Source organism: Orcinus orca, chromosome 17, assembly GCF_937001465.1.
Source record: "Orcinus orca chromosome 17, mOrcOrc1.1, whole genome shotgun sequence".
In the NCBI taxonomy this organism is placed as follows: Eukaryota; Metazoa; Chordata; class Mammalia; order Artiodactyla; family Delphinidae; genus Orcinus; species Orcinus orca.
This window is the reverse complement of record NC_064575.1, coordinates 71,765,691-71,997,266: the sequence shown is the minus strand read 5'-3', so window position 1 is coordinate 71,997,266 and position 231,576 is coordinate 71,765,691. Positions and strand designations below refer to the sequence as shown.

General features: G+C 44.0%; 3 protein-coding genes and 1 long non-coding RNA gene across 9 annotated transcripts; 3 read left to right on the top strand and 1 right to left on the bottom strand.

Moving 5' to 3' along the window:
- The first annotated feature begins 24,317 nt into the window (after window positions 1-24,317).
- On the top strand, window positions 24,318-33,541 carry KLHL38 (kelch like family member 38). Its single transcript, XM_004265338.3, has 4 exons — window positions 24,318-24,455; window positions 24,666-26,516; window positions 31,384-31,489; window positions 32,821-33,541. The coding sequence occupies exons 2-4, from the start codon at window positions 25,164-25,166 to the stop codon at window positions 33,108-33,110; spliced, it is 1,749 nt and encodes a 582-aa protein (XP_004265386.1). The 5' UTR covers window positions 24,318-24,455; window positions 24,666-25,163; the 3' UTR covers window positions 33,111-33,541.
- Window positions 31,276-220,969, bottom strand: NTAQ1 (N-terminal glutamine amidase 1). Of its 6 annotated transcripts, XM_033419849.2 has the most exons (7): window positions 220,611-220,969; window positions 218,916-219,015; window positions 218,075-218,125; window positions 213,537-213,685; window positions 212,791-212,915; window positions 145,898-145,954; window positions 143,890-145,591 (listed from the first exon to the last, which is right to left on the bottom strand). In XM_033419849.2, the coding sequence occupies exons 1-7, from the start codon at window positions 220,697-220,699 to the stop codon at window positions 145,491-145,493; spliced, it is 672 nt and encodes a 223-aa protein (XP_033275740.1). In that variant the 5' UTR covers window positions 220,700-220,969; the 3' UTR covers window positions 143,890-145,490. The 6 variants fall into 6 exon arrangements, with proteins under 6 accessions (XP_049556509.1, XP_033275740.1, XP_049556510.1 ...); XM_049700552.1 differs by lacking the exons at window positions 143,890-145,591; window positions 145,898-145,954 and adding an exon at window positions 31,276-32,098 and having other exon boundaries at window positions 220,611-220,967; XM_049700553.1 differs by lacking the exons at window positions 143,890-145,591; window positions 145,898-145,954 and adding an exon at window positions 176,140-177,004 and having other exon boundaries at window positions 220,611-220,967.
- Window positions 126,821-161,086, top strand: FBXO32 (F-box protein 32). Its single transcript, XM_004265339.4, has 9 exons — window positions 126,821-127,542; window positions 133,623-133,735; window positions 134,586-134,635; window positions 135,809-135,901; window positions 147,295-147,388; window positions 148,233-148,417; window positions 154,047-154,229; window positions 155,168-155,311; window positions 155,710-161,086. The coding sequence occupies exons 1-9, from the start codon at window positions 127,427-127,429 to the stop codon at window positions 155,797-155,799; spliced, it is 1,068 nt and encodes a 355-aa protein (XP_004265387.1). The 5' UTR covers window positions 126,821-127,426; the 3' UTR covers window positions 155,800-161,086.
- A 325-nt stretch (window positions 220,970-221,294) lies between the features above and the next one.
- Window positions 221,295-223,603, top strand: LOC117199662 (uncharacterized). The gene is made up of 2 exons (XR_004480964.2): window positions 221,295-221,532; window positions 221,736-223,603. It is a non-coding gene; the product is annotated as an uncharacterized LOC117199662 (long non-coding RNA).
- Window positions 223,604-231,576: the final 7,973 nt, after the last annotated feature.

Below are 231,576 nucleotides of genomic sequence, written 5' to 3'. Positions count from 1 at the left end.
CCCTGATGTCTGAACTCTTAGCCAATTAGCTCACGTCTATGCGTGCTTTCTCCAGACCTTGCTGCTCCAGGCACCAGTCACCCCTCTGCCTGTTGCTCACCACTCACAGGCAGAAGCCAGTTTCCACGCTTGACCTGGGGACTGCCTCACAAGAGAACTCCCCCGTCTGGTCTGTCCCCAGAGTGTCCCACCCTCCCTGTCGTGGTCAGGAATTTCCTCCTTTTCCCTTCCATACACCCCTGCCCGGCCCAGGCTCCCCTCCCCTCTCCCCAGGCCCCTACTCTCAGAGGGCAGGGCGTGCCTGGGGATGGGGAAGGAGGAGAGGACAAAGGTAGAAGGAAGGGGGGAGAGCAACCCTGCCTTGTCACCCTCCCGCTGCACAGCCCTGTCCCCCAGTCCACCCACCTACTTCCCCCAGGGCCACTGGAGAAATCCTAGCTCCTGCCACCCAGGTGTTCGGGTAGGTGGGGAGGGAGTCTGAATCCCTCCTCCAGGGCTGCATGGGGAGAGCAGGTCCCGTGGGTGCACGTGGTAACTCACCATCGACTTCCCCATGAAATTCTGCCCCTCTTGGCATATAACCAATATAGCCATATAATCAATCCCTGTAAATCTAAGGAGAGTGTTTAAAGGCGAAGATTAAAAAGAAAAAGGAGACTAGAATAACGGTCCAGAAGAGGAGACAGAGGTTATATCACATATACAGAGATAGATGGTGGAGCAGAAAGGGATATCCAGGCTGCCTTCAGGAAGACGTCAGCCCAATCAGAGTTAGATGTGTCAGTCCTCAGAACACCCCACTGTCCTCACCCAGAGGGCACTGGGTCCCTGCCCCAGCAGTGCAGCGTCTGGCTCCTGCAGCAGCAAAAGACCGACGCACAGGACTCCTCCAGGCTGCAAACTAGCTATTTCTCAGACCACACTACAGCCCATAAAAATGCCTCAGATAAGCCCCCAGAGACTAGATAAGTCAAGAAATAAGGGTGCCGGGAAACCAGAAGTGGTATTCGGCTCTCCATACCAACAAGCGAGAGCTGCCACATTGTATTCAGAGAGATGCCAAGGCTGCCTGCTTGTGCCACTACAATTTCTTGCATGACCAGGGCATAGAGCGGTGACCACTATGTTAAGAGAGGGTCAAGAGAAAGAAAAGTGGGTGGGGTGGGGGCAGGGAGAGAGGGTTTCAAAAGAAACTTTTTTTTTTATTTCTGTAAATTTTAGGTTTACAGAAAAGTTGTAATTATACTACAGAGAGTTCCCATATATCCCACGCCCAGTTTCCCAAATGTAGCATGAATATTGTACATTTGTCACAACTTATGAAATAATATGGATACATTATAATTGAGTAAAGTCAATACTTGATTCACATTTCCTTAGTTTTTACCCAATGTCATTTCTCTGTGCCAGGGTCCCATGGGAATACCACATTACATTTAGTTGCTTTGTGTCTTTGGGCTCCTCTAGACTGTGACAGTTCCTCAAACCTTCCTTGTTTCTGTTGACCTTGACAATGTTGAGGAGAGTACTGGGCAGGTATTTTGTAGAATGTCCTTCCATTTGGGCTTGTCTGATATTTTTCTCACGGCTAGACTGGGGTTATGGGTTTGTCTGGAAGATCACAAAGGTAAGGTGCTATTCCCATCACAGCATTATCAAGGATACAAGGGTACAAGGGTACATGCCATCAAGGTGACTTAACACTGCTGACGTTGATCTTCTGGCTCAGGCAGTGACTGTCAGGTTTCTCCACTGTACTCATTAAAAGGAAGTCACTGTGCATGTCCCATACTTCAGGGGCAGAGAGTTACGTTCTACCTCCTGGAGGGAGCAGTAGCTACATTATTTGGGATTCTTCTGTTCAGGTTTGTCTGTTCTCCCCCATTTATTTATTTATTCAATAATTCATTTATATCACTATAGACTTATGAATACTTATTTTGTACTTTGGGTTATAACCCAAGACTATCCTATTCATTTTGTTGCTCAAATTGTTCCGGCTTTGTCTATTGGGAGCTTTTCCAGTTGGCTCCTGTGTCCCCCTGACATACCCCCTCACTTTGCTTCTTGAGTACTTCTTTTGTTTCTGGCACTGTAAGATGCTCCAGGCTCATTTTGCATATTCCCTTCCCCAGCCCTAGAATCTGCCATTTCTCCAAGAAGCCCTGGTCCTTTTATGGGAGAATGATATTAGAAAACAAAATCTGGGCACTGGGTGTGCTAATTGCTTCTAGGCCCACTCAGTGGACAGAGCTAGGAAATATAAGTGTATATACTAACCCATGTATACACACGTATCTATATTTATACATATATGTAGGTAGATGATACAGATATAGCTGTATAGGTATAGATGTAGATGTAGACATAGACATAAATCCACCTGTGTCTATATTAAGTTAGACATGAGTTCATACAATGTCTTCAGCTTTCATTCAGTACCACACGGTTCATGCTAGTAGGATATTTGACATCTTGAAAACATCACAATGAGACAAGAGAGTGGGAGGGAAGCTCCTAGAAAAAGGAGCCATGGGGGAAGAAGCAAAGAAAACCACACAGTGCCCTGCATGTGCCACTGATTGACTGTATTTCCATTTTGAATGGCAGAGTTTGTGCCCAGATCTGGGGAGAAAGGGTAGTCCATGTCTGAATGGTCCTCCACTACCAGGTACCCAAGGAAATATCCTTAGGTTCTGAAGAGGATGCTCCATGGCTCCTTTGTGACCAAACCAGAAATACTGAAGTCTTCTGTTCCTAAGGTAACCAACTTCCAATGAGTTCAAAGTGTGTTCAGCCAACACTGATACCATGCAAAGGAAAGGGAAATAAAGACCATCTTCAGCACTAGAATGAAGAGACAGTGGGTTCTTACGTCAGTCTCTTCCTGAAAATGATTTTTTTCCCCCTATAAGTGTAACTTTAGGATGCCTTAGAACAAGGATGTCTCAGAACAAAAGAGGCCTGAAGCATTTTTAGACTCTGGGCTAGAAGAAAAGCAGCACTGGTTTTGAATCATTCCTCACTGTGAGTAATGTGGGCCAGGATGACATGACTCACAAACCAAAATGGACACACTAATTGGCTGAACTCTGAACCCAACCCAAGTATTAATTTTTTTTTAACTACACTGAAAACAAAATCAAAGTTGTTGTTTTTAAAATCCTACCAAACCAGTTCAAATTAGAACCAGTCTTTGGAAATGGTAGAGCCAGAAGAAAAAAAGAATTAGAAAAGCAAAATCATTTCCATACAAGTATTTCATTCAAGTGTCTGGCACATACAAATATGCACTGTCTATGTATTTCTATCAGTAGGAGCTCTTTTAAATGAATCTCACTTAACCTATTAGCCAGATTAAGGAACATGCCCCCTACTCTCTATAAAGTCTACTGGTGGAGGTCCTGGATGCTCTGGAGGCTGGCGGCTTGTGGGGCACTGGGTAGGAAGCCCTCCCTTCTGGTGGATCGCGCATTTTGCAAGAGTGCGTTGCATTTCTTCCCTAACCTGTCTCTACCTGTTGTACTCAGTATTGTAATTACATAATTTAATTCAATATTAAATAAGTCGATCAACTATAAGTACAAAAGGAAAGACTTCTTGTTTCTATGAAAGCTAAATCAAATGTCTGGAAAGACAAGATAAAGGTGTGTCGCATTTAAAATAAAAAGACTGAACGGGGGCTTCCCTGGTGGCGCAGTGGTTGAGAATCTGCCTGCTAATGCAGGGGACACGGGTTCAAGCCCTGGTCTGGGAAGATCCCACATGCCACGGAACAACTAGGCCCGTGAGCCACAACTACTGAGCCTGCGCGTCTGGAGCCTGTGCTCCACAACAAGAGAAGTTGCGATAGTGAGAGGCCCGCGCACCGCAATAAGGAGGGGCCCCCACTTGCCACAACTAGAGAAAGCCCTCGCACAGAAACAAAGACCCAACACAGCCCAAAATAAATAAATAAATTAATTAATTAATTAAAAAAAGACTGAACGACAACATTGATGCCCATCAATGGCTCATCTGCAAAGAAAAAGTACCCAAGGAAAAGTACCCAGGACCAGGTAGCAGGGTCCTATTAGTTCTGTTACTCAAAATAGCTTCGACTTTCCATGTTTTACCACCTCCAAAGCTCTCACTCCAGGTCAAGCCTCCATCCTCTCTATCCTGAATCCCTACAATGGCTTCATAGGTGGGTCTCCTGCTTCCCTGGTTGCTTCATCTCTGACTCCTTCTGGAACCTCCACTCTCCCCCCTCATTCACCAGGCACCGGCCACACTGACCTTTTATCTACTCCTCAAACTTGTCATGCTTCTTCCTGCCTCAGGACTTCTGTACCTGTAGTTCTCTCCACCTAGGACTCCCCTTCTCCCAGACTGCCCCGTGATCCGATCGCAGTGTATGTCTCCCCCTCCAGAGGCTTACGCAGGCCATCCTAACTAGTCCCATTCCCATCACTGCCCTCAAAACACACCCAAACTTTCCCTTAAACATTATCTTGTATTGTCTTCATAACCGTTGTCACCATCCATAGTTATCTTACATATTCACTGTCTACACCCCCCATTAGAATATAAGTTCAAGGAGGGCAGGGACTTTTTCTCTATTATTCACCACTGTAACCCCAGCACCTAGAACAATGTCTGGCGCATTGTAGGTGCTCAATAAAATGTGGTTGAACAAATGAACACCTAACACAATTTTATTCTTCCCCTTTTCCAGCCAACTTTATCCTTTGACTTCCAAGTTTCCTTTCTGTTGCAGCATCACAATCTTGCCTTGCCTGCCCCACCTTCATGTAGCTAGTCTCCCCCTCTAAGCACTCCCTTTTACACGGTTCCATCGGAGCACTTAGTGTATTATTCTTCATCATTCTTTGTCCATATCCCCTACTAGACCAGGAGCTCTGTGAGATGTAGGGCCACATCTTCCTCAGCCTCCCAGCCCCAACACACACAGCAATTCTCTATATCTCTCACCACCCTGCCAGCCCTGACCGCTAGATTATTTCATACCTAATCTTTTCCTCCATCCTCTTCTCTATCACAGTGCTGCCTTTATAGCACTTATCATCGCCCCAAATCATCTCATCTCTAGTTATTCATTTATTTGTTCTGCTTATCTATTGCCTGCCTTCCAAACTGTATCCCTAGTGACTAGAACAGTGACTGACACATAGTAGGTGCTCAATAAAGATCCGTTTATAAAGGGCTCATTCAATGTGTTTATTAAATGAAGGACTAATTAATCAATTAGCCACCATGACCACTATAAATCTCAGGACACCCAAAGAACAGGGAGATTCGATGCTATGTTTACAGCAGTTACTCATGGTTTCCAAAACAAGACACAGGGACACGATTCATGAAAATCACATTCTGAAGCAAATGTTTGTGAAGAGAGGGGAACGGGGCAAGTAGACATTTGGCTAATGAGCAAAATGGGTCTCAAACTGCTCCAGGGCATCTACTGCCTGAATGACTGACTGGTTGCTTCTTTTGTTTGGCATTGAGACAGGAGCAGCAGGTCTCTCTGCAGCTCTATTAATTCTATGCCAATTAGTCCAGTTAGAAGCAGGTCTATAGATTAATTGCCCAGATGTTTGATTCCATCAGAGGTCACATGGCATACACAGCCCAAGAAGATTCACACAGATCTTGGCACACAGAGGATGCAGGAAAGGGATGACACTCAGCAAAACAGGTCTCAAAGGCAAGTTCTAAGAAGACTTAAGGCAGTTTCAACAGCCCGTTTCCAAGAGGGAGACCTCAGGCCGCCTGCCTTCTCCAGGCCCCTGAACCTGGGCCAGCTGGGGAGTAGGGACATGAGATTTGCTGGTGACGTCGGCTTGGCGTCCTCCATGTGACATGTAACGAATATCAACCATATTAAGTCACTCTAGGTCCCCAGCATTGCTGACGATGCGATAAACAGAAGTTGGGCCATGCGGCCACCATAAGGGCAGCGAAAGTGGAGGCTGGAGCTGAGCCAGCTGATGGGGCCAGCAGAACAGAGGCCAGCTCAGGACTGCCAGCCACCAGCACCCAAAATAATGTTTCGTCAGGATGACATGTGAGACCTGGCTAGAACTGGTCTACCCCAGTGGATGGAAATGTATGGCTAATTCCAAACACGTTATCAAACATACAAATGTACCCAAGAACCTAGCTGGCTGCACTTTACCTCTGGGCACGGTGTCTGTAAGGAAGATCAGAAGAAGAGTTATTGGTTTCTACTTTATGCCTTATTATGAATAAGATAGGCCAGCTAATCATGCCTGAAGTTTGTGAGAGACGTGGGTGGTACCTAGCACAGTGCTTTCCACCCTCGGCTGCACAGTGGAATCGCCAGGGAAGCTTACAGAATGCTGAGCTGGGGCCTCACCTCAAAGATTTGGATTTTATTGGACTTAGGGGTGCAGCCTGGGAATTGGGAATTTTTTAATTTCCCCAGGGCTTGAATGGGAAGCCAGGATGAGAGCCACTGCCCTAACATAGCCGCAGATTGAGAGGCTCTGAAACCCAGCCCCTGCCTTCACCCATGGACACTCCCCCAAACTCCCATCACCCTCTGGACTCATTTTAAGCAAAGAGGAAAGGGAAGGACCACTCACTGACCCCTGTCACAAAAGGGCCCTTCTGGGGACATACAGCGTACCTCTATACAGCTTATATTGAAGTCCTCATAATTTCCTATAAAACCTAATTCCTTAAACTAGAATTCTGAGCCATCTATCTACCTGCTCATGCATTCCTCCAACAAATACGCTTTGAGTATCTGCTATGGACTCAATGTTCTTGCTTGCATGAAGATTTCATTCCATTAGGGGAGCCAGAACAAACAGTAAGATGTTACAAATAGAATAATTTCATTAAACAAAAAACAAAAAAATGTAATAAAAAATAAAACAGGGTGATATGACATAGAGAGACAGGTGGGGGGACACCTGATGGAGTAACGTAAGCCAAGTCCTGAACATTGAGAGGCCAGCCGTACAACTACCTGAGGGCAAAGCAAGTTCCAAGGCCCAGCTTCAGTCTCCTTGCAGGCCCACTTCAACTCCTCTGTTGTCCCATGCGGTGTCACCAACTCCCCCACCTTTGCATTTCGGCCTTGTCCTACCAGAAATGCCATCTTCCAATCCAAATCTATGACTGCTCAAAGAATCCCCTCCCCTCTAGAAGCTTCCTGGATCCAGTCCCTTCCTCATTCTGACCGCTCATTACCTCACCTGAAATGTCTGGAAATGCCTTTGATAAATCGCAATGGGTATAAAAGCATAAGACACACTATTAAGTCTTACTATTCATACCTCCTCAGCCTCCTGCCTGATTTGCCTTGAATCATCACACCCTAGATTTTGTGGTCTTGTTGTTTCACCTGGGTGCAACTGGTCTCCTTCCATGGGATCGTTGGTCCTTCTGGGCATAAGTCAGGTTTTCTGCTCCTTTGGTATTCCTAGTTGCTCCTCAAACAGAGCTAGGCATTCGTTCATAGCCCCTGACCAGAGCTCTTTATAGGAGGATTTGACTAGGTTGGCAATTCAGTGCTTGTTTGAATACAAGAATTAATTAGTAAGCCTTGCCTCCAAACCACAGCCTTCATTCTCTTTTGTACTAGCATTACCTCCATTTTATAGGTGAGAAAGCCAAGGCACAGAGAGATTAAGTAACTTGCCACAGGTCACACAGTTGGTAAGTGGCAGAGCTGGGATTCAAACCCAGGTCTACCTGGTACCAGATGCTGGACCACACTGCACGACCTCATCCTGAGAAGAATGCAGGTCAGTAGTCCCAGTCTCAACTTTTCAACAAAGAAACTAAAACTCATAAAAGAATTAACAGAGGTAGCCTGGTTCATAGATTGAGTTGGTGCCAAAGCCAGGGCAGTTATTCATGGCTGTGGATGCCAAGGCCTCTGGGCTTCTGCTTTGCCACATCCCTTCAGAAAAGTCAAAATTCTAGTTGGGATTCAGCCGAAGTATCAGATCATCACTGTGCCCTCTACCGCATTTCAGTGCTGTCAGGTTGCTGCTGACAATAGATGAAATAATGAAATGGTCCGTGGGCAGAGGGCCAGAGAATATTCATTCACTTTAAATAATATTTTCTTTCGTTTTTTCCTCTGTTTGGACTGCTGGAATGGTGGAGTTGGGGAAGGACAGGAGTAAGAAGCTAACATTATCCAGCACCCCGAGCCAAGTCACATGACCTCATCTGCAGTTTGGGCTCAATGAACGGTTGCCAGAGTTAGCAAATGAAGACAGGATACACACTTCAATTTGCATTCCAGGCAGTGAGAACATATTTTAGCATAAGTATGTCTTGCTCAATATCTGGGACCCTACTTAACGAAACCTGCCTCCCAGGATTATGGTGAGGATTAAAGAACACACAGGACATAAAGTGCTCATAGGTACCTGACTACGGCCAAGGGGCGGCACTAGGTCTGTTCAAAGACTGCTTTTTGTCCTTTATATAACAGCTGGCAACACACCCTGCCCTGGACCCTCATGCAAAAGAGAAAAATGGCCACCATGCATTATCGACTCACAGTTTAATAAGCAAATTCACCTAGAGAAGACACTGCTCCTTTCAGTAGGTGAGGCTGTCTTGCTCTGCTTTGCCCCCAGGGAAAACAGGGTGAAAGGGTAGAATCCAGTGGCCAAACCTGGTAAGTTCAGAAAAGTTCCTCATGAGAAACAATAATAGAAGAGATAAAGGGTTAGCAGTTTTGCAAACAGAAATAACTTGGCTAAGCAAAGGAGAAAATGAGGTGGGCAGATGGTAAGGGGAGGGGTGTAGATGGGGAACAGGGCCTGGGGAGAACATGTGAAGAAAATTTGTGGGAGAATGTCAAGTGGGAAAGGCCTGTTGCGCCTAAATCAGAACATCTGGGCGCCTTGTATGAGGCATGGGGAGGATGGGAATGTTTCTCAAAGGTCCTCAGACAACCTCAGGCACAGCCGTGAGGCAAACGAGTTTGTCTTCAACACCCTTTGCTCCGCCCTTTGAGCAGGAACTCCAGGTCCGGCCAGCCCTCTGCCCAGCGATCCCCTCACATCTCAGAAACATTGTTCTACGAAAAGCACCACCTTCATCCCTCACTCCCTCCCAGGTTTGGCACTCTTCTGTTTACTTGTCCAAAGTGCTCCTTCTAAGACCCCAACCCTTATGTGACAAACTAACCACAGGGCTGGAACATTCTTTCCAGGGATAATTCACATTTGGTAACATCTTCTAGAATGATCTTTTTCCCTTCTCCCCTGCACTTTCCTCCTCATTGTTGTCTAATTCATTACCTTCTCTAATTGGCAGAAGGAGTGCTTTTTAGGGAGAAGAGAGAGTTACCGTGCGGCCTGGTAGAAATGAGATCTTTGTGTGTCGCTCCAAATACATTCCATGAGCAGTGAAGACAGTAGGTATGCAGTAGGTGTTCAATAATTTTGTGTTGGGATGATTTAATCAATTAGTGTGCGCTGGTGACTCTCCTAATTTCAGAAAAGATCATCCTCATTACTGTTCTTATGCAATCATTTCTGGAGGAAGATCCACTAACAATTGGGAATCTCAGTCGTGTCATCAGTTGCCCATCCCCCATCTCTATAACGTTCTACTTTGGAACAGAGAAAGTTTCCCTTCAGGCATGTGTGTTGAAGAAAGTTCTGGAGATGACAGTGGGAATGATGTGCACATCTTCCAGGTAGAATGGCAGGTTTCTGATTGCTATTATTACCGCCAATATTCTGCAATGCCTTTGGGCGACCGACAATGCACTAGGTGTTATGAAAAGTTTAAATAGCAGACTCCCTGACCCCCAGGTCATGTCTGAAACTCCATGGTCTGTTCTGGCCTGCCCATTGGAATGGAAAACACAAGAAGATTCTTCCTACTTCCTTACCCAAAGCCCTGGGGAGTTGGGCAAGCTTTCCTAGCAATGGGGGTTACCAGATCAACTGTGCTGTCTTTGCTCACTCTTTTTTTCTATCTTTTGATTATTCAGGTGTAGGAGAAAGTAAAGTGCTGACGACGGAAGCCTTTATCCAAAGGGCTCCTGGAATCCCTGGTAGGTTCTGAGGACTGAACCTCAAGAACAATGTGTGAAGCTAATACAAAACAGTGTCTCTGGTAGCATCTATTGCCCACCAAAAATGATTTACAAGGAATGGTGAACACTCACCACAACCTCAGAAAGATAGGACTGATTACAGCCCAATATCGGAATCAACTCAATATCAGAAGCAGACACGATTGGCTTGTGAGAACCAGTGAGTGACCTATTCATGCTTTATCTCACGAAAGAGAGGAGATTCAATTCTTTGAAAGTCAATAAAGAGAGAGTTCTTTATTTCTACACTCCTGCTCCTTGACTCAGAGACTAGATTAACCTTAAAACTGACCAGCTATCCTCTACTACACAAGTGACATCTTTTGAGGCAGCCAGAGTACAGCTTTATGCACACACACATGCACCCCAAAAATCTTTCTGTATCCTTTTAGAGACTACAACTTTCAAGCAACCAATAGTACAAGATGTGGAAGACGGTGGGGAGAGTCCCTGCCAGGGACCCTCTGCTTCCTGAAGGTGGAAGAGAGTTGGTAAAAATCAAATTTTGAAAGATGTGGGGAAGACAAGAAGAGCCTGTTGGGGCATTTTTTGGACAGTTGGGGGTTATAGGGTTTTTTGCATTGCGGATAGAAGAAAATCACACCTCAACCCAACAGGGCCAAACTTGTGTGTGTCACTAACCCTGGGAATGGAGCTAGGAAGTGGGAAGAATAATCAGCCATCCCTCCAACTACAGATGTAAGAAGGATATTCAAGTAGCACCCAAGGGGATAGTTAACCGTTCCAAAGGCAAGCTATATAGTCTGTTATTTGCCCATACCTGGGTCTGGATTAATCTTCTCATTCAAAGATGAATACATAAAGAAAAGAGACAGACTGAAAGTATACTGCAGGACATGAAAAGAGAACACCATTCTGAAGACTCAAGAGTATGTCCAGAAGAAACTTTTTCAAAAACTTCAGCGTCAACAGAAAGAAAAATGACATTCCTTCTGTAAAATTGGCAGAAATCCATTATGATCATACTGAGACAGAAAGAGAGTTAGAAGAGCTATGGGATTATTTTGGAGGGATAAAGATGCAATAACATATTTCAATACTGCATTAGAAGCAGCAAAGAGGAAAATTAACCATATGGAAAAGTACACCAGTGGTATAAAGGGTAAATTTGGGTGAGTATTATAGAATGCAAGGACAAGGAAGTAAATATTTTAAAAGAGATAATAATTTAAATAAGGAGGCCAAGTTAAAAGAATATATCTGTGTTGTTCATGTAGGAACAAAACTGCAACAGAAGTAATAAAGATATAATTGAAGAAAAATTTCCTGGGCTGAATAAAGTCTGGAATATACAAATCAACAGCCATGTTTTATAGGCAAAATTTATAAAAAGAACATATGCCTGGACATATCGTGGCAATGCTTTTAATTAAAAGAATAGAGAAAAAATTTTAACAAACAAAAAAGGATATAAATCAGTCAATTCTCAAACTTCTACTCTGCAGCACTGAACGTTTTCCAGGATAAAATGGGTGGTTTTCAGAAATTTTTGATGAAAATAATTTTTTATTTATTTATTTTTAGTTAATATATAATTGACATATAACTTTATATTAGTTTCAGGTGTACAACATAATGATCTGATATTTGTATGTATTGTGAAATGATCACCACAATAAGTCTAGTTAACATCCGTCACCACACAGTCACAATTTTATTTTCTTGTGATGAGAACTTTCAAGATCTATTCTTTTAGCAACTTTCAAATATGCAGTACAGTATTACTAACTATAGTCATCATGCTGTATATTACATCCCCATGACATTTATTTTATAACTGGAACTTCGTTATGAAGAAAAAAATTCTTGACCTAAACTATTACACCTAGCCAGAATGTTGTCCATAGATGGCAGGAAACAAAAAGAGAATCTTAGATAAGGAAGGATTCAGAAAAATGCACCTCCCCTATATTCTACCTAAAAAAATTCAAATCAATGAACCCGAGTTAATAGAAGAATGAGTCAGAATTAAGCATTTGAGAATGGGGAAGTTGTGCCATAAAAGAACTGGCAGTGAAAATGTAAATCAGCTAAGTATGGAGCTAAGTCTAAATAATTTTTGTAAATATGATTTAAAAGCAAATAATAAAGCCATTCTTAAAAGACAAGCTATACTATATGAAATAATTTGATGACAATAATCTGGGCCTTAAATTCCAGGTTACCTTTACAAAAACCAGGGAGATATAAGTAAAATGTTTCCAATTCCTTTTCTTACCTAGCAGGGAGTCAAAAATATTCTTTTATTTTTGATCATTAGAAAAACACAGATTAAAAAATGTTTTGGAAAACTTAAAAGAAAGCCACCAGTAAAAATATAAACAGTCTGGGCTTTGCTGAACCAAGACGGCAGAGTAGAAGGACGTGCTTTCACTCCCTCTTGGGAGAACACCAGAATCACAACTAGCTGCTGGACAATCACCAACAGGAAGACACTGGAACTCACCAAATAAGATACCCCACATCCAAAGACAAAGGAGAAGCCACAATGAGACAGTAGGAGGGGTGCAATCACAGCAAAATCAAATCCCATAACTGCTGGGTGGGTGACTCACAGACTGGAGAACACTTTATACCACAGAAGTCCACCCACTGGAATGAAGGTTCTGAGCCCCACGTCAGGCTTCCCAACCTGGGGGTCCAGCAATGGGAGGAGGAATTCCTAGAGAATCAGACTTTGAAGGCTAGTGGGATTTGATGGCAGGACTTTGACAGAGACTCCACTCTTGGACGGCACACACAAAGTAGTGTGCGCATCGGGACCCAGGGGAAGGAGCAGTGAACCCAGGGGAGACTGAACCAGACCTACCTGCTAGTGTTGGAGGGTCTCCTGTGGAGGCGGGGGGTGGCTGTGGCTCACCATGGGGATGGGGACACTGGCAGCAGAAGCTCTTGGAAGTACTCCTTGGAGTCAGCCTTCCCAGAGTCTGCCATTAGCCCCAGCAAAGAGCCCAGGTAGGCTCCAGTGTTGGGTTGCCTCAGGCCAAACAACTAACAGGGAGGGAACCCAGCCCCACCCATCAGCAGTCAAGCGGATTCAAGTTTTACTGAGCTCTGACCAGGAGAGCAACAGTCAGCTCTACCCACCACCAGTCCCTCCCATCAGGAAACCTGCACAAGCCTCTTAGATAGCCTCATCCACCAGAGGACAGACAGCAGAAGCTAGAAAAACTACAATCCTGCAGCCTGTGTAACAAAAACCACATTCACAGAAAGACTGACAAGATGAAAAGACAGAGGGCTATGTACCAGATGAAGGAACAAGATAAAATCCCTGAAAAACAACTAAATGAAGTGGAGATAGGCAACCTTCCAGAGAAAGAATTCAGAATGATGATACTGAAGATGATCCAGGACCTCGGAAAAACAATGGAGGCAAAGATCAAGAATATACAAGAAATATTTAACAAAGACCTAGAAGAATTAAAGAACAAACAAACAGAGATGAACAATACAATAACTGAAATGAAAACTACACTAGAAGGAATCAATAGCAGAATAACTGAGGCAGAAGAACAGATAAGTGACTCGGAAGACAGAATGGTGGAATTCACTGCTGCAGAACAGAATAAAGAAAAAAGAATGAAAAGAAATGAAGACAGCCTAAGAGACCTCTGGGACAACATTAAACGCAACAACATTCGCGTTATAGGGGTCCCAGAAGGAGAAGAGAGAGAGAAAGGACCTGAGAAAATATTTGAAGAGATTATAGTCAAAAACTTCCCTAACATGGGAAAGGAAATAGCCACCGAAGTCCAGGAAGCGCAGCAAGTCCCATACAGGATAAACGCAAGGAGAAACACACCGAGACACATAGTAATCAAATTGGCAAAAATTAAAGACAAAGAAAAATTATTGAAAGCAGCAAGGGAAAAATGACAAATAACATACAAGGGAACTCCCATAAGGTTAACAGCTGATTTCTCAGCAGAAACTTATAAGCCAGAAGGGAGTGGCATGATATACTTTAAGTGATGAAAGGGAAGAACCTACAACCAAGATTACTCTACCCGGCAAGGATCTCATTCAGATTCGATGAAGAAATCAAAAGCTTTACAGACAAGCAAAAGCTAAGAGAATTCAGCACCACCAAACCAGCTCTACAACAAATGCTAAAGGTACTTCTCAAAGTGGGAAACACAAGAGAAGAAAAGGACCTACAAAAACAAACCCAAAACAATGAAGAAAATGGTCATAGGAACATACATATCGATAATTACCTTAAACATGAATGGATTAAATGCTCCAACCAAAAGACACAGGCTCCATGAATGGATACAAAAACAAGACCCATATATATGCTGTCTACAAGAGACCCACTTCAGACCTAGGGACACATACAGCCTGAAAGTGAGGGGATGGAAAAAGATATTCTATGCAAATGGAAATCAAAAGAAAGCTGGAGGGCTTCCCCGGTGGCGCAGTGGTTGAGAGTCCACCTGCCAATGCAGGGGACACGGGTTCGTGCCCTGGTCCGGGAAGATCCCACATGCCATGGAGCGGCTGGGCCCATAAGCCACGGCTGCTGAGCCTGCGCGTCCGGAGCCTGTGCTCTGCAACGGGAGAGGCCACAACAGTGAGAGGCCCGCATACAGCAAAAAAAAAGAAAGCTGGAGTAGCAATACTCAAATCAGATAAAATAGACTTTAAAATAAAGAATGTTACAAGAGACAAGGAAGGACACTACATAATGATCAAGGGATCAATCCAAGAAGAAGATATAACAATTATAAATACATATGCACCCAACATAGGAGCACCTCAAGACATAAGGCAATTGTTAACAGCTGTAAAAGAGGAAATTGACAGTAACACAATAAGAGTGGGGGACATTAACACCTCACTTACACCAATGGACAGATCATCCAAAATGAAAATAAATAAGGAAACACAAGCTTTAAATGACACAATAGACCAGATAGATTTAATTGATATTTATAGGACATTCCATCCAAAAACAGCAGATTGCACTTTCTTCTCAAGTGCGTACAGAACATTCTCCAGGACAGATCACATCTTGGGTCACAAACCAAGCCTCAGCAAATTTAAGAAAATTGAAATCATATCAAGCATCTTTTCTGACCACAACACTATGAGATTAGAAATGAATTATAGGGGAAAAAAAGGAAAAACACAAACACATGGAGGCTAAACACTATGTTACTAACCAAGATATCTCTGAAGAAATAAAAGAGGAAATCAAGAAATACCTAGAGACAAATGACAATGAAAACACGACAATCCAAAACATATGGGATGCAGCAAAAGCAGTTCTAAGAGGGAATTTTATAGCTATACAAGCCTACCTCAAGAAACAAGAAAAATGTCAAATAAATAATCTAACTTTACACCTAAAAAAACTAGAGAAAGAAGAACAAACAAAACCCAAAGTTAACAGAAGGAAAGAAATCATAAAGATCAGAGCAGAAATAAATGACACAGAAACAAAGAAAACAATAGCAAAGATCAATAAAACTAAAAGCTGGTTCTTTGAGAAGATAAACAAAATTGATAAACCATTAGCCAGACTCATAAAGAAAAAGAGGGAGAGGACTCAAATCAATAAAATTAGAAATGAAAAAGGAGAAGTTACAACAGACACCGCAGAAATACAAAGCATCCTAACAGACTACTACAAGCAACTCTATGCCAATAAAATGGACAAGCTGGAAGAAATGGACAAATTCTTAGAAAGATATAACCTTCCAAGACTGAACCAGGAAGAAATAGAAAATATGAACAGACCAATCACAAGTAATGAAATTGAAGCTGTGATTAAAAATCTTCCAACAAACAAAAGTCCAGGACCAGATGGCTTCACAGGTAAATTCTATCAAACATTTAGAGAAGAGCTAACACGCATCCTTCTCAAACTCTTCCAAAAAATTGCAGAGGAAGGAACACTCCCAAACTCATCCTATGAGGCCACCATCACCCTGATACCTAAACCAGACAAAGATACTACAAAAAAAGAAAATTACAGACCAATATCACTGATGAATATAGATGCAAAAATCCTCAACAAAATACTAGCAAACAGAATCCAACAACACATTAAAAGGATCATACACTGTGATCAAGTGGGATTTATCCCAGGGATGCAAGGATTCTTCAATATATGCAAGTCAATCAATGTGATACACCATATTAACAAATTGAAGAATAAAAACCGTATGATGATCTCAATGGATGCAGAAAAAGCTTCTGACAAAATTCAACACCCATTTATGATAAAAACTCTCCAGAAAGTGGGCATAGAGGGAACCTACCTCAACATAATAAAGGCCATATACAACAAACCCACAGCAAACATCATTCTCAATGGTGAAAAACTGAAAGCATTTCCTCTAAGATCAGGAACGAGACAAGGATGTCCACTCTCACTGCTATTATTCAACACAGTTTTGGAAGTCCTAGCCTCGGCAATCAGAGAAGAAAAAGAAATAAAAGGAATACAAATCGGAAAAGAAGAAGTAAAACTGTCACTGTTTGCAGATGGCATGATACTATACATAGAAAATCCTAAAGATGCCACCAGAAAACAACTAGAGCTGATCAATGAATCTGGTAAAGTTGCAGGATACAAAATTAATGCACAGAAATCTCTTGCATTCCTATACACTAATGATGAAATATCTGAATGAGAAATTAGGGAAACACTCCCATTTACTGTTGCAACAAAAAGAATAAAATACCTAGGAATAAACCTACGTAGGGAGACAAAAGACCTATATGCAGAAAACTATAAGACACTGGTGAAAGAAATTAAAGATGATACCAACAGATGTAGAGATATACCACGTTCTTGGATTGGAAGAATCAATATTGTGAAAATGACTATACTACCCAAAGCAATCTACAGATTTAATGCAATCCCTATCAAATTACCAATGGCATTTTTTACGGAACTAGAACAAAAATATCTTAAAATGTGTATGGAGACACAAAAGACCCCAAATAGCCAAAGCAGTCTTGAGGGAAAAAAACGGAGCTGGAGGATTCAGACTCCCTGACTTCAGACTATACTACAAAGCTACAGTAATCAAGACAATATGGTACTGGCACAAAAACAGAAACATAGATCAATGGAACAAGATAGAAAGCCCAGAGATAAACCCACGCACCTATAGTCAACTAATCTATGACAAAGGAGGCAAGGATATACAATGGAGAAAAGACAGTCTCTCCAATAAGTGGTGTTGGGAAAACTGGACAGCTACATGTAAAAGAATGAAATTATAACACTCCCTAACAACATACACAAAAATAAGCTCAAAATGGATTAGAGACCTAAATGTAAGACTGGACACTATAAAACTCTTAGAGGAAAACACAGGAAGAACACACTTTGACATAAATCACAGCAAGATCTTTTTTGATCCACCTCGTAATGGAAATAAAAACAAAAATAAACAAGTGGGACCTAATGAAACTTCAAAGCTTTTGCACAGCAAAGGAAACCATAAACAAGACGAAAAGACAACCCTCAGAATGGGAGAAAATATTTGCAAACAAATCAATGGACAAAGGATTAATCTCCAAAATATATAAACAGCTCATGCAGCTCGATATTAAAAAAACAAACAATCCAATCCAAAAATGGGCAGAAGACCTAAGTAGACATTTCTCCAAAGAAGACATACAGATGGCCAAGAAGTACATGAAATGCTCCTCAACATCACTCATTATTACAGAAATGCAAATCAAAACTACAATGAGGTATCACCTCACACCAGTTAGAATGGGCTTCATCAGAAAATCTACAGACAACAAATGCTGGAGAGGGTGTGGAGAAAAGGGAACCCTCTTGCACTGTTGCTGGGAATGTAAACTGATACAGCCACTATGGAGAACAGTATGGAGCTTCCTTAAAAAATTAAAAATAGAATTACCATATGATCCAGCAATCCCACTACTGGGCATATACCCAGAGAAAACCACAATTCAAAAAGACACATGCACCCCAATGTTCATTGCAGCACTACTTACAATAGCCAGGTCATAGAAGCAACCTAAATGCCCATCAACAGACGAATGGATAAAGAAGATGTGGTACATATATACAATGGAATATTACTCAGCCATAAAAAGGAAGGAAATTGGGTCATTTTTTGAGACGTGGATGGATCTAGAGACTGTCATACAGAGTGAAGTAAGTCAGAAAGAGAAAAACAAATATCGTATATTAACGCATATATGTGGAACCTAGAAAAATGGTACACATGAACAGGTTTTCAGCACAGAAATCGGGACACAGATGTAGAGAACAAACGTATGGACACCAAGGGGGGAAAGTGGCGGGGGTGGTGATGGTGGTGGGATGAATTGGGCGATTGGGATTGACATGTATACACTAATGTGTATTAAATTGATGACTAATAAGAACCTGCTGTATTAAAAAAAAAAGATAACATTCTTTTCTCAGTTAAAAAAAATAAAATGAAATAAACAGTCTGGAAAAGGCAAACAGTCTCCAGTGTCAGTCTCTGTCAGGAAATTCCATTCTTCTTCTTCTCTGCCTTTCCTGATAAGGGCAGGGGAATAAGACTTATCCCTGCCCTCAAGGAGCTATAATACAGAAGAGAGGTGAAAACACGTTACTAAAATTCAGCCTGATGTGAGAGCTTTTCAAAGATGTGTGTATAAAATTCCCCTTTGGGGGTGACCCAGAATTCACGGTGGGAGGGGAGTGAGGTGGGAAGGAGAAAGGTTGAGGAAGGCTTCCCTTCAAAACACTTAAATTATTAACTTGTCTGTCTACCAGACTGTGAGCACCGGAAGAGCAGGGACCTTGTCTTACTCAATGGATGAATGGATAGATGGATGGATGATGAATGGATGAATGGATAAATGGATAATGGATGGTTGGACAGACAGATGGATGGACCCTTAGTTAATCAGACCAATTCAATTGGTCTTGCTCAATTCACATTTCCCCTAGGGATTCTAATTAATCCTACTTCTAAAGGATTAAAGTTCATCCTCCCAACAGACCTTCCTCTGTAGGTCATCCACTTTCTATACCACAGCAGCAAATTGCCAAACTATGCCTCAGTGGCCTAGGGAGAGTCATGTTCCTGTCTAAATTCCTATCTCCCCATCAGGGAGTGCCTGCCCGGGGGAGCAGAGACGCCAAGGCAGTGTATTATTCTTTGTGACTCACAGTGCTAAAACAGGAGAATAAGAATGTATCCTTGATCATATTATTTCTTTATTCCTGATTTGATTTAGAGCTCAGAAAGCTGATTTGTGGCATAAATGATGTATGAAGTCAGACTTTAGTTTGTGGGGAGAAGTGGGACCAGACAGCCGGGTTATGTACCAACCATCCCCTAGCAGTCCTGACATCATCTCTGTCGGCCTTTTTTCCCCCTTGCCCTCCCTGGGGGAAAGAAAATATGAAGATATTTTCTGGCAGTGGGACAGCATGGAGGAAGAGTTGGGAATGCAGTCATTTGCACGACTGGCCTAGTAAAATTAGCTAGGCTTTTAGCTCTCAGAGGACAGTCGTCATGGCAACCCCAGAATCAAGGAGCAGGACGCATTTTGGCCATTGTCTGGAGCACAAAGTCCTTATTCAGCTTTCCACAAGCTGGTTAAACAAACATACCCAGACAGATAGGTACAGATGCCGATAGACAGGCACTCACAGACACAGAAAAGTTTTAAAATCACATAGCAAGGGGCAAGTTCCTTCCTACAGCTTTTGATGACCCAGATCACTGAAACCGTATTTGTCTGCTCCTCAGTTTTGTCCTGCACCTGCAGACTGTGGCAAGTGGAGATACTCTGATGCCATCAGAGGACAGTCTTCCAGGTCTCAAGGAGCTGTCCCAAAGCCTTTAAGTGTACATATGTCCCTTCTTGAAACACAGGTCCTAGGAACTGTCCCAGCCATGGTTCACTGGTTAGTGTGAAATAACACCTTGCCTTGAAGGGTCATAGGAGGACTGGACATGTGTAATATAGCACATTTTGTGGCTTCCTTGTCTGTAGTTGTCAGACGTGAGGCTGACCTGAGCCAGCAGCACTGCCCTTCCATGGGAATCCAGGCCCAGCTCACCCAGACAGGAAAGAAACCGAGGCCTCCCGAGTCCAGGCAGCCTGTAATATCAATGCAAAACTCTATGGGGAAACCGAAGGCTTTCTGAATTTACTTAAAAGGGCAAAATAATAAGAATACCAGCTGGCAGCTTGACTGGTGTTCAGACCAGAGCCTCTGGCTTCAGGCCAGAGATGTGCAGAATCTCTGAGGAGGCCCCTTTGCTGAGGCTCAGCCACTAGCATTCCCTTCTCTGGCCTTTTCAGGGCACAAACCACAGGGTGAGCTGAGAGAGGCACAGCTCAGAAGTCACCTGCCCATATCTTCATGGCAGGTGAGAAAGTACAGAAAGGTTAGGTGACTGGTCTAGAGACACACAGCCTGTCCATGACAGAGCCTGGACTGGAATCCAGGACTCCCAAAAGCTGAATAGGTAATGAGGAACATAGCAATTGCTCAGGGCAAAGGAAACAGGTAGAGTGAGTAGGAGACTAAATTAGATGCTGAAAACTGGGCACCAGGACCTACTGGAATCTCATGAGATTATTTTCAGAGTAATGGTATAATACTAACCAAAATTTACTGTGAACCTACATTGTGCCAGCACTTTACTAGATGTTTCTCATACATTATTTCTCTGTGACAAGGTTATCCCCATTTAATAGATGGAGAAACTGAGGCTGCAAAAGTGGTTACCAAAGGGGAAGGGGAGTGGGACAGATTTGGGGTATGGGATTAAGAGATACAAACTGCTATTATAAAATAGATAAGCAACAAGGATATATTGTATGGAACAAGGAATTATAGCCATTATCTTGTAATAACTTTAAACGGAGTATAATCTGTAAAAATACTGAATCACCATGCGGTAAACTAATATGACATTGTAAACCAATTATACTTCAATAAAAAAAATAAGCTACCTGCCCAAGACCACATAGATGCTGAGGGGAAGTGTCAAGATTCTCCCAAGTCTTCATGCCCTCGAAGCCTGACTCTTGACTCCTTATGACAACAACTTTCATCACAAGGAGAGGTAAGGAGCTGAATGTCCTCATTTATCTTAAGTTCCCATATGTTCAGACCCTAAACTAAGACATCTCCCAGAGAAGGTCAGGACATAAAATTAAGACAAAGAACATAAAACTTTGGGAGACAAATAGATTCATGAATTGAAAGTAGCTGGCTGGGGTTACACGTGGTGGGTGATAGATATGTTTTTTGGATTGGTCTTAGTGTTATATGTGTGTGTTTGCTAGGAGGTAAACACCAAGATTATTTGTGTCTTTTCCTTACGTTTAATGTAGAGCCAGAATTCTCCTAGTAGGCCAGGCCAATGGAATGGGACCTGTTTTTTTTAAACTTTAGAATCCAAAGGATTTATTAAAGTTGGTCAGACATTGAGGCTGCACACCAGGGCTCGTCTGAAGACTTGACAGGGCTGGATTCCAGAAGGTCTAATTAGTTAGAAAACGTAGGGGAAACTTCAAGATTCCTGCCAATGGGTGGAGCCATGTTAGTTGCCCTCACAACAAACTCTTGGCTTGCCCACTGGCTGGAAGAGAAATAATATAGTCATTTCAGAACAATAAGGAAGTTATTTTTTCCTTGTGCTGACTCTGAGACCAAGGGCTAAAGCACTAGCTTTGGAGTTGAGAAGACCTCAGCTCAGTTCCCAACCTTGAACTCAACTCTTGCTCTATGGTATAAAGCAATTATTTTACTTTTCACTTCATCATGTTATTGGATTTGATCAAAATGAGGGACATCCAGGGCTGCTCCAGAGCACGGTTTGCATTGCAGTCTAATGGACATGCACCAAGCTGTACACGGCAGCCCTGCTAAACTTACACAGCAGGTGGGGCATGAAGGCCACCCCGCAGAGCTCCCTCTCTTTCCCTAGTCTCCATTCTGTTACGCTCAATTCAGGAACTATATATAATTCACCCACTATGTGTCAGGCACTGTGCTAGGTGCTGGGGACAGAGAGACAATTAACACAAAGTTTTTGCTGTCCAGACACTTCCATTCTAACAAGAGGGACGCAAACAGGCAACATAATTGCAATGAGGGTATGAGGCATGTACTATTGGAAGTGTGCAGAGGGTATGGAAACAGTACAGAGGAGTACTGAGTACTGAGAGGGTCGAGGAAGACTTTCAGAGATGCTGATATACAAACAACGTTTTGAAGGATGAATAGTAGTTCAGAAGTGAAAATGGAAAGGACAGCAAAGGGAAGAGTACATACAAAGGCCCAGAAACGCAAACAGAGGGACCTCAGGCCCTTTCAGGAATTTGGCTACTTGCTCGTATGTCCTGAGCACGGCTCAGAAGTGCAAGAACAGTCACCAGTTCTGATAGCTGTACAAACCAGCTGCTCTCTCCAGCTCCTTGCTTGTACCTCCAAGGGTCTCTGACCCACTTGGCTCAGATCTTTTGCTCCTAATTCCGGCCTCCAGGCGCCTGGCCCCAATGACATGGGATGGATGTTTTCCTGACCTTGATTTTCTTCTGGGCATGATCTACTCTGTGATCTGCCACTAGAGAGACACTCCCCCTCCTCCCACCATGCTCTGTGGTGCCCTAAAGGCCAGCCCAGCCCAGCCTTCCCAACAGGGACCAGACACATACAAGGATCTGCAAGTTGTCTGAAGGAGCTAGAGTGAAAAATATAAGTGGGACAGGGAAGTGGCAGGAGACCAATATGGTCCCTGCGAAAGAGTATGGACTTTATCCTACAGACAGGGGAGCCACTGAAGGGCATGATGCAGTGGTGGGGGGAACGTGGAGACTGGCAGATTCTGATTTGTCTTCTTCAGGGTGACTCTGGTGGTGACGGGGTAGATGTACCAGAGGGAGAGACAGGAGCAAGGGGAAAATCAGCGCAGGAGGCTGTTGCAATAGTCCAAGCAAGACTTGAGCAGGAGAGAAAGCTGGGTTTCGCTGCCATTCACTGCTGGTACCCTCAATCGGGACCTCCCCGGAGGCAGGGGCAGAACAGACCTGGGGTCCCTTTAACTCATCCTTGTTGTTCTATAACCCTCCATCATGGTTCTAACTCTTACATTTGAAGGCTGCATCCTACTCCATCACCATCATTGCTCTCCTCTCCTCTCCCCCTCCCCCTCCTCCCCCTCTTCCTCCTCCGCCCCTCCCCCTCCTCCCCCTCCTCTCCCTCCTCCCCCTCCCCTCCCCATCCCCTCCTCCCCCTCCTCTTCTTCCTCCTCTCCTCCTCTCCCTCCCCCTCCCCTCTTCCCCCTCCTCTTCTTCCTCCCCTTCTCCCCCTCCTCCTCCTCCTTCTCCTTCTTCTTCCTTTCATTATCTCTCTCTCTCTCCCACCCACCCCCCTCTCCTGGAGCAACATATTTTGCCTCCTTCCTCTAGCACAAGCCTCCCTGAAGGGAGAAAATGGAAAAATAAAACAGAAAAGCAAATCTGAACTATAACAAACTAACTGAAGAATAGTCAGCAGGGGTCTTGTGAGAAGCAGGTGTGACCCACAAGACTACTGCCCTTGCCACTTTAAAACAGAAGCCCCCATCATAAGGAGGATCAATAACGGTTTGGTCTTTCCCACGTCTAGAAACTCTGGGATGCTCCACAAATATTTAAAACAAGTTTCATCACAGACAACATCACCTTGGAGCCTGGAGGAGGAACTCTCAGCCCTCTGCAACGATCCTGCCAGCAGACAGTAGGAAATAGAGACCCACTAAACAACACCCTTGGGCCCATGTTCTGGCTTCCCTGTGACCATCTGCCACCTTCAACTTGCCCAGGACTATCTTCAGCGACTTTCCCCAGGTCACGGCAACCTGTTTACAGACATCTAGAATTCCCAGGCACTTTTAGGACAAGGGACTCGGGATGTGTCCAAGTGGGCAGCAAAGTCTTCTCTAAGAGAAGCCGTTCCTCCAGATCTATTTCTGCCGATGTAAACACTTGCCAAAGAAACAAGGCATGTGGGCATGCACCGGCGCTGCAGGCCCTCGGGTTGCTGCAAAAGGCAACTGGAAAGTCACATGTCATAACAGTGGAAAGTACATATGCAACTATTCTTAGCCCTGGAATGTATACACTGTCTCCCTGCCCAGCAGTTCTTTCACAAAGGTCTAGAAAACTGTGAAAATGCCTTCGGCATAAACAAATCCAGAATTCTCCCAGGACAAATTATTTGCAAACTGAAGGAAAGGCCTGGGTTTATGGTTTCATTTGGAGCGAGAGGTGGAAACTCTCCGGAGGGACCAGCCGGACCAGGTATCGGTGGATGTCACTGCAGCAAAACAAGGTAAATAGCTCGAATGTTTAATTCTTCTGCAGGTAGATGGGCAGCCAGATGTCATCCAATAAACCCTGTCCAGGGTATTGTTTGGTCTCTGCTTTCTATTTACCTCATTTTAAAAACAAAACCCACAGGACTCTGTGAAGTCATGCTTTAAAAAAGAAAAAAAAAAATCTCAAAGGTCCACTTTCATCCCTCATTTCTGTCTTGTTACAGAGGCCACACCCCCAGAATGACATCTGTGGGGAATGACTAACACCCAGAAAGATGTTTAGATGAGTTTACTAAATAACGGATATGCTGAGAAGCTGGAGAAAGGTTCACAGACTTCTGCTGGTCAAATGCACAGACTGTCGTCTTGCTTCAGGTTAACATTTCAGACCACATGACCATTTGCCACCTTCAACTTGCCCAACTTATCCAACCACGTTTTCTTTTTTTTTTGGTTTTTCTTGTTTTGTTTTGTTTTTCTCAGACTGTCCGCAGATGCTATTTGCCTGTTACCTTTGAGAGTAATCGTAACCTAAAAGAGAGGTGTCAGCTGTGAGGCCCACGCCACAGGTGGTCTCCCTTTCTGGTCTTCACTGAGCCATATTCTTGGCAATACCCACAGGCGTCTTGGTGAACGGACATAGGTGCTCTAAGTCTTGGAACCGCCGCAGCTAAACCCTCCAGCACGTGCTCCCTCTCGGGACTTCTCCCCATCTCTGTAGGATGGACGAGGAATCGCCAGATGGGCTGCTCTTCAAAGACCATGACTTCTCCTCTGACTTGTTGAGGCAGCTCAATGGCTTGAGGCAAAGCAGGATCCTGACTGACGTGAGCATCTGCACGGGGGCCTGGGAGATCCCCTGCCACCGCAGCGTGCTGGCCTCCAGCAGCCCCTACTTCCGGGCCATGTTCTGCAGCAACTTCCGGGAGAGCAGCGAGCCCAAAGTCCAGCTGAAAGGCCTCGACTCCGCAACTCTGGAGCGGATCATCCTGTATGTGTACACGGGCGAGGCACACATCACAGTGGAAGGCGTCCTGCCCCTGATGGAGGCCGCCTCCATGCTGCAGTACCCCAGGCTGCTTGAGGCCTGCTCCTCCTTCCTCCAGAGCCAGCTGGCCCCCAGCAACTGCCTGGGCATGATCAGACTCTCTGAAATCTTCAGCTGTGAGACCCTCAGGAAGAAAGCCAGGGAGGTGGCCCTGACGTACTTCCCAGAGGTGGCCGCATCGGCTGATTTGAAGGAGCTCTGGGCCTTGGAACTGATAGACTACCTGGGAGATGACGGGCTCTGTGCGGAGGAGGAGAAGGTGTTCGAGGCCCTCATGGTTTGGATCAAGCATGACCTCCAGACCCGGAAGCAATACATGCAGGAACTGTTCAAGCAGGTCAGGCTGCAGTACGTCCACCCAGCCTTCTTTTACCACTTCATCGCCAACGACGCCCTCCTGCAGTCCTCGCCCCCCTGCCAGACCATCTTGGAGACAGCCAAGAGGCAGATATTTTCTCCGTACAGCACCACCAGTGCCCCGGGCCTCCAACCTCTGTGGCATGTCCCCCCAAGAAACTCTTACCAAGACTTCCTCATCCTCTTGGGTGGAAGGAAGGACAACCAGCAGACCACCAGGGACGTCCTGCTGTACGACGGACAGACCGGCCAATGGCAGAGCCTTGCCAAACTCCCGGCCCGGCTGTATAAGGCCTCGGCCGTCACCTTGCACCACAGCATCTACCTGCTGGGAGGCATGGCGGTGGACGCGGGGAACAGTGTGCCCAGTCCCAAGGTCTACATCTTCTCCCTGAAATTCAATCAGTGGAGGTTGGGGCAGCCCATGCTGGCAGCCCGCTACTCCCACAGAAGCACTGCCCACAAGAACTTCATCTTCTCCATCGGGGGGATTGGAGACGGACAGGGGGTCATGGGCTCCATGGAGAGATATGACAGCATCTGCAACGTCTGGGAGAGGATGGCCAGCATGCCACTGGGGGTCCTCCACCCTGCAGTCGCCGTGAAAGACCAAAGACTCTACCTTTTTGGGGGAGAGGACATCATGCAGAACCCTGTGCGCCTTATCCAGGTAAATGGTCCCTCCCACCATGGCTACACATACACACATGCACACACACACATATATACATACACAAATACATGCATATACACACATATACATATACACATATGTACATGTACACTGCATACACAAACACATACATATATACACATACATACATGCTTGTCAGTTGCAGGGGAAGGAGAAAGGAGAGAGGGAGAGAAGGAAGGAAGGAAGGAAGTTAGGTTAATTTCAGTCAGATTTTATCCATTTATGAATTCTTTTTGTATAAGATTAATACATACAAAGGTACATCAGATACAGCTAAAGGTTCTACCTAGAACACATCGAATGCCAGATAGTGAAGTCCTATAGGAATATTGCAGATGCTTCTAACCAAAATCAGTAAGGCCTTAAAAGAAGACTCCCAAGCACTGGTCCACAGTCTGTTACCAAATCCCCAGGAACCTGACCTCAGATCTGCTGAATCAAAATCTCTATGTATGGGGTGTTGACATTTACTGTTTACAAACGTTCACAGGAGAGTCTAAGGCACAGCCAGGTTGTGGAACCCCTGCCTTAAATGATAGGTAGATGCTAATTTCACTAACAAGCTCTCTGAGAAGTGTGATTAATAAAGATCAAAATGTCAGAATACTGGGTGTTTTCCACCTTGACACAAGTTCTAATCTCTGCAGTTCACCTAGATATGAAAAACTTCAAGCCTCTACGTGATATATAAAGATAATCAAGGAGGCCCCTGAGAGCTGCTGTGTTCATTTAGAGGAGTTATATTGGGTGCCAACCACGGAGAAGGCCCTGGGGACATGGACATGAGCAGTAAATCCCACTTACCCTCCAGGAGCTTATGAGACAACTGCAATTCAGATGCTGAATAGAGGGGTGCTCTAAGAGCATAAGGGGTGCCCTAAACCAGTCTCGAGGGAATCAGGGAGGGTGTGAGGGTTCAGGGAACTTTGGAGGGAACTCTGTGAGGTTGGTTTAAGCTGACTTGAGCAGAGAGGCAGAGGAAGAGAGAAGGTAGGTGAGGATGAAGAGTAAAAGAGGAGGAGAGGGCTTCCCTGGTGGCGCAGTGGTTGAGAGTCCGCCTGCCGATGCAGGGGACATGCGTTCGTGCCCTGGTCCGGGAAGATCCCACGTGCCGCGGAGCGGCTGGGCCCGTGAGCCATGGCCGCTGAGCCTGCGCGTCTGGAGCCTGTGCTCCACAGCGGGAGAGGCCACAGCAGTGAGAGGCCCACGTACCGCCAAAAAAAAAAAAAAAAAAAAAAAGGAGGAGGACGCACAGGGTGGACAGAGGGCTCTGACGTGGACAGAGATGGGCGGGCAGCTTCTCTGAGCAGATGAGCCTGCGTCTGGAACAGGAGTCACACTCATCTGCTGAGGGAGGGGTGGCGTTCCCAGGTAAGGGAACAGCTGGCATGAAGGCCCTGAAGCAGAAAGGGGCACGGCCCTTCGCCTGGAGGTGCCGAAAGCATGACCAGGTGGCAGCAAGTCTGTGCACCAAGGCGGAGCTGGGGATGGTCAGTCCCCCCATAATCTCTCTCAGCCCCCTTCCCAAGCCACGCAAGCAACCCCCTCCACCAGACTGCTGCCCCTGAGACCCCCCTGCAGAAATTCCAGAACATTCCTGGGGGGATGAGTGTGGAGATGAGGCTGACCTGGCAGGGCTTTCCAGGCCTTGTCAAGGAACTGGGGTTCATGCCTAAGAGCAGCAGGGTCGGCGAAGTTGTCAAATTTGCATTTTTAGAATCTCCTTCTGGACGCTTTGTGGAGAAGGCACTGCAAGAGGCCTGAGTGGACAAAGGAAGGAGAGTTGGGAGATTCTTCTAGAGGTCCAGGCAAGGGATGATGGCGGCTCAGACTAAGTTGGTGCCAGTGGAAACAGAGAAAAGTGATCATTTCAATGCAATCCTTTTCTTGTTTTTCTCTCTCCTTCACTTCTCCAGCCCATATTGTTGACTCTTCCCTGACCATCTAGGCAGATTCTAAGTCTGTTCCAAATCCCACTCATTTACTTGAGCCAAGAGAGACATGTTCTGATCCCCTCCAAGCTCTGGCCACACAACACAGGTGTAATAAAGAGCTTCTGTGTAAAGCTAGAGCCCCTCCTACATTTTTTTAAAACTATTTTTCAAAATAAAGTCAACAACTATGTTGATGATTTCACATTACAAAATTGTTACCGATTCCTAAGAATAAATACAAAGCTCAAAAAAGCTTTTAAGCTACCTCATCAAGAAATGCTTAGGACGATTAAACAAGAAGCTTAAATAGCCAAAAAGCAAAACCCAAAACACTAACAGGTGAGTGATCCTTTTACACTGCAGTCATGAGAAGGGGAAAATGGGGAAAGTATTAATTTGGAAGCTCTTATCTACTTAGCATTAGCTTTGTAATGGAAATTGTACTCATTCAGATATCATTCAAGATGAATGCTTGGGGTTACTTGATGGGGTAGGTTAGATTTTCAAGTATAGGTTCAAAGATTTCTTCATCGGATGGTTTATCTGCACGCAAGCATTCTTTTTAAGGACGAGGCTGCCATGGCGTTACTGTGCAAATTGTGTGTGTACGCGTACCTTTCTACCCGGCCTTCTTTCTACCCCTATTGCTGGATGGCGTTAAGCAAATCCTTTACCATAACAAAGTATCACTTCCTCCATGGGTCAAAGACCATCCTTTGTTGTCCTTGCCTCATCCTCTCTGGTGGTATGGTGAGGATTGTGAACAAATGTTTAATCTATTTTTGAAACCATCCCCAAAGCTAATAGAGAACAGAAAGCCAGGAGCCATTTACTCAAGTAAAATGCAACCAGTGTTTGCTTTTCCTGCAAGGATCTCATGTTTCCAAAGAGTGTTTCCTACATATTTGCAGACGAAACCATGAGGCTTGACAGCCATTGTGGTTGCCCCTGTCTCTAGCTGTGGCCTCCTCTATGCTTCACCAACTTTAAGGACTGACAGAGACTTCAAGAGGGCTTCAGTCTTGAAAGCCTCCATCAAGAAAGCCACACCGAAGAAAAAGGAACTGTCCTACACTGTTGGTGGGAATGTAAACTGGTACAGCCGCTAGGGAGAACAGTATGGAGGTTCCTTAAAAAATTTAAAATAGAGTTACCAAATGATCCAGCAATCCCACTCCTGGGCATACATCTGGAGAAAACCATAATTCAAAAAGATACATGACCCCAGTGCTCATTGCAGCACTACTTAACACTAGCCAAGACATGGAAGCAACCTAAATGTCCATCAGTAGATGAATGAATAAAGAAGATGTGGTATATATATACAATGGAATATTATTCAGCCATAAAAAAGAATAAACTAATGTCATTCACACAACATGGATGGACATAGAGATTAGCATACTAAGTGAAGTAAGCCAGACAGAGGAAGACAAATATCATATGACATTGCTTATCTGTGGAATCTAAAAAAACAAAAAACAAAAAAAAAGATACAAATGAACTGACTTACAAAACAAAAACAGACCCACAGATATAGAAAACAAACTTATAGTTATCAAAGGGGAAAGCTGGGGTGGCAGGGGGATAAATTAGGAGATTGGGATTAACATATACACACACATATATAAAATAGGTAACCAACCAGGACCTACTGCATAACACAGGGAACTATACTCAATATTTTGTAATAATCTATAAGGGAAAAGAATCTGAATTCAGTTATATATATATATAACTGAATCACTGTGCTGTTCACCTGAAACTAACACAACATTGTAAATCAACTATACTTCAATTTAAAAAATCTATAAAAGGGACTTCCCTGGCGGTCCAGTGGTTAAGACTCTGCACTTCCACTGCAGGGGACACGGGTTTGATCCCTGGTCAGGGAATTAAGATCCCACATGCTGCGGGGCACGGCCAAAAATACAAACCATCACCAAATATCTTTAAACACTACTAATACTGAAATAAAAGCAAATTAAAATAGTAAATGCTTTTTTTAAATTTAAAAAAAAAAAGAAAGAAAAGCCGCATCTCCATGGCCCCAAGCAGAGCCATGAGTGTGGTGGATAAAGGCATGGATTCTGGGTTCAATCAGACCAGCTCTTCTACTACTCTAGCTGTGTGACCTTGAGCATGTCATTTCACCTCTCTCAGCCTCAATGGTCTAATCTGGAAAATAGAGGGAAGTAATGGTATCTACATCATAGGATGGTTGTGAAGATCAAATTTGGTAAAATGATAAAGTATAAGGCCTTTAATATGGTGGCAAAAATATTTTGTACAGAAAGAATTTCCAGTCAAGAATATTGGAATATTTTGTTCCTTCGTTTCAGCCTATATCTCTTGTGCTAAATTCTGCCAGTAATGAACTAATTGGCATTTGACATTTAAACTTTAAACTGCGGGATCTAACAGGAGCACGTGTTCTGGGAATCATGATTTGCTACTCCATTTCAGACGAAGGCCAAGGACTCCTGCCTCCACCTCTTTGCTCTTTCTTCCTTTTCTCATGCTTACTTTTTTCTAGGATTCTAATGACTTTCAGGCATGACCTGTTGTTCAAAAGCCTTCCTCTTTTAGCCCTAAATTTATTCTTGGCCTTAAGAGGCTCTCGGATACGCTGGAACATTTAGAAATTTAAACATGAGCCAGAAATAAAAATGATTGAAAAATCACTGGTTTTACGCATGTCCAAGTTGCTCCATTTCTCATTGAAAGGAAAGAAATGAGCCAAGCAAGGTAAGCAAACACATACTACAAACACTTAACTCTTTCTGTTATTTAATTGTATTTTGTTTACTGATAGTAAGGTACCGCTCCTTCACCCTCTTAATTACTATTTCTATCTTTTAAAAACGTTATCACTTTAAAATGCAGTGCCGTGATTATATTTCTGTCAGGTTTATCACATTTCCAGAAACACGTGGTTCAAAATGGAGACGAGAATGATCAAGAATGTATGTGCCCCTGCCGTGGTACTTGGGGAGCGGATTGTCATCGTGGGAGGTGAGTTTTAACAGAAGATCGAGAGGCTGGACACGAACTTGGCATCTCCCATGGGAAAACGGTCACTGATGTTTTTCTACGAGACAGTCTTTCTTTTTCTTATAAATTTATTTATTTATTTATTTTTGGCTGCGTTGGGTCTTCGTTGCTGCACGTGGGTTTTCTCTAGTTGTGGCGAGCGGGGGCTGCTCTTCGTTGACGTGCACGGGCTTCTCATTGCGGTGGCTTCTCTTGTTGCGGAGCATGGGCTCTAGGCACACGGGCTTCGGTAGCTGTGGCTCACGGGCTCTGGAGCGCAGGCTCAGTAGTTGTGGCGCTCGGGCTTAGTTGCTCTGTAGCATGTGAGATCTTCTTGGACCAGGGATCGAACCCATGTCCATTGCATTGGCAGGTGGATTCTTAACCACTGCGCCACCAGGGATGTCCCAAGACAGTCTTTTTTAAAGCACATAACTGAACCACTTTGCTCTACACCTGAAACTAACACAACATTGTAAATCAACAATTCCCCCATATAAAATTAAAAAAAATAAAATAAAAGTACACCCATCCAACTAGGGGAGTGTGGATGGACTTGACAAAGCTCTTTTATCTTCCAGAAGTCTCTCCCTGTCAAACAAGGAATGAAATAATGAACCTATTTCACAGAGTTGTGATCATAAAATGTGCTCATCTATCTAAACCACTTAGCACTATCCCAGACCCGGGGCCAATACTCAGAAAAACATTTGCTGTTGTAAATAAGATTAGCTGCTACGGGATCATTTCTCTGTAATTGTAGTATAATACTATGGTTAAGAGGGCTGGTTTGGGGGTCAGATAGACCTGGGTTCAAATCCTGACTCTGCCACTAACTGGCTGTACACTCTTAGGCAAGTTATTCATCTCTTTGTGCCTCTGTGTGCTGATCTGTAAAATGGGGATCAGAAGAGTACCCACCAGATAGGGCTGTCGTGGGGACCCACTTCTGAGTTCCCAAAGGCTCCGTCTTGGGATTGTTAAAGCTCTTGGATGAGCATATGAGAAAGATGAAAAAGCTAACGAGGCTGAGAAGGCCACTGGAATCTCTGCTCTCAATCTAAGAACAAACGACTGAAGTGTTGCCCTCACTTCGAGTTAAGATGCAGAGACTGAAGTCAGACGGATCTGGGTCCAAATCCCAGCTCTGCCACACACAAGCCCTTGGGCAGGTTATGGAAACATTCCACGCTTTAGCTCAGAGTCCAGCCTCAGGGTTAGGCGATGACAGAGATCAGACAGGTCCCTGGACCGCTGACCTCCAGTCCCAAATAAGCATTGCTGACCCTGTCGATATGCCATTTGTTTTTCAGGTTACACAAGGAGGATCCTTGCTTATGACCCTCAGTCCAACAAATTTGTCAAATGCGCAGACATGAAAGACCGGAGGATGCACCACGGGGCCACGGTGATGGGGAACAAGCTCTACGTGACGGGTGGGCGGCATCTGACCACGGACTGTAGCATCGAGGACTCGGCCTCCTTCGACTGCTACGACCCTGAGACCGACACCTGGACGTCCCAGGGGCAGCTGCCTCATAAGCTCTTTGACCATGGCTGCCTCACTCTCCGGTGCATCCCTCACCCCTCCACCACCCCCTGAGGCCCACGAGAAACTGAGAAGTCATCTGTCCTAGTCAAGATGCTCTTGTTGCAAGAGATAGAACGCAGCTCCAAAAAGCTTAACCCTGGAAGGGTGTAGGGAGAGCTCACAGAACTGAAAGTTCCAGAGCCTGGAGGCCTGGGACCAAGTATACTGTTGACAGAACACTGTCTCTCTGTCTCCGTCTCTATCTCTGTCTCTGCCCCTCTATCTTTCCTCTCTCCCTTTCCCTCTCTCCCTCCCTCCTTCTCTACCTCATCTCTGTTAGGCTCTACTCTACAAATAAGCTTCTTCATCCACACAGTGTGAGAACAATGGCAACTGATAAATCCAGACCCACACTCTCTAGCTTGGCATCTTCGGGAAGAACTTCACCATTATCCATATAGTAACTGCCTCCCAAAACGATGCTGATTGGCCCTTTTTGAACTCCATGCCTCCCTCTTGAGCCAATCACTGCTTCCAGGTTGTGCTACTAGAGTTGGCTTCTCCTGGATCATGTCTCTACGGGCAGAGGTGGGGTTAACGGTTGTCATTGACAACCTATTTGAACTGCACATAATGGGATAGAAATGGTTCCCCAAAGCAAGAAATAAATGCTGAGCTGATTAAAAAACACATCTTCCCAGAACATCACAGAAGTTCACAATGAGAGGGCAAAGACACCCAAGAGGGTCTCTGGAAGCACCTGGTCCAGGTGGCAGCAAGAGCAATTGCCGTGACTGTGTTTCTCTGCATTCTAGGACGTAGTGCATTGGAATTCCAGGAGAGTATGTGAAACTCGGTATCCAGCGTTTGCAAAATTATCTGCACCAGCAGAATAAAGTGTGTTTCTGGTGCCAAATGATGTTTTTCTTCGAGCCTCTGTGGAGCTGTAAACCTACAGAATTAAGCAGGATTTTCAATTTGGTAAATGTTATGAGAATTGCTGTTCTGAGGAAAGCCAACAAATTCCTTGAGAGATTACCGCAATTACAGCCCTTCCAATGCCAGGGCTGACTTTCCCTATGGCCCTCTTTGTCTCAAAGAGCCTCCCACACTGACTCAGTCCCAAACTCAGGAATTAGCTGAAGCTGCTAGCACATTACAATCACCTGGGAAGATGTTTGAAAATGGGGCCACATCCCATTCGGGATGGACAGACAGGGATTCTCACAGGTGGGACCAGAGCTCTGTATTTTTGAAAAGCAGCCCAGATCATTGTAATGTACATGCAGTGAGGTCGAGAACCACCGCCCGCTTAGCTGCAGGCACAGAAGACCTTCACCTGCTGGTCCCATCCCCATCCTGGCCTGCCCCCCCCCACCAGCCCAGCAAGGGAAGCGAAGTCCTCTCCCCACCTGGGATGAGTCTTGCCGCCCTGAGCCTGGCACCACGGTGCCCCCGAGCTGACACCTTCCTCCCCGTCCAGCTCTCCACGTCCATGTTCTGGACTTTTCCTTTCTTCCTAGTCTGTATTTCTTGTGCTCTTTCTCCTGCTGGGGTCTGAAGCTCTGCCCTGCTCCCCAGACCACTTGGTTGTGGTTCAGACACCCTCCCCAGATGGTCATCCTGGACGCTGTCACCTGAGCTGTTGGCTGGCCTTATTTCAGCCTCTTCTCTTTTTTTTTCTTTTCTTTTTTTTTTTTTTTTTGCGGTACGCGGGCCTCTCACTGTTGTGGCCCCTCCCGTTGCGGAGCACAGGCTCCGGATGCGTAGGCTCAGCGGCCATGGCTCACGGGCCCAGCCACTCCGCAGCATGTGGGATCTTCCCGGACCGGGGCACAAACCCGTGTCCCCTGCATCGGCAGGCGCACTCCCAACCACTGCGCCACCAGGGAAGCCCAGCCTCTTCTCTTTGAACCTGTTTGTTCAGGCTCTCGATCCCACCTCTCCCTCAAACTGTACTTGTGAAAGTGACCAGTGACTCCGACAGTGCCTACACGGCAGCCCATTTTCACTTCTTGTCGGACTTGACCAGTCAGCAGCATACGACCCACAGACGCTCCCTCCAACTTGAAATACCCTCCTCTCGGCCTCTGGGACACCCACTTGCTCTTGCTTCTCTTCCTCCTCCCTGCAGTTCATTCTCTCTCCTTGTTTCCTTGGCAAATACGTGGTGGCTGACTCACCCCAGTGCTCAGCCCTGAGACCGTTTTCGTACCTACTCTCACTCCCGGGGTGCGTGAGCTCTCCCAGTGCGCGGCTCTCCATACTGTCCCAACGCTGCTGACCTTCCAGCTTTCTCTAAGCCTGGACTCCACTGCTCGCCCTACGTCTCCACGTCAGTGTTAAGCAGACACCTCGAACTAAACATGTTCAAGTTCACTCTTTCCTCTCCAAGACAACTCCTCCCACAGGCTTCTCCACTCTGGGACAGAACAAGACCTTCTCCCAGCTTCTCAGGCCCAAAGCCTCGGACACTACTCTTGGCTCTTTCTCTCACACTTCAGTCCATTTGTTCCAAGAACATGCAGAGGCCGACCGCGTCTCACCACCCGTAGCTCTGTCTCTGGTCCCAGCTGCCATCTTGACTCAGCTGGACTTATCACCATCATTTCTTCACTGGTCTATCCACTTCCACCTTTGCCCCTGAACCTCTTCTCAACGTGGCAGCCTGTGTGATCTTTCACACATATAAAAAGTAAGTCAGCATAGGTCATTCCCCTGTTCCCTCCAAAGGCTTCCCAGCTGTCTCAGACCACCTGCAGGGAACTCGCTCACCCACCGGCCCTGCCACCTCTCCGCTCTCGGCTGCTGGCCTCATCTCCCACCGTGTACCCGCCTCCCTCAGCACTAGCCTGCAGCTCACAATTCCCAGCAAGTCTCCACTTTCTGTTTCCACCCTTGCTGTGCCCTCCACCTGAAAACGCTGGCCCCAGTTCACAACCACGTGGCTCACTCCCTCAAGTCCTGCTGATGGCCCTCATCTGATCCATCAACAGGTCCTGTCCGCGACACCCCTGAAATAGACCACGAACACCTCCAGTGCCTCTGTCTTCATTGCTGCTTCTCTGAGTGCAGCCATCCTCGCCTCCTACCAGCCTCCTAATAGACTCGCCGCTTCCACTCCTGTCCCTCTGATCCTTCCTTAAATAACAGGTATTCTTTTTAAAACACGGACCTGATCGTGTTACTTTCCTGCTTAAAATAATGTTGAGTCTTCCAGAGACTTTTGCCCGAAGCCCCCAATCCTCTGTCTAGCCTCTAGGGCCTTCCATGACCCAGCACCTGCCTATCTCTCTGCCCTTACCTGTTGCTACTCCTCTTCCCCACTCTCCCACACCCGCAGTCATCTCTGCTTCAGTCATCCTTTATTAGTTCCCCTCCTCTCTCTTGCCACAGGGCCTTTGCACTTGCTCTTGCCCCTGCCTGATACACACCTCTCTCACCTCTTCACCTAACGTAATTTCAATTTATACCTGACACTCCAGATTTTAAAAGTCACTGCATCGAGGAGGCCCTCCATGCCCCCTGCCACACCAGCCTGGGTCAGCTCTCCTATATGTCCCCTTTGAGACCCTCACCCTATTTGTGATGACTTGATCATCGTTTTCCCCTCTAGAGTCTTACATCTGTCCTGTTTTCCTCTGCATTCCCAGAGTCGGAGCTGGGCTCAGCGTCAGACACATGGATCGCAGATCCTCAATAAACATATGATGAGTGGATGAAAGAATTAGTAAATGAACGTGGAAGCTGAATCAACGCTGTCTCTGGGACCTCCATCTCAAACTCAGGGGTAGGTCTGTGTAGGCACTAGTTTACGCCCCCTCAGGCCCTCTGCTAAGGAGGGCAGTCCGTCCTTCCCTCTTTCCCTCCCTTTTCCCCTCTTGAACTGAGTCTGGCGAGTCTGGTTGGCACGGCCTACCTCGGTCAAGCCTGCAGGGTAAAGGGCTTTGTCCAGAGGGCACTATTTGCCTGGGAGCCTTGCCATCTATAAACCCCTCCTGTGGCCTCCAATAGTCCTTCTGTCACAGAGACTTGCTAATGCCTTGACTTTCTTTTCCCTTCGTCTCAGTAAGCTGCCAGAGTTTGTGGCTACTCAGAACCTGTCCAAGTCTCCCTGGGGCGCAGAAGAACTATGTAAATTGTCTGCTGGGATTTAGAAAGAAAGATGGCACCAGAGCCAAACACGTTCGGACACACACGGCAGGCCAGCTCGTGCATCGAATCAGATGCATCTGTGACAGGTGCATTCACACACCTGGGCATCCTGAGGGCCAAAGCCCATATCTGAACTGGGCTGCACGACGACCCTCAGGACACGAGGGATACTTTCCAATCTGCTGAGGATAATCTCAGTCCAACGAAAGAGAGAGAAGCGTTTGGCACAAAGTTTCCTCGGTCTCGCTGGCTGAGGGGAGAGTCACAGTCCAGAGCTGAGGCCAAAATATATTTAGCCAGCAGCAGTTAAATTGAAACATTTTAAGTAGAAAAATGTCAACTAGCCTGACTGATCATCTCAACAGGCAACAAGGGAAGGGGGGAAAATGAAGCAGAGCTGAGCGCTAAGCAAGAAAACATTAACAAAAATATCAAACACCCTGTCCCAACACAACCCAGTGAGCAGGAGGGGGGCCAGCAGAGAAAACAGCATCAGAGGAAAGGAACTGCAGCAGGGGAGTGGTAAGTGGAGCGCTGGAGGGGCTGCTAGCTTCAGCACTGAAACATGCCCCTCCCAGCCCCAACTCCCAGCAGGTATCTTGGAAGAAGGTCTGCTGTGCTGAGGCCACAGTGCACCCAGCCATGCACTGACCAGGACATGGTCAGCAGACGCTGCACTGGCTGTCCCCTGGCAGAGCTACATGGCCCCAGCGGGAGAGAGTTGCTGGCATCCTGGCCCCATGCAAACCCTCCCTGACTCTCGCCCCAGGAGCAGTGGTGGCTTTGAAGGTGAACGCCGACCTGGAGCCTCCAGGCTCCCCTCCAGGAGGTCTCCTTAAGATCCTGCTTCATCCTCTTCTGCATCCATTGTGTCTGGTAAACAAGAGCAAGTCCCAAGTATCCACATCTTAAAACCAAAGTCCCGATGTAGACTGAATTTACCTTTGCCACCTACAACAAAAATCTGTAATGTCCCAGAGGCAAGGGCTGTACCTAGCTTTATTCAAACCCCTTCTCAGGATGTCTGACACCACCCTCCCCACCCAGCTCCAACATGCCCCATGCCTTTGCACATGCTACTTCTCCTGCTATGATGCCTCCCCCAGCGCCACCTACTGAACTCGTACTTGGCCTCCATCTCCTCCATGGAGCCCTTTCCAACCTTTCTACCCTCCTCCCTTCCCCCGCTTTATTCCAGCTCCTTTCACGTTGCAGCACCATAGAGACCTGGCAAATGGAACTGAAAGGGGAGCTCTTCATGGAGGCAAAGACAGACTCTCAGTGCCCTAGAAACCCCGGGCCAAATTCAATCAGCACTTGGCACACAGACAATGCTGACATAGTTGTGGAATGAATGAGCGGCTGCACAAACGAACGGGTCCTAAACACCACTGGGGTGTCCATGCTGCTCTGGGTGAGAACAAGGGCTTAATTATCAAACGCATTGAGCTTTAAGTCAGGGAGGACCCCCGATGGTGTCTAAGCTTTAAACATTATTATTGCAGAATGAAAAACATAGACTAGAGTAGTATGTAATATGGTGGGGAAGAAAATGACACTGATTTTTACACCAAGAACACTATTCAAAAGGACACAGCTCGGGCTTCCCTGGTGGCGCAGTGGTTGAGCGTCTGCCTGCCGATGCAGGGGACACGGGTTCGTGCCCCGGTCCGGGAGGATCCCACGTGCCGCGGAGCGGCTGAGCCCGTGAGCCATGGCCGCTGAGCCTGCGCGTCCGGAGCCTGTGCTCCGCAACGGGAGAGGCCACAAGTGAGAGGCCCACTTACCGCAAAAAAAAAAAAAAAAAAAAGGACACAGCTGATGGCCTTCAGATGATCCAGGTCCCCAGAACTCTCTGCATGCCTTCTGTCCTCTTGGATCATTTTTCAGAGAATCCCCCCTCTCCAGTCATCTGGACTTGGAAAGCATTAAATCCTTTCCCAGCTTCAGGGACCCCCGATGACCTTCCCTTGCCAACAATTGTTTATTAGTGGAAGCAGCATGTTGTGCTGCAGAGAACACAAACGTGGGAGCAAATGAGACCTGGGCTTGGGTTCGGGTTCTGCCCCTCACTGGCAGTGCAACTTTTGACAGGTTACTTCGACTCTCTGAGCTTCAGTTTCCACATCTGGAAAATGGGTGCATTTTTACCTACCTGAGGGATTACTTGGAGAATGACAAGAAAGATGAAGACCGTTAACAGTACAGTGTCTGACATTGAGTGGGCAGTGAACACGGCCAAGTTCCTTTCTCTTCTTCCCTATTTGGTCCTGCTCCTGTCCTCATTACTGGCTAGGCTGCATGACCCCAATGAAAAACTTCCCTAAGAGCCCACTTTGACCAAGGAAGAGCAAATGACTCAGACAACCCTGAACAGCCTCTCCCCTCTGGCCGCCATGGCTTCTCACACCTGAGGATCTGATTCCTGCATCTTGCTAACTGGTCCTCCTCTGAGAGCACTCTTGTCTTCTTCATTCATTCACTCATAGACTGTTATGCATGCAACAAATACTGACCAGAGACCCCTACATGCCAAGCACAGTGGTAAATATGGGGGTCATGGAGTGAACAAGGGGGTGAATGAGGCTCCTGCTGTCACCAACCTCACAGACCGATGGAATTTTCCCAACCAGATGTGTTCAAACAGGGAAAGGATGGGAGAATGAGGGCAAGACTCCGACACTTCCTTTAGGACTCAGCTCAGACACTGTGTTGGTTCCCAAGCCTGCCATAACGAACTACCACAAACCTGGTGGCTTCAAACAACAGAAATTTGTTCTCCCACAGTTCTGGAGGCTAGAAATTCAAAATCAAGGTATCGGCAGGGCTGGGCTCCCTCTGAAGGCTCTAAGGAAGTATCTTTCCTCATCTCTTACAGATTCGGCTGGCTCCTGGAAAACGCTGCCATTCCTTGGCTGGTGGCTGCATCACTCCAATCTCTGCCTCTGTCATCATAGGACCTTCTTCTCTGTGTGTCCTTCTCTGTCTCTTGTTGGACTTTGGGCCCACCCTAATCTAGTGTGATCTCATCTGGATCCTTACCTTATCACATCTGCAAAGACCCTGTTTCCAAATAAGGTCCCATTCTGAGGTTCTGAGTTGACGTGAACTTGGGGAGGAGGCACTACCCATCCCACTATAGACATCTCCCCCAAGAAGGCATCCTGATGAGCCCTCATCGCCCTCTGTCCCAGGCTGGGCCACCATGACACCGACACCTCCTCGTCTCCCCATTTCATCAGGGGCATCTCGTGGCAGGGACCATGTCTGAGAAGATACTCAGTAAATGTGTACTGAGCTGAACTAAACCATATCACAGGGACTAGCAACTCTTTAATGGATTGCAAGGTCAACGTATATGAGAAACAGCTTCCGAGTAGCTTCCCCAAAGTCCAAGGTGAGCGACGTCTGCCAAATGCCAATCAAGAAGGAGTTAAGGGTCCATAAGGAGAAGTCCAGGGGCAGGCATGAGAAATGATCTAAGAGAACTAATCTGTTAGCATAATGTTACCACAATGTCTCATTCTCAGTCTTGCCAACATAAGCCTTTGGGGTGACGTCGTGAGAGGCTGCACCTTAAAGCAGAAGCCAATGCTGTGGGTGCTGGAGGGAGGGGGTCTGGTTTCTGAAATGTCAGCTCTCATGCAGTCTTATAGGAATTCTAGGCTCCCATTCAAACACCACGTCATTCTCTTCATGTGGGGAACTGGGGTTTTGTTTTCCTTAAAGATAGGCACAAGTCTCTTTTCCTCTTCATTTCACTTGTTTAATTAAGATTCCAGGCCCTGCGGTCCAGAAATCTCCAGTAACACTCCCAGAAGAAGCTGATGGTCCAGAAAATGGTGCTTTGAGGACAGAGATGCAAGGATTCCAGGGGTCTGAGAGACACAAGCACAGAGGTAGGTCCTATTCGAAATCAAGAGGCTATCTCTGCAGTTTCCCCAAAGGACCCACTGGCTCTACTCACATTCAGAGACAAGAGGCCACGTCAGGGCAACTGCAAAATCAAAACCCCCTGAAAGGGGCTGGAAGGGAGGCAATGTGGAGACATCTATACTCAAGATAAGACCGAGGAGAAAATGGTAGAATTCATCAGCAGAGCCTCTGAGACACTTCTCTTTTGTGGAGTATTGGAGAAGAAAACAGAATTAATCCCCACTTTGGCTATAGGTTTATTGGACTTATCTGAAGGGCAAAACTGAGAATGCTAATGGATTTGAAAGAGCCCAGGTAATTCTCCACTTGAGACTGAGACTACCGGGGTCTGTGCCCATGGGTGCAATGATTAGCCCTCAGAAAATGTTTGCTGAGTGAAGGAAGCCATGAGTGATGATGACTAATGTTTATTGCCCAATTGCTAAGCACCGTACCCACAATACCTGGCTCAGGTATCACAAGAATCTTCCGGCATCTCCTCAGCACCCTTCCTGAAACCCTGTATCCAAAACAGCTTCCAGCCCACCCACTGCATTATTCTTGCTCACCCCTTGTATCTTCCCTTCATACCTTTTATCATAATTATTGTTTTATTTGCTTTCCTGAGCTTACTTAGTTGACGCCCTCACCCAGATGGAGGTTCCATGAGGACGGAGAACAGGGCTGCCTTGGTCACATCTGTTTCCCTGGTTCCGACACAGAGCAATCAAAACAGGTTTGCTGAATGAATGAATGAATGGACGAATGGCAGCTGGGCATTAGGATGCAGCGCAAAGGAGAGAGAAGGTAAATTTTTAGAATAGCATGGTGGGGGCGCCCAGTATGAGGAAGGAGTTAACTGGCCCTGGGGAAGGCATGTTCCCTGACCAGGTGAGGGCTACAGGAAGGTCACTCTGCAGGCAGCCAGGGGAAGGATGGAGAAATCCAGAGAGTTTATTGCTTTATTTTATATATTTATTTTTGGCTGTGTTGGGTCTTTGTTGCTGCACGTGGGCTTTCTCTAGTTGTGGCGAGTGGGGGCTACTCTTCCTTGCGGTGCGCGGGCTTCTCACTGCGGTGGCTTCTCTTGTTGCGGAGCAGGGGCTCTAGGCATGTGGGCTTCAGTAGCTGTGGCACGCGGGCTCAGTAGCTGTGGCTTGTGGGCTCTAGAGTGCAGGCTCGGTAGTTGTGGCGCACGGGCTTAGTTGCTCCGTGGCATGTGGCATCTTCCCAGACCAGGGCTCAAACCCATGTCCCCTGAACTGGCAGGCAGATTCTCAACCACTGCACCACCAGGGAAGTTCCCAGAGAGTTTAGATGGGCTGCTATTGCCAGTCCCTGGGAAGGATGATGCGTTCTGGCCACTAACATGACAGTGAGGAATAAAGGGAGGGGAGGACATGTGAAACAAGATGGCAGAATCCACGGGGAACTGGACACTAACTGGATGCAGAAAGGGGAAGAGGTGGGAAGCAAGGAAGAGAGAGTGCACAGTTGCCAGCCTGGCTGACCCACAGGACGCCTGTGCCATCAGCAGAGAGTGCAGGACAAAAGCAAGGGGAAGTATGCCATGGGGCTGCCAGCCAGGAGGTGAAAGCCCCGAGACAGGTACAGAGGCATCCCATGTCCAGAGCAGTGTCCCGTGCCCAGGGGTTTGCACAAGCTCCATGGATCTGTAATCTTGCCTATAGTATGTCTCCCCCACTAGATCTTAGGGGCCTATCTTTCAGAACCCCTTTTGAAACTACCCAGTCACCACTGAAAACACCTCTGACAATGGCTTGTGTGGTGACCTTTCGCATCTGCAGAGGAGCCTATAAGGCAGTTTCTGAGCGGACGAGAGCACAGATGGGGCCAAAGTGCCTGGCTGTGTGGCCCTGAGAAAATTAACCAACCTCTCTGTTTCTCAGTTTCCTCATCTCTAAATTGGGTATTATGATAATACACCTGCCTCCTCGTAGAGTTTTTGGGAGAATTAACTGAATTAATATACATAAGTGCTGTCTGTAGGTTAGCCATTATTACCGTTTCTGTCCTTAAATATAATGCACTGCAAAGAGCTATCTGTAACTATGTGGCCTTGGGGAGGTCTCAACCTCTCTGAGCATCAGTATCCCCTTTGGCAAAATGGAGATGATGATGCTATCACTCTGTAGTGGGTTGAATCATGGCCCCAAAAGATAAAACCTTATCTGGAAAAAGGGTCTTTGCAAATGTAGTTACATAAAGCATCTCAGGATGAGATAATCCTGGATTAACTGGGTGAATCATAAATCCAGTGGCCAAGTGTCCTTATACGAGAAAGGCTGAGGGAGATCTGAGACACAGAGGAGAAGGCTGCGTGAAGACGAAGGCAAGAGACTGCAGCTACGCAGCCCACAAGCCAAGGATGCCTGAAGCCATCAGAAACTGGAGGAGACAAGGAAGCGTCCTCGCCAGAGCCTCCGGAGGGAGGGCAGCCCTGGCAACAACCTGATTTTGCACTTCTGGCCTCCAGAACTTGAGAGAATACACTTCTGTTGTTTTAGGCCATCAAGTTGTTTCAGCAGCCAGAGGAAACTAATACACTCCCTCACAGGATTGCTGCAAGAATTAAAAGAGGTAACATCCATAACGTAGCTGGCAATCAACAATTCACAACAATTATTGTTATAATTTACCTCCTTTCTCTGGACCTTCATCTCCCCACCTGTAAAATCAGAATTTAGATGGGATAAAAATGTCCAAGTTTTTGCTACCTCGTGCCGGCTCCTTCACCCCTCAACTCCCTCACAAGGGAGGTTGGGACCATGTTAATTTCTCGTCTCCCTTCTTCTCCCTTCTGTCTCTCATTCCAGGGGTCCATGACAGACAATGTCCCCAAATGACGGGTCTTTACATCTCTGTGTCCATCACGGAGGATGGTGGGCACTTATCCTCATCTTCAAACTGGACGTGATGATGAGACCACAGAATCCTGAGCAGTCACCCTCCAAATCTTCCAACATGAAAGAAGATCCTGGGCACGTCACTCAACCCCACTAGGACATGACTGCCCAGAGTATATTTTAGGAATTATAATATTCTCCCCCTTCTCAGGGCTTGATGAGAAGGAAGCACTTCAAACGACCACATCAATGGCTAAAGCAAAAACAGCAACCACGAATGGTGGAAGTGCTAACAGACATAAAAGTAAAATGTGCAATGACAGTAAGAATGTCAGTGACGTTTAAAATTTACAATGACCTTCTAAATGACAACGATAGCAGAAAGGATGGGAGGAAGGAGATGGCGATGCTTCATGGGTGTACTGGACGGGGACTTCTCACCAGACTATGCAAAGAGGCCCTTTAACTACTCTCCCCGGCTCCATTCTCTCCTCTTCTCACTCTTGCCCTGCCACTCAAAGTCAGGACTGGAGGGACACTCCTAGCAGAAGGGTGGGAGCAATAGATCCATTTATCTTTCTAAAAAATAAATCTGGCCAGATCCCTCCCTTTCTTAAGTCCCTTTGAGGAATTCAAACTCCACTTCCATACCCATGAAGTCCTTTGTATGTGTAAGAATAAACAGCCTCGGGGCTTCCCTGGTGGCGCAGTAGTTAGGAATCCGCCTGCCAATGCAGGGCACACGGGTTCGAGCCCTGGTCCAGGAAGATCCCACATGCCGTGGAGCAACTAAGCCCGTGCGCCACAACTACTGAGCCTGCGCTCTAGAGCCGTGAGCCACAACTACTGAAGCCCACACGCCTAGAGCCCGTGCTCCACAACAAGAGAAGCCACCGCAATGAGAAGCACGCGCGCCACAACGAAGAGTGGCCCCAGCTCATCGCAACTAGAGAAAGCCCACATGCAGCAACAAAGACCCAACACAGCCAAAAATAAATAAAATAAAATAAATTAATTAAAGAAAAGAAAAAGAATAAACAGCCTCCGCTTGATTAGGTAACATGTAACATGGTAGCGGAGGTCCCACCCAAAAGGTACTCAGTGAATGCTAATTTCCTTGCTGCCTCCACACTCCCTGCTCTCTTCAACTGGCCAGAAAGAGAACTCTCTTATTTCCTATTAACAAACAATGCTTAACTATTAGCTGTAGCTGCAGATACATAGAAACAGAGACTAAATAGATCTCAGATTCTTGGCCACTGGCTCCCCATCCTATAGGGACACAGTGACCTGCTCTTTCATGCCAAAGGCACAGGACATGCTTCCTACAAGGGCTCAGTCCCAGTGAATGTGGTCAAAGCCTTAGATTCTCAAGAAGTTTTCAAGGAAATATTTTTGCCCTCAAAATTGCCTCCTTCTTTTTATCTAGAATGATGATTTATTTTGTTATTCAGTGAGTGAAAATTCATGAAACTTTGTGGTTAGAGCAAAAACGTCACACATGATTCCATATGTCCATGCAGTGGGGCTGAGAAAATCTGACAGTGAAAACCACCGTTTCTTCCCCTAGAGTTTAAAGGCCTCCAGCCTCTTTTTTTTTTCTTATAATACTTTATTCCCTTAAAAACATTGCTTAAAAAAATCATAACTAGATACAAGGTTCTATAAATAAAGACAATGGTCAAAGCACTGTATTTTCTTAGATTAGTTTCAAGATTCAAATTCTCAAATGCAAATGTAACATTTCCAAGTCATGGACCCAGAAGTAGACCTGACAGACCAGCTGGTCCAATCCAGAGAGGCAACATGGAGAAATGGAAACAACGGTGGGTCCCATGAGAAGCATCCAAGGACCTGGATTTGAGGTTCAGTCCTCCCTGCACTAGGCACAGGACCTTGGGCAGGTCAGTAAACAAGCAAGTCCTGGCCTGTAAAACAGATGCATCTCATCTGCCCAGCATGCTTGAGAAAATTGTGATAGTAAATGGAAAAGCTGAAAGTGCTCTATAGTGACCAGGGATAAATATTCTCCTATACTCTTCACTCTACCTCTCTGGACTCAAGGCCCATTTGGCCTGAGGAAACAAGAGTAAAGGGATAATTAGAGAAAGCCATGGAACACACATGCGTAACCAGCATCTGGATCAAGAAACAGGATATTATAGCACCCTAGAAGGCCCCTTCACACCTTGTACCAGTCATTAGACTTTCCAGGGGGAACCACTATCCTGACTTCCAAACCTCATATTAGTTGTACCTATTTATGAATTTCATGTAAATGGAACTAGATAGGTTGAACTCGTCTACATGACTTCTGCTCAACATTAAGTTTGTGAAATTCATTCACATTGTTATGTGTAATTATAACTTGTTCATACTTGTTGCCTATAGTATGTAACTACATGACAATATCACAATTCACGTATCTGTTTTACTCTTGATGAGCATTTGTGTAGCTTCCCATTTGGGGCTGTTATGAACATTCATGTGCATATCTTTTGGTGAACATTTGTGTGCTTATCTGTTGAGTGTATATCTACTAGTGAAATCGCTGGGTCACGGGGTGTGCATAAGTTCAGCTTTATAAAAAACTGATACAGCCAATCAGTTTCCCAAACTTGTTGTACCAACCTCTACTCCCACCAGCAGTGTATGAGAGTTCCAGTTGCTCCACATCTCAACAACACTTGATACTGTCTGTCTTTTTCATTTTAGCCATTCTGGTGGGTTGGAAGTGGCGTCACACTGCAGAATGATATTTTTAAAGTGTAAACCAGATTATGTTTCTCTGCCAATGGTTTCTTTCTGCAAGCAGAATAAAACCCAACTCTTCAACCTGACCTATAAGGCCTTGGTTACCTCTGACCTTCTCTCTGACCACTCACTCTACTCACTATTCCTCCACTCCACCACCTTTCCAATCTTCAGATATGCCAAGGTCATTCCCAACTCAGGTTCCTTATATTTGCTGTTTCATCTGTCTAGGAAGTTTTCCTCCAGATCATCCCATGAATAACTACTGCTGGCTCACTCATACATTCAAAAAATATTACTGAGTGATTATCAGGTTCCTTCTCAAATGTCACCTCCCTCCAAGGATCCTTCCCTGATTACCATCAAATGTAGTCAAGATTACTCCATTACCACTACCACCACCGCACGTTCACTCTCTAGCCCCTTATCTTGCTTTATTTTCCTGTTTAGTAATTATCACTACCTCCCATTTCCTCTTTTAAGATTTCTGCCTTATCACACTAGGATATAAACTAAGAGCAGAGACAGTCAGTGTATCTTCAACTAGAACAGTGCACACAGTAAGTATACAATAAATATTTATGGGATGAACAGAGAATGAAAGGGAAGGAATTCACATAGCCTTCTCAAAGTTAACCATAGAATATTAAAGCTAATGGAGTTCCTTCTATGTTTTTCTATCTTACTCCCCGCCCCCATCCCACTTGACTGATAAAAATGAAGCTCAGAAAGATAAAGTGAATTGGTCAAGCCAGCAGCAGAAATGGAGTTTGAATCCAAGCTCATGATTTCTAGTTCTAGTATACTATTCTGCCTACAAGAACAGGGGACAAAGTCTAATCCCATTTGAATGAGTCTCTAATTACTGAATATTGGACTTTAGGAACTGATTCAACCTGGAGAAGTCCCCTCTCATACCATGAAGGTAGACAACACATCAAGAGAATATGACACAGGAATCACTTCTGGTTTCCCCCCAAATCATCTCTGACCTTGGTTCAGAGGAAGAGGATGACACTGAGAGGGTAAATATGGACGAGGGTGGCTCTGAGTCTACCTCCCATTCTCTCAAGAAAGGAAAGTGAACCATCTTGGCAGGAATAATTTCCCTGGGCTCCAAGGGCCTGAGATCTACCAGGAGATCATGGCCTACCGGGAGAGGGCCCTGTCTCACATGCTTAGTTTGGGTGAGAATCAGGTTGTACCACAACACGAGCCTCACAGCCAGTTGCATAATTGGATATGTAATCAGTACCTTCAAGAACTTCAGCCAAAAACACTCCTGACACCACTTCGATCTTGCTGAATCAACTCCAAACCCCATGACTGGATGATTCACTGGTCTCCTCTGGGGTCATGACTATCAGGTGCTGACCCAGGAATTAGAACTAAATTCATAAGGGGAAAGATCCACTAGTTGGAACTCTGGTTTTTCCAGTGCTTCAACCTACTGCTCCTTGGGTTTCCAAGCAGTGATGGAGGCCATGTTGGTCTCTTCCTTATCAATCCAAATAAACGGAAGATAACCAGAGACCAACTAGATAAGATAGGGAGCTACCATTTGGGAAGAAATCAACCAGGAATGATTAAAAAACAAAAACTTACAAAACCACAACCTCTTATCATAATTCTAAAATCCAAAAACCACTGAAAACTGTTTTTTTTTCTTTTTTTTACAAATTTATTTATTTTTGGCTGCATTGGGTCTTTGTTGCTGCACGCGGGCTTTCTCTAGTTGTGGCTACTCTTTGTTGCGGTGCGCTGGCTTCTCATTGCGGTGGCTTCTGTTGTTGCAGAGCACAGGCTCTAGGCATGTGGGCTTCAGTAGTTGTGGCTCACGGGCTCCAGAGCGCAGGCTCAGTAGTTGTGGTGCACAGGCTTAGTTGCTCCGCAGCATGTGGGATCTTCCCGGACCAGGGCTCAAACCTGTGTCCCCTGCATTGACAGGCGGATTCTTAACCACTGCGCCACCAGGGAAGTCCCTGAAAATTGGGTTTTTTGCTTGATTGTTTTGTATATTTGTGGCAAATTCACCTGGCAGCAACTCCTGAGAGCAAAAACTGACATGAGACTATTTTTAGCCTCTATTTATCCTACTTCGGGTGCATACTCATACATTTTGATGTAGAAATATTACCGTTTGATTTTGAGGTGCTGAGTCAGACCCCAATGGAGTGATCAGAATATACAGTATATTGTACATCTTACTACTTTAATGAAAACTGAAAAATTCTTAATACCAAAACACATCTTGCTCCTAAGATTTTAGGTAAGCATGGCAGACCTGTAATTTTTCACTTACCTTATTTGTTCTGCACAAAAAACTAGGGCAGACAGTATTGTCCTCATTTAACAAATGAATAAACTGAGGCTCAGAGAAGTTATATGACCTGCTATCTATCACTGCATAACAAATTACTCCAACACTTAATGGTTTAAGACAAAAATAAACATTTATCGCTTCACACAGTTTCTGTGGATCAGGGATTTGAGAGTGGCTTAGTTGAGTGGTTCTGGTTACAGGCCTCTCATGAAATTGTAGTCAAGATGTTGACCAGTTATCCAGCGTGTTTTATCTGAAGGTTTGACGGAGGCTGAAGGATCCACTTCCAAGATGGCTCACTCACATGGCTGTTGGCAGGAGGCTTTGGTTTCTTGTCACGTGAATCTTTCCCTAGGTCTGCTTCAGTACCCTCCCAATATGGCAACCAGATTCCGCCAGAGCAAGTAACCCAAAACAGAGCAGGATGGAAGCCACAATGTCTCTTATGACCTAGACTCACAAGTCACATTCCATCATTTTCATAATATTCGACTGGTTACAAAGGTCAGCCTTTCAAATATGAGGAAGAACTATATAAGGACATAAATGCCACCGCAATTATATAATATTTTGTTTATGTTTTACAGATGAAGTCTAAGCAACTGGTCCAAGGTTGCATAGCTCGTCAGATGCAGAATAGGACTTGAAGCCAGGCTGACCAGTTCCAGAGTCCATACTTTTAACTGCGACATGATAATACCTCCTTCAATTTACTCGACTGTCCTCTAATATATTGGACATTTAAGTAAATTCTAGTTTCTTGTTACTATAAATCATACTGAACACTTTCCACATAAATCTATATCTCCAGCTCCTGTTCTTTTGTTAGGACAAATGCCTAGAGGCAAAATTGCCAAGTCAAAAGGTACGAACTTTTTTAATCCTCTTGACATATATTACAAAAAATAATCTCCAGAAAGGAAACACCAATTAACAAACTCAGTGAATGTTCCTGTGAATGCCTGTCTCGCTACATCCTTGATACAACTGAATATCATTATTGTTTAAATATGTTAATTTTATAGGCTATAAATACTTATATTGATTTGCATTTCTTCATATAGTTATTATTATTTATCTGCACATTTAGGAGTTTTGGTTGTAAGTAACAGAATTTGACTAATTTAAAGTTTTTTGTATCCAAAGAATACAGGTGGCTCAGGGAATTAAAGGGAAGGTTGGAAAATATGGCTTGTAAAGAAAAGGAGACCAGAGCATGCCGAGGGCTCTAGGCAACAGGAAGGCATGGATGGCCTTAAAGGCCACAATCACTGGAATGAGTCGGTTTCAACATTCTATCCATCCTTGGGTCAAAGAGCCCAAGCCTGAATCATGTATCTCACCTTAGGTAGGGCAGGGCAAGTTGCCTTGATTCAACCAAGACAGCACTTAGTGGGGGAGAGGTAATTACCCAGAAGTAGGTAAATTGCTGTTGCCAAAAGAAGAGATGGATCCTTTACAGCTGAAGAGCAATAAATGTCTACTACAGGGTTCAATTTGATGGCTCCCAAACCCATGCTGTTAAGTTAAAAATTCTCTGCTCCTTATGCTGGCTCATCGTCTATTTTTATTCATTGGTCAAGTAAAATAACTTTACTTTGTTTTTAACCTAAGAAGTTCAGCATCATTGGAGTCCCCACCATGGACAAGCCAGGGAAGAGTTCTCTTTGGTTGGGAGAAAAGTCTAAAAATGTAGAAATGTGGAGATACGATGCCTTCAACTTTGCCAAGTAAAATAACCAAGAACAAAGGGATTAGACCGGCTCTGGTCTGAATGTTTGTGACCCCCCCCACCCCCACCCCGATCCCGCCCAAATTCATATGTTGAAATCTTAATGCCCTATGTGATCGTATTAGAAGGTGGGGCCTTTGGGAGGTGATTAAATACTGAGGGTGGAGCCCTCATGAATGGGATTAATGGTTTTATAGAAGAGACCCCAGATTGCTTCCCAGCCCAATTTCCATCACATGAAAACTGATGCGACGAGAAGTTTGCAATGTAGAAGAGGGCCGTCACCTGACCATGCTGGCACCCTAATCTTGGACTTCCAGCCTCCAGAGCTGTGAGAAGTAAATTTCAATTGTTTATTAGTCACCCAGTTTATGGTATTTTGTTAGACTGAGATAAGCCCTTTACCAGCGGTTGGCAAATGTTTTCTGTGAAGAACCAGACAGTAAATATTTTAAGGTTTGAGGGGATAACATTCTCTACAACTACCCAATTCTGCTCTTGTAGCACAAACGTACTCAGAGACAATAAGGAAACAAATGGACCTGGTTGTATTCCAACAAAACTTTACTGACAAAAACAGGTGGCAAGCAGGATTTAGTCTTGGGGAGGGGGGGATACTTTCCTGACCTTGTCTTTAAACCAAACAACAACAAAATGTATAAATGCTTCTGTTTGTGGTTATTTTAATCCTGGCTCCAAAACTGTAACATTTCTCCTGTGGTTTTAAGGAATTTACCTTCAGATGCCAATATTTAGGACAGTGTTCACTTGGTTTATCACCTGCATTTTAACTATAAATTACTTCAGGTGATTTTGGCTTGGAGAAAACATGAGAGCAATAATGAACTATTTGGTAGGGACTCAATATCCACCTCAAAATCAACTTCGCTATCCATGTAGATGGGGACAAGCAGATGTGTTTATTCATTCAAGGACATTCAACATGCATTTACTCAGCACATACTATGTGCCAGGGACTAAGGCTAGATACACAAAATACACAGGCCCAGGCCTTAAAGAGTTTAAGCCTGGTGGAGAAAATTACAGTCTAGAAAAATAATCCATAGTTGCTGAGTGCTACTCTAGTGGGTAATGGATGGGTGTTACAGAGAACTGGAATCAGGTTTGAAGAGCTGTAACTGTCTGAAAATGGAACAGGGTGCCTCATGGACAGGTCGGAAGAACTCCAGCTTTTCGGGATAACCAATGCCCAAGGCCAATTCCTAATCTGGGCAAATCTCAGACTGTATAGCTCTGTAAGATTCTACAATCACCAGATATCCCTTGGAGTGCCCGCAAGATTTATAAGAATTCCCCCTTCAGTGGGTGTCCTCCTCGATATGTCATGTTGAACTCCCAGCAGCTGAATCTATACTATGTTCTGATGCCTGTGTTCATGATTGATTGATCCAGGGGTTGACAACTGACCCAAGTAGGGTACAGTAGAAAGTCTCCAAAGATGGCCACCATTGACTCCTTTCCTCGCTCTGTGCACATGCTACTCCTCACGCCCAGAAGGGAAGTCTATTTCGCCTATGCTTGAATCTGGGTTGATCTGAGTGAAGTTTTTGACCAAAGGTAATGGCAGAAGTGATGTTGTCTGACATCAAAGGCTAGGTCAGAAGACCTAGTCCTTAGTCCTTTGTAACATCTGTCCTTGGAACTCAGCTTTTGTGCTGTGAGGAAGTCAAGCAGCCCGATGAAGAGGCTCACATGGCGAGAAACTGAGGTCTCCCCATTGATGGTCTGGCTGAGATCCCCGCTGACAACCAGGACCCACCTACTAATCATGTGAATATGCCATCTTCGAAGTGGATCTTTCAGCAGCACCAGCTGATGCTGCATGAGCTACGTCGCTGAGCCCTGCCCAAATTCCTGACTCGTAAATCATAAGATGAAATAAAATCATTGTTTGGGGGCTTCCCTGGTGGCGCAGTGGTTGAGAGTCCGCCTGCTGATGCGGGGGACACGGATTCGTGCCCCGGTCCGGGAAGATCCCACGTGCCGCCGAGCGGCTGGGCCCGTGAGCCATGGCCGCTGAGCCTGCGCGTCCGGAGCCTGTACTCCGCAACAGGAGAGGCCGCGGCAGTGAGAGGCCCGCGTACCGCAAGAAAAAAAAAAATCATTGTTTGAAGTCACTAAGTTTTGAGGTACTTTGTTATTCAGCAACAGATCATTGGAACATGAGCCAACCACAGTCTTTCTCTCCCAACAATTTGAAATTTCGGTTGGAGATAAACAAAATATTGGAAATTTTAGGAGCTGAGTCTCATTAAAAGCAACCCTTGGGGGCTTCCCTGGTGGCGCAGTGGTTGAGAGTCCGCCTGCCGATGCAGGGGACGCGGGTTCGTGCCCCGGTCCGGAAGGTCCCACATGCCGCGGCGCGGCTGGGCCCGTGAGCCGTGGCCGCTGAGCCTGCGCGTCTGGAGCCTGTGCTCCGCGGCGGGAGAGGCCACAACAGTGAGAGGCCCGCATTATCGCAAAGAAAAAAAAAAAAAAAAAAAAGCAACCCTTGGTGTGCATTAGAGTCACATGGAGAAACTGTGTGAAATGTAAAGTTCTGGGCTACAACCCTTCCCCTAAAGTTCTGATCCAGTCAGACTGGGTAGAGCTTAGGGATATTTTAAGCAAACATTGTAAGCAAGCATCCCAGGTGCTTCTGATATCATGGACTAAAACCATGATTTGGATACACAACCTAGAGAAACAACACACACACATCCACTTAGATTTTCCCTCCCCTTGTGTTGCCAAACTGGCCTTGACTTGAGCCCCTGACAATCCAGTGTTAGCTATTTGTAGCCTAAAAACTGGTTGGATCTCAAGGTGAAGAAAAGCCCACATCAATTAAAAAACTCAGTAGAGGAATGGTGGTGCTTGAATCCTCATGAACCCACAGTTCTCTCTAAATTGAAGACTTAATCATCTCCCTAATTTTAGAATCCTGAAATATCTAGGATTGCGAGATTAAAGACCTCTTTAAACTGCAATGTGAAACGTGTTCTGGTCCTTGCTATATTTTTTTCTCCAAAAAGCAAATCTCATCAGCCACCTTGGGGATTCTTCTGGATTATATCACAGACAACAGGATTCTCTCAGTAAGACAAGCTGGCTGTGACTGCCAATGTCTGCAGACGGAATTTCAAAGGGCTGGTCAGTATGTGTGAACTCTAGTGAGGCGACTGCTTCGGGGGGAAGATTTCCTTTGAGGAGTTCAGATAGGAAAGCTGATTTACATGCACTGGACTCCCACAGACCTGCTCTAGTTAGACATGAATCGGGTCAAGGTCTGTGCGTTCTTTCCTGCTTGAAGGTTTATTGGGAACAAGAAAAAGAGAGGAAAAAAAATCTCTGTAAGTTAAGTTGGTGGACTCTTCACTTTTTCCCACAGCCAGTCCAAAGAGGCAAACACTATATAAATGAGTATTTGATAGGACTCAGAGTGACAAGCCTGGAGTTTTCAAATATGGGGTCAATGCTAGCAAACTTGGAAAGCAGGTGACATTTACTTCAGCAAACTTCTCCCAACTCTGTGCTTCATAAGACCTCTCCTTGCTTTACCCTCTGTCTTCATACGGCCCTTCTGTTCCTCAGTCTTCCCCACACTAAGGTTCCCCACCGAGAAGTAGCTTCTTTAGGAAGTACCTTAAGCTCCAGAAGTGTTTTCCTCCTCTTTCTTCCATCTGCCCAGCCCTCCATCAAAACACACCCTTCCCAGTATCCATGTCCTCTGGACCCTCCTCACACCTCATCATGATTCATCCTTCTGGCAGCACTAAGTAGGGGAGAATTTTTATTATTATCCTTCACGTTTCAGCTTTGTAATTTATAGGAAACTGGAAGAGGCAATCCCTTGGGGTAACTAGTAGTTAAAGCTTCAGGCTCATAGCAGTGAGATGACAGGGTTTAAAGCAATGCATGGCTAAAGAACATATGATATGCGCGTGCGTGCGCGTGCGCACACACACACACTGGAATACTACTCAGTCATTAAAAAGAACGAAATTTTGCCATTTGCAGCAACATGGATAGACTTGGAGGGTGTTATGCTAAGTGAAATAAATCAAACAGAGAAAGACAAATACTGTATGATATCACTTATCTGTGGAATCTAAAAAAGACAACTAGTGAATATGACAAAAAAGAAGCAGACCCACAGATACAGAGAACAGACCAGTAGTTACAAGTGGGGAAAGGGGAGGGGGAAGGGGCAAGATAGGGGTAGGGGAATAAAAGGTACAAACTACTACGTATAAAATAAGCTACAAGGATACATTGTACAACACTGGGAAGAGGACCAATATTTTATAATAACTATAAATGGGGTATAACTTTTAAAACTGTAAATCATTATATTATATCTAGTATATAAATACTTACATAATATTTTACAGCAACTATATTATCATTTTTTAAAATGTTTATAGCAGCTTTATTCATAGTTGCCTAAAACTACAAATAACCCAAATGTTCATCAACAGAATGGATAAAGCACAATATACATATATCATGAAGTTCTAGCCACATTAAGGAAGAAACAAACAACTGCTCCAGGCTACAATGTCAGTGAATCTCAGACATAATGAGCAGTGTATATGTCAATTCTTTTAAAAAAGCACTGAAGGAGAAAAAAAAGCAATGCATGGCTCCTTCTTTGTACCAGGCAAACTTAGAGGCTCAGGGGAGTTGTAGGGTCCTGGGCAATGAGGAAAGAAGAGTTCATTCTTAAATGAGGGTTTAACTGAATACATTTGGATTTTTGGAATGAAAATGACCTCTCCTGTAACTTAGAATCTATTTATTCTTCCCTGTGCAAATTAACAAAGCTTATTTTTAAAATCTGGAAAATAAAACCAACTCAAAAATTAAATTAAAGAAAAAATGGAAAGCTGAAACTCACCCTCCCAAGGTTCTACTGGCTGACTCTGTGGCACATTTTTGTGGGCAGTTTACATTCAAGGCACGTCACTGCCCTTGGCCCTGGCTCAGCATGGAGAAGGGGGCACTGATCAGTCTGTCTGACCAAAGCTAATTTCCCAGCTTGTCTACCTTGGATCCCAAGATTTCCAACATAACTCTATTTTCACATGAAAAAAAATCCAAACTAGAAATCAGAAGACCTGTCTTGTAACCCAGGTTCTGCTGCTAAATATGGGGTCTTGAACTTAAGAGAAAAATGAAGAGTACAAACCTGGGAAATTCTCTTCACCCTAAAAAATCTAGGATTCCAAGATTGAAGGTCTTTGTTTAAAATACACATTAATTCCCTGAAAAGAGTGACACATTAATCATCTACTACCCACTGCCCCTAAGCTCGAACGAACTTCCCAGCTTAGCTTATTCATCTTCTTCTCACAGGTCCTAAAGGAAGCCACAGAAGATGAGCAATTTAAATAGGATGATGAGAAGGGAAAGTTCTAGAATATGGAGGCTTCTCAAGGGAGGAAAGGAATGTGGTGGGAGACCCTGCTGGAGCAGGGGAAAGCATAAGGCTCTGGACCCCCACTGTGGAGGCACCGAAAGGAAAGGAGGCCACGGACAAGGCACAGAAAAACGAATTTTTTCCATTTCACATTTTTTCCCTTGGCTGGGGCTAAAGAAAAACTGCAAAAAGTCCATCATAGTGAGAGTTTTTTAGACCCTTGTGGATGCTTATTAAATGGTAAATAACTCTAGAAATAATGATCCCCAGGAATGCTAGTCCCATCACTGCCCTGACCCAAGTCAAAATAAGTGCTTTCTCTCCTTTTCGAGAAATGAGACTCAGCTGATGTGAGGTCAGCAGGCGTTAGGAGGGGGAGAAAAGAAGAAAATAATCAGCAGTTGCCTTTATCAAGCATCCACTCTGCACTAGGCGCCGTGCTAGGGTCTCTCGCTGGACGTGACAAATCTGCCAAGACGAGATTTATCATTCCCATTCTACACACGGGGGCCACGGAGGCTCAGAAGAGGTCCCCGTGCCCAACATCACCCAGCTGTGATGGGCACAGCCAGGATTTAAACCCACACCTGGGTGACACCAAAACCTCTACTCTTTCTACAATGACCACGGACAATGAGTTTTAGCAAGTGAGTTTTAACTTTCCACTTAAGTGATAAGCAAAGTAGTACTAATGATTAACATCCAGTGAGGGCCCATTATTTGCCAACCACTGTGCTAAATGCCATCATTTATCATGACATTTAATCCTCACTCTGACCCGATAAAACAGCGAATATTTGCCCATTTCACTGCTGTGGAAGCCGAGGTTAAGCAATTTGCCCAAGGACACATGATTAGATAGCAAAGATTGAAGCCAGACAATTGGACACCAAAGACCATAATCTTAACCACTGCACAGAGCAAACTTATCTTAGTCCAATCCCCCCATAAATAAAAACGTGTTACTGCTCAGTGTATTAAGAGGGATAAAGATAGAGGGGATTTTAACTACGATCCAGGCTGTTGACAGATCCAGAAATCGCTCTTTGACAGCAGCTTGGAGTGACTGAGGGGTGGATGTTTTCAGAGTGACAGCCCTGCCCCCAAAGCTATTCAGGCCCCAAACAAAACCTTCTCTGTGTCCCTGATGTTCTTAAAGAACACAGGCCAATTTCAACAATCCCGGACAAATGGCTGCCGCCGTACCACAGCCTGCAGAACAGCACCCTGACCCTCTCCTGGAAAATGGTTCTGGCATCTCTGCAAAGATGGGAAACCGGAGTGAGGAGGAGAAAGGGAGGAGAGGTAAAGTGTGGAGAAAGCAAAACAAAAACCAGTGTCCACGTACGTAAAAGGCAGAGGGAAGCTGAGCTAATGAAAGAACATATTTCCACAAATGGAACCAAAACATGTCTCACAAACCCTCTCGGCCTTACAAAGGATTAGCTGCTAAAGGACATGACCGTGGGTACCACTCTCTGTTTACAAGCTTCTCCTCCATGCTGCATGGAGACGTGACTTTCTGTGTCCTCGCTGAAGGGCTAATTATCTCCTTACCTGAGCTGCCTAAACCCAACAATTCCCGGAGTCTCTAGGACAGGAGTCAAGGAGCAAGGCCTGGAGGGGCACTGGCTGTTGACACATGTTCACTGTCAGCTGAGATACGTGTGTCTTCAAGAGTTTTCCCACCACAAACAACTAGCCTGTATGCTTCAGAAAAGTCGGTGTCATGAAAGACAAAAAAAAAAAAAAAAAAAAAAAAAGCTGAGGAACTGTTCCAGATCAGAGGAGATTAAAGAGGCTTGATGACTAAATGCAATGAATGATCCTCCACTGCATTTTGGACTGGGGGTGGATATTGCCATAAAGGATATAATTGGGACAACTGGCAAAATCTGAATATGGAGTTAGCTAACAGTGTTTTACCCTAAAGTTAAATCTGAACTTGACGGTTATACTGCAAAATGCAAATAGACAATGGCCAGACCATATCTTAAAAAAACTTTGACCCACGACCTGCAGCCACCTGCCCAGGAAACCAACCCCTTACCTACAATAAACAGCCCAGGTACCCGGCCTGCTATAAGTCAGATTTGCAGGAAGTCAGATTGCTCTCTCTAGTGACAATGCGAGAAGCTAAACAACTGGCCCCAAATGGCCAGGACTTGATTAATAACTGACAACTTCCCTAAATTTTGTTCCTGTTTCCAACTTAGGACCAACCAGAGAAAGTCAATCACGCACCCCTTACCAATCATGTGGATCCCGCGCTTCTAGTTAGCCTGCCTCCAGCATCCCCACGCCAACAGCCTCCAATCAGTGCATACCTTAAGCTTTCCCTTTTCTCCGCTATAAAGCTTTCTCAACTCCTCTGCCTTTCTTTGCATCTCTTTCAGAATTCAAGGGATGGTGGCCGACTCCCTTGCTATAGCAAGCTCAGAATAAATAAACTTTGCTTTTTTCACTTGGTGGGTCTTTGTTTATTTCCACAGTTTTGTGGTTATGTGAGAGACTGTCCTTATTCACGGGAAATATACGCTGAAGTGTTTAGAAGTAAAGGGTTTTCTGAACCTCAGTGGTTCAGAAATATATATATACATCGGGAGACAGAGAGGGAGAGATAAAGCAAATGTGGTTACAAGTTAACAATTAATGAATCTGGGCGAATGGTGAGGAAGTTCTTTGTACTCGTTTTGCAACTCTTTTGTAAGTTTGAAATTATCTCCAAATGAAACGTTTTTTTAAAGTGTCCCCCCAAAAAATAAAATAAAAAAATAAAGTGTCCCCAGCTGACTGCTTACATCCTGACCAGACAGACCACACCTATTCAGCTAAGATCTCAGATGATGGACTCGTGTCTTGTCTGTGTCACTTTATCCACCTGCTCCCCTTGCAGAACCACAAAGGCAGAAGTCAGGGCTCTCTTGACCCCGACCCCTGAAGAGCGATCACACATTCCCCACACTCACACTTTCCTAACCCTCTTTGGCAGTGATCTTTTCGGATCCCTGGCTGCGTAGACAATCAGAGTGATCTTGAAGTCCCTTCTCCCTTCTTTCCTGGGCCAAGGGGCACAGAAGGGGCACAGGATGCTCCTCTCATTATCAGCCCTCACATGTACCCTGGGCCTCGTGATGCAAATGGCTTGTGAACTGAAGATTGCAAGGATGTTTGGAGATTGGCCATCAGTTTCTTAAGGCTAAGCTGAGTTCTTGGAACTGGCAGGACTTAACTATTACATTCCAAAGCTGCTGTATATGACTGTTCCCTAATCTTGCCTCCTTCCTTTTCTTTCTTGCAAATTATTGGGGCTCCCTCTTCTTTATTAAGACTCTCTTATCCCTTCACCCAGTGGTTCCTAACCTTGGCTACACAATGGATTCATCTAAGGAGCTTTAAAAAGTACTGATGCCGGGTCCCGTGTCCAGGAGACTCTTATTCAATTGTTCCAAGGTGCAGCCTGGGATTGGGGAGTTTTGTTGTGTTTGTTTTGATTTTTAAGTTCCCTGGAAGATTCTAACGTTGCAGCCAAAATTGAGAACCACTGTCTAAGGCATTGTCAAGTACATCTACAAAGCTCTTCTCTCCCAGGTTTCCCATGTTTCTAATTACTCTGGGGAGATTTCCGATCATTTGCTCAAACCTCAACGAAGCTCCCACATAGGGGGAATTTCCCTGAAGTGCTTAGAATTCACTTCAAAAGAGTGATTTATTTGAAAATCTTTCCCCAGCAATGAATTAAAGGAAGATGAGACACGCGAAAACCTGCTCCAGTTAATAACAATCGAAGGTAACCATCCTCATTTCCTATAAATAAACTCACCCAGCCTGTATTTACAGGGCAAAAACCCCAGCGGCATCACAGCACACAGCACACATCCCCTTGTGACTGCACAAGGTCTACAAGGCAGAAAACAACAGACCATCCATCCAGATGTAGATATAAGATACCGAGAATACATCGGGCAGAGCGATGATGAAACTGCACCAGATTTACAGCAACAGGTGGTGGCCTGTCCTAGCAGGCGTGTACATGGTCATCCAACCTCTCAGTCACAGGAAAGAGAGAACAAGAAGGTCCTGCACCAAGAAGTCTGTTGAAAGGTCTGTGGCTTGGCTTCCAAACATGGGGGCCTGGAAGAGGCTGGGAAGGCATGCCCTTGTGCAGTTTTCAGTCCAGATATTCAGACTTATGAAGGGGGCTTCTAAAAATGGCTTGTCTCTCTCTCCTGTCTCCTGCTCGGCCCAATGAAATGAATTTTTGCGGGTAGGGCCCAGGCACTGGTGTTTTTAAAGGCTCCCCAGATAGTCTAAGGTGCTGTCACTACTTTGAGTGTCACCTCCACGTAGAATCCTCTCGTCTCACCAGTCAGGGAGGACCCCGAGTCCCCAGGCCCCCTGAACCGGGTTCTGGAGCCACATCCCTTCTCCTACCCCCGCCCCCTTAAGCACTGCCTTCTCTTCCCACACCCCTGCTCCTGTTACACACACACACACGCCCATGAACACTCACACTAACACATATTCTCACACACGAACCCACAGAGTGAAATGCCCAGCAATTCTGTGTGTTATTATAGTTTCTTGCATGTGAGTTGCTTCCCTAATTATGCTGTGAGTTTCTGGAAGCAACTATCTCGTCTCACCCTGGGATTCCGCTAGATGGGTCTCAATAACGTGTAAGTGCTGAATGGCTGAAGGGTCCATTGATCCATTCAGCCAGAACTATCAGAAGACAATTCACCTCACTGAGCCCAAGACTTGGCATCGTGAAGCTCAGTCAGACAGCTACTGAATATTCCATACCATGGCCTGGATTTGAGTTTTGGCTCCAACACTTAGGAACTCTGTGACCTTGAGCAACGGCCTCAGCTTCTGTAGCAACCAAATGAAGATAATATTACTACCCACCTCATAGCGTTGTTAGATGATACTACACGCAAAGCACTTTGCAACTACATAGTGTCTGGCAGATAGAAAACACTCAGTGAATGTTTCAGTGAATGATTTCAATAGCCACATCTACGGACCAAAGTTTGCTCTAAAATGATCCTCAAAGCCCAACCTGAACTGTGTAATATCTTCCCTAAGCAGTGACAATGGTTAGCAAAAGTGGTCTCCAGATGGTACAGTGCCCATCACCCTACTGACGTGCCAATGTCCTGTCTGGGTGACCGTGCAGCTCCTGTTCAGACTGTTCTCAGTTTAAAAGAGCCACCCAGAAAGTGTCAATCCATGCCTCGTCTGTTTCATTCTTCCCCTATAATGGAGTACAGAGCACATGGCAGAATTGTTGAGATCAATCCTGGATATCGGACCAGTCTCAGAGATGCCCACCAGCCGTGGGGAGCGGGGCTTTGGGAGAGGATCTGAAGCACGAATGACGTCAGAATCACTTGCTGCATAGACAAGGGGTGGGCTCCACTGCCAGAAACTCTGATTCCACGGGTCTGGACTCTGTGATTCTTGCAAACAACAGTCCAGGTGATTCTGGGGCAGGTCGTTCAGACCATTCCTGAAGAAAGGTTGATCTTGTACGGTTATCAAGACAGAAATCACTAAGGGGGTCGGGAAGGAATGTGGCTTCTGATGTCAGACATATTCATTATAAGTTTGAATCAGTTACCTAATCTGTGAGTCTTAGTTTCCTCATTTGTAAAATAAGAGTAATAATACCCATCTCACAGGATTATTATGAGGGTCAAATGCCTGGCATTCCAACATGGGAATTTATAGGATGGGAAGAGGAAGCCAGTCCAGCAAACAGACAAAAATATCAGCCAGAATCCAGGTGAAGGATGTGTCTTGAACAGAGAGGGAACAGCTGTGTCAAAAGCTGCTCAGAGGTCAAGATGAAGACCAAGGATTTTGGCAACATGGAGGCAGCTGGTGACCTTGAAGAGAGTGTTTTAAGATCAAATATACTCTTAAAATATTGGAGCAGTTTCAAGTCAGAAAAAGTGGAAAACATCTGCATTACTAGCAAATTGTAGACTCACGTAACCCAGCAATTCTACTTCTTGTACCTACCGTGCAGGGACTCTAGCACACACGCACCATAAAACACACACGAAAGCTCCTAGGTACGAGGAGGACGCGGAACTCGCGTCTCCTCACAACTAGGGCACCTACCACGCCCCTGAGGGGCGGCTGAGGGAGGGCACGGGATCCCACGCCGGAAAGGGGAAATTGGGGAACCGCTGGGAGGGCAGAGGATCAAAAGGGAGCGTGGCCAGGTCTCCCCTGCCCACATGGGCCCCCGGGAGCCTGCTGAGATCCCCGGCCTGATCCTCTGCCCACCGAGGTGCCCTCCAGCCGTGCGGGTCCTGAGGGAGTGGGAGGGAGGGAAGGGGGAGCAAAGGTAAAGGCCGGACCTCCGCGACGGCACCCCTGAGGGGCGGCTGGGGGAGGGGAGGAGTTTCTACACCCAGCGGGATCCACCCACGGTTAGGGGTCCAGCGGAGACGGGGGAGACCCTGGGGGAGACGGTGGGGGAGGGGCGCGAAGGAACGGAAGGGAACCCAGCACTTTCCCTGTCCACTTAGGCACCGGGGAGCCTGTTGGGCTGGCGGGCCTAATCCTCTGCCCTCGGAGCCTCCCTCCTGCCGCACAGAGCCCAAGCCCCGCCCCTACATCCCCACCCAGGGCCCCACCTCTACACTCGGAGACCCCCTCCGAGGCACCCCCCAACGTGCTGGGCCTAAACCCCGCCCACACACCCTCACTCAGGGCCCTACCTCCAAACTCCGGAACTCCACACTCCAGGACTTCCTTTCCACGTGGGCCACTCCCCTTCAGCGCAGGTCCTAGGCAGAGGCCTTGCCCCACGTTTGAACGTCACACCCCCAGACATCTAGGTCCCGCCCCTGCCTAAGTTCCACCCCCGCCTAAACCCCGCCCCCATAGCTGACTTTTTTTTTTTCCTTTTTTTTCCTCTTTTAGATTGGGATTCTGTTTACCTTGTTGGTTCATTGTTGTTGATGCTTTTATGTTTTTATTTTTCCTAATAAATCATTTCTTTTTCTAATTTTATTTTATTCTTTATACTTTGTTATTGTTCTCTCCTTTTGGCTTGTTCCCCACCCCCCCTTTTTTTTTTCTTTTATTCTGTTGTGGTTTTATTTTACCTTGTTGCAGTTGTTTCAATCATAACTTTATTCTTCCTAATATATTTTTTAGCTTTTATTTTTTATTCTTTGATATTTTACTGCTCCTTTTTTCCTTTCTTTTTTTTTTTTTTTTCACATGCCACGAACCTTGCAAGATCTTGGTCCCCAGGCTGGAGATTGGGCCCGAGCTCCTGTGGTGGGACCTCTGAGTCCAAAACCCTGGACTAACAGAGAATCTCAGACCCCAGGGAATATTAATTGGAGTGAGGCCTCCCAGAGGTCCTCATCTAAGCACCAAGACCCTGCTCTATCCAACTGCCTGCACACTCCAGTGCTGGACGTCTCAGGCCAAACAACCAGTAAGACAGAAATACAGCACCACCCATCAAAAAGAGAGAGAGAAAAAAAGAAAAGACAAAAAGTTATGCTACAGACGAAGGAGCAAGGTAAAAACCTAAAACCAAATAAATGAAGATGAAATAGGCAAGCTACCTGAAAAAGAATTCAGAGTAATGATAGTAAACGTGATCCAAAATCTCAGAAACAGAATGGAGAAAATACAAGAAACATTTAACAAGGATCTAGAAGAACTAAAGAGCAAACAAACAGTGATGAACAACACAATTACTGAAATTAAAAATACAAGGAATCAATAGCAGAATAACTAAGGCAGAAGGACGGATAAGTGAACTGGAAGATAAAATGGTGAAAATAGCTGCCAGAGAGCAGTATAAAGAAAAAAGAATGAAGAGAATTGAGGACAGTCTCAGAGACTCTGGGACAACATTAAACACACCAGCATTCGAATTATAGGGGTCCCAGAAGAAGAAGAGAAAAAGAAAGGGACTGAGAAAATATTTGAAGAGATTATAGTTGAAAACTTCCCTAACATGGGAAAGGAAATAATCAAGTCCAGGAAGCACAGAGAGTCCCATACAGGATAAACCCAAAGAGAAACATGCCAAGACACATATTAATGGAACAATCAAAAACCAACGAAAAAATATTAAAAGCACCAAGGGAAAAGCAACAAATAACATACAAGGGAATCCCCATAAGGTTAACAGCCTGATCTTTCAGCAGAAACTCTGCAAGCCGGAAGGGAGTAGCAGGACATATTTAAAGTGATGAAAGGGAAAAACCTACAACCAAGGTTACTCTACCCAGCAAGGATCTCACTCAGATTCGATGGAGAAATTAAAACCTTTACAGATAAGCAAAAGTTAAGAGAATTCAGCACCACCAAACCAGCTTTACAACAAATGCTAAAGGAACTTCTCTAGGCAGGAAATGCAAGAGAAGGAAAAGACCTACAAGAACAAACCCAAAACAATTAAGAAAATGGGAATAGGAACATACATATCGATAATTACCTTAAATGTAAATGGATTAAATGCTCCAACCAAAAGACATAGACTGGCTGAATGGATATGAAAACAGGACCCATACCTATGCTGTCTACAAGAGACCCATTTTAGACCTAGCGGCACATACAGACTGAAAGTGAGGGAACGGAAAAAGATATTCCATGCAAATGGAAATCAAAAGAAAGCTGGAGTAGCAATCCTCATATCAGAAAAAAGAGACTTTAAAACAAAGACTGTTACAAGAGACAAAGAAGGACACTACATAATGATCAAGGGATCAATCCAAGAAAAAGATATAACAATTGTAAATATTTATGCACCGAACAAAGGAGCACCACAATACATAAGGCAAATGCTACCAACCATGAAAGGGGAAATCGACAGTAACACAATCATAGTAGGGGACTTTAACACCCCACTTTCACCAATGGACAGATCATCCAAAATGAAAATAAATAAGGAAACACAAGCTTTAAATGACATATTAAACAAAATAGACTTAATTGATATTTATGGGACATCCCATCCTAAAACAACAGAATACACTTTCTTCTCAAGTGCTCATGGAACATTCTCCAGGATAGACCATATTTTGGGTCACAAATCAAGCCTTGGTAAATTCAAGAAAATTGAAATCGTATCAAGTATCTTTTCTGACCACAACGATATGAGACTAGATATCAATTACAGGAAAAAAAACTGTAAAAAATACAAACACATGGAGGCTAAACAATACACTACTAAATAACCAAGAGATCACTGAAGAAATCAAGGAGGAAATAAAAAAATACCTAGAAACAAATGAAAATGAGAACACAACAACCCAAAACCTATGGGATGCAGCAAAAGCAGTTCTAAGAGGGAACTTTATAGCAATACAATCCTACCTCAAGAAACAAGAAAAATCTCAAATAAACAACTTAACCTTATACCTAAAGCAATTAGAAAAAGAAGAACAAAAAAACCCCCAAAGTTAGCAGAAGGAAGGAAATCATAAAGATCAGATCAGAAATAAATGAAAAGGGACTTTCCTGGTGCTTCAGTGGTTAAGAATCTGCTTGCCAATGCAGGGGACATGGGTTCAATCCCTGGTCCAGGAAGATCCCAAATGCCACGGAGCAAATAAACCCATGTGCCACAACTTCTAAGCCTGCGCTCTAGAGCCTCTGAGCCACAACTACTGAGCCCAAGTGCCACAACTGCCGAAGCCTGAGCACCTAGAACCTGTGCTCCACAACAAGAGAAGCCACCGCAATGAGAAGCCCGCGCACCACAATGAAGAGTACCCCCTGCTCACCACAACTAGAGAAAGCCCGCATGCAGCAACAAAGACCCCACACAACCAAAAATAATTTTTAAAAAAAGTAAATAAATTTATTATTATTATTATTATTATTTTTTTTTTTTTTTTTTTGTGGTACGCGGGCCTCTCACTGCCGTGGCCTCTCCCGTTGCGGAGCACAGGCTCCGGACGCGCAGGCCCAGCGGCCACGGTCCACGGGCCCGGCCGCTCCGCGGCACGCGGGATCCTCCCGGACCGGGGCACGACCCCGCGTCCCCTGCATCGGCAGGCGGACTCCCAACCACTGCGCCACCAGGGAAGCCCTATTATTTTTTTAAAAAAAGGAATAAATGCAAAGGAAATGAAGGAAATAATACCAAAGATCAATAAAACTAAAAGCTGGTTCTTTGAGAAGATAAACAAAACTGAAAAACCATTAGCCAGACTCATCAAGAAAAAAAAGGGAGAAGACTCAGATCAATAGAATTAGAAATGAAAAAGGAGAAGTTACAACAGACACTGAATAAATACAAAGGATCATGAGAGATTACTACAAGCAACTATATGCCAATAAAATGGAAAACTTGGAAGAAATGGACAAATTCTTAGAAAAGCACAACCTTCCGAGACTTAACCCAGAAGAAATAGAAAATATAAACAGACCAATCACAAGCACTGTAATTGAAACTGTGATTAAAAGTCTTCCAACAAACAAAAGTCCAGGACCAGATGGCTTCACAGGCAAATTTTATCAAACATTTAGAGAAGAGCTAAAACCTATCCTTCTCAAACTCTTCCAAAATATAGCAGAGTGAGGAACAATCCCAAACTCATTCTATAAGGCCACCATCATCCTGATACCAAAACCAGACAAAGATATCACAAAAAAAGAAAACTATAGGCCAATATCACTGATGAACATAGATGCAAAATCTTCAACAAAATACTAGCAAACAGAATCCAACAGCACATTAAAAGGATCACACACCATGATCAAGTGGGGTTTATCCCAGGAATGCAAGGATTCTTCAATATATGCAAATCAATCAATGTGATACACCATATTAACAAAATGAAAGATGAAAACCATATGATGATCTCAATGGATGCAGAAAAAGCTTTTGACAAAATTCAACACCCATTTATGGTAAAAACTCTCCAGAAAGTAGGCATAGAGGGAACCTACCTCAACATAATAAAGGCCATATATGACAAACCCACAGCCAACATCATTCTCAATTGTGAGAAACTGAAACTACTTCCTCTAAGATCAGGAATAAGACAAGGTTGCCCATTCTCACCACTTTATTCAACATAGTTTTGGAAGTTTTAGCCACAGCAATCAGAGAAGAAAAAGAAAAAAAGGAATCCAGGGCTTCCCTGGTGGCGCAATGATTGAGAGTCCACCTGGTGATGCAGGGGACACGGGCTCATGCTCTGGTCTGGGAAGATCCCACATGCCGCGGAGCGGCTGGGCCTGTGAGCCATGGCCACTGAGCCTGAGCGTCCAGAGCCTGTGCTCCGCAACAGGAGAGGCCACAACAGTGACAGGCCCATGTAGCACACACAAAAAAAAGGAATCCAAATTGGAAAAGAGATAGTAAAACTGTCACTGTTTGCAGATGACATGATATTACACATAGGTAATCCGAAAGATGCTACCAGAAAACTACTAGAGCTAATCAATGAATTTGGTAGAGTAGCAGGATACAAAATTAATGCACAGAAATCTCTTGCATTCCTATACACTAATGATGAAAAATCTGAAAGAGAAATTAAGGAAACACTCCCATTTACCACTGCAACAAAAAGAATAAAATACCTAGGAATAAACCTACCTAAGGAGACAAAAGACCTGTATGCAGAAAACTATAAGACACTGATGAAAGAAATTAAAGATGATATAAACAGATGGAGAGATATACCATGTTCTTGGATAGGAAGAATCAACATTGTGAAAATGACTATACTCCCCAAAGCAATCTACAGATTCAATGCAATCCCTATCAAACTACCAATGGCATTTTTTACAGAACTAGAACAAAAAAATTGCACAATTTGTATGGAAACACAAAAGACCCTGAATAGCCAAAACAATCTTGAGAAAGAAAAACAGAGCTGGTGAAATCAGACTCCCAGACTTCAGACTGTACTACAAAGCTACAGTAATCAAGTCAGTATGGTACTGGCACAAAAACAGAAATACAGTCCAATGTAACAGGATAGAAAGCCCAGAGATAAACGCATGCATATATGGTCACCTTAGTTTTGATAAAGGAGGCAAGAGTATATAATGGAGGAAAGACTTCCTCTTCAATAAATGGTGCTGGAAAAACTGGACAGCTACATGTAAAAGAATGAAATTAGAACACTTCCTAACACCATACACAAAAATAAACTCAAAATGGATTAAAGATCCAAATGTAAGGCCAGACACTATAAAACTCTTAGAGGAAAACTTCGTCTCCTTAGAGGAAAACAAAGACCCACCTCCTAGAGACACGGAAATGAAAACAAAAATAAACAAATGGGACCTAATGAAACTTAAAAGCTTTTGCACAGCAAAGGAAACCATAAACAAGATGAAAGGCAACCCTCAGAATGGGAGAAAATATTTGCAAACAAAGCAACTGACAAAGGATTAATTCCAAAATATACAAGCAGCTCATGCAGCTCAATATCAAAGAAAGAAACAACCCAATCCAAAAATGGGTAGATGACCTAAATAGACATTTCCCCAAAGAAGATATACAGGTTGCCAACAAACACATGAAAAGATGCTCAACATCACTAATTATTAGAGAAATGCAAATCAAAACTACAATGAGGTATCACCTCACTCCAGTCAGAATGACCATCATCAAAAAATCTACAAACAATAAATGCTGGAGAGGGTGTAGAGAAAAGGGAACCCTCTTGCACTGTTGGTGGGAATGCAAATTGAAAGAGCCACTATGGAGAACAGTATGGAGGTTCCTTAAAAAACTAAAAATAGAACTACCATATGACCCAGCAATCCCACTACTGGGCATATACCCTGAGAAAACCATAATTCAAAAAGAGTCATGTAGGGCTTCCCTGGTGGCGCAGTGGTTGAGAGTCCACCTGCCAATGCAGGGGACTCGGGTTCATGCCCTGGTCTGGGAGGATCCCACATGCCGCGGAGCAGCCGGGCCTGTGAGCCATGGCCTTTGAGCCTGCGCGTCCGGAGCTTGTGCTCCACAACGGAAGGGGCCACAACAGTGAGAGGCCCGCGTACCGCAAAAAAAAAAAAAAAAAAAAAAGTCATGTACCACAATGTTCACTGCAGCACTATTTACAATAGCCAGAACATGGAAGCAACCTAAGTGTCCATCGACAGATGAATGGATAAAGAAGATGTGGCACATATATACAATGGAATATTACTCAGCCATAAAAAGAAACAAAATTGAGTTATCTGTAGTGAGGTGGATGGATCTAGAGTCTGTCATACAGAATGAAGTAAGTCAGAAAGAGAAAAACAAATACCGTATGCTAACACATATATATGGAATCTAAAAAAAAAGGTTCTGATGAACCTAGGGGCAGGACAGAAATAAAGACACAGATGTAGAGAATGGACTTGAGGACACAGGGAGGGGGAAGGGTAAGCTGGGACAAAGTGAGAGAGTAACATTGACATATATACACTACCAAATGTAAAACAGATAGCTAGTGGGAAGCAGCTGCATAGCACAGGGAGATCAGCTCGGTGCTTTGCGACCACCTAGAGGAGTTGGGTAAGGGGTGTGGGAGGGAGATGCAAGAGGGAGGGGATATGGGGATATATGTATGCATATAGCTGGTTCACTTTGTTACACAGCAGAAACTAACACAATATTGTAAAGCAATTATACTCCAATAAAGATGTTAACGGAAAAAAGAAAAAAAAATAATGGGAACTATATTCAATATCTTATAATAACCTATAATGGAAAATAATCTGAAAAAGAATATATATATATATATGTATATAACACTGAATAACTTTGCTGTACACCAGAAACTAACACATCATTGTAAATCAACTATACTTCAAATAAAATTATCTTTGTACTTAAAAAAAAAAAAACGCTCCTAGTGACATTGAAACAACCCAATGTCCATCAATAATAGATCATGAATTGGGTATATTGATGTAATGGAATAATATGGCATCAGTGGAAGTAAACTCTCAGAGAATACAACACAGATAAATACCACAAACATAATGCTGAGCTTTTAAAAGAAATAAGACGTAAAAGAATGCATACACTATTATTCAACTCATATAAAATTTAGAAACAGGAAAAGCTAAGCTATACTGTTCAAAGGATGTATTTGTTTTTAAGGACTTGTATGTGCTATATCTTACCATTTAAAACAAAAGAATGAGAAAGAGCTATTCAACAAAAACTTTTCTTAAGCATGATTATGGCTGGCCATGTCCTGTGCCATCCCTGGATGGACCCCGCTCAGAAGTCACTTTCTTACAAGGCCTTCGGGACCGCTCAGACTACACTAGCCCAACCTCATCACTTTCATTTCTTCATAGCACTTCTCACCACACAAGAACATCGTGATCATTCACGTTTTACTTGGTAATAGTCCATCTCCTCCGTGGAGGAAAAAAGGAGAATGGGAACTGAAGAAATGGATACAGAGAAGATAAACAACTACTTCCATAATTTTTTTTTTCCGAGGGAGAATAGAAATGTGGCAGGAGACGGACAAGAAGCCAAGGGAGATCCCTTCTCCTCTTCTTTCTTTAAGATGGTACGTATCAATACATATGACGATGGATCTGTGCAATGAAGGGGATCATCCAGAAGGAAACGGGAAACGTGATGATGCAGAAGGAAGAGAGGATAACTAGACAGGCTAAGAGCTAGAGAAGGGGATGGGAGTTGGATTCAGAGTGTGAGTACAAGGCTGGGCCTTGCCAAGGAGCAAGGACCACAGGGGGAGGGGCACTAGGGGACGATTGCTGGGAGGTCTGTAGACCTGGTAGTGGAAGGAAGAGGAAGTTCTCTTCCAGTAGTTTCTATTTTCTCCATGAGAGTGAGGATGAGGGAGGAGATGTGAGAGACTGGAGGAGAAAGGTAGTGAAATAGCCCTCTGGGAGAATGGGACCCGAGAAACTGACGAGAGAAATGCAGTAGAAAGCCTGTGTGTGCCTGGGAGCCTTCTTAAAAACGACGGTCCTCAACTTAAAGTGAGGTTAGTCAACATCATGGAGTGATTTTCTCCAGCCTTATTCAGCTACTTGGTACAGATAAAGAGTAGGAGGAGAGGTGGAATTTTGTCAGTTGAATCTAACAGAGGGAGAGAGGGCAAGGGCCTGGTTGACTCGGCAACCAGGGGCTCTAGGCTGGGCAAGGAAGGACATGCAGGCGGTAGCACGCTTCACGTTCACTATCACCACCATCTTCGACTGCCAGAGCAGTTGTTACTTTCATTTGTGTTTTAAAGCTATAGCAATAGAATTTACTACAAGACAGAGTTATCTGCTTTTAAAACTTATTTTTTAATATCTATAAAGATATGAAAGTCCTTGGGAAAACTGGGCTTTTTGAATCTGTCATGACAGGCTCCGGTTTTTTGACAGAATCCTGATAAGACATAGGAAAGCCTGGGAACCACTATCTCCTGCAATCTTCACCCAAGTAAGGGTCCATTTCACAGGAACCACGTGCCCTGCTGATTAACAGCTCGGGCCACAGCAAGAGGTGGATCTGGCCTCCAACCCCCTCTCCATCACCAGCTGACTCTGGCCAGGTTTCTTTTCCTTTTTTCACTCTAGTCTTCTCAGTCATATAATAGGGATAACAGTAGCGTCTACCTCCTAGAATTGCTATAAGGATTAAGTGAGAAAATCCATGTAAAGTGCTCAGCAAGGTGCTGGCACATACTAAACATTCAGTAAAAGATAATTATAGTCTCTTAGAGTAACTTCTCAATAAACGTTGACTGTTTGGGGCTGTTGGTGGTGGTGCTTTTGCTGTTAACTTATTTAACCCCAAATAATGGGTTAAATGCTTGAATACCTGGGTGACAAGGAGGCCTCAATCTCACTGGCATTCTATTCTATAACTGGACAACCTTAATTTGATTCAAGACAGGAAGCATTTACGTTCTCTCAGCTTATATATATTATTTCACTTAACTGACACAACAACAGGATTCAAAACCAGATCTTTCTGCTGCCAAAAGCTATACTTTTGGCCCAATGAAACACTTCTTTCTGATAGTCTGTTCTAACTCTAATATGTTCTGATTCTGATTTGTTCTAATTCTGCTCACAGGAAGGACGCCGAGGAAGTCAACTTCTCTTCTATGTGACAGTTACTTCCAAATTGAGCTCCAAATTCTGCAGAGCTGTTGATCACACCGAGAGGCTATTGGGGAACTCAGCCTCCTGATCCACTGAGTCCCTCTCAGAGCCTCTACTTACTGCTGGAAACCTCTTCCCAAGGGAGGTCTCTCATCTAAAGTCGTTTCCATGAAGTCCAGAGAATCTTCCTCAGGGGAAGCAACTTCTCCATCCAGTGAAACAAGAGGCTGCTGATCCCATATTCCCAGTATAAGATCCCCATACATGACCCTCTGCCCTACGTGCATGTGCCATCATTCCGTCATTCAACCAGCCAGCTTTAGGGGCAGGCTTGCCAAGCTACACAGGCACTAAGGGGAGTGCAAAGGAAATATGAGGTCTGGACCTTAAGGACCTAAGGACACACGGTAAAGACACTCAATAGCTTACGTGACCTCAGACAAATCACTTCACCATTCTAACCTTCAGTTTCCTCAGTGCAAAACAGGGATAGTAATAACTCCCAATGCAAGAGTTATTGTGAGAATTTAGTGACATGATGCTAGCTGTTATTATAGAAGATACTCACACACAGACACCCTTCTTCCTTGTTTTCAGAACCCCAATTTTGTTCAAGAAAGCACTGTGCCTGCCCCAGACTCTGAATTAAAATTGATATGATATGGTCACAATAATCCTATTCCTCTGTTAGATACTGACTTTCCCAGCTTCCGTTGTGCCTGGGAATGTCTATTTGACCTTGTTCTGGCCTATGAAAGTTAAGAGAAGTCATCTGAGAGGCTTCTGGAAATTTTTTTGCTTTCCTATAAAGGAGGCAGGCATGAGATAATACACATAAGTGTCCCCAACCTGCATGCACATGCACGCACATGTGCGTGTACACACACACACACACACACACACACACACACACATTTTCTTTCATCTTTCTTCCTTGAATTCAGATGCAATGCTTGGAGCTGTGGTAGCTATTTTGTGACCATGAAGTGGTAAACATGAAGGCAATAGTCAAAAGCTAAGGACAGAGAAGCTGAAATGAAGAATGACCCTAGATCCTTGATGAGACCCTAGAGCTGATGAACCAACCTCTGAATGCCTTCCTCCAGAGTTCTTAAGTGAGATAATAAATGCTTGAGTATTTAAGCCCCTATTAATCAGTTGTCACTCACAGCCTAAAGCATCCCTAATTGATTCAATGATATTGTCTATTATCATTTACTCCAAGCTCCCATCACTGTTCCTTCTTTGACTTGGAGCAGGGAGCCAAGTACTTTGGCTATGAGAGGCAGTACTTTGGACCAGGTCATCCGCAGTAAAGTTGAGCCCCTCTATTATTTTGCATAAAGTCCTCCTCTACAAAGGATCCCAGCACAATCAGCAAATGAGCAGCCCTTAGCCCCATATGGCTCAAAAATGCTTCTCAGAGATTCCTCCCATATGACACCATATATATATATATATATATATTTTTTTTTTTTTGCAGTACGCGGGCCTTTCACTGCTGTGGCCTCTCCCGTTGCGGAGCACAGGCTCCGGACGCGCAGGCTCAGCGGCCATGGCTCACGGGCCCAGCCGCTCTGCGGCATGTGGGATCTTCCCGGACCGGGGCACGAACCCATGTCCCCTCCATCGGCAGGTGGACTCTCAACCACTGCGCCACCAGGGAAGCCCGACACCATATTTGCACCCCCCCCCCCCGCCTTGACCAATCCCATGCTTCATGTGTCTCACATGTTATATTAACACTATTCTGGGTCATGTCCTGGGCATTCCACTTTGCTCCAACGGAAAAACTTCTGAGAACCAGGTTTCACAATTGCCATAAGGGCAGAGAGATCTGAACATGAGATCAAATGCATAGAAACTTAACACAGTACTTACTTAGCACAGTGGCTGGTACCTAGTCATCTCTCAATGAAAGGCCACTGTTATTACCATCATCATGACCATTATCACTATATAACACGGTCGCTGTCATTTCTAAATTCAGCTCTTCCACAAAGGGATAGACAAGCCCTATACTTCTGAGTCCACCCACCCTCTGTGACTTAGAGATCAGGATTCCTTCTGACATGGTATGTTCCTAGTGCTGGGGGGAATACCAGGTGCTGGTAAGTGAGCAAGTGATTGATAGGTTACATGAAGAAAGAGGCAGGACTTAGACTGACCATTCAGGAAATGAGTCAGGGCCATGGTAAAGAATCACACCCTATCTTCCCAACCTGGACTGAAAGTCAGGATGAATTTTATATTATTCATAAATACCCAACAAGTATTTATTGAGGTACATGGCAAGTGCTCAAAATTGTACTATAAAATTCCCCTGGAAAACAAGGGAGACAGTAAGATATATACTGCAGAGGGGATTTATGGCTTGATTAAAGGCATTCATTCCAGGAAAACATCCTCAGGTTTCAGCCATTCACTTTCCTGGAATTCTTTTTTTTTGTTTATTGGGGTTTTTAAAATTTATTTTTGGCTGTGTTGGCTCTTTGTTGCTGGGCGCGGGCTCTCTCTACTTGCAAAGAGCAGGGGCTACCCTTCGTTGCAGTGTGCAGGCTTCTCATTACGGTGGCTTCTCTTGTTGCAGAGCACAGGCTCTAGGCGTGTGGGCTTCAGTAGTTGTGGCACGCAGGCTCAGTAGTTGTGGCTCGCAGGCTCTAGAGCACAAGCTCAGTAGTTGTGGCACATGGGCTTTGTTGCTCCGCGGCACGTGGGATCTTCCCGGACCAGGGCTCGAACCCGTGTGCCCTGCATTGGCAGGCAGATTCTTAACCACTGCACCACCAGGGAAGTCCCACTTTTCCAGAATTCTAACTGAGGTACCAAGCTGGAAGATCCCCAAAGTTACACACCAACCTTCCCAAAGAGCTCTCCTCTGAAATGTACACTGCAGCTCTATAAACAAGCCAATCCAAGGCAACTAAATGATGACGTGGTGGGACTCCCCTTTATTTGGTGCCAAAACAATAAGCAATCTCCTCATGCCCTGGGTCGCCACCCAGCCCCAGTGGGGAAATACTCGAGTGAGTGGTGTTAGTGCAAAGGGGGCAGGACTGTAGCCAGGACACCTGTAATCTCCATCTGCAAACCACCCTCCCCACCACCACTAAATCACTGCACAACTACAGGCAGATCACCAGGCCTCCCTGGATCCCCATCTCCCAACTTGTCAAGTGATGGGGCTGAACTCAATGACTCCTGTGATGGCTAATTTCATGTGTCAACATGGCTGGGCCATGGTGCCCAACATTATTCTGGGTGTTTCTGTGAGGGTGTTTTGGGATGAGATTGACATTGACTCTGTGGACTTTGAGTAAAGCAGATTGCCCTCTGTAATGTAGTTGGGAGGGTGGGGCTCATCCAATCATCTGAAGGCCTGAATGAAACAAAGATTGACTTCCCCTGAACAAGAGGGAATTCTGACAGCAAATGGCCTTAGGACTCGAACTCATCTCTTCCCTGGGTCTCCAGCCTCCCAGCTTACCCTGCAGATTTATTTTAGATTCTTTCCAAACCTCCATAATTGTAAGAGCCAATTCCTTTTTTTAAAAAAAAAGTATACATGTATATACGTGTATATATCATATATATGTATATGTGTGTATGTGTATACATCCTGTTGGTTCTGTTTCTCTACAGAACCCTGACTAATACACCCCCCAAAACTCTTTTCCAGTTTTAAGATGCTGGGAGTCTGACTAGTAGCAGAGGAGAAAGTTGGGGCCCATTTCTCAGGCCGCAGCTCCCCAGGGCAGGGATGTCAAAATGATCAGGACGATGTCCTCTTTCAGAAGGACTTATGCAATGAGCCTCCTTGGCACAGCAGTAAATACCAGTAGTTCCAGAACTGGGACACCACGTACTGTGGGGCTATGGAGAGAGATAAACTGATATGAATGCAGCCAAAAGGAATCCGACATAGGAGGTTATGAAGGCAGCTTCACAGCCCACCAGTTTTGCCATCTTCTGTCAGGACCTCCCCAGATACTTGCCGCATTATGACGCTGTTATCCCAGAGGCAGGAAGCAGGTTTTTTTTACTGTGATTGATGAGGTGTTGCTATAGAACAGAGCGTCTGCTGCAGAGGAGACAAGGAGATTGTCTCTGCAAGACAGAATTTGAGAGAAGGAGGAGAAGGGAGAGTGGGAGCGGGCTGATACTGAAATCCATCTGAGGACCACTGCATCAGAAGCGCCTGCCCCACACCAGCTGTCGTCTGGATGCTCCGGGACCGTTTCAGGGCTCTCCTTTAACAACTCCCGGCAGATACCAGCCACGGCTTTCGGAACTAGAGAGGCCACAGATGGGAGCTGGCAGCTCATTCTCAAGCCCCACTGCTGTCTCTTCTTCCTCCTTAAGTCCTGTGTGTCACGTGCTCCATCCACGGCCCTCTTCTCTTCCTTTCTACACCCTTCCAGGTTGCCCCATCCATGCCCAAAGCTTCACCCCCGTGTGGGTGAACCCCAAATCTAGACATCCAGCTCTCCTGTTCTCTTCTGCTCCTGACCAGAGCTGGCCGAGAATGGAAGCTTCATGAGAGCAAAGACGGTCACCTCCTGTTCTCTGCTGCAGCTCCAGCACGTGGAACAGCTCCTGGAACGTAACTGGTGATTAACTGATGAACGAACCCAAACTTGGCAGCCTGTAGACATCTCCACTGGTGCTGTCCTGGACTCAGCATATATAAAACCGAACTTGATTTTCCCTTCAAAACCTGTGTTCTTCATTTTGTTGACTCTCTCCACCACCCATTTTCTTGCTAAGTCCTGAAATCTGCGCATCACCTGAATCTCCTTTGCTCTTCTTTGTCTCCCACTTTCAATGAGTCTCCAAGTTCTATCTTCTTAACATTTCCTACCTCTTCAGTTTTCTCTTTCTCCACCTTTATCCTTGATGTTCTCAATTAATGGGACTTTAAAAAAATTTTTTTTTTAAATTTTATTGGAGTAGAGTTGATTTACAATGCAGAGTTAGTTTCAGGTGTACAGCAAAGTGAATCAGTTATACATATACATATATCCACTCTTTTTTTAGATTCTTTTCCCATATAGGCCATTACAGAGTATTGATGAACACCCCTTTCCTATTTCCACTCAGTGGAAAGTCCTCCACTGAGTGAGAGATGGTGAGAGGCTGGGCCTCGACTCCCCCAACAGAAGCCAAGGGCGCCAGTGTACCCTCCCTGTACTCACGATCACATGACCTGGCCTCACCCAATCAGAGGTCTCCACCCAGGAATAAAAAGCTGGAGGGAGAAAAGCAAAGAGGTAGATTCATTCAGAGCTTTTTCATGCTCTAGCCATCATGGTGGCTGCCCCAGCGGGGTGGCGCCGGCAGTGAGCCCTAACCAGCAGACGGCCCCTGGGGTGGGCCCTGGGCTGTGCTCTCTGCAGCCTGGCTCCCTTGGCCCTGCTTGTTGTGCAAGTCCTGCTCTCCAGCTCCCATCACTCTAAGTGACCAGGATCCTTCTGACACATCCCTTTTACTAATAAGTTTACTGGACTCAGTTTCTGGGCTGTAACTAAGAACTCTGACTGCCAAATCTGGTGTTACCTGTCCCTTAACCCCAGCATCTAGCAGAGTGCGTGGTATCTAACAGGTAATGTGTGCAAAGGGGTGAATGAAAGGAGAAGGAGAGGAAGGAAAGAAGGAAGGAAGGGAGGAAGGAAGGAAGGAAGGGAGGGAGGGAAGGAGGAAAGACAACCATTCCCATTCTTCCTCAACCTTTGACTACTTCTCAGGTGAGCCTGGAAGTAGGGAGAGCAAGGTTGGGAAATTAGGGGTGACTATATGTATAAGAGCCTCAGGGGGGATGTGTGTTTGTTTGTTTTGTTTGGCTGACTGATTGATTGATTTTTAGCACTAGAATTCTCCTCCCTCTTCACTGGCTGTATCTGGGAATCCTTAGGAAGTGTGAGAAAAATATACCATCCCAAACTCCGAGAAATCACTAGGATCCAACATCCTCCAGGCAGTAAGTTGACAGCCAAGTAAAATGGTGACTCCAACATGACTCCCAGTCAGAGCAGGGAGAGCAAGGGAAGGAAGTAGAACCTGCATGATTATGGAGGGAGAAATAAAATAACGGGCTGAGAATCTGGGAAGGCACATAAATAGAGCTTGTAAAATTCCCACGCTTTATAAAAACCAGCTGAGAGTACAAATTGGTGTAAGTTTTCCGGAAGTCACACCGGCATTCGCTTTGACCCAGTAATTCCACGTCTAAGCATCTATCTTAATGAAGCAATCAGAAATATGAACAACAGGGACTTCCCTGGCGCTTCAGTGGTTAAGACTCCATGCTTGCAGTGCAGGGGGCACAGTTTTGATCCCTGGTCGGGGAACTAAGATCCGACATGCCTCGCGGCCAAAAAGAAATATGGACAAATGATTTACATATAAGAACCATCATGTTAATGTTACTTATAACTAGAAAAAAGATTGGAAGCAACTTAATGTCCAACATTAAGGAAATAGCTGAGTAATACATGTCTTTTCGATACAATGGAATATTAAGCAGGCATTAAAAATAATGTTCACAAAGGGGTCCTAAAAGTTACGAGGAAATGTGGTGACATGTTATGCAGAGAAGACATGGGAAAGGAACATCTCTTCAATGAACAATGTAAGGAAAACTGGACATCTACGTGCAAAAGGATGAAACTAGACCACTATTTTATACCACACACAAATCAACTCAAAATAAATTAAAGACTTGAATGTAAGACCTGAAGCCATAAAATTCACAGAAGAAAACATAAGTGGTAAGCTTGATGTCAATTTTGGTGATGATTTTTTGGATTTGATACCGAAAGCCCAGGCAACAAAAGCAAAAATAAACAAGTAGGACTACATTAAACTAACAAGCTTCTGCACAGCAAAGGAAGCCATTACCAAAATGAAAAGGTAGCCTATCAAATGGGAGAAAATATTTGCAAATCATATATCTGATAAGGGGTTAATATCCAAAATATATAAAGAACTCACACAACTCAATAGCAAAACCAAACAATCCCATTAAAAATGGGCAGAGAATAGACATTTTCCAAAGACACACAGATGGCCAACAGACACGTGAAAAGGTGCTCAATGTCACTAATCATCAGGGAAATGCAAATCAAAACAAGGAGATCACCCCACATCTATTGGAATGGCTATTATCAAAAAGGCAAGAAGTAACAAGTGTTGGTGAGGATTTGGAGAAAAGGGAACCCTTGTGCACTGCTGGTGGGAACGTAAATTGGTGCAGCCACTGTGGAAAACACTATGCAGATTCCTCAAAAAACTAAAAATAGAACTACTATAATGTTATATGTCAGCAATTCCACTTCTGAGTATTTAACCAAGAGAAACAAAGACACTAACTCGAAAAGATATAAGCACCCCCATGTTCACTGCAGCATCATTTACAAAACCAAGACATGGAAGCCACCAAATTGTTCATCACTGGATGAACAGATAAAGAAAATGTGCCATATGTTTACAATGGAATATTATTCAGCCATAAAAAGAAGGAAATCTTGCCATTTGTGACAGCACGGATAAAACTTGAGGGCATTGTGCTAAGTGAAATAAGTCAGACAGAGAAAGACAAAGACCATATGATCTTACTTCCATGTGAAATTAAAAAAAAGAAACGACTGAACTCATAGATACAGAGAACAGATTGGTGGTTGCCAGAGGTTAGGAGCAAAATGGAGGAAGGGGGTCGAAAAGTACAAACTTCCAGTTATAACATAAACGTCACGGGGATGTAATGTGCAGCGCCGCGACTATAGTTAGTAATACTGTGTTGCAAATTTGAAAGCTGCTGAGGGAGTAGACCTTAAAAGTTCTCACCACAAGAAAAAAAATTTGTTAACTATGTATGGTGATGGATGTTAACTAGACTTATTGTGTTCATTTCGCAATACATACAAATGTCAAATCATCCTACTGTACACCTGAAACTACATACTGTTATATGTCAATTATAGCTCAATTTTTAAAATAATAAAATGCAATTTAAAAAAGAAAAGATACATGTAAAATAATGAATATAGAGCATGGTCGCAAACAAATAAAGAAAAATGTCTATATCAGAACAAAGGCTGAAGAGAAATTATCAAAGTGTTAACAGGGGTTGTCTCTACATAATGGAATTATGTAACTTTTCAGTAACTTTTCTATAGTTTTCTACAATGGGTCAATATTAATTTGTTGATCAAGAAAAAGGAAATGCAGGGACTTCCCTGGCGGTCCAGTGGTTAAGACTATGAGTTTCCACTGCAGGGGCCATGGGTTTGATCCCTGGTCAGGGAACTAAGATCCCATATGCCGCATGGCACGGTCAGAACAAAAAAGAAGAAGAAGGAAATACAGCAAAATGCTGGAGTAAAAATGAAAATTAGATAGCTGGTGCCATATTTTGGGTTTAATTCTGAGCCCTTTTGGTTGATTCTGAGGCTAAAGAAGCCCTACCTTCTGCCCAATCGCTTTACCTTCCACCTTCCTCCTTCCTCTCAGGTGAAGTTTGAAAGGAAGATTCTGCTATCTCCTGGCCCCAGGCCTGTAGTCCCTTCCCTTCCCCTCATGGTTCCAGTCCCTTTCTCTCACTCCAACCTCACGCCCACCTTCTCAGAGACTCCTTAGCACGGATTCATTACACCTGACCCATGGGTGATACTTCTTCTAAGGAGATACTCTCTCAGGTAGGTGTGTCTCTGAATGGATGTGACAAAATGATTCACATCCAGTGAATAGGATGTGTGGCGTGTGTTGTGATCATACACCACCTGAAAGCTTTGGGACGACAACCAAGGACTTACCAAGACTCATCAATTACACCTAGACTCTCTGTCTGAACTCTGAGCAGTTGCTACACACTTATTTGCTAATAAGTCCAGCACCTTAGCACATCTAACATGGAGAAACAGGTATGCGCATCCTGTCACAGAATTAATACATTTTCTCACCAAATATAGAGTTGCTCTTTACTCAGTAAACAGTGTAACCTTTTTATTAATCTCAGTTTCTTCTTGCAACAACATAATAAGTGTTAGAACAAAGCTCATATAATTAATTGAAATACCCTTGTAACTAAACTGTTATACGGCCAAGTTCAACTACTCCTCAGGTCTGCTCCAGCTTGTTCGGAATTGTACATAAAATAGATTGTTGGTGTTCATCGCCTCGGTAAAAATAACATTTATAATAGTAATGGCTCATTACATGCCAAGCACTGTACCAAACTCATTATTTCCTTTAATATTCACAAGGACCCACACAGAAACTGAGGCACAGAGAGGCTGAATAACTTGCCCCAAATTACACAGCTAATAATAGTAGAGCTGGGCTTGAACCAAGGCAGTCTTTCTCAGAGCGCCCTGTGTACTCCCTTCCCCTTCCATACAGTTCTATCCCATCGCTCCAGCTGTGTCTCCAAAGGAGAAATGGTTCTTAACACCCTCCGACAAATCGCACTCTTGAACTTCTGCTCTTGGCATCCTGAGATTCTCCCTGTTTTGTGACGCAAAAGAAATTGCTCTAAAACCTTACACCTCCATGTCTCCAACCCCGGTATTTTTATTTTTTCAACTTAAGTATCTGTCTCATTTTCTAATGTGATTCTTCTGCATTATTTTTTGCTTTTTCAGAAAATTTTTAAAGTGCAAAATCCCCTCTCTTAAAATGTTTTTAAATTTTAAAAAGCCTACCTAGAGGAAGCAGAGTGGACTCGTTCCAGGAGCTGGGTAGATGGTAAGTAAATATTATTTTAATAAAGGGAAAAGTTTTAATGAAACCGAGAATATGCATGCCTGATGGTGGAATTTGGTTTGTTGGCGACAGTCTGCTAAAGAAGATACTTTTGAGTTACCTTCCAGGGGAAAACAAAACAAATCAAAACAGAAACTAGTTTTCTTGTTGCTTTTCCAGGCTTGGGAAATGGCAACCCACTAAAATTTCTACCTAATGATTTGACCTGCCAGGAATTTGCTCTGTCTGCTTCAAAGGGTTGCCCTCCTGAGTCTGGCTGTGGTAAAGGTGGCAACCATCAAGAAGTGACTCTGAAAAAAGAAGAATGAGACAGGAAAAGGAGAGGAAAAGAGCAGCAGTAGGTAATGTAATTGCTAAATTTCAGCCACAATAGTAAGATGCCAAGAGCTATTGTCCAATTGATAAAATATCGACCAATCAAAAAATAAAGGTATAACATTTAGGTTTATAGTTGTAACTATACCATTAATTTGTAAAAATTAACATTTGAAGATAGGGTAATGTGCCCCTCTAGGAAGTGGGGTGGTAAGGTCGGGGAGAGCAAAAAGCTTTTTAATTTTACATATACCCTTCTATACTATTTGAAATCTTAAATAGGGAATAGGTATTATTGCTATAATAGAAAAATAAAAGGACCAAAAATTATAAAAATGTGTGTATACATATGTCTGTCTACATACGTGTATACATGTGCATGTACATACACATGTGTACATGGAAACATGCATATCATGAATACATACACATCCATCCTTTCAAATATTCTTTTTCCCTTAAGGGTGTTTGTAAAGCTCATATGGGTACCTATTTTCAGACAGCCAATGCTGTCTTTTCCTCAAGATCTGTATGCTTTCACACACAAAAAAAGAGTGACTCAGAGCTTCTAGTCAAAGATCCTTCTACTTAGATGAAGAAAGGAAAACACCCTTTCCACTAACATTTATAGAGCAGCTACAATTACCAGAAGACGAGGTGCTAGGCCTCTAGAGGCAGGGATGAATAACTCCAATGGTTTCTGATTAAGAAGAAGGTCAAAAAGGCAAATGGCTAACTATGACGACAACACGAATGCAGTAAGTGGCAAAACTGAAGCAAAGGGCAATTACTCAAGACGATGCCGAAAGAAGCACGAATCACAGGTGTGAGCTCTTCCTTGGAGGTGTCCAGAAGTTACTTCCTCTTGTCCAGAGGTTTGGGACCCGAAAGACACCCACCTCACTTCTCCCCATTCAACACCCTGCTCCAGCCAGATCAAGGTAAAGCCGAGTCCAGGGATCCAGACACAAAGAGAAATCCTTTCCCTGCCTTTGCTTCACTAGAGCCAGGTTATTTTAGGAGCCAGGGAACTAGAGGACATTCTTAGTCTTCCTAGAGCCTAGATCCCTGGAAATCTGGGCCAACGAGTGAGTTCTATTCTTTCTCAGGAACTGAGGGTTTCTAAAAACAAGATGCATACAGACGGCCCCATGCATACGAAAAGTTGTGGAAACCTCCCTAGTAACCAGTGACACGGCAACCTGGTGCTTCCATTTTCTACTCATCAGACTGACAAAATTTCTAAAGACTAAGCAAATTTATGTTGTTGAGGATGCAAAATAAAGGACACACCCATTCACTGCTGGTTGTAGTAGAAACTGGCTTAACCTCTGGGAGGACGAGTGGAAGCATCTACACAAAGTTCACATGTAAACCCACAAGGACATCCTTGCACAAGGATATATGGACAAAATGCTCACGTAGATGCTTATAATAGCAGAAAACTGTAAACAACTGAAATGCCAAACAATAAAGAAATGGTCAAATCAATTGCAACCTATCCATCTTAGGGAATACCATGTGCAACAATTTAAAAGAATCAGGCAGATCTCTTTGTCTTGTCATGGGTAGAATGGTAAGTGAAGAATGCAAGTATGATAAAAGTACAGAGTGTGATCTTGTGTTTTTAAAAATCTATATGTGTTTGTGTAAATGCAAATGTCCAAGAAAGAGAGTGGTTGCCTGTCCCTTGTTATCTAAAATTTTACAACATGTATTCATATTTCACTTACTGCATTTTTTAAAGTGAAAGAAAAATAAGAGTATTTTAAAATATGACAAGAGAAAGTGGAAAGCATTTTTAAGTCACAGGAGATAAGCAGGCTGCCCAGAGCTCCAACTGGTGAATTCGTCTCAGTCCAGGTGCTGGTCTTCAGCCTGACAGGCTAAGAGACTTTATTATATCAGACCTGAGAGTGGTTTAGTCTCCCAGCAGCAAATTCAAGCTAGCTTAGCTTACAAGAGACTGATAGAGAAATATCGACTTGTCATTTACAGCTGAGGTGTCTCAACCTCAGCACTGTCGACTTTTGGGGGCTGGATAACTGTTGTGTGTGGCGGGGGCATTGTGTGACGTTTAGCAGCATCCCTGGTCTCTACTCTCCAGATGCCAGGATCACACTCCTTCCCCAGTTGTGACGACTAAAAATGTCTCTAGATGGTGCCAAATGTCCCCTGTGGGGATGTTGCCAGAACTGTCCCTAGCTGAGAACCACTGATTTACAGTGAGAAATATAACTGCCAAGAAAGCCAGATGCTGCACTGCAGGAAAATGACATGGGCCACCAATTACAAAGAAAGGTTGCTAGGAGAGCAGGAAGTCAGAACAAAGGCAGTTTTTAAAAAAAATATATGATTTAAATAGTTGATGACTCTAGCCTGGGATAGCCTGAGGCACCCCTCCCCACTCCCAACACACACACACACACACACACACACTCCAGGGAAACCTCTGTCCCTGTACAGTACCTTGGTTGGGCACTTTTGATCAGCACTTTTCCACCCCAGAGAAACCAATGTGATCAATTTTGCTAATGCTCCTTAAACATGCTGATGACCTTGAACAGCAGAGAAGTATAAACCCACAGAAGCAGGTGACATCTGAGGGCAGCAGAGCCCCAAATGCCCCACCACAAACACATCATTTCTCTGAAATTGTGTTTCACCTTAAAACTCGATGTGATTTTGCCTTCTGCTCTGTATTACATGTATATATTTATTTTAACAAAAAGCAAATACGTTTCCCAAACCCTAAATAGTAAACTTTGGGAAGGTACACAAGTTTACCCTGTGGCTTTGTGCACTCCCAGGCACCTGCCAAGGTATAAAGAATACACAACTTCCTGCTCCTCCCTCATCTCATCCATGGAGCTTGAAGTTACTTGGGGAGTCTTCTTTCTCTAGGGCGCCTTGTGCATCTATCTGACCTCCGTGAGTGTACTGCTAACATTCCCAAGTCCAAGGAAAGCCCTTTCATGGCTGCCTGTAATGAGTAGCTCAGAGCTCCTGCCTCAGACGAGCTCCAGTAGCAACACAGACAAGAAAATGACATGCTAGGCCTTCAATGTCTCCAGTAGAATTCTAGTTAAGACAAATACTGTACAATTTCATTCATATGTGAAATTTAAAATTTTTTAAATAAAAAAAGTGTTTTAACAAGCTAAATGAACAAACCAAACCATGCAAAACTGAACACGAAGATACAAAGAACAGAGTAGTGGTTACCAGAGGGGAAGGGAGATGGGGGGAGAGCAAAATGGTTAAAGCGGGTCAACTGTATGGTGACAGATAGAAATTAAACCTTTGATGGTGAGCACGCTGTAGTGTATACAGAAGTTGAAATATTAATATTGTACACATTAAACCTATATAATGTTGTAAACCAGTTTTTAAAAAGACAACAAATGGCTCATTTCAAGCAATATTGCCTCTTGAGATTTTTTTTTCTTAAGAAATTTCTCTTAGCAAGAAAGAAAAGAAATTGGGGGTGGGGGACATGGGAGGCACTATTTCTTTCTTTTTTTAAAATATTTATTTATTTAGCTGCACCAGGTTTGTGGTGGGGTTTTTTTGGTTTTTTGGTTTTTTTGGCTGTGTTGGGTCTTTGTTGCTGCACGCAGGCTTTCTCTAGTTGTGGCGAGCGAGGGATACTCTTCATTGTGGTGCGCAGGGCTTCTCATTGCAGTGGCTTCTCTTGTTGTGGAGCACGGGCTCCAGGTGTGTGGGCTTCAGTAGTTGTGGCACAGGGGCTCAGTAGTTGTGGTGCACGGGCTTAGTTGCTCCACGGCATGTGGGATCTTCCTGGACCAGGGCTCGAACCCGTGTCCCCTGCATTGGCAGGCGGATTCTTAACCACTGCACCACCATGGAAGTCCCTGCACCGGGTATGTGGGATCTTTTAGTTGCGGTGTGCGGGATCTAGTTCCCTGACCAGGGATCAAACCTGGGCCCCCTGCATTGGGAGCACAGGGTCTTAACCACTGGATCACCAGGGAAGTCCCGGGATGCTCTATTTCTAAATCAGACTCCTTTGGAATTTTATTTTCTCTTATTTAAGGGATTTCATGTTTTAATGTGGTGGGGGGCGGGCCGGTTAAATATAGTATATTTCAATCAAGGCTCATTTAAAGCATGTGTCAAGACTGACTTTTGCAGGGACAGAGGACTTATGGATGAAGAAAAACCACGGCTCAAGAAATGTTGAGCTTCCCTTGTCTGTTCTGAAGTCACAGTGCTGGGATAGGCCTAGGATGTTCTGAGACAAACACTTCTGAGGTTGCGTCATGATTTCATTAACCTCATTTCAGTATCGTTTGGAAGCCTACATTTTTTTCTTGTTCCCATCTCGCCTCGTCCAATCCCTTCTTTATTTATGTGCCATAAATACAAAATCCGAGAAAGGTCAGAACTAGACACATCACTTTCCTCTGATTCTTCCCAGAACTGGGATGGAATTTCATATTCTGCTCTTGCCTTCCTTACTCAATTCTATATGTGATTTTCATGTACTTTCATCCTTAAATAGTTTCCTAGTAGAACAAGATTTTCTATTTTTACAATTTCCTTGAAAAATGACTAAGGGAAATGGGCCCTGCCGTGCCACACAGCATGCAGGATCTTAGTTGCCTAACCACGGATCGAACCCACACCCCCTGCAGTGGAAGCCTGGAGTATTAACCACTGGACCACCAGGGAAGTCCCTGTTCTTCTTCCATTAACAATAATCTTTTGGTGTTCCTACTACCTGGTTTCTTGCAAAAACCAGGCTATATATCCTGGCTTCCCCTTACCTCTTTAGAGCAGTCCGTCAGAGTCATCTGAGAGGCTGTCTTCCAGACTTAAGTCCTCAGCAAGACCGTCAAATAAAATGTAATTCTCAAATAAAAAAAAAAGAGAGAGAGAGAGAAATGGGCCCTGGATTTTTCATCTTTTCTTCCCTCCAGAGTATTTTTCAGGGACTCAAATCTCAATCTTCTTATTCATCCTTGGAGTCACGGTATCTAGGGAGGAGAGACCCAAAGCGATGGCAATTTGAAGCCCTCTTGAAAGTTAGCTTTGTGGAGAGATAAACATGATGTTGGTTCCTGCAGTTTCCAGGCCCGTGGAGAAAACACTCAGCCTCACCACGGACTATTTACACAGAGAGGAGACAGGGAGAGATGAGAGGCACAGTTCTGGGAAATCAGCTTGCATGTTAAGAAAAGTGAGGCCCAGCACCAATTGGGTGCCGTGTCAGAGCAGAAAAGTAACCCAGTCCACTTCAGCCCAGAAGGAGAAATCAGGCAAAAAAAGGTCACACCACCATGGGGTCAGAAACACATGAGGATTAAGGGTGTCTGTTTTGGAGACAGGCAACTTTGGGTTCGAACCCCAGCTCTGCCATTGTATTAACTACAAGTTACTTAGTCTCTCTCTGCTTCAATTTCTCATATGTGAAATGGTGATAATTGTACCGATTCATTCAATAAATGTTTATGAATGTCTGGTATATACCAGGCACTCTTCTAGATGCTGGCGGTGGGGGGTGGGCAATGGAGGGCAAAACATTCATGGTTTACTGCTCTTGGAGAGTTTACATCCTAGGGAGGAGTGATGAGCAATACAGAAAAACTGAGGATGATTTCCGTAACAAATGCTATAAAGCAAACAAAGCAGGATGGTGTGATAGAAAGTGGTGGGAGAGAGAGGGCAGTGAAACATTAGAAGAAACAGCTGAGCTGATGGATGAAGCATGGAAACAAAGCAGCCACGTGAAAACGAGGAAAGGCACATTCGGGCAGAACCTACTTCAGAGGGTATTTCATAAGGACTCCATGAGATAAAGTATGGAAAATCTTAGTGCAGCACCAGACACAACAGATGGAAATTACTCAACAAACGGAGGCAACCATTATGATTCAGAGGGCTTGGGAAAATTCCCAGAGTCAGGTTGTGAGGAAACTGGGCAAGGTAATGACAAGGACGTCAGGGAGGAAACTGAAGCTGAAGAGTTGACTGTATATCCTCAAGCATGGAGGCCAGATGGAACGAAGGAGTCGTGGGAGGGCTGTGAAGGAGACCAGGAAGAACTGGAGAGCTCATGCCCCATCTAGAAGGAGGAACTGGGGCGCACTCCACTTCCCTCAATTACCCTGATCCCTATGACTTGTCATCCTGGTCTGCACATAGCTTTACTTTCAGCTCACCCTACCCATATACCTTCCCTCCCTATACCTGGGCTGCCTCTGATCTGTCTGGCCTGGACTCTTGGGAAGTGGGTGGGCAAACAGGTCAAAGAGCATCTGCCTGATTTTCCTGTTTTATAGATAAGGAAACAGGGGCCCGGGGAGGTGACGAGCTTCTAGCAGGGAACACAGCTCCTCTCTCAACCTTGACTGAAGATTGTGCCTCCCGCAGTCAAGAGGTAGCATGCACAGAGCAGCAGGGGAGAGAGGGGACACCTGCCCAGCCAACCAACCCTGGCAATCCAGGGGGTCACTGATGCCACAGTGGAATATCCCCTACATCCAGAGCATGAAGCTCCAGTGGACCTAGTTTAAAGAACTATCAGAAGTATTTTCTGGCAGGTCATGGGGATGGAGAGGAGGCCATGGTCTCATCACCATCAGTGGTACTGACTGAGCAGGCCACGTACACAGCAGGGCAGGACGTCGGAGAGCAGCCCTAGAAAACAGAGCTGGTCAAGTGAACAATTCAATCATCCAAAGAGTATCAATGGTACAGCCTCAAACACAGAAGTGCAGAGGGTAAGAGAAGTAGTGATATCCCCTTCCATTTGAAAATTGCTTTCACATTCTTTGTCCCAGACGGCTTGCAGAGGAGACAACCATAGCCCAAAGAGGTTAACTGAGATGTTGTGACTCCCCCATGCTGTGCTCTCATGGAAGTCAAAGCCCATGATATTTGAGTATGCCTTCCATGTGTGGGGAACACGAGGTTCCCATCCATGAAACAACGAGAGAATAGCACCACATGCACAGGACCACCCCAGGAGGACCTGCTGGTCAGTGCTCTGGACTTCTGAACCACTTACAATTTCTGGGTGACACCATGCTCTTTTCATCTGTAGGCTTTGTAAATACTATTTCCTTTGCCTGAAATCCTGTTTCTCATGTCTCTCTACAATATGAACTTCATTCGCCTGGTTAATCCTATTTATTTTGTCCCAACATAAATATCACCTCCTCCAGGAAGCCTTCTCTGACACCCAGGGGTTGGTGCCCCATTCATGTGCCTCCCTGGCACCTGATTCCTCTTAGAGCATTCAGCAACCACACTGTCCTATAATGACTTGATTGTCTTTCTGTTGTACTACGTTAGACTACATTCCGTGATGGCAGAGGCTATGTCGTATTTGCTGTTATATACCCCGGCCTCACCAAGCACTTGATAGGTTGTCATTTACAGAATCACAAACAAGAACAGAGCCCTGCCCTCTCAGGGCTCACAGTGTGGAAGCTCACAGCCCAGGATGTTTATTCCACAGCAAACTCGCCCTGACAGCCCCAGGCCTCTTATGGCTCTCTCGCTCTCCCTCCTTTAGGAATTTCTACCCTCCTTCATTGTCAACAACTCCATGTTAGTCAGATGAGATCTGGATAATGCCAACCCGCTCCAGAGGCAGCCAGCTCCTCTCTGCAGACTGGGCACCAGTCCATCTGATTTTCTCCCCTCTACTGGCATGAGAGATCCAAAGGCAGCCAGGAAATCAGTCTTGGGAATGTTTGGCCTTTCCAGGCCCTTGGGCCCTTGGGATTAGAGTAGAAAAATCTGATGCAGGGAGACAAGCTAACAGCCCTTTCCCCTATCGATTGGTGGGAACTCCTTGCGTTCACTTAGCTACCTGGGCCCACCTGTCTCTCTCTCATTCTCCCAGTTCTTTAGCACCATTTGTAGGTCAATTTTTAATTTTTGTTGGAGACTCTACGTAGAGGCTATGGTGAACAGCTTTTGGGGTGTCTGCCCAGTTTACATGACTCCTGAAGCATACTGCTTACCAGCACACCTCATACCCTGTGCTCTCACCAGGGCTGACTGGACCAGGATTGGACACCTGAACCAGCTGGAGCCAATCACTTCTCTCACACAGGATGTGGGACTAAGAGAGTCTAGTTCAGTCTGAGTTGGTCTCTCAGATGGAGGTGATGCAAACTAAAGACCTGTATGGTGACCCACTAACCAGACTGGGAAGCATAGAAGGCTGGTCTGCAGAGAAAGAAGAAGGAACCAGAGACACCAGATTCAGACATCTGGATTGGTTTTTCTATTCCTGGTTGCACCTCCTTTCTGAGGCCCCGTCTCATTCCTTCCCATAGATACCTCTTCAACATTCAACAATTATCCATTGAGCACCTACTATGTGCTGAGCAAGAAGACCTAAGCATTTGGTCTAAGTGATGAGAAAAAAATAGACAAAATCCCTGTCCTCATAGTATATACAATCTAATTAATCAAATAATTTTAAAAAAACTAAATATGTAATCACAAACTGGTTTAACTGCTACAAAAGAAAAGTACAGGGTTGTTTTATCGATAGACAGATAGATAGACGGATAGATAGGGAAAAAAAATACAGGAAGACCTGACCTAGTCTGCAGAATCAAGGAAGGCTTCCTTGAGGGAATGATGTTGGAATGAATTCATGAAACAGAAACACCTGTAGGATGGTAAAATAATTCCTAGACCAAACCAAAGCAGTAGAAGCAGTGTTTCAGGAACGAGGTGAGCATGAGAATATAAAATTACCAGTGAACAGGGAGGATCCTGGGTGTTCCACAGACCAAGGAAGGGGAATTCAAGTCAATCTTATCTTACTCTTAAGATACCTAGGCCCATCTGATTTACTTAGTCGGACTGTACCTGCGCAGTGAGAGCTTTGAAACTCCTCAGGTGATTCTAATGTGCAGCTACAGTGGCCAACTACCAACTTCTGGACCATGATAAGAGTCAGGCTGACAGCAAAACCATGACTTTGCAGCAATCTCAATCCTCAAGTTCGGGCAACTTCTCCGGCATCATCTACCAACCCATTCCATTGATCAAATCATGCACAGTCTGTGTCACAACTAATGAGGCCTCTGCTATAGAGCATGCTGGGAACTTAGACCTCCCCCCGCAAAAAAAATGGAGCGTGAGCTGAACAGGCTGAAGCATGACCTAGGCTCATTAACAAGGAAAGAAGAAGAGCTCATATACCAGGGAAAGAAAGAAGGAGGGAAGACAGCTGGACCAGGGTGGAACCTATAGAAGTAAGAACAATTCTCCTAAGCCACCTCGATGCAGAATATCAGGAACTTGGGAGGCAGAAAGACAAGCAAGGGCACCCCCAAAGTCTTGCATGAATGCCAGGCAGAAAGACAAGCAAGGGCACCCCCAAAGTCTTGCATGAATGCCAGAGAAAGATGTGTGTCAATGGCTGCAGCAGTGGTGTCCTGGTCAATGCCTCCAGGCACCTCAGGGGAAAGCCCTGGTTTGTAGCATTTGTCCATTTCTCTGGTGTAAATACTCCCACCATGGCTGATTTCAAGTTATCAGAAGCAGAGCTGGGAAGAAACACAGCTGGCACTCTTGAACCAGCCCCAGCTCACCCCCTGGCCCAGCAGATAACCTGAATGAGTTTTGTAGGCTGGGTCATTCAGGAATTCCAGGTACCTGGCATCCACACTTAATCTTTTTTTTTTTAAATAAGTTCATTTATTTACTTATATATTTATTTCTGGCTGCGTTGGGTCTTCTTTGCTGCACGCGGGCTTTCTCTAGTTGCAGCAAGCAGGGGCTACTCTTTGTTGCGGTGCACGGGCTTCTCATTGTGGTGGCTTCTCTTGTTGTGGAGCATGGCCTTTAGATGCGCTGGCTTCAGTAGTTGTGGCATTTGGGCTCAGTAGTTGTGGCTCACAGGCTCTAGAGCACAGGCTCAGTAGTTGTGGTGCACGGGCTTAGTTCCTCCGTGGCATGTGGGATCTTCCCGGACCAGGGCTCAAACCTGTGTCCCCTGCATTGGCAGGCAGATTTTTAACCACTGCGCCACCAGGGAAGTCCCCACACTTAATCTTTGACATATATAATAAATAGCACTTTCTGTTAGTTAACATTCTATATGTGAGAGGGGAAAAGGTCACTTGTACTCTACTCTCCCTGCCTTCCCAAGGAGCGTGAATCCCGACGAGGATGTGTCTGGATGGCTGGAGAAGCTGCCAAAAGTCATGAGAGGATATTTGGGTGGGGGGAGAGATAAGAGTGCTAGTAGTGGGAGAGGAATGCTGGAAAAAGAACAAAGATGCTTAAAACGGGAATTCTTTTTAAGTTTTGCTTTGTAGTATGCAACATTATCTTCCAGATTTCTCCGAGAAATCTTGAGTAAAGGCTGCATTTTTTTTCACTAAAATTTCTGGAGTTCAATTTGATTTGAGGAGAGATCCTGCAAGGTGCTGAGTGTGGTCTCAAGGTGGGTATGGAGTGAGAGAAGGGGCTGCCCGAAGGGACACAGTCACATTCAGATCACATGGAAAATAACAATAATAACACAACAATAACAGTAACAACCCCGCTCGCGGAGCACCAACCACATGCCTGTGTCTGCTCCACTCACTTTATGAATATTAACCCATTTAATCTCGCAATATCCCTATGCGGTAGGAACTATACAGATTAGCAACTGATTTGAAGCCGGACAGGCTGGTTGCAGAGCCCGAGCTTGATCATTATACTATACGACCTCTCCGTGAAGTGCATGGAATACAGTGTCTCTTTTAGTTTTTTTTTTATTCGTTCTATTAGTTTTTTTATTGAAGTATAGTTTATTTACAAAATTATATTAGTTTCAGGTGTACAACACAGTGATTCAATATTTTTGTAGGTTATACTCCATTTAAAGTTATTATAAAATATTGGCTATATTCCATGCACTGTACCTTTTTAGAGAAACGGTGTATATTTCAATATAGAACACCTCAGAACTTTGTAGTCAAGATGCTTGATCAGATATTCCCAGGAGAGCTGGAAACCTAATGTACCTTTTGGTAAGCATTGCTTTGAAGTGAAACGAAAGCCTTACGTGGACTGTAAGGGGGAAAAGGGGTTCCAGTCATCAATCAGGGAGGTGGATATTTTCTCTCTGAGGCTCCTGAAATCACTACAGAAATGCACTGTGCACCAGCTGCATACAATTCAATTCAACAGACATTATTAAGCACCCTTTGAGGGCTACACCGATGAGGATGACAGTCTCTATGCATCTCACTCAGCCAGAGGGATGGTGCAGGGAGTGGGGTGGAAAAGCAGGTACACCCTTAACTCTGTGATGGGGAGAGTGACATGGGTGCATGAGAGGCAAATAAGCGCAGCTCAGGACGTGGCACAGGCATCATGAGAAACTTCACGGGCTGATGAAGTCGGGGCTCGGCTTTGAGGGACTCCAGCAGACACAGACGTAGGGAGAGTGAGGGTGCTCCAGGGAGAGGGGAAAACCCGAGCAAAGGCGCAGAGGTGGCACAGACCAGGGTAAAGAGTGGCACCATGAGGAAGCTTTAGGCACAGAAATCAGATGCTATTCTCGGGAGTTCACAGTCTGCTCCACGTTGTTTTATAATAATTTAACGATGAGATGAAGAGATTAAAATTATCATGAAAATCGGAAAGGTCAACAGGACTATTTTCATTCTGACAAAATAAAGAGCACCTTAAAATGGAAGGAAACACAATCATTCTCCCACTAACCTTAATTCATAATAATTAATCAATAATGAACCAGTTAGTTGAGGCTTCAAAGTTTAAAGGCAGAGCAGAGTTACTCTGTGCAGGTCCATGACACCATCAGTTTCTTTTATAAGTACCTCCAGCCCCTTCCCCTGCTCCCCCATCTCAATTTTTCCATCCTTCCACCAGTTCAGATCTTAAAGCTCCATATGCCCTACCCTACACTCTGGACTCCCTTCCATCTGGTCCTTTCAAGGTTGTACTTTCCTGATTGTGTCTTTTCTATCAAAAGATCATGTCTTTTCTGTCTTCTGTGTTTCAGGCGCTTGGAGTCTGAGATAGCCCTAACTGGAGCTTATGTGACAACAGCGATAATAATAATAATAATGATCTTCATTTGGGAATATATTGGCTTCAGAACCCAAAGTGCAGGAAATGGGAGAATGTCAGGCCAATAAGAGAGATCAGGGTGGGGTCTTCCAATACCCCTCAAATTACACCCAACAGGAGACTCTCTATTCCACCTACAGGGCTGGCATTGGTTGGGGAAACTGCTTTAGGAAACCAAAGGCCAGATTTCATACAAGAAAAGGTTACATGGCTACAGATTGTCCTCTATGCCCTCTTGTGCCCTGGTCCCTGTTTTCCTTCCTCCCCGCAAGGAAACACAGAGATGTTTTTGGAATGTAATTCTAGATAACTCAGGCTATCTATCAAGTTACATTTCATCTGGCAATCCAAACCGGCTAGATGAGCCAGCATAAAGAGAGACTGGAGGTGGGGGAGGGAGGAAAAAGCCACGGGGGAGAGCAGGGTAAAAAAAGGTGATGACAAGAGGAGCTTATAGAGGCAAAGACCTGGAAATCTGGACCCAGCAGGTTCACCTTCTGAGCCTGGTGTCCATCTGAAGGCCAAGGGCACTGCCAATAGCCCTATGGGAATCTCCAGCATTTCCTAATTGCCTTGGCCAGAGTCCACCACAACTCATATCTCTAGACATTTCACTGTTTACAGAGCCCTTCCCAGACAGAAAGCCTCACAACAGCCCTGGGACAAGAACTACTGCTATTAATATACCCATCGTACAGGCAAATAAACTGAGGCTGAGCAATCCAGTGGTTCACCCCAAGGTTGCTCAGTGAGCAAGAAGGGACCCTGGGACTTCAGGTCCACTTGCTCAAAAGCCGGTCCTCTCCCCCCTGCTCCTCCTTCTTCTCCATTACCGTGGTGGAATGACTACCCAGAATTCTTGTTATTCCATTTAGAAGACATCCTCGGATCTACCATACAAGTAGATCTGAGTAGAATCCAAGTGGAACAAGTACCTGGTAGTAGCCAATGTCATAGGAAATAAAGAAATGGGGGAAAAATTGTCCCCTTCCCTCAAGTTACAAGATTGAGAGATTTTGAAATAATGGTCAAGGGCCTTCTGGCCAATGTGCTTTCAAACACAACCACGAACTCCACTCTCCTCCAGAACTTCGCCCTACAGTCATTCATTCAATAAATGTTTATTGAGTACCTGCTCTGTATCAAGCCCTGTCCTAGGTGCTGAGGTTACAACGGGCACAGGACCGTTAAGGTCCTTGCTCTCATGAAGCTTAGATTCTAATGGCAGGGGACAAGTAAGAAACAAGGAAAATAAATAAATAAGCATGTGTTGAAACAAAAACAGATGCACACAGAGCTGCTCTTGGGCAAAACAAGCTCAGATCATACGAATGTCAGGCTGAGCTTCACAAATCAGCCTAAATTAATACAAATCTTCTAAATTAATACCAAATTGGTTCTCTATTTACCAGATCATATAAAAACAAGTCCCCTTATTACAAAACTACAGAAAACACCACGTGAGCGCCCAGTCAAAAGTCAAACTGGGAAGGATGGCTACAAGACCTAAGGAAAGATGTTATTGCTGCTACACCACAGCCTCATTTTCAAGGCAGGAACGGATGCAGAGCCTGAGAAAAGGGCAGATTCATTCACGTTGGAATGATCTGGGAAGATGACATTATCTTTATGACTTCAGGGTCGAATTGGAGACTCTTGTACATTGAAATTAAATTATGCTTTCAGTAACACACACAAGGATTTCAGCTTCCAGGATGTCAAGATGTGTTTGTTCCCGTGTGGCTTTTATATTTCAGAAGATAATACCATCTGAAATTAGCCCAGCCCACCCCACAGACAGTGTTCTTTCTTTGAACTTGAGGCATTTGACATCCACTGTGCTTGTCTGGCAATTAACCACATACTGTCCGTGAACTTGCATTGTTGTCTTGCATTGTTCCTTATCTCTTCCAGGGCTGAACTTCTCATGCAGTCATGATTCATCTACCAACTGAGATTTACAGGGTAGACTTCTTGCAGATTTCAGTTGACAGAGAGAGACAGACGTTAGCCATCACTCAAATGAGTCTATAGTTAGATATTACAGACTGAGACAGCAAAATGAAGGAAAATAATTCAGTTCAATGAGAATGGGTCACATTTAGGAGATCCAGCCTGGACTGGAGGGAAGGAAAGGACTCCTTAAGAAAGTGGTCCTGGAGCTGGGATGGGGAGCAGATGAAGAAGAATGTAGAAAGGCCCTGGGCAGGAGGAACGGTGGGTCTGTACAAAAGTTGACATGTGCACTGTACAAAAGTTGACACTGTCGACTGACACTGAGGCCAGAGCAGAGACAGCAAAGGGGGCTGGAAGGGACTGAGGCAAGAGACTCAGGTGGATCCTTGTAGAACTTTCCCTAAAAGCAATGAGAAGCCCTTGAGGGGTCTGATCAGGTTTGCACATCAAAAAGGTCTCCTGCCTGCAGCATGGAGCAGCCTTCTCTAAACATTGGATTACACATCCTTAAGAGTAAAAAGGTTTTATGTAAACTTACGTATTGTATATTTGTATATTCATATATACTGTATAGTTCATGTACATTATAAAATGTACAAATATAGAAATGTTTTTAAAGGGAGCTAAGAAATAATTTTTAAAGTCTTGTCTTGGCAAAATGCTGATAATTGTTGAAGCTGAGCAATAGGTACATGGGGTTTCATTATTATATTTTCTATCTTGTGTATGTTTGGAAATGACCACAAACAAAAGATTTTCTTTAAATCTTGCAAATTATGATGATGACTAGATACTATCATTAGTTAATATCTCAAAGCACAATGTACACTTAGGGTGAGGTTTGTTACCAACACTAGTAGATGTTTGTCCGTATTTCATGTGATATTTTTGATCACTGAATTCGGGGGCCAACTTAGAGTCTGACTTGATTAGGTCATCATTGTCTTTACTCATTCGAGGAGGTGTAATGGCTCAATTCCCTCTTACTTGTCTTTAGTATTATCTTCAATCTACAAATGTGATGCAGGAATCTTTTTAAGTCACTTGTCCATTTTTTGAAAGTTCATTTAATTAAAGCTACTTAAAGTAATCCTTAAATGGCTTCTCCAGGAGAAGATACAAAATGCAGCACATTGTAAGGCACTGAGAACAAATGCGCAGAGGACCTGAATAGGCTTTTCCAAGATGGCCAACAGGAATGTGAAAAGATGCTCAACTTCACTCATCATCAGGAAAATGCAAATCAAAACCATCATGACAGATCACCTCACACCCGTTAGGATGGCTATTATCAGAAAGATGAAAGAGAACAAGTGTTGGTGAAGATGTGGAGAAAAGGAAACTCTTGTGCACCGTTTGTGGGAGTGTAAACTGGTGCAGCTACTATGAAAAACAGTATGGAGATTCCTCAAAAAATTAAAAATAGAACTGCCATATGACCTAGCAATCCTGCTTCTGCGTATATATCCAAATGAAATGAATTCAGGATCTCAAAGAGATACCTGCAGTCCCATGCTCACTGCAGCATTATTCCCAATAACCAAGACATGGAAACAACTTAAATGTCCATTGATGGATGAATGGATAAAGAAGATGTGGTACCTATATATGCAATGGAATATTATTCAGCCTTTAAAAAGAAGGAAATCCTGCCATTTGCAACAACACGAATGGACCTGGAGAACATTATGCTGAGTGAAATAAGCCAGATGCAGAAAGACAAATATTGCATGATCTCAATTATATGTGGAATCTAAAACAGTCAAACTCATAGAGACAGAGAGTAGAATGGTGGTTACCAGGGGCTAAGGAATGAGGGAAATGGGGAGATGTTGATCAAGGGGTACGAAGTTTCAGTTATGCAGGATGAATAAGTTCTAGAGATCTACTGTACAACAATGTGAGTATAGTTAATACTGTATACCTGAAATTGCTAAGAGAGTAAATTTTAAGTGTTCTCAACACACAAAGGTAACCAAATGAGGTGACGGATATGTTAATTAGCTTGATTGTTGTGACTATTTCACAATGTATATATGGATGTAAAATCATATACATATGTATATAAAATCATCAAATTGTATACCTTAAATATGTACAACTTGTAATCATCAATAAAGCTGGGAAAAAAAAAAAAAACAAGCAGAAAACCATGAGGGCATCCCCTGAACCCTGCCATGTTCTAGAGGCTTCCTCTTGATACCTCTTGAACCAAATATGACGTGCATCTGTCTGGCACAAAGATTAGGGTGAGAGCCCAGGTCAATCCATTTGTTGAGTATCAGTAAATCTTTGTTTTTTAATTGAAGTATAGTTGATTTACAATGTTGTGTTAGTTTCTGGTATACAGCAAAGTGATTCAGTTATACATATATGTTTTTCATATTCTTTTCCATTATGGTTTATTACAGGATATTGACTATAGTTCCCTGTGCTATATAGTAGGACCTTGTTTATCCATTCTATATATAGTAGTTTGTATGAATATCAGTAAAGCTTTATTCTTAATTTTATTAAAAATAAATTTTTAATGACTTTTATTTATTAAAAATAAATAAAAATCAAAATTCTGCCTGCACCCCAGTGGACTATACTGTATTCAGTTTTGGAGACACAGCAAAGTTTTGGAGACAGGAGCGACCCAGTGAGGACATCCAGGAGGCCACTCCAGTACGGAACGGAGTGATGATGGGGTGACAGTAGCGATGATGGAGGGATGTAGATGGATTCAAGAGATATTTGGAAGTATTGATACATCAATGCCAGATTGAAATGGGAATGGAGAAGAAGAAGGACACAGAAGCACTCCTGGGTTTCTGTCTTGCACAGAGTTATGCTTTCTACAAAGAAAGTACATTTATTCAAATGTTGAATTAAACTAGCACAGTGTCATAAAACTGCAACCTATTTGTGCTATTTAAATGGATTGTTTATACTAATAGTGCTTACGGTGATACCTTCTCTGTTTTTGTTTCTTAGTAGTTCTAGAAAGTGCACCAGGTTCTCGCTCAGCTAATTTCACTTGTGGGAAGCTTCTGATTTTGAACCCTGAGCCCAGGCAGAGTCTAGGAGACAATGGTAGATGAGCTGCACATTCAAGCCTGTGCAGTGCAGCGCGCATCCCAGGCACTTTGACTTGGGTCAGTCCTTCCCCTCCCAGCACCAAGAACCAGCTTCCCTGACAGGAAGCTCAGTGTGAGGGCGTATCAGAGTCAGGATGATGCGGAGAGGATGGTGAGGTGAGCCCCGGATATGGGCCGAGCAGATGACCGCCTCCTCTAGTTTGACGGAGGGGCCTCCAGGAAGACCAAGACCCAAAGGCCAACTTTCCTCTCCTATTCACCTGGCCCCATTTACCTGAGATTCTCCCCTTGGAAATGAATTACTCTGCATTAAGTATCATCTCCCAGGCATTCTGAAAGGAGTAAAACATCATTGTCGCCTGAATATGAGTGGGTTTATCAGATCACTTTTCTCATGGGCAGGAAAAGCCCTAAGTTTCATGACAACATTGTATGTCTGGCAAAGCACGGAAATGAGCATGCAGGAAACCCCCCCAATACAAACATCCTTGATGTGTCCTTGCCACACTACCAGGCTGCAAGGGGCAGGCAGACAGAGGTACCTCTTCCTTCTCACAAGCCAATTCCCCCAACTAGGGAGATTATGCCATTCTAGAATATAGAACAATAATGATAATATTGTTAAATTTTAAAAATTCTAATTTACTAAGAAATTATGTGTGCCAGGCACTTGGGAAAGCACTTTACAGGTAAAATCCCATTTATTCTTTACCGTAAATCCATGGTAGGTGATTATGATTGCCTGTACTTTACAGACGAGCAAAGATCAGAGAGGCTAAATACTTGGGTAATGATGAAGCATGAATGATGAAGCCAAGATGGTATTCAAGTTAGCAGGATGTTGTAGATTAAAGAAAACTGCACCAAGGATCAAGAGACTTGAGTTTGAAATGCAGCTTTCCCAGGCAAGAGCTATGTGACCTTGGGCGACCTCAGAGCCTCAGTTTCCTCCTCTGTAAGATGAGAACCCGATGATGTCCCGGGCTCTCCCAGCTCTGACATCCCATGAATCTACTGAGACATAATCTTCCATCCGCCAGGCCTCCCATCCAACCACACACTTTCTCTTGAGGCCAGTTTAATTAGCCACTCTGTGCTCTAGCTCAGAGGAACTTTTCAGAGAGCAATCAGATGTTACAGTGGTTGTCTTTCTTTAATTTTTAAATTAAACTGAAAAAAAGCTACTCTAGTGCTAATAAGATTAATGCCTGGGCATTCAAAGGGTCAGATGGAAAATATCAACCTGCTGAGTGGACAGGCTGATTCGAGGCAGGCTGGCATGTTGCTGCCACTGTGTTCCTGTAACCAGGGCTGGGGAGGCTTAGCTTAGGGCTTCAGCTGTTCTATCAGCTGCGAACTATTCGTGTTTCTCAATTCTCAGAGTTACTCTGCCTTAGGCAGAATTACTTTCCACAAAGACACATGACAGCTGGCCTGGGGTCCCCACGTAGCACCCAGGAAAGCCGTAGCGACCAGGCCTTGCTGCAAACAACTTTTCAGAAGAGGAAGTGCCTTCCTTTATAACCCGGAGGAGCCTTCATCCTGAGCCTAACTCTTGTTGATTCATCTCAAGTCAGCCTGGATCATCACATGTGAGCGCCATGAATAAGCTACACCTGGCTCTGGCCATGGGGTCATAAATCTCAGCTTTGCCGTTTATTAAGAACACCTGGGCTAAAATCCCAGCTTTGCCACTTATTAAAAACATCACCTCAGCTAAGTCACCTAACACCCACAAGCCTCAGCCTTCCCACCTAAAAAATCGAGATTATAGTACTTTACAGGGTCGTTGAAAATATTAAGTAAGTGCTGACTTATATGGGAACACGTCTAGCCCAGGGTTAACATACATTAAGCACTCAATAAGTATTTGTTAAATCTGCATCATAAGTTGTAAGTCTCCAAGCCTGTATGGGGAAAGTTAAAGATTTTATGTCACTCAGAGGAAATTGTGGAATTCTGCAGCCCTCAAGAGCCATTGGAAATTTAATTCCATTTTTTCTGCAAGTCTTTACTGAATGTCTACTATGTACCAGGCACTGTTCTAGGTACCAAGGATACAGAAAAGAACAAGACACACAAGAACTTGCTCCCATGGAACTTCTTTAGTGTAAGCTATTTGAAATTTTCAAAAGTTTAAATACATTTGGGGGACTTCCCTGGTGGCGCAGTGGTTAAGAATCTGCCTGCCAATGCAGGGGACACAGGTTCGAGCCCTGGTCCGGGAAGATCCTACATGCCTCGGAGCAACTAACCCCGTGTGCCACAACTACTGAGCCCGTGTGCCACAACTACTGAAGCCCACGTGCCTAGAACCCATGCTCTGCAACAAGAGAAGCCACTGCAATGAGGAGCCCACTCACCGCAATGAAGAGTAGCCCCCGCTAACTGCAACTAGAGAAAGCCTGCACGCAGCAACGAAGACCCAACGCAGCCAAAAATAAAAACAAATAAATTAACTTATTTTTAATAAATAAATAAACCCATTTGGGGACAACAGTGTCGTATTAAGCTGTTAGGCCATTAAGAAAACCCAGCGTCCAGCCTCTAAGCCTGGCCTCAGCAGAGGGCAGCCACACACTCTTGCAACACTCTTCTTGGTGGCCCTATCACAGAGCACATTCCTGGGCTGGAAGACTGTGGCTCTGACCCAGTGTGACATTTCTTATGTCCTCGGGTATCCCTTCTGGCCTAAGCGGACAGGCCGTATAGTGTAACACAGCCTCGCTCCCCCCCCCCAGTATATTCCTCAAGACATGACTAGATGATCAATGAGAAAAGAGTTCCTTGTCTACACAAGTTCAGGAAACAATGCCTTGAACCAAGTTCAATAGGTTTCTTTGCTTCAGGCCTTCTCAGAGGCTTTAGTAAGCTAAGGTGCTTGTGAGTCTCAGAGAGGATTACAGTGTGCAGCCTTTGACCAAAGCGCTGCTTCGACCATGGAACACTTCTTTATTCTGGAGTGTATGGTAAGTCTGGCTTTTCCCAGCACATATTTTCAGGCACTGGATTCTTGGAAAGAAGTCAGGAGTCCCGAGTTCTGGTCGCTGGATGCTGCCGACTCACTCTATGGTCTCAAGCAGGTCAAGTCACTTCCCTAGGTCTTAGTTCCCTCATCCAGAAAAACGTGTTTGTGTGGTCAAGATGGGGCAAGAAGGTGATGAAGAGGAGGGAGGAGGCTGGACCACATCAACTTGAAGATCCCTTTCAGAAGGACCAGTTTATCATCTGGAAGGTCACCAAGCTCCCTAGCGTACAAGCTGGCTCATGACTCTGTGTGCTGGCCCACGGGTTCCAATGGCCCCTCAACACTCAACGCCCCTGGGTTTGACTGTGACGCATTCTCCGTCATCCCAAAGACCACTCCTGCTTCCCTTCAGTTTTATTAACAGACTTTCCATTTTATGGTCCACTAGCTCTTGAAAGAATTGCTCAGTAGCTTGGGTTAGCAGTCAGGTGGGGCCTTAAAGATGCTCCAGGATGAGCAAGAGTCAGCCCAATCCCATCTGAACCCTTTCTAGGGGACCTGGTGAAAATTATGCAAATATCATGAGCTAATACTTTTAACATGATCAACCATGTACAAATCAATATCTGTCTATCTAACTACCTATCTATCTATCTAAATAGAGAGGGAGAGAGAGAGAGACATCTATATCTATTTATTTATCTATCACCCATCAAGAAACAAAGAGATGAGAGACTGGAAAAAATTCCAATAACATATTAGCAGTGGTATTCTCTGGATCGTGGATAATGCGTGACTATTTTCTTATTGAAACTTTTCTATATTTTCTAAATGTTCATCAATAAGCATGTATTATTTTTATGATACAACAAAACTAATTCCTCCCCCCTTTTTAAAGAGTCATCTAGGGCAGGTCTGGCTGTGAAAGAAACCATCCAGCAGATTTTGTCAGGTTGCCCCAGCAAGAGTCCTCCGCGTTCCTGTCTCCCATTACCTTGGCTTGTTTCCCTGATTCCTAATCTTCAACACCAACTCGCAAGCACAGTTTTTAATAGCTCCCCAACTGAGTTCCTGGTATTTCCATGTGACCCCTGGCTATCAGCTTATGCAGGCCCCAAAGCCTTGGAGTAGCCACATATATTCCTGCAGGTTGTCCACTGCACAACTCCAGGGGTTACAATTATATAGATGACAACGTGAATGGTACCTCCTGAGTTGTTCAGTGCACAGTCCACACAACCTTACATGGCAGCCCTGGCTGCCACGAGTCATTTACTCATGCCCTGAGTCATTACTCATGATTGCCTGAACATTTTGCAGAGACAAGTGCTAATGCAGAATACGGCAGTAGCTGGGCTTGGGAGGCATCTACCTAATGTATCACAGCATGGGCTCTGAAATCCAACTGCCTGGTTTATATACTAGCTCTGCCACTTAGCAGTTGAGTGACCTCTGACAAATTATTTAACTTCTCTGGCAATACAGCTTCAGTTTCTTTGCCTGTAAAGTGAGATAACACTAGTACCTACCCCCTAGTGTTGTTCTGAGGATTAAACGCAGTTAAAATATAAAGCACTTAATTTCCTGTCCCATGGTAAGTGCTCAATAAATGTTAATTACTGTAAGTATGATTTGCTCTGAAGTCACACCTAGAGACAAGCTCTTCAATGCTAATTAAAACTTGCATTCTTATTTCGCTCTATCTGGGCGGGATAAAGGGAAAGCCAGCCAGGGAAGGGATGAGTTCCTTGGGGCCAGAACTGGATCATGGGTTCTCACCAAGGCAGCATAGGATTCAGAGAGCCAGGGAGTCAAGCTGAATCAGGGTTGGTTAGTTAAGAACAGACATCAGTAGCAGGGGCAAGAGACAGGATGGAAATGAAGGCTGCGACGCCAAGACTGCAGCCGTCTGATGGAAAAGATGCTGGATTTGGAGAGTCAGGGATCAGGAAAGAAGCTCCTGAATCCTCACTGAAATATCCTTGGGATGCTCCCACCTTGTAGAGCCTGGATCTGCTGGACCTCCTTAAAGGTCAGTGCTAATCCTCTTCTTCCTACAATAATTGGGATTGACTCCAGCTGTGAGTTTTGAAAGCACCCCTAATAAGAGTGGCTTGAACAAGATTGAAATGTCTCACTCAACTCAAAGTGTGGAGGTAGAAATTCCAAGCCTGGTCCATGGCTCTGCTCCCTCCAGCCCACACCTCCACCTTCTATGGGGCCTGGCCTCAGCATCGTGGTCCAGTTGGCATCCACGTCTAGGCAGTAGGATGAAAGAGAGACAAAGAAGAAGAAGGGAAGGGGCGCTGCCTGCCGCCTGAGATTCCCAGGAGCTGCCACACACCTGCTCTGTCTACAACCAGAACTCAGTCGTACCCACTTGGATGCAAAGAAGCCCGAGCAGTGTCCCTTTTATTCCCGGCAACGTATTAGTTTCCTACTTCTGCTGTAACAAATTACAAACTTAATGTTTAAAACAACACAAATTTTTATCTTGTGGAGGTAAAAAGTCTGAAATGGTTCTCACTGAGCTAAAATCAAGATGTCATCAGGACTGGGTTCTCTTCTGGAGGCTCTAGGGGAGCATTCATGTCCTGCCTTTTCCAGCTTAGAGGTCACCCCATTCCCTAGGTCATGACGTCCTTCCATCTTCAAAGCTGGCGCTGGCCAAGCAAGACTTCTCCCAATGCCATCTCTCCGGTTCTGACCCTTCTGCCAACTTCTTCCCCATGTACGGACTCTTGTGATTACATTGGGCCCACCTGGATAATCCATGATAATCTCTTTATTTTAAAGGCTACTGATTTGCAGTCTTAATTTAATCTGTAACCTTCATTCCTCCTTCCCATATACCATAACATATTCATAGGTTCTGGGGGTTAAGAGGTAGACATCTTTGAGAGGCTTAACATAGGCAACCATGGCAAAACTCCTATCGCTATCCAAGTAGGGCAAAGGACATGCCACACTGCCAAGAAGTCTGTGATCTCAGACAGTGGGTGTCCTGACACCCCACCCACCCACTGCCAAGTTCTGCCATGCTGATGGCATGGGAGGTGCCCACTGTGGAGGAGGGGCCAGCATCTCTTAAGGATGCCCAGCATCTTCTCATCTGCCCAGCATCTCTTAAGGATCCTGCTCCCCTATGTGCAGTTCAGGCAGTTCAGGTGGGATGGCCCCAACCCTCTCAGCCTCAGACAGTGCCAATCAGACTGCTCCTGGGTGGAACGCTGCTTCAGGAAATGGGCATGTGACCCAAGCCAGGTCAGTCATGTCGTTCTTGGTACTTAGGCTGGAATTTGGGGAATGATGCTCTCCCTTTTTTCTAGGATCACTGGCTTGTAGGACAAAGGAAGCTGGGAGGAGCCAATGGCCATCGTTGTCACCACTGAGAAAAGCCTGCCTGGTGTTGAAGCCAGCGCAGAGGTGAGCAAGAACCTGTGATGGGGAGAAAGAGACAGAGGCACAGGGGACCTCCAGCCATGCCCACAGCCTGACAGCCACCACTGGGCTTTCAACGCTCCTGGGCCAATAAATTCCCTCTGCTATTTTCTTTTTCCTTAAACTAATTTGAGTTTCTTTCACTTGCAGCCAAATGCCTCAGCTAATATGCTCAAGAAATACCTGTTGGGGCAAGTCACAACTTCCCAGAGCCCTGGAGTGTCTCCTGAATCCCAGCTCTTCAATGCTCTGACTCTAAGCCAACAGTCAGGACCCACGAGGCCCTCCAGCTTCTATATGCCCTCACAGATACTCAAACACCTGGCCTCCCATGGCCTAGCTCAGCCCAAATGCATGTAGACTTTGCCAAGTCATTTACTCTGCCTGGGAAAAACCCCCATGTAACCAGGGGCCCTTCCTGGCCACTCAACTGCTCTTTTCCTTCTGCATCTGCTGGGAACACTAACAAAGAGTTCAGAGGTAACCAGAGACCTGCATGGCTCTTGTAGGACATCCATATGGAAACTCATGGCTGCAGAAGGAAGAGAGAAAAAACAACTCTCTTTCTCTGAGTGGCAGCTGTGAGAACCTACAGTTATTTCCTCTCTCCCGCAGCCCCCTCCCAAGCACAGCTTTTCCTGGCCTGAGTCCCTCCCTGCAGTCCAGCTCTTGGCTCGGTTCCAAGTAAAAGACACTCCTTTAAATGTAACCGGAAGCAGGAATACCACCTCCAGGGAATCCAGCTACGGAGGAGGAATTTAGAAGACATAGCCATCCCCAGCCATCCCCTATCCAAGCTAAGGTCAGAATCAGAGCGCTTCTGAGTTGGAGCAATGGAACTGAAGAATGGAGCTGAAGAACTGAAGAAGTTTACAAAGTACCTGGAGAGCTGCTTTGCTATTATAAGTGTCTCATTTCAAAATTTCCTGCCAGTAGTACACCTGGCTGGCTCATGGGAGCAGCTGTGAGCATCCTCTCTCAGACTTAAACATCTCCCAGCCCTTACCTTTTCCCAGCTGGATGGGGCAGGAGAGCCTATAAGACCCATCTGGGTTCTGGTGTCTTTAAAGAAATCAACACCCTCTTAGGTCATTTATTAAATGAGAAATTAACTTGTACTTTGACTAAAATCAAGTGTGAAGTCATAGTAATCACTGCCATTTACAGAGTACCTCCCATGTACCAGACACTCCACTTAACCTAACTACAACCTACCAGGTTTATTATCCCCAATTTACAAGTTAGTTGCCCAGGAACTCACTTACAAGAAGGTATGTGCTCAAAAAGAACTCAAGCCCACTGAATTAATTAATAAATAAAATTTACCTAGCAGTACAGCTGTCAACATCTGATAGGAGTGCTCACCCCTGCTCCCCAGGGGACAGCGCCTCCTTTATTTGTCTTCCATATGACTTCGTTCTGAGAAAAGTCCCATGGTGACACAGCGTTTAAAGACCACTTGTAGAAAGAGCCCAGTTCTTGGCGAGAGAGAATGTCTGGGATTAAATTCTGGCTCTGCTGCTAACCAGCTGTGCAATTTTGGATAAGTCAAGTTAAGCAAGCTGAGCTTCCAGTTTTCTCAATGAAAAATAGAGCTCGGAATACCCATCTCTCTGGGGTTGTGTAGGGATTTGAGATAATATTTGTAAAGTGCCTCGCAGTGAGTACATGTAAGTGCATGGTTTTATTGGTAGTTAGGTACTGTAACTGGTTGATCTGGGACAGAGTGATGGGCTCGATGAATGGGAGGATGTTGAAGGCAGAGAACCCGTTGAAAGAAGGCCCAGGAGAGGGCAGAGGTCACCAGACAGCAAGGTGCAAGGGGCAAAGTTACAGGGTAGACCAGGAACTGTAGAAGGAGCAGTGAGTGCCACTGAAGACAAATGGCTCTAGTACCAAGGTGCCAAGGATGCCATGGCCTGGAGCCCAAGAGCTGGCTGGAGGCAGAAGCCCCGCAGGACCTTTCTTCCAGAAGGACCACTCGTCCAGATACTGAGGAGCACCAAGACCCTTGAACTGACTTCCTGTACAAAGGGGTGGAGACTCAAGAAAGTTCACTTGCTCACTTGCTCTTCCATCACCAGATAATCAGCCCCTCTGCCCCCTTCCCACCCTTCCCCCCATCACTCTCCAGGAGGCCGAGTGGAAACATTCCCCAGAGCCTCCTCTCACTGCAAAGCCATGGGTAGGAGGCTCTTAAAAAGCAAATATTCAGCTTCATAAACATGTCATAAATTCATAACCAGTTCTCCACATTCTTTGTGTTTTTTATGTGATGCATCTAATATCTTTCTACTCTTGGCTTTGAACTCACATTTTTGGGTCCAGGTTACTAAGAAGCGGCTGTTCACAGGAGATTTTATTACTGTATATTACTTCTGTGTGGATGGGGCAGTTGCTTCTTTTTTATTTATCTCCAAGAAAAATATATTCCCTGTGGCACTTAGACAAAACATGATATTAGACATATTTTTCTTTTTCTGAAGAAGTTGCTTCAACTTCTGGTAAGATAGCGTCTAACCTGGATCTCCCAGAGGCTGCTTGCTTTCATGGTTTCAGGGTGGGGGCCACTGTGTGGGAACCTATGTCTATTTCCTTCCCTCAGAATGAATGTGCTCAAGACAAGTGCCATCGGATGCCCAGCAGGCTCCTTGCAGATTCTATCCATAAATATGCATAAACCACAAAACAGGAGGGGAGCCAACACTTGATTAACCAGTATTCAACCAACCAGAACTCTCAGTTAACCAAAACTCTGTACTTGACTTCAAAGGAAAGGCCTAAGAACGCAGAGGAAAGAAGCTAATACTGGAGGGTTAGCTTTAGAAACAAAGCTCTTCCAACATACAGATGGCCAGTAGGCACATGAAAAGATGCTCAACATCACTAATTATTAGAGAAATGCAAATCAAAACTACAATGAGGTACCACCTCCCACTGGTCAGAATGGCCATCATCAAAAAGTCTACAAATAACAAATGCTGGAGAGGGTGTGGAGAAAAGGGAACCCTCCTGCACTGGTGGGAATGTAAGTTGGTACAGCCACTATGGAGAACAGTGTGGAGGTTCCTCAGAAAACTAAAAATAGAACTACCAGCAATCCCACTCCTGGGAACATACACAGACAAAACTATAATTCAAAAAGATACATGCACCCCTGTGTTCACAGCACCACTGTTCACAATAGCCAAAACATGGAAACAACGTAAATGTCCATTAACAGATAAACAGATAAAGAAGATGTGGTACATATATACAATGGAATATTACTCAGCCATAAAAAAAGAATGAAATAATGCCATTTGCAGCAACATGGATGCAACTAGAGATTATCATACTAAGTGAAGTAAGTCAGAAAGAGAAAGACAAATACCACATGGTATCACTTATATGTGGAATCTAGAATATGGCATAAATGAACCTATCTACAAAACAGAAACAGACTCATAGACATAGAGAACAGACTTGTGGTTGCCAAGGGGGAGAGGGGGAGGGGGGAGAGGGATAAAGCGGGAGGTTGGGGCTGGTAGATGCAAACTATTACATTTAAAATGGATAAACAACAGAGTACAGGGAACTATACTTAATAGCCTGTGATAAACCATAATGGAAAAGAATATTTTAAAATTGTTAAAAAAAAATCCTTTCCAGTAGCTGTTTTTATCATAGCCAATACTTACCAGGAGCTCACGGAGTGCCAGACACTAGGCTAAGTAGTGCACATGCGTTATCTAATTCAGTCTTCACAACAACCCTTGAAGGAAGTACTCTTATTGTCCCCATTTTACAGATCAGAAAACTGAGGCTCAGAGTGGTTAAATAACTTGCCCAGTCACACAAGACTGCCCTTAAACCCAGGATTCTGACTCTAGAATCCACAATCTTAACTGTTCTAGGAAATCAGTAAATTCAGTTCCAATGTCTACACCTCCTACAGACATATCTAAAACTAACAAGAGCCTATTTACCCCCTCTTTTTACAATCAAGGAAATGGATGCCCAATAAAAGGAAGGGGTCAGCCTGTGGGTACCCAGCCAGCAACTGACAGAGCCAGGATTTGAAACAAGTTCAGCCCTTCGGACAGTACCCAGAGGCTGCATGTTTAGAAAGATGGCACAGCCAAGTTCCCCAGTTTCCACGACAGCCCTCTCTACTGCTCCTGGGGCTCATTAATATAGGACAGTGAGACCTTAGTTTTTCGATAGATTTTGAACAAGAATTTGGAAGGGAGTAAATTAGCCACTTAATTAACTTTTTAATTTATCAGTCAAGTAGCAGGAGCTAATTGAAGTTTCCTTTGGGTATTAGGTTCAATAAGCCAACATAATAGCCAGGATTCACTGAGCACACACAATGTGCAAACTCTACCCTGAGTAATTTACATGTTTTAACTTAGTTAATCCTCACACAGGCTGATGACTCGGGACTGATGTTATTCCATTGCACAGGTGATGAGACTGAGGCACAGAGAGATTAAGCACTTGCTCAGGGCCTGCTAAATTTATGTACTATTTGTATAAAACTGCTTCCACATATATTTTCTTATTTAATGTCACAGCAAACTTGTGATTCACAAACGAATATTTTATTTATTTATTTATTTGCGGTACACCGGCCTCTCACTGCTGTGGCCTCTTCCGCTGCGGAGCACAGGCTCCGGACGCGCAGGCTCAGCAGCCATGGCCCACGGGCCCTGCCGCTCCGCGGCATGCGGGATCCTCCCGGACCGGGGCACGAACCCGCGTCCCCTGCATCGGCAGGCGGACTCCCAACCACTGAGCCACCAGGGAAGCCCTTATTTATTTTTATTTATTTATTTATTTTGGCCGCACTGCGTGGTTTCTGGGATCTTAGCTCCCCACTAAGGAGGGATCAGACCTGGGCCCCCTGCAGTGGAAGCGCAGAGTCCTAACCACTGGACCGCCAGGGAATTCCCGAATATTTTCTTATTTTTATCACCTCCATTTTAGAGGAGGAGAGCCAGAGTTTGCACTAGCCCTGTCACTTTTGAGCTATGTAAGCTTGAGCAAGCACTTTACCTCTTCAAGCCCTAATTTCTGTAAAATGGTCAGGGTGAACCGGACGCTCTCTAAGATCCACCCCCACCTCCTCCAAGCTGGAATACCCAAGATAGTGAAGAGAGATGGCCTTGTTCTCTGGAATGTCCCTCCCCTATGTCTGGCAAACCTGAGGTCTCTTGGCTTAAATACAGGCATGTGGGCACCACCATAGTTGTTGTGAGTAACTATGCGACTTAACTATCCACGTGCCCAAGGGCAGAGGAGAGGGGTTGCATTTTTACACTGATCTAATCAAAGCCTGCTTCATTCAGGATGTGCAACAATTCTGATTCCATGAGCACCCGTTGGATGGTCTGGGGCCAGCTTCCCTTGAGGTGATGTTGAGGAAATGACACGGGGAGTTCACTCATGAAAAGTCCTGGGGCATCACCCAAGGAAAGAGCCACATGGGAGATGGACACGGCCATCAGGCCAAGCCTCTCATGGTCTAAAGCATCAGGGAAAGTCCCCGATTACATATGCACGGCAAGATCGGAGGCTGAAGCCCCAGTGTTTTTCTGGGTATATTTGTTTTGTTTTTTTCTTTTCTTAAGGCACTCAATTCCGTTTACATTTAAAAGGGCACTGTGTTCTGGCAGGATTTGCTTTTAAAATAAAAGGTAGGGATAGATAAGAAATTAATAGGTCTCTTGAGTACATGATGACCTGTCATAGCTTTGACACCTGACATTTGGAGAGTCGGGAGTAGATGAAAAATAACACAGTAAAGCTTTCACTGACTCAAAAGATTCAGAGAACTGGGCATTTTGTCAGAAGCTGTTGAACAACTACAATGTATTCAATTTGGAGAGATCTAGCTTGTCACCTATTACTAGAGTAAAAAAGAAAAATTTCTACCCAACACTAAATCTTCCTGTTCTAGAGAATTCCCCACTGAGAGTTCTGGGGTAAGGCAGAGCCTTAGACAGAAGTCTAAAAGATATTCACTTTCCCAGCTTCCCTTGCAGCTAAGTCACAGCCAATCAGCTGGGCCCATGAGCTTTCAATCAGAAACTGGTGATGCAAAGAAGTAGGGCCAATGGGGCTCCCCCAGTCACGCAGTGGTTGAGAGTCTGCCTGCCGATGCAAGGGACACGGGTTCGATCCCCAGTCCGGGAGGATCCCATCTGCCGTGGAGCGGCTGGGCCCGTGAGCCATGGCCACTGAGCCTGCGCGTCCGGAGCCTGTGCTCCGCAACGGGAGAGGCCACAGCAGTGAGAGGCCCGCGTACCGAAAAAAAAAAAAAAAGTGGGGGCATTGCAAAGCTGGATTGATACGATGCATAGACTGTATGAAGCTGGAAGAGAATGTAAAAGTCATCCACCCGCTCGTCTTAAAGATGGGAAAAATCAAGGCGTACTGGAAGATTTTAGTGACTTGGTCAAAGCCACACAGATGCTCCTGTCCCCTAAGTTGTCCATTTATGGCTCAGTCAGGACACATTTGGTTGTAAAGGGCAGAGCCAGTGAAAAGTCCACAGGCAGGGCTGGATCTGGGGGATCAGATGATGTCATCACAACACATTCCCACTCTCTACTTGAGGTAGAGACTGTCCTGATCTGCCCAGGACTGAGGGGGTTCCCAGGATGCAGGACTTTATGTTTCAAAATCAGGTCAGTCTGGGATGAGTTGGTCACTCTAGTTTATCTCTTCAGCTGTGCTGTCCTCTCCATCTTCTCTCACAGAGGCAAGATGGCTGCAGGGCTGTGTCCCACCCTCTCAGGAACTCCTGCAGAAAAGGGCTATCTGAGTATCACCAGCAGGGGTCCTGCAGCTCGCTCTGATTGGCCAGATTTGGGTCACATGTACTGAATACCTCACTATATCCAAGAGGTCAGGCTTGTGCTCAGCTTCTCCTAGACCTTGTAGGGACATGACTATGCAAGACCACAGACTGGTCACCATTTCATTGCTGTAATTCGATGCCCATGTGCGACGCCTGGAACTGCATCACAAAATATATGTATATAAGTACATAAAAGATGATTGATACATAGATGACAAACATATAAACAACTGTATAAGAAGATGGTGCTGGTGACCCTGTAAGAAATTGTTCCCAGGACCTAGATTTCAGATCCAGATGATACACCCTGACAAAGGCACCTTTTGCAATCATATGAAATGATGCTACAGGAGTTTCAACCGGAACTCACCCTGGACAGGCAGAAGCCCATCACCACAAATCCAAATGTATCTCCTAGGAGGAAATGGGGTGACCTAAAGAAGCAGTCCTCCCTTGGGACTTCCCTGGTGGCACAGTGGTTAAGAAGCCGCCTGCCAATGCAGGGAACACGGGTTCGATCCCTGGTCCAGGAAGATCCCATGTGCCGTGGAGCACCTAAGCCTATGTGCCACAACTACTGAGCCTACGCTTAGAGCCCTTGAGCCACAACTACTGAGCCCACGCACCGCAACTACTGAAGCCCGTGTGCCTATAGAGCCAGTGCTTCACAACAAGAGAAGGCACCACAATGAGAAACCCGCGCATGGCAACGAAGAGTAGCCCCCACTCGCAACTAGAGAAAGTTCATGTGCAGCAACAAAGACCCAACGCAGCCAAAAAATAAATTAAAAAAAAAAAAAACTTTATAAAAAGAAGCAGTCCTCCCAGTGCATCCTCCAGCCTGAAACTTCCTGGTCCACTTTGCTGAGATTGTACCCTTTGTGCTTGTCACAGGAAACTGTGCTATCTGTAAGATTCCGGGTTGGTTTCGTCAAGCCCCCAACCCTGTCCTGTGGAGAAATGCTTCACCAGGGCCACGTGCCCACACTGTCACCTGTAGGAGAGGCAGCCCCATACAACACAGGTGAGTTAAGTATCAAGGACGGCGTGCTGTTGCCAAAAGAAGGAGGGCGATGCATTTAAGAGTCCCAAAACACACATCCACCCCATCATTTCGTGCTGTTTAATTCTGCTGACTTTTCATATCACGATAGGCCCCTCTTACCCGCGCTTTTACTTTCTTCGGTTTCAGTGACCCGAGGCCAACCTCCATCCGAAAATATTAAATGGAAAATTCCAGAAATAAGCAAGTAATAAGGTTTAAATCGCACGTTCTGAGCAGCGTGATGAAACCTTGCATCATCCTGCTCCATCCTGCCTGGGATGTGAATCATCCCTTTGTCCAGCGCATCCCATCCCTTAGTCACCTAGTAGCCGTCAGGGTTATCATCAGATCGACTGTCACGGTATGGCAGTGCTTGTGTTCAGCTGACCCTTATTGTACTTAATAATGGCCCCACACCCTGGCACACTGCTGATGGGGTGCACATTGATTAAGCCTCTCTGGATAACATTTGGACATCCCTGCCAAATTTTAAATTCCTATACCCTTTGACTTGGGAATTATCCTCCCAGGAATTTATCCAACAAATATTTTGGTAAGTGGGGAAAGGGTGTATATTCAGGTGAATTACCGTGGCATGGTCAGGGAGGACTGGAAACCAGCTGTTAATGGGAGGGTCGATGAAATACACTGTCGTGTGCCCGCAATGGAATGAGACTTGCTCAAGGCATAAGGCAGCTCTGTGTTTACTGATGTGTATCTCTAATATACATCGGTAAGTGCAGAAGCGCAAGGGTGAAGAATGGGCCATATAGTTATTTTGTATTATTCCTGGCATGGCTGCATGTAAATCAGACACTTGTAGATGAAATTGATTTAAATATTGTAGAAACTCTTTTTCAAGAAACACTACTACATATCCTTTGAGAAAATGAAGACTGCTTCAATAAAATGAATAAAATGAAAATGTTATGCTTCAGTAAAATGAAATCAGCTCCCAATTTGTATCACAGGGACCCAGCAGGTTACAAAACTCTGCTCAGATGGTTTAATTTAAGAGGTTTTAATGAAGGGATCAGTTACGGAGGTGTGGATAGAGTTAAGGGAGCCTTCAAGAGATGACGGCAGCAGGAAGCTGTTGCTACCTCTGGGTCTTCAAGGGCAAGGGGAGAAAAGCAGTTCTGCAGAACCCAATGAGAACTGAAATCAGGGCAGAGGAGCTGCCCGGCAGGAATTAAAGTCACGGAAGGGTCAAGCTGGTGGTGCCGAAGCAAAGAGGGAGTGAGGAAGAAATAGTCTGACTTCTCTCCTCCCACCCTCTAATTTTTTTGCCCGTAACTTCCATTGACCAAACCGAAATGGAAACCAGAGGGCAAGGGAGCCCAGGTAAGGTGATCTGTAGGGCTCAGCCCTAGGTCTAGAGAAGGACAGCACGTGCACTGAGGGGAGGCGAGGGGAGGGATGCTGAGAGTCCCCTGCACGATCCACCCTGTTGCATCCACTCAGCATCCATCTTGCCCCTCACTCGGATGAAGAAAGTCTCACCCCCAGCATTACCGACACCAAATTCCATAAACTGCCCTGTCGTGGAAAGGAGATGTCAATTCAGTCACACTGTCACTTGGAACCTAAATTGTAACACACCCTTCACGTGAGGCAGCAGAAAGGCAAGCAGAAAAAGGAAACTGTAATTGATTAGATAAGACATGTATAACAACTACCATCCACACCTTTCGGTCCCCCGCTGATCAAGGGACTGAAATCAACAATCAAGCCTCCTTCTTCCACCACCCAATCCACCTTCTCCCTTCTCTCAGCACTGCAGATGACTAGAGTTTTATTTACTTGATAGGATGAGTCAACCTTTTATTTCCATAGCATTAGAGCCCATAGTGACTCAATATTCACTGGGTTGTCATGGTTTTTCACTAACCATTATGACTGTATGTGAGAGTGCTAAGAAGTGACCCAGTGAGTCTTCTGGGCTCTGGATATGGGGTTTTTTTTGCCTTTGCTGGGTAGCAGTAACCTAATTTTCCTTGATAATGAGGACCAATCCCCCCAGTCAACACAGTAAGCTTCTATCTGCTTGTTGGTCCAGGGGCATGAGGAGCCTCAAATGGCCAGGGCCACTTTCAGCTTCAGCTCTAACAGAACTATGCCTGTGGTCCCTGGTGGAAACCAGGGCCTCCAAACTCACCAACCAGGGATTTCAGGGATGGGAAGCCAAAACACTCTAAGTGGGTTGTTAGGTGTCATAGTCTAAAAATGAGATGGGGTTACTCCCACCTCCCCCTTGGTTCCACGGACTTGTATTTTGGATATGGGGGAAACACTGTATTTACTATATTTCACAGGACAGAAGCCCCAAACTTTAAGGACGTTATTTCCCAGTGGTCTTTAGGTCATTCTACATTTCTAAGCTTCTGAGTGGTGGGTCACATAGTATCAGCTAATTTTGTCACCAAGAGGCCAGTGCTGTACTTCCTCTGCCATAAGGTGAGTTCCTTGGTTATTTAGAGGTGAGATGGTGTAGGACACCAAGGCAGTTGAGGTCCCTTCAGAGTCCACGTGGCAGCTGTGTTAAAAACCAGTCAGCTACGTCTCTGGTCCCGATTCTCCTTTACGTGGAAGAAGAATTCTCTTCCTAAGGTCTAGCAGCCTACTCTCTGTTTTATCCTCCCTGCTGGTTTCCTGTAAACTTCAGGAGGTGGAATGGTGCCATAGGAAAGCACATGAGCTTTAGAATCAAAAGTCCCAGATTCAAATCCAGCTCTGCCCCATATGAGCTGTGAGAGTCTAACTATGCAGTTTCCTTGTGAATAAAATAGGCATATTATACCTACCTTGCAGGTTTTGGGGTGAATTAAATAAACTAATGTAGATAAAAAGTCAGGCACACAACACACATTCAATAAACATTCCTTCCTCCCTCCTGCCTTCAAACTAAATTCCACATCTGAAGCATCCATTTTAGAAACTGTTTATAACAAAACATGTACCTTAGGGAAATTTATAAAACAATACCAGTTGAATTTTCTCTGCCTCAGCCTTGCTGCCCTGATGATGCGCGTGGCATAGATTTATAATAAAAATCTACAGCTCTCAGCTTTTCAATTCCTCATCCTTTACTTTCACACATGGCCAGCTCAGCATTCTTCTCTGTCTCAATGTTTCTAAATCTGCCAGTTTTGTGCAAGCCAAAATCCCCTGTCTGGGCTTGAGTCCAGTTTTCTCAGCAGATGATTTCTTTTGGTAAGCCCTAATACTTACAAATCATCCTCTGGTCTAACTCAACCCTTGGCCCGAGTTATACACGTAAGCACATGAGACTCTAGGGGGTTAGAGGAGAGAAGGGTGGACGGGAGAATGTGTATTTGTGTGTGACCCAGTCTTTGAATAACTTTCCTGCATGGGAGTTCCATACTGTCAAGATTGCTGTTTGCAAGCAACAGAAATCAGACTATCAGAGTCCATAGCATTGGAAAGAGGCTGAAGAAAGAGGCAGATGTGGAAAACAGGTGGGAACCAAGACAGCCCAAGAGGACCAGACAGCAAGGACCATGCAAAGCTGCTGCAACAAGGACCACCTGAGTCAGCACCCCTTCCGATGATGCTGGCCAGGAATGCCTTCCAGTGAGGAACCACTAACTTCCTTCCATCATTCCCCGGGAGAATATGATCAGTCAAGTCTAAGTCCGTGCTTGTCCCTGGCCTGACCGCAGCAGGGAGCAAGAAAATCTGGTCCCTTTACAGGTTCTGTATCTGGAAATAAGCACTACCACCCACCAAGACACAGTGGGGCCTCCCCCTAAGTCAGGGGGCTAGCGGGAGGGTGCTACTCACTGGATGGTAAATATATACACACAACAAATTTTCAACACACATTCATTCACCTGGTTTTAGGCAATTTACAATCCTTGGCTTATTTGTTTAAAAGAAAGTTTGTTATAACTTATTTGTAGTGAGAAATAGCACTACATGTATTTTGTAACATTTTTTAAGGCCTGAAAATGGAACCTTTCATCTCATGGTACAGGGCTGTGTGCTGTAACCACTGGCAGAGAAAAACCATCTCAGATGGATCAGATACAAGAGGGCAAAAGACAAGAGTCCCTCTACATGTTGTTCTAAATAGAGTTCCTGCCTCCTTCTGGGCAGGTCTGGGCAATTAGGAAGAAGTCCTTCCAGAAACACAGGCAACCTCCCCCCAGGCAGAGGAAATACAGAGTTTGCTCTGTTCCCCGCCCTAAAACCAGTGAAAGTGAGGCCTCATGCAAACAATGAGACTCTAGCCCTCAGCCTTCCATCCAACCATTCACTTCTCCTTTCATCTAAGCTAGAATCTTGAGAGCCCTCCTTGGTGCTTCTCTGACGTCACCCTTCGCATCCCATCGATCGCCAAATCCTGCAGTGTTTGCCTCCTACACACGTCTCAAGTCCCTCTTCTCCTCACACCCCCGCTGCCTCTCTCCTGGCTCTGATGCTCGTCAGCTGCTGTCTGGAAACAGCAACATCCTCTAACTTGTGTCCTATCTCCTGTCCTTGTGCTTCTTCCATTCACCCCTCTGACAGCCAAGAGAGAAGTATCTACAGCAAAATTGACCCACGTGATTCCCCTGCTTATAGCTCTTCCGTGGCTCCCACCGCTTCAGATCAAGCCCAGGCTTTCCAACAATCCTCACTGAGCCCTCTGCTGTCTGCCCACAACCTCTTCATCCCCAGCTCTCCTCAGTCCCTACCTCACATTCTGACCTTCACCGCACCCAATGCTGTTCCCCTCCTCTTGTCATTGGTCCATCTGTCTCCTCCGCCTGGGTGGCCACCCCACTCCCATCTTTATCTCCATTTGCTTCATCAGTTCTTACTCATCCTTTAAGACCCAGCTCAAGAGCAACTCCAGGAAGCCTTGCCTGACTGTTCCAGGTTGACTTAGGTGCTTTATCCTTGTGTGTGTCCCAACGACCTCTGTGCAAACCTCTCTCACTGCACACATCGCATAGTTTCAGGAGTACATATTTATGTGTCTCTCTCTCCCCATGGCCTCTACACCCCTGAGGGTCAATGTTCTGTCTCTCCCTCCCCATGGTCTCTACACCCCTGAGGGTCAATGTTCATCTCTGTGTTCCCTAAGCTGCTTTAGATAGAAGAGGGCCAGGCACATAGCAAGGGTGTGATATAACCCTGCTGAGACAATGAATGAATGACATTCTATACTAAACTTTACAGCCTGTAAAATGATCAAAAACAGAACAAAAGATAACCACTCCTTTTGCTTAGTTGACAGAAGAGAGAAACAATCTAATTTATGTGCCATCTCTTCAATAAACACACAATTTGAAGATGTTTAGCAAAAGCTTTTATGGAATACCATTTTTAGCAAAGCAGATGTTTAAAAGACTAAATTATTTCTTAAATTACTATCAACAGTAAATCCTGGTTGAAAATATTAAGTCCCTTAAGGGACTGAATTTCTCAGGCAGTAGTCAGAATGGGAAAGAAGATGAACATTCTGTACTTCTTTTTAAATTACTTTCTTCTTCCTGAAATGAATGTACTGTTATTTAAAAGAAATCGTGGGTTCATTTTATTTTTATTTTTATCGAATAAACTGAGACAAACAGTAAAATGGTTTTTAGGTCATAGACCACAATTTCTAGGCTACAACTTAGAAATTTAATTCCACGTACATGGAGACTTCATATGTGCCCGCTATCAGGCATACATCAGTGAACAGAATCCACTTATAGACTTCAGCTTTCTGGGGAAAATAGTGGCTAAGACAGGCCGAGATATACAAATCACCCAAGAAAAGACAGGAGAGAATTGTTTTTCTATTTCCCGATGAAAATTTGTAATTATTGTTATTGATCACCTTTCAACCAATGATGTCATAGAATCATTTAATGATCTCTATAACATGTACATGTACTTAAATGTGAAAACCGAACACCAAATAGGTTAAGTGACTTCTCCAGGATTTGACAAATCAGTAGCTGACTCATATGAGGAAACACACTTAACATGACTCACAAACTTCTTCTCCAATAACTAGGGTTGACAAGTCAAAACATGCAGTGATCACAATTTGTCAAAATATAACAAACTGTAGATCTGCATTCAATCTGATGGTCAGGTAAGGACTTACAAGGCACCTGATTTTTCAAATCTTCTGTTTCTCTAAGGATCCTCGTTGACTTTGAAGAGGAGTCTCTTTAAGGGCTCAAATACCTGTTACTGTTTTTCTACTCTTTGGGCCAAACTCACTGATGAGAAGTCCTGATAAAATCCAATCATTGGAATGTGTGAATCAAAGGGTTTGAATTTTACTTTGAAATTTACTTTTCTCAGGGACATTGGTCAGTAGAAAAGGTTAATGGAATATTCTAACCTTATTGGTTTGGTCTCATGGTACCCAATTCCCAGGACTGCTACTAACCAGCTCTGTGTTCCTGAGTGAGTTTTTCTTCTTTGGAATTGGACTAGGTAACTTCTAAAAGTTTGTTCTGATTTTTACAAGCAGACTTTCGAGTAAGTGGTTAACATACCTGAGCCTCAGTCTCTTCATCTGTAAACTGGGAAAAAAACATCATTTTTCAAAGTTATGTGAATGTGAGTGATAATATAAGTAAGTAAACCACAAGACACAATGTCTAGATGAATTTCAGTCTGAGCTATTTTTGCATATGAGAAATCTCAGAATTAAAATTTGCTACTCAGCCATTCAAGATACCATTTGAAGAATTACAGATAGGCTAGTTTTAACCAATTTCAGGAACTAATACTGTATTTAAAGCCTTACATCTATAACAAATGTAACAAAAATTTAATATAACAAATTTAACATTCACATTTTAAAATCTGTGGATTTTTAAAAAAACCACTAGAAGTCTGGGCTATTGGTGTAAATGTTGTGGTTTTATTCATTTCCCTATATTATACAAAAGTTAGTAGCTTTGTCTCCAAATCCTTTTTGCTACTTATCAAAAGAAAAAAAAGAATTTTCATTAAAATTGAGCCATTGAGCTATAAAAGGAGGAGGATTATAGCAAAATGTCCTTGACCCTCTCTCAGAAACAGAACCAGGCCCCCATTTGAGGAATAGCAAATGATTCTCATTAAAGTAATGAGAATATTCTCAGTGACATGTGTCTGACTGATTTTAATTTAGTTGGCAGGACTCCTGGCAGCCAGAGACCCAGAAATAAAACACAGCTGGCAGTTCCTGCTCAAACACAACTAACAGACTTATTTCACACTGTTTCAAGGATGCCCTACCCTAGACAGCCAGGGCACAAGGTCATATGCAAATTGCTGTGGCATTAAACATTCCTCGTTACAGCACTAGCAGGTTGCAAATACACTAGCTCCTCCTTTATCAAATTTACTCTGACTTGAACAGGGTAAGCCAACAGATTTGGTTGATTTCAGTCCCCGCCCAACCCAACAAGCTAAAGTTATTTTTAACTTACAACTACTGCTAAGTATTTTTCACACCAAAAAATACCTTTTTAGAAAGAGAAACTATGAAAAAACAAAATATCATTACATTTCAGTAAGAAGTAGTCAGTCCCTCGGCCAAAGCTATAAACAAATGTCATTTTGGATTAGAAACGTATTTATCATATTTATTATACTTATCAAGTTTTTCACAGTCCTTTCTACAAACAATTTCTCTAAACAGCCTTATGAGGTAGCAGCCGGGCTAAAATTTTGTCAGCTTTACCTTTGAAAATGTAGTCTTTGGAACAGAATAAAGCCCACTTCCATAGTTCAAGTGCAACAAATAATAACTAATAATCTGTAAACTATCATTTCATTGTACAATTTGTTCCAATAGACACATTTTCCCATATCTGGAAATTAGCTAAGTGAGCTGGGCTCCATGCCCTCAAAACTTAAAATTTGGTGCGGAAGACATAAATGGACTTAAGCAAGTTTTGCATAAAGATAAATAATAATAACTACTACTGATGTTAGCACTGTAAGCAAGTTTTGCATAAAGATAAATAATAATAACTACTACTGATGTTAGCACTGTTATAGGTACCTTTATACATGTTACTTCAATCTCACAATACCTTCTGAGGTAGGTACTGTCATCATTCCCATTTCACAAATGAGGAAAAAGTAGCACAGAGAGGTTAAGTAACTTGCCCAAGGACACACAACTTTTTAAGCAGGGAACTATGATTTGAACCCAGTCAATCTGGCTCCAGTTCGGGTTGAAGATAGACTTGGGTACCAGCCTGGATTCCACCACATATAGTTGAGTTATCCTAGGCAAGCTATTTAACTTTTCTGAGCCTCAGTCTCCTCATCTATAAAATGGGGATAATGATACTTAGCTCACAGGCTTTTGTGAGGAGTGTTAAACAGGATTATGTTTGCAAAGTGCTTGGCACACTATCTTTAGCATGGCTAATATCTGCCATCAAGGTAACAAGCACATTAAAACATCTTTTTCTAGGATTTTGACCACCTTCTCTATTTGTCTCACCAACTGGTAAGGCACCATTGTTGGAGAATTCAGATATGCAGGGCAGGACTGCATATCTGAACTCTCCCACCTCCCTATTCTGCTATGTCCTTAGAAATAATATGTCAATAGGTAAAGACATGGAACTAACAGCATCCCACAGTAGTTTAACATTTATTGTGTTATTTCTGGTTTATCTGTCATGTACCAAGCACCATGCTAGGCACTGTGATGACTAAACCACTAAGACACAGCCCTGACAACAAGGAGCTCACAGTCCCATAGGGGAGAAGCACATGTAAATAATCAAATACCCAGCATGTGATTTGGTCAATCTGTTGCACAAAGCTGTTCAGGAGTGGCAGAGGCTCGGTATCTGTGCAATGGAACTCATGGCCAAACTATCCTGTGCATTGCTCAAACCATCAGGCCACACTTGTCCTCCCCAGTCTGTGCCTTGTGAAATTCTCAGAGTATCCTTCTGCCCCTATATCTTGAGTCCAAAGCCATTTGTCTTTGTGGTTCTCAAATGCTCAGCCATGATAAGGATTCCAATTCCAGAGGCTTTGCAAAGTCAAGTCAACATCTAATGTGAAGGTAACTGGTCTAGACATGGCCTAGCACATTCTTTATCTTGAAGGGCTCAGCATTACAAGGCTTCCTAGTTAGAAACCATGTGTTGGAAGAAGTGTCAAGTTGGATTTTTAATGGTGTGGGAAATCTAAAGCAGTCACTCATACTTCAGTAAAGGCTGAGCTAAGATATGATAGCCACATTTTTTTTTTTTTTGAGAAGGAAGAGAAAGCCAAAGGACTAGAGACAAACATTGAGGCTTCCTGAGATTAGTTCTTACCCAAAAAGACAAAGACCCAAAAATTGTGATTTCCTACTTGTGCTTGAATCTTGAATCTTTCAAATTAAAACTTTCACAAACTTTTATCTACTCAACCCTTTGTAGTAGTCAGCTATTGACACAATAATTCTGTGTAATAAAAGATGACAATAATCTCAGTAGCATTCGATAATAAACATTTATTTCTTGCTAACATAACTGTAGGACAACTGGGGTGTTTGCTCCATGTGTCACATCCTAGGACCAAAGCTTGAGGAGCAGTGGCTACCCCAGGTATGCTCTTGCCAGGGTGCTGGTAGAAGTACAAGAGGACTAGCCCAATCAGACAAGCACACACAACATATCCTCTATATTCTCTGCTCACATCATATCCACTAGCATCCCATTGGCCAAAGTAAGTTACATGGCCAAGGCTAATGTTAAGAATCAGGGAAGTACCAACTTTGGACTATACTACAAAGCTACAGTAATCAAAACAGCATGGTACTGGCAAAAAAACAGACACAAAGATCAATGGAACAGAATAGAGAGCCCAGAAATAAGCCTATGCACCTATGGTCAATTAATGTACAACAAAGGAGGCAAGAATATACAATGGAGAAAAGACAGTCTCTTCAATAATATGTGGTGCTGGGAAATCTGGATAGGTACATGTGAAAGAATGAGATAAGAACATTTCCTCATGCCATATACAAAAATGAGCTCAAAATTAAAGATCTAAGACCTGAAACCATAAAACTTCTAGAAGAGAACATAGGCAGAACACTCTTTGACATAAATGGTAACAATATTTTTCGTATCTATCTCCTAAGGCAAAAGAAATAAAAGTAAAAATAAACAAATGGGACCTAATTAAACTTAAAACCTTTTTCACAGCAAAGGAAACCATCAACAAAATGAAAAGACAACCTACTGAGTGGGAGAAAATATTTGCAAATGATACAATCGACAAGGGGTTAATATCCAAAATATATATATAAACAGTTTATACAACTCAATATCAAAAAATCAAACAACCTGATTAAAAAATGGGCAGACCTGAGTAGACATTTTTCCAAAGAAGACATACAGATGGCTAACATGAAAAGATGCTCAACATCACTAACTATTAGAGACATGTAAATCAAAATAACAATAAGATATCACTCACAACTGTCAGAATGGCTATTATCTAAAAGTCTACAAATAACAAATGTTGGTGAGGTTGTGGATGTACACTGTTAGTGGGAATGTAAACTGGTGCAGCCACTATGGAAAATAGTATGGAGGTTCCTCGAAAAACTAAAAAATAGAGTTACCATATGATCCAGCAGTCCCACTCCTGGCAATATAGCCAAAAAAACGAAAACACTAATTTGAAAAGATACATGCACCCCAATGTTCATAGCAGCACTATTTACGATAGCCAAGATATGGAAGCAACCCAAGTGTCCATCAGCAGATAAATGGATAAAGAAGATGTGATACACACACACACACACACACACACACACACAATGGAATGTTACTCAGCCATAAAAAAGAATAAAATTCTGCCATTTGCAAAAACGTGGATAGACCTAGAAAGTAGTATGCTTAGTGAAATAAGTCAAAGACAAATATTTTACGTTATCACTTGTATGTGTAATCTAAAAAATAAAAATGAATATACAGTATATAGCAAAACAGAAACAGACTCAGAGAACAAAATAATAGATATTAGTGGGGGGAGGGGCAAGATAGGGGTAGGGGATTAAGAGACAGAAACTACTATATACAAAATAGATATGCAACAAGGATATATTGCACAGCACAGGGAACTACAGCCATTGTTTTATAATAACTTTAAATGGAGTATAACCTATGAAAACACTGAATCATTACACTGAAACTAATATAATATTGTAAGTCAACTATACTTCAATTTTAAAAAAAGAATCAGGGAGTTACATATTACTAACAGGCCATGGGCCATGTGAGTGCACGACACTACCAAAGAGGAAAGAACTGGTAACAATAATCCCATTTAACACACTTTCTAAACAATCCTGAAAGGTAGGCATTTATAGGCTCTACCCTTTCTTGACAGCTGAGGAAATTGTGCCTCCAGAATTTGTCATTCATGTAGGTCAGACAGACAGTATGTTGCTCTAGCAGAAATAGAATTCAAATCTTGACTTCTATAGTTTCTACAGAGATGTAGTTTGCTGACATGTAACTAGCATGCATCTTTAATAATCACATCTCTTTATTATGCTGCCTTACAGCTATCAATTCTCTCCAACAAAGGCCAGACCCAACACTGTCTCATCTGTCAACATGATCATAGTGACTATCATTTATTTGGGACCTTCTGCAGTGCTTTTACAAGATATTTTTACTATTACTATGCTAATAAATTATTTATGGTGGAAAACCTGAATCAGAAAACTCTGGCTACTTGAAAACAGACTTTATTAAAAACACCTCCTTTCCCCTCCAACATGTACCCTCCTCCCAAGGCACACACAATTTGTCTACTCTGAGCCTTAAAGATTGCACAGAGTCGGTGGGGCAATGTTGATGGCTGCAGAGGAAGGGGTGTGGAAGAATCAGGGAATCAAGTGGAAGCTAATTATCGAGCATGCAGATTTTACTCTGCTGTGACCACTCTGCAATCTAATTGACAAATGGAACAGACTGTAAAGCATCAAAACTAGAAGTCATGAAGAACAAGAAGATACCCTGATTGTCAGCAGCTTCCCGTATGTATTCACCTACTCATTGGACAAATAGTTATCTAAGGCCTACTCTAGGCCTTGCAAGGTGCTGGAGCTGGGATACCCCCAAAATAAGACGGTTGATCTCTCCTGGAGATTACATTCTGCACAGAGTGGTAGCTTGTTACCAAAAAGCAAACAGGATAATTTCAGATTGTACTGTGGATTGTGAAGAAACTAGCCTTGTGACCCTAGTAACTGGTTTAACCCTTCTCAGGGGCTCTCGGTGCCCTCGTCTGGAAAACCATAGCTGCCACACTGGGCCCCCCTCCCGGCGCCCCGCCGCGCGGTTTCAAGGATGAGGTTAATAAACTGAGGTCTGTGAGGGCCTCGGACTCTCGGGCATCGCCTCCTCACTGTGGACTTTTACCGAACTTCCTTTAGTCCCCATCAGTCGGGAGGAGGCGCATTCTGGACCCCTCTCCCTAAACGCGCACCAAAACTAAAACAAAACTCCTGGCTTATTTCCCCAGGAGAGCCTAATAGCCCAGAGGATGCCGAACAGCAGGAAGGGGAAAGGGGCTTCGCAGTTCTTCGTAATAAAATCCCATTCCCCGGCGCCCTAGACCCGGGCCAGGCGCCAGCGCTGCTCGCTTAGGGTGCCCAGAGTGGGGTGGAGGGCTGTCCCTGCTCTCCACTCCCACCGCGCGGGGACCAGCTGCCGCCTGGCCTCCTTCTCCTTCCTTTGCCACCTCGGAGACAAGCCTGACAGCAGACTCTTTAACAGTTCTGGGGCAGGGTGAGGTGAGGTGCTGTCCCCCCGCCCCACTCCCGCCTCGCGGTGGGTCCCCTCCTTCTCCCAAGAGCGGGTCTAGGCAGCGAGAGAGGCCAAGGAGGCTGCGCCCTCCTACCCGGCTCCGGGCCGCGCTGTGCCGGGCCTCGGTTCCTGCAGGGGTGCTCTGGATCGCGGGGCTCGATTGTGACAGCTCGGGGTTGGAAAGGGTGCCGTCCTTTCTTCCCACCCCCCGCCCCGCAGCGATCCTGACGCCACTCGGGCCTCCCCCTCCCTGCACCTCGCCAGGCCGGGAGCTGCAGGAGGACGGGGCGCAGTTTCCCGAGTGCCCGGCCTCGCTCTCGCGGCTGCAGAAGCTGCGCCCTGGGGGCGGGGTGGGAAGGCAGAAGGGCCAGAGGCGAAGGGGCAGTGGGAGCCCCGGCCCCGCGGCGCGGCTTCAAGTTTCCACCAGCGACCGGTTGTGCAACAGCCAGAAGTGCAGGAGCCGAGGGCGCCTCGGAAAACAAGCCGAGCCTATAAACAAAGCCACGTGGCCTCTGGGCTGGGGGGGGCCGGGCTAAGAGCAGGCGCCTCTTCCGGCAACAAAGAGCCGCGGCCAGCGGCCCGGGATAAATACGGCGGCCGGGACAGCAGCGCAGCACTCCAGGGAGCCCCGCGCGCCCGGCGACCCTCCACAGCGCCCCCCGCGAGCGCAGGTACCCCGCTCCGCACCCCCGATCCCGCAGCCCTCCACTCGGGCTCCCTGCAGCCGCTCCCTCACCGGCCCCGGCACCCCGAGCATCCGCCCAGGGCGGCGCGTCCCCAAGGCCGCCGGGCCAGTCCCGTCCATCAGTCCGTCGCGTCCATCCGTCGCGTCCGTTGGCAGTGCCATGCCATTCCTCGGGCAGGACTGGCGGTCCCCCGGGCAGAGCTGGGTGAAGACGGCCGATGGCTGGAAGCGCTTCCTGGATGAGAAGAGCGGCAGCTTCGTGAGCGACCTCAGCAGGTGAGGAGATCGCCACTAATTTCAGCTGCGCAGAACTGACCCTGTTGGTCTCCGGGAGCGGGTCGGGTGACTGGGACTCAGGCCGGGCTGGAACAGGGTGAGAAGGGAGCCCCTGACCAGAAGGATGGAAGTGAGTTGTCCGGGTTTCTGCAGAGTTCGCCAGAGCACGGGATTCGGGGTATTTGGTTTCTCTTATGGTTCAAGGTCAGCGTCTCCAAGTGGGCACGACTCTTTACAGAACCCCGTGTCCCTCTGAGAATCTGACGACAAACGAGGATCTAGTCCCCAAACGCTAAACCTTAAACACACAACTTCAGGGGTCCCCTGCCTTAAAGGACACCGGTGTCGCGCGGTTTGCGGGTCGGGGCGCCGGCGAGTGGGCTACACAGCTTTCACCCTGGGGTGGCGGGGCTCCGAGCACAAGCCTGGAGACGGGATTGCACACGGGTCCCGTCGGGAGCACCTCCAGGCTCTTCCCACGCACAGGCGACCACAGAGTGGGAAGAGAGGATGAGTAACCAGGAAGGGGCCTCCAGATGGTCCCTGGGGCACCAGCGCTTGCAGGCGGACTTGCGGAGCCATGGTAAGGACTGAGAGACAGAGCTGCGGAGGAGGGAAGGGAGGCGGGGTATAGATCCTACAAGCCTTGTACTTCTGGGAGGACGGCGTCTTTGCACCTGTTTCCTCGGTGGCCCTTTCAGTCAGTTTTCTTTGTAGAGTGAGTGCGCCCCCATTTCAAGTGATGCCTATCACCTGCAGCCCACCTGGCTTGCGTGAGCCTCTGGACTCAAGTTCCACCTGAGCTCTGTCAATCTGGTGGAAATCCGAGGTCCACCGTGCCTGCTGCTCTGCTTCGTCAATAACACAGGGAAGCAGCGACTAATGAGTTAGGTGGTCTGGAGTCCCTCAGTCATGATCTCCACAGATGGCTTCCGGATCGCTGCCATTTGGCCCAGAGGGGATCAGTGCAGACCGCTTACCCTTGGGTGCCTTTATCCCGGGCCTTTGCTGAAAACCACTGCTCCACACCCCAGCCCTTAAATTGACTTCAGTGGAGGCCAGCTTCCCACTCAGATTTACCAGTGGCTGTTTGGCTGAGCCCCTGGCACTCAATTTCACGAAAACTATCAAGGAAAACTCGTTATTGCCACGTCCTGACCTCCAGAGCCCCACACCTGTTTGTGATTTGTAAAGCATCACCTTTTGTCTTCCAATGGGAAAAAAATGTTTAATCTTGGGGGTCTGCCAGGAGAGACAAGCACATTGACCTTTATGTTAAAGACACTTGGAAGCAGTCCCTGGGGAGTTTGGGGAGCACTGTAAAGAAATCTTATTTATGGAAAACCAGATAATTTACAGGAAAATAAAAAGACCAACTGCTGTCACTAGACTCTTTTAAGGGACTCTAGTTACCAACTAGGCCTAAATTATTCTCCCTAGACTAAAAGCTTCCTTTTATTTTAGTAGAGTAGAAACTTCCTTCCTTCCTTCCTCCTCATTCCCAAGAAATGAGGATCTAATATTTTAGTGCTTTATCTTTGTGTAACAGTTTGGATTCTTTCTAGGGAGGTGCAGTCATGATCTGCTGAGCTGTATCACAGTGGCCCACCCAGATATAAGTGTAGCATGCTCCTCAGCGGGAAACAGACCATTGGGTTCAGCAGGAGAGGTTCAAAATGCAGAGCCTCTGGTTCGCATAAACATTCACACTGCATCTGCTCCAGGAGAAAAGCGGGTATCACTCCTATTTCCAAGTAAATAGTGGTGCCTCTCCCTCCACAGTAGGGGAGACCTGGAGAAGGTTTTACCTTACCACAAAAGTTTAACCCAGGCTGGAATCAGGTAGCTTCCCACCCCGTCTCCCCTTCTTGAACCTCCTTTCTTTCCTCCATTTTCACGCTTTCTGAGCTAGAACTGTCACCACCAGCATCATCACAAAGGGTGATCGATATAGTGCCCACCTGTGGCTCTTTGATGAGTCATCTGAGGAATCATTTGGTAGCTCCTAGCAAAGCAGCTGGCTGTTTGTTTGCAGAGTGTTTTTTTCCCCAGCAATTGTAAACAATCCCTTCCCTACTTAGCATGAGAAGTCTGCCAACTTCTTAAAAGCAGTTGGCCTTCTGAGACCTGGGTTTGTAGTCTCGAATATCCCCACTGTTTTCAGTCTTGGTGATGTTTCGCTGTGATGTCAGGTTTGGGCTGAGTGCCTGCCTACTCAGGTGAAGTTGAATGCCTCCCCTGTTAGGAGCAAACAAGGCAGGCCCTTTTGTTTGTTTTTTTTTTGTTTTTCGTTTTTTTCGGTACGCGGGCCTCTCACTGTTGTGGCCTCTCCCGTTGCGGAGCACAGGCTCCTGACGCGCAGGCTCAGCGGCCATGGCTCACGGGCCCAGCCGCTCCTCGGCATGTGGGATCTTCCCGGACCGAGGCACGAACCCGTGTCCCCTGCATCAGCAGGCAGACACTCAACCACTGCGCCACCAGGGAAGACCAAGGCAGGCCCTTTTGAAAGGGAGGGAGCGGGTGGATGTAAAACTGAGGCCTGCAGGGGCCTCATGCACTTACTCTGATTCCACCTACCATTCTGTGAGCTGCCTGAACAGGAGAGAGGGATGAGGGTACACTTGGTGTATTGCAGCCTGGGGACAGTGTTTTTGTGTTGACCACAGTTTGTCTGCCTAGCGCACCTTCTCTGGACTCTGCTGGCCATTCTCTCTGTGGTCCAGGGCCCTGTCCTCCTCCAGCAGCAGAATGTTACAAAACCCCATCACAGCTAAGTGCCCTGAACTGAAATCATGGGAGGATTTCAGATAAGCTTCAAGCAGGGCCCCTTGTGAAAAAGTTGAAGCTACATAAGCTGGAAGAGGAACGGCAAGTGTTACATTTGAGGAAAGAGTTCGGCATGAATTGGAGTGATCCAAGAATGCTTCAAGGAAGTGATGGCTGAGCCACCTCGTGTGCAGTCTTCCTCACCAACGACCCCCAACCCCGCCCCAGCCCACCTCCAGGATGAGTAATCTAAGCTCCCTGAGCCTGGGCCACTCTTCTGCAAGCCTGCAGTTCAAAACTCCAATGTTGCTTTCCAGTACAGCTAAGACTGAACCGGAAGCAGGAAGTTTACTTCAGTGCCCTGGATGAGTTAGTGAATAAGCAAATAAAAATAATAGTTAAGATTTTATGAGTGCTTACTGTGTGCAAGGCACTGTTCTAAGAGCTACATACACTAGGCTGTTTGTTTTGCCAGAACAATCCGGTTACTAGCCATGTGAGCTTGACAAATTAGGTATGTATTGGAGCAAATTAGCATAGAAACTCATTGGCCTTAATCTACAAGTAAGCCCTTTGGGGTAGGCCACAGCTTTCTTAAATGGCCTGTTATTACAAATGAAATGAGAAATAGGGCTTTTTTTTTTTTTTCCTTCCCCCCCTTTATCTCTGCTGCCAAATGGGCCTATTTTGAAATCTTTCACTTTTTCTAAAGTTGTCTTTAAGTATCTTTGTATGTGTGTGATGAAAGTACAGGGCTGGACGAGGTCTTTTTTCTTATTCTAGGCCTGTGCCTATAAAAATCAAGATTAGTAAGATCTGACTATAATATAGCGACTTTCTGGTTATTATTGAATTTAATGAAGAAAGCACCCTCTTTAAATGGTTTTGCTTATTTGAAAAAAAAAAAATGTTGTGGTTCCTAAATGGTGGTGGCTTTTCTTGTTCAAAATTTCAGTTGTAATTTTCCATTGGCTTTGCATTTCCTTGAAATGGGCATAACTGAACTCTCAAAATAGCCTCTAACTGAAATATATTATTGCTTAAAAGAAAACATATAAGCAGGCAACACAAATAAACCCCATAGCCCTTCCTTCCAGGCCCTACCTCTGAAGTCCAAAACCTATTGTCTAAGTGAAAAGTGCAGGGTTTCTCTTTGGGTAAAGCTTTTCTACATTCTCCAGTGGGAGAGCATCATCAATTATGTCAAATTCTTCTTAAACTAGCTTTGGAAATGAGTCACTTGGGCTTAAAGCAGGTTATTGTTGTTTCTGTGAAGAAAGCAAGTGCTCAAATTCCTTTGAGGAATGTTTTCAATTAGAAAAGAATAAGATGAAATATAAATATTTAACATTGCTAAGGAATGGTCACAATCTATGGCCCAGGCTCCGAAAATGTTCTGCTAAACCTTAAATGTGTGATTGAGAATAAGGCAGCTTCATTTTATGGTTCTCTCTATGTGGAACTCAGGCTGTAGGCTTTTGTTCATGGTGTATGTGCGAGTTTCCTTTAAAAATAAGGCTTCGTGTGGTATTTTTACACAAAATGGCCTAACTTTGTTTTCTAAAGCTGTTCTCAGCTTTGGTACATCATGGACCAATCAAGTGACTTTCCATCTTTCTCCCTTCTCCTCAGCATTGATTGAAATTTCTTAAACTAGCTCTAAGGGCTCAGAGTTCTACTCTCCCTTTCTTCTGCCCCTCTTTTCCTGCTGACCTTGGTGCAAGTCAACTGACTGGTCGGTGGTTTTCTGCCTCTATAGCTGTGCAAGCAGACAGACACACACTCACGTGTGACACAAAGCTGGACCCAAAACATTCACCCTGGGCTCACTTAAGAAAGTGCCTCTAAGAGAGCGCATTTCCACAGTAATCGCTCTGAAACCTAAAAATATCCTGTTTCCCTCAATGAAAAAGAGAAGGCTAATGATATTAGGAAACTCAGTAAATGGTATTAAGCATGGCCTTCTGAGGGAAGATTAACAAATGACTGATTATCTATCAAGCCTATCCCTATGGGTCCAGAAACACTGAGTATATTGTTGGTAATGTCACGTGTAAGCATGTTAGTAAGATACTTATTGTACTTATTGAAGTGCTACTGGAGAGACCATTGTAGCAACAGGATACTGGAAATTGTTTCAACCCCTCTTTTCTCTTTTACATAATATCCATACAATGGAGAAGTGCAGGTGTACCTCATCTTATCCAACAGATGTAGGTCCAAAAAAGATATAAATTAAATCATATTTTAAATTCAGCAGAAGAACTCAGAAAATTAAAGGCCTCTAATATATGGCTGATGTAAGGGGAAACAAACCCTAATTGATGTTTTACTGGTTGGCATTATAAATCCTGCCTGGCGCATGCATGCCCCACGGGAGTTGGGGGGATCGGGGAACCTGTCTTCTCGTTGTACCTCAGTATTTCTCCTGCATTGCTTCTGTGGAAGCTCTTCAGAGACTTACTCTGAAATCCCATTGCATAATAGAATAGAACTCAGTCAGCCCCCCAAATGACAGCTCAGCTCAGTTTACTGAAGGAAATATGCCCCTGACCCAAGTTGAATCTACACATCTTTAGTGACCTGTGAATTGGCCAGTTCTGTCTTTTCAGCTCTTATAAATGTATGAGTTGTAAATACAGCTTGTTTCATTTAGGACTCAAGGTCTTCACCTCACAGCATGATGCCTACTGTTAGTCAAGGAATTATATAAAACCTAAACAACTAGTACTATACACTGAACATCTCCTAGAGATGCAGTCTGTAAGTCAGATTTTTGTAAATGTTTTAAAGACACAAGGGGAGCATGCTAGTTAAAAGCAGCTTGGGTTCACTTTAAATAGGTGAATTGTATGGTATGTGAATTATATCTCCATAAAGCGGTTTTTTTTAAAAAGCAGCTTGGGGTGGATGTTTTTGCAAAATGAAAGTATTGTGTATTATAGTGATACCAGTAACAATTCCTCTCCCTCCCTCCCTCCCCATCCATTCATCATTTTTGCTTAAAATAATGTTGTTGTACCCTGCATGGCTCCTAAAGAGTGCAGGGCTGTGTGTCAAATACAATGGCAGACACTGTTGGGAATTCAAAAGAAGCAGAAGCCCCCGTCCCTGCCTTCCACAGAGATGTGACACTATTTCATCCCCGAAGAGGGAAGACTGGGCCCGTACAGACTTCTTTTGAGTGATTATTTTATTGTTTGGTTTGAGGAGCATGTATGTTTGTGTTTTATAACACAGTAAGCTATTTATAGAAACAGCTCATGTTAAAGTATAGCTGTTACAGCTCATCCCCTCTTGTCTGTTATTCCTAGTTACTGCAGCAAGGAAGTATACAATAAGGAGAATCTTTTCAACAGCCTGAACTATGATGTTGCAGCCAAGAAGAGAAAGAAGGACATGCTGAATAGCAAAACCAAAACTCAATGTAAGCCGTTTGTTGTGAACTTGAGAAGAAAGCTGAAGATCATTATGATTGGGTTTTGGCAGGGGAACAAATCACACCTCACATGTTTGGCATCCGCTTTCATGTTGACTGTGTCATTCACAGAGGTTACCCGGATCTTTGCACTCAGAAACCTGGCTGTGCATTTTATGAGTGAGATTAATGTATTCTTTACAGTCGTGTTTATAAGTCAGTTGCTAGTTGGGGTGTTTTTTCCCTGCTTGTCACTTACATTTGACATAGTTAAGTTTAGTTATTATTCAGTGGTATGGTCAGCTGAACCAGTTCCAGTGTGTGCTTTTGTTTAGAACTGTGTTTTGAGGCTTCGAACATAGATTTCTTTCTCCCTCTTCCCTTGTATAAATACTAGTAACATTTCTAGATGCTGGATGTAAGTATGAACAGAGAGTATAAAGTTCTATTAATAAGCATGAATTACAGATCTTTAGTTTATTCCATCTGTACTGCATGGCTTCTTCATATTATCTGTTTTATTTCTACTTTTTATGGCCTTGTTTAACTTGTAAGCTTGGCATTTAACACAAACTCGTACTTGGGTATTAGATTTTTTTCTTTAATTTGGAGCTCTGGTATACTCAATCTGAGTATCAAAGACTTGAAGTGCTTCCGACAAAGTAAATTACAACTCCAGTATTTATACACTGCAGAAGTTAGGCATTTGCCTCCCCTTAGATTGTCAGTAGTCTGTCCTTTTTTGTCGAAACTTTTTTACACTTTGGATTAAATGAAAACGAAACAAGTTTAAAATCTTGGGCATGTTATAAATTTTAAAGCTGTGGGGTTTTGGGTTGTTTTTATTTTGTCTTTGTAGATTTCCACCAAGAAAAATGGATCTATGTTCACAAAGGAAGTACTAAAGAGGTGAGCACCCATCTGTTTACTAAGGAGTATGCTTAGCTTTATGCCTCCCCTGACAGGGTAGGGGCGAGACTGGGAAACTACTTCACATCATGACTGTCTTCTTGGATGTGGGTGGTGGAGGTCTGCAGCCCACTACCTAGCCAGCCATCAGAGTTTGGGGCTACAGAGAGAGATGCAAAAGTCACTAGGTGGGCTCCCCAGTCATTCAGTGGGATGATGTATGTAGCAATGCTTTATAAAGATTAATATTCCCACATCTCAAACACACTATTATAAAGCTTTAGCCTTTCCCTCAGGGCAGTGCCTCCCTTTTGTTCTAAGGTCTCTTTTAGACTTCAACTCAATTCATTTTAGCCCTGGAAGGGTTAATCACTAAATACGGGAGAAGTTTTCGTGCGCACCCAGTGTGAGGCTGCACGAGCTAGATGCAGAAGAGAACAAGACACTGTAATATCTAAATTTGCATGGCACTTTGTAAAACCCTTTTATGTACATTTTCCCACTGCACAGGCATTTGCTCAGATAACTAGGATACAGGCAGTATGACAGATTGATAGAATTTCTATTGCTGTCAGGGACCTTGGAGAACATCTAGTTCGCTCTGTGACTTGAGGCCCTGAGAGGGCCAGGGATACACCCGAGACCACCCAGGTACTAGAAGCAGAGCTGGGACTGTGAGTCAGGGCTCTCCACACCCAGTGCCTTGTGTGTTCACAGAGAAAAGACCAAAACTTCTTTGGCTTCTTCATGAAGCCTTAAAAACGTTTCTGATGATCACAGAGAGAAAAGTACCAGAGATGTGGCAGACAGAGTTGACACACATGGGGCTAATTCTTCCCCCAGGAGTATGTTACAGTGACCAACACACATCACATACCCAGCTCCCAACCTTTCCTTGACAGGCAAGTACAAGTGCGTGCAGAGAACAAGGGCCCAAATGGTACATGTCACGACTTTAGTCACTGACTAAAGCAGCTGCCGGCTGTACTACCCATCTTTGTGGCTCATGGTGGGGCAGGGCACCAGGGGCCCAGGGGCCCAGAAAGGGCTGATCATGGCACAGGAAAGCAGCAGATGGCCATAGGTTACCTAACACAGCCACCAAGCTTGTCAGCAGAGTCCAGGCAGATTTTTCTGGAAAATGACCTCTGCACCCCCTGCTTTCACATTCAGCGCCATGGATATTGCACTTTGGGGGAAGCCTTCAACAGGTTGGACTTCTCGACTGCCATTCTGGATTCCAGAAGATTTAACTACGTCGTACGGGTGAGTCTCTGTAGATTACCCAGACTCCCAAGCTGAATTGTCTTTTCGGGTTGTCTTGAAGTAGTTCCCCCACACCAACCAAAAAAAACACAAACAAACAACTTTTTAGGACGCTGGGGATTTTAAGGAAAGCAGAAAATGGATTCCTCAACTCCCCCCTCCCCCGATGTACTTCAGGTTCCTATACGGATACTGAGATCCACGTAGGATGGAGCCATCCATATGGATGTCCCTGAGATTGGCCCCCTCAGACAGGGGCCGCCGTAATACCTCACGTGAGCCACAGTGCAGGCAGCACAGGCTCTAGCAGTAAGATCAGCAACAGAGAATTCAGCAGAAAGCAAGTTGTAAAGCACCTTGGCTTGTTTTAAAAACTTTGTGCACCTATGATTGTTCTCACTGTCCTTCCTGCCCGGCTTTAGCTGACTCTAGGTGACCCTAAGGCATTCTTGGTTTAAGCCTCAAAACTGGGTGAGTTCAAAGCACCCCAGAACTTCTTCCTCCAGACTCCCTTCCCCCACCCCCATGTAGTAACAATATTCAGTCCCAGGTTCACTTAAAGCCTGAAACTACCTGTTTGGCTCAGTTGCTTCCCATTTTAAACCCTATGTTGGAAAAAAATAATTTTTTAATGAGCTTTAGCAAAATATTAATGATGAAGGTAGTAAAGCAAGGAAGTCTAACCATGACCTTCAAGTCACTGATTCTTTTTAGTTGGTTGGTGGTTGTTTTTCCCCCTAAGCTCCCTTGTATGTTTTTGTCAGTGGTTCCACCTGGGCGGGTAGCAGCTGTTTGGGTTTTAGGATCAGAAGTAGGAGGGAATTTACCCGCTGTGGGTGTTAGTTGGTTGGGTTTTTATTTTCTTTTCCCTGGGTTGTGCTTCTCAGTGCCGTGTCATTGAGTCAGATGATTGCAGAGGCTCAGCCAGAGCGATGACATTCAAGCCCCCTTGAGGCCTGGATCATTCACCTGTCATCTGGGCAGATGCAGGGCTGGCCGTCCCAACTGACCTGATAAAAAACCCAGGCCTCTTGTAGGTTAGAAGCTCTGAGCTGAGCCCATGACCAGACCTGTCTAGTCTTCAGCTGAGCCCTTATTCCAGTCCAAAAGGGATGAAAATAAGAGACCTTCTTGATGAAATGTTCATGTCATTTCATCAAGACTCTGCCGCTTCTGGGAGGTCACTGTGGCCGGCAACCCAGTGCAGGCTGGTTGGAGTCAAGCCCGGGAAGATCTGGAAACTTGTTGCTAAGACTATGAATAGTTTCCATCCTCTAGGTGTTAGAGGAAGACACCCAGATCTGATGTCTTGATTCCAAACTGATCAGCATTTGGTCAGTTTTAAGACGGTTCTCCTTCCTACTTGTTCTCCTTCTCACAAGAAATAAAGCAAAGGAACAAGGATTCAAATAGTGATATTCTGTTTCATGCAATTATGTGCACTGACACCTTTTAGCCTTCCATTAACCCTGTAAAGTGTAGGTACTTTTATCATCGCTGTTTATATAAACAGAGGTACAGTGAGGTAAAAATGACCTGTCCAAGGTCACGAAGCTACAGAAGGGAAGAAATCCAGATCTGAAACCTGGGCAGTCTAAAGTCCACACTCTTTAGCCGCTGCAATGAGTTCCATATAAGCAGAGGATTGAAAGTAAAATGGCCTGAGGTCAGATCCCAGCTCCACGGCTTTCACGCTGTTTCAGCCTCTCCAACACTCACGTTCCCGGGTGTAAGAAGGACTTAGAATAACCTCACTTCACAGGGTATCTGTGAAACTCAGTAACATATATGGAAATACTCTGCAGACCAGAATATGTTATTCAAAGTTAGCTACTAATACTTATTATTACCTACTTATCAAAATTATTGTTTATTCTCCCTGAAAAGTCTTTTCAATTTGGTTGATAAGAAATGTTTTTCTACTTAGAAAAAAGAAAAATTACCTGGGGAATCATGCCCTTTGCCCTTGATTAAAACTCAGCATAGAGGACTTGTGTTTGTCAGTATCTGATTGTAAAATACATCCTGAGCACATTCTCCTAACCTTTAAGAAACTACTGAATGCTTTCAGATACTAGGTTCAGAAAGAGGGGGGAATATTTCCATTTTGGAAAGAACAATCTTTTTTTCCCCTTCACTGTTAAGGGTCCTCTGTAATTTGAGAAATGCCATTTTTATAAAGAGCTTAAAACATTTTAATGATAGGCACCATGTTTTGAGGGTTTTCTTCTAAGGAACTTAAGACACTTCTCAAATATTCTTCTTATCCTTAAACCAACTTTGCAAAGTAGCTTGCCAGTATGTTATCCTCATCTTACTACTGCAGCTTAATGGTTTTTTAATACTACAATGATTCCTCAGTCCCAGTAAGAAACCGAACCAACTTTGAAGCCTTAAAATCTGTTTAACCTCTTTAAAGACAAAGTACATTTTTTAAAAAGGTGTCATGTTCATGCTAGCTGTCAATGTTAATAAAAGAGACATGCAGAGGGAATAAAAGGGATAGCCAACACTCCTATCTCAATGTTATGATGTTTTATCAGCATGAAAATTTTGTGGAACTTTTGGAATCAAAATTTGAATATAAATAGGAGAGGTTTTTATACAGCATTTGTACCTTTTTTTAATTGGCTTCAGGCTACACTCATTGCCTCTACCTGCTTCTCTACACACTTCCAATGGCTTAAACATAGTTTTAACTGGGTTTTAAAGATGATTTTAAATCTTTAAAAGCAGTAGCTTATGAAAGGCCATTTTTAAAAAATGGGTTTACACCATGCCTCAAGACCACATTTTGGAAAGTCCCCTGGGGAGCCAGCGAGGATTCCAGGGGCTAGGCCAGTGGTGGGGTTAGAACCGTAACCACAAGAAAGCAAGTACTGACTAACCCACCCAGGGCACAGAGAGGCCAGCGGAGAGAGTGGATCTCCAGTAAACACATCAGAATCACATCTGCACATTAGAATCACCTGTGAAGCTTGCTCCTCTAAGGAAGCCCACCTCTAGAGCACTCGAGTTCATCAGTTGAAGGTGGTGCCCAGGCACTGCTACTTAAATTTATCCACCAGGTGATCCCAGTGTGTTTTCAAGTTTGTAAACCAGCTCAGAAACTACTTGGGAGCCCAAATGTTATATTTTGCATAATGAGTTTTTAAACAAGACACCCCGAGGCACAAGTGCAAGAGAGGGCTTTAACGCTTTAATGCCAGAATGCTCTTTGATCTGGTCCTCCCAGCTCTCTCTATGGGATGAGAATGTGGCCAAGTACATGGTAACTGTAGATGCTGTCTTCAGACCAGGAAGAACCTTGAATAGCGGTTTCCTGACCTGAATGAAGTGACCCCTGTGTGCATCAGATCAGGAAGGACAAACAGAAGTTTGCAACCTCACCCTCTCTGTCCCTCTGCAGCAGAGAAGAACATCCACAAGCTAAACCAGTAGTGCATATTTTTATTTTTTTCTGCATTACCACCCTAAGTCCATTTGAATGTTTCCAGCAAGTTACTGCATTCCTACCGCCCCTAAAAGTCTTTTCCAAAAACATGTTTTAGTTTAAGTTGACTGGTGGTTTGGCAAATGAAAGGCTGAAATATGGCACGATGACTCAAATTCAAACCCAATGCCTTAAATTAAGGGCGTGCTGTTGCCAAGCCCCTGGTGGGTTGTGATGTGTATGGGCAGCCTGGCCCCTTCACCAGGTCCCTCTGCTGCAGTGACCTTGGATTAATTTGGTGCTGCACAGCCTTCCTCTGATGGAAGGCGGCCCCTGCTACCTCGGTCTTAAAACTGGTGGGTATCTTTTTCCACTGAGACAAAGAAGCTGGCGGGGAGGGAAGGCAGCCAGCCATTCCAATGGCAACAAAATCAAAAGAACAGGGCGCAAGCCCATTTGAAAGTGATTGGCAGAAATGGTTGGGAATTGTGAGAATTCACTGTGGGGTATTAACAGTGAGGGCCCTGAGCAGGTCCCTAAAATGAATGCTGATTAGGCTGCTAATGATTTTACCGAAGAAACGCTGCAGCTCTTGGAATTCCGAGCCTTCTCAGTCACACTAAGCCTTTAGGCAAGCAGGAGATCCTGCAATTTCTGGGTGCCCACAGAAGTGGGGGACACTCAAAGACCTTGAGAGTATGACCACAGGATTGGGGGAGTGCATGCAGAAGTAGGGGGTACCCAAAAAAACGGAGGAAGCCTGAGAGACCAGAATAGTGGTATTTTCGACCATGGACACCTGACAGTACATTAATAATTTAAGCATGTATTCTCAATTTATGTATATTCATAAATTCATTTGTAAATCATATACCTATAAAAGGTGCTAATAATGGTACCTACCCCATCGTGTTGCTATAGAATTAAACCGAGCTTAAACACGTGAAATGCTTTTAGACAGTGCCTGGTATATGGTGAGCGTCAGTTGTTGCTGTAACTATTGTCATCTTTAGCGTCCTAATTACAGGAATTAGAAAATATATGAAAATAGAAACTAAAGATGAAATAAAACATAGAGATTGATTATTTTACGACTTTTCTACCTGATTTTCTTTCCCATCTGACTCTGGAGACCAGAAGATCAAAAATGTGCCCATGTTGTGTAAATTTTTTTCTTGAGGATTCAGAATTTAAATATATCCCACCATGAGCCCAGAAATATATTTTATACTAAAATTCTAGCTAGTTTCTAGGCTCAGTCAGGTGCTTATTATACAGGGGATAGGCTAAATTGGATAGGTGAGCTGCGTGTTAATTGCCAATTCAGCAGACTTTTTTCCCATCCAAGGAGGGATGTTCCTGAGAGCATGTGACATTGCTCTAAGTTGCTCTGGTTGAGGGTGAGACAGAGGTTTAAGTATCTGTGAGCTAGGATCCGAAGGCCCCTCGAGTCTTCTAAAAGAAGGGCTTTCCAAAGGCAAGGAGGTGACAACATCCTCTGCTAGGTCCCCATACATCAATATTGCTTCAGGTGAGTGTTTTCAAATCCCTAAGCAGGTGTTTTCTATATTAAGTCCATACCATATACCTAGTGTTGCCACAGTCACTTGAGAATCAACTAAGACCTGGCCTCTGCTGGTCAGGAGTTTCTGGGCTACTCTGGGAGACAAGGTACAAGGTACTGCAGTAGCAAATTGGGTTTGGTCCTGTCTAGGAGAATGGAAGAAGCAGCACTGGAGGCAGCTTCTTGGAAGAGGTAGAACCTGAGATTCTCCTTCCTTGAAGGATGGCCAGGATTTGGCCAGGTGGAGAGGCAGGTAGAAGGCTTTGCAGGGACAAATGGCATGAGCAGAAACCTGCAGCTAGAGAGAACAGAAGTGGAGGGGAGTGATGGCGGGCCAGGGGCCAAGGGCAATGTGACATCCAACCTTGTAGAAGCGTAGGGTGGGGGTAAGGAGGCTACAGCAGACAGGGAGCCCAATTTAAGCAGCCTCATTGAGGCAGACAGACCTGCTCAGATCAATGCGGCAGGGAATAGGGCATCATTCTAAGTTCAGAATTTTCTGGGATGGATGGAAGACAGAGAGGCAAGTTGTTCTCGGCTAAGAATACAATTAATTTGTGTAAACTTGGCCCTCAGTTAGAGGGATGTTTCACTTGCAAATAATATTTACCCAATCTTGACATGCCTGGAGATTATTAATGTAGCAGAAATGTTCCTTCTTCCAACCTGTCAGTGTTCAGGCTCAAAGTCAGGACAAAACTTTCCAGGTTTTAATCTGTGTTATCCATTGAGTAAATAAGGGTCTTGGAAGTACCTGGCACTCAATGCAGGCAGAAGCACTGCCTGATGTAACCAAAGGTTTACTGCAAAGGACATAATTTTCCTATGGGCACAGCTGGCGTACTGAGCATGTGAGAAATGGCAGGGGCTTCTTGAAGTTTTTTCCTACCTTTGATAATCCTACGGCTTGTTTTCTAATCAGACATATACCTTAAACTGCAGAGCTCACTGTCAGAGGAGATAGAAGAATTAGGGATAAGTTACATTCTTAACAATATTCTATGCAAGATAGAGTATGCTTGGGCAACAGCTGCATGGGTAACCTTGAACTAACAGGGAGAGTAGCTGCTGTTTTTGTTGATGCTTCTGAAGCCCCAGTTGCTTAGTGTCCCTTTAAATCCCTTTAAATATGTGTGTGTATGTGTGTATATATATCTACATATATAGATAGATATAAATATATGTATTTGTTAAGTGCCTGCCGTGTGCCAGGTTGCGGTAGAGTGGTAAACAAGATAACCCCTTCTGTCTTGAGGTTTCTATCCCAATTAGACAGTCAGCAAGCAAGTAAACAAGATCATTTCAGACATGTATAAATGAAACAGTGAAGAACACTGAAACCATAGTAAGACCTAGGATGGTCCGCAAAGGGCTCTCTGAGCTCTGAACAGGTGGCACTTGAACTGAGACCTGAGGGGTGGGATGGAGCTGGCATGTGAAGACGTGGCAGGACCAAGGCTGGGAGGTGGGAATGAGCTGAGCCTGCTCAGGGAACCAAAGGCGGGCGGTGTGGACAGAGCAGAGCGAGCTAGGGAGGCACTGGGCAAAATGAAGCTGGACCAGGGGCGAAGACCAGGTCAGGGAGGACCTTGCCAGTTATGGGCAAAGGGAAGCCATTTGAGGGTTTCAAGCAGAGAAGTGACGTGAGCTAATTTATTTTTAAAAGTCTGAATGCTATGATGAACCGAAGGGAAGAGATGACACGAAACGCGCATTTTCTGCGGGCAGAGTGAGATAAGAGGGCAATCTCCTCTCCCCATTCATCTTCCATGCACCACTTCAAGCTGAGGTTGATATCCCTCCGAGACTGACTATAGGATATTGCTTGCAACGAGACTTTTCTTCTACTCAGCATGTCTAAGACTAGCACAAGCCAAAGCTGAAGGGCAGGATGTGGTTTCAGCAGGCAGCAACCACCAGCCCTTCCTCCCGTGGCCCAGAACTGGTCCTGTTACTGCACAGCTAGTCACTGTGGATTGGGTCGTGCTGGATCCCCAGGCGGCCCCCACGGTAATGATAGCCTGTAATTCAGGAGGAGCTGAGAACCCTCTTCTCCAACCCCTAGCCCAGTCCCCCACCCCGCCTCTCCTTAAACACAGCCACAAATTACTGGCACCTGGGCTAAAATTTGCCCAGCAGAAAACAAACAGCCATTTTCAAACAATCCGTTTTCCTCTGCTTTTTCTCGTGTGGCTAGAGGCAAAGAATCCAACTGGCTAAGTCATCTTGGTAAATAAATTGCTAGATACAGCCCTACTCCCCCTAGGCACACAGCTCTCTTGACACAGAATTAAAATTAATAAATTCTGTCTTCTTTACCACTAGTTCCACACAGTACTGGTTCTGGGTCCGTAGAGTTATTGTGATGTGGAAAGTAGACCTAAATGATTTACCCAAAGCAACTGCCTCATCCTAAATGCGTTATTAACCCTTTCTGGGTATTATTGCTCCCTTAATGTGAAAAGCTGATTACCGGTCCCAGTGTAACACTGATATAAGATTTCCAGACTCTTTCCTACAACATAACACTACATGGTATTGCCACTATTTTTAAAGTTTCGACCTAGATGCAAATTTGATTGGCCTTGACAAACTGAAGTCCTTAAACTATCAAAATACATGTTCTCCGTTAGACATTTCTGTGTCCAAGTCCTGGCTCCACCACTTGCTACTGCTATATGTCTTCAGGTGAGTTGCTTAACTTCTCTGAGCCACAAAATCCTCTTTTGACTAGTGGAGAGAACCCACTTCAGTGGGTTGCCTCTGAAGATTAAACAAGATGACACATGTAAAATGCGTAGCATGTAGTAAACACCCATTATTGCTAGCAAAATAAGACTTCATGGTAGATGCAACTATGTAAGCCACAGAATGTATCAACATTAACTTTTATCAACAGACAGGGAGCTACTAAATATATCAGAAACATAATAAAAATGACAGAGGAATATGAAAATTTGAAAGCATTTAAGCATTTGGTTGACAATGCATAAAATTGAAATACAGGGATTCTAAAGGTCTCTAAAACAGCTGTACTTTACCCTACTATTCACTATGCCTTCCCTGGCAGTGCTTCTACCTAGTAATAGTCTCTGTACTATGATAAAAATGAATGATAATGATTTATTGAGTATATTCTTGCTATCAGGCACTGTTCTGAGTGCTTTATGAATGCATTTAATCTTCACAGCAACTCTAAAGTAGGTACTATTATGATGTATGGTTTACAGATGGGGAAACTGAGGCAGGCAGTTTGGCTCTGGAGCCCCCACTCTTGAACCCTATCATACACACACACACACACACACACACACACACACACACACTCTATCAGAAATTGACAAATTATGGCCCAAGGGCCAAATCTGCCCCCCATGCCTGTTTTTGTAAATAAAGTTTTATTGGAACACAGCCACACTTATTCATTTACATACTGTCCAAGGCTGCTTTTGTACTACAGTTGCTGAGTTAATTAGTTGCAACAGAGACCTTATGACCTCCAAAGGTTAAAATATTTACTATCTAGCCCTTTACAGAAAAAGCTTTACAGAAAAGATAACCCTTGATATCCACTTTAAACTTCACTAAAAGAATGTGGTTTGGAAGGAGAAGAAATAATACCTTATAATAATAATGCCTTGTATTTGGTATTTACAGTGGGTTTTTACATACTGATCTCAGTTACTTCTCATAACAACCCTGTGAAGTAGGTAGTCTTTTTTTATTTCCACTTTAGAAATGAAGAAACTGGGGTTCTGGGAGGTTAAATGACTTACACCACAGACTAGATGGTAAACTCTGTGAGTCTAGGGATCGTGTGTCTCTATCCGCATCACCTATCACAACACTAGGATAGAATGGGCATGCAGAAAATACTTGCTAAGTGAATGACAACTGTAAAGGTCACCCAGCTAGAGCATCCAGGTCCGCTCCTATTCTGGGGTTCTCCTGACCCCAAGGCTGCCGGACAGTGAAAAGAAGGACTTTCCTTTGACACCGGAATAAACAGAAGGTGGCTGACGTGTCATTCTCCTGACAGTTGATCGATTTTTGCTTCTGTGTCTTTCTCTTCCTTAGTCAAAGATCATCTCAGTCAGACCAAACAGCTTTTTTGTTTCCCCTCAAATGCATAGTCACAGCCTTGAGAATTTCTGTGTCCTTGTGATTGGTGCATTTTTAGACAAGATTGAAACTGACACCCTCGTGAGATGGTAGTCACATGAAATGGGGGTTTTGGATGGATTTCAGGCAGCGCTCTGCCCGCCCTCCTCCCACCCCATGATGAGTCACTACCCTTCCCAGAGCCGACTCAAGACTTTTGTTTTCTTTCATCTTGCTTTGTGCTGGTCATGTGAGGCTCGGGGTATTAATAGACCCTGGGCTTGGCCTTCTGAATCTCGTTGTTGGTCAAGGAGATAAAGGAACGGTTTGGCCAGTCCCTTTGTGCCATTTTTCACTCCTCTCTCGACCGTCACGCGCTGGTTGGTGACAGAGCTGAACTGGAAAGGCAGAGGACAGCCTGTCTGGTCACCGCCTGTGGACGTGGCCTCTGCTGATGTTTTGACTTCTTGCCGCTCTTTGTGGGCATTTGGTCAGTTCCTGACGTCCAGCCTTGGATCACCAGTACTAATCTTAAAAACCAGCTTCAGTCTTTCTCTGCCACCTTCCCCCAGCCTGATGACAGCAACTCTCCCTGTGTGTGAGAGAGATACATAAACCAGGCAGGAAAAGATTGGGGGTCTTTTTTTTTTTAACTTAGAGTAAAATTATGTTCAGGAAATTAAAAGTCTGTCCGTGGTTTGACAGGCTCCTAAGGGGCTCCATGGGGACAAAAGTTTTAAACAAATGCCTTGGAAGCAGAGGTTCTTTGAATTGCCTGGGGCTTTGATCCAAAAGTTTCAGTTCTTCTCTGCAGCCCAATTTTTAAAATGTCACTTTGCTAGTTCCCTCAGCCTTGATTCCAGCACCCAGCACAGTGTCATACTTGGTGTTTACTGACCTGAAGTGAAGTTGGGCTGGGGCCTGGCCAGGAGATGAAACTGCCTTGGAAGGTTTCCTAGGAGCAGAGATAGAAGCTTTAACATAAAGGGAGGTCCTGGGTCTCTAAATCTAGTTTACTGGCTCTAAGGCTGGTGAGTTTTACTTAGCCTGGTGGGTTCTGGTGCAATTAATTATTTTCACTTTATATCAACCTCTTTTGTTCGATAACTCTGTGAAAGCATGAAGTGTGTTAAGAAGGATCCCGCTGAGCCCTCTCACTCCTTGTGGCATAGTTGGTAACGTTTAGTTTCTTGAGCCTCACTTTGCTCATCTGTTAACTGGGTAGAACCACATGATCTCTAAGAGCCCATTCCAGTCTATAAAGTTTCATTTTTTCAATAATAGAATCTTTGTTTTTTTTTAAGTCTTGCCACATTTATAAAGAATTTTGCTTTTGAAGGGAAGAAAGATTATGCTAAGGGTGCACCAACTTAAATTATTATCTTTATTTCTTTTTGTTTGGTGATAACATGGGTGGTGGGAATGGGACATACTCCTTCAGTAAACCGACCAACCTTTATTTTCTACCTACTTTATGCCAGGCACTGCGCTAAGAGCTTTATGTGCATTCCCTCCTTTAACGCTGTCACCAATCTTGGAGACTCTAAGTATTACAAGTAGAGATGAAGAAACTGGGGCACCAAGAAATTCAGGAATTTACCCAGAGTCACAGAGCTAATAAGTGGTCAAAGCAAAACTTGCAATAAGTCTAAGAGCTACAAGGTTCCTAGCCTCTGAGTAGAAATATGAGTATACACTGTACATCCCTGAATGTCTCTTTCTTCCTGTTATTGGCTTCTTTCTACAGAAAGTTAAGCTCAGTGAAAGTTTCTAATTAACAGACATTTTTATTGAATGCTACATAAGCAGGAGATATCTGGATAAGAATTGCCACTTCCTTGAAAAGTGCCCATCGTTGCTGAACTTGAGCTTTTAGGTGCCTTGAGAGCAGTCCCAGCCAGTGGGGAGAAGTTCAAGTAGGGGTAAAAGAATTCCCGCTGGGAGTGATTATGTACAACTCCAACATCACAGGTCACAGGAGGTTTTGTTCCCTTTGGAGAACCTCAGCTTCACTTGCTGAAGTAGGACAAGTAGAATGAATTAGCCCTGGCTGAAGCCAACCTCTTTATATTTAAAAGAAAAAAGCAATTAAATATTCAGCCTGATGCCTAGGTTTTGAATTACCCCCATTTGTCTTTTACTCAGAGCATCTGCTTTTTATTGCATTGTGGCCCTGCCTGCCATTTATCTCTCCCCGTCAGTCTGTATCTACGTGTCATGTGACTCAAAAGTGAAGATTAGAGGAGAAAAATATCTCTGTAGTCTAAGCCTGGCAACTTCTATTTTTATCCACAGCTGTTGGAACTGATAGCAAAGTCACAGCTCACATCCCTGAGTGGCATTGCCCAAAAGAACTTCATGAACATTTTGGAAAAAGTGGTACTGAAAGGTGAGCTCTCTCTCTCACTCTCTCGCCCCTTTTTATAGGCCTGGGGCCGGGCAGATGGATTTTCCAATGCAGTGGACATGTCATTGGATTTAAGGGAATGTAAGCAGATGGAAATGAATGACTCCAGATGCATTTCAGGGGTGCTGGATTCCAGTTTAGAAAGGAGGGCCATTCATGCTCATGACAAAGGGTGAGACCATCACCCTCCTGTCCTTGTGTTGGGATCATCCATTTGTCCTGCTCTAAGCCTCTCAAGCTTCTTGGTGTAGGCACGTGTCCCAACCTTGGCTACTGAACCTCTAGATTCCAAATTCCTAGAAAATTGAGCTGTGTACAAGGCAGAATAGATGCATAGACTCTCTGAGCTAGAAAGAACTTTACGTCTCTGGCTCAACTGACTCATTGTGTATATGGGAGAAAGAGTGATTTATCCATAATCACACAAAGAGTCAGCCAGACTGGATGAGGATCCAAGCTCCTGACCCCCAGACCTGTGCTTCTGCCACTGATCATCTAAAAGAGACATCACTCCTGGGCAAAAGAAGCTGCTTTCAGATCAGGTGAGCTATTGGTGCTGGTAGGACAATGAAAAGAGAAAGAGTCTTTGTAGAAAACGGGGAGAAGAGAACAAAGAGGGACCTAGATAATGGAAACTCTATCCAATAACCTCGAGTGCAGAAGCTTGGCCAAGTGTAGAATAAACACCAGTGAGAAAGAAAACCATATCCCCAGTGGGTGTACCCAGGTAACACGAGCAGAGGAGAGAAGAAGAAAGAACCACTTGTGAACTATGGAGTGTTCTAGTCTCATAAACGTTACCTACTTTTTTTCTTCCCCACTCAAGTCCTGGAAGACCAACAAAACATTAGACTAATAAGGGAACTACTCCAGACCCTCTACACGTCCTTATGTACACTGGTCCAAAGAGTCGGCAAGTCTGTGCTGGTCGGGAACATTAACATGTGGGTGTATCGAATGGAGACAATTCTACACTGGCAACAGCAGCTGAACAACATCCAAATCACCAGGGTAAGCTGGAGCACCCCAGCCTCCTCCCAGCAGGAACGGCTGCAGTTGGTTCCTCTGCTGGGATGCTGGGCAGCCTCACCAGGACTTTAAATCCTCTCTGGTGATGGAAAAGTCTGGACAGTTCTGATTGGATGCTTTCCATTGGGTGCTGAGGGTGGGCTGAGGGACCTTCCAATAAAGGGGGTGTGGGGAGAAGAACCTGGCAGCGCAGGATCAGAGTGTATGAACGACGACAGCCAATGGAAACGTGTTGGGAAAGCTAGAAACTTGACCTTGGGGCCGATGTAGGCTATTTCACTGAAATCTCTAGTGGGATCTGGAGATCTCTGCCCATTTCCTCTTAAAGTACGAGTTTGTTTATGGTGTTAGGATGCTGCCTTGTATACAACAGCGCTGTGATGGCAGTGGCTTGGAGAACTGGCACCAGCCTTTTAAAACTCTAGTTCCAATTATTAATAGTTATGATAAAGGAAGGCTTTGAGTAAAGGCTGTAAACATACAGGTAGGAAAAGACATGAGCACCTCCAGCCTCAGGTCTCACTGCCCGCCTCCTTGTGACCACTGATCTCCCCAAGTAGGGGAGATCCCCCAAACACGCTGCCCACAAGGCCCTCACTCTGCCCGGGCCTCTGCTTGACCACATGGACATACTGAATAGCTTTGAGTAAAGGCTGTAAACATACAGGTAGGAAAAGACATGAGCAATTCTCACTCAAAGCAAACAAACCAAAAAAAACCACACGTTACCAGCTAAACCTCCTACCAGTAGTTTCTTTCGGCTTTTAAAACGTAAGTTGGCCCCCAGCTCTTGGCCTCTTAAGAGTGAGCAAGAGAACTAAGGCACAGAAAAAATGTGAGAAAGACGCTGGTGTAATCGCTCAAGGCTCCCTAATGGACACACACACTTAGGCGGCTCACGTAGCACTTGGCTGTCTTATCTAATCACTGACCATGGCTGTTTTAAGTGGTTCCGGGACCCAGGCTGATAAAGTTTGGGTCTGCCCCGTCTCTCGAGAAAGAAACATGAAAAAACTTCTTTGACCTCTTTTAAATATTTCACTCTATGAAGTTTGCAAAATGCAGTGTCCTTGACTTTACTGTTAATAACCTCTCTGTGCCTTAGTTGTTTTTTTCCTTAACTCTGAAGCAGCAAATAATTGGAAGTCTCAGAGTTCTGTGACTTCCTTAGAGTCACTTAGGCTACAGTACACACACACACACACACACCCCAGTGATACTCAACCAGCGATATAAATGAGCAAGTCCCATTAGTCCCAAGGGCATCTTCCCTCCAGCAACTTGGAACACCCATTTAGATGGTCACACTTGCCCAGAACTTGCCTCTGTTCTCTCTGTCCACCTCACAGGAGCCCCCCCTTGGCCACATCTGCCCACATACCTTGCACTTCCATGGGCTTACTTCCCCAAAGCCCCCCTCTATTAATCTACAAACTCTCTTGGGAGGTACCCATTGTAGTTGCTATAACTCTTCATGGAGTGAGGGTAAAGGGGGATCAGAGAAGCCCAGTGACTCTCCCCAAGTGACACAGCAATCAGGGCCAGAGCTAAGGCCAGAACCCTGGGCTTCTTATTCTTAAAACGGCAAAGCTTTTAACATCAGTGGTTTCCAAACTTTTTTTCAATCTCGCTTTCTTCCAACTATTTATTCAATGACCCAGCCTTTTGCAAACCTTTTAAATCTAATGAAATCCTATGCAGGACAGATCAAACGCTGAAGTTCATCTCACCCTCCCCTCTGCTCACGGCACCCGAGTCAGGCCAAGCTATTCTCTGCACACTCTAAGCTTGGTCCTGCCTCGGGGTTTTTAAGCCACCTCCCTCCCTGACCATCCAATCTACGGAAGCCACTATCATCTTACCTTCTTCAGAGCCGCTACTATGATCTGAAATCATCTCATATGTATATTCACTTTCCTGTCTCCTGCACTGGCTTATAAACTCCACAAAGAAAGGACATCACCATCTTGTTCCCTGCTCTATTCCTTGTCCCTGGACCAGAGCAGATGGCAGTCAATAAGTTTTAGTTGAATAAATAAATGATTGAAGGGGACACTCCTCCCACCACCTACCTTAGAACTTGTTCAATGTGCAGAGGAATACAGTTGGAAAATATTGCCCTGTATTTACAGTTGAGCATGAAAACTGACCAACTGCAGGATCTGGGACTAGTGATTCAAATTCTCTGTGCCTCAATTTCCTCATTTGGAAAATGGAGGCAGTCGTGCCTATCTCAATGCCCTGGTGTGAGATTTAATCAGGTAATATATAGAAAGCACTCAGAACAGTGCCTGACACATAGTAAGTATTGTAAATGCGTCAGCTGTTATTATTATGAAGGGCTCACTCTGTGGCAGACACTCTTCTAAGTCCTCTAATGTATTCATTAACTCATCTAGCGACTAACTGTAAGTAGGAGTCATCATAATAGCTAATATTTACTGGCCACTGTGCTCAGTACTTCCAGGCATTGTCTCATGAGAAAAATCACACTGAGTGGTTAAGAACAATCTGGCCGGGCCCTCCCCACCAATAAGATGTGGGTTGAACCCAGGCCTGTCTGCAGAGGCTATACTTTTACCCATGACACTCTACTCCCTCATGCCCTCCTTCCCAGCCCCCCTTGGCTCTGAGCTACAATATTTTGAGAGCCGTGCTGGAAGGAAAGATTGAGAGAGAGAGAAGGAACTTAATTACTTCAGTCTGGACTGTATTTTAAAACTTACTTTTTAACAGTTTGGACCAAAGAGAAGTATGTTATTACGTGAAAATGTTAAGGTGACATTTACAGTAATTGCTTTCTATTTGCCAAAGTTCTATCAGTATTTTCCCAGCAGATAATCTTGTTTTCCTTCAAAATTTCCTATCTAATTCTATGGAGCCAATTTTTATTGGCAAAAATAATTTATATAATAAAGAATGAAGGGGGAAAAAAGTAAGAGAACTGGCTTGTAGGGGAAAAAAAGCAAATAGAATCATAGTGTCCTGTGAACAAGGCAGAGAGAGTCTGGAAGCATGGGGGGGTGGGCAGGATGAATATAAAAAGATTTTCAGCAAAACACTTGATAGGGGGAGCACGACTAACTTCTTTTTCTTTTATATGTTTATATTCAAATAGAAGAAGGCATGCAAGCAGTTAATCATTTACCAGGAGTAAGGACTCAGCATGGGGTCTGGGCAAGGATTTTGGAAAAGTTCAGGTTTGAAAATCTGAGAGTGAATTCTGCCAAGTGGACTTTAATAGGAGTTCATGTAATAATTGGCCTGGGAGTTTTAACCAAAAAAGTAGATGCTTTGAAGTGCTGGAAACAAAAAGAAAATCTCATGGCAGTTTTATTGGCTCATACGATCAGCAGCAGATGATAAATGACAAATAGGTCTAGGACCTTCTGCAGTCCGGCAAAGTCCTGAATTTTGCAAACAATTGAAAGTTCAGCCCAGCAGCCTGAACGATATAAATTGTCAAGTCACAGACACTTCTCACGAATTAGGAGGCTGAAGCTACTCCAAGTCTGAGATTGCTGGAGCTGGAAAGGATCTTCAGAGACTTCTACTAAGCCAGTTCATTTTGGACACAGGGGAACTGAGACCCAGATTTCCCAAGGGCACTTGGGATCCGGATCTGCTGCTCGTCCAACCCGTGTCCCTCCCATGCCACCTCCCATTCTTCTCCATCGTCCAACTTCCCAAGCCGCCCTGCCACTGCCCACCTTCCCTCTGCACGCCTGTCCTGCTCTGCAGAGACGCAGGAGGGAATTGCTGAGACTGTGTGTCCCCCTGGAATCCTGTGTGTTCCAGCCTTGATGTGCCTCGTACAGAGTTTAGTTCCCTAAAATTTCGAGGAGGGAACTCAGTACTCATTCCCAGGATATTTTCCCCTCAGCTGAGGAAGGGTTTCTTCATCCTGTTTTGTTTTTTTTTTTGTTTTTTTGTGTGACCTCCAGAGGTGATAGAACACTGAGCTAAAAATGTCAGTAGTTCAAATTCAAGAGCTCACCCAGGACTAGCATGGGAAGGACAAAGAACCATGGTCTCGAGCGATTTGAGCTGACTTCTTATCCAGATGGCAGCAGCCAGTTGCTGTTCAAGAAATAGCAACAAATACTACTGAGGACCTTCTGTACAGATTGTTCCCATAGCACTTGGCGCTTACATCCTTGATGGCATTTGACCTTTGTTCTCTAATGACTTGCTTATATTTCTGGGTCTCTCACCCACTGCAGCAGCTCCGGTGCCAGGCATAATAGGTACTCAGGAGAGGGGTTTTGTGCTGGGCTAGTCTGCAAGGGATACAAGCTTAGACCTTGCCTTCGAGGATCTGGGTCTGGGTGGAATAACATGAGCTCATCAGAATTTAAACATTAAAGGGCTTAAATATAAATTCAAGGATATGTAGAAGCAACTTCTGTAGAAGCTCATGATTAACAGCCAGTGTGTTCTCCACAGACCAACAGTTATCAGAATGTCCCGTACAGCCCTAGGTTTGAATAGAGACGCCTCAATGGATGATGGATCTTAGGCTGAAAGGTTCTTGACCAGCCATTCCCAAAGTGCATACACGTGTGTACACACACACACACACACACACACACACACACACACCAGTATAGAGTCTTTCTGTTGTTGCTGTTTGTACCTATTGGATTATTTGACTTCTATCATTCCACAAATATTTATTGAGTGCCTACTATATGCTAGCACACTTCTAGACTCTTCTAGACATAGCAACGAAAAAACACAAAAACTTCTGCCTCCGTGGAGCTTAGATCCTAGCAGGAGTGTTCCATTCAAGCTTCCTTCTGCAGATGGGTTACGTGACATGACAGTAAGGAAGTTGTTGCAAAAGGCACCTGAAAGAGATCCTAGGAATTCTAGGAAGATGCAGTGGCTAAGGCCTGAGGGAGTCACCAAAGCAGAAAAGGCCTTTCAGAGGAAGTGAGTTTGAACTGGATGTGAAGAAGAGTCACATGTGGACAAGCAGAGGCCCGGGCAGAGTGAGGGCCTTGTGGGCAGCGTGTTTGGGGGCCGGTGAGAAAACCTACTTGGGGAGATCAGTGGTCACAAGGAGGTGGGCAGTGAGACCCGAGGCTGGAGGTGCTCTGTCCAGGGTAGTGAGTCCTTTGGGAAGGTAGCGAACATTGTAATTGAGTGAAGCACAGGAATCCAACGTGCGCTATTAGGGGAATCTTTCAGAGAAAAAGTGTAAATAGATGAAGGGGATTCAGACCTCCAGGTATAAAATAAATGAGCCATTGGGGCTGTAATATACAATATAAAGAATACGGTCAATAAAACTGTAATCACTTTATATGGGGACACATGGTTACTAGACTTATCGTGGTGATCATTTCATAATGAACGCAAAAAAAAAAAGCCTTGTGCAACTTAGGAAAATCCCTCTGGCACCATCTGCGAGCCGCTCCAGGCTGTTCTTTGCGGGTCTCGGTCATGGGTCCTGTGTCTGTACTTAGAGTAGAGAGAACTGCTGCTTTGGTCTCTGATCAATAAACCACCTTGAGGCTGGAAGATGAGGGGACAGCTGCATCCTTGGTGTCACCTGGTGCATAGCTACTCTCTGCCCTGCAACTTAACATAACCCTTCTCCCCACAGCCTGCCTTCAAAGGCCTCACCTTCACTGACCTGCCTTTGTGCTTACAACTGAACATTATGCAAAGGCTGAGCGACGGGCGAGACCTGGTCAGCCTGGGCCAGGCAGCCCCTGACCTGCACGTGCTCAGCGAGGACCGGCTCTTATGGAAGAAGCTCTGCCAGTACCACTTCTCCGAGCGGCAGGTCAGTGCAGCCCAGTGGCCGTTCTTCCTTCTCTTCCTCTCTGCCCGCCGCCCTCAAGCTGCCTTGGCATCCTTCTTAAACCCACTCTCCAGGGCTCCCTGGTTTGACTAGAAAAAGTTCAAGGAGTTTCTAAATAATATCTGTGAGATTTTGTTTATGTGTTTCAATAGGAAAAAAAAAACCCACCTTATATTCTTAACCTAGTCCCATGTTACAACTTGCTCCAAAAAAAATTCATAAATTGGCACCAGTCCTTCTTTTCTCTAACAAAATAACTTACATTTTTATGAGATTTTACAGCTAAAGGACTTACTGATGTTATTTCATTTTGTGTTAATGACCCAGGGAAGGGTAGATATCGTTATGCCCACTTCAAACAGATGGAGAGACTAAGGCCACAAGTGGCTAAGTGGCACATCCAAATTAGTGGAGCGCTCTCTAGGTGGGGAAACTGGCCTTGGATTTGAATTTGGGCCTTCTGACACCAGCTCTAGGCCTCTTTCCCCTCCGCACACTGCCTCAGATTTTTTTTCCAACTTCTTTACATAGAAGTGTGAGCTCAACAAGTGCTGTTCATGAAACCACTAATATTTCGATATAAAATAGAGCCATTGTGCCAAGCAGTCACTGCATCTCCCTGGAAATAATCACTCAAGTTACAGCAAAGAAAAGATTGAAGTGGTTTATTGAGATGACCTAAACTTTCAAGACCATCCAAATGCAATTTAGTACAGGTCACCAGTCAGGCGTCATCGGCCACCTGTTTCTTTTAAAGACTGGTTAAAAGCTATTGTTTCCTTCACTAGGTAGAGCTCAGAAGCTACTTCTTTATATCTTTGCTACTTTTTCCCTAGCTGTTGCCAGGGTATAGATGAAAAAGGTGGAAAGGAGGCAGGAGCAGAACTTTTCAGAACTACTTTTATTTGTTTGATATTTAGATCCGCAAGCGATTAATTTTGTCAGATAAAGGACAGCTGGATTGGAAGAAGATGTATTTTAAACTTGTGCGCTGTTACCCACGGAAAGAGCAGTATGGAGACACCCTTCAGCTTTGCAGACACTGCCATATTCTTTCCTGGAAGGTATATGTCTTGGAGGTTGTTGCCACACATCCCCAGCCCAGCCCCTAAGAGCCAATGGCACTAGCACTGTGTCGCCAAATGCTTTCCTGCTCTTCACTGTTGTAGCCCCCAGCTGAAGGTGAAGGTAAAACTGATTCAGAAACTTTCAAAGACCTTTGTTTCCTTCACCCCCCTGTGTTTATTTTTTTCTGCAAGCCCCCCCAGACTCCCCCATCGCTCTGTGCACGCGTGCGTGTGAGCACACACACCCACACACGCAGCTCTTTAGTTTTTCCATAACACAGGGCATTCTTGACAGAGGAATGTTGTTTTGAGGTTGGGCAATGCCTTACTTAGGGTGCTACAAGCCAATGAGATGCCGCCGAGAATGCCCACCTAACCACGATGTTCCTTTCTAGGGCACCGATCACCCGTGCACAGCCAATAACCCAGAGAGCTGCTCCGTTTCACTTTCACCCCAGGACTTTATCAACTTGTTCAAGTTCTGAATCCCAGCACATGACAACACTTCAGAAGGGTCCCCCTGCTGACTGGATGGTTGGAAATACAGAGTTTGGACGCTTCATTTGTAAATAGTGTACATTTTAGACATTGGCTCAAAACTTCTGCGATAAGCCATTGAGAGGACGTTGGAGGGGAGAGACGCAGTTGCTGGCTGGGAATTTAAGCATATGGACTTCTCATTAGAATTGGTATGGAAAAGCAGAAATACTGTAAATAAACTATTTTTCCTAATGATTTGCCAGCAAGACTATGAGGCAGGAATTCTATTTCATCGGTGAAAATGGAATTCTCTTGACGTTCACTGAGACTCCTTTATAGTTCCCTAGAGATGTGGGAGAAAGGGGCAAAACTCAAATACAAGATAGAATGCTCTCTGTTTACAATGTGAAAATGTGTTGGAAAAAAAAAAAAAGAAGAAAAACTACATATGAGAAATCCCTGGGCTTTGGGTTTTGATCTGGAGTTTGTTTTGAAAAGGCAAAGGAAGCACCACTCATCTTAAACCCGCATGGGTATAGGGCCTTATCTTCTGAAGATACCACACAATAGTCTACCTCGGAAAGCTACAATACTCGCTCGGACAAAGCGCGTGGTCCAGTAGGCAGTCTCTGTTTTTCTTGTTTCTTCATCATATAAAAAGTGATTTAAAACAGGAAGAGATATTGGAGGCAATCCTCATCATGCTTCAGGCTTCCTTTTTAGACGAATGGGACACTCTTTGGGGTTGCCTCTTTTCTAGAACAACCCCAAAGCATCTATGCCTTTTTTCCTTCCATGTTGTAGCTCATTCGGGACAACATCATAAGGCCAATTAAAAACAGTTCAAGAGGAAATCCTGCCACAGAAAAGATGGAATTAGTCACCCAATAGCTGTGAAGACTTTCTTATTCCTGTTTAACTTCTTGGCTTGTCTGGGCTTCCTGGTGTATCTTCACGGATAAGCCTCTCCCTGGGGACTGTTTGGAGCCAGAGTACTGATAAAGGCTTGTAAACCAGGTTTTTACATATCAGCTGCTGTTCCTCTTGGTGGGTGATAGTTGAGGAGTTTTCTTTACATGCAACACCAAAATTTAGTCAACCTGAGGTAGGGCTTCTTGTAAGGATGATAAAGTAAAGCCTGGCGTTCCAGCCAGATAGGGAGCAGAGGTACCATGAGTTCATCCTTAACTTGCTCCAAACCCCAGGGGAACTTGCTAGGCCAATACCAGCAGGTAACTATGTGGGAGAAGGAAATCTCAGGACTTACGGAGTCAATATTCCTGGGAGGGAATGGGGGATGTTTTTGTTTTTTACTTTTTATAGAACTTTGCTTTTCTACAACAATGTACATATTTCTGCGATTGTATTTGCTTTCCTTTTTTTTTTCTTTTTTAGTAAGTAAAGTGGCCACCCAGCATGACCTTGGCACATAAGTGAAGCAGAAATAGGAACTTGGTTCACATTTACGTTGAGGAGCAGTGTATTCTTAGGGGTTGAATCTGGGGTGACCTGAAATGGGGAGAGATGGTTAAGAATGTACAGAGACAAGCCAAGGGACCAACTAGTGATGTAGGACCCCTTCACGCCCTTCCCTCAAAGCACAACCCAAGTACCAGCATCCAGAAGGGAACTCGACCACTAGTTGATGTTCCTCACTTTGCAAGGTCTGTGCCTACACCAGGATTTCTTAATATCTTTTTTCATCACCACCCCCCTGAACAAGAAAAAAGTAAGTTGTTTATTTCAACTCTGAGCAAAAGTAAATACTGAAGAATAAGATCTTGTTGGGTAAGGTTGAGCTTTGGAGGGCCACAAACTACTGTAACACCTCTTCTCCCCCCGAGTCAAGGTCACACTGAGAATGCAGGGTCCAGACCATGGAATAAAAAGCTCTGTCTTCCATAATTCAGGCAGGTTCTCGCAAAGGTCTCAGCTTCCTTAAAGATGTGAGTGGAGCTGGGGCTGTCGTTGCTGTGAGGGCTCTGGAACCGTTGACTCTGGCATTTTTTGGCGTTCATGGCCTTCCACATCTTCCCCCCAACTCATGACCTCCACCCCTCCACGCTGAAGGAGCAGACGGAGACTCCTCGGCACCTTCAGGTTTGCAGTCCCAGAAATGTTGCCTGCTTTGGCTGTCAGCACGAAACTGGCGAACCAGTGTCACTTGGACTGTCCGTGGTGCTCATGACCGCATAGCATGCCCCAGGCAGCAGAAGCATCTGTGCAGAACGACCCTACCACAAGGGACAGGCTTAACGGTTTTCTGAAATGTCTACCAGATGGTGACTCGGGGCTCTCCCCATCTCCTCTGGCATAATTGGAGGTGGTGTGTGACAGAGTCAAGGAAAATTTTTAAGGAAAAGAAAAGAAGAAACCAACATTTGTGGTTCCCTTTCATTGGAAGAGGAGAATGAGGAAGGAAATGGCAGGTGGAGAGGGAGAGGGGAAGGAATAGAAGTGGCGTGTCTTTGATGCTGTGGTTTGTGGGAGGGCAGTGGGGAAAAAGAGCACAGCAGGTGTGAGCACCTGTGTTGGTGCCACTGGGTGGCTGTGAAGCATGGCCAGAGCCTCACGTATAAGTAAAGCGAGTTAAAAAGAAAATGCTTGTTCCCTGGGCACTAATTGTCTATAGAATTTCTATTGGCAAACCCTCCCAGGACAAAGTGACCTAAAAAACAAAAACAAAGAATCTCTGTCTCAGAACCGCTGTTCTAAAAGCCAGAAGGGACATGACAATGGAAAGTGCTGGAAGAGACAGAATGCTCTACTGTCTTTGCTGTACCTACCTACCCCCACCCCAACTCTGTAAAGGAGAATTTAAAATTGATGTCAAACATGAAAGTAGCCTGGACTTCCAGAGAAGGAAAGAGTTTTGTCCAGGACAGTGGAAGCCGAGCCACAGGGGTGTTATGCTTTGGTTCAACACACAGGTTTCCGAGCAACGATCCTAGAGTCCTGAGAAGAAGGCACAGCATTTGAGGAAAGGAGAATATGCGAAGCTTAGGAGGGCTCAACTTATAACAAGATCCAGACATTTTAAACTAGATGGTGTTATTACTCAATGCTGTTACTTTTAGTGGATGGACCAGTCACGTGGGAGGATTGTAGCAGAAACTACAATGTGAAAACATCCCCAGTTTTGAGATCAAAAGGGTCAGCTGTAAGATGACCTATGTTTAGTGATGATCCATTTTATATTGAAGTGGCTCAGAGGAGATATTGATATTTTAGATGGGCTGCAAAACTGTCATGGCAAGAACAGGCTTTACTTGGCAATGGTGAAGGAAGGTAATGAGTGTGTATTGCCTTATTGCCACAGTTCTCTCTTCATAAACTGTTTGGGAGCTTGCAATTAACAGAGGTTCCTTGTTTCCGTTGTTTTTATACAGGAGAAGAGAAAGAGCTTGGAATTTCATTTGTCTAAGCAAGTGGTGTGATTTACAAGAAGTTCAGTCATTTCAAAAGTATATCATTCTTAGTGTTCAATACAATGTTTATCATAAAATAGGCACCTGAGTTTATATATTCCTGCCAGGCTGAAGGGCAATTATGTCTTGCTATGCAAACACGCTATTTTACGTGTGAATTTTTTTAACTGTAATAATTTTATGTGTGAATTTTTTTTAAACTAAACTCTATCATCATTTTCTATGTTGACATCTGTTGTTTTTCGTGTTTTTTTGTTTTAATCTGTCTCCAACTCTCCGAGTCTGTGAACCATCCTCTGACTGGATGCTGGCCTAAAATCCTATTAGTGTTTAAACAGACCTCAGAAACACCCTCAACCTCTAGGCAATCGCAGAGATGGGGCTCTTTGATATATCTCTGGCCCCTGATGTCTTCAACAAACAAGATCGTAATTCCTTTAAACTCAGTGTTTTCTGTAGATGCTTTCTTCTCCGTTTTGTTAAGGAGAGTCAAGCCTCGTGGTTTTCCAAAGGAAGGAAACTCCTCCCCCAGACTTGAGCGCTGGGAGGGACGTTAGAAACGCTGGAGTCTGGCATTCCTTCTGCCTTTCAAAATGAGGTAGTGGGTCCAGAATATTCAGGTGACATGCCTCAACCCACCTGGCGCTCAGCAGTGGACCTGAGCGTAAACTTGGGACTTTCTGAGGCCTTGACTTTGTAACCCCTGCCCCAGCACCTTTTGTTGTGGCTGGACACACGTGACACCTAAGCTGATTCTTCTCAAGACGTTCGCTGTGGAAGGCACGTTCGTGTCCAGTGTTCGGTGTCCGGCCGTTAACTGTTAAAGACATTTTAAGTCCCTGATTCTTCCTGGAGAAGTTAAGGGGTTGCTTAACATTGTTACTGACTCTGACTCTGCTGTGAGTACGGCATACTAGTGAGTACAACCTGCTTGCCACAAAGTAAGCAGCATATTTTGACAAGTTTATTTTTCCCTGGATAATTAGATTTTAATTATAAAGGTGGCCCCTGAGACACATAATGGCTGAGCAGCTGGCTTGCTTTCTAGAAACTGAGGTTCTGATGGTAACCAAGCAGGTATTTCCTCTCCCCTTAGACTAAAAGGTACATTTGATCCATCCCTTCCATCTCCCTGGTACCTGCTGTGAGATCCAATAAGCTTCCACCCAGTGGAAGATCACTCTCTGCTAAACCTCACAAGCAAAGGGGGGTTGTTCCATGAGGCAGCAAGGAGCAAGGGACCACGATATTCATGACTTTGTCTGCTAGACATTTTTCAAAGTGTCCTTGAACTCAGCAAACAAAGCTTTCTGAGAGATCTCTCAAAACTCAGGCCCTGCTCCGTCTGGCCAAAAATGGATGGCTGCTTCAAAACTCTGAACTTCTTGAAACTCCATCTGCTACAACATTACTTCTGGAGTTTGAACATGACTTCTTCTGTCTCTGAGTATAGAAATGTTTGTTTAATTAATGATACACAAGTCTGTTAAACAGAAGGCTCCAACAGTGCTCTACACTTGAGAACACTTGGCGCCATCTTTATCCTACCAAGTGCCAATCACCCTAGCCAGAGGGGGTGTCTATTAAAGTCCATATCCTAAGCTTTAGAAGCTTTAAAGTACTTTTTTAATTAAAAATACAATAGGGGATTGAACATTTTAACTAAAAGTTTAAGGTTAGACCAATTACATGCAAAGATGTTTATTTAATATTGTGTGAGCTGAGTCTTTCTGTATAAATTATTTGCACTCTTTTCTTGCATGATGAACTGATTTCTTTTTTTATAGTTGTTTGTACCAGACGGTGGCGTATTTTTGTAAAAATTTTTTGACACTGAATTGCAATAAATGTTTTTCCAACAACACACACTGGTGCATTTTTGGTGCATGTCAATTCAAGTTGGTTTTTTAATCGAACTGAGTATGTTTATCTTTTGCTGAGTGAAAGTTATATTCCTTCTCCCAGAAACTTATCATCGTTGTAAAATTTTCTAGGAATACATAGAAAACTAAGCTTGCTGCTGAGTACCAACCTGAATCAGAAATACAGTATTATGCTCAAATGGGGTATTTCCACTTACTATTCATATAATAGAATGCTTTGGGAATAATGAACTTTAAAGTCAGTATTAATTTACTCATCAACAGACATTTATTGAACAGCTACTATATGCTACACTGTGCAAGGCACTGGGTATAGGATGGTGAACAAGACAGACGGGGTCTCTATCCTAATGGAATTTAGATTCTAGTGGGAAAGAAAAAAACAAGTAGGGGATGAATTTAATTTGTAATAAGTGCTATGAAGGGAACAAACAAGGGACTGAGATGCAGAATAACAAGGTGGTTTGGGGGTAGGGGGAGCTCTCTGAGGAAGTGATGTTGAAAGGTGAGAAGGAGCCAGCCTCAGAAGATGAGGGCACGAGCATGCCAGAAAGAGGAAACGGCTTGTGCAAGGTTCAGATCATGGTCCTGTCACTTACCTGCAGTGTAACTTTTGTCACCTTACTTAGCACCCTTCTCTGTGTCCGTTTCCTCGACTCTGTTGATAATCTATTGCTGTGGCTGTGAGTGTTAAGTGAGCTAATACATGTAAAGTGCTAGGAGCCAGGCACATAAAATGTGAGCTCGGTAAATGTTAATAATTATGATTTCCTGAGCAGCAAGAGAATCGGGTTAGGAATTGCACTGCATTCCTAGTTGGGTATAATATGCTCAAGTGACTAACCCATGGAGGACAAACTTCCCCAACACATTTACTCTGGAACCTGCCCTGATCCTGCCACTAACTCTCCATCAGAAAATGACATAAAAGGCACCTGAGGATAATTAGAGATTTTTTTTTTTAACTCCCAACAGGATCACAAAATCTCACCATTCCCTACACATCCCGTGCATTCTTTGCGCAGGCCGTTCCACCTCCCTAGAACGCTTTTCCCAGCCCCTCTATCTGATAAGCATCTATTGCTCCTCAGGACCACCTCCTGGCTGAAGCTCCCTCCAACTGAGAAAATCTCATCTTCTGTATCACTTTTTTGCATATGGACTTTGTTACACTGTAATCTTATTTGTACCTAGCACAATGCCTGGGCTGAATCAATGAATAAACCCACACACAGATTCATAAAATGCTTTTGAAAGTCTCAGGACCACAAACTTACCCTGGACTAGAATAAGAATCAGCCTGAGCTTACATGCATACAACTATTTATAGTGTCTTGGTTAAAAATTAATGGTAGTTGAAAAAGTAACAAATGTGGAAACCTCGTGTTCATTAAAGTTTCTTTTAAGTTCAACTAAACCTTTACAAGTCTAGTAAATTTTCATACGAAATAAGAGGGTCTTTTATTACTGTTTGATAAACTCACATTGGACAGACTAAACAAGTCCCTTTTACGAACAATAAAAGTTCCTTTAAACGTTTTAAAGCTGCAATTATAACTCTAATGCATTTGCTTTTTTAAAAAATAAGCACTTCAAATACCTGCTCAAAGAAGCTTCAACCCTAATAAGCAAAACATTCCCAAGTAAATTAATAACTTATAAATTTAGTAAACATAAATATATCTCAAATTCTGTAAAAAGAATCTAAGATTGTTAATGTTAGTGAAATTTTTATACCTTTCCATTAAAAATCATATCTTAGGGGCTTCCCTGGTGGCGCAGTGGTTGAGAGTCCGCCTGCCGATGCAGGGGACGTGGGTTCGTGCCCCGGTACGGGAGGATCCCACATGCCGCGGAGCCACTGGGCCCGTGAGCCATGGCCGCTGAGCCTGTGCGTCCGGAGCCTGTGCTCCGCAACAGGAGAGGCCACAACAGTGAGAGGTCCGCGTACCACCAAAAAAAAAAAAAAAGAATCATATCTTACACTAATACCTTATTTTAAAATGGAAATCATAAGGCTGCTATGGTGGGCAGAATAATGGTTCCCCAAAGAGACAAGGAATGATATTGAAGTCTATAATGTGGAAAAGGCAAGGAAACCATCAACCCCTAGAGCCTACAGAAGGGAACCTTGCCCTGCTGACACCTTGACCTTGGCCCAGTGAGACCTGTGCCAGACTTCTGACCTTCTAATGAATTTGTATTAAGCCACTAAATTTGTGGTAACTTGTTACAGCCATACAGGAAGCCAGGACAGTGCATCAGACAGACACTCTAGCTCTGCCCCTTCAGACAAATTCCCTCTGATCCTTCTGCTGCATGTCCCCCATCCCACGCTGAGTGACGATCTGTCTGCAAATAAAAGCCACAGCCTAAATCAGCAGCAAGTTATCTTGGCCGCCCTGATACGCGGACCTGCAAAAACTGGACAGGAGGGCTCTGCCTGTCAGGGACAGGTGTAAAGTTGCCTCCCTCCTGTTCTATATGGGCTTCATTGAGGCTGACGCCAATCATGTTTGTACCCAAGAAGCATCACAGAGAATCGGCATTTCAAATTCTCGCCAATGTTTAAGGCATGTTTATGAAGCAGCAATGTCCTGGGCACCAGAACAGCCATTCAGAAGTGTGAACTCAGCACTTGCTCTCAGATAACTTTATCGACCTGGTCCCCAGGCGGGCAAGAGAGTGGACGTCAACCACAACATACGATCCAAAGTTCCGAGTGCCCTAGTGAGGGACAAAGTACCAGAGGAATTCAGAGAGGAAGAACTGAGTTCATGCTTCTGAGAAAGAGAACAGTGCAGCATCAGACACAAGCCTACTATATGCTCTTCCTGAATCAGTATGAACAGGGGCTACTCCTTTGAAATCTGGGAGCCAGGGACTGTGGCTTAAGAACCAGAGACAAGACTTACCACCCAAGCCCATTTGGTGGTTTCAAATGGTTTCTTGAAAACAAAACACAAAACACTGAAGTTTGGGCAGATTTCCCTTTTGGAGAGAACTAAAGCTCTGTATCCCCTATGGTCCCAGTGCCTGAGCCTCACCAGTGTTCTAGAAAACTAACAGAAGCCCAAATGAACCCCAGATCTCTTCAAGGAGCCCTGTAGTGGAAATTTTATGTGTCAACCTGGCAAGGCCATGGTGCTCATTTGTTTGGTCAAACACCAATCTAGATATTGCTGTGAAGGTAATTTTTAGATGTGATTAACATTTTTTTTTTTTTTTTGCAGTACGCGGGCCTCTCACTGTTGTGGCCTCTCCCGTTGCGGAGCACAGGCTCCTGACGCGCAGGCTCAGTGGCCATGGCTCACGGGCCCAGCCGCTCCGCGGCATGTGGGATCCTCCCGGACCGGGGCACGAACCCGTGTCCCCTGCATCGGCAGGTGGACTCTCAACCACTGCGCCACCAGGGAAGCCCATGATTAACATTTAAATCAGTAGACCCTGAGTAAAGAAAATCACCCTCCACCATGTGGATGGGCCTCATCCAATCAGTTGAAGGCCTCAAGAGGAAAAGCCTACACGTGCCCCCCCTATGCCCCCAAGGAAGGAATCCTGCCTCCAGACTCGAAACTGCAGCATCAGCTCTTCTCTCCGTCTCCAGCCTGCCGGCCTGCCCTGCATATTGTGGACTTGCCAACGCCACCACGATTGCATGAGCCAATTCCTTAAAATAAATAAATTCTATAGATAGACAGATTCTAAAGAACAAAATATTTTATTTTAAAGAATAAAATCTATCTCTATGTTAGGGGAAACACTGACCAAAGCCGCCCGCCCTGGCCAGGCAAGATAGTAGCCACTTGCATGAGTCATCTTACAACAGGAGATCCTGGTAAGGAACGCAGAACTAACAAGCTACCATCAACGGGAAGAATTCGGGAAAGGTCTCAAGGAGAGAGGAGACACCAGTCCACATGTCCTCCCAACCTCCCAGAATCCTCCTCGTGGAATCCATCTTGGCTGAGTGATGCAAGCGCCACCAGGAAGGACCCTGAGTCAGAATGACTGGCCACAGACAACCTGGAAACTAACCCCATTCCCCTAAAACCCGAGACTGCGAGCCACGTGGCAGAGCAGTCCTCCTGGGTTCCCTTACCCTCCTGCTCTCCACCCGGGCGCCCCTTCCCAATACAGTCTCTTGCTTTGTCAGCACGTGTGTCTCCTCAGACAATTCATTTCCTAGTGTCAGACAAGAGCCCCCTCTCGGGGCCTGGAAGGGGTCCCTTTCCTGCAACATCTATATATCTATATCTGGGGGAGGGGGGTACTATATATATCTTTACAGAGATGGAGAGAGAGAGAGAGAGAGAGAGACATCCTATTGGTTCTACGCCTCTGGAGAACCCTGACTAATAAATACAAGCTCCTAGAAAGAGAACAAAGGCAAGGAAAGTCTAGAGGAAGGCTTCAGAGGGCAAGGGAGAAAAACCAGAGGGAGAGCGGAATCTAGTGGCTACAAGAGGCAGTTAGCCAGCTACCACATCCTGAGAAATAACATTTGGCAGGTGCCAAAGAGTGCAAGGAAACAGTCACTCTTAACCCACATAAGAGTACTTGAGTGACTCCCCTTTCTTTGTACTTTTTAAACTTGTATTCAATTGTTTTAATTTTACTTTGCAATTTCATTTTTTCTTAATTTCAAAATTACTCCAAGGAGCCCCTACTTCCTTCAGAGAGGCAGCAAGGCATAGTGAGCAAAGAATCTGAAGCCAACCTGCCTGAGTTTGAATCCTGCCCTGCCTCTTCCTGCTGTACTGGGCACTGTACTAAACCTTGACCTGCCTCAGTCCCCTTATCTGTAAAATGGGGATAATGACAGTACCTACATCACGGAATTGTTGTGAGGAGTAATTGAGTTGCAGCATTTTTTTTTTTTTTTATTGGCGATACGCGGACCTCTCACTGTTGTGGCCTCTCCCGTTGCGGAGCACAGGCTCCAGACACGCAGGCTCAGCGGCCACGGCTCATGAGCCCAGCCGCTCCGCGGCATGTGGGATCCTCCCGGACCGGGGCACGAATCCGTGTCCCTTGTATCGGCAAGCGGACTCTCAACCACTGCACCACCAGGGAAGCCCCTGAGTTGCTGCATTTTACATGATTAATAACTTTTGTGTGGTTAGAGCAGTGCTTAACACATAATAAGCTTTACATAAACATTTGTTATTATTATTCACAAGCCCACTATCTTTTTTTTTTCTTTTTGCATTATGTGCTCTAGGCAGAAAAACCATGTAGCCTTCACTGCCTCTAAAGAGAAACATAATAACTAAATCAATGACCCCCACAATTCTAGCCTTTGCTTATTGTTTAAAACCAGTGGTCTCCAACCATCCCATCAATAAACATTTTTTAAGCATAAACCCAATATATATGTATTTACTTATCTATCTATGAAGTATTGGCAGGCACTACTATGATTAACTAATACTTCGAAGCATAATGCACACATAGGACAGTCATCATTAGTAATAATGGACATAAATCGATATTTCAAATAGTTGTGATCATTATGAACTTTCTGGCCAATTTTCAGTCAGATCTCATTAGCTTATCGTTAAGCTGATGCAGCCAGTGAAGAGCCATATTAGTGCTCACATTTTTCTGTTCCTTTGCATCTGCAATAGTAGTATCGTCATTCTGCTGTTTCTTTGCGAGAAACTAGGAAACTTCTTAAAGCATTTGTCCATTTTGTGAGGTTTTGTTTATTTAAAACTAGATACTGTAATCCATAAGTCCATTTAATCAGGCATACAGAAGTTACAATATGTCACAGTACACTGAAAACAAACGATCAACTTTGGGTACCACTGGCCTCCGCTCCCCACTGAGGCCAAGGTGCCTTGGGTACTGACTGACATCTGATGGATGGACAGAAAGGACCACTGTCAATCCAGACATTAAACGTTTGTAAAGCTTTTGTGCTGGTTGTTCTCTGCTTGTCCCCGAAGATCCATTCTCCACTTCTCTGCCTAGCTCAGCGCCCTAGAAGGCTGACCACAAATGGCTGCGTCCCCCAGACTCTCTTGCCAGTTGGCATCTGGTTGGGTTTGTCCAATGGGAGGTGCTGACAGAGACCAGAGCAGAAAGAGAAAGAGTTCAGGGTCCTTCTTGCCTGCTCTCTCCTGACTGGCCCCTGGTCTCTGGCAGAAGCTGCAGCCCTCCTCCACATAAACACTCCTTACGGCTCCAGCCATCACGAGGCTCCTCCCCCAATCTGGGAGAAGTAATTTTCCTTGTTGCTCATCTCTGGGGGCCTCAGCATCTTTTGTGTTCCCTTAACCCCTCCCACACCTGTCTGAGTAGTCCCTTCAATGGAACTACACAAGATTATTTCCTGCCAGAAGCCTCATAGATGATTTCTTTACTTCTTACTCTTTAATAGAGAGATCAATGAAAGTTTTTTTTTCCTTCCAGCACCTCACTTTGGAGACGACTGGTTTAAAGAGCTATTCTGATGATTGAGCCAAATCACTTTTCCTGACCAGTGTGAATGGAAGCCTTAGATTCCCATCACTCTTTGCTCAAGCCAACAAATGCAGGCTGAAAAGAGGTGGGCTCACAAGATGAGCCCTGGACAGCCGGTCAGCAGACTCAGCTTCTACTCAGGGCTGTCACAGCAGGGCTGAACCTCAGGGAAGTCACTTCTGTTCTCTGACTCAGTTTCCTCATCTTTAACAGGCAGGTGGGTTGGATTAGCTAGTCTCTAGGTCCCTTTTAGCTCATATAGCCTTTTGTGATTTTAGGAAATCATATAATAGTTCAGAGGAAACTATGTTATTTTGTCTTTTTGTTTTATTTCTTGTTTTTTTTTCTTCAACACTCTCTCCAACCCCTCCCAACTCCCACATACACTCTCCATCAGTTAGAATTTTTCTTGGGGGAAAGTCCTTTAAATTTTATAAACTCCAAGGTAATAAGAAATAAAGGAAGCCCAGATGCAACATCAATAATAAATTGAATCCTACTCTTTCCCAAATGCTTTCAAATACATTTTTAACTGCCATAGCAACCCTGTAAGGTAGATACAAGTATTATCATCACTTTACAAATGTGGAAACTGGGGATGCTCAGAGAAATTATATGATGTGTTCAGTATCACACAGTGCGGCAGGCTGGAGCTGGCTCATGACAGCTGAGCTGAATGGATTCATCTTTTTCCAACCTCACATTCAGTGGCATGTTGGTAACTTAAAATCAGCCATAGTGGGGATATTTATACCTCAGAAATCAGCAAGAGCTACAAATCAGAGCTTTTTCTTTTTTTGAGAGAGAGCTGATTTTTAAACATTTACTATCACACACTCTCGACACACAGTTACTAAACCACAGAGGTAGGTTTTAAGCTCAGATCTGATCCTAAACCTGGTGCCCTTTTATGACTCTACAGCTGTCTTTCCCACACAGCAGCTAGTACGATATCTTGTGAAGAGTCTTTGTGAAAAACTTATTTCCTGCACCAGGTGCCCCGGGGTCTCCAGGCCAAACCCTCATTAGCCTTGCCATCCAAATGGTCTTTCTTTTAGAGGAAGACTTGCCAGCAAATAACTGAAAGACTTCTTGGCTTGTGTTCATAGCCCTGCCCCTAGTAGACGGGAAGAGATTATATCCAGAGCACAGCCCTGCATCTGTTTCCCTCCTATGTACAAACACAGCCCCCTCTTCCCCTCTCCCAGTTAGGATGCGCCCCTCTATCTAGGTCGGGCATTTCACAACTCTGAAGTGCTTCGACATGAGTGCAATTTTTTTTTGAACTATAATTGATTTACAATATTGTGTTAGTTTCAGGTGTACAGCAAAGTGATTCAGTTATGCATATAAATATATATATATATATATTCTTTTTCAGGTTCTTTTCTATTATAGGTTATTACAAGATATTGAATATATAGTTCCCTGTGCTGTACAGTAAATCCTTGTGGTTTATCTATTTTATGTATAATGGTGTGCATCTGTTAATCCCATACTCCTAATTTATACTTCCCCACTGCTTCTTCTTTGGTACCCATAAGCTTATTTTCTATGCCTGTGAGTCTGTTTCTGTTTTGTAAATAAGTTCAGTTGTATTATCAAAAGTGATATTATATGATATTTGTCTTTCTCTTTCTGACTTACTTCACTTAGTATGATAATCTCTAGGTCCATCCATGTTGCTGCAAATGGCATTATTTCATTATTTTTTGTGCCTAATTAATATAATTTTAACTTGAAAAAAACAGAGACGGGAGAAACCCTGAATTCAGGCAACCCTAAAAGCACAAACTTCATAGATTTAAGGACAATAAACATAACAGAGATCTCAAGATGTGATCTGGTCCCACTTCTACCACCTTCCTAAGGCGTATCCCCCCATTTACAGATGAGACAACTAAGGGTTAGAAATGCTAATCATCTGCTGAAAACAGGACCCTACTCTGTAATTTGCTAATTATAATAACAGGATGTTGAGTATCTCTTGTCCCAGAACTTTGTTGTGGGTTTTTTTTCCCCATTATGAGTTAATTTTAACTAGTTTAACTATCACAGGTTACCTCACTTCCTAGTTCAGGGGACAACTGTTTTTTTCAAGTACTTCTCACAGGGGCCACATTCCTTAACTCAAAGAGCAGTTGCCTGGGCATATAACTGAGAAAAAAACTCTAGTCACTTTTTAATTTCTGAACACAGTTCACAGAGTCATAGGTACAGGTGTGAAGGGACAGACATTAAAGAAACACATTAAACTTTGTGGTCTATTTCACAGAATCACTAATGACATAAAGTTTTGTGTCTCCTATATTATCCCTGGAAGATTTTTTTTAAGTTGGAAATGCCCCTACTTTTGTTTTGGTTTTTTCCCAGCTTTTTTGAGATATAATTAACATATAACATCATGTAAGGTTAAGGTAAAACAACATGATGAATTGATACACACATATATTGCTAAATGATACCACAATTAAGTTAATCATCTCACTTAATTACCATTTTTTGGTGTCTGTGGTGAAAACATTTAAGATCTACTCTCCGAGCAACTTTCAAGTATATAATACATTGTTAACTAGAGTCACGAGGCTGTAATTAGATCCCCAGAACTTATTCATCTTATAACTGAAAGTTTGTACCCTTTGACCAACAGCTCCCCATTTCCTCCACCTCCCAGCCCCTGTCTGTTTCTATGAGTTTGGCTTTTTTAGATTCCACATAAGTGAGATCATAGAGCATTTGTCTTTCGCTGTCTACTTATTTTACTTAGCATAATGCCCTCAAGGTCCATCCATGTTGTCACCAATGGCAAGATTTCCTTCTTTTTCGTGGCTGAATAATATTCTATTACATATTTTTAAATATATTATATTAAAATGTATATTTCATATGTAATATATATTATATATTTATATATCACATATTCTTTATCCATTCATACGTTGACGGACACTTAGTCTGCTTCCGTGTCTTGGCTATTGTGAACAATCCTGCAATGAAGTCCCAGAACCTGGGATAAAACCCAGTGCAGAGGACAAATGGTACCAAGTACCCTGACATTCTAAGTTCAAGAGCTGGAGCCAGCCACCAACCTGAAGGGCTTATGGAGAGGCCAAAATCAACTCGACTCCCTCCATCCTCTGAATCAGTGTAATAGGAGGAGTGAAGAGAAGGGAGGACAGTGTTCATGGAAAGAGCCTATCCCCTCCCCTACATCATAGCAGGGACTCCAGGAGAATCATTCATAAAGCCCAGGAGTTCCAGTGATCTGGAAGACTGGCATTTCATTCCCCTACAGATGGCTGCTTGGGCAACAGGCTTGCAACTGTTTACTGGGCAGGGAGAGGGAGACTTGGAGAGGACACTGGCCTGGGAGATGAAAGGGCAGCGAGGCACCTTGCCATGTCCCCAGCAGCATACAAGGGTGTGCAAGTTTCCCCTGGGTGGAGGGGACACTACGAAGGTAGCTGGGCTTGAGCCATCTCCTCTGCGTCACACGCCACGGGAGCTCCAGCTTTGGGCACCTGCCCCAGAGAGGACCAGCCGCAAATCAGCTGGAGATACAGCAACAACCGGCGGAGAGAGGATGGAAACCTCGTCTTGGACTGCTAAGTAAGGTGAAATCTCTGTCTACTCCCCATTTCCACCCTCCTACCCCCCACCTAAGCTCCAGGAGGAGAAACAGCCACGAGGAAACAAGCAGCCGCTGGAGCCACAGCCTCGCCTGCACTGGCAGGGAGGGGAGGGGAGCTACGGAGGGAGTCTGAGAGAGACGTTAATCACATAAACCAGGCTGAGGCTCAGGACTGGACGGAAACTGCTAATAACCAGCAGGAACTGAAAAGCTGCAGAATTTGCCCTAAGGGTCATCAAGGAAGCTGTTCCCATGAAGCCTCAGAAAGAGCCACATAAAACAGTTGGGAGCCAATACTGAAAGAATATGTATTTTCATGTTGATGCCCCAAAGTGACACTTCCCATTAAACTACTTCCAATGTATTCAATATTATTGCCTACTGTATGCCTGGTACTAGGTCTATTGAGTCAAAAAAGACAGCTAGGGTCATCGTATTTGAGGAGCCCACATACTTATGGGGGAGAGCCGGCATACAAACCAATAATTTTAATATTCTACAACCAGGTATACATGAGGTTCAGCAGAGACACAAGAATATTTATATTGAATAGACTTTTCTGTGTTTCAATTTCCTCATCTATAAAACAGGAACAGTGACAGCACCTACCTCATAGGATGGTTGGTTGGATTAAATGAGCTATCGTATGTAGAAAAGTGCCTGGCACAGAGTAAGTTGAACACTTGTTAGTAGTCAATACTGTAGTTATTATTGTTACTTTTATACTGAATAGCAAGGCACTGTCCTAAGCGTGCTAAATGGTTGATTAATCTCAACAATTCTATGAAACAGGTACTACTTATTATTCCCATTTTATAGAGAGAACTGAGGCAAAGGAGGATGAGCAGCTTGCCCAAGTACACACAGTGGAACTGGAATTCAAACCTAGGCTATCTAAATTCAGAACCCGCACTCACTGTGTAACATAGGAGTTAAGACTGGCCGATTTTGCTGGGCACTTCCAAGAATGCAAAGGCGAAAGTACTTTTTCCAAAACAGCAACCGATAAAATGTAGTCCTAAAATAACTTGCAATGAAAAAAGTCTGGCTCTGGACTCTTTAAAAACATTCGCACAAATTTTTAATCCAATTTTAAATTTGAAAAGGCAAAAATTATCATGGGGTCCTGTGAATGCAGACATGAGTTTGCTGGTCGATATGGCTGGGGCCCCTCCTGGCATGCTGACCTGTCAACACTGCCTCTGGCTCCGCTGCAGAAAGCTGCATGCTGCCCCTGGGCCAGGTGCCTGTTGGGATTTGGGTGCCAAGCCCTCCAAAGGGGAATTTCAGGTCCTCAAAACGCAGCCTGGACAAGCTAGGCTTGCTCTCCATGTTTATATAACCATCCCAGCTCCAAAAACAAGAGATGCTGGTACTCTGTAATTACAGGCTTGCAGGCCTGTCACTGTGGAGAGAAAACATGGGTTATAGCTCCATCTGCCTGTGGGATCCAAACTCTGTCTGGAAGCCTAAGAAAGCTCCATGAAATAGCACCACCATTCAAAACATCCTTTTTTATTAAATAAACAGAATTTGGCTGCCCCAAAACTGAGCACGGCTGTAGCATCGTAAATGACATCATCTCATCTGGGTAGCATTTTGTTAAAATTGAGAGGCTCCTATAAAGTTCCTAGCCACAAAACCCACCCCTCAAACATGTTCTTTAATCAAGAACAGCAAGAAAAGAGTTCAACTGGAGAAGTATTAAAAAAAAAGTTCATTAATCCACACTATGCATCAGGATTTCTCTTTTACACACTAAATTGTGAGCTCGTGTTCACTGTTCCCATGGGGGGTTGGTGGTCCCATCTTTCAATTCTACTGCATTTCATCAATCCTAAGATTAACATTTTTCATATCTTTGAATTCAGGCTGCATCTTACAATCCACGGCATCTTAGATATAATGAAACACAGACTCATGATTGAAACACATGTAGCCCATCAAGTCTACTTTTAAATCTCTCCCTGGTCAGCCCCTCCTCTCCTTCTGCACTGCCTTCCCCCTGACTAGGGCCCTCAGCATCGTTTGCCTGGAAATTTACAAGAGGTGCTTAACTTCTCTCCCCATCTCCAGCCTGAACCCCTCCAACATATCTACTTTGCTGCCCAAGAGATCTTTCTAGAACACATTATCTAATCATAGCACTTCCCTGTTTATAATCATTCAATAGATAATTGTTGAATCTGAATAATAGGTAAATGAAGATTCTTTTTGCCACTTCCTCTGATTTTAGGTAGGTGTCTTAGTCTCAGGCTGCCATAACAAAATAACACAGTCTGGGGCCTTTAACAACAAAAATTAATTTGTTCACATTTCCAGAGCCTGGAAGGTCCGAGATCAAGGTCTGGTAGGGTCCAGTCTCTGGTGAGTGCTCTCTTCCAGACTTGCAGACACCCATCTTCTCACTGTGGCCTCGGATGACAGACACTTGACCTCATTTAATCTTAGTTTCCTCCTAAAGACCCTATCTCCGAATACAGTCTTGTTGGGGGTTAGGGCTTCAACATGTGAATTTCAGGGGGGGACACAATTCAGCCCATAGCAGTAGGTTTGAAAACATATATAATAAAATTTGTAATGCATCACCCAGACTATTAACAATGGCTACCTCAGGATGGGGGGAACGGGGGTGGGGGAGCGTGATTTCGATGGACCCAGAAGAGAGCAGTGAAACGGGACTTTCACTCTTTTTTTTTAAAAAATAAATTTATTTATTTATTATTCATTTATTTATTTATTTATTTTTGGCTACGTTGGGTCTTCGTTGCTGTGCACGGGCTTTCTCTAGCTGTGGCGAGGGAGGGCTACTCTTCCTTGCGGTGCACGGGCTTCTTATTGCAGTGGCTTCTCATTGCGGAGCACGGGCTCTAGGCGCATAGGCTTCAGTAGTTGTGGCACGTGGGCTCAGGAGTTGTGGCTCACGGTCTCTAGAGCACAGGCTCAGTAGTTGTGGCGCATGGGCTTAGTTGACCCGGCATGTGGGGTCTTCCCGGACCAGGGCTCGAACCCGTGTGCCCTGCATTGGCAGGCGGATTCTTAACCACTGCGCCACCAGGGAAGCCCTGGACTAACTTTTAATTCACATCATTTGCTTTGGAAACTTGCTGCATCCCACTGAGGGGCGAATCAGATATTAGAAACAGGTGCATTGACATCATCTATCTGCACTATAAAGATATGAGGCAAAACCAAAGAAGTTTTTGAAGGCTACGCCAGAGAGAACTCAAAAAAGAGAGGGCTGAGATAAGCAAGGGCAGCATGCCAAACATCCTACTTTATTATAAGCTCCAGATTTGGAGTAAACCACTCAGCTTGACAACCTGCACTGGGCTGGATATTTTCCATTTGCTGCTCCAAATCCACTCCGCACTCCTCTCCATCCTCTTTGTCACCTGAAAGGCTGACCCGTGCGAACGGCATCTGTGAATCCCTTGCCTGTGGCTTCTAGTTAGATCCGGCCAATGGAAGAAAGACAGAGATCTGGAGGCAGAGGCAGGGTGGAAGGCGGATTATTTATTCCTGCCAACACCTCCCTGTTGTAACTGATTACCACAACCCTAGAGTCGTAAAGCAACACAAATTATTATTTTACAGTTCTGTAGGTCACAAGTCTAGAATGGGTTGGCAGCACTGGTCCCTCCTGGAGGCTCTAAGGGAGAATCCACTCTTTTGCCCTCTCCAGTTTCCAGAGGCTGTCTGCTTTCCTAGGCTCTTAGCCCCACATCTCCTTGACCTCTGCTTCCACCGTCGCACTTCTTTTTCTGTCTCTGAGTGTCCATCCTCCACCCTAGAAAGGATGCTTGGTCCCAACGGCACTTTCATCCTGTCTAGCTCATTCTCCACGCAGCAGCGAATCAGATCATGTCACTTGTCTATTTAGCACCCTTTGGTGGGTTTCCGCTACACTTAGAATAAAACCTAATTTCTTACCAAGGGCTGGTAAGGCCCTCCATGATCTGTCCCACCTATCTTTCTAGCCTCATCTCATCCCACTCTCCTTGTTATACTCCAGCCACACTCACTCTCCGTCAAGCCCTTGAACTTGTCAAGTTATTTCCCCACCTGAAAGCCTTTGTATTGTTTCTTCTTCCTAGGCTCTTTCTTATCAGCAGGGCTTAAATGTCACCTACTCAAGGAAGCCTTCCTTTAGTTCCCCATGCAAAGTAGGGTCTGACCTTCCCCCCCATCCCAACTCCATTATTCTATATTTCAACCCTTCGATTATTTCCTTGGTGGTGCCTATTACAATTTGTAATGATTTCACTTGCTTGTCTTTTTTTTAATATTTATTTATTTATCTGGCTGGGCCGGGTCTTAGTTGCAGCACGCAGGATCTCCACTGCCACATGTGGGATCTTCGTTCTGGCATGCAGGCTCTTTAGTTGCAGCATGCGGGATCTAGTTCCCTGAGCAGAGATTGAACCCGGGCCCCCTGCATTGGGAGTGTGGAGTCTTAACCACTGGACCACCGGGGAAGTCCCTGTTTGTCTTTTCATGTATTCTCTACTAGATTGTAAATCCATGAGCACAAGGATTATGTCTTACCTAATACTGTATCCCTAATATCTTTGAGTGTGACAAAGCAGACCCTTAATGTAATATTTGTTGTGTGTGGTATACGGCCATTTCTTAGACTCTGAGAAGCAATGGTTAATAAAGCCAATTGTAGACTTTATTGCTGTGTGAGCCAGTTTCCTTTACTTGTTTACAGACTCTCTAACCTGACCAGCTGATGCCATCATTGTATCTCCAGCCCCACTATAATGTTGCAGGTAATAAATACATTCAATAAAATCACTATTCAATTCACTCGATTCAACAGCTACTTAGAAGCACTATGCACTGTGCATCTTACAAGGAGAAGGGTGAGGGTGAGTGTCATCATCTACTTGTTTTTTGTTGGTTTTTTTTTTCAAGTTTAAATAATTTTTATTTAAGCACTGATTTTACAAAATGTGATAGTTCAAAAGGTGAACTAAATTTACAGCTTAATTTGTTCATGTAAATTGCCTTCAAAATACATTGGAGCTAGATGTGTATATAAGATTTTACATGTGTTTTGGAAGAAATCACACAGAAGCAGCTGCCTTTTTCAATAAAAACTTGGCCAGTTTCACATCTCTTTTGGTCAGTCAACCACAGTCATGTGATGTGAGAGTTATCTGGACCTTGTTGTACACATTGAACCACTCCAGGTGATGATTCATCTTCTCTGTTTGTAGGGCAACTCAGGACATAAAGCCAAATGCCTTCGATAGTTACTTCTTCTCAGACTTGGCTTCCTCACACGGGAGGAAGGGGGTGGACCAGTGATGTGTGTGACCCACTGTGTGACTCGATGACCAGCATAAGGAGATAAGTGCTGTGTTCCCTGATGAAAATTTTTGAAAGAGAACTCTTTGTAGACGGCATCTCTCTCACTTAATTCCGACCATCCTGTTGCTTTAAGGTCAAGTGTAACTTGGTGCCTCTCCTCTGCTATCAACCAGTGCGCATCTGTGGACTTAATGGCCACAAAACAGAGTGCTCATCTTCTCCAACATCGAGTTATTTTACATTTCTTCTATTAAAGAATTCCGAACTGCCAAATGGACTCATGGCCACGAGGCTCCGGTTCCTGCCTCTCAGTGCAGCGAGCCCTGTTGTTTTGTTGTTGTCGCTGCTGTTGTTTTTCTGGCCACGCCAAGGGGCACGCATGGTCTTAGTTCCCTAACCAGGGATCGAACACGCACCCGCTGCATTGGAAGCATGGAGTCTTAACCACTGGACCACCAGGGAAGTCCCCTGTCATCATCTACTTGTAAAGAAGAATAGTATTATTTTACTTATACGTGTAAATAATAGCAGGAGTTAGTTACGATGCCTACTATGGGCCAGAAACCATGATAAATTTATTATATACATCATCTCATTTAATCTTCAAAACAGCCCTACTACAGTACAGCATACCAACTAAGAACATAGGTTCTAGAATCATATTGATTTGGGTTCAAATGCCAGGTTTGCTACTCTTGCAAAGTTCCTTAACTTCTCTGTGCTTCCATTTCTTCATGGGTAAAATGGGGGTAATAGTAATAGCCACACCTTGTTAGGGTCGTTGAGAGAATTAAACAAGATCATGTATGTGAATGTGCTTAGTTCAGTGCCTGGCACATAGAAAGCATTCTATAGATGCCAGCTGCTGCTTCTTAACTTGCTCTTCTGGGGGACACTGTATGTCCTACAGCATCACACGATGCGACCAGCACACAGGGAGACTGGGTTAGCCAGGCTGAGTTCCTGCCCTTTAGAAGCACACCATCCGAGACAGCTGTGAGCACACACTCAGAATTCAGAAGAGAGCAACATGTTCCTCCAAATGGCTGTGTTCATTTCATAGGCCAAGCCCAGTAAACCATGTTCTCATTTCCTTTTCCACCAAAATAGCTATCTCTGCTCCCTGAAGAGGCCTTGGATTATTATAGTTCCCTAAATGCCCTGAAATTCTCAGGAGAGAAGGAATGTTCTTTTTTTTTTTTTTAAAAGCAGGCACAGCTTGGAGCTAGAAGACAAAAGGTTAAATTATCTTAAGCTACAACAATGTAACTCATTTCCTGTTTTTCTCAACTGTCTAGACACAGATCTCATAAGCATTAGCCATGAATCCCACCATCAGGTTAAAAATAGAAGGTTTAAATATGAAATGCTCTTGGGGGGAAAGATTGTAGGTTTCTACCTTCATCCGCAAAATGACTACTTTGAAACAGGATATTTTGTCTTTGTTGTTAGTTTTCCCATAAGTTCTGTTGAGCTGTATTTCCATAAGCAGGAGTGGAGAACACCTTTTTTCTAAAGAATATATCTGCCCCTGTTGAAGCAAATGTCATTTTCCCCATAGATTTTAAAAGCCATCTGAAGACATACCTTATAGCAGCTTCTCTTAACAAGGAATGTGGTCACACTTACTTTAAAAATTTCACGTTATTGTGCAGACCAACATTTAGTCTCAAATAAATTTATACAACAAAAATTGCATATAAATTTGACGTTTTCTTCTTTTATATCTTCTGCTTCTATAAAGTTTGTGTGATATTTTGTTTATAAAATATAAGTTTTCTGAAAAACATTTTTTTAAAAAACTCCTTTAATAATCCCTGAGCAGTGTTACACAAGTGTGGGGGGGATCTACCGTGACAAGTTTCCCAAATTCACTGGGCCACAGAGCCCTTTTATCCTGATGAGCCTATTAACACCTCCCAAAACAGTACCCCATGGAATACCAGTTTAGGAAACACGAATTGGATACCTCTATGATCTTTTTTTTCTGTTTTCGGAATTCTCTGAGGTTAGGTCTCTTCTCTAATAACCTCAGCTATGTGAATCATAACATAAAACTGAAAGTAGGGCTTCCCTGGTGGCGCAGTGGTTGAGAGTCTGCCTGCCGATGCAGGGGGCGCGGGTTCGTGCCCCGGTCCGGGAGGATCCCACGTGCCGCGGAGCGGCTGGGCCCGTGAGCCATGGCCGCTGAGACTGCGCGTCCGGAGCCTGTGCTCCTCAACGGGAGAGGCCGCAGCAGTGAGAGGCCCGCGTACCGCAAAAAAAGAAAAAAAAAAATTCAAAACTTAAAGTAAACAAGTACTACTGACCGTTTATTTCAAGTAAACAAGCAATACTGTAATGTTCTCCTTATTTGGGGGAGACGAATTGAAGCGTACCTTACACATACTCATGCATTTACTTTAGAATGAAAATATTCATTATGGCTTTTCATATTTATACAGATTCATACTGAAATAAATGTAGATGTGTGTGTGTTTAGTATACATATACATATTTCCTAGCTCTGTCCACTGAGAGGACCTAGAAACAATGACACCCCAGTAGCAATGAGCACACCCACCACCAAGATCATGGTTTCTAAATTCATCCTCCAATAGAAGGAACTAGTGCTTTTCGGAAAAAAGGTTGATTCCAGCGTTGGGGCAAGGAAAATGCAAGATGAGCTTAGAAAAAGAAGGAAGTGCCATAACGTGAGGAGATACAAACAAATGATAGAGCGCGTTGAAAGGGTACGGGAGCCAGCCTGACTATGCTCCTAGTGGCCAAAGCTGGAACAATCTGAGCAACAAAATTAATAATGACAGTATCCGATTATAACCCATAAAATAAAATGTGTACAAGCTCATTCTAATATAAATAAGTGGGGGAGAAGGAACAACTCTTCCCTAGAGAGGAATTCCAATTAATAAACATAGGCATGAAGGAAATAGAAAATCTCCAGTAAGCAAATACCACATTAGTAACTGCTGCTGGCAAGAATCCTCCATAGATGCTAGAACGAGTGTGCAAAAGTATGAGAAACAGGATATATTCATAGTCTCAAAGTATCTCCCCAAGATATTTGTTAGCTACAAAAGGTAAAACAGTAACTTAAAATGGAGAAACCTGACAAGTACCACTTTAACCAAGAGGTCAAGGTTAGCAACACCAGTTATAAAATATATTGGCATCATGTACCTCCTGATATGGTACATGGTGGAAGATGTAACATTACTTCTGAGGTATCCTTGCCGAAACTGCATTACCTCAGTTTAATCAAAGAAAACACAAACCCAAATTGAAGGACATTCCACAAAGTAACCGGTAAGTTCTTTTCAAAAGTGTCGAGATCATGAAACACAATAAAAAACTACATTAGAGAAGACTAAGCTAGTCTCGTCTCATAAATTCACTGGATCGCTATAGGAAATTGGAAAGTTAAACAGGAAAACAAGCAATTTCAAGTAAGATCTGTAATTTACTTAATCGTATTATAACAATCTTAATTTCCTGGTTTTGATCATCATACTGTGGTTAGTTAAGATGTTAACATTAGGGAAAGCTAGTGAAGCATATATAGGAATTCTCTGTACTATTTTTGTAACTTTTCTTTAAGTCTAAAATTAGTTCAAAATTTTTAAAAGTTAAAAAAAAGTTCATTAGCCAAGTATCTATAACTCGATTCCTGTGCATATCAATGATATTAATAACACTAATGGTAATAATAATGTGATAAAAAAATTTTTTAACTTTCAATTTCTGATCACTTTTAATGTACCAGGAGTTGTAGTAGGACCTTGTATGTGTTCCTTCCTCTGTGTGTGTGTGTTTCCTTTTAACCTTTACAACACAAGATCATAAAGCTAAGCAACATGACCAAAGTAATTTTGCTGGTAAATAGCAAGAGATATGACATCAACTTTTGCTATAACCTAGCAGAGAGGATGAAAGTAAATTACTTACTGTTTGAAAGAGGCTAAATAGCAACCTAAACTTATAGGCAATGCTGAAGATCTGTGCTACACTACTTCTGTTTCTTGTTCATTTGTCTAAGACTTGAAGGCATGTCAACAATGCAGAAATTCAAGAATATAAATTAACACCATGCATGAATAATGTCCTCTTTACTCTCTGAAATTTTGTCTATAAAATTCCTCAGGGTTGCATGCATGCTTTGGAAGACTCTGCCAAGCACTTTCTCATAAATTTTATTTAATGCTCACAACCACTAAATGAGATAGGTTTCATTTTTGTTATTTTACAAACAAAAAGAAAAGTAAATCTCAAGGAGGCTGAGAGATTTTTCTTTTCCTCACACATCCCCCCACCCAATAGCCAACAAACCCAGTCATTTTTGTCCACTGAAATTAAGGTCAACTAACATCCAAGTTGTCCTTGAATGAGAAAATAAGTAATGAAAGTACGGGGTTGGTGGCTGGCAAGGGGGCAGGCAGATGGGAAGGAGGAAGACATTTTGGCTAATTAATAGTTAAAAATATGCTTCTAAACTCAGCTCAACCATTTTCTGTGACCTAGACAAGTTACTTGTTCTGCCTCCTTCTCCTCAACTGAAAAAAAAAAAAGAATTTCAGTAGTGTAGTGGTGTGTCCCCCTGAACTCATGTCCATTCACAACTTCAGAATTTGACCTTGCTTGGAAATAGAGTCACTTAAGATGTAACTAGTTTATTTAAGATGAGGTCAAAATAAAATTAAAATTAAAAAAAAAAAAAGATGAGGTCATACTTGGAGGTTCCTCAAAAAACTAAAAATAGAACTACCATATGACCCAACAATCCCACTCCTGGGCATATACCCAGAGAAAACCATAATTCAAAAAGATACATGCACCCCAATGTTCATTGCAGCACTATTTACAATACCCAGGACATGGAAGCAACCTAAATGTCCATCAACAGAAGAATGGATAAAGAAGATGTGGTACATATATACAATGGAATAGTACTCAGCCATAAAAAGGAACAAAATGGCGACATTTGCAGAGACATGGAGAGACCCAGAGACTGTCATACAGAGTGAAGTAAGTCACAAAGAGAAAAACAAATATCATATAATATTGCTTATATGTGGAATCTAGAAAAATGGTACAGATGAACTTATTTGCAAAGCAGAAATAGAAACACAGATGTAGAGAACAAACTTATGGATACTGGGGGTGGGGGGATTAACTGTGAGATTGGGATTGACATATATACACTACTATGTATAAAATAGATAACTAATGAGAACCTACTATATAGCACAGGGAACTCTACTCAGTGCTCTGTGGTGACCTAAATGGGAAGAAAATCCAAAAAAGAGGGGATATACGTATACGTGTAACTGATTCACTTTGCTGTACAGCATAAACTAACACAACATTGTAAAGCAACTATACTCCAATAAAAATTAATTTTAAAAAAAACAACAAAGAAAACAGTAAGATTTGCTCATCATAAACTATTAAAAAAAAAATTTTTTTTTTAAAAGATGAGGTCATACTGGAGTAGGGTGGCCCTTAACCCAATATGGCTAGTCTCCTTAGAAGAAGAGGAAGCAGAAACACACAGGGAGAGGACAATGTGACCTTGGAGACAGAGACTAGAATGATGCATCTACAAGCCAAGGAATGTAACCATCAGAAGCTAGAAAAGCCAAGAAAGGACCCTCCCCTGCCGGTTTCAGAGGGAGCGTGGCCCTGATGACACCTTGATTTCAGACTTCGAGCTTCCAGAACTGTTAGAATTTGTGTCTGTTATTTTAAGCCACAGAGTTTGTGATACTTTGTTATGCATGCAGCCCTAGGAAATGTATACAATTGCTTAGTTTACAAAAAGGTCGTGTTTCTGCCCTCCGAAAGTTTGCATTACTAAATAAATGGATAGAGTCAACATAGGTACACTTTTAAGTATCTGTGCTGGCTATTCACCATTTACACACACTCTCCTCCATTCCCTACCCTTCTGTGTGGCCTGGAGGGGCTGATTATGAAGGACTGCAATGTCCAGGCTCCTTTGCCCTTAGCTTCTGGTTGGGTTTGGCCAAAGGGTGACAACAACTGGGAACTGGAAGAGAGGACATGGAAGGTTGGATATTTCCTGCTCTCTCCTGCCTCAATGTTCTGGCAATGTCTTCATATCTCTACTACTACAGCTCCTGCTGGGCCCCCTGCCCAACTCACAACTGCCATCTGCAGCTCTGAGATCCATGATACAATTTCCTCCCCTGCTCCTTCAGGCCTTCGTGTGGAACAGCTTCCCTCTGCTGACAGTCCCTGAGAGCCTCAACACCCCTATTGGTTCCTTTTATCCCTGCCTATTATGGGCTGCTTGCTTCTGTCCCCCCACCCCCCGAATTTCATATGTTGAAGCTCTAACCCACAATGTGATGGTATTTGGAGGTGGGACATTTGGGAGGTAATTAGGTGTACATTAGGTCATGAGGGTGGGGTCCCCATAGTGGGATAAGTGCCCTTTTAAGCAGAGAAAGAAAGACCAGAGGGACTTACCTGGTGGTCCAGTGGGTAAGACTCTGCGCTCCCAATGCAGGGGGTCTGGGTTTGATCCCTGGTCAGGGAACTAGATCCCACATGCATGCTGCAACTAAGAGTCTGCATGCCGCAACTAAGAAGTCTGCATGCTGCAACTAAAAGATACCACATGCCTCAACAAAGATCCCATGTGCCGCAACTAAGACCCGGCACGACCAAAATAAATAAATTTTTTTAAAAAAGAGCGAGAGGGAGACCAGAGCTTTCGTCCACCTCCATGCGAGGAGAAAGAGGGCAGTCATCTGCAAGCCAGGAAAAGAGCCCTCACCAAGGCTCTGGTCTTAGACTTCCCAGCCTCCAGAACTGTGAGAAATAAACATCTGTACTTTCAGCCACTTAATCTATGATATTTTTATAGAAGCTCAAGCTAAGACACTGACTCACCTGGGTTAACAGTCCCTTCATTAAATTGTCTTCAAAATCCTGGCTGAGTGTATCTTAGATTTTCCTTCCAAGACCCTGACTAACAGATCGGCTATAATGTAAAACCAAACAGATATAAACCTGGCCAGTGCTGGACTCTGTCAGGGTGACTCATACCTGCAGTTTTCCCTTCTAGGCAATGGATTTTTTAAATTATTGTATGAGTTACAAGGGTCCATTCAGGTCTATCCAACCTAGAAAACTACCTTTATGAATAACTCGAGAACTGCTTTAACTCTGGGCTCTACGAAGACCACAAAATAATGCATTAAAAATGATTAGAACATTGTAAATCAACTATACGCCAATAAAATTTGTTTTTAAAAGTGACTGGGCCCAACACTCTACAAAATACATGCCCAGTTCTCCTCAAAACTGCCAAGGTCATGAAAAACAAAGAAAGATTGAGAAACTGTCACAGACTACAGGAGGCACAACAACTAATTCAATGTCGTGGTATCCTAAACTGAACTGTAGAACAGAAAAGGGACATTACCCTATTTTCTGTGTTTCTTGAATGGAGCACTTAGGTTATTGAAATGAACCTTTGGTTTCAACCAGAGTGGGATACGTCTGGGGAGACCCTGAGAAATAGTCCCATGGAGAGCAGCTTCAGATGGAACACAGACTCCTTCAGACATCTGGATGTAAGACCCAGCCTTTAAGCCCTCATCCTTTTCATTCTCCAAGCTACAAAATGGGTCCATCTCATCAGGTATTAACCCTTAGCAAAGAGCAGTGGACATGAAGGGTATCTGGGGCCACGGTAAGAATAAGCTCACACGGGCCCTTCACAGCATGGACAGCATCTCACAGTCTCTTTTACCTCTCCAAATTCCTTGCAGAGGTAGGGCCAGCACACACATTTTTGTTGATGCTGCTAACAGAAAATGAGATCCTACACAGAAACACACACAGCAGGGACTTGTCTCCTATATACACCTGTATTCCCTTGGCCTGGTTAGTGTCTGTATAGTAGGCACTCAATAATCACTTATTTGGTGAATTAATTAGTTTATCAATCAACTGCTGCCCATTGGCACTGATGACATCTTAAGAAAAGGTGTTACAAGGTCCCCATCCAACAGTCTCAAAGTTTTATTCACATTTTTATGTTTTTTATTTGGACCTCTCCACCTCATTCAAATAGTCACTATATGTCCCAAATATACGTCACAAAAGAAGAATTCCGTGATCTTGTTATTATTTTTCCATTGATTAAAAAAAAATAACAATTGATGATTTTTGACAAGGTTGCTAATATCAAAGGGGAAAGAACAGTCTCTTCAACAAATGGTGTTGGGAAAACTAGACATCCAAAGGGAAAAGAATGAAGTTAGAACCTTATCTTACAGCATACACAAAAACTAACTAAAAATGGATTAAAGACTTAAAAATCTAAAACTGTAAAACTCCTAGGAGAAAACACAGGGAAAAAGCTTTATGACATTGGACTTGGCAATGATTTCTTGGATATGACAGCAAAAGCACAGGCAACAAAAGCAAAAGTAGACAAATGGGATTACATCAAACTTTAAAATTTTGTGCATGAAAAGACACAATTAACAGAGTTAAAAGCCAACCTATGGAATGAGAGAAAATGTTTGCAAATCATGAATCTGATAAGGAGTTAATATCCAGAATATATAAAGAACTCCTACAACTCAACAACAAAAAATCAAATAACCTGATTTTAAAATGAGCAAAGGACTTGAATAAACATTTCTCCAAAGATGATATGCCAACAGCCAACAAGCATATGAAAAGATGCTTAACATCACTAATCTTAAGGGAAATGCAAGTCAAAATCATACAGAGGTACCACCTCACACCCATTAGGATGGCTACTATTAAAAAAAAAAAAACAGAAAATAACAAGTGTTGGTGAGAATAAGGAGAAACTGGAACACTTGTGCACTGTTGGTGGGATTGTAAATGGTAAAAAACATGTAAAACACCATAAAAAACAGTTACGGCAGGTCCTCAAAAAATTAAAAATAGAACTACCATGTGACCCAGCAACCTACATCTGGATATATATTCAAAAGAATTGAAATTTTAAAAAAAAGAATTGAAATCAGGTTCTTGAAGAGGTATTTGCACACCCATGCTTTAGCACTATTCACAATAGCCAAAGATGGAAGCAACCCAAATATCAATTGATAGATGAATGGATGAACAAAATGTGGTATATACATACAATGGAATATTATTCAGCCTTAAAAAGGAGGGAGATCCTGTCAAGTGCTATACAACATGGATGAACCTCAAGGGCACTATGCTAAGTGAAATAAGCCAGTCACAAAAGAAGACAAATACAGCATGATTCCACTTATATCAGGTATCTGAAGTAGTCAAACTCGTAGAAACAATAAATAAATGGTGGCTACCAGGGGCTGGGGAGAGAAAGGAAAAGGGTGTTTTTCTTCAATGGGTAAAAATGTCCATTTTGCAAGATGAAAAGGTTCTACAAATCTATTTCACATCAGTATGAATATACTGAACACTACTGAACTGTATACTTAAAATGGTTAAGATAGTAAATGTTATGGTTTTTTAAAAAAATAAATTTTGAATTCATTGATATTTGGGGGTTGGGGGGAAGGCGTATTTCCTTGTTTGGGGCCTGTGCTAGAATCTTTGTCTCCCAAGGTCCATTTCCACATCACCTCTTGACCTCACGGCCATCTCCTTGCTCCTGGTCCCTCGCTTCATTTGTTTACCTCTCACTCATGGCTGTTGAACCTGTCTCTTGTATTCACTGATCATCTGGCCTTCACCTCTCCCTTTCTTTCTTGCCCACAAATCCTACAGGATTTGGTCTTCTTCTAAGTACGCCAGGGAATCCCCTGGAAGCTGAATGTGAATAGCCAGTAATCAACTTATTAAATCAGACCCTTAACAATATTCTGCATTCAAGATATTAATGTCGAGTTTAAAGAGATTGATAAAACACCTAATGCAAAAAGTGTCATATTACAGAAGCACTTTAAAAATTATTCCAAACATGAAATAGCATTTAAACCCCATTATACTAACAATCTTATGATATTAACTTCCACGCATTATCTGGTGGGAAGGTAAATTGGTACAAACCTTTAGAAAAGTAACTTGGCAATATGTTTTGAGAATCACAGAAATATCCATGCCCTTTAACCTATTAACCCCATTTCCAGGAATCTGCTCGAAGTATACTATAAAAGAAAAAAAAGGCTTATGTATAAAAGATGTTTATTTCCAAGTTATTTATGTAACTGCTGGTGGACATAATCAAAACATACTTTGTTTTTCTCCCACCATCCCTCCAAAAATTTATTCATTTGAGGGGGAGTGCCATTAGGAGGAAAAAAGGGGCTTGTCCTTGACTCCAGATGACAACTATTGCAGGACCCTGCCTGCTCTGGTCACTTCCAAGTAATGACAGTCTGATGTCACATCAAGTCACAAACATGGTCTTAATAGAGTAATTCCATGTGTCAGGTCATTATATTAATCAACAATTCAGTTTCATCCCAACGCTTTCCCCCCCCTTCCCAGCTAGAGCCAGTTGTTCAGTGAGAGGTGTCGGGGTGGGGGAAGGGAGTCTCATATGCAATTTCTGCTCTCTTCCACGACTCTTTCACATTCCCTCCCCCACTCACTAGCTGCTGTTCTGGACCCCATGTCAAAGTACCAATGGTGTAGACGGAAATGGTTATGCCTGGAAATACTTTAATTGGCTTGTGACTGGCACCATCGTAAGCCAACTTCGTGCTCTCTGGGCTTCGAAGCTATAAAAAACTGCCTTGTGCACTTGTGCACTTTTCTTGCTTGTGCACTTTTCATGGGATCTCTGGAGATCCCCATCTCTGGGAACCGCTCCAGTTTTAATTCTCAGGACAAAGGAGAAGCATTCCCTCTCAGCTGCCACCACCCCCTCTGCCCCAGGCTCCCTGGCAATCCTCTCCATTCAGACTTCATCATTTGATTTCCTCTCACCCTCCCAGAAAGTATGCTGGGCAGGACTTAAAATGACTCCCACTGGGACTGGATAAACTGTATATAGGTATACGATTAAATACTACTAAGCTATAAAAAAGAATGAACTATTGATACATGCAACAGCATGGCTGGAACTCAAAGCTGTTATTTCTGCTGAGTGAAAAAAGCCAATCTCAAAAGGTTACACACTGCATGATTCTACTATGTAACACTCTTGAAAATGATAAAATTATAGTGATGGAGAAGAGATTAGTCATTGCCAGGGAATAGGGTCCACTGGAGGGTCTGACTGCAAAGATGGAATGTGAGGGAGTTTCTTCCTAGTTATAGGACAACTATGTATCCTGACTATGGTGGTAATTACATAAATCTACAAATCTATACATGTAATAAAATTTCATAGTAATACATACACACGTGAATGTAAAAAATGATAAAAACCAAGACACTGTACCAATGTCAATGTCAATTCCCTAGTTTTGAAAATGCACTATGGTTATATAAGATGTTATCATTGGGGAAAGCTGGGTGAAGGGCACACGGGAACTCTCTGTTTTATTTTTGCAACTTCTTGTGAGTCTTAGAGGACTTTTTTAAAATATATTTTTAAAAATAGCTCTAGCCTAGTACTCTCTCTCCCAAGTGACTCACATTTGAGTCCTAGGAAACACTCTCTCATCCTTTGCCCCAACAAACCCTGGGAGGGCAAAACCAAACACCACCCTCTGTGTCCTGCTGCCACAGGCAAGTCTAGCCACTTCTCTTTTCCCCCAACAGTAGAAAAAAAAATCTCAAGCTCAATATATGGTCCTGAGGAAGCCCCCATCACACACTTTCAGGTAAGGAGGTAGCATCCAGGCCTTTCCCCTGGGGAGGGAGGGAGGAGTCCCAACATGCAATGCTCTCTCCAATAGCATCTCTCCACCCTCCGTCCATTTCCACACGCCCACTTGTGTATTCAGTCTGGCTGCAGGGATCCAGGACTTAGACGACAGGTCCATGAGAATTCCCCTGGTGTAGTGGATGCTGTGGTCTCTGCCCAGATCTCCCCACAGGACTGAGGCCCTCACTGCCACCCTGAGTCTCTTTGAAAATTGGTCCAAACTAGCTATCTTACCCAAGGTCATGGCCACTTCCCAGGGGCAATCTGCACCCAATGACTGGTACAAAGACCCAATCTCCTTGCCCCAATAGGGAACAATTCTGCAAGACCATCTCCAGAGCTAGCAGAGGGCCAGCTGAGGCCTTTGTAGTGACTGCATCAAAGTTCAACTATTCCTTCTTCCAGCGCTACTTCCTTTATTCCTCCATAGGTGTTGATCCCCAAACACTCTTCAATAAACCTCCTGTACAAAAATCTCCATCAGGAGGCTTTTCCGAGGAACCTGACCTGTGACACTTGGTGAGTGCCATACATGATTATCAGTCTCACTCTCACTTTGCAATCTGATATCTATTGAATTGGTGCCTGAGTCAAAATTGAGAAAGGAAAAGCCCCGCCTAACACCATGTTATGCTTATAACAGGAATAACCAAAGAGAAACTAATAAATCATGAAAAATCAGCTGCATGGGATAGTAAATAGCCAGTAAAAATTATGAACATTTTGTACCAAAATATTTCAGAAAAATGACCATGATCTAATATTAAGAGAATACAAAATTGATTCTGGATCAAAATAAAAGAAAAAGAAAAAGCAATAAAGGACATCTTGGCAATATTCGGGGAAATCTGAATATAGACAATGTATTAGATAATACGGTTTCATCAATATTAACTTCTTGGACATGATGATAATAGTATTGTGATTAGGCAGAAAACTGGTTTTGTTCTCAGGAAATCCTACTGAGAGAGAAAGAGAAAGAGAGAGAAACTCTTTCCGGTAAAGAGCAAGAATTCACTCCCTGTAGCAATGTTATTCCCATTCCTGTGCTCAATGCTCCCCCTTGTGTACCAAGAGAGCAGAATGCATTCATCAAAATGCATTTTAAAAACTCCCCTGCACAGTGGGAAAGCAAAGCTCCAAGACTTCTAGAGAAGGCAAAGTGTGGCACATTTTCATGCACTCTCTCCAAACCCCTGACCAACAGTGTAGTTCCCATTCCCCAGCTTGCTGTCCACGTGTCAAAACCTGAGCTTCAGTTCTGGTGGAGGGAGAGTGTGGTTGGCCAAGGGGTGGGGAGGAGGGTACCTACAGCCTTGCCTGTGAAGGTCATGGGCTCCAGAGTCAAATAACCCGGGGGCTAAATCCCACCTGGTTCACTTACTAGCTGGGTGACCACTTTGAGCATCAGCTTCCTCATCTGTGAGGCAGGGATGATAGCAGTACCTACCAAAGGGTAACTGGGAGGATTAAATGCCATAATGCAGCCCAAGACATAGCCTAGGGCTTGGCCCCATGGTCTAATTAAAGTTCAGTAAGTATTAATCAATTTTTATGATCTACTAACCTATTCTTGAGAGATCCTTAGAAGTCCTACTGCCTTGTAAAGCACAGTTTGAAAAATACTGCCCTGGAGTATCTGATTTGTAGAGCTTACTCTTGGGTGAGAACCCATCTTATGTTTTTCCTACAAAGCTAAGATTACTCATCTCATATTAAAAACAAAAAATAAATTTAAAAAAAAACTCCCCTTATATGCACTGAAAAGGACTATTTCGTTAGGTTTATCTTTCCTCATAAGTGATTTCCAGAAAAAGTATTTTTTTAGTTCTCCACCAATTTTTCTGCTCGCCGCTGTGCCTCCTCTGGGTCTTCTGCTTTTGACCCTCTCACCATGGTCTCCTTCGAGGCAAGTCGCCCTCAGGGCCCAGGCCAGGATGCCTGGAGACTCTCGTCCTAGCTCCAATGTCGTGCACCTGCCTGCCTTTGCCTCCGCCTTCCTCTTGCTCCGTCTCTTCCTTTCAACAAATCCTCACTGAGCATCTGTCTGTGAAAGTCACTGTTCTTGTTGATCTTGGTTACAAAATGATCGGGATCATAGTTTCTGCCGTTTATTAGTTTATACTGGAGTCTAACTGGCCAGACTCTAGTAGGAAAGCCAGACATGTAAAAAGACTCAGGGAGTTGTTACAGCAGATACAAAACATGGTTAGCAGAAAATAACCTCAGGAGCCCACTGGGTTTAGAAGAGCTGAATTAAAATCCTAGATTTCCTACACACTGGATTTGTAAGCTTGAAGAAGTGAAATAACCTCTCTGGGCCTAGCTAGTATCATCTGTCAACTGCCTTAGGCTGGGAAAGCAGACCTTGAGACGGGGGATCCCAGGAAGCACAGCAAGGAGTGGGGAAGTGAGTCAGGAGAGGCAAGAAAGCAGGTTGCTGAGCAGGTGTTGAGTGGCTAGGGCGGGGCTCAACCCTGCTGGGGACGCCTGGGAGAGGGTGCAGCACCCCACTCAAAGCTCTACCCTTTGAGGAGAAAAAAAGCAGAAGCATTTACCCACCAGCTCCAGCACATCAGCAGCTGAAGGCTGCTCTGGGCGTGTTAAGTCCTCCCTGCTTCCAGCCTGCCTGAGCCAGGGCCAAGTGCATTAGGACCAGGGAAAGCCCTTCACGGACGCACAAGGGCTTCACTCAGGTGAGGAAGAGTAAGGGGAGATGGGCACTACAGGGGAGGGAGGGATTGACAGCATCTGCTACACCTTCTAGAAGAACTGTTTTGGCGGACAAATGTGAGACTCGGGAAGCCCTGAGCAGAGTATGTGGCGGATGCATTAAACGCACCCGAACGTAAAAGTGTGATGAAGCATCTCCTCTATGCACCCCTGCATGATAGAGCATCTTAAGCATGCTCTTATCTCCTTGTTTCCTCTTCAACCTTCAACTGGTGTGAGCCCAACCAAATCCTCAAAACAAAATCTCCCAGACCCATCCTTCCTCCCATTTCCATGACGGTCTCCATAGTCCTGACCCCCATCTGTTTGCATGCGGAGGCCTCTTCCCTCTGGTCTCCCCTCTGCCAGCCCCCACCTGACAATCACAGCTCAAGGACACCCTACAAGATGCTAGTTTCCCTACATCTCTCCCCTGTTTAAGAGCTTGCCCCCCTGGCCCCTTTTTTTCCTACAAGATTAAGCCCTGAATCTCATCTTGAGGTTTGAGGCTCTCATGCAGTAAAGACACCCCACATTCCAAAGACAGGCCACCCCATTACTTCCCTAGGCTCTCACTTTTATAATCCACCCAGCATCTCAGCCCCGAGACCAGCTTGAGAAGCAGTGCCCTAATTTCGCCTTTGGATTTATTCCAATGTGACTGGACTGTCATCTTAGGGGCTAGTAATTTTGGAGTCAAACCCAGGTTCAGATCACGTTCGTTTGAGTAGTAACTGTGCTCCTTTGGAAACATTGTCCACACGTGTTTCCTCATCTGGGAAACAGAGATAATAATAATCTCTACTTCATAAGGCTGTTGTAAGGATTAATCTTTTCTTTTTTTTAAAATAAATTTATTTATTTATTTAATTTTGGCTGCATTGGGTCTTCGTTGCTGCACGCGGGCTTTCTCTAGTTGCAGGGAGTGGGGGTTACTGTTGTGGCGCGCAGGCTTCTCATCGCGGTGGCTTCTCTTGTTGCGGAGCACGGGCTCTAGGTGCACAGGCTTCAGTAGTTGTGGCTCGCGGGCTCTAGAGCACAGGCTCAGTAGTTCTGGCGCACGGGCCTAGTTGCTCCGCGGCATGTGGGATCTTCCCAGACCAGGGCTCGAACCCATGTCCCCTGCATTGGCAGGCGGATTCTTAACCACTGCGCCACCAGAGAAGTCCAAGGATTAATCATTTTATACAAAATCAGTAGCTTTGACCAGTGCCTGCTACAAAATGAGTGCCCAATAAATGTTGGCTATCACTATGGGTTCCCGCAAGGGGTAATTTTAAGATTCTTAAGAGAAATCTAGAGACATCTACTAAGAAGGTTTTCTCTCTGCATGAGCTCATGCTTCCTGAGCCTTCCTGCACCCAAACTGCAGCTCAAAGCCATATAAGGCACCGAAACACCCTTCACCAGTGCACAAACAGCTCGTCAGCCAGCCATTTAAAGGTCTCACCTTTATTCACAGCAGTCAAATCAAAGGTTAGAACAGCTGGACAAAAGGCTAAGAGCAGTATAATAGAAAAACAATTTGGGGAATTCTTCCTCGTTCCTCAGTCTCTCGTCACGTGAACACTGCCAGCAATCTCTGTAAGTGTGCGCCACACATCCCGGTTTTTTGTGCTGCTGGTCAATGCAGCTTTCACTACAGACAACATCTGAGGCTGTACCTGTTAAAAGCTGTGTTTGTTTATTAAAAAAAAAAAGTCATGTGGGTAAATGTTTGAGTGAGAGAAGGTGTGGTTTATACATTTTTTATTTTTTTATTTTATTTTATTTTTTTTTGCTGTACGCGGGCCTCTCACTGTTGTGGCCTCTCCTGCTGCGGAGCACAGGCTCCGGACGCACAGGCCCAGCGGCCATGGCTCACGGGCCCAGCCGCTCCGCGGCACGTGGGATCCTCCCAGACCGGGGCACGAACCCGCGTCCCCGGCATCGGCAGGCGGACCCTCAACCACTGCGCCACCAGGGAAGCCCCATTTTTTATTTTTAATGAGTAATATATTCACGGGACTCACGACTCTTAAAAACACAAAGGGATATACGATGAAGTTTCCCTCCCTCCTCTGACACCAGCCACCCAGTTCTCCTGTCCAGAGGCCACTAACATTACCAGTTTATTTTGGATGTTGGATATTCTTTCAGATATTCTGCACAAATACGTATTTTTTCTCTTTTAATGCACTTTTTCACTTGCTTTTTAAATTTAATTTTACTAAATATCTAATACATGCAAAAGAATATAACATAAGCTTAAGATAAAGAATAAAAACACCACTACTCAGCGTAAGAAACATAACCTTCCTCATTTGTTTTCATAGCTTCATAATGCTTTCTTCCATAGCTATATCATAACTCATTTCATCAGTCCCCAGTGGGTGAGCCGGTAGGTGGTTTCCAATGTTTTGTTGTTACACTGAGTAACCTTGTTTATCCATCATCTTACATATGTGCAGTATATCTGTAAGATAAATTCCTAGAAGGGGAATTACTAAGCCAAAGGTATGCGCATAGGTCATTTTTTACAAATAAATTATCTGGATTGCCTTCCACAGAGTTTGAAACAAATTGATTTTTTTATTTTTGAAAATTTCCAAGCTGCCTAGAAGTTTAATAAGTGGCAACATCATTTAATTGACAGAGCTAAGAGGATGGGAAAGCGAAAGGGTCACTTTAAAGTGACATTGTTTTTTAAAGGATGCACTAAATATCTTTTCTGTTTCACCCTGAGGTAATCATACAAAACAAGCCCTGGCTTCTCCTTCAATACTCAGTAAAGAGTCCAAGTATATACTTTATTCTGGTTTAATTCCTGTAAGGATTGATATGTTCAGAACTGACCAAAATAATTATTTCCCGTAATGAGGTAATTATGTAATCAAGTTCAGCAACACTTCTTTGTAATTTTGTTTACTTAAAAATGCCTAATGTGGGGCTTCCCTGGTGGCGCAGTAGTTAAGAATCTGCCTGACGATGCAGGGGACATGGGTTTGAGCCCTGGTCTGGGAAGATCCCACATGCCGCGGAGCAACTCAGCCCGGGTGCCGGAACTACTGAGCCTGTGCTCTAAAGCCCGCCACCCACAACTACTGAAGCCCTCACACCTGGAGCCTGTGCTCCACAAGAGAAGCCATAGCAACGAGAAGCCTGCGCACCTCAATGAAGAGTAGCCCCCGCTCGATGCAACTAGAGAAGGCCCGCGGGCAGCAACGAAGATCCAAGACAGTCAAAAATAAATTTTTTTTTAAATTAAAAAAAAAAGGCCTAATGCCTAATGCATTCCAAGTTTTGAAATAAAAATCCCTGTTATATGTAAGTTCTCTTGACATTCAATAGCATCAGGAACAAGCAGGATGACTATTAACTAAAGTATTTATCTGGAAATACAACCACTGTCAGATTATAGGAAGCTATGAAATGGAATTTGGCATTGGCGATTCATGTAAATAAGTACAGTGAGTTAAAGTGACTTACTCAAAGCCAACATTACTTCTAATCACGAATCCACTTACAGCAAAAGAAGTAAGTCAATGAAGTGGCGCCCCCAGGATTCTTTGGTTTTACAATGCTCCCCATAACCCAGAAGTAGCTGATCTTCTGGATGGGAGAATAAATGACCTACTGAAGGCTGAGGCACAGTACCAGCTGGGAGACACCACCTGGTGATACTGAGGTCCTGTCCTAAAGAATGCAGTAAGCCATGACGGTGCTGCCAGAATTCATGGGTCCAGGCACCAAGGGAGAGTAGTGAAGCATCTCTGGCTGCTACACCCAATGACCCTGCTCTCCAAATGTTTGCTTCCCTGCTCTGTGACTTTGAATCAAATCCTTTTCGGCTTCAAGCAGCAAGAGTGACTTCTGTTACCTGCAGCTGAAGCCTGACTGGTATGCTTACTGAATCAGCATCCCTCAGGGAGGGTTCTGAGCATCTGCCTTTTTTTTTTTAACAACCTCTCCAACAAATCTTAAGCTAAAAAAGTTTGAAATCAATTGATAAACATTGTTTGCAGTAACTACAAAGTTGGTTAATTCAGGTAGATAGCTTTGAAAGACACTTTGCCCAGGCCACGGGGAAACTGGATGCCCCATTCCTGCCCCACGATAGAGAGCACCTCTCTAGCAACTGGAATTTGCTTACAGAATGTGGAGATGAACTGGGAACTGGGTAAAGATGATGGCAGCCTGGTCCTAACGTGGGATTATCTGGATTCAAACCTTGCCTCTGCCACTCACTAGCTATGTGGCTTTGGGTAAGTTACTTTAACTCACTGTGCTTTGGTTTCCCTATCTGCAACATGGGGAGAGTAACAGTTATCTACCTTACATTGTTGTTCTAAGGATTAAATGGGTTAATACACATACAGGACTTAGAAAGGCTATCTAGCACCTACTAGGCACACAGTTAAGTGTTAGCTATTCAAAACACGTTACCTTTCAGAGTTATGAAAAATTCCCTCTCTCTCTCTCAGACACACACACACAATCTCATCTGAGCCTCAAAATAACTCTTTCTTAAGTGAAGCAACGAAGGCCCAGAGAGGTTAAGTGACTTCCTCAAGGTCACACAGCAAGTGACTAACAAACCACAGCTACAATGGGGGCTAAGGACTCAAATCTGATTTTTCCTGTATTCTGAGTGCAGGCACTAGGTCTCCTCCACACCTGGCCCTGAGGAGGTCACACACAGCTCTGCACCCTGTGGGCCTTGGGTGGGAAGTGACTCATCCATTGCCCATGGTTCTAGAAACGGTGTGTGCCAGAACAGTGATGTTATTAACATTTTGCCCCTCAATTTCTTTTCAATGTTCTTCCCAGAAATGGCTCTAAAATACCAGATCCCCATGGAAACCACAGGAAAGATTGCCTACTGACTCTAAGTGAAATTCTGCTACGACTGCTCCCTTGATAACAAATGGATGTTATTAAAAGCCTGGCTCTAACAGATGCCTGCCGTAGTATATCGTGGTGAAAGCCATGCTCTCCTTGGACTGAGAGGGTGAAAGAAATAGTTACTTCTCTGATGCCAGGCTATGTGGTCAGCTTAGAAGGAAGGAAAAAGTAATGTGATCCCCAACTGTCACGACCAGACACACAGGACAAGGTGCTTTCAATATATGTTTGCAACAGGTGACCAGAGTGAGGAACCCACCAAGAATGTGACAGTGACAATGATTCAATCAACTCGTGATAATCTCTGCTATCTCTGGAAGTCATCTGTAATGTGCTTTCTAGACCAAAAGGTGAAAGAATAGTAAGGCTTGGAGTGGAGGCTTGCGAGACTGCTAAAGAAAAAGGACAGTACAACCTAAACGAGAATTATATACCTTTTCTAAACAGTACTGTTTGCAAAAGGACAGTATAATCTGAAAAAAGAACAAAATCCAGTCAAAGGGAAAAATGCAAAGAGCAAGAATTTAGCAGCACTTTACCAGCATTACCCAGAGATCCTGCAGGGGATGGGAGGAGACCTGACCTTCCAGACCCCTGCAGTAACAGGAATTGTTCCTTCATTAAATACTTGAGGCACGTTTGTTGCGTGCCTACACTGTGGCAGACACTGTACTAGGCAAGGCAGAGAGAGCTCACAGGCTAGTGAAAAGAAATAGAAAACAGACTTTACACAAATAAATACACAAAATCATTTGAGATAGTGATAATTGCTATGAAGGAAAAAAGTGGTGAAGTAGCCTGACGCTGACTGGGGCAGGCAGCTTCCGACACATGACCAGGGAAGGATTAGTTGACCTGTCAGGGAGCTAACAGCCAAGAGAAAATACGGAGCGAAAGGGTCAAATCAGAGCAAATGGAATGTGAGGTCCCTAAGGAAGGAATGAGTTCATCCTGCTCGGAGACAGAAACGTCACAGGGGAGGCAGGACGGGGAATGGCTGGGAGTGGTGGAGCTGGAATCACAGAGGCAGCCAATCAGACCCCGCAGGGCCTTGTGGGCCAGAGTAAGAACAGTGGATTTTACCTTAAGTACATGTTGAAGCCAGTGTGAAGTGGTGATGCTGGTGGTTTTAAAGAAGGGAAGTGAGATGATCTGGTTTATATTTTTAAAAGATCACTCTAGCTGCTTTGTGCAAAAAACACTGAAAGGTGGGAAGGGGACAAGGAAAAAAGCAGGGAACCTATTAGTGGTGGTGGCAAGGCTTCTCCACGACCCGGATGAAACACAGCCGGCCCGCTCTCCACCGGTTCCACATCTGTGCACTTTTTTTTTTTCCTTATTTTTATTTATTTTTTTAATTGGGGTATAGTTGTTTTACAATGTTGTGTTAGTTTCCACCATACAGCGAAGTGGAGTTCCCTGTGCTATACAGCAGATTCTCATTAGTCATCTATTTTATTCATACTAGTGTATATATGTCAATCCCAATCTCCCAATTCATCCCGCTACCTTTTCCGCCCTCGGTGTCCATGCATTTGTTCTCTACATCTGTGTCTCTATTTCTGCCTTGCAAACAGGTTCACCTGTACCATTTTTCTAAATTCCACATATATGCGTTAATAGACGATATGTTTTTCTCTGACTTACTTCACTCTGTATGACAGCCTCTAGGTTCATCTGTGTCTCTACAAATGACCCATTTTTTATGGCTGAGTAATATTCCATTGTATATATGTACCACATCTTCTTATCCATTTGCCTGTCAATGGGCATTTAGGTTGCTTCCATGACATGGCTATCGTAAATAGTGCTGCAATGAACACTGGGGTGCATTTTTTTTTTTTTTTTTTTGGTACACGGGCCTCTCACTGTTGTGGCCTCTCCCGTTGTGGAGCACAGGCTCCAGATGCGCTGGCTCAGCGGCCATGGCTCACGGGCCCAGCCGCTCCGCGGCACGCGGCATCTTCCCAGACCGGGGCACGAACCCGTGTCCCCTGCATCGGCAGGCAGACTCTCAACCACTGCGCCACCAGGGAAGCCCACATGTGTCTTTTTAAGTTATGGTTTTCTCTGGATATATGCCCAGTAGTGGGATTGCTGGGTCATATGGTAATTCTATTTTTAGTTTTTAAAGGAACCTCCATACTGTTCTCCCTAGTAGCTGTATCAATTTACATTCCCACCAACAGTGCAAGAGGGTTCCCTTTTCTCCACACTCTCTCCAGCATTTGCTGTTTGTAGATTTTTTGATGATGGCCATTCTGACCAGTGTGAGGTGATATCTCATTGTAGTTTTGATTTGCATTTCTCTAATGATTAGTGATGTTGAGCATCCTTTCATGCATTTGTTGGCCACCTGTATATCTTCTTTGGAGAAATGTCTATTTAGGTCTTCTGCCCATTTTTGGATTAGGTTGTTTTTTTGATATTGAGCTGCATGAGCTGCTTGTAAATTTTGGAGATTAATCCTTTGTCCGTTGATTCGTTCACAAATATTTTCTCCCATTCTGAGGGTTGTCTTTTCATCTTATGGTTTCCTTTGCTATGGAAAAGCTTTTAAGTTTCATTAGGTCCCATTTGCTTATTTTTATTTCCATTACTCTAGAAGATGGGTCAAAAAAGATCTCGCTGTAATTTATGTCAGAGAGGGTTCTTCCTGTTTTCCTCTAGGAGTTTGATAGTGTCTGGCCTTACATTTAGGTCTTTAATCCATTTTGAGTTTATTTTTGTGTATGGTGTTAGGGAGTGTTCTAATTTCATTCTTTTACGTGTAGCTGTCCAGTTTTCCCAGCACCACTTATTGAAGAGACTGTCTTTTCTCCATTGTATATCCTTGCTTCCTTTGTCATAGATTAGTTGACCACAGGTGCGTGGGTTTATCTCTGGGCTTTCTATCTTGTTCCATTGATCTATATTTCTGTTTTTGTGCCAGTACCATACTGTCTTGATTACGGTAGCTCTGTAGTACAGTCTGAAGTAATGGAGCCTGATCCCTCCAGCTCCATTTTATTCCCTCAAGATTGCTTGGCTATTCAGGGTCTTCTATGTCTCCATACAAATTTTAAGATTTTTTTTGGTTTTAGTTCTGTGAAGAATGCCATTGGTAATTTGATAGGAATTGCATTGATGAAATACAGCCGGCCCGCTATCCACAGGTTCAGCATTTGTGGATTTCAATCTGCAGCTTTCCACCCACGGTTGGTTGAGTCCACTGATGTGGAACCCATGGAGGGCCGACTGTATTGTGCCATTTTACATGAGGGAGCAACCATGGAGCGTGGTATCCGTGGGGGATCCTGGAAACAATCCCCCACAGGTACCAAGAGATGACTATACCTCTGGGGGTATCCAGCTTTCTTTCCTCCATGTTAATGCTGAGGAAGGCTGCATGAACCAAGGGATGGATCTAGTCAAGAACAGAGCAGTGTTTGCCCTGCATGAGAACAGGCCTAGAGGACAGGTCTCTGATGTCCCTAGAAGTCTCTCTGGAGGGCTAGAAATGGTAAATTTGTTCATTATAAAGGCAGAACTGGGTGACGGCCAGGTTCAGAGCTGTCCCCCTTGACCCATGTCCCCCTCCAGTACTGCCCCACTTCTCTGTTCCTTTTACCATACCACTCTGCCTCCTTCTTCCCTTTCCCTCCTGAACCATTCCAAGTAGGCTTTCATCCCCATCACTCCTCTGAACTTGCTCTGAAGACATTGCCGAAGCCAACGGTCATCTCAGTCCTCAGCTTACTCAACTGATCATCAACATCTGATGTGTCAGAGCCCTCTGTCCCTGCTGAATCACTTTCTTCTCTGAGCTTTCCTTGTCTTCTCTTCCCTCCCTGACCAACCCCTCCCTCTGTCCTCCTTCTGGTGTCCTTCATCTCCTGACCTCTAAATGTAAAAGCTCCCAGGGCTATGTCCCCCTACTTCTTCTCTGTCTACACTCATTCTCTCAGTGATCTTCTGAGTCCTGTGCCTTTAAATACCGTCTATTAACTGAGGTCTCCCCATTTCATACTCCCAGCCTGAACATCTGCCCTGAATCCCAGTCTCCTTTATCCAACTCCTATCTGACATCTCCTCTTAGACATCGAACTGGCATCTCAAATTTAAGATTGTCCAAAATAAAACTCCTGACCTTCCTCCCCAGAAGCGGTCCACCCACCATCTTCTCCAATTCGGTAAACAGCAACCATTCTTCCACACACAGTATGTGTCCATTGTCTGTCTTCTCCACCAGAATGTGAGCTCTATGAGTGCAGGGGCTTGTTTTCTTCACTGCTCAATCACCAGGGCAGGAACAGTGCTTGGCACCTAGTAGGAGCTATTTGTTTGAAAGGATAAAACACTTCCTCAAGAAGCCTCCCAACCCCCTTTAACCAGCTAATTTCCCCCATTACATGTTCTCATAGAACTGGTACCATTCCTTGACAGCACTTTCACAGTTGCAATTGTACAGCCATCTGTGTGTGATTCTTTGATTGATGTCAGTCTCCATCATCAGCCTATAAGCTACAAGAGAGCAAAAGCTATTCTGGTTTCAGTTACCAGCATCTAACCTGGAGCCTAAGGTTATAGAGTAGGCCCTCAATAGATAAAAATAATAATAAATATTGTTAAATGAATAAATAGGTAATACAAGCTATGTGTCCTCTCTCCAGGAAAATATACTCATATACACACTCAATGTGTGTTAGGACTCCAGGTTAGGAACCCTTTGTCTTAGTCCATTTGGGCTGCTATAACAAAATACCACAGACTGGGTAGCTTATAAGCAACAGAAATTTATTGCTCACAGTTCTGGAGGCTGCAAGTCCAATCAGGGTGCCAGCATGGTTGGGTAAAATCACAGGTCGCAGACTTCTCGTTGTGTCCTCACAGAGCAGAAGGAGCTTCGGGGGATCTCTTTTCTAGCACCACTAACCCCATTCATGAGGGCCCCACCCTCCTAATCTAATCTAATCTAATCACTCACTCACACACACACACACACACACACACACACCCCACCTCCTAATACCACCACCTCTGGGGGTTAGGATTACACCATATGAATTCGGGGAGTGGGGTAGGGGGGATACAAATATTCAAGCCATAGCACCCTTGCTATATTACAAGGGGCTAAATTTACTCTGCAGTTCACCATGGTGAAATACAGGGGTATGGTGTATCGTTCCTTCCCTCTGTTTCTTCAGTCATGGCCCACAGGGAAGTAGATACCCTGACAAAATGTTCTCATTAGTTGGGACACTTCTGAATCCTCTTCTTAGAAACGGCACAAATAATGTCCAAACAGGATTGGGAGGGAGCACAGTGGGACAAAGGGCAAAAGAATAGGCTGAGAGAGAAGCCCTCCCACAGCGCATTTCTGTCATTTCTCTGCCAAGAGAAAAAACGGTGGTAATAGTTGTCTCACAACCAAATTCAACCTAATCGACTGACTGCAGCTGTTTTATGTGCACAACTACACATCATTTCATCGATTTTATAACTAGCAGCGCTAATGGAAACACACTGAGAGAACCTCATAAATATATATTCGTTCATGTAGCAAATGTTTATTGAGCATCTACTGTGTGCCACATGCTGAAAGATAATGCAGTATGGGGGACTACTTAGCACCTTTTGCCCACACTGAGTATCAGAAGCTGGTCTATAATATTTACAGCACTCAGCCTGAACACCTCACTGCAGTTATAACTAGACAGCTTCTTTCACTCAGTGTCCTATGAAGGTGGCAAAAGGACTTGCTCAGAGAAACTGTCACTAGCCTCCAGAATGAGTACTATAGACTCAACTATATATTACTGATATACACCTACAACTAACTACTACACAGAAGAGGCAATAGTGCCAACATAAGTCTCCAGCTCTTGCTCACTGAAGAGCTGATGGTAACCCCTAACTAGGGGAACTAAGTGAATAATTCTGGTTCAGGCTGGATTTGTCTTCCTGGTCCTAGGGATGCTCACGTGTTCCCAAATTTTCTGGTTCTGTACTGGAATAATCACTTCTTCCTTCAAGATCCTTTTAAATAATTACAGAAAAGTCCTTCATTTTGGCTTATACATTTGTTCAAAGTGCAATCTTTAAGTACCAAGTCTTTACCAAAAGATTTCTATACAACAGGCTCCTCAAAGGCTGGCCCTCTGCTTTACATGCTAATGAAAGTGAGGTAATAAAAGACATACTAATAAAGGACAGAGGTTCTGTCCCTTGAACCAGAGCACTCTGCATGTCTCCTCTTAGGACAGTTCTGCCTCATTCATCAGGGCCTAACTTTGCAAATAGCAGGCATGTAATACATGCTGGGTGGGTGGATAGAGGGAGGGAGGGAGGGAGGGAACCTGCCTGTAACTTCTAACTCTGTTCTCCAAATATATTCAAGGCAAATGACTATGACTTCCCCTTCCCCGAATGGTAAGTACCTGGTATGTCCCAGGCTTCCAACCACCAGTGAGTACAAACTTTTCACTTTTACAGTAATCCCAACTCTTCATGATTTAAGCACATATTCACCAAAATTAAGTCCAGCTTTTTAATAAGCATTCTTCACCAAGAACTTCTATGAATTGTCAGGGGTGCTTGCTATTATAAACTGAATGTACGCAAGCCCCCCACTAGCTTGTGAATCCTATATAAGGTCATTTTCTACTTCGAAGTCCTGATGAGATGGAGACACGCTGAGTCTCCTCGCCTTCACAAGCCCCCGTGCTCCCCGCTGGCATCAGCATCCTGCTCAGGAAGGCCCTCCTCCCCTCTGCCGGGTTCACCCTGGCTGTGCCCAACCCCACACGACTCCCGGAATTCATCACACACCTAGAGTCGACCACTGACCGACCAGCCTTGACCACTGATCAAGGCAGGCTTCACTGAAGATGAAGAAACTACCACTGACTTGTATTTGGAGAATGTGCAGACTTTCGCTTTATCTACTGAGGTGAAATTACACACCCTGAGCTCTGAGGAAGAAGTCACTGAGGCCACCGCTGATTATCACTCTCTTCCCACAGAGAACTTTTGGAGTAAAGATTGGAGTAAAGAACTTCGGAGTAAAGAAGACGTCATTGCTGGTTTTTCTAAAGAGCCTATGACTGAAGCCCCAGATGAGCCCAGCATCTTCATGGGAAGCAACAAGTCCAGCTCAGTGTTTTGTTTTTTTCAGAAAATGAAGCAGATTCTCCACTAGCTGTGACCATCACTCTACTAACAACTTTCTAAGAAGATTCTGAGCTTCTGAACAAGGTTACCATTCCATTATAGGAGTTTGAATAACTGTACAAGAATAGTGAGACATATGAGGATAAACAGAGTGGCAGGAATTGTACACAGACAGAAGAGGTGCCTCTCTTAACCATGCCCCCATTTAACATAGGCTCAATAAGTGTTTATTTGAATTGAACAGCAACCAAAAAACAGTCCTGATGAAATGGGGATTCACAGAAAATCAGAGCCACAGCCTTCAGGCTTTATCATGCTTCTGCTCCATTGCTCTGAGCCAACCACTCAACCACCAGAATTCCAACCTCTCAGGCCACTGGCCTCCACTGTTCTCCTTTGATGCCCAAGACCAGCTACTTGCAAGGTTCCCACAGAGCCGTGTTGGGCCCCTAGTGACACAGTTCTTTCCCTTCATTCCCAGAGGACAGGGCTTTCAAGAGGGTGAGAGAGCAAGTAAAGGGGTGCACCGCACGAAGGGTGAGCAATGAGGAAGCACACCTCACACTGTACCTTCCACCAGTGGTCCCTCTAACCACCAGGCCTCGTTGCCAGGTCTGGTCCACTCAGCCAGGTGTCTTCCTCACTTAAGAGTGATTTTCCCTCAGGAATCTGTTTTCCTCTCCTCTAGCTAGGATAACTCTGAGGACCCCTAGTCCATCAGACAGGCCCACACATGTCTGAACTGTAAATGAGGACAGGATTCATTTGGCTTCTTTCCCACAAGGCTCTCGAACCTCATGCAAAATAAGAGGTATGGATGGATATCTGCATTCGGTGTTCCTGAACATTCTGCAAAGGGCAATAATCCCACAAACACTCCAGGACACTTAAGGGGCAGCTTGCACGAAAACACCGCGGATCAACTCCACATGGAACATCACAAAGTCTCATTTCCAACCCAGTGGAAATACCCTGTGACAAGTCCTGAATGGGCACTGTATTAACTGGGGAGGGCTAAAGACTCACCAATGGCTCTGTGACTTAAAAAAATACACAAGTGTGTCTCTTATGGAACAGTTCTACAATATGCTTTTCAGGCAGGCCTGCAGCTCGGCTCCATAGGGTCATTCAGGAACCCAGGTTGATGGTGGCTCTGCCATCTTCAGTGGGTGGCTTCCAAAGGTCATTCTAGTCACCATCATACCACCCAGCAGGAAAGGGGGGAGAGGTGTGAAGGAGTGGGTGGGCAACGTCCCACAAGTCAGCCCTGTAAGTGACACACACCCCTCCCCTTACATTCCTACGGTGAGAACCTGGTCACATGGCGATACCTAGCTGCAAAGGACACTGGGAAATGTAGTCCCTGGCAGAGCAGCCACAAGGCCAGCTGCACCTCTGTGACTCTGAAACAGCAAACTGTAGCCCAGGGGTCAAATCCTCAAGCCCCCACATCAAAGTTTTCCTGGAGCCCAGCTGCATCCATTCATTTACATATCGTCCATGGCTGCTTACCAGCTACAAAGTCCAAGTTGAGCAGCTACAGCAGAGACCTTATAGCCTGCAAAGCCTAAAATATTTACTGTTTGGCCCTTTATAGAAAACATTTGTATCCCTTTTTCTAGAAAAAAAGGAGAATGGATTCGGTGAGACAATTAGCAGTCTACACCTCCAAAATTTATCTCAGAAATTGCTATAAAGACACATGGCCAAAAATACTCCTGGAACCTTTTTTTTGGGGGAGGGGTCATACCAAAAGACTACAACAACTTCAGGACTGCTCAATTATGGACCATGCACACCACAAACTACAGTGTATCCCCCCTTAAAAGGAGAGAGGAAATTCAACATGTACTGATTGGAAAATATCCAAATATATTAACTTTAAAAAGTAAAATGCAGAACAATACTTTTAGAGTGTTACCATTTGTGGGAAGAAAAAACTCCCAGAATTTAATACATACATAATGCTATATGCTTCCATGGGCATAAAAAAATTCCTGTAAGGATAGAAAAGAAACTGAAAACAGGTTGTTTCTGGGTAGGGAAATCAGAAAACTGAAGGTAAGAACGGGAGGAAAGAGTACTTTTCACTATATACCTTTTTATATCTTTTGCGTTTGTACAATATGCATGTGCCATCTATTTTTAAATAATTAAAAATTAAACTGAGAAAAACCACACACAAAAAAGCGTTTGTCTTTACTTCCACTGCTAACAAACCCTTCCTCTGAAAGACACAATCACTTGTAAAAGCCACGGTAATACCCACAATCAGGTACGGTCAGTTCTATTGACCTGGGAGCCATTTTATATTGTGTATTTGCTTTCCCATCAGATTCTCAGAGATACCTTATTTCTCTTATTTTCATAGTCAACTACAAATTCTATTTTAGTCCCCTGCTTTTCTTGAAAGTTCCTCTTTCCAAACAGCATTTATCAGTATTTATTCAGTTCTCTCACACATACTGAGTATAAAGAGAGGCAAACCTGACCTCAGAGAAAAATTAAGCACAGAGAGACAAAAGAAACAGTTCCTGATAAAATCAACAATTCTGAAGAAAAATCTTGCAAGGGAGCTTACATTTCAGTTAAAAATGACAGCGATCCAACTCACACAAACTGAAGAGAAAAAGGAACCCACTGGTTTGTATAACTGGCAAGTTCGAAATTGGGGCTGGTTTGAAGCAAAGAAAGATCCAGGCTCTCCGAAATGTCCTTGGGGCTCCCGCTCTGCTCGGGTGCATTATGCAGGCAGGCCTTTCTTCTGTGGCAGTCAAGATACCCACCAGCAGCCCCAAACTCCCAGTGGCCCTAGCCCAGCAGTCCTGATGGACAGAGAATTATCCTCTCTTAATGTCAATACAGCAATTCCAGAGAACACTGTGACAGGCTATTCCTAGACTTGTCCAGGGGTGGGGTCTAAGCCTGGCCCGGTTTAGGCTACATGCCTCTATTTATGGGCCACTAGGACTATATACAATATATGACCTACACAAAGAAGAGTTCCCCAAAGGGTACTGTAGGAGTGGTAGGTAGAAATAACAGATGTCCTCTATTGCTTCTAACAAGTCATGACAACAGCCACTGGATATGTTAACATAACTATAAACCTTGCTCATCACACTGGTTAGAAGCAGGGGGTTTTCAATTTCAAGGCAAGGTGGCTGGAAAGTTCAAACTTACACACACAAGATTGTCTGACTGGTCTGCACTAGACATAATTTTGAATACCAGATTGGGAACTGCTCATAAATTGGCAGGGGAAAAAAAACAAAAACAAAGCTCCAAAAAATGCAATTTGTAAATCAGATCACAATCCTTTGGGGTCTCTGAATTCCTTTTGCTCAGGGCAAAGTATTTCTGTGGTACAACCTGCCAAAATCTATCTTCTTTAGTGTAGTCACATACTTTTTAAATGACCATCTAAAACTCAACAAAGTTATCTAAGTTTAGGGTCTGTATTTAACTCTAAATTATAAAAATAATTTAGGTTGTATTTGTATTCCTCTTACCAAAGTTGATTCACTTTCTCCCAGCATCTTCCAGGTCAGCCGAGCCAAATGGATATATGGTCTTTCCTTAGACTGACTAACTGACTGACTCCTGAGGAAATGATTGCAGGTGTCCCTCCAGAGCACAAGGCAGAGGATTTGAATGGAAGTTCCGGAGTAAGCAGAAGACTCATCTAAGAGCAAAAGTTTGCACAGCCCTGTTATAAGAAACCTGCTCATTTTTACAACAGAACCATGGAGGACGTGAATGAGAGCTAGTGCTATATGCTGGTTTAATGCCAAACATCTTTTATCTGGAATTATATGATGAAAGCCAAATTTCCAAAACATCTTCAGGAAGGAAGACTGATCAAAGTATTTTAAAGCAATGGTTCCCATCTATAATTGAGACATTCTTGGGTATCCCAGATTATCAAAGAGGGACACAAAATCTTCAAAACAAAATTAATTTAGGTCAATTTTATTTAAAAACATATATAAATAGGCCAAGCAACACTTAAGCCTGAGAGGGCTGCAATCTTTGCTAAGAACAGAATGAATGGTCCAGAAAGACTAATACTTATTGCTGATTGGGCTCACAACGTCAGCCCTCTTCAGGCAGCAGCACAGTCACTAGCAAACATTTTACGGGCACCTTTTATGGGCATTAGAGATTCACAGAGCAACGGGCTACAGCCCTACCCTCAAGGAGCTTACAGTATAGCTGGAGAGACATGAACCATCCAAAACAGACACAAAGTCCACACATTTATCATAACAAAAGCAATTACTGGCATAAGTCTTCACATTTTTTAACAAAGGAGCAGTAGGAATATCTGAGCAACTACATCAAGTTTCAACCTGACATACCAAAAAAAAATTTTCTATCTATTCTTTTGTTCACTTATGCTTCAACTCAATTGAATTAAAAGAGGAAAGCATAATTCCAAGCCAAATGTACCATCATAACATTTGCTGTCTCAGATGAAGGGGTGGATTGTTCACGTCCTAGAATTTCTCCATGGCACTACATCCAGAGGTCAAGTTCAGTAGTTCTGACTGCCAAACCGATGTACAAATTCAGACAGTGAGTAGACGGCTCCCCATCCCACCTCAGGATCCATACTGATAAAATCATTCAGGTTCATTTTGGAATCTACAAAAATACATGAAAGAAATGTCCACTGAAAGCACAATTCTGGCTTAACAGCAATAAAACAACCCAGAAGACCAAAAGTAGGGAAAATTATTCAAATGTTTCATAAGGGGTCAATATCACTTCTCTGGTATTCTTGTCTCAAATGTATGACATCAATCTAATCATGACAAAACATCACACAAACCCAAACTGAGGGACACTATTCATAGTCAATGACCAGTACCCTTCAAAAGGGTAAAAGTTGTAAGGAAGAAAAAAAAAAAATTGTCACAGACTGAAAGAGAATGAGATGAGGAGACATGACAACTACATGTAATATCCTGAGTTAGATTCTGGACTAGAAAACAGAAATAGGAGGAAAAGTTACAAAATTTAAGTAAGGTCTATACGTTAACAGTACTGTGTCAATATTTTCCTACTGATTTATTATTTTCTTGATTTAGATAATTACACTATGGTTTTTCTCAGATCCCCCTGGAATCTGAGTAAGGGGTATATAGGACCTCTCTGTACTGTTTTAACCAATTCCCTAGCAATCTAAAGTTATTCCAAAATAAAAAGTTAAATGAAAAAATGCATAAATAAGCAAACTGCCAGTTTACTGGATACAGCTGCCAATTTACAGGAAATACAGAGGATACAAAAGGATACAATCAGCAAAATCCAGACCATTTCTCCCAGATTCATTTCTTCAACAAATAAATTACAAGAAAAAAAAAAAAAAGAGTGGGACTAGGAATCTCTACATATTAAAAAAGACCCTAAAGAGACACATACCAACCAAGCACGACGGGGGGGCTTTATCTGGACCTTGATTCACATGAACAAACTACATGAAAAAAGATTATGACTTCATGAGATAACTGTGATAATCTCAACACTGACTACAGAGATATATGTTGATTTTAAAGAATTATTGTTAATTTTTTTAGATGTAATAATGGCATTGTGGTCACGTATTTTTTAAATTAATCCTTATATTTTAGAGATCCATACTGAAATATTTAGAGTTGAAAGGATATAATATCTGGAATTTGCTTCAACATAATACAAGAAGGGGGAAAGTAGATGGGATATAAGTGGATGGGATATCAGCCATGAGCTGATAACTGCTGAAAGTCTACTGTTCTGCCTAGTTTTGTATATGATTAAAATTTTCCATACTACAAATTTTTAAGTGTATACAGGGATGCTTCTACTCATCAAAGAACTGTTATGGGAACTGCACTTCCACCATAAACTGCCAGAAAAGTGGACAAAATATATTTAGCAACTGTTTCCAGACACCAGACAATGGGCAACACACGACTGACTGCTAAGAAAAGAGAAACAAGGGCAGGAGCTGTAGGATCCCTCCAGCTCACTGCCCGGAGGGCTGTTTCCAGACCACAGCACGGAGGCAGGGACACAAACAGCATGGGAGTTTTTCCCGCCAATGGGAAGACAGAGCTCTAAGTTCAGGAGGGCCTGGCAGCTACATGTGAGGGACATAGTGTGGAAGAGGAGAGGACTACGCAGAGAGTGTCCCGGATTTCTGCAGAGGGAACTCACTCCTCTACCCCTAAGTCTTTGGTTAAGGACTAATCTCATAAGGCCAGGAAAGAAGCACCGTAAAGCAGTCAGTCTAATAACTCCCAGAACTTCCATGGTCCCCACCAGCCAGGGTAGAGAGAACTCATAACACCTGGGCATTTGGTAGAATCCTCAGAAGGGTCACACCAAAGCAGTGGGGCTAAATTAGCCCTGGGTGAAAGGCTGCTTCAAACCTGCACTAAAAAAGCCTAAAACCAAGCCCTGAAAGGATCCAGCTGACCCCCAGGAATTTAAGTGCATGACAGAACCAAATCCAACACTGTTTTTAAAAGTACCTCAAATTCACAAAGCCCGGCACCCAACCAAGTATTACGAATCACACAAAGAAACAGGAAAATATGACTCAACGCCAGGAGAAAACTCAATCAACATTCACAGACAGAAACGACAGAGATAACAGAATCAGCAGACAAGGACCAGCTATTATAAACATGCTCTGTATACTCAAAAGGGTAGAGTAAAACATGAGCATGACAAAGAAGGAAATGGAAGATATTAAATCAGCCCCAAATGGAATGTCTAGAGATGAAAAAATAAAATATGTACAATGAAACAAAAAAAGCACTGGATGGGGTTAACAGCAAATGAGTTAATGAAGAAGAAAAGATCAATAAATTTACAGACAAAATAATTATTCAAAATGAAGCACATACAGAAAAAGTCTGAAAAAAAATGAACATCATTGACCTAAGAGAAGTAACAAGCCATCTAACATACGTGTAGGGGAAGGACAAGAATTTTTTTTAAAAAGGGGGAGAGGTCAGAAAAAATATTTGAAGAGGTACTGGCCAAATGTTTCCAAATTCGATGAAAACTATAAATCCCGCAATCTAAGAATCTTAACAAACCTCAAGCTGAATAAGCCTAAAGCAAACTATGCTACAGTCCATCACAACCAAATCCCTGAAATCGAGAGATAGAGAGAAAACCTTAAAAAGCAGCCAGAGCACACTGCATTTAGAGAAGCAAACACAAGAACAACGGCATGCTCCTTGATCAGAAACTCAGCAAGCAGAAAACAAGCGAGACACCTTTAAAAAACGGAAAGAAAAAACATGTAAAACTAGCATACATTACCCAACAAATATATCTTTCAAATGTGAAGGTAAGCACTTAGGATACAGAAAACTAGAAACAGAGTCATTCCCACCCTTACAACAAGAAAAGCTAGATAATCAGCAAAAGCAGGACTTCTGTTGAAGTCATCAGAGGGCCAGGGATGCACGATGACCAAGGAATCCAAAATAAAGGAAAAACAGGCGCCTCCCAGGAGAGATGGGGCAAAAGTTCTTGCTTACCTGGGGTAGATGCCAGACTCCATGTAAGTCAGCTAAAATCTTTAACAAATGGCTAAAGGAAACCTCAACTTCTGAAATACAACTGTATTCATTTTCTAGGGCTTTTTAATGTAAGTAAATAAAAGAGGATTACGATCTGCAAGCATTCATTACCTAATAACATATAAAAATAAAATAAGAATTTTTTTAATTTTTAAAGATAAATGTATAACAAATCTGCACTTGCCTATAATCTCCCCAAGAGGCACTACAACATTTCTGTTTACATAACACTGGTCCTCCAGCTGGGCTCAAATTAGCCAGTGTTACTATAACACGTCATCTGAGACAAGGAGATGAGAGGTAAATGCGGACAAAAGGCAGCAAAGGGCTCAGAAAGAGAACGGGACAAATATGGTAGACCCTATAACTCAGCCCAAGACTTGGGAAACGTCCTTAAGAACTGAACCATCTGTAGCTGGTACTGGAACTGAGCCTTCAGAGCAAGGCTGCAAGACTGTGACTCTCCGTTTCCTTCTTTTTTCAGGGAGGGGAGAAAAAAAAAAAAGAGTTCCTTTATTTAAAATACACTAAATGCTGAATTGAAAGTAGTGAGCCTGCAGACACATGACCACCAAAATTATTAAATGTATAGGCTTTATTGTAATGTGCAACACATCAAATGTACTAAATTTTAAGCCCTAAAGGCCAATTCCATAACTAAATGCAGGGGACCAAGGAAAACTATGAAAAAAACAAAGCTGCATCAGTTTAAAGTTTGATGTCTTCTTGAACCATTTTTTTTCTTTTTTAAGCTTTTTTTTTTTTATATAAAGCAATACTAATTAGCTAAAGGTAATTCCTCTGTCTCCTAACTTCAAATACATTCCTTTGATAAACACAGGGCTTGAAGTAATGGATTTACCACACGAGAGAACATGAACATGTGGTTAAATTACTACACGAGAAACCAGTATGTTTACCCCACATTCAGAACAGATTCCTTTGAGTTCCAATATCAACCTCAGGAGGCCCCTGATGAGCTAGTTACATAGAAGGGGTTGGCACAAAGCCTGGCACCTTTGCCAGGCACCTCTTGGGAAGTAGTCATTAAAACCCAAAGGAACGACCGGGGCTGATAAGGTGTTTACTGAAGGTCCACGACATGTCAGGCTCTGTGTTAGTGCTCACATGTAAAAGAGAAACAGGGAGCCATGCAAGCATTGTCCAGACCACGCCGTGTAGCAGGGTGTGTGAGACTGAAAGCAAGACCCATGATGCCTTTTCCTGACCTGAGCTATCCCAATTCTAATGCTGAAGCTGGGAACCAGGTTGGTGAACCCAAAGAAACTCCAATATAAACTTTAAAAATCATGAGAGCTTTTCACAGAGAGCCTCAAAAATCAGAGCTGGAATCCTCTTTCAGTGTTCACTCACTTCAAATACACCAAATATATTTTTTACTTTCTCCCCTGCTGAACTCTGAATACTAATGTCCTATTTTTCTGGCATCCTTCACGGCTTACAGAGCATTTTGACTCAGAGGATGTTTCACCAATAAGTGGCAACGTTGCAAATTAATTCTCACCATAAATAATGTTTCCAACTCAGGTGAATGCCAAACAATAGTAACACGGTGAAGAATCCTTTACCTACTTAAGTCTCAAGAAATTCGTAACTGGACTGATGCCTGAAAGCACAGAAATGAGACGAGTGGGGCAGTAAAACCTGCTAGCTCTCACCTCCTTCTAATGCAGATTTTGTCACAGAGTCAGTGAAACGACATTTCACATATCCCAAAGATGCAATGGGGACTTCCTTCACCATCACATGACACCCACCACGGCAAGGCGCTACTAGTCCCCCCGTTAAGCGGCACAAACACGCAGATCTCCCCAAGTCCAGGGCGCGAGCAGCAGGTACACCCAACATTCCAGCAACGGGGTCGTGGTTCGGCTCCCTCATGCCTTGCCTCTCCCATGAGTTCTGGTGCCTTCCGGTGCTGCTCTCTGTGCCTTAATTTCTGAATCTGATAAATATAAGAACTATACTCCCTCTTACCTCTTACCACTCAGGGAGTCTTACCCAAAGAACAATGCACTTCTTGTCCTTGGTTAAGGGAACACGCTCATCTGCACAGTGATGGGAAACCCCTCTGAGAGGGCGTCCTTGGCTCACCTCCAGTCTCAATGCAGGGATATGATGGAGGAGGTTCTCTCCAGTTCCCACTGGAGTCTTTCATGTGAGATCGGTCAGAAGCAAAGTTCTTCAAATATGAATCTGCGCGGATCACTCTAAATTTCCTGTACATAAACCAACATTCGTTTATATCACAGTTGAAATTCTAACTCAATTCTCATATAGACTCATTTTCTATGACATGCACAAAACTAGACAGGCATTTCTGTACTATTAGTGACACACAAATATATATATAGCTTTAAACCTGTTAAAGACGCCATGAGAAATGATCAGCTGAAATCCCAAACTACAAAGGCATGGAAGTACAGCCGGTTGCCTTTACTTGCTCAGTGTTATGTACGAGGGGCAGAGGGCGTAATGTCCGGGTGCTGCCGTCACAGCCCTCTGACTTCTGTCATCGCCAGGCATCCAGCTCCGCCACCAACCAACCACCCACCCAAAACGAAGAGTATGAGAGAAATGCCCAAAACGACTGTTGGGAAATGTTCTGGATCTCATCACACAAATTTTTAAAGACTGCCAACCTTTTATACAACGGACAACCTTTAAAACTTTAAAACATTTTGAATCTTCTGTAGAGCACATGATTCTCAAACATCAACTCAATGGTGAAGACAAGTGATCTTTACAAAACCAATGCAAAAACAAACACCCAAAGTAACTGTCTAATTGTCAAGGTCCAACTTCAGAAAGTAAGGTAAATCCACCCTGAATTTCCTCACCTTCTGAACTGTGGATGGATGTCCTCATCAGACTTAAAGGCATCTTCCACATAAGTATCAAAGGGGCAGGGAAATGGCAGGACAGTGTCAAGATCATAAATGAAGCTCTGTCCTCCACTTGAAACATGAAGCAAGACAACATGGTAATCCTAGAAGTAAAAGTTGCTGAAGTTAACCAGGTTACCTTATGATGGTGTATTCCAAGGTTATAGTAATAATGCATATATATCATCAAAAACAGACACAAGGGACTTCCCTGGTGGTCCAGTGGTAAAGAATCCTTACAATGCAGGGGACATGGGTTCAATCCCTGGTCAGGGAACTAAGATCCCACATGCTGCAGGGCAACTAAGCCCGTGCGCCACAACTACTGAGCTCGCACGCCCCAATTAGAGAGCCTGCATGCCACAAACTACAGAGCCCACGTGCTCTGGAACCTGTGCGCCACAGCTAGAGAGAGAAAACCCGCACACCATAACTAGAGAGAAGCCCGCATGCCCCAACAAAAGATCCCACATGCCTCAACGAAGATACCACGTACCGCAACTAAGACCCGACACAGCCAAAAATAAATAAAATAAATAATAAATCTTAAAAAAAATAAAGTTGAAGGCTTAAAAACAAACAAAAAACCATATACAAGACAGTCCTCCTTATAATAGCAAAATAAAGCAAACACAAAACCCTGAAAACAGACCAAATGTCCAGCGACAGGGAACAGTCAAATAGTGGAAATGTTCATGTACATTAAATGTTCACCTTTCGATCCAGCAATTTTACCATTAGGGATCCAGCCTATAGAAAAATGGCCACATGCATGTAAAGGTATATAAACAAAGCAAATCTCTGCAGCACTGTTTATAACACTGAAAATTCAGAAACAACCAGAAGTCCACCAAGAGGGGAATGGTTAACAAACCACGATGCAGTCATAAGATGGAGTCCTACGCAGCTGCTAAAGAGAAGTAGGTAAATTTTTGTGGAAATTGGACTAAGTCCATGTTACACAGTTGGATGGAAAAAGCAAATTGCAGATTATGTATATTATTTTATTATTTTTTTAATTTATGTGTATATAAAGACAGACATGTGCATTCAGAAGTACACATGCATGCATATGAGTACAGAGAAAAAAGTCTACAAGGATATCCTCCAAACCATTAACAAACGGGACAGCTTGAGGTGAGCCTGGAGAGGGGAAGGACTTTAAAATGCGGTTGTTATTGGTTTTAAGTCAGCCAAGCCCTAATATGTAGCCATTAAGGAAGAAGAATACAGAGAGCTTCTCCTGCACAGCTGGGTCCCAGCGCACAGGTGAATTCTCACTCTCACTCCCGGACACGGGGCACTGCCCAAACCAGCTAAGGGCTGGAAGGGACGTCAGGGAGGTTTATCAATGGACATGAGGGCAGTGTGATGCTTAGAGCTCCTCAGAAGAAAAATGCTCTCACAGAGAACAGCACTGCGAGATAAAAAGTTCAATCACATCAATACAATGTTAGAAATACCATCTGATATTTCTAGTACTTCAGAGCTTACAAAGCACTTTCTCAAACGATGTTTCATTTGACCCTGTGAGGTGGGGAACATAATTGAGACTGGAGATGTTGTACCATCAGAGCTGAAAGTGCTTCCTTTGGCTCCAGTTCTATCTTAGAAATCAGAATAGCATCAGAAATGAAAGCTTATTCCCTGTCCTCCCCTTAATGCATCCTACCCTCCAGATACATGAACTAAGCGCTACTCCCCCGGTAACAGTCCACGACTCCCTTCCCCCAGGCTTGCTCACGTTACTCGGCCCCATCTGCACCACCTTCTCCTCCGCTCTCCCCACATCTGTCACTCAAGCTCCAACTCAAATGCTTTCTTCCCCATGAGCCCATCTTTCATCTTTTCCCACCCCTGCCAGAAGCAGTCTCCGCCGTATCCAAAATTTGTTTCTCTCTTGACATCTTCTACCCTATATTACAGTTTTTTTTTAAATATGTACTCCTTATTTTTTTGTGGGAAACCATGCTATTAAAATACAGATACGAAGATGAGAAAGATAGGTCCTTACCCTCAAGGAGTTCCTAGAGAAGCGAGGGGGAAACACAGGTCAACTGCTGCAGAACGGTGAGATGATGAGGTAATTCAGCAGAGGTGGGAGAGCGTGCAGGCACAGGCGCCTGAAGCGGGGTCACCTGGCTCAGCCTCAGCCCCACCACTAGCCAGCTTCCTCCTCTACAGGACGGAGATAACTGTGGTGTCTACCTCACAGTATTACTGAGAGAATTAATGAGACTACTATGTAAATAATCAGCCTTATAAAAAGCCAACCAAGGGCTTCCCTGGTGGCGCAGTGGTTGAGAGTCCACCTGCCGATGCAGGGGACACGGGTTCGTGCCCCGGTCCGGGAAGATCCCACATGCCGCGAAGCAGCTGGGCCCGTGAGCCATGGCCGCTGAGCCTGCGCGTCCGGAGCCTGTGCTCCGCAAAGGGAGAGGCCACAGCAGTGAGAGGCCCGCGTACCACAAAAAAAAAAAGCCAACCAAGGCAAGGGGTGTGTGGGCGGGGAGGAAAAGGCAGGCAACTGCTAAGGAGCATTTCACTGAGGAAAGGCTGCCGTCACTGCCTCTTGCCTGAAGGGGAGAGCTTCCCAGAAGGAGGACACAACTTGTGGAAAAGCACAAACAGGGACTTCCCTGGCGGTCCAGTGTTTAAGACCCCACACTTCCACTGCAGGGAACGTGTGTTCATCCCCTGGTCAGGGAACTAAGACCAGGGAACGAGGCGCAGCCCAAAAAAAAAAGAGAGGAAAAGGCATAAACAAGGAATACCCTTCTGGTTAGCTCGGGTCCATATTCCTGCATAACAGATGGCTGGTGAACTCGAGAGGGAAAGCAGGCCTCAACTAGGAGTCACCTTCACGGCAGAGATACGGAACCAAGGAATGCAGATTCCAGCAATAGCCTCACTCTCTGAGTTGGGTACAGAGCTTGTCCAAATGCCTGGTAAAGACCCAGTGGGGCTAGAGGCAGGGATGTCCACTTAGAAAGTGATCTGTTTCTCTGGGGATCGTGCCTCTACCCACTTAGGGAAGCCTACCCATTCCCTGCAACAGAACAGCAGTGAGGCCCAGATCAATCTGCCAGAGACTTGCTCCACATAGAAAATCTGTGGGGAGACTTCCTGAAACAAGGTTCCCCACACTGAGCCGCCATGAGCTGCTGTGTAAAGGGGGACAGGTCCTTTCCCTACGAGTTTCCTGAAGACAGGAAGCAAGACCGTGACTCAAAATCAGCTGAGCACTTCAGCAATGGGCATGATTGCTAGGGCAGATGGACAGTCCGCAACTGGGGTTATTGTAGCTCTGCTAACAATAATAGCTAACTCTTCTGGAGCACTGGTACCAGATACCAGGACAATGCTTCAAATGCATTATTTCACTAAAGCCTCCAGTGACCAGAGGAAGACACCGAAGAAAGAGCGTAAATAACCTGTCCAGCTCACACAGCCCACCAATGGGAGGACTGGGGTTTAACCCCCATGTGTCCAACTCAGCCTGCACTCCTAACCCAACACTGCTGGATTTGGGCTTCAATGTTAGAGCAGAGGATCCCCTGCTGGTGAAGGAAGCAAGAGCATGAGGCCAAGGATTTCAGTCTATTTGTGCCTGGCATATAAGAGGCACTCAATAAATATATGTTAAGTAAATGAATGAAGCCAATTCAAATGATATCTTATTCTAAATAAGCATCAGAAACCTGATGTTTGTTGCATTATCATGAATGGAGTTTTACTTTATCTTCATGTTTCTTAGCATAAACAATTCCATTCTTCAGGGGACCAGTTTAAGGTGACATATGGATGTGTACTGGAAAGGACCCAGCCCTGCCAATGATCAGCTTAATGACCCTGAGCTATTCACTCTGCCTTTCTTGGCTTCTTTCTTCACCTGAAAAATGAAGGGGTTGGCGCAGATCCATGTTTTCCAAATGCCAGTCATGTTCACTCAGAAGTCTACTAAGAACACTAATTCCTGAACCTCTAGATCGACTAGATCAAAAACCTGTATTTTTTTTTCTTTTTTCTTTTTTTTTCTGCCATGTCGCACATCTTGCAGGATCTTAGCTCCCCGAACAGGGATTGAACCCAGGCCCCTGCCAGTGAAAGCCCTGAGTCCTAAGCACTGGACTGCCAGGGAATTCCCAGAAACCTGTATTTTTAACAATCTCTGGATAATTCTACTGTGCAGCTGGACTAGATAATGCTCAAGTTCCTTCCAGTGCTAAATAGACAAGAGTCTAGATAACAAATATATCTGCTACATCAGCCATTTAAAATCATTCCTATAATAATTTCAAAATTAAAAGAAAACATGCCCATAAGTGCTTCTACCTTAGACCAAATAACATCTATCGTCAAGAAGTCAAATTATTAATAATTATCATAGTCTTTCTCTACTGCCCCATTATTTCTGCTCTACCAAAACATAAAGACCACTCATGGATTACAAGTACTATTGCATCAGAAGCTGTCTGTGTTGACCACCTTACCCAGATCACAGGTCCATCTCCAGGTCTTGCCTGTTGTTTCCAGATAGGTATCTACAAAATACAATAACTCTCCTAAGCCACAACTTCAGTTAAACTACTACTAAATTCTTTAAAGCAATACATACATGAAAAATAAAATATTTCTAGGCAACCAACAATCAAGGTGAAAGAATGAATGGATAAGAAGAAATCCAAATCCTTCCAAGTGTCCTTAACAATGAAGGAGCAATAATTAATTACAAGATGTTTTCTGGAGAGTAGAAAGAGACCTAAACTAGGAACTGGAATTCCTGGCAAGTTCAAATCTTGCTTTCCCACTTAATTATTCATGGGACCTCCCTGAGTCTCTATTTCCTCATCTATAAAACAGAGACAGCTGTCTGGACCTTGTCTACTTCACAGGGTTTCCACTGGGGTCAAACAAGATGATGTTCACAAAAGTGCTTTACAAAATATTAAGGGCTTACTTTTCTTAATACTTCATAGAAGTTTACTACAGTTCCATTAAAACTCCAGAAACAAAGAAACCTTTACTTCAAACCTGAGAATATGTGCCTCTAACTTAATTTAAAAATTAAGTTTAATTTTAAAAGCTCTAACTTAATACCTAAAGAAAGGGGATTTTATTTGCATAAACATACCATCACATATTTCCTTACCTGCAAGTAAGGGACTAAGCTCTACTAACTCAACCATGTCCTGGTAGGGAAAAAATCTCATTCAAAAACAAACTTTAAAATGTTGCTGTATTTTATAAGGCACATTTTAGAACAGTGCTAAACCCATGGTCTATTTAGCTTCTAATGTAATCCTAAATTTCCACAATCACTCCCCAACTTACCATCTTCCTCTCATTAGATATGAAGACAGCATAACACTCTTCTAAAGGATACTGGTCATGGTTTTTGATGTATTCACAGAGCTTCCAAATATTTTCTTCACTGAAATAAAGTAATTGTTTAATCAATATAATTAAACAAGAACACTCTATGTCTTTCAAATTTGCCCAAAAGACTGATAATGACATTTAAAAAAATTGGTAGAGACCTGAAATACCATCTCATCCAACAACTGGCTAACAGTTGAACCTTCTCAAAAACATCCCCAGCAAGGGACTTTGCTGGTGGCACAGTGGTTAAGAATCCGCCTGCCAATGCAGGGGACACGGGTTCAATCCCTGGTCCGAGAAGATCCCACATGCCGCGAAGCGGCTGGGCCCGTGAGCCATGGCCGCTGAGCCTGCACGTCCAGGGCCTGTACTCCACAACGGGAGAGGCCACAACAGTGAGAAGCCCACGTACCACAAAAAAACAACAACAACGGATGGATGTGAGGGACAAGAACTAACAGGACTGAGGTGGGAGACAGGGCAGAAGAAGCATGGCTCCACCCTTACAGAGGTTCCAGGTTCAGCACCACCACTGGCTAGATGTGTGACCCTGGGCAAACAACAGGCCTCTCTGTGGCTCAGTCTTTTCATGAGGAGAATGATAACAAAAGACCTATCTCCTAAGCATGGATGGAAGTACTTGGCACTAGGCCTGACATGCAGTCAGAGCTGAACAAATGGTGAGCTCCACAGCATCGGTTTGGTGACCATCTGAAGGAGGGAAAGGTAAGTTATAGAGGACCCTAAGGTTTTTTGTGCAGGGACTGGAAAGTGGGGTTAGAAGTCATTATTCAAGCAAAGGAAAGGCAGGTGTGGGTATGAAAAGGACCAAGATAAGAGTGGTGATTCAGCCACAGAGGTGGCCTAGGACAGGGGTGCAGTGTGTGGACTCCAGAGCCGAACTCTGCGTGTAAATCCCCATTCCTTCACTCACAAGCTATGTGGCCTTAGGCAAATTACTTGCATCCCTCCATGCTCCAACGTGCTAACCTTTAAAATGGGGACAACAGTACCGACCTCCTCGTGTAACTGTGGGGCTCACATTACTTCGTTGACATAAACGTCTCAGAACAATTCTTGGCATATATCAAGTGCTACGTGTAAATGTAACCACTATTATAATGACGACACGGCGGTTCAGATCCTGGTTTCTGGTACAAAAGGGACTGAATTGGATTCCGGGCTGCTATTAGCTGGGTGATCTTGGTAATGTTACTGTAGGATCTCTGCGCTTTCATTCTCTTCCAAAATTAAGATGACCTTCACACCAGTGTGAAACCACGCAGGCTTCAGCAGAATAATTTCCAAATGCTCCACCCTCCGCCTCCAACTCCCCTTCCTGGCCGCCCAAGCCCTGAGATCTGCTGACAAACGTCCAAGCGAAAGAAGCCGGGCAGAAGTAACGCACCACCGACCCTACCACTCCTGGCGAATACCGCCCCCTCCACACCCAAACGCCCACGCTCGACTCAAGGAACAAGGGCTGCCACTCCCGCTCCCCGCTCCCTCCTCCCCTCAAACCGGAACACTCGCCCGCCAAGGCCCAGAGCGGCCCCGGGGAGGGGCCGGGAAGAGGCGGGGCTCGGCTACGACGCCGCGGCCGAGCGGGCCAGGGAGACGCCGGGAGCCGACCCCGCTCCCCCTCACCAGTAGCAGCTGTTGTAGACACAGGCGTCCCGCGGGGGGCTGGCCGGCTGGTAGTGGGCGGCTGCGGCGGCGGAGACGTCCCCTTCCATGGCGGGCCTCGGCACAGGCCTGAGGCGAACCGACTGGAAGAGCCCCGCGGGCGGGCTTCAGCGAAGGCGTCGGCGCACTAAGCGGAACGTGGGTTCGCGGGGCGGAGTGGGCGGAGCTCGAGGCCGCTGGTGGCGTCCCCGGGTGGTGGGGCCTGGGGCAGGGTAGGCGGAACCTGGGCGAGCGGGCGCGAAGGATCCCCGCGCAAGAAGTTTGAGACGCGCGTTGCAGATTCCGGAAGGGTGGAGTCGGGGCGGGAGTGGGGGGGGTGTGGTCAGTGGGCGGACGAGAGCTGCCCTGGGTTGGTGGGGCATGTCCTGTTGGGCGGAGCCTGGGCGGGGCGAGCGACGCAATCTCCCGGCGTGCGAAGCTTGGGACGAGGTGGGCGGAGCTCGAGGCGCGCAGTGCTGGTCCCGTGAAGGTGGAGCCAGGGCAACGTAGGCGGATCCGGGGTTGGGTGAGCGGCGTGAGTTCACAGTGGGCGGAGCCCAGGGCGAGGAGGACTGCGTGGTTTCTGGTGGGCGAGACCCCCCAGTTGGGTGGGGCCAGGGGCGGGGCGGGGTGGGCCAGGGGCGGGGCGGGGTGGGCCAGGGGCGGGGCGGCACGTGGTCCTAGAGCGGCTGCGGCGCCAGGGTTGCTGGAGGTTTTGGGAACAGCGGGGTTGGAGTCAGCGTGGGGGAAAAGGGGGTCACCGGCTGGCCGCTTGAGACACGAGTCAGGGGAGGGCTTGGAGTTGGTGAACGATGCTTCATGAGTCTCCGAGGAGTCCGAGACCCTGTAACCTGTTGCCGGCTGTGGCAGATGAGCCTCGGAAGACTCCACGTGTGCAAGTGAAGTAAGAGGACCTCTGTGTGAAGAACAAAGGTTTAGTTTGAGTCTGCTGGGGAGGGGTAGCGGAGAGGATGATGAGGGGGGTTAATTCCAAATATATTGGCTCAGAAATGTATGTTGATTTTTTTAACATAGTAAGAACAGTTTTGAGAGGGTCCTCATGATATCCTTTTTGTGTTAATCATATATTTGTTTATTTGCTGGCAGTCTGGAAGGAAAGACAGCAGATTGTTGCAAGTGTTTATCGCTGCATGCGCCACAATTCCTGAGCCTGCGCTCTAGAGCCCATGAGCGCGCCTAGATCCCGCGCTTTGCAGCGAGAGAAGCCACTGCAGTGAGAAGCCCGCGCACCACAACTAGAGAAAACACGTGTGCTGCGATGAAGACCCAACCCAGCCAATAAGAAAAAACTTTTTTTTTAAAAAGTGTTTATCTCTGGTTAATGAGTGGTATGGAGGACTTTCACTTTAGATTTATATCCTTCTGAATGTTTCAATTTGCAAGTGACATATATAGCTGATCAGGGTATTTACCATTATCAAAACTTAAATTGTTAGTTTATTTTATTGGTTTTTAGATTCTCTCAGTCTCATGAATTGTAAAGCCCAAAAGTCCTAAAGACTTTGAACATAAGTCATTGTGTCAGTTATCAGTGTATTGCCTCTCAGGTCCAAATACATACTTCAACATAGGCTCTGTGATAAAAAACTGAATTCCTTTAAGCATTTCTTCTTTAAAGTGAGCACGATGTTAAGCCTTCTCAGTTAAGTTCGCTGGAGGAAGAAGCTTCCTGCAGTTTCTGGGACCTGACCAGAGTTAGGAGTGTGGTTAGGAGAGACCGGACCAGAGGTAGGAGTGTGGTCATGAAAACATCCAGTGGGGTCCGCTCCAGCCACAGACCCAAACTCGGTCCTTCTGCAACCTTGCAGCTTCAGCCTGGCAATAACCTGTATGCAGCCCTCTTGACACAGAAACCAGAGCCCTGCGAGGCCTGCAGGCAACCACCTGCCCATTGTCCTTCAGCAAGACTTTTGGGGGTCAGGGTCACACACTGAGCAGTCCTTCCGCCCCCCACCCCAGTATTCCCCCCAGGCCTCTTGAAGGCCTTCTGTCCCTGCTGGCTCCCAGATTCCCATGGTTCCCCACAGGGCCAGTTGGTGATTGCTCGCCTCCACCCGCTTCTCTGCCGTGTGCCTAGCAACTCCAGACTGCCTGCAGCCTGGCTAAACCAGCAAACTTCTCTGCTGTCTGGTAGCCAACCCTTGCTTTCTCCAACGAGATCCAGACCCCTCTCAAATTTGTCCTTGCATACTCTCCCTCAGCCCTAGTTACCATATAGTTTCCTTTTATCTTACAGTTCACTTTTATCATAGTTAATTCTTGACATTCAAATTCTCTTGTTTAACCTACCATGTGGTTTCTTCTTATTGGACCCAGACTACTGCAGGACTTTGAAGCCAAACTAGGTAGGTTCTACTACTTACTATTTGTGTGACCTTGGGCAAAATTACTTCACCTCTTTATGCCTCAATTTCTTCATCTAAAATGAAGTTAATGATAATAACACCTACCTCATAGGGTTGTTATGAGGGTTGACTAAATTTATGTATATAAAGCAGTTAGAATATGTGCTGACACATAATAATAAATGTTAGCTGGGACTTCCCTGGTGGTGCAGTGGTTAAGACTCCGCGTTCCCAATGCAGGGGGCCCGGGTTCGATCCCTGGTCAGGGAACTAGATCCCACATGCATGCTGCAACTAAGAGTTCTCATGCCGCAACTAAGGAGCCCGCCTGCTGCAACTAAGACCCGGCACAGTCAAATAAATAGGTTTTTTTTTAATTAAAAAAAAAATGTTAGCAACAACAATTTATGGTATAATTTCACTCCATTATCTCCAATATACCATATACTTCTGTCACTGAGTGTCTTACTACTCCTCAGACACACTAAAACTTTGCAAAAGGTATACATATCTTCTATCTAATGTGTGCTCTTTCACTTTCCTTACTTGCAGCTTTTCCCAGGGAAAATTCATTGCTGCCTTCCATTTTTGCACAGCTTTTTTTTTTTTCTGTTTTGTCATGACTTTTTAGTCATATGTCTTCAATACTATTATCATCTTAAGTAACTCAACTTGACTCTACCTCTGCCATGAGCAGTTCCATGACACAGTCTTGTCTTGGTGAGACAAAATAATAGCTCCAGAGTCAGAGACTCTAGCTCAAATCCTTTCTCAGCTACTTACTATCCTGTATGACCTTGGACAAGTCACCAGCCTTTCTGTGTGTCAGTTTCTTTGTAAACTGAGAGTAATAAAAGTCGAGTGTCTACCTAATGAAGCTGTAGCGAGCATTAAATAAACTAATCTGTGCAAAAAGCATAGTACCTGGCACAACAGAAGTACCCTATGTAGTAAACAACTACAGAGTTTTGCAGTTATGATGATTATTATATTTCTCTGTGAACAGAGTATAAGCACTGTGACTGGGATAAATCCTTGTTGAATTAATGACTTTATTTTATTAGGATACAGGTGAAGTTACTGTCACAAAGAAACTCAAAAATGTAGTGGTTTAAATGAGATACAAATGCATTTCTCATATAACACCCTGAACATTTACATTCCAGAGCTGATGTAGTGTCTCCACAGTGTCTGTTACCCAGGCTCCTGAGATTTGGATGGAAAGCCATATCTAGGGTGTTGCCCTGGTCCACATATTTCAAGAATGCTCACCACCATATCTGCTATAATTGCATGCTGACCAGCAAAATCAGGAAAAAGCAGGAGCGGAAGGTTTAAGAACAAAATCCACAAGTTGTACACATCACTTCTGCTCACATTCCACTGCCTAAAAGATAGCCACAAGGTCACACCCAGGTGCAAGGGAGATCAGGAAATGTAGGGTTTATTTTGGGCAGCCCAGCTAACATCTGAGTATGTCAAGCAGAAGGAGGGAATGAATATTGAGAGAGCCAGCAGTCTCTGCCATAATGTGCTTTCTTTATGCTTCTAAACTTTGTCTCATAAGCAGGAATTACTCTTTAAATTGGAAAAAAATAGATCATATTTTTTAAATACATACAATTTCATGGTAAAGGCTATAAAAAAGGATATGGTTTCAGAGGAGTAGGAGGTGCACAGACCCAGATTCTGACCTACAAATCCCAGTGATCTGGCTGTGGAAGAAATAAGAGATGTACTCACACAAGCCAACACCCAGTGAAATCAGGATGTTAAAGGGCAGGGGTTTGGAGGAGGAACACATAACAAAGGAAAATATTAAAAAGGGCCATGGATGTGAAAGGGGAGATTCAGGAAGTCTATAGCACACAATACAGTCAGGTTTAATAGCAAAAAGGGCTTTTATTTTTTATTGGGGGAGGGGGTATTTTATGATCAATATCAAGAGCTAGAAGAAAAAGATATTCCCACTGCTTGAGACCACATGATACGATAATGATCAGACAACTGAAAGAACACAGAAATACCCAATGTCTGTCTATTTTGCTTGCATTTTCTATCAAAGAAAATGATCCTCAAGCTGTAAAGAACAAAGAAAATAGCAGTAAGAAGAAATTAAAAGCCAAGATAGGTGCGGTGGTAGAAATCACCAAGTTGCCTTAAATGGGTTAAAAATCTTTAGACTCAAATGAGTTACATTCTAGCATACGGATAGTGCTTTAGATTATGACCCCAAAGCCTTTCTTAAGGATCTTTGAGAAAATATGTTGGAAGAGATAACATAAGACTAAATATGAATAGTTGCTGTCTTCAGTTTCATAAAAGGAAAAATACATATATTCCAGACAGTATACCCTGATGAACTTGAGGTCTAGTCCCAGGATGATTTGTGACCATGAAAAAAAGGTGATTATTTAGAGGCTTCTACTGGTTTGCCAAGCCCACTTCATGCCAAATGGACCTCATTTCATGCTGCTGGAAGAATTATTTGATCGTTAGAATAGGATTATAGCACAAACAGTATAATTTGATTCCCACAAAGCAGCTGTCCCAGTTATACTAGTCATGACTCAATCAGTTAAAAGTCAAGGGAAGAGAGGCTGTTTACTAGCCCATTGAACAGGAAGGACACTGAAGTGGCCCTCACAGTTAAAGGATGAGCTGCAGAAACCAGGGTCTCAAGGGACCAGAAGCAGAACTCACTTCCCCAGGCATTCTTGCTCTCCCCTCTGTCTGCTTCTCAGTGCTTGGCTTCATTCTGAGGTCACTTCACTTCTTGCTGTGGGAGGATGGCTGCTGGCAGCCCCATTTCGTACTTTCCAGGCTTGACAACCCTAGCAGAAAGAGAAAACTTCTTTTTCCTCATGGCAATCACACAGAGTGACTTGTACCTTTATTTTTTACGTTTCTGTACTGCTTGAAGTTTTCACATGGGTTACTTTCTAATAACAAATTTTTTAATAAAACATTTCTAAAGAGTCAAGTTTATCAACATCAGTATAAAAAGCTACATGGACAGACTATTGCTCACTTAACTTTTCCCCTACTGTTGTACATTTAGTTTGTTTTCAGATCCTACTATTATAAATAAAGCTGTAGTCAACATCTTTGTACATAAATCTTGGTCCATGCCTCTAATTATTTATGTTTGGAGGGAGTCCTAGAAGTGGAATTCCTGGGCCTAAGGTTTTAAATATTTTCCAGTTCTCTTGATACATGTTGCTATACTGCTTTTAAGAAACAAGCGTATACCTCAATATCACATTGTTATTAAAAAACAAAAATATAGGCAAAAAACCTGGCATTCCCATTGTTATTTTATTTTGCACTTATCTGATTACTACTTTCCCGTGTTAAAGGGATAACTTCAACATAAAGCAGTAAATGCTAAGGCAGCAATGTGCTATGTGAGCTCTGGGGTGGGGTGGGCGGGGGAAGCACCTCATCATTGAGGGTGGGGAGTTGGGCTGGGTTGGAGCGCAATACGATTATTACTAATCTTACTTAGAATGCAGTGGGAGGGAGGCAATAGTCCCAGGGCCCATGCCTGTGGTATTAGACTGAGGGCTGTGCACCACACCTTACATGGGAAAATTGAGAAATTGAAGTATATTCAGGGGAGGCTGAAAAAGAGGGAAACTCTGAAAACCACATCATAAAATTGTGATGTGTCTTCTTGGCTCACTTCCTGTGCCAACATACCCCCTCTTCTGGTCCTCCATCCTCCAAATCTGATAGGGGTATCTGTCTGACATGGCAGTGTCCATTATAGGAAACCACTGGTAAGGGACCTCTGGTCCAGTGGTTAAGATTCCACACCTCAACTGCCAGGGGCACATGTTTGATCCCTCGTCAGGGAACTAAGATCCCGCATGCTACCAAAACAAAATAAACAAAAAAGGAAACCACTGGTACAATTCCCTTTTCTGACCTGAAGCCTCTATACCAGATAGAGTTCTTGACTGTAAACAACAGAAACCGGGCTTCCCTGGTGGCGCAGTGGTTGAGAGTCTGCCTGCTGATGCAGGGGACATGGGTTCGTGCCCCGGTCTGGGAAGATCCCATATGCTGTGGAGCGGCTAGGCCCGTGAGCTGTGGCCGCTGAGCCTGCCCGTCCGGAGCCTGTGCTCCGCAACGGGAGAGGCCACAACAGTGAGAGGCCCGCATACCGCAAAAAAAAAAAAAAACAGAAACCATCTCTGGCTAACTTAAACAGGAAGTCAAATTTACTAGAAGAATGGGGATGAGGGAGGCTGGGTAGGACTTGGAGGGGAGGAAGCACAGCCAGGTCACACTGATAAAATGCTCCAACAATCCAAAAATCAGATGGTGAGAATGCCACCATTAAATGCCCCTGCTTCTGTACCCTCTGCTGCTGCCACCAAGAATAATCTCTGCCCCTGCATCTTTGGGTCACTTCTTTAAGACGTAATGCATGTCCCAGGTGGGAGCAACATACTGATTGAGATGAGGTAACATGCCTGAGCCCTAGTTGCCAGATTAACAGGGAAATGAAGTATCCGTCCCTGTTGGATTTCCACTGAAGGAGGTGGGCCCTGCCTAACCCAAACCCACTCAAAGAGAAAATCTCTCAGGTAGGAGAGGTGTCTGTTTAAATTTGGAGTAGCTAAAAAATGGAAAATGTCGACTATGACCCCCACCTCCATGGGATTAATGATTTTCTCCTCTTTCATGTGAAATCAATGAGATTAGCTATCAAATTTAAGTAAGGTCAGATATACCACATTCTTGAAAGAAATCCCTGTTCAAACTGATGTTTACTTTCTATTTTTGTTACTAAACAGAAAGGGACCCACCTATGACCTCATCTCAAATGAGGTAATGAATTATGATTAGCTCTTACTTCAGGCCTCTTTTCTGTCACATGTGAGGTAAGAACAATTGACCCTCTTTAGGAAGTCAGGGAGTACGGGAAAGAACTTCAGTTTCTACTGCCCCTCTTTTCCTACATCAAGACATTCCTGTCGACAATAGCTAAGGCTTCAGCAAAAGAAAGAAATGACCTGCCAAAGACCAATTCTATAAGTTCCTAAGGCTGCTGTAACAAATTACCACAAATTGGGTGGCTTAAACCTCCCCCCCCCGCCACACACACATGCGTGCGCGCGCACACACACACACGCACACACGCACACAGAAATTTATTCTCTCACAGTTCAGGAGGCCAGAAGCCTGAAATCAAGGTGTCAGCAGGGCTGGTTCCTTCTGGAGGTTCTGAGGGAGAATGTTCCATACTTCTCTCCGAGCTTCTAGTGGTTGCTGGCAATCCTTGGTGGTCCTTGGCTTACAGATGCATCACTCCAATTTCTGCCTCCATCTTCACATGACCTTCTTCTCTGTGAGTCTGTGTGTCAGATCTTCCTCTCCTTTCTCTTATGACACCAGACTTGGATTTACGGTCCACCGTATATCCAGGATGATATCATTTCAAGACCCTAATTACATCTGCAAAGGCCCTATTTCAAATTAGGTCATGTTTACAGACACCAGAGTTTAGGACTCGGATGTATCCTGTTGGGGTACACAGACCAACCCACTACATCAACTAAAGGCTGAAGCAAGTATGGTAATTCTTCATGTTGTTGGAGAGAGAGTAAAGGAACAAAGAAAACCGTTTGGCTGGCTCCATCTCTTGGTGTTCTGAAATTTCTATTTCTTTGCTTATTAAAAAAAAACTATATGGGAACATATATATATGTGTAACTGATTCACTTTGTTATAAAGCAGAAACGAACACACCATTGTACAGCAATTATACTCTAATAAAGATGTTTAAAAAAAAGATATTATATTTCTAACACCCTAAAAAAAAAACCCTAAAAACTAGAATGACAGCTATAACTTCTGTGGAGGTCAATTTGGTAATATATAACAAAATCACAAATGTATATGCCTTTTGGGTGGAAGTTCTTTCCATAAATGTTTATCGATGTATAATATGCATAAAGAAAAGTGGACATACCATAATGATAGACTATGTTACTTTATTTTATTTTATTTTTTTTTGCAGTACGCAGGCCTGTCACTGTTGTGGCCTCTCCCGTTGCAGAGCACAGGCTCCGGATGCGCAGGCTCAGCGGCCATGACTCACGGGCCCAGCTGCTCCGCGGCATGTGGGATCTTCCCGGACTGGGGCACGAACCAGTGTCCCCTGCATTGGCAGGCGGACTCTCAACCACTGCACCACCAGGGAAGCCCACTATGCTACTTTAAATATTGTTCTTTCTGCTTTCATTTATATTGGGTAAACAATCTTTTTATATATATATTTGAATTTTATTTTTTTATACAGCAGTTTCTTATTATTTATCAATTTTATACATATTGGTGCATATATGTCAGTCCCAATCTCCCAATTCATCCCACCACTACCATCGCCCTAAGCAATCATCTTAAAGCTTTCTTTTCCCTATTGTAAAAGTAATACATATTCAATGCAAAAAAAATCAGAAAAATTGAGAAAAGTACAGAGAAACTACACAACAACCATACTATTACCATTCAGAAATTAACCATTAACATTTTGTTGTAGTTTCTTTGGGGGTTTTTCCGATGCAAGTATACACATATATTTCTTTTTTTTGAATTTTATTTTATTTTTTTATACAGCAGGTTCTTATTAGTTATCAATTTTATACATATTGGTGCATATATGTCAGTCCCAATCTCCCAATTCATCCCACCACCACCATCCCCCTAAACAATCATCTTAAAGCTTTCTTTTCCCTATTGTAAAAGTAATACATATTTAGTGCAAAAAAAAAAACAGAAAAATTGAGAAAAGTACAGAGAAACTACACAACAACCATACTATTACCATCTATAAATTAAACATTAACATTTTGTTGTAGTTTCTTTGGGGGTTTTTCCGGTGCAAGTATACACATATACTTTTTTTTAAACAAAGATGTAACTGTATGGTATCTATTTCTTTGTACATTCTTAACAAGTTACAATGCACTATGCACAACTTTCTATATAATTAAATTAACACAGAGTTGCATCATAATTTTTAATGACTATTTTTCTTAAGGTCCCACTGAGGGACATTCAAGTTGTTTTCAGCTTTTTGACATTATAAATAATGCTGTGGTAAATATAATTTTTTTAAACTCTTAAAAGGCCAAATTTTAAGTGCTGAATATATAGTAACTTCTGTATCTTAAATGTGCATGGAAAGGAATTCCTGATATTCCCTCCAAACTTGCTTTAGCCAGAGCCTTCTCTAAGTTAGGTACAGCTCCATCTTGCCATTAGCTCGAGCAAACAAACAAGCAACCAAATATTGGAGTCATCTTTGACTCTTCTCTTTCCCTCATGCCTAAATCCAATTAATTAGCAAATTTATGTGCTCTTTCTTCCAAAAATACCTAGTATTTGACCATTTCTCATTACCTCCACAGCTCTCATACTGGTCTGTGTCACGTCATCGCTTGCCTGGATAATTGTAGTGGCCTCCTAACTAGAGTTGCCAGATTTAGCAAATAAAAATACAGGACAACCAGTTAAAGTTGAATTTCAGATTAACAACAATTTTTTTTAAGCATAAGTTTGTCCCCAATATTACATTCTCCATGCAGCAGCCAGACGGATTCTTTCAAAAAGTCAGAATAAGTCACTCCTCTGTTCAAAACCCTGTGATGTCTTTTCATCTCATAATAAAAAGCAAAAGCCTGAAAGCTGAGGCCTTGCAGGATCGGCTCCTAGCAGCTTTTTCCTCTTTGATCTCGTCGGCCCACTGTCCTCTCCTTCCCTCTGCTTGCATCTCTCTTCTCCCAGATATACCTAACCTCCTTTAGGTCTTTGTTTACACTTCGTGAGACCTTCCCTAATCGCCGTTTAAAACTGCACGCTTCCCTTCACCTTCCCTACTCTATATTTCTCTGTTAACACTTACTACCTTTTAACAAACGTATCATTTAGTTTGTTGTCTTTCTCCTTTTACCAGAATTTAAGTTCCCTGAGGGCATTTTTGCTCTTTTTGTTCACAGCTGCATCCCCAGTGCTTAGAATACTGCCTGGCACATAACTGATGCTCAATCATGTCGAATTAAGGAAATGTGGTTATCCAAATCAATAAATAGCTTTTGTTTGTTTCAGTAGGGCTCCTCTCACATTCTGATCATTCAGCATGTTGCTATCTCTTTCAAAGTAGTCACGTTAACTGTTTTAATTTTTTAGAGAAGCCATCTTCTGTAATTCTGTAATGTTGGCAAACATGTGTAGACACGGTTCTAAGGTATAATAAAATCTTAGAACCTCAGGTATTGTAATTAGAGTTAATACACAGATTAGGAAATTAAGACCCGGCGAGGTGAATCATTTGCTCAAGATCGCGGGATCTGTTGGCTCTAGGTACAGAACCTGAGCTTTAACTATAATACTCTGACCGCTCTCTTTTATCTCTCTTTTTCTTAACTTGTTTGGGTTAAGCTCTTAAGAATCAAAGTCAAGACCTGTCAAAAGCCAAGTGCTTTCTCCCACTCCAGTTAAGGACTCTGCAATTCGCATTTGAATCCCGCGTGGCGGGAAGCCGAAGGCAGGTGTCGGGAGCAGCGGGG

What these genes read in the sequence shown, in the direction of transcription:
- KLHL38 (XM_004265338.3), top strand. Translation starts at nt 25,164, where the DNA reads ATGGACGAGGAATCGCCAGATGGGCTGCTCTTCAAAGACCATGACTTC. An exon ending in ACCCTGTGCGCCTTATCCAG is followed by an intron (nt 26,517 to 31,383) that starts GTAAATGGTCCC and finishes TATTTCTGTCAG; the next exon opens with GTTTATCACATTTCCAGAAA. An exon ending in GCGGATTGTCATCGTGGGAG is followed by an intron (nt 31,490 to 32,820) that starts GTGAGTTTTAAC and finishes TTTGTTTTTCAG; the next exon opens with GTTACACAAGGAGGATCCTT.
- NTAQ1 (XM_033419849.2), bottom strand. Translation starts at nt 220,699, where the DNA reads ATGGAAGGGGACGTCTCCGCCGCCGCAGCCGCCCACTACCAGCCGGCC. An exon ending in GTCTACAACAGCTGCTACTG is followed by an intron (nt 219,016 to 220,610) that starts GTGAGGGGGAGC and finishes ACTTTATTTCAG; the next exon opens with TGAAGAAAATATTTGGAAGC. An exon ending in TATCTAATGAGAGGAAGATG is followed by an intron (nt 218,126 to 218,915) that starts GTAAGTTGGGGA and finishes TGTATTTTGTAG; the next exon opens with ATACCTATCTGGAAACAACA.
- FBXO32 (XM_004265339.4), top strand. Translation starts at nt 127,427, where the DNA reads ATGCCATTCCTCGGGCAGGACTGGCGGTCCCCCGGGCAGAGCTGGGTG. An exon ending in GATTTAACTACGTCGTACGG is followed by an intron (nt 135,902 to 147,294) that starts GTGAGTCTCTGT and finishes TTTTATCCACAG; the next exon opens with CTGTTGGAACTGATAGCAAA. An exon ending in GGAAAAAGTGGTACTGAAAG is followed by an intron (nt 147,389 to 148,232) that starts GTGAGCTCTCTC and finishes TCCCCACTCAAG; the next exon opens with TCCTGGAAGACCAACAAAAC.